The sequence below is a fragment of the Nipponia nippon genome, unplaced genomic scaffold, assembly GCF_047370975.1.
Source record: "Nipponia nippon isolate SJK-2023a ecotype South Korea unplaced genomic scaffold, ASM4737097v1 scaffold_43, whole genome shotgun sequence".
Lineage (NCBI taxonomy): Eukaryota > Metazoa > Chordata > Aves > Pelecaniformes > Threskiornithidae > Nipponia > Nipponia nippon.
In genome coordinates, this window is record NW_028262362.1 from 732,086 (window position 1) to 1,007,043 (window position 274,958).

Consider the following 274,958-nt stretch of genomic DNA (forward strand, 5'->3'; position numbering starts at 1 on the left):
TGAGAACCTCCTCCGTTTTCAAAGAGTTACACAGGATTTAGCCCCGTGCTGGCTTCAGCCTGAATTGTGTGGCTAAAATGGCATGCAGTTCTTTGAAAATTTCAGAGCCGGCGCTTTTCCCGAGATCGACAACTGTTTTATTTCTCTTGACAGCGTATGTGGAACGAACAGACGCTGCCATTCACCGAGGAATCTTTTTGGTCTCGGTCTCTATGGCACCTTTAATCCGAGGCTCAAAGAGCCGCCTAAGGATGGCAAGTCCCGCGGGACCTGCAAAAGTGAAACGCGGTCTGCGTTACCGTCCCTTTCTAGCGCGGGAACCTTGGGCTGCTTTGGGTTCTTCTCCCTTCTTGGGTTCCCGCAGGGAATGAGAGGCAAAGCTAGGGGGCTCGGTGGAAAGCCATCGCGGCTAGCGAGCAATCTTGGCTCCCTTTGCCCGTCTTTGGGAAACGAAGAAAAGGCGATCGATCGCCGGTTTGGTAAACCGCCCGAAAACAGCTTCTGCTGGAACGTCTTCTGCGGTGGATACGATTAATGTTGGTTCCTCGGTATTACCCGCGAGTCAGGTGACGACGTGTCCTCCAACGCCGTTCCCGGCAGCGGCGGGACTCGCGCCGGGACGGGTTTGCGCGCCGGGACGGGTTCGCTCGCCGGCCCGATGCGTCGGCAGCGACTGCCGCTCATCCGCGTAGCTAGGGCTTTGCCGTGCCGCCGAACGGGGCACAGCAGAACGCGCCGAGCACCGGCTGCGGTGTGGGAAGGCAGGGTGCGAGCTGACCTTACCGTTCTGCTCCTGCCCCTCTCCTTAGGCGCGTGCTTAAGCCGCGGGTCTGGCTCCGGCTCTGGCTCCGCAAGCGTACCGCAGGTTGGAGTTCGCGGTTTTAAGTTCGTTTCTGCTCCCGATTTAAAAGCCGAATTACCAAACAATTGATTATCGGTTTTAAAATGCAAAAACACCATCTGGTCCTTGAGATGTGCTAAGCCGCGGGCGGGGGGGGGGTGCGGGGCTGACACATCCGAGGGATCTCCGCGAGCGGCGCAGGCGCGGCTCCGGGGAGACGTTCCCGCTGCCCGCAACCCCTGCCCGAGCAGCCGAGGGGACGCGATCTTGCGCGCGGCTGCCTGCAAGCCCGCAGCTAGCGGCCTGCCCTCGCCCCGCGGGCGGGCGGGGGGACAGGGTCCCGCTGCGGCATCGCGGCGCCAGCGGCGCAGGGCCCCGACCGCGGTCCCCTGCCGCGGGCTGCGCTCCTCTCCCCGCCGCCGCGTGCCGGGGCGACGTCCGTAGGTACCGAAACACCCGAGGGCCGTCGAGGGCCCCCAGCCTGGCCTCCGGAGCGGGCGCAGAGCGCTTTTCCGGCGTCCTCCATCTCCTGGCGGCTTCCCTCGGGAGACGGGTCGCAGCGAGGCTCAGAAGCGCGCGGCCGCTTGCCAGCCGGACGTGTCGCTTGGGGAGCGGCCTTGCCGCGTAACGGCCGCGATTACATCGGCGGTACCGGTGGTCGGGTCGCCCCATCTACCCCCGGCTCCCGCCACCCTTCCCGTAGTAGCTGCCGGCCCCGGCTGCCTGCGACTTAAGGCGGCTTTCAGTCACTGCCAACGGGGCTCGCGCTTCGGTATCAGAACTGCTAAACGCGCTGTGACAAATAATCTGAGGCTAAGCTTCCAGGACAGAGGAAATCGTTTTCCTCTTGAAATTAAAGTTGATGCATAATGGAACGCAGTAAGATGTTTCCAGCAGGAACGCGGCCAGGCTTCGTACATCTCGAGCCCCTTTTTGTCTGCGGAACGAGACGCGGGAGGTTAGGGAAGTCATTTCCTAGAGTTCAGGATCTGCAATTTGCATTCCGTAATCGCCCGGTCATTTAGCAGCAGATAATTTGTCACGGTTTGTTTTAGCTGCTGCGATACCGATATTTATTATGCAAATTGTATTTCCCCCTGCTTATTGTTCTGCGCCCTATGAATACTCACGTTATTATTAGAAACCCTTTTAGTTAATAGGGGTTGTCTTTCGGTTTGACGTCTGAGCCGCGGCGGGCCGCCGCGTACGATATCGTGCAGAAGGGTCTCGGCCGCGTCACTAAGAACAGGGAAGCGGGGTGGCGGGGTGCCTGGCGGCGGGGAGGCGAACGGAGCCCGCGCCGCTGCTTCCCGGCGCTCGGGTCCCGCGGGGGGGGAAGGGGATCTGCTGTCCGAGAGGCTGGGGACCAAGCTGCCTTGGCGAAGGGTTACGGTGGCCCGAAGCTCGGGGTCCGGGGCCGCCGTCGGCCGGGACGGAGCGGCGCTCGGCCGGGCGGGCCCGCCGGCCGGGGGATGCCGCCGGGCGCGTCCGAAGGAGCGGCGCTGGGGCGTCTCCCGGGCGGCCGGCGGGGCGACGGCGTCTCCCGGGCGGCCGGCGGGGCGACGGCGGCCCGGTTTCAGGCTCGGGGCCTCGACGGCGCGTCCCAGCGCTCGGCTCTGCCTCGGCGCCTGCCCCGGGCGGTGCGCCGGGGGCAGCGGGGAGGCTGGCGTCCGCCGGCGCCTCGCCTGCCCGGGGTAACGCGGCGGAGCCCCCCCCCCCCGCCCCCGTCGGCGTCCCCTGCGCGGGCGGGCGCCGTCCCTTGCCCGGCCGGGACGAGCCTGCCTCGTCCCAGCTTATTGAGGCGCGGCGCAGCGGTGGCGGGGGGGGGGGGGGCCGCCGCCGCCGCGCTCTCCTCGGTACTGGCTCGGCGGGACCCGCTCTGCGGCCGCAGGCCCGCGGCCGGGGCGGCGGCCGAGGGGCCCCGGGGGCTGCCGGGCCGCGGCCCCCCCGGCGGCGGGGAAGGCTCAACACCGCCTCCAGCGGCCTGGGGGCGCCGGGGACGGACGGAGGGAGCCCGCCGCCCCGCGCCGCGGCCGGCACTTTCCCCCCGGCCCCTGGGGCGGGGCGGGGCCTGGGCGGCGCCCCGCCCCCGCCGCGCTGACGCGGGCGCATCTCATTAGCGGCGCGCGCGGCGGCCGGCGCGGGCAGAGCGGAGCAGGTGCCGGCGATGGCGGGAGGCGCCCAGCCCAGCGGCCCCGCGGCCTGCGCCGCCGGCGCCCCGGGCCTCCTCCCGCTCCTCCTGCTGCTGCTCTCCGCCGCCGCCATCGTCCACAGAGGTAGGGGGGCGCCGCCGGGGCGCGGGGAGGGCGGGCGGGGGCCCGGGTGCGGCCCGGGGGGGGGCGGGCGGAGCGGCGGGGGGAGCCGCTCGGGAGGGCGCGGCGGGCTCCGGGGGTCGCCGAGCCTCGCCCGGGGCGCGGGGCCGCCGGGGGGGGGGGGGGGGGGGCGAGCGGGGACCCGCGGCGGCGGGGGGCGGCCGCCCGTGCGGGGCGGCGCGGCGCGGGCTGCCGGTTGCCATGGCAGCGGCTTCTCCCTCCCCGCTGCCCGCGGGCTCATCCAGCCGCCTCGCAATTAAAAAGTAATTGCCGCGCGCGCCCCCCGCCCCCGTCATTCCCGCGGCGGCGGCGGGGGTCCCGCACCGACGGGCGGGCGGGCGGGCGCCGCGCCGGGGGAGCGGGGAACCTGTTGGAATCGCGAGTGCAACTTGCTGGTCGCCGGCCTCCCTCCCCCGGCGGCCTCGCCGAAAGCACCCCCCCACCCCCCCCCCCCACCCCCTCCGGCAGCAGCGGGCGCGGTGCCCCCTCCCGGCCGCCGTCGCCCGGCTGAGGCGCTTCGGGTGCGGCGGGGGCGTTAATTACAGGTGATTAAACAGCCCCCCCCCCCCCGCCGGCCGGCAGAGCCGCCGGGGCGATCGGGGCCGCCCCCTCGCCCCGGGGGGCTCCCGGTGGCCCCGCCGGCGCCCCTGCGCTGAGCCCAGCAGCCGCAGGAGGGGCTTGCGCTTGGGTCCGGCGGCTCCGGCAGAGCACCGCTCCCGAGCGGCGCTTTGCATTTGCGGCGAGGCAGGAGGCTGCGTTTAGGGCTGGCGCGGGAGGGGAGCGAGCGCTGTTTGCCCGGGACGCTTCGGGAGGAACAAGGCGGCCATTGAGCGATCTGTTGAATTTCACCGGGAGGGGAAGGGGGGCGAAGGCGCGGGCAGCGCGGCCGAACAAAGAGCTTTATTCACGGGCGCGGCGTACGCGCCTTCCCCGGCGGCCGTTTCGGGAGGGCGGCGGCGGGGGCAGGGAGCCGGCGGCGCTTTCGGCTCCTTCCCCCCCCCCCCCGCCGAGAGATCGGCGTCCCCCGGCCGCGGCTTCTGCCCGGAGGCCGGCTCCGAGGCCGAAAGCGGCTCCGCTGCTCAGCGGCGCCTCGCCCGGCTCTCGGCAGCCGCGGCGGGCGGCTCGCAGCCCCGGGCGCCCGCTGAGGCCGGCCGGCAGCGATGGGGGCCGCCCGCCCGCTCCGCTCCGCTCCGCTCCGCTCGGTGCGGCTCGCCTCCGCCTGGCAGCAGCCGCCCAGGTGTTCGCGTACTTGGCGTCGTCTCCCCCTGGTTTCTCCCGATGCCTCGTCGCAAGGCGCTTTTTGTGGGATTTCGGCGCGGAGCCTGGTGAGCTGCCCGCCGCCCTGAGCCGGGGGCCCTGTCCTCGAAAGGCGCCCGAATTAAAAAATAAAAGCCCTGCGGCGGGACAGCCGCCTCCGTCCTTGGTGTTGCCGTCTGACTCCAACGCCTCGCCTGGCGTTTCCAGCCCGGTTTTTGCAGAGCTGTTTTTGACTCGGGGCTGGTGCGATCCTCCGGCAGGGTACGCCTGTGAATCGCCGCCCAGCTGATGGGCATCGCGAGGCGACGTAGGGTAGCCAAGCAGCCGAGGAGAAACAAAAGCCGGGTCGGACGCTGAACCGAAACGCCTGCGCCCGACCTCTGCGGTTGGGGTTTTCCGACGGGGAAAAGCACCGCACGGTGCGAACCGAGATTGCGACGCTCTTGGTAGCGGGTAGCTGTCTCGTGGGTTTGGTGCTCCGTCGCGAACCGCGGGATAAAACCCTGGACCTCCTGCCGTACTGCCTTTTAGACAAAATTTCCAAATTTCCTTAAGGCTGGAGAACTCTTTTTTTTTTTTTTTTTTTTTTATTTTTGGGTTTGTTTTTCATTTTATTTTATTTTTTTTTTTTTCCTTCTCCCCCCTGTTTTCCCCCACCTTTTCAAGCTACCGATTTGTTAGCTTCGGTAGTCTTGGAAGAGAAAACGAGCGTTGTGGCGGAAAACGTCTGGCGGCGATTGCAGAGCGCTGTCGTCGCCTCTCCCGTCCGGGGCTGCTACCCGGGGCGCGACGGTGCGAGCGCCCTATCGCCGCCGCGGTGGCGTCCCGTGATCCGGGGCGCGCTTTGGAGCGTGTGGCGACGGCTCGGCTGCCCGCTTCGGGCGGGGGTAATCGGAACGGCGGTAGGCAGCGCCTGGGCTGGGTTTAAACTAAGCCGGTGCCTCGAGAGGCACCTGCGTGTTTCTGCGGCACCTTTTCATCTGATCCGGTGCTTTACAGTTAACGAAACATCACGACACCCCTGTGAAGCCGGGAGAGAGTTCAGGAGCGATTTCGGCTGGTACCGAGAGGCAGTCGGCACCGGGGGGGACACGCGGCACCTGTCCGACGGCGCAGAGCAGCCTCGCACGGCAGCGCAGGGAGAATAACTTTTCAGCCGAAGCCGCGGGAGACGTTCGGAGACGGCGTCGGCGCCGGGCTGCAGCCCGGCCGCGGCACAGAGGTGCAACGGGCCGGACGAGAGGCGGTCGCGGTCGGCGCCTCCGTGCCTGCCGACATCAGACGAGCCCCGTAGGCGGCAGGCCAGCGAGAGACCCTCTCGAACGCGGCGAGCGCTCCCGCTGAGGCTGTGCTGAGCCGGGCTCCTTTGTAAATACGGAGCGAGCGTCTAAGGGGCTTTTGCACGCAAGCAAGGCGAGCCTCCTGATTTGCGGCGGCTTCGCTCAGCCCTGGCGCTGAGAAACAGGCGGTTGCGTTCTGCACGCGATGCAAACACCGGAGGACCGTTGCAAGGAAGGGGCTGGTAAATAAAGGAACCCATCTGGGTTGCAGCTTGGGCTCATTTGTCTTGCGCGTAGGCAGTTGAGCGCAGGTTTACAAGCACGACAATCTGGCTCGGGAACCGCTGCCAAGGCGGCTCCCGTGGCTCCCAGAGACGGGAAGACTGGGACGTAGCTCCGCTCCACGCACGCTCCGCGCGGAGGAGGGGGCAGCTGGCAGCACCTTTGGCCGGCCGGACACCGTCGAGACCTCCCGGCCGTCGGGATGCTCCTCGGCACCGGCGGCCGCTGCTGCCGTCCGCCTCCCAGCCGCGCGGCCGGGAGGCTGGAGCGAGGAGTTGGGCTCCCCCGGGGAGCCCGGGCCTTATCAGCGGCTCCGTTGCTGGTGCTGCGTTGCTGTTTTCTTTGTTTGCCTTTCGCCGTCTTTCCTGGGCGCGCAAATAAAGGCGGCTTTGTAACCGCGGCGCTCCGAGTCAGTCACCCCGGGTGGCTTGGCGTGCCTTCCTCCGGCCGCGCCAGGGCTAAAGACAGGTTCGATGGCTTGCGGGCGGACGCGGTCTCTGCCCTATGGCCGGACTGAAAATGGGTCAGCTCTTTAACCCCGCGTCTGCCTGAGGCCATCCGGAATAAAACGTTTCCCTCGGCTTGGATACGCCGTCGGTTTGCCGTGACCGTTTCAACGCTCCTCAGAACGCGTTTGCTCAAAAAAAAAAAAATACTCCCTGATGTTGTACGTAGGCAGATTTTTTTCTAGGCGTTTCTGTTTCATGCCGGGTTTCGTAGAGGTTATTCTCGTATTTTTAAAAGGGGTTGTGACGACCTGTGCCCCTTCTGGTTTCTGGCAGCGCGTGGCAGTACTTCTGTCTCGAGCGCGGGGGCTCCCTGCGTCCGGAACGTGAAGCTCCCCTCCGCGGTTGAGGGCGACGGGATTTTAGCAGCCTCCCGAGGCCGAGAGCGCGGCGCAGGCTGAGAGCCTGCAGCGCTCGCTGTAGCTGGAATTCGGCCAGTAAGCAAGCAAGCGCTCCTGCAGTGGTTTAAGAGCACAAGCAAAGCTGGACGCGCAATCTGCGTCTCTTCTGAGAAATTGGATGCTACGGGGCGGGGGGGGGGGGGAAGCTGTGTGTGTTTCTCCGGGGAATACCGCATGCTGTTCTCTGGCGGTGCGAACCCGCCGGCGCTAAGTAAAGAGACCGTTTGGAAACCTGCAATGAAGGAGAGACCCTAGGTGGAATGTGGTAATTACGAGCGGTATGTGCTTGTTTAAGTTTCATAAATCAGTCGCTTTCCTGGCGATTTGATTGCACGCCGCAGCTAGCGGCTGCCCTTGTGGTTAACGGGGGAGCTCCGCCACAGAGCGCTTTGAAGGTCGTCCAGCGCTGGCTTGGGCGCTTTGGCGCGCCCGGCTTCGAGGGGAGCGCGCTGGGGAGGAAGGGTGGTTTTTGCGCGTGTGGCAGGCCTTTTTTGAAGGAAACTACCACGAGGCTTCCATCAGAACGTCGGTAACTGAAGCAGAGGGGAGCTTGTCGGCTGGGGCGCGCGTCGGTGCGTGGTAGCTGGCCCGCGTTGCTCCCAGATGAGCTGGCGGTTGTGGTTGAGCCGTGGGCTGAGTTTAGCTGTCCCAGTTTTTAATTTAACCGTGCAGAAAGCTGCAGGAGGGGCTGCAAGCCGTGCGGGCGCGGGCTGGCTCCTCCGACGACCCGTGCCTGCGCCTGACTAGCGCCCGCCTGGCTCCTCTCGGCCTCGTTTGCCACGGCAGCGGTTTTTCCGCTTCCTCGCCTACCCGTTGAACTCGTCGTCTTTCCCGCACCGTTGCCCGCGGGGTTCTCGCCTCAAGTCTCGCCTCGGCGACAGAGGCAGATGTCGGGGAGCCCCGCGGAGGGTGCGGTGCGGTACGGGACTCTCGAACCTGGCTTTCGGGTCAATCCGAATCACCCGTGCCAAGCACGTTGTGGCGAGCGATAAAAATACGTGAGGAGCAGCGGCGGTGCCCGTGACCGATGCCCATCTCTTACCACGTGCTCGCCCGCCGTGTGTGGTCGGTGGCTTCCTTCTTGTATTTGAAACACTCGACTGGGTTGTGCCAGGAACTTCTACTGGCCTGCACGCCCGGTTATTTTAAATCGACGGCGTCCCTTTGCGGGGTTGGGCCAGCGTGCTGTTTTTACCCTGCAGTTCGGTTTTAATTGATCCGCGTTCTTCTGTGGTTCAAAAACCTGAGCGTTAAAAACATTCCGACCTTACCGAATTCTCAAGGTGAATCTATTATGAGAGTCGAGACCCCATTAAGATGCCGGTATAAAGGATCAAAGTGACGCTTAAGCACATCTCTTTGCTCAGAAATAGCAAACCTCTGTGGGCTGTAGCTTAACTGAAAAAAATTTAGTTTTGAGTTTTTGGGTACTTCTTGGCACTGGAAACGCTGGCAGCTTCTCGGCGTTGTCCGTTTGCCGACGGTCGCAGGCGTAGGTGCTCTGCCTCCTGGCAGGTCCGCGGTGGGTTTGCCTTGGTTTTTGCCTTCTGGGGTAGCACTGCCTGGTTTTGCGGGTCCTGCCTCGACAACGAGGTCCCTGTCGCCCCTCCCCTCCTCTCACCGGCAGCGCCGGTCCGGTGCAAACGCTGACGAGAGCACGGGCTCTTAGCGGTACGCGGCGGGGAGCGCTTTTTAAAACCCAGGTGTGCGTTTGGCAGCGGGCAGTGTTGTGTTGGAAACTTGCTTTCCCCGCCAAGCCCAGCTGTGAAGTTTGCCCTGAGCAGTAACGTTCCTGGCTCGGTTCTTCAGTGGGCTGGCAAAAGCACGGCGCTTGTCCTGCCTGTTCTGGGGCCCTTGGCTGAGCGGCGGAAGCGATGGCGGACGGCGATCGCTACCTGCGGAGCGGCCAATGCGGCTGCCGGCCCAGGGTGCCCACGGGACCGGCGTGACCTCCTGAAGTTACGCTGGGGCCTGACAGGTGCCGGGTATCTAAAGCCCCGGGTTCAGGTTACGGCTGCGAGTGAACCTCTCTGATCTTGCCGTGCCCGTTTTTAGCAGCGTTAGTAAGCGCTCGAATCTGATTTATAATCTCTTCAAAGGCCTGCTTCCAGAATGGAGATGCCGTTGTGCTCCCCAGGGCCTCGGCGGGTCTCTCGGGTCGGTCCTCTCTGGGGTGGACTCTGGCGGTGGCGGTCTCCCGTTCGCAAGGACGTGCTCGAGGGCGAAGCCGAAACGCGATGACTCTCGTGAGCTTGGACCTAAGATATCTCAAAATTTGATGCGGGAACGCGCCTTTTTGTTCGAGCGGTAACGCTGTTTACAGATACGCTCTCTTCCCGGACAGCACGAGACCAGACCGGGACTTGGCAAGCTCCAGCGAGAGAGGTCCGAGGCCACCGCGAGCAGTGGCTGGATGGGGCCCTTGGCACCCCCAGCCTGCCCGACGTCTCCGCCTGGGAGGCGGGTGTGTCCCAGACCCCTCGTCCGCCGTGTTCCAGCGCTCTGCCGCGTCTGTCCCTTCTCCGAAGTGTGACGGGGAAGGAAGAAACATCAAGCAGCCAAGCGACGTTCCCCTCCCTCCCTCCCTCCCTCCCCTGCTCCCCCCCTGCAGTAACAGAAATACGAGTCGGAGTCTGCAGCGTCAAAAGAGAGATCAGAGTAATCGGATCAAGCACGAAGAAACTGCTTGTTGCCGCTTTTCTGTTTTTAAACGAGGCTGCCTGGCAGCTTCCCTCGCAGAAGACTTCTAAATATTACTGACGTTAAGCTTTGGAGCTGGGGTTGCAGCAAAGCAGGGCTCTGCTAAAATCGGGCTAGAAGGAAAACTTGCTCTGCGCAGCCTGAGCGTTGCGTGCAGCCTCTGGGCTAACGCGCAAAAATAAAGGTGTCTTGTACCCTCCCGGCCCTTATTTTGTAGCTGCGAAGAGGAACGTTCGTCCCTGACGCCCGATTGCAGAGAGCGAGCGCTCGCTTTGTGCGTTTCACCGCGGTAACGCTCCTCTGAGATGCGGTCGGGACGCCGCTGCGTCCGTGACCTTGAGAAGGCGCGGTGGCTTTCCTGCAAGCCGTCGCCCGCCCCGCTGCCCTGGCGTGGGACGGGATGACTTCGGGGCAGCAGCTGAAAGGCGCTGAAATGGTGCGGCTGGGTCAGCGCGGGGGGGGGGGGGATGGGCGGGGAAGCTGCTGGCCCTGGTCTGCGGCTCAGCTGCAACGACTTCTCCTCTGTAGGCAGGGCCGTCTCTGCGCTGGCGGGGGCACGTGGACGGCCACCCCGGTCCTTAACGTTTGCTCCGTAGCATCAAAACGCTCGCTCGCCCGCGCGGTTGCAAAGCCGCGGTGCCTCCGGTTACCCGCTTGGGTTGGCTCAGGCATTTTGCACGGATGAGTTCAATTGGTCGGGGTTTGGAGAAGAACGGCAAGTCTCGTTTTCGTTGCTTTCCGAAAGCGGAAAGCGATGCTGAGCCTCTCGCTGGCCGCTGCGGCCAAGATGGCTCCCTTTCGGGAGTGCTGACCGGGTCTTTTCAACGCTGCTTCAGGTAAGGCGCGTTGTTAGGCCACGGGTAATCCATTGGGGCGGTGGAGGGGGGTGTTGGACAACCCCAAGCTGCTCAAGCGTACGGGACTAACGCGGAAACCCTGTATCGCTCCGTGCAGCTAGGTTATGAGGTCGGTCAGCTAATTCCAGCCGGTTTCCTTGTAACGAAGACCTGGCGTATTTGCGCTTTGAGAGAACCGTTGCTGTGGCCTGGTTTGTCTCGGATTTGCGTTCTAAGCTATTTCGCGCGAAAACGTGATTTGGGCTATCCGCTTGCGCTCTCGTTACTCGCCTCTTTGACGTCGTTAGCCACGTTAGCGAACGTGGACGTAGGTTATGGTACGAGAAGCTCGGCAGAGGCAGGGACGCTCCGAAGAGTTGCCCCTCCCGCTTTCCCCAGTCTGTACGGCGTTAGATGCTCTTTCTGGCCGACTCGAGGACAGGCGCTGCCACGCGCTGCAGGAGCTCTTTTTAACAAGAAAGCCTGCCGCGCTGTTTTAGGTGTCAGCAGCGCCCTCGAAGGCGTTGGCGCCTGGATCGCCTTTCCTGCCTTAACCGGGGAAGGGCTGCCGGATAACTTGGTAACGTTGCCGAGATCCCGAGCGACGCCGGGTGTTGTTACCGTTTCCCGACGACAGCCTGACTGGGCTTCGTGGCGCTGGGTGGAAAGCCGGTTGGCGATCATCAAAACCGTGAACGCTTGGCATCGAGTGAGCGCGGCTCTGTCACGCGGCGCTTGTGGAGGATGCTTGGGCTTCGTTGGGACTGTTGGGAGCCAGCCTGCTTTTCCAGGACGCAGCGGCTGTGGCTGGGCCGTAACAAGGCGCCCTGCTGAGCCAGCCGGTGCTTCCTTAGCTCTCCTGCAAACTGATCCCCCGCGCGCCGCTTCTCCTGGACGCGGGCAGCGGAGCGGAGGAGGATGCTGGGGAGGACGCCCGTCCTCGGTGCCTGCTGGCGGACGAGTGGGAAGCGGAGATCCCCGCCCGGAGCGGGGCGTCGTGCTCCTGATCTCCGGCTCGCGTAGACGCTTACAGCGACTCCTGGCAGGGATGAGGCAGGACCCGTTCGGCTTGCTCCTGCGTCTTGTCCGTAGTCGCTGTTGAGGCGTGGAGGCACGGAAAGGTTCTTCTGGGTGCGTAAAAAACCGAGCGTAATTTCTCCTTTGTCGCTTAACTTTTCACCTCTGGCCGTCGTTTTCTGACAGTTTAGCGACGGCTCAAAACGAAGACTTGCGCCGCGTCGTTACGAGAGCGTTATCCGTAGGGTCGTGATACGCGACCGCTTTTTTTTCCGCCGTACCGCAGTTAAGGACCGTTTTTCCGCCTCCTTGCTCAGCTTCTGGTCTGAAAGTGGCTCCGGAAGAGGCGTCGCTCATTAACCCAGTAGGCAGAACTGCTAACAGACCCTCCCACGCTGAGGTTCTTGAGCTCTGTCCGCATTAACAGCTTCTCCTTCGATCTAAAGGTCTTACACTCTTAATCGTTCCATATAATCTTTAACAGAACGTACACGTTTAATCAACTCGCCCTGAATCCGTAGCTGCCAGGTATCGCTTCGCCAGCGTGTGCAGCCCAGTCGCCTCTTTTCTCGGTAAGAGCGAAGATTAAAGCGGGATAGAAAGGAGATTAACGCTGTTCCCTTTGGACATCTTCAGGGGAAGGGGGAGTAACGTGCAGACAAGAAGTGAAGAAAATACTCGGCGGCAAATCGTTTATTGCTGTATAGGAACATACAGAGCCTTGTAAACAGAGGGTTTATAGCGAGACCAGCGGTGTAGCTTTGAAATCGCTCTGGGAGAATTTCGGATGCGCGATCGTACGATGACTCTCTCCTCCAGGCTCTCTTTGGTAAATTGGATCTCAAGTTTTCGAGTCCGTTGGCGCGACGGGACGTACGTGGAGCGCGGCTCTGGGAGGCGCTCGTGCTGCGGCGGGCCAGGCTGGCTGCTTCGGGTGCTTTTCCGGTTTTGCGTGAGGCGTGCCGGTCTCGTTCCTGTTTGCGACGGGGGAGGCCGGTTGGCTTCAGCGAGAGCTTAAATGCGATTTCAGCGGTTCCTGTAGATTGACTTTTTTTTTTTTTTTTTAATTCCTGGCAAGAGTAGGTATCTGGTGGACCACCCGTCGTGTTCCCGATCCGCCGTTTCTTCCTCTCCTCCCCGCTCACGCGCCGCACCCCCCAAAAATCCGACTTCTTTGGGTTTACGTGCAAGGCTGCCAGGGCAGGAGAAGAGAACGAAAGTCGGCGTCCGCGGTGACCGGGGTGCGTCGCCGGGCCGAGGCCGGCGTTTTTAGCGACTGCTGGAATTAATCCTCGGGGAACGCGCGGCCACCTGCGGCGAGATGGTGTCGGGGGAACAAGCGTCGCGCGTCGAGAGGGTGAAAGAAACTTGCGGTCGGCGCAAATAACAAGCCTTAAAACGGAGCGTGATCTTCCGGGCGCTGTTATGCCGTGGAGGTTTCCGGCAGGAAGCGCCACGGCGCCGGTAAGCCGCCCCTCGGAGCGGGCTTTGGCGCGACTCTGCCGTCGTTCCCGCGACGGCCAGGGCCGCTCCGACTCCGAGCGATAACGGGGGGCCGGCAGGGCTGGGGTTCCCCGCGCTGCGGGCTGAGCGCGTGGTACCTCCTTCTCCCGTCCTCTCCCCTTGATCTGTATAAATCCTGTCCTCGAGCAGGGAGTGGCTTAAATTATCCCGCGGTAAATGAAGAAGGATTAGAAAGCTGTCTTAAGCCTGGCGATCGGCCTCTCTTCCCGGGGAGAGCCCAGCGGACCGGCCGACGGAGCGGGCGTCCCCCGCTCGTAGGGCCGAGCGCGTTTTGCGCCGGCGCGGCGGGTGCGCGCGGGCGAGGGGGGTGTTGGTGGGAAGCGGTGGGGGTTGTGTGTCCGTCCCGTCCGTCCCCGTCCCCCCCCCCCCCCTCCCCCCGGTTTCGCTGCCCGAAGGACGAGCCTCGCGCCGCAGGCTGCCACCGAATTCCCGGGGGCAGCCTCGGGAAAGGCGCTCTGCTCTAAAGACGGCCTCTCTGTAGCAGCGGAGGGAACTGGCGGCCGTTAATTAAAGATGCAATCCAAAACAAGGTGAAAGTTTTGATAACCGAGTTATTTTGTTGTGCCAAAAAATCGCGTTCGTTACAGAGTAACTTTTCCGTGCTCAGTCAGTTGATAAACGTCTAGGAAACGGCTTGCCTAAACCCCTGCGGAAGTTGCCTTTGGACGGACCGGCTAAGGAGTCATTTTCGTCAGTTTAATAAGCAGAAAAAGCCAGTAAATCTTGGGGGGCAAAAGAGCACCTCTGCGCCGGGTATCTCTCGATTTTCAATTGGCTCCTAGGGTTTATACGGAATTCAAAGGGCAGATAGAGAGCGAAGAGCTCCGGGTAGGTATGGAAGCGACTCGTCCCTGTTTTTCTGGACAATACGCGGATCCTGCGGAGGAGAAGCCAAGCTCTGGGCCGCTGCCGCGCGTGCGTCGGTGCTCGTACGCGCAGCCCCGGCCCCGTCCTTCGGCTCTGCGGTCAGGGGCGCAGCCCCGGCCCCGGTTTCTCCTTGCCTGCAGCGGCTTCACCGGCGCGATCGCTGTTTGTGCCTCGCCGTGCAGGATTTTGCATGTTCGGTCTCCTCTCGGAGTGGCTTTTGTCAGCCTTCGCTTGTCCAGATTATCGGCATGCAGAGGAGAGTTGACGCGTATTTGCATGATTTAGTTGTAAATATGGGAAGCGTTGATAGATATTGTTGTCATAAGTGCTTACGGCTACTGGACTGATTGCTGAATTTCTCGTGTGAAAATGCGTACGAGCTCCGCATGCGAGCAGCTCGCCGGGGCGGCGCGTGAAACGGGCTTGGGGTTTCCGTGTAAACTCGGACCCACGGCGTGGCTGGAGCGGGTGAGGCTGGGGAAGCCGCGTCGGCTCTTGTCTGGCCGCAGCTGGGGCTCCCGGGCTGCGGCGAAGGAAGGACAGAAGGGTCTCGGTCCCGCCCTTTCGTGGGAACAGGTGCCGTCACGTGGAATAAGTGTTTGGGGATGATATGCAGAGAAAACATCTGTAAGGTGATGGATGCACCGGGGGCTCGGGATGAGCGATGTTAATCGCTGCCACTGGGGCTGAAGGAACAACTGCGTTATTTGCCGGTGCTTTCTTTTTAATTGACTCCTACGCTCTGCTTGAGCTACCGTTGTTTAGCAGTGTTGCCTCCAGAGCGCCTTACGTTCCCACCTAGATCCCTTGCGCTTGCAAACGAGTATTGCTGGGAAGCGCCTCTGCGGGCGCAAAAAGCCTGGGTTTGGCAAGATCCTCGCCGGGGGGCCTGGATCGCAGAGGGCCCTCTGCAGCCTTCGGCGCGGCTTCGCGCTGCCGAAAATCCTTGGTTCTTGTGCGTTCGGCCAGGGGAAATGAAAATTTGGGGGGGGGGGGTGTGGGGGGTGTGTGATTTGAGGTTTTGGGGTAATTGAAGGTGGTGGTGGTGATTACGTGAAAAAAGACACGGGGAGGGGGAAGCCGGTCGTGTTGCGTGCGGAGGGAGAGGAGAGACGTGACTGGTTCTGCGCGGCCGCGGGCCCCCCCGCGCTCGCTGGTTTTCCTCGCCGGCCCTGCGCGCGTGAAAGGGAGCAGCGCTTGCCTGCCCGCCGCTCGGCGGACGTGTTTCTCGCTCGGAGCCGCTTCCTCGGGAGCGCAGGCAAGTCGGAGGGAGGATCTGGTCCCTCCCGGGCAGAGCCCGTCGCCGCGCTGGGAGACGGAGCGGCTCGTCTGGGGCGGTAGCGCCGTTTGGCACTTTGTTTGCCTTTCAGCCCCTCGACTCGGGACTGTTTTGCCTTAAGGGGGGGAGAGCGCCAAAAATCTTGGCTCGTGGGGTCGGGAGAAAAGGGAGAAGAGGAACCCCGAGCACTTAGTATGGGCAGCGTAAGCTTTGCAGAGTCACACATCCAGATGGATTGCAGGAGGAACTTGACATCTTGTTTAAAAACAAATCATTCATTATGTAGCGATGAATAATCAAGCATTACAGTTTCATCTCGGGAGGTTCCTTTTTTGGTTGGAATTTTGATAGTTCAGTAATTAAAAGCTGAAAGCTATTACACTGTCTACATGTTGATCAATTGGTAATTAAAAAGTTGATGATAGATACGGTATTTCCTGGGACTGGTTTGTTATGATCAGATTTCCTTGGTGTGTTTTGAAAATTGTCATTTAACTTAGCACTTAAGCATTTTTCAATATTCATGGACTGGCTTACTTGGATGTTATAAATGCCTTTAAGTCGCCAAGATTTGCATACGGTACTTTGAGATCCTGGTGGCTCGCGGGGTTTTAACGCGATGGGAAAGGTTGGTTTTCTCCCCCTCCACTGCAGCGCGTTTCAAGCCCGCGTCCGCGTTCCTCCTCCGGTTGCTGTATTATTCGCGGGCTGTTGTAGCGTTAATTTGCTGTGGCGGGTTGCTGCGGCTGGCTTAATCAGCCTGAGTCCCAGGCGAATACCTAGGCGTTCTTGGGGTACGACCCTCGTTGCAGGACTCGTTCCTTGTAAGAGCCGCTCGGCTTCGCTGCCGGCTTCTTAACCTGTACCTGGTGCCGAGGTGCTCGTTGGGGCAGAAGCGAGCGGGGCCCTGGCGCTGCCGCCGTGGCTGAGCCGCCCGCGTTTCCCTGCAGCCGCCATCCCGCGGGCCGGGGCGCGGCTCGGGGTGCTGCCGGAGCGTCCTGGCTCCAGCACGGCCCCGGCGCCGTGTCCTCGTCAGGGCGGCCCCGCCAGACGCGCGGCGGGGGTTCTTAAGGGATCCGGGCGTCTTAAGCGGAAGAACTGTCAAAATACGGCGTGATTTAAATCGGAGAATTTTGTCACGTTGCTGAGCACAGGGACAAATAGTAGCGACAAGTAACGCCGCTGACGAGCAGAGCAGCGCGTGGCGGCGTCGGGACGGCGGGCTGCAGAGCAGAGCTTGCCCTGCCTTGGCAGCGCCTGCTTTTTGGGCTTCGGGCTTCTGCGGTCGGCGACGATGTGAGAAGCCTGTGGGGCTGCTGAGCCCCGTGCAGCCGAGGGAGGGCTGGAGGTAGGTTTGATAACACGGTCGGGGGTAAAGCAGTCCAAAATGAAGGAAAACTGTGCTGGTAATGGCCTCCACGATGGAAGATTCATTGCTTCGGGAGTCTAATCTGAGACCAAAATGAAGGCCCGACCTGATGCTCTTCAGAGCATAATGCAAGATTTACTGCTCTGCCACGCTCCCGAGATTAAAAAAAAAAAAAAAAAACAAAAAAAACAAAGCAACCTCCCTCCAAGCCGCCCTTCCTTCGCTCGCAAAATTTAGGGGAAAAAACCAAGGTTTTTTTCTTCTTGTGAGTTTAAAAAAAAAAAAAAAAAGCAGTTTTGCCGTGTTTTTGCAAAGGCATGCGGAGTCCTCCTTTTCCTACGCTTACGGCCCCGCCGCTGGCAGGGAGCGGGCGAGGGCGGGCGATCCGGGGCTGGTTCTGGCGCATGACGCTGCGGCTGGGGAGCGATCCGAGCCCGCGGGCTGCACAGGCGTCGGGCGAGCTCGCCCGGAGCCGCTCGGCGCCAGTCGGTGGCCCGAAGGCCCCCGCCCGGGTGGGTTTTGCCGGGTTAGAAATCCTTCTAGAGCAGTCCTTGGCCGGGCGGGCGCGGGGCTGGCAACGCGCCCTACCTGAGCCGCAGCCCTGGCAGCGGTTCGCTGGGTTTGGCTGGGAAGCGGAGAGCCCTTCGAGATCCCTGCCAACCTGATCTAGTGGAAAATACCTTCCCATCGCTTGATCTGGCAATCTGGAATAAGCCTGGAAAGGCCGGCAAGACTTTGCTAACTGGACGCCTGAGAAGATGCCCGATTCGGGTCACGAGCCTCTCCTTCAGCACGCCGCGCTGGGACGCTTCCCGGGAGCCGGAAGGCGAAAGCCCCCAGCGTTGGATCCTTCCGAAGGGCGCGCCCCTTCCCAGCTCTCGCCTCTGGCCGGCGGGACGTCCCTCTGCGCTCCGAGACGGAGCGGTCCGCGTCCTCCCGATGGCGTAAACGCCTGCCGTGGCTTCGCCCGCTCCTCCGGGACACGGGCAGCGTTTGAAATGACCGAGTCCGGCCGGAGATGAAGACGTGACGCCGGTATTAGCGCTGACGCCTCAGACACCTTCTGGAAAGCCCGAGGTTTTAAAAAGCGCTCCGTCCTTAGGCGCTTGTTGCTTTGTGACAGCTGGTTCCAGTAATTTGTTTTTATAGGGCAGTTTGTAGTAAATGAATGACACGTTGAATATTTTACTGAGATTTTAGATTATCTAAAGAATACTTTCCGGTTTACTAATTGGTAGATAATGCCGAGTACATTGATGTTGACACGAGCAAATGGATTTAAAATGATTTTGAAGCGAGCCTCATTAAAAGACGCTCTAATTCAGTCAACAGAAGACGTCAACTAACGTGTCCGCGCGCGCGCGCTCGGACCGGGCTGCGGCGGGCCCGGGGTTTTCAAAGGTCTCTGTTAATCCCGGGCAAGTGCGCCGCCGGACGCGGCTGTCGCTGAGTCTCGTTACGTTCCGGGTGACAAATTCTATGAGTCGCGTTCGTTCGAAGGCGGGGAGCGCGACAGCTGAGTAACCGGTGGTCGCGCGGAGTTCCTCTTGGCCTTTGATGAGCCATCCTCAAGCAGGCGAGGGTGGGGAGGCCCCGTTTCATCAGTCTTTTTTCTGAAGAATACCGAAGAGAAATAAAAGCAGTTGCCAGCGTAGGTAGCTGGAAGGCGTGCTCAGGTTGATACGATGCCCAGCGGAGCTTCTCGAGGTTCGGGGGGCAGGCAGTGATTTTGGGCGGTTTTCCAAAAGCTGGTTTTTCGTGATCGTCCGCGAGCAGAGATGCAAGCTGGCCGCGGTTGTCCGAAGCAGCCCCGGCAGAGCTGGGGATGAAACTCCGTGTTCCAGCCCGAGCCGCCGCTGGAGCCGAGCGGGCTGCTTCGCACGTGTCGTATTTACCTGTAGCGGAGAGAAAAAGAGAGCAGAAGTCCTGCAAGAGGGCCGGCTAGCGTATTTATTTTGCCACGATGCCCAGGGCTTTTGTTGGCAAAGGCGGTCGGCTCTTCAGCGTAGATTCTGCTGAGCAGCGACAGTCCGAAAGCATCTTGGTTTTAGTCCTAAGGAAGGAGGCGGGTTTCGTCGTCTCCTCGAGTTTGTAGTAACCCGCTAGTGCCCCGCTGCTCCAGGTCCCGTTTCTTGTAGCTGGGGGAGGTTTTTTGCTCGCCCAGGCTGGGATCTGCCCTTTTTGGGTCCTCTAGCCGACCTGCTGGTCGGCTGCCGGGGAGGAGACGGGGTGGAGGGGTCCCTCGCTAAAACCGCTGTCGCGAGCGAGGGGCGATCGTGAAGAGCCTTCTTAAGGGGGGAAACCCTGAAGAAAACCGGGAGATGAGGTTTCGGCTTTCCCCTGCCCTCGTGGGCTTGCCAGGGTGCTCAGATGGTGGCCCGAGCCCCGCTGATGAAGCTTCTCGAATCTCTGAAATGAACAAACGGGGAGTTGCCGGTCTGGTGAATAATCCCTTCTGTAGACTGCGGGCAGGCGTAATCAAAGGATGCTTAATGTATTACATTACCTGGGATATTTGGGGATATTTTTATTACAGTCTGAAAGTAATCTGCAAGATCTGATATGAAGAGACACAAAAGGTTAGTTGAAAGCAGACAAGAACCGAGTCCTTGAATTGAATAGGAAGTGCATTGTGCAGGCTCTAATGATCCTTTCCATTCATTACCGCAATTATAATTATGGAACCCAAAGTATTTAATTGGCCTCGCAGACTCTTCACGCTGAATAGATTGCATTGTTACCATTTTAAAAAAAAAAAAACCCATCCTCTTATGCGTTGCAAATACATGTACGTGTTGCTCTCTGGTTCTCAAGAGGTTTCTTTGTTTATGCGATGAGTGATTAGCTGAATTATGGATCTCTCCGATGTTGTGTCAAACTAAAATCAAATGGAAGAAGATTTCTTCCGATGCATCAGGTGAAACTAAATAGAAGCTTGAAACCCACCAAAACCCACGTAATCGGGGCCATTAAAACAGGTTTCACAAGTACGCGAGTCCCTAGAACAGGGTCGGCGCTTGCAGCCGGATCGCCCGTGCCACGGGTCCGACGGCAGCAGGCGGCGAGGTCGCGCCCGCCGGCCCGGTACGTATCGCGCCAGCGACGCGCGTCCGGAAGACTCAGCGGCCGAAGCTGTGGTGGGCGGGGGCCGGGTGTCCGGCTTGCCTCCAGCTGCAGGGCAGTCAGTTCGTACGCCTCTGGAGATTTTCGGCTCCAGGGTGGCTGGCCGGCACACCGCTTTGCGAAACCAGTTCTCTGGTCTTCCTCTCCCTCCCCTGCTTAAAGCTCTGGCCGGATTTTAAAAGTCTCGGTGTTACCATCTTGCGTTTGTGCTGAGAATCGGTTCTCCGCGGAGCTCGCCTCTGTTGATCCGCCTTTGATACCGCATTGCTGCGGGGCGGCGCGGTGGCGCGTGCTGCCTGGTGGCTCTGCCGCGCCAGGTGCCTTCTCCGTTTCGCTCTGGGTAAGCTGGCTCAAACGGTCTCGCTTTATGCAGCTCCGCTCTTTGTGCGCGAAACAAGCGCGCGAGGTTAATTACAAAGCAGTAATTGCATCAGCAAGGCTCTAGCGAGCCCTTCGAGCCCGTTTGCTCTCCATTAAGAGCAGAAAGGTGTGGAAAGGTTTGTTTTTTCCGCCCTTGCCCCGGCATCCCCGCTTGCCGCTCAGGCAGCACTTACTGGCCTGCCCCGATCTGTTAGTGTTTCCGCAAATGGAAGGACAGCGGGTTCCGATACGCCCAGCTCGTAACTTGCCCTTTAAATGGCTTTTTAAACGGCGCGTTCTTTCCGAATTGCCGTTTCTTCTTGTCGGCTAATCTTCGCTGAGGGGCGGTGGGGGACGAGGGCTGGAATCGTCGCGCACAAAGGTGCTGTGTGTAACGCTTGGCAGAAGGACTTGAAATTGGATTACAAGCTCCTATTCCAGCAAGTAAACGTCCGTGGTGTTTTTATAGCTTATCTCTATTCATCTGTGTTTGCAGGGCTTTGCTTGCCAAGCGTTAATGTAAACACTCTGTTTTGAGACGTCGGTCCATTTGCCTTCTGGAAATCCTGCTTTTATAAGGTGGTAGTAAACCTCTGTACATAAAAACAAAACAGCCCCGCGGTCGCAGCTGCACGCAGACCAGTGCTGCCGATGCAGAGCGCCTCGCGGTGCTCGCCACCCGCGTCCGCGACGCGGCGCGCTCTGACCGGGGCCTGGCTGCAGGAAAACGCTCTCGCTCTGGGCACCGGAGCTTGCCACGGCGGCTTAACAACGTCCTCTGGCCTTGGCCTTGCTGCTTTGGGCGCTGGTGCCGGGCCGAAACGAGGAGCTACGCGAGCAGCGCGGCTAACGGGGCCGGGTTTCTAGGCTTTCGGTCTCGCGACCGGGTTCCCCGCTTGCGGTATCCTTTCGCTTTTAATCTCTGCCTCGGGGCTTCCTAGCTTGAGCCTGACCAGCCTGTCTGCAGGCCGTATAAACGTCCCCGTTTGGTCTTACTAATTGGCCATCGTCTGCCGAAGACAAGGGACGGCTCCTGCCTAAGCGCAACCCCGGGTCCTTCCGGATTGAAGGGGGAGCTCCTTTGAAACAGGAGCAACCTGGGTGATAGCTATATATGTGGTTTTATATTTACGTATCTCCTCCCTCCCCAGTGAGGCTGGAGAGGCCTTATAGTTGAGTTGGGAAGAATTAAGTTGACTTTCAAGAGTTGCTTCTGATAGACTCTCCTAGAACAAGTTTTCTGGAGCCGATGCTCAGCGCGAGACGGATGATAGTTCAAACTCTCGTGGGGATTTAGGAAATTGTTGTTGGTTTGGCTGAAAAAATCGTGTAGAAAACCACCTGAAACTTGGACTGGAAGGAAAATGAGCAAATCTTGTGTGTCCGGCCAAGCAGTTGATGATTTCGGTGGTATATTATATGTCGCACCGTATTTTGGATAAACTGTGCAAACTCTCGGAAGTACGGCCTGGAAAACGTGCGAAGAATTACAGCGTTCCGTGAATGTGCAATCTGTGTCGTTCTTACAGGGAACTTGGTGTCAAGTACTTCGGAATATTTTGTGGGTCACGGCCTTCTCGTGTTTATTTTGGGATGCTTTGTGATTGGGGGAAAAAAAAAAAAGCAAGTATTTAACACACTTCCTTGCCTCCTTTGGGAGCGCAAACAAGTGAATGAAGAGATGAAGGCGTAACTTGCCAGTGGAGAGCTGTTGCTGGCATGTTTGCATGGGAACGAAATGAAAACGTGCCTTCATAGCGGAGGGAAATCGGTAAATAAAATCTGGTGGTTTTCTTCCCCTCCCTTTGCTCCAGTTCCCTGAAACCTTGTTTACGTCTTAAACCGCCGCCTCTGGTGGCGGGCCTTGCTTAGACGTGGGCTCAAGCGATGGGAGCGACAGCCTCGAGCCACTCCTTTGGGTAGCGAGGCCGGCCCCGTGGAAGTCTCGGGGAATTCGTTTGGCAGGAAGAAGAAGAGAACCGTCGTCTTCTCTGGCTTCGCCACGCGGTCGGGGAGGGAAGGTACAGGACAGATTCCGCCGCGCCGAGGACGGGGGCAGCCATTAAACAGGGCGCCCTTCCGCTGCCGCGTGCTCGGCAAAGCTTGCCGACCGAGATGAGGGCTCGAGGTCGTTACCGACGTCGGCGTAACGACAGCGGTGTCTGGAGGAGCTGCTTCCGTTCTTAAAATGGAATTTTCCCCCGTTGACCACAAGAAAAGAGGGACGAAGGGAGGGACGCTGTAAAACCACGGAATGGCATGAGATTTGAGAAGCTGTTTCGGTGCCTTCTGAGAAGGCGAAGGGTCAGGCGAGAGCCTGTAACTGGAAAGCGGCACAGGGACGTTCAGAGCGGAATGCCCAACGCAAAGCTCCGTCGTGCTCTGTTGAATAAACACGTTGGCACTGGTATATAATCAAATAGTTTTACACCATGTTATGCTTAGAACCGAGCCGTTTATGCTGCAGCGCCTCTCGGCTCTCTTTTAGGACAGGGGAACTCGGGGCTCGGCTGTGCGCTGCCCGATTTTGAGAAATGTGTGCGATCAGCCTCCGTGGTGACAAATGGCAACTGTCGTTTAATTTTTATCCCCAATTATGTAGCTCCAGGACCCATTTTTCAGGTGGAGTGCTGGAGCCATTAAAAAGAAATAAGTAAACTGTACCGTATTCCATCATTTCTGGCAGCTACCCAGTGGTCTGTAGCCTTAATATGTGCATTTCTATACAGGTATTTTTCACGAGGCTTCTGCGAGATGACTGTTGAACGCTTTGCTTGTTGACTTAGCTTACGGAAGGCGCAAGGGTTAAGTAGATCTCGAGCCAGGCTCTCGCATGTGGAGCAAGCGATGGTCCTGTGCTCCTGTTCCCGGAGTTTGTAGGTGAAGCGGTAGCGGATACGTTCAATGCTTTCAGCTGCAGCGTTTCTAGCCTCGAGCAACGCAGACTCTTCCCTGACCCGTCAGCGTTGAAGGGAAGTGACGTTGCGTTGCTCTACTTGTTTTACTTATCGGATTAGAGCTAGACAGACTGGTTGGCGCTTCTCGCTTTCTGGCAGCGCGGTGGTTTCTGCAACACAGCTGTAATTGAAAGGCTGGCAGAACCTTAGTTTCGTCGGAAGCATTAACAGACCGTGCAGAGGCTTAAGCGTTATCAAGCTTTGCCAGTTGCTCCCAGTATTTTCCGTAGAAAGCTATAAAGATCATAGCTTTGGGTTGCTGTAATGCTCAACGAAGCGATCGTTCGTAAGCGCTCTCGCCCCCTCTGTTACGGGGGACACAAGTCCCGCGTCACCCGACGATGCAGGGTTTCCAAGCTGGTGGCTTCATTTCCGCTGAAAAGCGTTCCGGTGCGTTGCAGACGATTTGACGTTTGTAAAGGTCGTTTGAGGGAAGCTGGGTTGCCTTAGCAGAAGTCGCCAGGGTCTGGTCCTGGCCTGGGCTTCGCGCTCCCGTCAGGCTGCCGGTTGAGGTCTTGGTGAGGGGCCCTTTGGCTTTGCCGGGGCGTCTGCCCTCGCGCAGGCGTGGTCCGTTGCCTTACGAAGCCGCGTATTACCGTAAAAGCGTGCGATTTGCGAGTACGGTAATCTCGTGCTCTTCACGTCTGCCTTTTTTCCCTCGGGCTGCTCATCAGCCGTTGCAGGAAAGGAGTTCAGGCATTTTTGTTGTGAGGGACTGAAGCTTTATATTCGGGATGCTGCTCTTCGGTGGCTTATATATATATTTTTTTTTTTTTTTTTTTGTGACCTCGCTAAGTTGCGGGATCAGCCTACAAGTTTATCTGTTTCTTTAGCCGGTGGATACTGTGCATGCGTATAAACACGTACGAAAAGGCAAGCCGCTTAGCAGCCGCAGCGCCGGACGCGTGCTAGGCTGGCTGGACGCGCCTTCCTCGCTTGCTGCTGTGGACGCGATGGAGATGCTCCAGTTGGTTAAGGCAGTTCCTTCAGAGGAAACGCTGGAGGCCAGCGTGCGTTAAATTTTGTTCCCGGAGGGGACTTTTTGACGAACTGATCTTCTTTAAAGCAGGGTGAATGTTCTTAGCCCGCCAGCTCCGTTGTACGTTGAGCACGTCCCTTTGCACGCGTCTGCCCGGGCCAGCGGCCCGGCTTGCCCCTGCGTGCGCGCAAGCGAGGAGAAGACGGAGCGCGCCCGCGTTCCTGTGCGTCTTCCAGATCTCGGTTCTTTCCCCCGTCCTCCTCGGGCGTGGAGATGCCTTAATTTCAGTGGGGAATCGGGCGCCACGGTAGCTCTTCGACAGCTTTCTGCGCAAACGGTAGATGGTAAACTGGGGAGGAGCCCACCCCGAAACAGGCATCCCGGGTGCGCCGTCCCCGTTTGCAAATCGCCTCGTGTCGCGCGACCGAGGTGCGCGTCCCAGCCAGGCGTTCCGGGTCGAGTGGCTTCAGCCCTGCCGGATAGCCGCAGGGAACGGGAAGGCTGGGGGGGACGCGAGGGCGTGGGCTGGCTGTGCCGCGTGGCGCTCGGTGCGAGCCCGGGAGGTTCTGGGCGAGCTTCTGCAGCTCCTGGCTCCTCGCAGCGAAGGCTGGCTGCCTGCACGGGGCGCTGCGCCGCGCGCTCGGGTGAACGCTGAGCGACCAGCCCGTGGCCTCCAGGCGTAACAAACCGCTTCCAGTTCTGATATCTGCAGTTCCTGAAGCTGCTAAAATTACTATTTAAGAGAAAGCCCTGGTATGAAGTTGGAGGAGGATTATCAAAATATACGCCCCTTCCAGTAAAGGTATGTTGGAGATGCATTTCAGTGCCTCGAATTTTACTCGGCGCTCATTAGTCGCTGCCGTTTGAGAGAGGTGCCTGTTGGTGCCGTCGCGCGAAGGCCGAAGATGCTCCGAGGCACGAGGCAGGGACGTGTTGGTAGGTGTTCGGTACAGCCTAAGCGCCAGCCTCGCTTGCGGCTCCTGTTCCGTGGGAAGATTTGACCCCTTGGAAAAACGGCAGAAAAAGCGGCCAAAAGACTTGCAAGGTTAGCATCCGTTATAAACTAGCATTTAATACCGGGCAAGCTTAAAAGGTGGCGTTTTTGGAAGAAAAATGCACTTCTGCCTTTTAAAAAAAAATATCCGTCTGAACAGTCGAATTCTTCCTGGTATAAGCACCCGAGATGATAGAAAGGGAGCTGGAAGAGATTATCTTTATTTCTGAGATAGGATCAGTATAAGTATTAGGTAACTTCTAATTTAGTTTTGAAACTCCTCCGTTCACAGGGATCCCGAAGTGTTCCTCGGCGGGCCTTGCGCGTGCTTAGCTGTCCTGACGGGCTCTGTGTTTTTACGTTTTCCGACTACCAGGCTTAAATCTTCCCTGCTGAAGAGGTGCCCGCTGTAAAATCGCTCAAGGGGATTTAAGCAGACGTGCGGCCCGTTGCTGCGGGCTGGAGCCCAGGTGCGCTGGACACGGAGCGTTTTCCTTTCAGCGACCGCGGCCGGAGAAGCGGAAGACCTCGGCAAACGTCGTTCAAGATAATGCGATTTGCTGGAAAAGTGTATATTTTTAGGATGTTTACTCCAGAGGCCTAAAATCACGTCGACGATTTGCCACCCTCGACAAGGAAAAGTGTATCGCCGGTTAAATTTCCTAGTAAAAGCAATCTCTTAACAGACCTCTTCCTTAAAAGCTCAAGTGTTGTAATGGCGCCGGCTTCGCCGTAAATCAAACCGCTGTGGCTCGGTGACCGCAGAGTCTGACTCGGGCTGCCGTTTCTTTTATCTCGGCGAGCGGTTCTGTCCCCGTTGGTCTGATTTGTTCTGTTATTTTCTTTGAGCGTAGCACGTCGTCCGCTGAAGATAACTCTTACGGCGTGCGGTTTCGGATTCAGCAGTAGCGCCCTACGCTCGTGCTCCGTGTCGGCACCCCAGGGCCCGGGGAGGCTGCATCCGTCCCCCGCCGCCTAAACAGCGAGAGCCGCGTTTGCGGCCCTCGCGCCCGGGCCCCCCCGTTGAGCCGCAGCAGGAGCCCCGTCACCGGCGAGGGGAGCGCCGCCGTGCGGCGTGGCCGCCTGTCACCGTCCCCGGCGTGCCGGGACCGCGCCGCCCGGCTCCGGCCGGCGGCTTCGGCCGCGCTGGAAGCTCACGGCGGATCGATAGCGCCGTTATGGGCCAGATGTCAGAGCGCAGAAATATGCTTTCAGATCCCAGGGACTTGCTGTGACAGCTAGTGTGCTAAAAGACATTTGCTTGGCGATCCAAGGCATTAATAGCGGTTTTTGTTGACCACCTGTTCAGGGGGAGGTTTTTAATTACCTTTTTGGTTGCTGGCCAGCGTGATAATGCCTGTACGTGTTTCTTTTCCTCTGTTTGGTTCCCCCAGCTTGAACACAAAGCGAGCATTAAATTGCCTTTTCAGAAGCGTTGCAGCCTTTGGAAGGGGTGGCGTGTTTTTCCCGTATCTTAGTTGTATCTCGCAACCTGGGGTGCCAGGAAGTTGAATTTCAAGGGAAAAAGCACCGAAAAGGCTTCGGGAGTAATTGGCAGCCGTGAGGCTGCTGGCATTATTCGGAAGGTTTGCGTGCTGGAGGGTGGCTTGGGAACGGCGCTTCCTCGCCACCGGTAGGGGCTGGAAGAAGAGAGGAGTGCTGGTGCCCGCTGCAATTTTTGGACGCGGTCCTCTAACCTAAAAGCTTGGAAAGGCGGAGTCTTTTGATACCTGAAGGGTGTTTATTCCCGTGTGGATCGTCAGCCTTCAGGTTCCTGGGAAGAGACCTCTGTCCCCGGAGCGAATGGAGGAGCCTGGCGGTAAGCCGCTATTTTCGGTGCGAGGCGGTTGACGGCCGAGGGATGAAATGCGCCCTGGCCAGAGGGTTTGGAGGTGCGTGTTGACGGCAGCGGAGGATGGTGGCGTTCTGGCCTGCCCCGGGAGCTCTGGCAGCACGCCGCTTACAGAGGGCGGCGAGGCGCTGGAACCGGTTGCCCAGAGAAGCTGCGGATGCCCCGTCCCTGGCCGTGCTCAGGGCCAGGCCGGATGGGGCTTGGAGCCGCCTGGGCTGGCGGAAGGTGTCCCTGCCCACGGCACGGGGTTGGAACCAGGTGATCTTTAAGGTCCCTTCCAGCCCGAAGCGTTGCCAATTCCGCCGCGCCTCTCCGGAGCGTGTGCTGTCAGACCAGACCCGGCCCGCCTCGCTGAAGGTTTTCACCTCAAAACCGAAAGGTAAATGGCTGTCACAAAAGCGACAAACTCTCCGCTGCCCCCCTCCTTTCTCCCCGCCTTCTTTGCCAAGTTGCTCGAGATGCTTACGACTGGAGCCGATGGAGGAATCCTCCAGCAAGGACGCGATGGCTGCTCCTGCCTGGCTCCAAAGGGAAGCCAAAACGAGTTTGCTGGAAATCGGCTCTTCTCTTCCACACGCGTGGGTTCCCCTCCTCTGACTCCTTCCTGCGGCAGGAAAAAGAAGCCCTCCTCCTCCTCCTCCTCCTCCTCCTCCTCCTCCTCCTCCTCCTCCTCCTCCCCAGCGCAGCCTGAGCCAAGCGGCAACCGCCCCAGCCGGGCGGTTATTTTGGCAGCGTTTTGGGCTGCGTTTTCAGGGAGTCAGTCTTGCGGCTGTTAGTCGATCTAGATTTGCTTTCCTTAGTTGCAGTGGGCGTCTCTGAAAGGGTCGCGGGGAGCGAGGACGGTGGGGCGATACAGCCAGGGCTGGCGAGGTGGAGGCCAGTCCGCTGGGGGAGCCGCGCCGCTGAGCCGCCCCTAGCAGGGCTGTCGAAGCTTTCTTTGATGTGGAAAGAGGGCGACTCTGACCTTCCCCGGAGGGCCGTTAAGGATTAGTGTTTGCACAGGGCTTTGGGTATGTCAAGCTTTATGTAAATACCAGTTCTGACTTTTTCATTAATTCCCTCCCCCCTCAAGTAAACAACCTCCGCCGCGCGTGCCAGACGCTTGAAAGCAAGCCGGCGCTGGTTCCAGGGCAGGCAGCGAGGCAGGGAGTCTGGATGGTGCGGCACGATGTCACCCCCCAGGGTGGCTTCGGCGGCGGCCACCTCTGCAGCCGCTGCCCGGCCCTTCCCACCGCTGTGCTGGGAGCCCAGTTGGGCGGAGGCGCTGGTTTACCCAGCGGCTGCAGCCCCCGGTGCTTGTCGGTGGCCGGGGAGGGGAATTCCTTGGGGATGAGCCACGGGGCGGGAATGCGGCCGCTCAGGAGGGGACAAGTAAGTCAATGGGCCGTAGCCCCTACCTCAGGGCAGGCGGCCTCCCTGTTTCTTCTGTGGCTCCGGAAAGATGATTGCGAATGCCAGCTCCGGGCTTAAATGTGCTGCTCTTCTGTGCCCTGTAGTGTTTCTTGTCCAGAAGAGGAGCTGCGTTAGTCCGTGGTTACGCTTACCGTGGGATGTTTAAAGAGGGGGGGATTAACCCGCGGTTTTGAGCTCCGCTGCCCTCGTGTTTGCGTGTCAGCAACAACGGGCGAAAGCGTCGTTAGAAGACGGAAACGGGAAAGGTTGGATGTATAAGGTTAGATGTATAAGGCTGCGTTGGGCGTTTTACTGCCGAGGTCAGGAACTCGTTGCCAAAACTTAGTGTTGCGCCTCAAACCAGGGAGGGCGGGAATTGACTCTTCGCCAGTTGCTTACTTACGCTTAAGAGATCTTTGCATTCAAATGACTTATCTGGAGCGCTGGCGGGCTCATAAATTCAAGGGACCGTTCTAAACACGGTCGATCTCAAATGTAATCCTATTAAAATAATTGAGTATTTTCAGGGTAAAGAACTCCCTCCTCCCCCCGTCCCCGGCAGACAGGAGAAAACGCGAAAGGCGGCCGAGCGGCCTCGGCCCATCACTGAGCCGCCCCGGCTGCGGTGCCGGGGAGCTCCCGGCAGCCCGGGCTCGGCCGGCCGGCCGCGGCGCCTCGGAGAGGCGGGAGCGCGTTACGGAGGGCTCCTTTAGAGCTGTTTGTGGTTGGTTTGGTTTTCTTTTTTCTTTTTTTTTTTTTTTTTTTTTTTTTTGTGGAAGTGAGCGGTTTTGTCCTTGCTCCCTGTTTGAATTGGGCTAGCTTGAATTGGGCTAGCGAACCTTGATTAGGACTGAGACTGCTGTTACCCTCTGGGATTGTGCCTGGAATGCAAGGAACGCCAAACCTAACCAGACCTGCTCTCCCAGTTGCAGAGCTGTGGGCTTAATGCAAATAGGAGGCTCCTCAGCCCTTAGCAAATGTCTTTTTTCCGGGGGGGTTTGGTTTGGGAGCGGGCGCCAGCAATCCCCGCTGCCCGAGGCTTCTCCCCCCCGGGGCAGGGAGCGGTTCTGCGGTTGGTGGTGTTTCAGCAGGGCTGGGACAACGGCCTCTCCTGGTGGCGATGCTGCCGGCGGAGCCCGCGGGGCATCAAAGCGTGGCCTCTGTTGCTTTTTTAGAGAAGACAGTTTCTCCAGTTTGCCTTTTGATAATCTTCAAACGCAGGCATGACCTGAATTTACAACAAGGAGAAAGAAAACGAGAGGGGAAAAATATCTGTGAAAGCTTTTAAGGTGTCTTTGACAGCAGTAAACTAGAGAAAATAAGCACAAGTTCTGCTCTCTCCCCTCTGCTTTTGCAGGTCACTTCAGGGGAAATCTGAGCAAATCGGAGAGCTTCAAAAACAGCCTCCGGCCCCATCGCTTCCACCAGCTAACCAAAAAAATCTCCTGCCGCGCACCCTCCAAACCTCAGATTCTCTTTGGCAGGCTCGTGTGAAAACCATCTTTGAATAACTTGCCGCAAAGAGGACGCGAAGTTCCCTTGATCTGGGAAGGGGAATTTATTTTCGCTTGGCAGAAGCTTTTACGTGGTGCGGCGCTCTGGCAGAGGCAGCTGGCCCGGGGCTGTCCCTTGCCGGGGCTTACCCTTTTAGACCCAGCAAGCTTGGCAGAAAGCGTCCTTTGGCAGGAGAGGGACGGGTGGGCCGCGTAGGCGGCTCCCGCTGCCCGTAGGCGGCTCCCGCTGCCCGTAGCCTCGTGACTCTAAGGTGCGATGCTGTTCACCCCGCTTCTCTCCGCGGAGAGTAGTCCGTCACGCGTGTCCAGCTCGCTTTGTCGCTCCCGTGTGCTCCGTTTCGCCCCCGAGCTTGGGTTACCTTGAGTTGAGTTGTTTATGGCACGCCGTTCTCGGTGAAGCGGGGGAAGAAACGGTCACGTAACTCGGCAGGGCTTGCCCTTGGAGTGATTTAGTTGGGCTGGATGCTGGCCGAGGAGCCGTATTGATTTGGAGCTCCCGGCGGAGCTGAATTCGGAAAGCGCTGCGGCACCTGCAAGGCGCTCGCCTGAATAGAGCCGCCGAGAAAAGCTCTTCAGTCGTTGGCATGGCTCCTAATGCGCTTTGTATCTGTCCGTACCGCAGGGAGGAACGCGTGGTGGTTGTTGAAATATTGTCTGCGGGGGTTGTCAGAAGATGAAGAAAAGGCACTTTGCCGCAATAACTGTTGCGGACGCGCTATTGTGATAATGCCTTGGCGTTCTTGTGTTGAGGTGTGGCGCGATGTATTTTCTCCTCGCTGTGTGCGTTTTTCAGAAGAGCCAGGCAGACATATCTGATAAGTGGTGCTTCGAAGGCTGCTTTCGGGTGTCCGGCAATTTTGGCGTGAGGTGTTTCTTTGCTTGATGATTCAGTTCCTTTGGTTTAATCTACTTGGATCCAGCGGGTAACACGTACCAGCTGTTCTAGTGGCTGCCCCGCGTATTAGGCATGAAATAGCGTTGGCCGTCGGAAGACGAGGGAATAAATGAGCCTCTCGGAATTGCTTTAAAGCGAGATGTTTATTGAGGTGAACTTGTGGGAACAGGTTTTATTTTGCCGCGGCTTTGCGGCGGGTGCTGCAGCCGGCTGGAAGTAGCTCTGGTGGGCGCCTTGTCGCAGCCGCCCTGTCTGCGTCGGGCCAGCGCCCTTTGTGCGCGACGACTTTGCGGGAAGGTGGCGCGGTTGTCCTCCGTAACAGCACAAATCCCGGGGCTTTTCCTCAAAGCCATTTTCAGTACGGCTCAAAAAAGCCTTGAAGCGTGGGGGGCCTGTAGGCGAAAGGCAGTTGGGTGCCGCCGGCCTCCAGGCCGGCGATGCGCGGTGTGGAAAAACCCGAAGGTGAAAACAGGGAACGGGTGCCGTATCTCGACGGTTCCGTCTCGTTCGCTCAGCTTGCCGCCTCTTTTGCCCTTACAAAGCAAAATGGAGCTTATTGCCTAATCAGCGAAGTTGCCGAGTAAGTGCTTGTGTCCGGGGCGATGGCTGTCAGTGCCAAGAAGCGGAATCGCGCACAAGGAAACCCAAAGCTGACGAGCGACCTACTTACGGGATGGAGAAGGTGCTGGCGTTCCAGCTTAGGCGCGCTCGGATGCCCCGTTTAATTGTTTCCCCTTGATGAATAATACGTCAGTGAAATACCAGTCAAGATTTTTAAAGCAAGGAAGCAACTTTAAAACCTTACATTTATTTTACCTCGGGAGAACTTAATTAGCTGTCAACAGCACAGCACGTGAGTGGTGACTTTTGAATGAGATTATGAAATCGCTGCTCCCGAGGCATTTTTCTCCCCCTTCCAAGGCAGAGGGAGACGCGACAGATTTGTTTAGATAGAAGCCGAGTAATTTCAGGAAAACGCTTTTGCCTGCGCCGTTTTCTCGTATTAATTACAGAAGCGATTAACCCTTTGGTTCCTACTTGAGAGCGAGCGACTAACGCGACGAGGAAATTAAATCAGGTTGGAAGCGCGCCTCCAAGCAAATCCGAGATTGTGGTCTTGCGGTTCTCCGTTTAACGGGCTAATTTCTTAAGCGATTGAACTGCTGTCCTTGGACCGGGTACCACGGTAATTTGCTTATTTCGCAAACGCGGTACGTAAAACACGGCCAGCAAATCACTTGAGCAGTGCTAATTTAGAGCGCCTTGCTTTTGCTGAGACGTGATGGGAGGGCGGCGCGGTTCTCGGGAAGACTGATGCATTGGCTGAGCGCGGCGGGGAGAGCCGAGGACGTAACGGCGCAGCCGAGGAGAGCAAGGCGGTTGGAAGTATTAAAATATCTTAATGTTTTGATGGGTTTGCAGTGATGTGAGTTGGTGCGACAGCGTGCCAGTGTAAACAGCTTTGCTGGAGCGTTAACGTTAAATATAACTCGCCCGCTTTCCCCAAGGTCGTCTCGTGATAGAATTGAGCGTATTATCCAAATGAAGCCTCCACGCCTGGGTTTCCAAGAGCAGCTTGTTGCCTTTAGATCTGATGCCGCTCTTGAATGGTTTTTTCCCCCAAAAGCCTTCTCATAATAACCTTAAAAAAAAAAAAACCCCAACCAAACCAACCCCCAACAAAAAGCCCCGTTGTTGAAGCGGGGATAGCGGCGTCTCCTCGGGAAATTTGGCGTGTGCCTACCTTGATAACCAAGCCTCCCGTCAGAGCGGGCTTTGTGGCGAGGTTTTTCCCGGGAGCCTTGAATGAGGAAGGTGAATGTCAATACAGAAAGCATCTACGGAGAGGTTTCGCAGTAACTCTTGTGCTTAAAGCTTCAGCTTCTTAAATCGTTTGAATGTACCCAAAGGCACGGTTTCAAAAGGAGGTGCGGGGAACAGGGAGAGAGGAGTCCCGATATTGCCAAACTAGGGAAAATCCGGAGAAGTGTTTGCCCTGGTCTTGCACACCTCGCGGTTGGGATGGGAGAAGCGGTGAAAGTGGTGCCGACAGCAGCTGTGTGAAATGGGCTCAGTTGCCGCAGAGTTGCAAGACAGAGGACAACCCCCTTTAAAAAAACAAAGGAAAGGGGCAGGCGAGCGGCCCTGTGGCCCTCCGCGGCCGGCGGCTGGGCTGCGACAGGGCTGGCCGAAGGGCACGCTTCCCGTTTGCTGCCTTAATGGCCGCGCCGGTTTTTCTGAACCGGTAAAGAAGCGAATCGCGTCTTTGACAGGACTTGCAAAAACGTGTTTTTAAATGACCACGGAAGGCTAACGTACGTACTGCGTGACTTATTGCAGGAGACTGTTTATCTGTGGTGAGTATATGGCGCTGGAGTTTTGTTCCGGGGTTTTTTTTCCTCTTCTTTTTTCCTCTTCTTTCCTCTTCTTCTTTCCTCTTCTTCTTTCCTCTTCTTCTTTCCTCTTCTTCTTTCCTCTTCTTCTTTCCTCTTCTTCTTTCCTCTTCTTCTTTCCTCTTCTTTCCTTTTCCCCTTTTTCCCCCTTTTTTGCCCCCTTTTTCCCCCTTTTTTGCCCCCTTTTTCCCCCCTTTTCCCCCCCTTCCCCCCCTTTCCCCCCCTTTTTTTTACAAAGCAAGCACTTTAATGAGGAGCTCACGGGTGTTGTACAAAGCAGGTACTTGATGCCCAGCAAAGGCCCAGCTTCAGGCAGGGGCCTCCTTGCGCGTCGCAGCCGGCCCGCGGCAGCGCCGCCGTTTGCTGGCAGCGGGTGGGCTCGCGGCGAGCGAGAGGTGCCCGGCTCCTGCTGACGTGGCTACGAGCGTCGCCAGGCTTTTTTGGTTGTTTGAGTTGGGTTTTTTTTTTGGTTTTTTTTTTTTTCCCTATCCCAATTGGGTTTGCTCTGCGTTTTTCGGGCGGCTGTCGCTGACTCAGGGTGGTAGGGTTTGCCGCCGCCGCTGCTCCTTGGAGCATCCCACAGCGACGGGGCAGCTTCGTTTGTAGCGAGGCTTAATGGGCACGGCGCTTCTTGCGCCGTCCGTGCCGCGTCGGCGTCCCACCTGGGTGTCCCAGCACCTCGGCAAGCTCCCGTCCCTTGTCCTCTGCCTGGAGCCCTCCGGCGCGCCCGTGGGGACAGGCGCTTGCTAAACCTGCAAACGGGGACGTGCCAGGTAAACCAGAGGATTGCTCTGGCAAAACCTTGAATGTATAATATCAGGTTGCTTTTTTCAGTCCGGCCTCCCTGTCGCGAGCCGCTGTAGCCCCTCGGATGGAGATCGCCCGCTTTCCGAGGCGGCGCGGAGAGAGATGGCCAAGTGCTCCCCGCGTATTTGTGGCAACTTGTGACAAGCCGTTTCAAATTTGGCAGGTGCAAGGAAATTGTTCGCTGTGTCCCGACGCTACTTCTGGGGCTCAGGAATGTGTTTTTGTAGCAGATGGAGCTATTAGTTAGCCGTGCTATCTTGAAGAATTGCTTTCCCAGGTAATCAGCTCTGCTCATTTAGGATGTCGTTTCCCCACCTCGATATGTCAGCCGAGGAAGCGGGAATGATTAATCGCTGCGGCTTGGACACTGCACAAGAAGAACCGCGCGGGGGGAATCGTTCTGCCGAGCGCCAATGCCACGGGGAGCTGAAAGCGCTCTGATGCAAAGCCAACAAGATGGAAAAGATGACCGCGATGCTTCCCGATGGCGGCGTGGCAGCCCGCGGAGTTTCTGTGGCAACCCAAAGATTTGCAATTCATGGGAAGCCTGGAGCGAGACAAAACTTTTCAGCCCCGGCTGTCGCGGCTGCGGAAGGGCTACCGCCGGCACCTGGCAGCCTCCGGCCGCGGCTCGCTCGCTCTTCGTGCTCGGCAGGATAAATCCTGTGAGAGCAGCACGCGCGGTAAACCCTGCCGAAACTAACCTCCGCCTCCCACGTTTCCAATGGATTTGTGCTGAAGGAAGTTGAGGGTTCATGAAGGGCACGTTAAGCGCCGGCTCTTGATCCTAGCTGCAGGCTTGCTACCTGAAAGGCGGCTTTGGGTGGACAGAGCGACAAAAACGATGTAAAAGCAGCGCATTTTTATTGCGCCTGGGTTAAAGGCTGGAAATGAGGAAATGAGATGTTGGTTTTTCAGTTACTGGCATTCTTAAATTGCCGATGAGGAAGGTTAATCTTTTTTTTTTTTTTTTTTTTTTTAAATTTTCCTCTGGCAGATCTCGGGCTTAAGTCTTCTGGCGACCGCCTTCATTTCACCCCTTTGAAGGCAGTTGCGAATATTTTGCAAGACGTAGCGTTGCCACGTACCGTATAAACCTAAGGTGCAAAACGGGGCAGCCTGGGATCTGCGATGTGAAAGGGCATCGGCTTTAGCTCTCAAGTACGACCAAGTAATTTCGCCTTGGCAGGCAGCCTCACCTCAGGAAGAACACGGAGGGTTTTCAGCCCCGTCCCTTCTTGGACCAGCCTTCTGCCACTTGCTTTCCCCCTTGAGCCGAGCGCTTCTCGGCGTCGCGCTCCTCGGGACTTGCCGCGGGCGGGGATTCCCCGGGGCTTGGGTCGCCGGCAGGGAAAGAGAGAGCCGAGGGGCCCGTGGTGCCCCGGGGCTCAATGCGCGAGAAAAGGCTGCAAAGGGGGTGGTTTTCTGCCGGAGCGAATTACAACAGCTTCAGGCGGGTGGGAACCCGTAAGCCGAAGCTGTCGTAGCTAGCGAGGGAAAGCTCGGGTTCGCAAAGCTGCCGCCTCGAAATACAGGCGTTGGAAGCTTGTTGGCAGGGCTGCTTTTTTTCACCATTAGGGTTGATCTTCATTTCGGACGGGGTCGTACAGCAACCGGTGAACTTTGACTGTAAAAATTATAGCAGCCTTAAACCTTACGTCGCGAGTTTTATGGTAGACGAAGGCTCTGGCGTAAAGCCTAAAGGAACGTACTCTAAAAGCCCATCGGTGGCATTTTGTATAACCAAAATAGCTGGTGCCGTCTCGGTCGACATACAGCGCGTTGGTCAAAATACTTCCGTGGCACTACCGCTTTCGGTAAAAGCCTCGCAGTGGATGCTTCCCGACTTAAATCGCTGCGGTGCTGGAATAAATCCCCCAGGCCTGTGCTTCAGGGCCTCCGTGTACCCGTAGCGCTCCCCGGGGCCGCCGGGGCGTTTGCCGTGCCGGCGGCGGTGCCCGACCTGGCCCCGCGTCGCCCTTGCTGCCGGTGGGCTAGCAGGCGGGCTTCCTTGGCCCAGCTCCTGCGCCTTGGCGTCTTCTGCAGTCTCCGCACCCCGCCCCGGGTGCTTCCACAAGTGAACGTAAGGTCAGGCGTATTTCCCTACGGCTGACGTCGCCGCGTCCTTCTGGGCGTACGTGAACCCGGGCTGAGTGAGGAGCCGCGGGCGGCGTGACGAAGGTAACACGCTGCCCCGGGCGGGTCGCTTTCTGGCGTGCGTGCTGGCCTCCTCGGGGGATTAAAGGGTGTAATTGGCAGCGTGGCGAGGACGTTTGCCTTTGAGCGTGTTTGCGAACTTGTCTTCTCCTTACCTGCCTTAGTCCTGTCTGGTTCTGAAAACGGTTTTGTTTGTTTTCAAAGCAGCTGATGCCTGTAGCAGAATTTTGAAGTTAATTGCCTGGATGCGTACTGCAAGGAAGGCAAAGTGTTGCGAGGAGATAGCCGGAGAGAGAGGCTGCGAGAATAACCTCGGGGCATCTGCCTGTGAGCAGGCGTGTAAAAATATTAATTTTTGAACTTTTGACTTCAAATGGTTTGCGTAAAAATGCTTTAAGTGGGTTTTTTTTTTTTTTTCTTTTTCTCTATCAGATTTGATCTTTTTGAGTCACAAGACCTTTTTGTGGTTGGCAGGGCTCCTGTAACATATTTCTTTTTAAATGATCTCTGAAGTTGTCGAGTACATTGGTATGAAAGCGCTTGATGGAACGCGGCACAATTTGTTCAGGCAGGAGCGTAGAAGGAGGTTTTTTCCAGTGGAAACCGAATCGGCTTTTTGAAGCTCTCCTAAGGTGTAAGAGGAGGTCTGGCGTGCGAGGGCTCGCGGCGGTGGAGGCGCAGCCGCCGCTTCGCTCGCGCTCCCCAGCCAGCCTGCCGGCGCCCCGATGCGAAGGGACGCGGCGCAGCCTGCGCCTTCGGGGCTGGTGTGGGGCAGCAGGCCCGTTTCTGGCAACGGGGAAGTCTCCCCTAACCTACAGAATCAAAAATACGGGGATGCGGGCCGCCTCGTTGAGAATGTTTCCATGTCAACTTTAATAATCTGCCTGCGCCGCGCCCCCCTCCCCCCCCCCATCTGCTGGCATCGTGGCGGGCGCGTTTCTCGGCTGCGGGTTCCCTCCTTGTTTTGGCTGAGGAGGAGCATCCTGAGGCGCGGAGCGGTACCAGGCCGCGGCTGAGTCGGGAGCGGTTGCAGGAGTTAGATTATCGCTTCCTCCACGCGCGCTCGGAAATTGTCCCCAGAATCCGAATGCGGGGAACCTCCACCGGCGGAGAGGAGCTCCGAAGACTTTTAGGCAAGTATATAAATAAAAAAGAAAATGAATCACTGACCGTTATTTCTAAGCGTCAGATAAGTGGGAACCCGCGCGGCCCGAGTGCCCCTCGGAGGTGACCTCGCGAGCCTTCTGCGGGCTGCAGAGCCCGTCTCTTCTGGGCGCTGAAGGTGCCTTTGACGAGCGCGTAGTCCTGGCTGCGACGCCGCATCCTCTGGAAACGGGTAGTCAGATGCTGCTCCGCCATCGGTCCCCCAACAAGCCAGCAGCGTCGTTCGTCGAGATGAACCGTTGCAGCCTAAATAACTCGGAGCTAAGAAGCAGAAGGCTAAGAAAAGCAGAACGCACGTTTCGTAAATCAAGGAGGAGCAGACCGCTTCCATTGAACTCTTGCGTTTCAGTCTCGAGGCTCGTTCCCCGGGAAATAACAACGTACGCCGAGGGGGTTTCCAGTAGTCTCGAGTCTGGTTTTGAGCCTAGTAAGGCAGATGGACGAGGAAAAAAGAGTGAGCGTTTGAAGCGCAAAACGTGTTTCCCAGGTGGAGTCAGAGCGAGACGCCGGGCAGCCCGGGCCTCGCGCTTGCGCCGGCTGCGCTTGGGAAGGATGGGGCGTGCGTGCCTCTCCTCCCAGCGTAGGCAGAGGCAGCGTGCTCGCCGGTCCTGGTGCAGCTCCGAGACGCCTTCTTCCGAGTCTGGGAGCAGTACCTTACCCGTAGGTTGCCCGTTCGGGGTGCGTGGATGGAAAAGAAGGTGGCTTTGCTGCGTGCGGTAACTTGCGGGCTCCCCTCGGCGACGGAGGTCCCGTCCTCCACGCGTTCCCGCGGTGTTTTCCAGGCTCTCGTGGTTAAAGTTGAGCACGTGGCCAAGTGTTTCGCTAAGTCGAGGACTTAATGAGGTGCCGTGTTGGGAACAGAGTTGTGCTCGCAGGCCGGCGTGCGTGGTGAAGCGTAGCTTTAACGTGAAGTGACGCTCGTCAAAATAAACGAGCAAGCTTTTTATTGCGTGTTCGCTCGCTTGTAAAATGCGCTAGCCTGCAGTGGCTCTGAATCACTGGCGTGAATTAGCCAGGTTCTCCTGTCGTTTAATTACTAGTACGTCACGTGTAAATTCTCCCCTGATGAACTAACGGTTAGGTTACACGCGCGGTTTCGTAATGGGCAAGGGGCAAAATAAGCGCGCGCGAGAGGAGCGTAGATGGCGTAAAGGGCTTAATCTGCAGAAGAGCGAGGTGTAAGTGCCGCTAGGAGCAGAAGGCTGGGCGGCCTTTACGCGTCTTTATTCCCGGGGCTTCACGAGGAAGCGGGCAGAGGCTTGACCGAAGATGCAGGCTTTGGAAAGGACTTTTTTTGTTCTGTGCCGCTACTTAGCGCTTTTCCGGAGCCGCGAGCCCTTCGGAGCGGCGTCGCTCTGTGGGGACGCTGCACGCTAGCTGCTCGGCTCGCTTCGCAGGAGATGGCTGAGCTACAGGCACTGAAACAGAATGGCAGGCGGAGCAATAGATAACGTTAAACTGCAGTTCGCTGCAGGAGACGTACTCCTACGGATTGTCTGAAACTCGGCGGCGGTGTTCCTCCTCGTTGCAGCTGAAGGAAGGGCAGCCTGGCCGAGGTTGGGGGGCAGCTGCTAGCTCACCCTTCTGGGGGCAGCAATTGCACCCCCCTTGCCTTGACCTCTTGCTCGAAATGAAATTCTTAATTACCGAGGAACCTGGTAACCGAGTCGTGCTGCGTGTTGTCAAGGAGACAAATAAAGCCCGCTGAACTCGGAGGAATCGTGTCGGGGAAGCTGCCACGTTTCCCCTTAGCCCTGGAAGCGCTCTGAGACGGCGAAGTTCCCCAGATGTTACGTACAGCTGCTGCCTTTACAATACAGATTTCAAAATGACATACCTGAATACAAAAGAGCAAGCTCATTCGGCCGTCTCTTATCCGTCCTCCTCGGAAACTCTCTGTTTACCTTGATAACGCGGTTTTCTAAGCAGCCGCACTCGATGAGGACTAGGTAAGGCGAGCCAAGGTGTGCAGAGGTTGTAATTGGAAAGGAAATAACATTTAAGAAGTGAGAAACGGAGGATGCTTTCCATATGGAATAATGTATATAATCGGCCTTTTAAACCCAAGGACCCCCTAACTGCTTTTGGGGGGGGGGGATCATCTGTAAATCACTCGCGGTTCTGCCAAATAGGAGGCTTTGCCATAACTGCAGAGGAAATTGGGCTTAGCTTCCAGCGCTAATTTACTGCTTTTACCTTTTCCCTTACGTTGTTTCTTTCCCTGCAGCTGAGCGGGTAAAGGGAAGTTAGGAAACGGTGGCGTACGAGCGCTTCTGTACCATTTTCCGCTGTCGTAAGGCTGAGCAGGGGTCGGTGACCGCGACGGGCCTGTTACACCCGGCTTGCGGGAGCGGGGAGCGCCGGTCCCCGGCTTTGCGGAGGCGGGCAGCGCGCCCGGCACCGAGAAAGCGCAGGGACTCGGAGCCCTCCCAAGAACGTGTATTTCTGGATTTCCTTGCCCGAAGGGCTCGAAACGATTTCCATAGTGTCGCCCTCGGGAATTCCAGCGCTTGAGCACTTCTTGCTGCTCAAAGAGACGATGGTGCAGGAGCAGGCGAGGGTCAAGCAGCCCCTGGTCCCTGCTGACCTTGCAGGAGGAGGGCTCTGCTCTCCTCACCTCGCTATTCGTAGAGCATCGTTTTCTTCCGCGGAAGATTGCAATTAAGGGCGTTAACTCCAGGGCCTCCGAAGTCGCGTGAACCCGAGGATCGAGTGGGTGTTGCCTGTATCTCCGAGCAAAGGGCGGCCAAGCCACGTGAAGTTCAGCCCTTCTGCTGGGGTTCGCTTTGACTGCACGGCAGACGGCTTTCTGCACGCCTACCTGCCTCCTGACGCGGGGCTTGGAAGGACCCAGATGCGTGCCCATCCGCGCGTCTGCCTAAATTAGAGGTGACAAATTATTGATAATTAGCGCTGCTTTTTGTTTTACCGTTGCAAAAAGCGAATTTATAAGAGCCAATTTATTTTTATCTTTGGCCTCAGGAACTCCAAAGCAGTCGTACTTATTCTTAATTGCTTGTTTTATGGGTGAAAATTAAGCCGTAATGTAAACGGCAACGCGAGGAGGGTGGGATAGAACCGCTGCAGCGCTGGAAGAGCGAGGAGAAAAATTGGCGCGGAGGATTGCCTAATACTTCACAAATTCCACTTTTTATTAAGTTTAACAATGCAACCGTTTCCAACCGTTCTATAACTAAATATAGTAATGAAATTTTATTTGAAGTCAGGAACATTATCCAGATATGACTTGACGTGTGTAAGATACTGCACATCAACGGAGTGGTACAGATTGTGTTAAATGGGCCTGAAATAATCTTCAGGAAAGAAAATCGTTTTCTATTCTTCTTGACACAAAGTGTTTGTCACAGATACGCGTTCTTATCCGCGTCTTGTTAGTGCCGTCGTCGTACTTCGCGTTACAACTTTTATGCAAATACGCCGGTTTTCCTTGATTAGGTTTACATGAATAAGCGGTAATTACAGGCTGAGGCGGTATTAATGCGCCACCATTAAGTATGTAATTACGCCTTGAAAAAGGCGTCGCGCCACGCTGACGTAGGTGTTTCGGTTCCCGGCGACGCGGCTGGCGGTGCCGGTGCGTGGAAGGGGGCCTGTTGCGCGCCCGGGGCCGGGCGAAGCTTCCGGCCGTCCCGCCCGGCGCTTGCCTTCGCCCGGAGAAGCAGAGGCTGCGAGGGGAAGCTGCGTGCTCGGAGGCGCGGGGGCTCTGCTGGGGGTCCACGGGAGCCTTGCCGAGCCTTTCTCTACCGCTTAAAAACCCGCTGCGACTTGGGAGCTTTGCTGAAGAGAATGACTTGGGGCTACCTCTTCAGCCGCGCCTTCGGGATGCACAGAAGCGCCTGTTTTACCTGGCTCCAAGGACAGCTGGGGGTTGGTTGCTTACGGATATCTGGAGATGAGATCTGTTTTCCTTTCAGTGTGCTCTTACTCTGATGCTGTGAGGATGATTTTGCTTCGGCTCCTTCCCATTGAAGTGTAGGCCAGGCAACAAGAATGCCTAGGGGGTACATCTCGAAGAGGGCTACCACGAAGCAGATAAAACGGTAATGCTTTTTGCGCTGGCAGCATACCAATGAGGGACTTGAGGAGCCTCCTCAACTGAGGCTTTCCCTGTACTGAAGAGGCAACCCAGGAGGGATGCAGGCCTAGCAGAGAAGCGGGGAAGGCGCCGGTAGCGTCCCGGCGCTGCCTGGCACGAGCCCCGTGAGGGAGAGCCGGGGACTCTGCGGTGAAGGTGGGCGTTCCCCAGGCAGGCAGGGTTGAAGCTGACCCCCAGGATGGTTTTGGTGGAAGGAAAGCGAGAGGAGGAGGCGTCCCAGCGGCTGTCTTCCCCGCAGCGTTAACGAGCTGTACCCTCTGCCGCAGCGTCCAGAACGCCACGCGTAGCCCCCTGCGTAGGCACGTTTTCGGCCTTCTTATTACTTGAAGAGTGAAAATATCCTCCGCGTGGTGCAGTTTGTGCTGGGCGCACGCGCGCCCTTCCTTACCGCCCGCGTGCCCTCAGTGAACGCGGCGTCTTCGGTTCTGGCGTAACCGTGGTTCGCCGCGCCTCTGGGTGGTTTTCAAACGGTCCTGCTTGCGGTCCTCCTCTTGCCCGCTGAAACGCGCGCAGCCTTTGAAGTATTACGTTTAAGGAAGCTTTTGCCAAACAGACAGCTGATTTTGAATTTCTGTTAGTCTCTTTGCGCGCGCGGCTCGTCACGTTTAAGCAATGGGAACTGCTCCTCTGCCTGACACGCTTTGCTGCGCCGTCCGTTGGCGCTGGCAGAAAGAATACCAAAAAAGCCCCAGAAGAACGGCTCGAGAGGAGAAACGCCGACCTCAAGGTACCTGCCAAAATTCTCCTCTTGGCGAAAGGTCGAATGAGCTTTTCTAATGGATGCGGGGCTGAGAGGTTTTCAGGCACCGAGGACACCCGAGGCTTCCTCTGGGAGCCTTTCGAAGGGTTCGTTACTGGTTGTCAGAGTCCCCGTGGCGGGAGGAGGGTTTCGGTGTCGCCAGTCGTGGAAACGGGCTTTTAGAGGTGACCGCGAGTAACGAAAAGATGTGCTGGCAAAGGCGCGTATTTAAATGTCTCTGCTTTCCCCCCCCCCCCCCCCAACGTCCTTATTCACGAGTTCCCGTAACTGTAATTCCTTTATTTTGGGTTTGCAGTGGATTTTTCTGCCGGCCGCTAAGGCGGCGAGACCTCCTCTGGTGGCCCCTCTTGGGGAGGGGGAGCGTGGCCTCTCCTTGCTGCTGCCGCCTTCCTGCCGATCGGCGTCCCAGAGCCCGAAGCGTCCTGGGAGCCCTGCCGCGGGAGCACAGCTCGCTGTCTGTAGCTTGAAGAATGAGTTATTGTGCCGGCAAGAATTGTTTGAAGAATTAAAATTGACCCGTTTCCTTCAGGCACAGAGAAGTTAATGCTCCAGAGCGTTAACATCGTAGGAGTGATTTGAGAAGTAGTATTCATCAAATCCCTATGCTAATATGTGCGTAGGTATAAATAAAAAGGCCTCAGAGGTTGTTTCGGTATTTATTCACCGCCCTTCTTCTTCAGGGGCTTACCTTGGCTGCACAGGCTCGGTCAAGGCTTTAACTCGGTGTCTGCTTCCCAATTTGCGGAACTGGAGAAGCAGAAAAAGGGCTGTCGACACCTGCCGCAAAAACCTGTCGCCCTCCGGACCGCCGTCGCTTGCCGCGCCCTCCTCTCCTTAAAAGGCGCCCTGTCCTACCGCGGAGAAGCTGCAGGTCCTCTCGCGGTCGCAGCAGAGCGCGAGCGGTGGCTGGCGCTGGCCGAGCCCCGAGCGAAGGGGCGCCCGCGCCGGCTCGCCGGGAGCGATGCCCGGCGGCGCGGCGTGGAGTCCCACCGGGCGGCGTCGAGCGCTAGGGCTCGCGCTTCTCGTTTCTCCGGAGGTGCAGCGTGGAGCCGGGGGCCGCGTTCCCCGCCTTTTCAGATGGCGGCGTAAACGCGCAGAACGAAGCTTGTCCGTCTCCAGGGTTTGGCGTCCGAGTTGCTACGTTTGTACTAATTTTACGTTTTCCCTGTTTTCTTTAGGTAAGCGAGTACGTTCAGACGCGCAATTCGAATGACGGTGGCGTGCATCGGACAGCTCCCGAGGGCGGACGCGGGAAATCGTAAGGCCGTTGTCGGCCGAGAGGCGCTTCGTTAGTAAGCGTAGAAACGCTGGAGCGGGCGAGGCGTAGCGTGCCGACAGCAAGGGGGGGGGCACAGCCTGGGGTGCTGGGAGGCACCCAGCTCCGGGGCGCCGGGGGTGTCCGTGGCCCGGCGGGGCGGGCAGCAGCCTTCGCGCTCGCCTGCGCGGTGCCCGTAACCGCGGGCGGCCCCCCGCCGTTTAAAACAACTGCGAAAAAAACCGCTTCAACGGCTCTTTGAGTTTTCCTGGGCTTCTCCCGTTTGGGTGAGGAAAGGAGGACTCAAACACCTCCTCTCCCAGCCCTACAGCGAAAACCCCTATAGCCTGTCCCGCGTGGTGACTTTCGTTTCCGTTTTCCGTGGTACGTTTAAGAGCGTTGCTCTTCAAAGAGTGCTTTTTCAGTGCAGCTTGATTCCTTGCCTGGGAGCGTTCTCCAGTTTTGTTTTGAAAGGGAGCATGAGGTAGGAGGCAGGAAGGTGTGGTTTTGGTTTGTTGTTTGTGGTTGTTTTTGGGTTTTTTGTTTTGTTTGTTTTTTTTTTTTTTTTTTTTTAATAATGCTTAATCTAGAATTAAATTCAGAGGAGCGCCTGGAGAAAATAAGATCTCTCTGATGAGGTTCTCCGAATACTTTTTGTCTTATCTAATAAGCAAGAAAAGCTAGCAGAGGGAGTTGTGTGCTGGGAGGGGAATTTTAATAGCAACAGATATGCAAAGAGGGAAGGATCTCGAGTGAATAAAGAACGCGGGCTGGCAAAGGACGCGTCGTTTCCGTGCTTGAAGAACGCGACGTCTTGCGGCACGGGCGCAAAACCTGGCCTTCCCCAGCGAAGCCGGAGGAGGGCAGTCGGCTCCCTGGAGCTTCTGGGGTTGCGGGGCTCCGTGCGCCCTGCCTGTCGCTGGGAGGGCCTCGCACCAGACATCAACGGGAGGAAGGAGCAGCCCCCACGGCTCCCTCTCGCAGCCTCGCTTCTCATTGCACGGGCTGCGGCCGCGTAGACGAATTGGTTTTGCAACTCCGCTTCCGAGCACCTGACTCCTTCAGTTAAAGAGCCTCCGCGATGACGGAAAACGCTGAAGCTCGACGAGCGTCCTGTTTGACCCGCTTCCCTGACGTGAGCTAGTTACCGGGGAGGGTGCCGCGTTTTAACGGAGGCGCGATCGCCGTCAGCCACCTGAACGCAGCGGTGAATATCCTCCCCCTGCCAGGCTTGGGCGCCTTACAGGAAAATGCCAGCATCTTGCAGCGGGTGCCAGGTGCTCTCGCTATCTTTTTGTCCAAGGCTCTAGCTAAATAACGCAGGATTTGGTTGCGGGTGCCGTTCGAGGTCGCTTACTTGGCGGCGCTGTAACTAATTCCAGTTAAAAGCAGAACGCTTTTTCCGTTTTTTTAAAAAAGAAAATACTGAAAGCTGTAATTCACGGCCGTGAACTGCGGCTCGTGGCCTAAGCTGGGCCGGCTGGTCCAAACGCGCAGGAGCGGCTCCTTGCGGCGGTGACGGCCTCTCCAGCTCGGGCGCCGAGGAGCGCCGGTGCCCGCCTTGCCGCCGCCCGCCGCGGCGCGCCTGCGAAAAGGGGCCTCGCTCGCGAGAAGCCAGGCGCCTGGGGAGGTCTGTTAAGGAGGAGGAGGGAAAATCGGGATCGGGGGCGAGCTAAATTACCCTTCCGAGTAGGACCCGTTTCGTCAGAAATGCTTGCGCGATGTGGTGGAATCCCGTTTTTGAGCAGCAACGCCCTCGTCGTCGTATTCCGACACGGAGATAAATGCATCAGTCTAAATTCAGGATTTTGAGTTTTTTCACACGGTTGCTAATTATCGAACGTAACTAGGCTTATTCATAATTTCTTTTCTCCTTCTGCTTGATAGCCGTAATCCCGTATCTGCGCGGCTGTCATTCCCATGGTAACAGACGAGCGTCTGAAGCCGAAGATTATTAAATACAGAGCGGTACATTAAAATGATGTTAAGGTTCTGACTTAGAGACTTTCGCACGGGGGCAAACTTCAAAAAAAGCGAACGTTTCTACAGAAAGCAATTTACTTTGCCAGTAATGTGCTCTGTTCCCAGAGCTATTACCGAAGAGAGCTGTTGGAGGAGCAGCCCGCTCCTCCCGCTTTGCAGAGAAGTCCTCCTCTTAGGTTGATGTCGTCGGTCTGTTGCCGCGGGAACTTTGTCACAAACGCGTCGCGACCTCACAACGGGATGGCAAAGGAGGGGAACGGGGGCTGGAAGGCGATATTAAAAATGCTTATCAAAAGAAGGGAAACAACCCCGAGCCTTAGTAGATGGAACAAGACGAAATAGAGGGAAAGGAGACGGGGCTGGAGCGTGTTTGTCTGGGAGCTGGTACGCGTGCGACCGCGCTTGCTTTGTCTCCTAATCTCGGTCTGCAGAACCGCGGCTACGGAGCCACGTTAAAGCTCCGGCTTCCCTCTGGCAGCCGGCGTCGGCTGTCGGGCTGCGTCGCCTTCCTCGGGCCGCTTCCCTGAAGCAAGCGCGTCCGTTGGTGTCAGGAGCACGGAAAGGGGCTTAGCGGTTTGACGGACGTTCTCCTGATCCTTTCCAGAGCTGTCGGTCAAGACGCGCTGTTGGGAGTTCGGCGCTTGTCAAACAAGCACGGCTAGCAGCGTGAAGGACAGGCCTCCAACGGGAAGGTCTCCTTCCCGTCCCAGGCGCCGCGGGTGCGTCGGAGGCGACCCGAGCCAGCGCGGGGAAGGCTGGGAAGGGCCGAGGTACGCTGCCGCTGAGCTGCAGGAGCGGAACTTGAGCCGGTGCTTGTGTTGCGTTGCGCTGCCTTTGAGCTCGACCGTTTCCTAAACATCGAGCCCGTAGCAAGCCGAGGTGGTCAAAAGAGAACCGCGTACGGAAAGTTAGTGCTGCTCGAGCGTTATCTCCGTTTGCCGGTGCTTAAAGCGGTGAAGCCGCGTAGAAAAAGTACGATTGTCTGCCCATTTCACGAATTTTTTTAATGCAATCCCTTATAGTACCGGTAAGACCTTTGCGCAGCTTGAGCATGCGTGCGTGCTGGTGGCCGTGGGGGTAAGCTAGCGGGTGCGCGTGGCGGGCAGCTGCAGGCCCGTTCTGCAGGCCCTCCGCGTGGCCGTGGCACGGGGGCGACGCCGGGGCTCGCCCCTCGCAGCGGCTCGCGGGGGAAGCGGAAAGGCAAGAGTCCGTCCGGTTCAGAGCCGGCCGGCCAGCGGCCAGGGCAGGGCGAGCTGGCCTCCGTGAAAAACCCTGAGGCTGAGGGCGCTTCTGGCGGAGTTCTGGGGTGGTGCTCGCGGGAACGGCGTCCCCTTGCCCTTTTATCCCTTAGGGTTTTTGCTGGGAATAAAATGCGGGGCCTGACCCGCTTGTGGAGCGTCTGCTTCAGCATTCCCTTTCTCTCTGAAGCAGTTTCCCTGTCCTCTCGCCTCTAAAGAGCTTAAGCGTCGTTTTCCTCTTGCGGTCGGTAGCGCTACGAGAGATGCGTAAGTACGGATTTCTGCGATCCCTAAACCGTAAAGTCCTGCCTGCAACTTAAACCTTCGCTGCTTTATTTGCTTTGTTACGGCTTTTCACGTGTGTTAGGTTTTAACAAACAAGGGTTTTCCCTCTGGAGACGGACTTAAAAAAGAGGCTACGAGGAAAAGTGTTGTTATCGGAGCATCTCGTCTCATGCTTAGCCTTAAGAAACGCGTGCCTTCGGAAGAAAAATAGCAGTCGGTCTGCTAGGCTTTTTCTGCTCTGCCGTCGTTCCGTCGGCGATGTGCGCTGCCTCAGTTTGTTTGAGACTCCCGCCGGCGGTGACTTTGCAAGGCGGCTTCCTGAGCTTACGGTGCCCGACGCTTTCTGCAGGGGAGTTGGATGGTTCTCCCCGTGGCTGCCGGAGAGGGTCCCGCGGCCGGAAAACGTTTTCCGCTCGCTGCGGGGGCGTGGGTCCGCTTTGGGAGTCCTTCGCAGGCGCACCGCGGCTGAGGGAAATGACAAAGGTGGCAGAAAAACACCCTTTGAAGCAGGGCACCCTCGCGTCTGCCGCTGGTGCGTGACTGCAGCAGCGGTCCCTCGCCCCCCAGCCAGCCCTCTGCCCCCCCGGGGAGCTGACGACCGAGGTCACTGCAGGCCCGTGTTTGGCTGATCCGCTGAAAACCGCGTTGGCCGTCAACGCCTGCCTTTGCTATAAAAGGAAGCGGGTTTAGGGGAAGAGGAGCGCTGGCACCGCAAGTGCCCTCTGTCTTTACGCCCTTAGGTGGCCGGCTCCTACCCCGGAGCCGTTGGGCCCTGGTGCGTCGCTCCGACGGGAGGATCCGAGGCTGCGAGCGAACCTCTGGTTGCCACCTCCGGGGGTGGCTGCGGACACGGGGCTGCGGTGGCAGAAGGCGGCACTGAGGTGCGTTCCTCTCTGGGCTCTGCCGTTTGTAATCTTGCCTTGAGCGTTTCCGATTGAAGACGGAGGGGGGAAAAAACCGAAATACGAACTGGGAAGCAGTGACTTTTCCTTTTAACTTGGCTCCTGCTTGTGTCCAAAAAGGTGACAGTGCTTTCGAATGATGCAATGACTAGCTTTTAAGGAGACAGTCCGAAGGTAGTGGAATTCACGGTTGCGCCCTCTGGATCGAGAACGCGTTCAGGAGCCGGCTTAGACCTGCGGCGCGGGGGTAAGGCGCCGCGACCAGCGGCGGCTGAACCCGAGGCACGGGCGGCGGGCTGCCGGAGGCGACGGGCCCGGCACAGCCGCTGGAGCCGTGTCGCCGCCCTGGCAGCCGCGGCTTGAGCACCGATCGACAAACGATCTTCAAATCCTCTCCTCCGCCTCCCTTCTTGAGTTCAGCAGTCTTGCCAGCGTGCTAATGCCGGGGCTGCGACGAGGCTGGTTTTCAAGGCGTCCAAAGAGCTGCTTCTGGGTATTTTTCCAAAGCCCGGGAAGCGCAGAGGCGAAGCAGTTGCTGGCGAGAGGAAGCGTCCGTGCTGAAGGCTGCCCAGGCAAGCGACCTAGGGCTTGGTTCCCTGGGGACCGGCCGGTGGCCGCAGAAGGTGGACGGGTGGGAGGAGGTCGGCAACGAGCTGGATGAGTTATGACTTGGCGGGCACGAGAAGCCCGAGCCGAGCTGCCACGTTGATTTGTTTCAGAACAGCAGGCAGGCTGGTGGCTATGTCTGAGAAAGGCTTTGCGAACCGTATCTTGATCCGGGTTTGTGTCCGGGCTGGATTCCTAAGGCTCTTCTGATGGACGTGCCCAGGGAACGGCCGACAACAGCCGTGAATCTTGACGTGCCCGTTCTCGTTTTAAGTCGGGGGTATGTCGGCCGCTTGCTGGCGCGCGTCCACGCGGTTCCCGACGTCCAACTCCGGAAGCCGCGTTTCGAAATCGCGGGGCTGGGGCAGGAGGCAGCGGTTGACTCGGCGTTTCGGTGGGCTCGGCGTTTCGCAGGGAGCTGCGTTTCGGCACGCGCCGCTGAACTCGCGCTGCTTTGTAATCCCTTCGCTGATAACGGCCCTGAAGGCGGCGAAGAAGCGGTGAAAAGCGAGGCTGCGGCGAAGGCGACGTACTTCTGAAAAGGAACGAGAATTAAATGGAAAATGCCTTTATTTTCGTTCGTTTTGATGAATTCTCTGAATCGTGTGTCTAATTGCGCTCAATGATTGCAGCCTAGCGCAGATAGGTTAATAGTTTCTAGGCGGTGCTGTGCATTGATTTCTTTCGCAGGCTCCGAGACAACGGTCGATTTATAAAGACCGACCAACTTTGGTTTACTGTCAGTCGCGGGGGGTTCTGCATTTCTGCTGCTGCATTACTGGCAGCCTTTACATTGATTCAATTTGAAAACTGAATGAGAAATTAGCGTCTTCTCGTGTGGATGTGTTTCAACTGAATTATTAAATGAAGCGGTTGACTCTTCTATCGGAATTAAACCCGTAGAAAAACTATAATTAACTATTTCATTGACCGGGGAGAAGCTGCAAAATTGACGTGTTTGACATTGGCCCTGGTAGATTCTTCCTCCCTGTACTGTGGAAGCGAGGATGAGCTCGTAGGGGGATGGGAGAGGAGAGCCGTCTCCCCTTTGTTCCCAGAAGTAAAAACGTTTTCGTCTCTTCATCCTTGCTTCGTTTCTCCTTCCCCTGGGAACGGTTGCCCGGCGGGTTCCGAGGCCCGCCGGCGCGAGGACCCTTGCCGCTCGGCGTCGCTCCGCTCGCCCTCGTAGAGGGGAGCCTTCGGCCGTCCCAGGGGCGCGGGCTCCTTGCCGGGCCTTTGCCGCGCCCCGGCGGTACGGAACGCGGTTGTGGTTGCGGCTCAGAGGGACGGGGATAAACGGCTTGCCTTCCTTTCCCGGGAAAGGCACGAGGCTGCCCCGGCCCTCCCTGCCTTTGCCCACAGCGCACGGCTCCGTACCCTGCTAGGGCTCAGGCTGCCTATGGCGGCCCGACGTACCTTGGCTCTGCGCTCTCGGTGGCCCTTGGTGGCTTTTCTTTGAGGGACGCTGTGTTTTGTTGCAAGGCGGATGTGGGAGGTACATTTGTATTTGCCCGATTTGAGAAGTAAACGGAGAATGCAGCTTTTTCCTTCCCCCCCCCCCCCAAGTTGGCTAGGCCAGCCCAGCAAACCTCGATGCCGGGGACCTGCTGAAGGTCCTTCACGCTGATGAGAAGGACGGCCGGTAGCGAGCGGGTGACCTGGGAGCACCGGGGTTGGTTCTGCAGCCTGAAATTCCCGAAAGTCTCGCAAGACGCTGTGGGTCTGTTAAGCGTGGTCACGTATCCCTGTCTTAGACGTGGCAGCTCCTTTAACCTTACCTATTTTTAATCGTACTGTACTGTAATAAGTATATGTGATAGCTGGCTTGCTCGGAGAGGCTAAAACCGCCGTGACTGCAGGTTTTCTGTAGGGTTTCTGGGAGCAATACCAGGACGCGTTTAAGGCGTACTGTTAGAAGCAGGCGAGCTATCCATCAAACACACAATCTTGGATTCGAGTCTTCTATTTAGATTAGGCACGTTAAGCAAGATGGATGGTAAATGTATTTCAGCAGCATTGTCCCCAAACCAGAATGGAATCGAAAGACTCTCGAAGAAGGATTCAATTACGTTGGCAGATAACTTGAACGAGACCCGGGTAAAAGGGAGCTCGCGGGGCAGCGGGGTGCCGGTGGGGGATGTATGGCGTTTTCAGATACGACCGTTACTTTCGCGAAACCCTCCCGTTCACGTAACACCCCGACGAGCTGCTTGCTTGTTCGGTGGATTTTATGGAGACGTACCTGTAAGGCACTTTAGACGGGGGGTTTTAGGCTACTTCGGGTGTGTTGAGATCTACGTGCCACGGTTTATGCACGTGGCACGCCTCGTTAATACCCCTACGGAACTTGGGAATTCTGCTCGCATGCCTTTTTGTTGGGAATCGCTGCTGTGCTGGTGCCTCCTGGGTGGCGTCCCCGCGTTTGCCCTTGCTGCTGGGGGAGCGCGGCTTTCGTAGCGGGAGGGGGGCGGGGCGGGAGCGGGCGTCCCCGCGCGGCTCTGCCGCCGTTGTACCCGAGGCCGCCTGGCGTTTGCTCTGCTGACGAGACCGGCAAACGCAGCGCCAAGCGGTCTGGACTGCGGGCAGCCATTTCCGCTGCCTGGTTTCGCTTGAAATAACGAACACGTCTGTCCCCTTAAAGCAAGCTCCTCGTGTTCCTTTGTCTTTGCCTGTTCTTTTCCTACAGCGAGATGACGCCGACAGCGGGGCAGCTGCTGCAGCTGGTGACTGGAAGGTGACGTTGGCGTTGGGTATCTGAGGTAGACAGAGTCAGGAGAGCCAGAAACCTGGCCGAGCTCTTGGGTAATCTCAGTGCTCGCTCCAGGGGCGTATTGCCGAAACGCTTTAAGGCACCCAGAAGGGGAAGGGTGGTTTTGCTGGTTGCGCCCAGAAGGCATCAGCAGAAAGAAACGAGTCGCGTTCCCGACGGGCAACGGAGGCGCTTTAGAAGGTAAAGGTGGGAGAAGCAGCTGGGCGACGTTGCTTCCTTGTAAATTAACTGGCGCCAAAGAGAAACCTTACCGAGAAACGGCGTATTCTGGCGCGGTGTAAGGTTCGGGGGGCGCGAGAGCGGAGCTTGCCGGCGTTGGCGTTGCGAACCCCCTTTTCTGCAGCCTCAGTTCGGGAGCGTCGTTACAGCGAGCGCTCGCGGGTGAGACGTTTTCTTACTCCTGACGTAACCGCAGTAGCTGAAACTTTCTTCTTTTTCCTCCCGGTCTCGCACTTGGCAACGAAGGAAACCATAGGGCGCTCGTGCTTTGATCTTCTTTGCCCGTTTCTAACGTCTCTAGCGTGGCGGTGATTTGGAGGAGGGCAAGTATTAACCGTCGCTTAGACCGAAAGCTGGTACGGCGTTTCATTGTCAGGACGGCGTTTGGAATCGTTGCGTCTGTTCGTTTTACTCCACGCGTGCCAAATTTGCAAAACGAATAACCCCCAAAACCTCCTGAGGCGAAACTCCCATCTTCAAAAGGCTCGATTTCTCTGCTAACGCGCCCCTCGGCGGGGATTGTAGTGCAGCGAAGGGTTAATGTGCGTTTCTTCTCGGTTGCGGTTATTTTAACTGAAGATAAATGATTTTTCTTTCCAAATTCTTGTTGCTCTTCTGCGTGTTCGGTTATTTTGTCCCCACTTGACAGGCGTGAAAAGCCGGGTACCAGTCCTCGTCTCGTTCAGCGCTCGGCATTGGGCTACATCAAGTAAGGCGCGGGCGACTGGGCGAGTAGGCGGCGCGGCTGTGGTCCGTTCCCCAAGGCGGCCGTACGTCGTGCTGCGCCTGGGTTCTCCCTCTGGGACAGGGACCTCGTAGGGGCTCAGGTGCTGCAGGAGAGGAGGCCCCGCTAGCGACGGTTGAGACTCGCGAGCTCGGTCCCTGGCGTGCTTTCTCGAGGGCTTCTGCACTTGGCTGTTTAACACAAAACAAGACGGAAGAAGGCGAAAAACCCAAAGCCCCACGCCTTTACCTGAGGTTTCTCCCCTTCCAGAATTAGTCGGGATGCGCTGCCTCAGCAGGGTCTCTCGTCTCTGTGCCTCGCTCTCTTGCTGTACACGTGCCTAACTTGGTAGCTTCTGTGCAAGACGGTTTTTTTCTCCGGAGGTGGCGCTCTGTGCTTAATTTCCCGATAGCTTTGAACGACCCGTGAGCCGACCGCCCAGCGGGCCTGCGGTCGTGTGCTCGCGTTTCAGGAAACCTCCCCTTGTTCCGTTGGGTCGCGGGGAATTCCCAGGGCGGCGCCGTGAGCAGAGACTCTCTTTTAAGCGAACAGGTTTAAGCCAGCGGTGTGAAGTTCCGGTATCAGTTTGCCAACCCGGTCTTTGGTCGTTGTTGCTGTGCAAGTCGCTTGCGAGGGCCCGGCCAAAGTCTTCCTGCGTTTTTTTCTGTGGCTTGTCCGCCGCTCAGATTTTCTTTCTTTCTCCGGGTTCGGCGGCCAGCCGACGTTTACGATGGTTTTTTTTTCCCTTCGTCGCCCAAATCTTTTTGTTTGACACCGTTCCCCGTGGGATGTAGGCGTGTCTGAGCGCGTGCCACGCTCCGGCTGTTGAGACGCGGTCGCCGTGCCGCGAGCCGGGTCCCAAGCCTTCCCCTCCGGTTCTTGGAGGTGGTAGAGAAAGTTGTGTAGGTCAGCTTGGAATCACCGTGCTTGCAAGGAAAAAAATTGGAACTGACTTCAAAGGACAACTCTGACACGGTCAATTAATAATTAAAACAGTTTTTTAATGAGCTATGCAATTACCTGTGTGTCCCTGGAGATGATAGTTTATGGTGTTATTGCTCAGTGCCCTTTCTTTAGTCATGGCAGATGACATCTGTAATTTAAAGCAGGCTAGACATTAAAGTGACAGAACTTTCATTAACCTTGTCTAAAGTTTGTTAATGACAAATGTCTCGTAAAAAAAAAAAAAAAAAAAAGCTATTGTCAAAACACCAGCTTAGCAAAAAGAGAAGCCTCTGATCCTGCAGCTCGGGGGGTTTCCTTTCCGCGGAGGAGCGTGGATGAACCCCCCGATGTCCCGAGGGTACCCGGCTATCGAGGAGACGCTTGTTTCCCCCCCCGCCCCGGTCCAAAGCCTTCGAATCGAGCGTCTCCGTGGTCGGGGTACGGTGGCGGTCACGCGGGGGTACTCCCCGTACGGTTTTGCCTTGAGTTTTGTCCTCGAGTAGCTGTAATTAGTTCAAGCATAAAACGTGACATCTAGGTGCATCTTTGAACCTCCTTTATCGAATTTAAAAACGTGGCCGCCTGAGCGCGGTCGAAAGAGCCTTGGAAAAGCAGGACGGTGGGAGAGGGCTGGGGGTCCGGACCCCCGCGCTCCGTGATGGGCTTGACCGCTGCTGGCCCAGCTCAGCTTTCGGCCTCTCCTTTCCCGGCTGCGGAACACGTACGTCACCGGCCGCTCCCAGCCCTGGTTTCTCACAGGGGTTTCCTTCCCCCGTGGCCGGCGCGGAGCGGAGATGCCGGCGCGTCGGCGGTCCGAACCTCTGAATTTCTCGGCGTACGACTCGGGGCCGCCCGCTGCGCCCCGCCGACGGCTCGCCCGCTGCGGGCGAGAGCGCGGTTGGTTTTGTTCTCTTTGCCGCTGCGATTCCCCGCTTTTGCGGCTGTCGGGGGCTGGCGCCTGTGTCGGAAGGAGAGGCGGGATGGGAAAAGGTGCGGTTTTGTCCGTGCGGCTGTCGGGCAAACCTGGCCGAGAGCGTTTGGACGCCTCCGAAAATACCTTCTTACGAGATATTGCTAAATCCGACGACCTTAGCTCCTCAAACGCGAGTTCTCCGACGCAGCGCTTCCCATTTGAGACACCGAGAAGTTAATTTAGTTTGCACTGGAGTCTAGATTAAAGCCAGAAATGATCTGCTCGAATCACGAGCGACTTTGTAGGCAAGGGATCAGCCATAGGGAAGGCTGGTGGGGAGAGACGCGTTAGCGCGGAGATTGCTTTGAAAAGGATAACTCAGATCTTGACACCTCGGGATTGAATGTCAGGCTGCTGGGAAACGGAATTTTTGCAGCGCTGCATCGGTGAAGGTGCTGCAGGAAAAAAACCCATTTTGTTGGGCGTCCTCCTAGTCTCCAGCAGGGAACAGGTAGGCAGCACCTCGTTAAAGTCTTCATTACCTTCGGAGGAACGCTGAAGAGTTTATAGCGGCACGCCACGGCCTCAGCCTTGGTGAAACCGGATTAATTTTTGCTTCCCGTCCCGTGAGACTTACCGGCCCGTTAATACTGGCGGCGGTCCTTAGGAAGCGTCTTCCGCGCAGAACTCCTCTACTTCTCCCGCGTTCCAGGATGGGGAGACCTCTCTTTCGTCTGCCGGCACGAGGTGTTGTTTTCCTTTTTAAATTAACGGCAAGGAATGCCGATGGCTGCGTACGGGTAACTATGTATTTCACGCCTTTGTTTGTTGTGGCAAATTGGATTTAAGAAGCTTGCTCCAGCCAGAGGGTTTTATTTGCCCTGGAGAAAGGATTGGCCGTACTTGCTGGGGCCCTTAAAACAGGTCTGTGTGTGTGGACGCATACGGCCGTACGCGTGTATGTAGAGGCGTGTTTGCGTACGCGGATGGAGAACGCCTGCGGGCGTTTGCTGCTTGTTACGCCTCGACTTTGTCCGAACTGGAGGTTGCTGGAGCGGGACCCATCGCCAGTTCCCGCTTCTCCTGCTGATCCTCGCAGCGTAGCTTTCCAGTCGGTCTTCCGTTGGCCTGAGATGGGGGGAGAAGCGGTTTGGGGAAGGGAGCAAAGCGCCTCGGCGCTGACGAAGCGGCTGTAACAGAGGTGGCTTCTCCGTGCTGCGTTCCCTTCCCTTTCTCTATGAATAATTGCCCGATTGGCCAGGGCAGCCTCTGGGATGAGGGGCAGCCTCCTAGGGGGATGCTCGCTGCGCGGCTGCTTACCGGTTTCGTTGGTGGCGGCGCTTTTACCGTTTGTTCGCAAAACCTTCGGTTCCGATGCCGCCTGTGGCGTCCCTGTAAGCAGCGACTACTTAATAAAGGCAAGACGAAACAAAGCGGATCCTGTGGATTACCGTCATCGAAACGCGGAGGAAAAGGGCAGAGGGGACGCTGCGGGCAGCAGCAGCGTGGGTGGGTGGATTTTGAGGGCAACTTAGATCGTTCACGGCCTCGGGCGCGCGTCTGGGGAGCCCAGAAACGCTGCGGAAAGCCTCTGCGCACCTAAAAGCTGGAGCGGCGCGTCCCGCGCGGCCGGTCTGACCGTCCTCGCCGTGAAGGCAGCGCACCTTTGCGGTTATCGGTCAATTCAGCCGGTAACGCAGGCGCCGAAAAGAGGTGGGGAAGAATAGCTATTGCGTGCGTTTAGCTAAGTAAGACGTAACGCGTATTCCCCGGATAAACGTATCGTGTTGCCAAATTTTTGTCTACAAATGGCTAAAACCGGTTATGCGAGCACGTTCGCCAATGCACGTGACTCCAGGGAGCGTGCTTCGGTATAAAATAGCCCGCTAATTTGAGCAAAACGTTTCAAATAGTTTTAGGTGATTCATTTGCAAAAGCCGAGCCGCTCTGACATACCGAGTAGCAGATGTGCAGGTGTGCCGACGCTCGTTCTTGCGCGCGGTGGATGGGCCTGAGGGGAGGCTGGGCTTGCGCCGACGTCGCGATCCCGCGTAACGTCGGTCTCCGGGAGCAGAGATACGGAGCCGCCTCGTAAGAACGCTCGGCAGCGGGCTTTCTAGCGCGTTTAATTGCCGATTTGCTAGCGATATGCCAAAAGGTTGGAGAACGTACATCTCTCGAGAGTTGGAATTACTCGGCCGACGCGCGTAAGCTAATAAAGGGAAGTCCAGCATGCAGCCAGGCGCGCTCCCAGGCTCGGGCACGGGCCGGAGAGCTCGGCTGCGTTCTGCCGCTCCTCTGTCGAAAGCAGTTGGCTTTCCGTGCAGACGAGTTACTACTTGGCGGTTTTGAAGTTCGAAGGCGCCTAAGCTGGTAAATTCACTGGTTACTCAACATCAGTTCCCAGCCTCCCCTTTTGAATAAAACTGGGCGAGCGGTGTACTGGGCTGGAGGATGACTTCTCGGTCTCTGAAAGCCACCCGGTCCCTGTCCTTGCTGCCCGGGCCGGGATCAAGTACGCCCAATCCGTTCCCGACAGGCAGTCGCCAACTCTGTTAAGCAGAGCAGCCGCGACCGCCTTGAGCGATCTGTTTCGCTCTTTAACTTCTTGATGCTTGCGTGAACCTTCCATGCTGCGGTCTAACCTCTCGCAGCTCGCCAGGTCCGTGACGTACGTGCGGAACGATGTCTTGTCTTTTCCTTCGCAGCTGCCTCTGCCGTGTTTGAAGAGCCTTATCTTTTCCACGTCCCCTCCAGAGCGAGCAAGCTCGGCTCGCTTCGTCTTTCTGCACAGGCTGTGTCTTTTCAGGGCACGCGCGACTGCGGTGAAGCGAGCCGAGGCACCGATCCGGCCGCAAGAGCCGCCTGGTTTTGACAGCTCTCGCCGGGTTGCTTTTCATCGGCGTCGCGGGGCGGTCCCATCGCGGAGCGGTCCCATCGGCGGCAGGAGAGCAGGAGAGGCGGGCGACCATTTCTCACCATTTAGCTGCGCTCTCGCCCTGGGGGTAAAGCCAGGACGGCTGTCCCAGGCCTCCTTGGTTGACGATCACTGAACAGGAGGGGTGAAGAAGCGGCTGGTATGGCTTGGCTTGGCTTGGCTTGGCGGGGTGGTGGGTTGCTCGCTGCGTACCTCCTTTTAATTGCAGCTGGCTATTGCGCGGTTGTCTTGCAGACGGTTCAGCTTTTGCCAGTCCTGAAGGAGGCTAAAATAGGAACAAATTTGGTTTTAAAGATAGCGAAATGACTGGTGCGTGGCTAACTTGGCGATTATTGCTGCTCTTGGTCTTTTATAACCACAAAAATACCAAATGCTGTACAGTTCAAGACTTATGATGTTGGGGGGAAGCAAGGTTAAATAGCATCTCGCACCTTTCGGTTCACATCTCGTTATTCATCGCTGATAGAAGCCTGGACCATCTGTCTCCGCAGAGAACGTTCCGATGTGACAGGCAGAGTAGATGTCGCAAAACTTTCTCTTCGAGACGTTTATTTCTGGCGCGTTTGCTCTCGGCGTCCCTGTGCCTCCCGCGGCTCCCCGGCTCTTGCGGGAGGGTAAAGCGCTGCTGCAGGGAACTGGCCGGGATGCCGCGGCTTCGCGCTGCGCTCTCGGGGCTGCCAAGAGCTACGAACGTTGCTTCCTCTCCTCTTGAATTCCGTCGACTTGCAGACGGCCTCCCAGAACGCCCTGTCGGTTTTTGCCGTGTATTAGAAGTGCGTGTCGGGCAACGGACCGTGTATTTTCACCGGTGCCCGGCAGGTAGCGTGGTTTTGGTGCATGAAGGCATTTTCATCCCTTGGTGCTGGGTGTCCGTCCGGGGCTTTGGGGTAGGAAACAGAATGTCCCGTCAGGATCGCAGTAGCGTCGCGATCGTTAACCTTCGGTAAGGCCTGGCTGCCGTTCCTGCTCCTGTTCCAGCCCCCGCCTTAGGGGCTGTCGGGCCCGCGGCGCCGGGGTGCCCGCGTCGGCCGGGCTGGGGAGATGGGGCCAAAGGGTGGGTTCCGCTGCTGTACCGTGCGCCCCGCGCTCCCGAGAATGCCGCCTTTCTCTTTTCCTAGTTTTGCTGTGGACGTGCTTAGAATATCAAATACCCATCTGCCCTGGAGGGAAAGAACTGCTGCGGGATTTTTCTTTTTTTCTTTTTTTTTTTTTTTTTTTGTTCTTTTATGTTTTCTTACTGCAGTGGTGAGGAAAAATATCTGCTTGTTTCCATCAGTTCAACTGATGCTTGTAAAAGATTTAACAAATATCTTCTTCCCACATGCCTATCAGGCTTGCAAATTTAAGCAGTAATCGGAAAACAAAGCGCAAAGGGTCGCGTTGAGTAAAAACTCCCTTCTGTTCAGGTTTCGGTCGTCTTGGTGGTCGTGGTGCGGTTTGGTTGTTTTGCCAGTTTGCGGCTCCTTTCCCCCCCGCCCTCCCAAGAGGGAGGGAGCAGAGGGAGCAAAGTTGCCTTTTTCTTGTGGCCGTGCAGTAACGGCAACGCCTAAGTCCGGCCTCTCTGTGTCAAGAAGCAAAACCAGCGAGCCGCGGTCCTGCTGAGGGTCCGGCCGCTGCCCGCAGCATCGCCCGGAGCGCGGGCGGGCACCGGCGTCGTGGAGCGGAGCTGCTGGGGCCAAGCACAGCTACCGCGGTCGCAGCCCCCGAGCAGCCTGCAGCCGCACCGCCGGCATCCCCGTCGCCGTGCTCCCTGTCTCGCAACGCGAGCAGTTGTCAGGAAGGACGGGGATCAATTTAAAGGCTGAATAATTTAAGGCGAGAGTGCAGCGGGCCAGACGCTCGGGCTGGCCGCTTAAGTGGGAGATGATGGATTCCTGCAGAATCCCTTTTTCGCGCTTTTTGAAGGCGGTTTAGGGAGCCGGTCTTCCTAAGGGGATTGAGGTCATCGCTCTTCCCTTTTGAAGAGCCGGTGAACGGCCTCTCGGACACTTTATCTTGTGAGCGACGCGGTGCTCAGGCAAGGGGTTCTGCTGACGGCGCGAACCACGCGAGCACGGTTCAGTTTGCGAACATCAGCAGAATCGAGATTGAAATACCACCGTAGCGTCGATGATTCAGTCGTGGAATGTAAAGAATTTTCAGCCGTAAATGCGCTGGGTTTTGAAGTCTCTTTCTCCTCGGCAGAGCGTTAACTTAGATGGCGACGGGATATCAGTGTTCATTTTATAGAATTTCTTCCGGAAGATATTTTTCCTATTTTTGCCGGTCGGATGTAGTTCGCATTCAGCTTTTCCGCTATCAATAACTGTAGAGCCAGTCCTAGCAGGACTGGCAGAAAGTGCTCGGTCTGCGCTTTGCTCCGCCGGTATTTCTTGGCTGGCACTCCCAATACGGTTGTCCTGCCGCGGCCCTGTTAAAGACACCGCCTGGAAGGATGCTGTCCCAAGGTGCAAAGTCCGCGCTTCTCTTCTGCTGAGGAATTGGGAGGAGAGCAAATGTTTTTATTACGGGTAGCCGATTTGAAAATTATCCCTTTGGAAGCTGAAGATTAAGGAGCGTCGCGTATTTTTTATATTTATGAAAGATAGGTCTCAGATACGCGATGAAGCCGCAGTAACGTTTCCTTTCGGGTAACGTACGCGACCGACGCGGTTTGTTTCAGGCTGGGTAAGAACAACGGCGCTGCAAAGCTGGCCTTGCAGTACGCCGTCTTCGTTGCTGCTGAATTCCCCCTAGGCGTTGCCTGCGTTTCTGGAGCACGGCTCGCCCCTCGCTCCGCGGGAGACCGAGCCATTGCATCGTTTTTCTCCCGGTGCGTTACGGGGAAACCGTACAACCCCCCCCTCGCCACGGGAGGATTTGCGGGAAGACTCGGGAGAGGGGCCCGCGGCGAGGACGCGTGCGGCATCGCCGCGGGACGAGGCTGGACGCGCTCGGCGCCTGGAAGAGGTGTCCGAACCCGGGCCCTGGTCCCTGTGGTGGCCACTAGGCCACCCCGATGCTGAAGTACTGCCCGCAGGCTTAGGCGAATGGAATCGCGGGGTTAGGTGTGAGGAGAGAAGGGAGAGCCCGTGCTAACCCAGTGCTGGCAAGAAAGCGTGTCAGCCCTCGCGGGAGGGTCGCTGGAGTTTTCCGCTTTCGGATGTAGGCATGTTAGGTGTTAAGCGTAAGGCGGGTGCCTTTCTAACCTCTGAAAAATACCTCAGTTTTGCAACCTGCTGAGCTGTTCCTGCAGGTGGGAACGAGCAGAGGTTGAAGAAGATGGGATTGAAATTCCTGGTCTGAGATCTCGCTGTTTGGTGGCTCCCCTTGGTCCTCCTACCCCAGGCTTCCACGAGCGGGAGAGAAACCCGGGCGGTGCTTCTCCAGCAATGGTTTCGGCAGCGTCAGTGTCTTTCCTAGATAAGCGTTTTTTAATAAACCTAGCAGCGCTGCGCTGCTGGCCTGCGGGTCTGGGTGAGAATCGACCGAGACGAAGGATTTATCTGGAGGCTCTGCAACCCGTGGCCTTGATCCGCGCAGCCGGGAACGGCTCCGTTGACGTGGGTGGCAGGAGGGCGTCCCGCCCGTTCGGGAAGGGGCCGCTCTTGAGGAGGGTGTTGAGGGGGGTTGTTGGATCAGGCGAAGCTCTAGAGTAGGCTTTCGAGCGGGACTCGAAATTCGGGAAGGATTTGGTTTGGTTACGCTCACAAAAGATGGAAGGAGGGAGAAGTTTTAATAGGACAAGAAACAAGTTGCTCCACTCGCCATCTGCAATGACTCTCTGCTGGCGACGCGTGCCTTTGAGCAGTATATTTGGCCACTGAGCTGGAAAATTGTTATCGTTTGTGGAAAGGCTATTTTTAGTCGGTAACATCTGTGGAGCACCATTTCCTCAAACTTTCGCTATCTTTTGACAAGTCAGCCAGATGTGACTCACTTGAGCGTATTGGATGGGGAGGAAAAAACAAAGTGGTGTGTTTACCAGAAATGCAAACATGACCTTTACGGGATGCAGGCAGCCTTTATTCCCATCCCGTGGAAGAGGCCGTAAGAGAAGACTGATTTTCGTCATCGCCGTTAAACATCCTTACGGTTTAGTATTTTGGTGTAACGCTCGTGCGGAAGTCGTGTTGAACGGACTTCTGCAAAAATGCGATTTTCTCCCTCCTGATTTCAAAACGGAAGGGGGAGGTGGCCGACGGCTGCGTTCCCGTTCTCTCCCCGTGCGTCCCCTTCGGTAACGAGGCTTGCTCGAGCCACGCTTTCGGCTCCGCCTCGGGAAGCTGCTCTCGCCTCCCCCGCGGGTCTCGCCTTTTCCGCAGCGGCCTGGAGGTCTCGAAACCGGGTCTGGCTTGGCGTCGGTTGCCAACTGCTCTAGTCGTAAGCAGAGTTGCTTAAGTAACCTGTAAAATTTGATAGCGCAAGCGAACCGATAGCGACATATTCATCACTTGCATCCTGCCCTCGTGCAGGTGCCCGAAGAGGAGAAGGGACCCTGAAGCTTGCGGCAGCTCTTGGAGAAGGCCTGGTGCAGTTTCGGTGGTCCCGGTGCGGTCTGCGCGCCGTCGCAGGCTGAAACGGAATAACCACGGTAGTCGACGCGAACCAACCGGCGCGTTTCACCGCGTGGAAGAACCCGCTGCGTTAAGGGCATCTTATCCTTTAACGCGGCTTAGGCAAAGCAAATACGCCCCCAGAAAACGTTACCTGCCAGGCTTCGGCTGGGGCGTTAGAACGGGAGTCAGACCTTGACATTTGATGTCTCCGAAGCAGGTTTTGGCCTCCGTTCCGTTGGTTACTACCGCAGCCAGGAGCAGATTTGCTAGACAGGGCTAATTATACGTGCGTGTTCCAAAATCATTTGGAAACTGTAACGTGTGTCGCTTTTCAAATGCTTTAAAATCTGCAAATATTTCGTACAACGAAGAGACCTGGTTTTTGCAGGAGTCCACGAACGGCGTTAAAGCAAAACGCGGTTCTCCAGGCGGCCCAACGCGAAGCTGTGAGCTCCCCTGCAGAGGGAGGGGAGGAGGAGGACGGGGAGGGCCCCCGGCCCGGCTCTTTGCCGCAAACGCCCGTAATCCCGGAGGAAGACTGAGCAGGAGAGCGCTTGTTTCCTCTCCTCTGTAGGAATTTGTTAAACAAGCGGCGGGAGGGTTACCAAGAGCTACTTCCAGTTCCAGACGAAACGACGTGCACGGAGCCCGAGTCGGTACCGCCTTTGGCCGCGCTTGCGAGCTCCGACGTCTCAAACGGGAAGTCCTCGAATCACGGCGTTTTAAATCTTTGTGGCTTTCTAATTGCTGAGCGGTTAAGGCGCGCCGCTCGAACGCTGCGCGTGTCGAGGGGAACCAGAGTTAGCCTCTCTGGGAAGCGGGAGCACGCGGCCTGGCTTGCTCTTCGCTTGCGTCTCGTACGGTTTTGCAGGGAACCCGGGGATCTGGGGCTTCTGAACGCGTTGCCGCAGGTCCGCCCCCCCGCCCCCCGACCGCGCGACTGGACGCGACTGATGATGTGTCCTGGGTGCTGGGATCCCAAAGGGTTTGCTCGAGGGCAGAGGGTGTCGCAGGAGAGAGCCTCCCGAAGAGCTGTTGGCGCGGTCGGGGTCAGCGACGCCTTGCGTGTTTTAAGCCTGGATAATTTTTTAAAAGCCTGCTTATTTTGTTTGTTTCTTTGCTGGGCACCACGTCTATCTGCCAGCCTTTCCGAAATGCCACGACGTAATTATTTTAACAGGCAGTCGGCGCTCCTTTGTTTGGGGGGTATTAGCCTTGCTAAACAAAAGGAACGTTAATATACATCGGAGAGGCAGCTAATGGGATTTCATTTTTCTTATTAGAAGAGACTCGAGTTCGCTTTTTAAATTATTGTCAAAGAATTCAGCAAGTCGAGTAATTGCCTTCAGCCAACCCACGGTGGCAAATTGGAAGGTGAATATCCAGATCGTTCTGTCTGGATTGGAAAAAGTAACGCGATTTCTTGTTTTATATTTGCTTTGGCTAAACCGCGTTGAAGGATGATATAAATTCATTGGATTCGGAACAAAGAAAATGCTAATTATTAACGCGCCGAGCTCTGGTACGCTGTAAAACGCGCCGTTGAATTTGCAAAGCCTGTTGTGGCCTATTTATGTTTCGTGGCATATCGATTCCGAGGTTGCGTTTGCGTCGGGCGCGGTGCCTTTCCCCGATAGCCTTGAAATTTCGCCTGGATTTCCGGGCTCTTCCCTCCGGCGTGGAGGCGCTGGGCCGGTCGGGTGAGCGGCTCTCGCCTCGAGAAGGGTGCGGCCGGTTGTGGGTGCGCGGACGCCGCGAGCCGGCTGTCGGGGAGGCGCCCGCCGCCCCCCCGAATTGGGAGGTCCTAGCAGGGAGCGCGGCGCTAGTCGGCTCCGCGGGCCCGGGCGCGTTTGTATGCCTTGGGACGATGATTTATAGAGCTTGGCTCAAGCTGACTGTATTAATTAAAAGTTTATATATGCGCGATCTATAGCGAAGCTGTTCGCTGCTTACCAAGCAGCCCTTTGGCTTGCGGTGTTATTTTCGGTGCAAACGCTATTGCTTTTACGAGCTGATGCTGCATTTAAAGTCCTCCTTCTTTCCCCATAGTGCCTTGCAGTCGGAAGGCGTCGAGATAAATATCCCAGCCTCTAAAGGATTTATCTTTCAATCTTGATTTTAAGCGAATGTTTCCAAGCGCTCTAATCACCTTGCTTTATCTGCAGCAAACCTAATGCGTTTTGCAGCGCGGTAACTGCTTCAGCACCTCTGTCGAAGTTACAAAGGAAGCAACGCTTACGGTTAACAGATACGTAATAGAATTTCATATAACCCCTCGGTGCATAAAGGGGGATAAACGGAAAGCAAAGCTGATTGCCTGTCTGGAAGAATATTTGTGCCTGATTTATGTTCTAATTTTAGTATTGGGTTTTCTTCGTGGCGGTAAACTGTCGCGTTGGCGTGGCCCTCTTCATCTGATAGGCTGAGAACAAACACCGCGCCGAGACTGGTTCGGGCTGTCCCGAGCTTCGTGATCCGCTGACTTTCTACAGCGTAGTCTTGGTGAGAGCAGTCTTTCCTCGTACGTTTTTTGTAAGAAATACTTGAGTGGCGTTTTCCCTCCTCTTCCCTCCCCGGCCTCAGAAGTGCCCGGGCATCGCCGGCCCCGTATCGGCTGCTCGGGGAGGCCTGCCCGTGATGGGTAATCCTGGCCTTACGAGGTCGGGATGTCGGTTAGCGGTTGAAATCAAGCCGCCTCCAAAGCCTGAAGACCTCCGCGCTGTCCAACGCGTAGCGTTTAAATACGCAGGCGGGGGTGTTTCTCCTCGGCACTCGGCACTTGCATCAGCTTTTTGCTGTAGATCAGACCGCGCCGTTACCTCGGTGCCCTGACCACGATTTGGAAGCGCGGGCTCGCCCGGAGCTTCGGCTGTGACGGCCCCGTGGGAGAGCTGCTGCTGGCGAGCTCCGGAGATCCCATCTTCCGCGGCACGGGAGACCGCCGCCGAACTAGCGGTGACGTACAGGCGTCGATAATTCATCTCGCGTCTGTAGGAGGAAAACGAGTATTGAATTTGATGAGGAAATGACAGGTTTCAGCCTGGTAATTTGCAGTCTTCGTTAGCAAACTTGTACAACTTATCGATAACGGCAGAAGCCTCTTTATTTGGGCAACTTTACTGCAGCTGGTATCTTTTTATTTTCAGGAAGAGAAGCGCTGGTGGTCTTACCTTGAGTGAAGCTCGTTAAGGCTCTAGGATCCATTTCGCTTTTGCGCGGTGCCTTTCTCTAGTTAAATGCCACGGATGAGTCACGAGCCTGTTCTGATTCCCGGGAGTTCTCCGCGTCCTTTGCCAGGTCCCCCAAGATTTCTTTTTGAGCTGATACTCGCTGGTTAACCACGACTTCGAGCCTGTCCGCAGACTCTCGGTGGGGTTTTCGGGCTTCTCTCAGGCGGTGGTATGAAACGTGCTGCGGAGAGAAGGGTAGCCATACGTAGCACGCTCTTGGCAAAAGTTGGGAGAAGCTTGGAGCGAAGCTTTCCGAAGCCTCGTTCAGGTTTGCTTGGATCCGCAGTGCTCTGGTGCCGAAGGCGCTGCGGCGAGCCGCTCGCCGGGACTGGACCTCCCCGTAGCCGCACGGCTTTGGGAGCGGTTGGTTTTGTTGCCGGCGTGCCGTCGGACCGTGCCGGGGGGTCACGGCACAGACTGTCGGCAGCCGGTTGCTTCGCTTGGTCAGGCAGGGGTGCGTCGTAGGTATCGGGAGGATTTCACCGCGGAAAAGGCTTGCTGGCACCGTCTGGGAAAAGCAGGCAGGCTGTGGGCTGCTGGCGGCCCGACAGAGGCTCGCTCCGAGCGGCGAGGAGAACGTGGAGATTTATTACGCAAATTTGCAGTTCCGAGGTGCATCGCGCCCGCTTGGGATGATGCCGTTAAAAGTTGCGCTGCTTTTGTAGATAAACGCTCAGACATCCGCTTTCAACTTCACATTCTTTAACCTTGTTTTATTCCTCGCTGAGCGCCGGCACTTCCAAGGCAGGCGAAAATCGGACTAAATTTAGCAGCGAGCGGAGCCCCCTATTCCTCCTTCCCCCCGCACCGCCCGTTCCAGGCGTGTCCTTTTGATTAGTTTTGCCCTTGGTCTCTGCTTCAGATGTGAAGTTCTGCGACGCGATGCTGATGAGAAGCCTCATTTTTTTTTATTAGGCGAGCCCTCGGCAGAACTGCGGCGCGGCTGCCCCGTGGCTCACCGGGTGCTGGCTTGGGAAGCCGCCGCGCTTACGGCCCCGTGCCAGCGGAGCGGCCCGGTGGAGGGGTTGCGGGCTGCTCTGGGTTTTCATCCACGGGAGTTGGCGGTTTCTGGCTGTGGTCGTCAGCGGGGCGGTTGGGAAGGGTGCCAGATGTAGACGGGGCTCTCGGGGTGGCCTGCAGCCCTTTCCAGACGTGACTCCGCGGGCAAACAGCTTCCCCTGCTCGGGCTGCGCCCCGCGCTCCGCTCGTCTGCCGTCTTCCCTAGGGCTCCTGGTTGGTTTGTGCTTTGGAGAGGCGGGTTTTCCGTACCTCTCGCCACAGGACGGAGCCACCGATCTCGGGAACTTCCGTAGCTGTCATTGCGAGCATCGGGCGCTTCCTTGCAGCGCTGACAGCCCGCGCGCACGCCGGGCCTCGCCGCGCCTCCAAGAACCCCTCCTCAGATGTTCCCCAGCTAATTTAGTCCCAGGGCTGGCTGTTGGAGCAGAGATTACTTATTTTGCCGTGTCGCGATGGCTATTCAAACCTGCGCCCTCAGGGGAAGGACGTTTTTAAGGCGGTCGAGCCTCGAGATTTAATTTGAACTCTTGCCTCTGCATTCGGACAAGCAAATTAATTGACCCTTGCTAGTTGCCAGCTCTGCTCCGAATGAAGAGGTTACAGCTGCTCAGCTGCGCCTGGCAGCGGGGGGATAACGGGAGAGCTGCGTGACGTGGGGCACCCAAACCCCCTTGAACCGCCGGAAAGGGAAACCCGAGCGTCTCGAGACGACGCGCGTGACTTCGGTCATCTCGTTCGATTGCGGGGAGCCTTGGGAAGGATTTTGTTCTCAGCTGGCCGGTCCTTTCCAAAGACACCCCGATGAATTGCTCCCGCAGCGGACCAGCACGGTCTGCCCGGCGAACAGCCGGCGCCTCCGCTCATCGGCCCTCCCGCCCCACTGCTGCCACTCGATCGGTCGTTGTTCTCCAGCCTTTCGTCTAGCGCCGGTTGGGCTGCGTTTCTAAGAAGGAGAAGTTGGCGACCTCTCTGGGTTAAATAACCCCCATCGGTTGCGAAATTGAGCCCTCTCGAGCGTTAGAACGCCGGTTAGATGGCAAGCGCGCGTTTCTATTAGTAGGCTGAAATACGCAGCTGAAAAACGAGGCTCGCTGTCCTGTTGTCTCCTCCTGTAGCCGCTTGAACTTGCCTGCGTCTCTCGGAACGAAGCGCACCTGTGTAAATACCGTGGCGTTTATACGGCGCAAAGCAAAGGCGAGGCCAGGCGCGAGCTGCCACCGGGGCCGGCGCGCAGCCAGTCTGCCGTAGGTTCGGGTGTGCCGGACGCCGCCGAGCTCCTTGGGCGAGCGGAAAACGCTCCCGGCAACTGTTGGGAGAAGCGGGAGGAGGCGGCGGCGAGGGAAGGCGCGCCGGGTTCGCGGCGACGCGGCGGGGCGAGCCCCTCCGTCGCCTGTGGCAAACGTCGTGCTGCCACTGAACGCCTGGCGAAAGCCTTTCGGGTGCCGTGGCTGAAAGACGCGCCGGGCGCTTTCTCGTTACGGAACGGCACTGTGCGTGTGCCGTTGGGCTTCTCGCTTTTTAAGAAAAACCTACCTGCGCTCTTTGCTTTTGACGCAAGAGGGCTGTATGCAGGGTTTCAAATGAGGATTGAAACGGGAATTTCCCCGACCCGAATTTCACTTCCTTATGGCTATTAGAAGAAAAGCAGGACTTCTGTAAGCTCTCTCACGCGATTGATATGTTGTTTACCTCCTACGCTGAGAGCGTTCGTGAGCAAAACATCGCCGTGGCTCGCCAGTATGACAAATTGGCGCCGGTTTTTAGGTCCTCTATTAACTTTGTTCCCGAGTAATCAAATTAAAGTAATCTTCTGTTGTAGCATGGTAGAACCTGCACATACAGCTCTTTTTTATGGTACCCGTAGTTCTTAAGGCAAGTTAAAGTTATTTCAGTTGTTACTTATCTTTGGAACGACGGTCATGACAAATGGCTGGTGTAATTTCTTTCCTTAGTGGATGGATATAAAGTGAAGATATTACATGGGCTTCTCACCGAACTCATAAATTTTTTAGATTGGGAACATTGAGTTAGATATTGAACCATTTAACTTGACAAGAAGACAGAGAATTGTTTTCTGATCTTCTTGGTGCCACAAAGTGAAACTCGGTTGACGAACTTTGTGTGGGCAGCTTTTTGTTGCTGGGTCGTTGAGATGGGACCAGCAAATAATGCCGGAGATAAAGGTTGTTTGGTTGTTTCTTTTTTTTTTTTTTTGTTTTTTTTTTTTTTTTTCCCCCTTTCCTTTCCTGCTGTGGAAATGAGCTGTGAATGAAGCTGGGGATCCAGCGGGTGTGGCAGAGGGGTCGATCCCCCCGAAGGCAGGACGGGCCCTTGGGGCAGGGGTGGCCCCTCGCGGTCCTGGCAGGGGTGTCCCCTCTCGCCTGGGCCGCGGCATCACGTGCGTCTCCGGGTGGACGTCGTAGGCGAGAGCTCTGGGAACACGTGCAGAGCGGTTCTGGGGCAAGCTGTATGCTGGCACAGTCGGGCTGTGCAGTTGGGATGTCTTGTTACAGAAAGCAAATAGCAAAATGTTATTTGAGTATCTTTTCAAGCAATATCTTCTTTAGCTACACGCCTTCTAGTTCGAAAGGATAACGATGTTTGGTTTAAAGCACAAGTCACACACAGAGATGAGCCTTCCTTAGCTGTCTGTTGGCTAACTGATACAGATAAGAGCAGGAGCAGGGACATCCAGAAACCGAGATGACTTGGCGCGGAGCTGCAGAGCAGCGTCTCTACGCGGTGCCGGTGGCGGTGCCGGCAGTAAAGCCCGTCCCTGAACGCTGGGCTGGCTCCGTGCCCGCCGGGCTGGCTCCCTTCCCTGTTCGCCGAGGTACTCGGGGACGGGGTCAGCCTGGAGCTAAGGGTACGGGGCCGGCCTCTTCCACGGCGTTGCTGTTCGTATTCTTAGGATTTGCTTTGGAGCCAGCCGATACCGGTGTGAGGTCCGTGAGTTTGCTGATGCGCGCCTTTCCTGCGTGAAACGAAGTTTTATTTAGCACGGTGTTAATTGGGTATTGCCCTTCAGAATATGTGGTGTGATCCTTTTAGTTGTGAGATGGATGAGGAAGGAGCGACTCAGTTGAAGTGCGAAAACTGACACTTGTGGCTCCCTGACTGCATCTACAGCGCTTACGCTTTCATTTGTAAGGGGGAAGGAAAATTTGGCTTCAGATTTTGCCAGCTATAAAGAAAATATTTTGATAGGAGCTCATGAGTCATCAGAGATAAAGGGAAGAAGCCTGAGCGCTAGGGCTGCGTGTGGTTTCCCCGGTAGCAGAGGGAGAAGCCGAGTCTGAAACACGGGGCCGAGGCCGGAGGAGCAGCTCGGTCGGTTCTGCGGCGCCGGTGCCCCGGGCCTGGGGAGCCGCGGTGCCCGCGCGGCTCCCGTTTCGCTTTCCAGCGAGCGGGGCTGCGGTCTCTGCAGCGGGCTGCCACCGCCCGGTCGGCATCGACCCCGAGCGTCTCAGTCCTGGCCCGGTACGGGCTCCTTCCCACAACGCCAACGCATTCTCTCGAGGGGATGAACCCCGAAAGGCTAAGCAATCTGTGTGCCCGCCGGAAACCTGGGAATTTCCTGCGGCGGGAGGAGCCGCTCGCGAATCCTCGGGGATGCGCCGTGCGCGCGGGAGAGCAGCGGCGTGGCGGGGCGTGCTAGAGCTGCTCAAAGCCGAGAGAGAAAACGGCGTTCCCTGGAAACACTGGGCAACATTGCCCGGCTCTCTTCCGAGAGAGATGGGGAGAGGGTTCCGGGCAGGCAAACGGGCAGGCCGGATAGCGCGAGGAGTCTTCCAGTTGCGGCTCTTGATGCGCTGGTTTCTAAACGATACTCGTTTACCGGTCGTCTTCCGTTTGTTGGATAGCTGTTCGGAAGAGGTAATTCTTTCATTTTCCCCCTGCTCCTGGATGGTTACCGTCGCAAGAATAAGCTGCGTGTCTCGTGAGGCGGTTGTGGGGAAAGTGGCTCTTAGAATGAACAAAAGAAATGCCTGTAAATCCGAGGCAGTTCAGTAGGGGAGGGGAAGGAGGAAAGGCTGTCGCACGCAAACCGTCTCTTCACGGTCCCGTAAAGGCTGTACCTAACTCGTACAGAAAAGCAAACACATCCACACCCGTGCGCGTTACGCCGTTTATTTTCCTCGGTACGGAATTCTGACCGCTCATTTGAAACCGCGTCAGCGTGCTGGTTACGCGGTGCCGTGCAAATGAATAGAATACTTTGCTCTTCTAGGGACTGTTTGTTCAGTATAATCGCAGCTTTAAACAAATTCGGCGGCCGGAAAGCTGTAAAACGTTTGCAGGCAAGAGCACGCTTTTAATATTCATCTCCTTTAAGTGCCACCGAGTGACATCTAAGACTAACTGGGCGGAGATGGGTGCCAGGCAAAACAGAGAGCGGGGAGTCTTGCTTGCTAATTTGTATTCTAGATGTAAACCTTAAATTAGTTTGAGATTTTGAAATGGATTTTTAGATGCCAGGCACATAAGAGGCGGAATTGATATTAATAGGCTTAAAAAGATATTTAGTGAAATATTTGTATAATTGAATTTTCTTCATAATCAAGTCGCAGCAGTCTCGGCTGACCGCGGGCCTCGGCAACCTCGGTTGCGCGGTCCCTCTGACGCGCCCCGATCTGCCGAACGTTGACAGGGATGACCGGATCCTCCCTCGGCTTCGCTAGGACGACCTGCGCTCGACAGGCGCGTTCGTGTTCTCGCGCCTTGAACGCCATCGATTTGTCAGCGGCACCGATGGCGGCACGGGCGCCCCGCCGGTCCCGCTGGTTTTGGGGCAGGAGTCCTCCCCGTGCCAGAGGCACGCCGGGAGGGAAGCGGTCCCTCCCGGGAATGCGGAGCGACGTGCCGGCCCGGCTGGCCGAGGCGGCGAGCCCAAGTCCCGTGCTGGTCCGCAGCACGCCTCTTCATGGGCTGAGGCGCAATTAGCGCCGCTTGCCCCGGGTAAAGGGGCGGGCTCGCTTCCCTGGGAGCGTGCGGTCCCGTGGCCCGGGAGCGTTTCGCCAAGCAAACAAGAACTCGGAAGAAGAAAGAGAGGTATCCTGCAGATATAAATAGAATGAGGGCAGTGGCAGGAGGAGGAGGAGATGGGAGAAACTGAAATATTAATGAAGATCTAAAGCGCTGCACCTACACTGAGAGCAGCGTGATGTTCTTGCTCATCTATTCGTGTTGAGCTAGCTGGAGCTTTAAATTTTAAAGCCTGGGTGGAGAAGAGGGGCAAGGTTAGGCAGCTCATTAGAGTGCTGGAGTTGCGCTCCCAGCCGGCTTAATGGCTCTAAGGGGAAAGGACGCCTTCGGTCCCAGGGATTTGGCAATACCCGTGTGTCTGAGCCTTGTCTGTGAAGCATCAGTCCGTCGTCCCCAGGCGCTGCCGCTCTGATGCAGCTCTGCCCGGGACGAGGATGCGGCCTCTCGGCTGCCGAAGGCCTGTCCGTGCCGGGGACCGCGGGAGCGAGGGCAGGACACCCCGAAGCGAGACGGGCGGCCTGGAAAACCTCAGGGAGGCGAAACATGTTATTGGCCACGGGGCGAGTTGGGTAAACGGCATCTGCTCGGATGGCGTGACGGTCCGTGGGCTTGTGAGGCAAAGCTGCTGTTTAAGGCCTTCCGCAACGAGTGCTGTGGGGTAGCCGCCCCGTCGGGGTCTGTTAACGTCGCGCGTGGGGTTGCGGCGAGTTCCCGCGCTGGGAGCTTGCTGCGGGTGCGGCGCTCCAGGGCGGCAGCGGCGAGGGCGCTCTTCTGCGGGAGGAGCCCGGGCGCAAGAGGGATGCGCTGCCGCAGGTACCTTCCAGCTCTCTTGTCTGTAGTCCTCCTCTTCTCAGCAAGGAGTTTGCTTCCACCTACAGGAAGCAGAAAGCAAGAAAGGACCCCGTAATCGCCCGATACCCTCCAGTAGTCCTCGTCTTTCAGAGAAGCTCCGCAAAGCGCCTCATCAGCCTCCGTTGCTGCGTAAAGCCCTCAGCCGTGCTCCTGAGCGGTGCCGTGGCAGCCTGCAGACTTCTTACCCGTTAGACAGGTTTTAATTCACCTTTTCTCGTAACGAACACGCGCGAAAGCTGACAAGCGAGTAATTGAATTTGGTTGGCGTTAGCGAGGCTTCCGCTGGGGCTCGTGGCTGAAAGACAAAGCAGATGTTTCTGAGGAGAACAGTCGTGGTGCTGGAAGGTTCTGGGGAGCGGCAGCTTTGGGGAAAGCGGAGCGTTGAGCGCGGTCCGGCTGGAGCAGTCGGTAAGCGAGCGGCAGGGAGCTGGCTGAACCCGCTCGCCCGTGCACGGGAGGCGAGGGCCGGGGTCCGTTATTCACATCTGTCGCACCGGACCGGCCGGGCAGGGGCTTCAGAGGAGCGAAAGTGCTAGAAATCCCTTTTCACCTCGAAACGGTTACAGAAGGGGCAGGCAGGCCGGCCTTTCCCGCCTGTCCCGGGGCCGGCGCGGAGGAAGCCGAGCTGGACGCGGGGAAGGCGGCGTGCCTGGGTGCCGGCAGCCTGCCGGCGCCGCCCTGGCCCCCGGGCCGGCGCTGCCTGCGGCCAGGCTTGCGTTGGCTTAAGCCACGCTATTCGAGTCGCGTTCCGCGTTTGCGGTTCCGTTTCCCTTTCCTCTGCACGCGAACGCAGAAGAGAAGGAAACAAAGCGCAGGCGACTCCTCCGTGGCCGCTCTGCAGGGAACCCTTCGGTTCCCGTTTCCTTCCCGAAGTCGCGAGCGGCTCAGCTCGGTTTCCACCCGCCTCCGCCGCTCCGCCCGAGCGGCCGCTCCCATTTGGGCGCGCGGAAGTTGTTCCGACGTGAACGTCGGGGTGGTTTTTCAACGTAACGGGTTTCTATTTGGGATGTCCCTGTACGGAGGACTCGTGGGACGTAGCACAGCGAAGCGCTCGGCAGCTTTCAAATATCGGCATTGCAGCTGCGTGCAAATCACCGGGACAAGAACCAGCGGGGCAGCCTGGGCAAGAGCTTCTAGTTAGGACATCGTGGATAGGCACGGTCTTTGGGCCTGGCGTTCCAGGTCTTTGGACCTGCAGATGCTCGGAGCCAGAACGAGGAGGGGTCTGGACGGCAGGGAGGGGGTGCCCACCGCGGCCTGGTCGGGCCCCGCCGGCGGCACGCTCGTGCCGAAGGAGCGAACGACGTCTGGGGCTCCGCAGTCCGCTCGCTCCGGCTGTCGGTTTAAAAGTCACGCCATCGATCCGCTGTCACGCTGCTGGAATTATGTTTTCGTGGGGCGGGCGGGTGGTGCAGCGTTTGAGTGATGTCTGGGCGAAAGAAATTCCAGCCTCCGCGTTTTATATGCAGGATACCTGACAGTAAAGCGGCGTGATGACCTTTATCTTTATGAGCTGTGAGAATTAAGGAGTTCTGTATTTTAGTTTAATTAAGCAATAAGGCATAACAGATGGTGCTTTTCTGGGTGATTATTGAAAGTCTCTGGTTTGACTGAGAAGTGCAGTAACGCCGCGGTCATAAGCGTATTGTACTTTGAGATATTTGAGATGGCGGAGAACGCGTGTCCGTAGCTCGATACCTGTCATCGGTTGCGCTGTCACCCACCCGGGCGTCTGCGGCGCTTCGCTTTCCGCAGCGCCTGGCGGAGCGGGTGCCGACGGTTTCGCTCCCGTTTGGCCAAGGTGCTTGGGTGGTGTGGGACAGGCTGCCGCTCAGCTGCCCGCCTTGAGAGCGGAGTCGTCTGCTCCCCCTGTGCCGTCACCCGCAACGGCTGGGTGCGGAGTTCCGCGGGGCGAGTCTTTGAGGCGCTCTTCTAATAAAATTGACAAATAAATCCCCCTAGAATGTCCGCAATGATACGGATGCAAAAAAACCCCCGGCTCCCGGTATTTGGAAACATCGTGCCGTAGGATTCGCCAGCCTGGCGCCATCGCCTTGCGACCGGCAGAGCGAGGAGAGGCTGAGAAGCACGGCGGCCGGGAAACCCAAACCGGCAGCTCGGAAGTTCTGCAGCCAACTCCCGTCTCTACGGTCAGGGACACCCAGAGCGTCAAAGATGGCGTTATTCCGATGTTTGCAACGTAGGGGTCAGGCATCGGAGGTGCGTTGTCACAGGGCTGGCGTGCGGGCGCTCGGGCTCGGGAAGCCAGGAAGAGCCGCGTTTGCGGCGGGTTGATTTGCCGTTTGATTTTTTTTTTCCGACTACGTGAGAACTTTGCGTGGCGTTTTCAATGCTAGCTGTTCCCCTCCACGCTTGCAGCCACCACGTTTCCTCCGCAGGACGTTAAAAAGCAGCAGCAGCAGCAAGGAAGAGCGTGGACTTAATTGAGCAAGCGCGGCCGGTCTGCGGCTCTGGGAGCAGAGCGCCAGGCGGTGAGCTCGAGCTGCGGTTTCTCCCGGTGGCGTGTCGTAACCTTCCCCCTTCCTCGCCCCCGACGCCGCCCGAGATGTGAATTGCTTGCAACCTGGCGCTGAACTTGCGCTGGCCCAGTATTTTAGACCGCTGACTAATACGCCTCCATTTTTCTCATTAATGGGGTATTTGAAATGATCAAAATGAAATAGATTCACTTACTGGCTGTAAAGTTGTTCCGAGGATGATCTATGGGGAATTTTGAACGTAGCTGTAGTCTTCTCGGAGAAAATCGCCCGTTGGTCTCGTCTCGCGCTGCGACGAGGAGATCCGGGATCCTGCTTTAGGTCGTGGACTTGAAAATCAACGCTTAGGCAAGAAAGCCTGAAATTTGGGGTTCGAAGGGCCTTTGTCCCCGTTCGACCTTTCCGCGTGTTTAACGAGCCGTTTCCTCGTCGCCCCTTGTCGCGCGGCGGTCGCCCGGAGCGGGACGCGGTGGCCCCCGGCGGGGCTCCGTCCCCCCGGCGCGCGCGGGGAGCGCTCCCCCGGAGCTGCCGGTTTGGCTACGCCATTTCGGAACCGCGCAGCGCAATTAAAGCAAATTCTTGGTTGTAGATGAGTTGGCTTGCTGCCATTTTCGGAGACAGTGTCCCGCTTAAATAGCCGGGATCGGGCTGAGAAGAATAATTGCTGCTGTGAAATAATTTTGCAATTACCGCTGTAATTAAGGGCAGTTTGTTAATGAAAGCGCTTGGTGAATAATGACTGCAGGGCACTCCGTCCCGCGGCTTCGCACCAGACGATGGGTTCGGGTGGTGGAGATGGCTGGGGACTCGGTGACGCAGCCGTCACGCTCGCAGGATGGATGCAAACCCCCGCCGCTGCTCGTGATGAAGTGCCATCGTTAGCCTGCTGCCCTGTGGGAACTGGTCAGACGAGGAAAAACAAACTTAAAATACGATGGCGAGCGCTGTTGCTTGTGGCTGCTGAAGGCCCCTTTTTCCCCGACCACGTTAAGCTGATCTGCAGATGCCCTTAGCCTGCCGACGCGTTGTTCGGCTGCCAACCTCTGAATCCATTTTGCAGGAGCATGAGCTTATTCGGGCTATGTTTTTGGAGCTTTGCTTGGTTTAAGCTCGCTTTTCCACAGCACGTTGTCCTTTTAGAACACAAACCCTTACAGGTTTTTCCTTTGTACGGGTTAAAAAAACCAAAAATATTAGGAAATGTTGACGTATTTGCGTGCGTCAGCCTACCGGTAACTGCTGACTGCACGTACACGTAACTGAAGTCTGGCTGGTTTGTCTGTAGGTGAGAAGCCTTGAAAATATTTTTGTGTGTTCAGGGGTAAGAGGTAAAGTAACCGAGCCTTTTAAAGCACTTGGTCGGAGGCAGCCGACGATAGACGCGCTGCCCACGGACCGAGGATGAGTACGGGCTTACTGAAGCCACGACGGTAACGGTGCCGACGGTGGCGTTATTGGGCACGGCGCTCCCGGGAGCCTCCAACGTTGTTTCGGCGTGACCCGGTACCTTGTTATTTATCGCTCTTGGGCCCTTTGCGGTGCTCGCGAGCGGATTTTCCAGAATGGGAGAAGGGCCGGGGCTGGGGGGGGGGGGGGTGTCTCGCTGTCCCTAAAGCGGGGCTGGCTTTCCCGGGAACCGCAGGTACCGGGTCGCTCTTCCGATGCTTCGGTGTCGGGTTGGCAACCCGCGAGCCGCATTCCCAGTTCTTTACGGACGGCTGGTAGAGTACTTCTACCCGGGAGGTCAGGATCGTCGCCTCTTACTGGGGGGGGGGAGCGAAGGTGAGGGGACTCGGGGGAGAGGTGGGGACGGGACAGGCTGCAGATTGAGCGAAGAGCAAAGCTGACGAGGAGGCCGCTGGGCTCAGCGGATGAGGTCCTGGGTGCCCGCTAAACGCCTAACTGGGTGCGCTCTGCCGTTTTGTATTTGACCGCAACCTGGGAGGAGAAGCAGCGGTTTTCCCGATTCCTTTACTCCGCAGGAGCCTGGGCAGGAGAGGGCTCCCCCGTTGAAAGGAGTCCTTTCGCAGGACGCGGACCCATTTTGGTTGGCGGGTCGTTTCGGGGGAAGGGAGCGTCTGGGCGGCGGTTGGATGCTAGGCTTGACGTTCAAAGGCGCTCAGCGTGGAAGAGCTCTTCTCCCAACTGCATCGCTGTAGAGCAGTGCCTTTTGTTTTAATTGGATTTGCAAACATCCCGAAAAGGCGTGATTTACGGGGCCTGCTTAAATACGCGCAGCAAGGTCTTTGGAACTGCCGAGGTGTTCATTTGACCGTCGGCGTGAAAGAATTCAGGCCCTGTCCGTTCGGGTTGCTCAAACGTTGCTGCGTGAAGTCTGCGGAGAGGGGGGAGGAGGGCGGGAGGAGGGGAGGGCTCGGAGGGGGCGACTCCGCCGCTGCCGTTTCGGAGCCGCCGCGGTCCGTGCCGTCCTGCGCGGAAACGCCGGTGCGAGTGCGAGGAAGCGGCCCGTCTGCCTCGTACGCGAGGCTTGTCAAAGGTTTTATAGATCTCCGCAACGAAGGTGGATCGGGTTCGTTCTCGTTGCCAGTTGTGCTATCAGCATAGGCCTAATTACCGCAGTCGCACGCGTTGAGTGCTGCCATCTTCTTCCTTAAAGCTTAAAAGCACGCCTGGTACCACGTAGAAAAGCTAAAACTGAGGCAACTTTTCCCCGCTCTATTTTTGGAAAAGCAGTTAGGAAAGGAGAAGGAAATTGATTTTGGTGTCAGAAAGGACATTTCTGACAGGAGCGTGCTTTGCAATGATTCAAGGCATCTGTTTCCGTTGCAGACACCCGACGCGGCTGAGAGCTGTACCTAAATTAAACCGTTTAAGGTGTCGGCGCTGGGTATGAAGGCAATTTACATCCCGGTAGCACGGTTGGAGTTTTTATCATTTAATGAACTTTCTCGCTCAATTTGCGAACAAAGCCTCTCCCACGGCAACTGTTTTTGTAGCGCCTACGGATGGATCTTCAGGTGCGGTTCTGGTGCTCGTAGTCGCGACGGCAGGGTTCGAAGGCGCGGGCGGGCTCGTAGGAGGGTCGGGCGGGCTGTCTTACTCGTGGCTGCCTTTGGGATGTCGACTTTCTCCCCCTTCTGTCACAGCCCGGGTTATCGCGCACCTCAGCGCTGGGGAGAAGCGTTCCAGCTTGCCGGAGGTGGTCTCCTCTGTCCTCCGCGCGCTGCTGAGGCTCTGAAGAAAGCTCGCGTTTCAAGGTGAACGTTAAATTAATTTGGAAGACTTCTAGAGCTCTACAATTAACAGGTCTTTTACTCTCCCCACTTCAGAACAGATCTGATGGTTTATTGCTGGAGCCTTGGCTCCGAGCCTGGCTGACCTTGGATGCGTGCCTTTTAAGTATCAGCAGGGTTTCTCGTGCGCTGTTGCGGCCTTTTGTGCGAAGAACAAGCCGCTATTGCGGTTACGGGCTTTGCAAAATAATTCGCGATGCTCGGTGGCTGTTGGAGAAGGTCGGGACGCTTGGTTTTTCCCTTTCGCACGCGTCTCGCGGGCGGCGCTTATCGTGCCGGTGAGGTATTTGTGGACGTAGGTACGTTTTCTATTTAGACGCTTAGCTTTTTGAGCTCTCCGAAATGGCTCTAGGCAGATGAGGAGTCCAAGAAAGCGCAGGCTACGGTTGCCTCTTACAAGCCTGGAAATTCGGTGTCTGCTTGCTGCGGCGCCCTTCGTATGTCCAGCTCTGACACGCCTTCGGCAAACGGTCCCGAGGTGGCAACGAAGCCGATCCGATCCCCTTGAAATCGCCTTTCCGCGTTCCTGCTCCACGTGCTTGAGTTACAGCCTGGGCTGTTCAAGCAGAGCGCTCGCTTTGTGTTGAAAATCCCAGCATACGATCTTAAAACGGGGCGTTAAACGTGCTTCGGCTGGTTTCGGCGCGTTAGGAGGAGGATGGCACTAACGCAGTTTAGGTATTCCTTGGCCCAAAGTAAATTTTCACTCGGCCCGAGCCATCTGCTTGAAGGGGAGAATAAATATTAGACTGCCAACAGAAGAGGCGTATTTAAGAGGTCGTGGGTGACATGTCATTATCCCTTGTATTAGTTTATATTGGCCGAAAGGATGAAAGGGGAAACAAGAATATTGACTTACGTTACTTACTATTGAATTAGCGTCCCTTTGCAAAGGGCTTCTGGCTTAAGTCGTAGACGTAAAGCGTTTCTGTTCCAGCGGGGACTGGGAGGTTTCGGAGCAGGGGCGCATTCGTCCCTCCCGACTGCGCCTTGCAGCCTTTCACCGTCGCACCGGGTATCTTGCAATTCGTAAGACCTCGCAGTGCTGTGACCGAAGCGGAGTTTGTTTAAGCTTTGACTGCGAACAGGGGATTGCCTTTTTCTCACGTTACAGAATGAATTATTGATCCGCTGATTTTGAATGTTTCGGGCAGGGCGGGCCGACGAAGGCTGGCGCTGGCAAATCCCACGCCTGCTCTGCCCTCGTTCTGCCCCGAAAGCAGACAGGCAGAGCCTCGCCAGGTCCCGTACGGTGCCTTTGCCGGGCGCAGACCGCCCTCGTCTCGGAGCAAAGGCAGGTCGTCGGGCACCGTCCCTGCAGACGCGGCTCCCGGCGCCCAGGTCCTCAGCCGCCCGGCAGACTGTAGCGCTTTCCCCGAAGTACAGCATCGCTCCTGTTACCGGGAAGGGAAGGACAAGATGGTCAAACCCGGCAGCTGAGGAGGACGTCAGCAGGCAGGGTTTCGGTCCGGAGCGGGGGGGGATCTCTGCAGAATGGCGTCCTAGGTCGGTGCCAGGGCTTCCCAGGGCTTTTTCTCCTGGTAGATGCAGCTTTTGTCTGCGCTCACTTATGTCGAAGGGACCGTAATTTCTGTTTGTTGAGTTGCTGGCTTTGAGGCGATACCGGTGCCAAGGTGCGCTATTCTAAACCTCGGCTTCCTTAGGTGTGTGTAAGCGAGCGGCGCTCTTGAGGGGCCGGTTCGGATTCCAGCACCTTTCCTGGGGGACCGAGGGGGCCGGCGGGGGACCGGGATGCGCGTTTCCGTTGTCCTCCCTAGAGCAATATGAGAAAGAGATGTGAAACGAATGAATATGAAAGAGATCGGGCAAAAAAACCATACCTATTTCTGGCTTAAAGGCGCCCAGGCCAAACGTTCGGGAGCCGTTTGCGCTGGAACCAAGACGTACGGTGCGCGCGAGAGGAGTTCCGGAGCCTGCCCGCCATCTGCAAACGCAGCGGGACGGTACCGCTGGAAACAGAAAGCCTTTTAAGGCTTTGGGACGGGTTTCTGATTGCTTTGCTTCGTGCAGACTCCACGGGTCTCTCGGCGCGACGGTGTGGAGCTGCTGCCGGTCGTTGGCATTCCGGCTGCGTTGCTCCCACCGCATCAATCGATCGCAGCCGCTGCCCTGCCTGCCGTATTGACAGACAGCTTAAATAGTTCTCATTTTAAGAAGTGCAGCATGGATAATTAAGCAATGCACTCTACGAGTTGGTGATCAGCTTCTTGTGGAGGACCAATAATGAATAAAAAGTACATTAACTAAATTAAACTCTGGATGCCTGTAGGTCTGTGACTGTAGAGTTGCCTTTATGAAATTCATTCCAGTTTATGAGAGTCCTGTTAATCAAAGAGACTCCTGCAGAAAACATTCTGGGATTTAAAGTTTGTTTTAGCGCTGCATTGTTTAGGACAGAGACGAGCATCCTCGCTCTTCTCTCTGGATACTTGACTATGGCCTGACTCCGGGCCCGTCGAACGCGGAGGAGTCGAACTTAAGCAATTTAAATGGTCTCGCCCCCCTCCCCCAAACCTGCACAGCGAGAGTTTGCGCGGTTGCCTCGTGGCGTCTCGCCTGTGAACGCGAGCGCTGCGCTTAGTTGTGTATTCAGCGCAACGAAAGAGACGCCCAGGCCGATCGCCTCGGCATCCGTCGGCCCGCCTACGCGCGCGGCGCCGCCTGCGTTTCTCGATGAGCGCCGCTTTGAAGATGCGGGCTCCGGTGACCGTCCGAGATGCACCCCGCGCTCGGTGGACATACGGTTATTCGGTGGTTTAGTTAGCTCGCTTCCTCGGGAGCGCTGAATTTGTGTTACGTTCTGTACGTTAAACGTGGAAGCGGGGCCGCTCGCTGGAACGGGCCGGGGGCCGGGGTGCCCTCGGTGAGCAGGGGCCAGGTCCGTGCGTCCTTCCCTGGCCGGCTTGAGAGAAGAGCTGTGTAATTCTTCCACGTCTTTAAAACACCCCACGTAAAGCAGTCGAGGTGCAGGAGGCGACAAACGGAACGGGAAGGTCCGCGGAGGTAACCGCGCAGCTGGGGCTTTCGATGTTAAAGGCACAGGGAGCAGGGACGCGCGCGGGATTTGCCCCTTTCGCGGCTTCGCCGCGCGTCCGGCATAGCTTTCCGCTCGGGCCGGCGGTGCCGCGCTGGGACTCGGTAGCCCTGGGCACGAGAGGGGGGGTTCGCACAGCCGCGATCGTCCTGCAGGTGAGAACGAGGTAGGATAACCGCAGATAAGCGCGTCCTCCGGTGGCCGTGCGGGTGCCCTGGAAGCTCTCGTCTGCAGGCCTCTCAGCCAAGCAGATGCTCGTCTTGCCCTCCAGATGCAGAAATGTTTTCGGCCAACGTGAACGTACTGCAAAACCCGCGGTCGCTCTCCCAGCTTCTGGGTTTTTTTTTTGCGAGAAGCTGCCAACTGCAAGGTTGGATGGGAGCCATTTATTTGTAGCGCAGTCAGTCTTCCCTTAAAGAAAACCGCCAGTGAATTAGCTTTTGCATAGCGTTTCAATCAAAGCATTTGATCCTTGTTTCTGCGAGATAATCCTAAGAACTTCTTATTTGGAGAATAGAAGGCCGTGATGGGTTTAATTCATAAAGGGAAGCAGCCGTAAGGAATGTAAATGTAAGAGGCCGATAAGGTAGGATTTCCTCGTTGCTATGACAACCCCTGGGTCACGAGCCTGAGAAAACAGAAAGTAAGTCCTGGAGCTGTGAAGATGATTATAAAATTTAACTGTCATTCTTCATTTGGAGTTGATGGCAAACATTATTTACTTAAGTTTATCTCCAGGCAGGCGAGGATCCTTTCTTCCTCCTTTAAATCGGAGGCTCGGATCGCAAATGAACGTGTTGCGCGCCTCCGACATGACAGAGCGGACCCGCCGTTTGTTATTCTAACCAGGCGATTTTGCAGGTAATAGCCCTGGAGATTCGGTCGGTCTCCTGTCGAACGCGGAGGTGTTATCCGGCGCCGCCCGTCTTACGAAGGCCGCCCTGACGCCGCTCGGCGCGGGGGGATGCCCCCGGCGGGGGGGCGGCCGTGCCGGGGACGGCTCCGGCTCCCCCGCCCCGGGGATGCCCTTATTCCTGTTTTCTCACCCCGGAATCCGGGTTTTGGCTCCCGTAGGGGAACGCACGCGCAAACCTCGTTACTTGCTCCGCGCGCGTGCCCTGCCCAGCCGCCCGGCGGGCTCCTCTCTGCCTGCGGGAAGGGGCAAGGAGCCATCGCCGCGCTCGCCACGCGGCGTTTCTGGCGCTGCTCGGCGCCCGCGCTCGCCTCGGCAGCGGAAAGTTGCGTTTATTTGGTTTCGTTGCTGCCCTCCCGTTTAAAACCGGCGGATGATTCCTCTTCCAGCCCGTAAACGCTTCGTGGCGTTGAGGGCTGAAAGAGCAGTCCCAGCCGGAATAGAAGAAAGCATAAAATATCCCTGCGTCAGCCGCTGACGTTCCCGGGATTAACTGCTCGGGAAGCTGGGCATCGTCTGGGTACCCAGCAGCGGCAGAGCCGGCAGCTGCCCGGCACCAGGTTGCCCCAGATACGCCGCCTGCCGCGTAAATGCAGATTAGTTTTGTAAAAGCCTGTCCGAAAGCTCTCCTCCGGACAGAAGTCGGGGAGTCCCTGGCTTTCAGAAGCGCCGTCTACAGATACAGCGAGGCGTCAGCCGTTGCTGGTGTCGTACGCTAAGAAACTGATACGTAGGACGAGCGGGCGCGCGGGTGCTTTGAGGAACGGCAGCCGTGCCCCTCTGCGGCGGCCCGCGGCCTTTTCGGGAAGGCGGGAGCCAGTTCCGCGGGGAGCGGGAAAGGCGGCCGCGCGGAACGGGCCGGCGCCGGCAGGAGAGGAGCGCGCTTGAGCCGGGACGGCGCCGCCCGGCTGCGCTCGTTTCCCCCGCGGTACCTCGGCGTCCGATGACAATAAGCACAGCGCTCGTAGGTGCGACTGTTGCTTCCGTAGCCGAGTTTTATAAAGACGCGTAAAGTAAATCGCCCTCCACTGACCGTTAACCCTTGTACTGTTGGGATGGCTGCGTCGTTTCTGCCTGCTTGTTAAAAAGGGGAGAAACCCCCTTGCAATTACTGTAAAGGCGTTCCAGCTCCGGTGGCGGAACATCCCACCCAAACGAAGAGCACTAAAACTCATCCAGAATCTCACTCTGAACTTTTTTTTACTGCTTCTGAAAGATTTTTTTTTTTTTTTTTTTTTTGTTGCTCCTCAGTCTTACTCGAGGCGATAAAAAGCGAAGTCGTTAGATTCAGAGAGTTCACGTAAACTAAGTTCCTTTTAAGGCTTTTCGGTGACTGCTGGAGTTAACGCGATGCTATTTTTGAGGCAGGTCTCAGGATTTCAGTCGGGAAACTCGTTCACCTTTGTGGCTTTTATCCTGAAACGAAGCTCGGGCGGGCGAGCCAGCGAATTCTGGTAAGGCTCGGAGTTTATAGCTGTTACTAAAGAGAAGTAGCTCTTGTGGAAATGGAGCAGAGAATTACTGCTGCACTAAGGAAACGAGAACTGATCGCTTTTCTGAGGGTGGAAACTTTTTGAAGACGTTTGCCCAAGTGGAAACGGGAGCAGCCTGAAGGCCTACTTACAGCGCATGTATTGGCCCGTAACCAGCGTGACCCCAGCACTGCGAACGGCACCTCTCGCCTTGTACGTTCAAAGGGGTGGCTTCTTCAAAGGCCTGTTTTGGTCGTGGGTCCGACGAAGCGCTGTGAAAACGTGAGCGTCTGTAAGCAAGCGGAGGGAGGGGACCGGGCGAGGAGGCGGCAGGGCTCACGCCGGGTCGCTCTTGCTGTAGCTGCTCAGCGCCGCCAGCGGGACGCGATCGTGGGTGTTGGTACCTCCTGCTGCCCCGTTTCTCCGGGGGAGACGCGTGGAAGCGATGGCGTCGGCTCTCTTCAGATTCCCAACAGCCGTCGCCTTTTCTCGCAGGTCTCTGGCTTGCCGGTTGCGGTGGTTCTTAGCTGCAAGTCAGCGGTTAGCAGGGGCGGGGGCTTTTATTCCCACCCTCTGTAAGGTGTTTGCTTCAAGCAAAGACGGCTTGGAGCTGCGTAGGTCTTCCCCGAGCATTCGTGCATCCTAGCAGGGGCTGCCGTTCTCCCCCGGCCCCGGCTGCCGCAGCCGTGCCTCCCCAGCCGGCGGTTGGCGGTTTCACCGTAAATTTGCCGAGAAAGGTTTTCCGATCAACGCGGAGCAGCGCGGCTCTTGGGAGCTCGGCCTGCCTACGCGCAGCGCGTGCGGAGATACGGGCGAGGCGTCCGGGCTGCGCGGAGGTCGCTGTCGTGGCCTCGCGTTGCCGGGTGTTTTAACGGGAGGAGCGGGCGATCGGGCCGTTGCGGACCACGCGGTAGCCGACGTTCCAGTGAGAGCGTGGGTGGGCTTTGCAGCTGAGACGCCTTGACTGGAGAATTGAGATGGAAAGGGATGAGACACCAGAGAAGGAGCTCAGGTTGTCTTAGCTGTTGCTATCCGTGCTTTCAACATTTGCTTTGGGGGCCGAAGACTGTTTTACCGAGTGTCAGAAAGGCTTCAAGTGATACCTAAATGTAGAATAACATCATCTGTTCCCGTTGCTCGAGCGCTCGGGTGCCTGGGAAAGCCGAGCCTTCGACGCGGCTCCCGCCTGGGCTGGCAGGGGCTGAGCAAGGCGGCACGCTGCTACGGTGGGGGCTGAGCCCGGAACGGGGTCTCGGTTTCAGCGTGGCGGTTTGGTCTTTGCAGATGTCTGTCCGCCTCCTTCAGGCAGGCGAGAACAGAAATCTCACGCTTGTTCCCCGTGCCCGAGCTCTGCATCGCCTTCTCGCCGCCCAGGCGCTACCGCGCTCTCGTCCTTCGGGTCGGGGCCTCTGGATCGAAACCTCTCTCGCGTACGCCTGCCGCTCGACGGCGCTCCCCTGCGCGAGCGTCCTGGAGGCGCAGCGATGCGGCGTCCTGCGGGGAACCGGGACGTCGCAGGCGGTGAACGGGGCGGCGTCTTGCGCGGCTCTCTTCAGCGAATATGTCCTGTAGAAAAAACGATCCGATAGAAACCAAGTCAACCGTTTTTTTTTTCCTACGTGGAAAAACGTGTTCAGGCAGGAAAAGCAATCACGATCGCGACCGCTCGTGTTTCTATTCGAAGTCCGGTACGGCTTCCTGCAGTAACTTATTTTCAGAAATTTTCGCTTGCCACAGAACTGGCGCTTTTCTCCCTAGAGCAGCCGAGATGTTAGCGTCCCTGTTTGTAACCTAATTTAGCTGGGATAAAAATAAAGCCGTTACGTTGGCATCTACCGTACGCTGGAAGTAGCTAGCCTGAAAGGGCGGTTTTCTATCAGAGAGGACTTCCCGCTGCCTCTACGCAGAGGTAACTTTAAAGTGGTTTATTTTGTTTGCCAGGTTTGCAGCAGATACTCATCCTGGGACCTCTGAACAGGCGCGGGGGAGCGGCCGCGTTTCTCTGCGCGGTGTTTAGGCGCTCAAGGCGGCGGTTCGGGGAGGCACGTCGAAAAGCCTGGTCCAGAAGGCTTCCCCGGGACAGGCCGTTGTGCTGGGGCTCTGACGTGCAGCAGAGAATCGAAACGGCTGAGGGTAACGGGTCGGGGCACAAGGAGCGTTTTTATTTAGTTGCTCGTCGGTTCCCCCTAAGCGTTGCCGTGTCTCTACGCTGAGGGGAGATTTAGCTCTACCGCCCTTATTATCCCCAGTTTAAGGCGGAAAATACTTTTTTGCAGGGGCGAAGACGAAAGCCTTTTGAGTTAATTAAATCTAGGAAGAAAGGAGCCGTGAGCTGAGCGCTGTAGTTAGCCCTTCCCTACAGAAGCCGCGGAGGCCCCGGTGCTGTCCGCTCGCTGTCAGCACGCTGATGCGGGCCGAGCTGCCGGCATCCAGGTACCGTCAGGTTCCTCTGCGAAACGGAGATTTCGAGCAACGTGCAGGAGGCTGCGCACGTGAGTCTGAGCCAGAAATAGCTGCTCCCGCAAAGACTGACAGGTACGTGCCGTTCTCTTCATCTGGCACGGGCTGTCTGCGATACCGCTGCGGGAGCTGGCAGCAGCCTGGCAGTGGTGGGTGGCGAACAAAGACTGTTCTCAGAAACGTTTTCCGGACAAAGGTGGAGTTCAAAGGCACGGAGCTGATACAAAACAACCGCGGTAAAGACAGGGGCGAAGGGAGTTGCTGGAAACACGCAACTAAACTGAAAGTCGTAAAGCGAGCCTTGCACCGAGTTTTCTGGTGTTGCTTTCTCCGTTTTGCGAAGCGCGGCTTGCTCGTGACCTGCTTTGCCCGCCTATTATTGATACAGCGGCCGAGAGCGATAATTCGTGAACGTACGGAGCGGAATTAGCTGTGGCGGTGCGGCCGCTCGGTGGCTCGGGAAGGATGCTGTTGCGGGTCCATCGCAGCTGAGCGTGTCGTTAGGCGAGACGCTCACCCCCGACCGGAGCCTTTGACTCATCTTCGACTCGCCTCCGAAAGACTGGGGGTGGAGAGGAACGCAGTCACCTGCCAGATCTCTTTCGAGAGCTCTCAAAACTTGACGCAAATGCCTAGCTGTTCCCCTCCCACAGCCCCCCTGCGCGCTGCCGTGAGCGCTGCTCTCGTGGCTGCTTAGACGCTCAGCCGGCGTTGGTCCTGTGAGCGCGGCAGAACCCGCTCGCCCGCCCTCCTCCGCCAGGACAGGCGCGGGAGGGCTGCTACTAGTTCCCCATTTTTGGCAATAGGAGGAAGGCGGGATACGGTTGCAGGGTCTGCTTGTCGGCAGAACGGGGAGAGACGCAGCCTGCCGGTCAGCGCCGTTTTCCACGATCGCCTTTTCTGGCGGTTTTGTATCTCTTACCCCGTTTTTCTTGTATTAAACGTTTGCCAGGGACGGAAGCAGACAGGAGCGGTCACGGATGCGTAGGGCTCCGTTCCGTCAGCCTGTAAAGGGATCGAAGCGATCCTTTCGTACCATCTCGTTCCTTGTCGTGGAACTGTCTGTCTGTCTGCCTGCCTGCCTTTTAATTCCTTCAGACGGACGCCTCTGGTTGTAGCTGTGGCTGGCTGTGCCGCCTTGCGTTTCTGTTTCCAGCTGAAACGCGGTCAGCCGGCTCGAGGAAGTTCCTGCAACTTTCTGAGAGGTTTACGTTACAAAATGCGAGCTGAGGGGCTGCTCCTGGAAGTTTACGTGGTGGGAAGGATCCGACCCAGCTCACGGGAAGCCAGTTGACCTCGTGGCTAACAGTCACGTCCCGCTGTCACGCTTGTGGCAGTCATCAGAAGGCAGCAGCCCGGCGCGCTGCTCCTGCAACGCCTTATAAATTGGCAAATCCTGCGGGTATCGGTCGCGTGACGACAGCACAGGTCAGAGGGGGGAAAAGCACGCGTGATGTTCAGAACAAGCCCGCGAGCGCCTACGGGATAGCGTGACAGCTGTTCTTCGCTTCGGTCTCCCTTCCAAGCGTGCGAGATGTCCGGCCTGGTACGCGCTGACCTGGGACAAGAAGTTTGCCGAGGGTGGCGGAGGTTACCTGGCCCGTCCCTTGGGAGCGCGCCTTTGATCCCCTCCGCGCCGAGGGACGGGTTCTAGGACAGCGCGAGGGCCTCTCCGAGCTGAGCTCTCGCGCAGCAGAAGCGGCCAGGCAGGGTGGAGAGGCGTGAGCGTTTCCGGCCAAAAATGAAGCTGGGCAGCAGTGGGTGCGGGTGGAATCCCGTGCTGGCGTTTCAGATGCCTTCAGCTGAAACGAGAGGTAACTGCAAAGCAGCCGTGGTAACCGTCGTGCGTTCTGCTCCTGTAAAAGAGATGGAGCAGTGCAAACAAGCGGGCAACGATCACGCGACCAATAAAGATCGTTAGGAGCGAGTAGAGAAGTAGAAGATCGACCTGTGTTCGTATTGCCAACTTTTTAGCTGCCAAAACGTAACGGTGACGTTAAATACGTGGCTTTCCAGGCAATCTCGTTAAGCCGGTTTGTGGGCGTACCGTATTGTAGGAGGTGCCGACCCTGTTCCTTGCCTCCTTGGACGGGAACACAGGTTAGCGCTCCCACCCCGACAGTGGCTCCGGCTTTTTGGGGTGCTTCTGGTTTGGCTTCTGCAGCCCGGAGTAGTGAAAACGGGCTGGGCTCGAAACGAGGCACGCTACGATCTCCCCCGGGGACTCCACAAATAGCTCTGTCCTCCAAACTGTACTCGGCTCCGCTTCCGCGAATTTTCCGACTCCGGTTTCAACTTGGGTTTTTGGTAGATGTGGAGAAACTGAAAGGGTTCGAGAGGACAGGCCCGGTGCTCGTTGTCAAGTTTCCTTGCTTCGTATTGTCTTCCGAAACACCGGGTGCCGTTAAAAACTCCCTGTCCGAGAAGCCCATGTCGTCCTGTTAACCAACGCGAGATGCCGATTGGGGCGGCATCCAGGGCTTCGGCGGCTGTAGGCGGGAAAGCGCGCGTTCGCGCTAAAGCACCTTCCCGTTCGCCCGTGCCGCGTTAAACCTCTGGGCGGTTAACGGTCAGGATTTCTGCCCGCAGGCTTTGCGCCTCTGCGTTTGTCGTTGAGGTTTTGCTTTTTCCTGTTTGCCCGTGACCGCGTGGGCTCCAGACCCTCCGCAATTCCGACACCGCAGCAGCTCGGGGAAGCTTTCGGAGGACTGCTGGAAAAGGGTGTTGCGATGGCATCGCGACTCTGCTTGGTTTATGGAAAAGAAGGGAGGTTAACACACGAGAGACAGAAGTCCGCTGTTCTCTTTGTAAGTGAAAGGTCACGTTACTGAGCGCTGCAGGGTGGATTTGTGAGAAACGAGCTCCTGTTTGCGAGGAATTAGAATGAGGCTCTGGGTTTGGGTTTTCTCCCCCCCCCCCCCCCGCCCCCCGCTCGTGACCTTTAAAGATGCCGCTCTTAGATTGCTAAGCAGGCCGATGCTTTTGGCAACCCGATCCAAAATCTCTTTCTCATAGAAAGACTCTTTCACGCGCCGTGGGTATTGCTTCCAGAAAGCGATCCCTTCTGTAACCCCCTCTGGGGAAAGAAGGGGTGCGGTGAGGCGATCTCGGCTGACAAACAGGGAAAATTCAGGTTGCTTTCACGGGAGGGAAAAGGTGACTTTCCTGTGGTCCAGAGCCTCAGCCCGGGGACCTTCCCTGCCGCCTTTTCCCGGTAATTCTACGGTAGCCTTTTTCCACTTCGTTGCCAGGCTCGCGGCGCTCCTGCCCGGCGGGCAGTGCCGTTTTCGGCAGGCGTGCTACGCAGGTGCGCAGAGGACGCCGCCCGCTGCTGCGTGGCTCTCTTCGTCCCCCGGAGGGCTGGCTTCTCCAGCTTGGCAGTCTCGCTAAGAGGCTTGCGCTCTGTTTATTTTGTGGTCCTCGAGTGCTTTTGGCACTGAAGCAAAGCGACTGTAGGCACCCCCGGTGTTCAGATTCCCGTGGCAGGACTCCTGCGCTGCGTGTTCTGCCGGTGGTATCGTCCAGTCGATCTGCCGCTGTCCTGGACGGTCAGACGCGAGCGTGTTTCTTACGGGGTGGAAAGGTGTCGCAGAGAAATAGGTGCTTTTCTGGTGATGGCTCCTCTCCTTGCCCTTGGCCATCCCCTATCTTCCAGTTCAAGCAGAAAGCAGGGGCTGCGGCGTCTGCCCAAGCTGTGCTCGAAGCCACGTGAGAGCAATTAACGTGGATAACTCCTCCGTACCGATTGCTTGACCGTTACCGGGGGGGGGGGGACGTCGATGCGCGAGTAATCCTCTCGCCGCCGTCCCGAGACTCTCTTCTGACCCGTTGCTCTGTTCTGCGAAGTTTGCCGTTACTTATCTCCACGATGCCGAAGCGCTTGCCCGTAGCGTGGTTTTCCGCTCGGTGGTGCGTGTTGGTCTCCCACGGCAGAGAGCTGCTGGGCTGCCCTTCAGCTTCAGTGCCTCGGACCCCAGCGAAGCGGAGGCAGGCCGTGCTGCCCAGTCTGCCCCGCCTTCGGCTCCGCCCGGGTGTCGCCCCTGGCAGAAACCTTCCCTTCAGCAGGTCGGCTGACCCTGTCCTATTTTAAGATGCTCCGACTGCTCGTTCCCTGCGGACAGAAGATGCCTTCGCGTTTGAACTCGGGCAAAACTTCGTAAGTGAAGATGCTGAATTTCTTTCCAGTTCCCGTACGGATTACGGAACAGCAAAGGCTGCGCGCAAAAATCAGAAGACTCTGAACGCGGCTGGAGAAGAGCGCTCCGAGTCCGGGGGCGGTCTCGGGAGCGAAACGGCGCGCCGAGGTCTGGTGCGTCAAAGCGGCGTTGGAGGCACGACCGCGCGCGCGTTCTCTGCGCCTTTCCCCAAGCAGAAGGGGCTCCCGTCCGTGGTGAGGCAGCGTGGCCTCGCCTGCGGGAAGCTGCAGCTCGGTGCCGGTGGAAGGCTGCTGCCGAACGCCGAACGGCTCGTCCCCTGCAAGGCGAGCTGGCAGCAAGCGGCGCCGATGGCGCGCTCGGTTTTACAGTATTCATTCGCGGATGCCGCCCTTGCGTAAGTACGGGGCCTTGGCAGGGCTGCAGCAGCACGATGTCGGTGCGATGGAGGTCTCGCTGGGCCAGCCAAGTTTCCTGGGCTCGGGCCAGACATCTGGGTTCGGGGTTTTCACGGCATTCTTCAGCAGTATTAGGAGACCTCATAAAGCGGCCTCTCCGGGGCATTGTGCTGAGAACCACATTCCCAACCAATTACAAAACTGGGCTACGTCGGTAACGAGCCCTCGCTTTGGGAAGGGATGGCGGGAAGACAAAAGCAACGCTTTCAATGAAAGCTGCGAAACCTTTCGACGTGAATAGAAGTGGGCTCGTTAATTGGGACCGCCATTTGAAACGTTCCCTCCCGCTCCGGTTGTGTGGCGCAGGCTCCAGCGGGGGGGGGGGGGGGGGGCGGTGGCAGCGAGGGAAACAGCCGAGAAGCTGCCGCGCTTTAGGATTTCGCCGTTAATGGGTTTTGGCGGCGGGGACGAGGCGCGATTGAGCGTTTCTCAGACCACAAAAGTACTGCGAGTCGTTTTCTCAGTTGAGCGGGTCTCGTAGCAAAACGATCACGCAGTACTTTGGAAGAAAGGTTTGCTTTATCTACCTTTGTCCATTTTTTGGTTTGTTTTGTTTATTTTTAAACATATCTTTTTATCTTCGGCACCATCCTTATTAGCTGTGACGTGGTAGGAGACGGAGGAGCCGCTCCGGCCGAGCTCTTTGCCCCCTATCACCCCTACCCCGGCGGGGCTTTGGAAAGCAGCGATCAGGATAACGCGTACAGGCTGAACGCGGGCGGTGGGCGCGGTGCCGCGTAGGCTGGTGGCCGTCCTCCGAGCCTCCGGCCAAGGCCCCCCTCGCCTGGCTGGCGTGCACCAAACCAGCAGTTCTCCCCCCTGCCAGGAGGCGTTGGGACGCGGCCGTCGAAGGCACGGGGCGAGCGCAGCCGGGCCGCGCCACGCGCCAGCCGGGCCTTGCATGCTGCTCGCGGATGGAGTCCAGTCCCAAAGCACCGAAACCCTCTCGTTTCGAATCAGTCGGGACCGGCCGGCAAAACCTCGCAGCTTAGAGCAACACAGGAGCTTTGCACGTAGGCGGGCTCGCGGTTGCTGGGTTCAAACTCCCACTCCAATAATCCCAGGCAGCAGCGCAAAGTTGGCGGAAGCGCGCGGGCGGTGCAATAGCAGGACGCTTCCAGATGAGAAAGCGCGTTAAAACGTAGATTTCGTAAATAAACGACCCCTGTTGCGCGTCCCTGTTGGTGCCCGGGTGTTTGTACTTGGGTATTCAAAGGCTTGCTGCTTCCGAGTGTTCTCTTTCTCTAAAGGTAGGTACCAAACAAGAAGCGAAGTTTGAATAAAAATCCCTTTGGCTTCTGCAGTTAATTATTGCCAGGTCTGCTGAGAGACGGGCGCGTCAGCGTCCGCGCCGGTAGCTTGCCTTTCAGTTTACGTTTTGCTGATGCTTCTTTAGATAGAAAACAAACCAAGAAACCCTCTGAGCCAGCGTGAAAACCTGGTCCCGCTGGGATTCTGAGTGAGACGACAGGAACGGGGCGTGTTGGGGAGCAGTCTGAAATACAGGAGCGGTGCTGCTTCGGCACTAACGGCGTGCGTCCTCGTAGCTCTGCAGGCCGCTGCGAGTCAGGGGGAATGAATGCTAACTGGCAACTTCACATCGAAACTGTCTGCTACGAGGTTTGGGGGGGATCGGCGTTTCCCAGCCTGCAAACCGGCGCTCACCAGCGTCCTGGTCCTCGCCGCTCACGGCCCGGCCGGCAGCGGGGAAGGACCCGCTGGGCTCGTCGCCTTCGGTGCCGGAGGCGACCCGTGCAGATCGGCCGTCCCGGCCCAGGAGCCGGCTGCATCGCGTGGCTTCTGGCAGCCCGCGGTTGAAGAGCGGCAGGTTTAATTCCTTACGTTGCATTTCAGATCGAACCGAGGAGTATGGCAGCTGAGTTTCCGTCTTCCCTCGTTCCCTACCCCCGTTTGGTCGCGCCATCGTTTCTTTGGGCGTATTAAAATAGAATTTGACTTTGCTCGTTATCCGTTGTCCCCCGCGCTACCTCCGTGTAATCGGCTCGCTGCGCGCTCTCAGAATCCTTCGCTTTTGGCAGCAAGGTTCGCTAACGAGCAGAAGGCAGTTCGGTTTTTTAGGAAATTAGACGAAGCAGCATCCCCGTAAAACCTTATGATTCACGATGGTTTGTTTTGTTCTCGCGACGCAATCCGAACGAAGAAGCCGTCCGTCAGCCGGCAAAGGCGGCTCGTGGCTGTCTCCGGGTAGCGGGCAAAGGATAATTCGTCCCCAACCGGAGGGAAGCACGTGCTCGCCGACCCCGCTCCGGGCGCGGCGTTTGGATCTCCGCGCTCCGGGCGGTGACGGGAGGACGAGCGGCTCCCGACTTAAATGCACGCGATAGGAAACGGAAATTTACCTGGTTGGAGTAACCTCGCTCGCTTTCGGCGTTAAGCATACGGTGTCTGCGTCCAAGTGTTTTTTCCACAAAACCCGGGTGTTTTATCTCATTCCAAGCAGCAGCCCGAGGAGGCGAGCTGCCGAGGGGAGTTGTGCTCGCCCGCCGCGCTCGTTGCGGGGAGGACGGCGGTGCTGGAGCCTGGGCGAGTTAGTAATGTGGCTTCGGAGGCGGGACCCTGGGAGCGCCTTGCCAGGATTCAGGGATTTACGGTACCTGCAAACCGGTGTAACTCTTCCAGCTAACAGCTAGCCTGCGCTGCTGGAAGTATTTCAGTAACGCGCAGCCCGGGCAGGTTTGAAAAACAAAGCAAAACGAAACAAAAGCGCCTTCAGTATAGCAGCCACCCAAGCGGCGTTTCAGCAAAAGCCATTTTGAAGTTCACAAACAGCTTTGAAAAGCCGGATTGAGCCGGACGGGAATTGCAGCAGCTCGCTCGAAAAATACCCGCGCCGAATTGTACTTCGTGCTTGCAGCTGCAAAACGCGGTGCCTCGTGCAGTGCGCTGGCAGCAGCGTTGCCGAAGGGTCGGGGGATCCGGGTTTCGAGGAAGGCCGCTCTTGACAGACCTCGCTATAAGGGGGCTTTATAAAGTGGTTTTAAATGCAGCTGCTTAAGGGAGGGGGTTTCTCTTGCTCTCGGGTGCGAATGCAGCTCCTGAACAAAACGGCCAACTGCTGAAAACTGAAACTTTCGCCGCTGTGCCGCCGACTTGCTTAACGTAGAGTACTTCCTTTAAAAACGAGTCTTTTTTTTTCAATATTCTGCCCTCGATGTGCCGAGTACTAGAGGGCCAGCCTTACGGTTCCTCAAAGGCCGGCAAAAATAAGCAGACCTCTTCCGACCGCTGGGGTTTGAGAAGAGAATGGCGAAGGTCGTGTATAACGTAAGTTGTTCTTTCACGAAATGGTAAGCAAGCGTCCGGTAGCTCTTCAGCTGCTGTTGGCAAGACCTGTGAAAGGTCTCGTGTCCCTCCCGTGAGACGGCCGCAGAACGATCCCAGCGTGCTTCGCTTCGGTCGCAGGAACCCAGAGATGGGCTGCGGGAGGATGCGATTTTGAAACACAGCTGCTGTAGCTGCAAACAAAAAGAGGGGAGGCCGGTCGTATACGGACTGCCGCTTGCTGGCTGCGAATGGCTGCCCGGCGTGGCTCGCTCCCGCCCGGACACCTCTGCGGGCTCCCGCCGCAGCAGCGACGTTCGGTGCAAGCTTTCTGAACGGTTTCACCTGGGGACGCGCGAAAGCCTCAGCGCAAAGAGGCTGCTCCCTCTTGGGGAGTCCCGGCACGAGAGCGCGGCGTGGTGCGAAACCGCAGCAAGCAAGCGGTTTATCGGAGTCGCCTGGCTGCTGGCGTTGGCTTGCGCCGGAGAGGAGACGGGACTTTGCAGGGAGGGAGGGAGGGGGGAGAGCAGGAGGCCAGCGTGGCCCCAGGCTGAAAAGCCGCTGTTTGAAGGTGAGCGACCGGCGAACCCCTCCAGCTGAGCATCCCTTCCTTGTGCCGGCGCTGGCCGCCTCCAGGGTGTTTCAGCGAGCCGATGCGTGGCACCAAGCACGTATTCGCTTCTCATCGCATCGAGGAACTTTGCCGCTAATTGCCGCCATCATCTGATCCTGGCTGAGAGCAGTAAACCCTACCGTCAAGCCAGGCGCGGCAAGAAGCTGCAGGTTTTTTGAGGTTGCTGGTGCTGCGTGCGGGGACCGAGAGGCTTTATTTAATTCTAATAATGGCGGAGATAATGTTGGCTTTGTGATAGTCCCGGGCACAGCTGTTCCGCGATATCCACGTTGGTACGCGATAGGAACGGCTAGCAAGGTAGCGAGCCCCTAGGGTGTTTTCCCTGCTTTTCAGTGCTTGAACGGCTTGCGGTCGTTTATTGGAATAGCGCTGACTTTGTGCTCGCAGTAATTAATTCCCCTTTCCGGGCCGGGGGGAAGGTCGGTTATAATTTCCTGCGTTCTTTTATCGTGCGGCCAAAGGAGGAACTCGGAATAGCGAACAGATAGGAGCGCTGCGGACGTGCGTTTTAAATTCGGTTTCAAGCAGTTAAGAAGATAGATTTCTGGCGAAGCGGTCTCTCTGTGTTTGCGCGCCATTTGAAAACAAGGTGACGCGGAGGACTGGCGCGAGGACGTAGCGTCCGTTTGCCGGACGCCGGCTGGGCTGCCAGCTAGCTCTAGCTGCAGATCTGGCCCCCGGCCTTGTTACGGGCGCTTGGGTGGGCTGGAAGGCAGGAGTCGGATCTGCCAGCGGCCTTCGTGCTGCAGGGTGGGCAGGAGGGGGCACCGGTTTGTACCGACCAAGCTCCTTTCACCCCTGAAGCCTGGTCTCTGAGCTTTAGAAACGCGGCAATGAGTTTCTTGGACGTTTTTGCTGATTTGGGGTTTTTTCCCCAAAACGGCAAGCACCTCGCGGCTCTCGCTGCTGTCGCGTCCTCTCTGATGTCGCTTTTGCTTCCTGGCCGTCGCTATCCGCAGGCCGCGTCCCCCTCAGAAATACGGCTGCCTAAAGACAGGCAGCACGGGCAAACGCATAAGCACGATGGCCGAGGTAGGAATTGCTCAAGTCCTGGCAGAAACCTGATCTTAATACTAGCGTTTGCGATTTCCAGTAAGGGCTGCAAACAGTTTCCCCTAGCTGCCCCGAACGGCCGCCGGCTGCCGGCGTCTTCCTCGCGAGCAGCGCGCCAGCCCCGTGCCGGGACCGGCTGCAGACCTTTCAGAGGAGGTAGGAACGCAAGGCGAGACGCGACTCGGGTCTCGAAAGCACGGCTGGGTTGCGGCGGTGCCTCCCTTCTCCCTGCGCCGGGCGCGGGCCCCCCGACGCCCCGCGCTGCCCGTTGCCTTGCCGACGCGGGCGCGCAGGAGGCGTCTGAGCGGAGAGAGGGTTGCTTCTGCTGCAGAGCCGTGATGCCAGGCGGATCGGGGCCGTGGGGGGAAAAGGAGGAGGAGGAGGAGGAGGAGAAGCTCGCCCGCTGAAAAACTCTGCTTTACGCAACTGCAGAAAGGGAGAATTAATAAATGCTGGCAGAAACGTTCACTCACTCCTTGCTGTTTTGGCTTTGTACAACGGCATCGCTCTTTAACGATGGGTAACGATGAAACATCACTTTCAAGTCTGGGGGTTTTTGCCTTTTCTTCTGTCTCAAGCTGCAAAGTCGGGGAGCTCGACGTAGTTTACAGTCAACCGGGTGCCTTGCGATCCTTATTGACGGAGCTGATGCCTGCTGGTGTTTACTCTGTGAATATCAAGGAGGAGCAGTAAATTGAAAATTGCTTCTAATGGGCTCGGTTCGCATGTTTTAATGCTTCTCAGGAGAAAACAAGAAATGTTGAGATTTGAAAGTAGAACAGGCGCAGCAGTATCTGGTAACGCACGTTGCTTGTGGTGTTCTTCCTTTACGGTTCGCATCCCTTTTGCGGTACCTCAAACGTCCCCTTAACCAGAAAGCAGATGCGAAAATGTCATTTTATCTTGGGCTTCCTACCTGCTGCGGCGGGAATGCCGCGCGCGCAGGAGCCCGCGGGGATCGGCGTGGGTCCGTTACGCGGCTCCCCTCGCCCAAACCGGGCAGCCCGATACGCCGCGGAGCCGTGGCGGTCACGCTGGCCCGAGGGAGGAGGCGGTGGCGTGGTCCTGCCGCCCGGCAGCCCCACCCCTGCCACCGGCGTAAGGGCCACGGCCTCGGGTTTTACGTCGCGCTGCGTGTCGGCAGCCGGAGGCGCGTAGCCTGGGAGGACGGCAAAGCAGAAGGTGCTAGAGCAAAACGGGATCCTAACCAGCAAAAGCGAAACGTGCCGGTTCCCGCTGACGCTCCCCGAAGCCCGGTTAGCGCTTTCTGCCTCTTCGCACGCGCTTGTGGCGCGGTGCTGGGCGCGCGGGGGTTATGCCGGCAGCCGCGCCGTCGGTGGGGTCGGCGTCTGGGACCGTGGCAGGGTTCTGTGGCGGGTTGCTCGTCCCGCCCCCGCCGTCAGGGCTTCTCCCGGCGTCCCTTCCCCAGCATCGGCGCGCGCGAGCTACGCGTCGTCCGTCCTGCCGCGTCCAGGAGCGCAGCAGAAAACGAACGTTTCGGCCAAAAAGATGAAAATAGGAAACCTGAAAGCTTTTCTTGCTGCGGTTTCGCCTTGGAGCGTGCCGCTTCAAAGACAGCAGCGAAGCGAAGACGCTAGCTGTGGCTGTCTCGTTTGCTCTCGAGGCGGTGTTTTGATAAACGTCGATGAGTTTAACTGTAAAACTAAGTGACGTTTATAGCAGGACGTATGCTTTACCCATCGCTTAATTATATCGAACGGCGTCGCGTGTAAAAGGCGTTTACCGCTTTGCTTTTGTTTAAAATGACGATCTAAACCTCGAGGCCTATGGGGATTTGCACAAAGACGAAGACTTAGTTAAAACCTAAACACAATCCGGTTTTGGAACGGTCCCCGTTGGGGCTGGGGCAGCGGGGGCGGCGCGCGGTGCTCGGCTCCCCTGCTCGGGGATGGATCCCGCCTCGGAGGGGCTCGGGCGCAGGCTGCGCCGGCTGGCTTGAGCAGGAACGGGGCGAGGACCGCACCCAAAACCGTTCTCTTTCTCGTTATTTCTCTGTTTCTTTTACGGTCTCGTCGCTGTAACTCTAGAGGCAGCGAGGGGGACCGGGCTAAGGCGGTTCGCAAAACCGTGGGTTGCTTTTTGCATGCAGTATACGCGGTTTCTTTTCCCTTCCGACTTCGCCTTTCTCCCGCTAGCCAGCAAGCAGGCGCGGGTTCTCGATCGAAAGCGAGGCATGGAGAATGAGCATGGATCAAGCTCACGGATCTTCAAAAACAAACACCGGGTCAGAGCTTCGTGCCTTCCCCTCGGCTGGCAGAGCGCTGCCAGCAGGCGGTGATGTGTTCGGGAGCGTCTGCCCTTTCTCGTCTCTTCATGGCTTTAATCAAAGCAAATCTCACAGAGGAAGGGGGGAAGAACGACAGAAACGCATTTTATTGCCCGCAGAAGAAGAGCTACCGGCCGGAGGCCCGAGGGGGGGACGCGCAGAAATCTGCAGCGACTGGATTAATGTTTGAAGACGTTAGCGTTGGTCCTTTGCTAACATTTCTAAATCCGACGGGGGGCAGATTGAGGGCCGACTCCACGTTTTTTCTTCCTCTTCTGTTAAAATCATAAATACGGTGAAATAGCTCTCAGAACTGCCTTCGTCGCGGGGATGAATCAGGACGGTTGGTGTTGCGAGAGACTCAAAACTTACAAATACGTTGCCCTTTAGGCGAGCGTTCATCATTGTGTCTGATCTGGTATCTAGACTAAAGGCTTTTGTTAGAGCATCCCCTTTTAGCCTTCCTCGGAAGGAGAAATTGGAAGGAGTTCTCGCTTTGATGGCAATGCTGCTGCTGAGATTCCCCCCCCCCCCCCGTTTTTGGGGAGGGGGACATAACCCCCGCTGACGCCGTCGTCCTCTCCGGGACAAAAGATCTTGTCTCGAATCTCTAAAAAAAACCCTAAAGTGGGAGGGCTTGGAGAAGAGAAAGGGAGGATAGGAAATGGAGCCCTAAACACAGTGCCCCCGCCTCGTCCAACAGCGTGCGGGGAGGTGATGTGGGGTGTTTGAGACCTGTCCGGCCCTGCCCGCTGGGGCTCCCAGCCGCCGAACGGCAGCGGAATAACGTCGGTGAAGACCTGCGGCGCAGACCTCCGCGGCTCTTCTATGGGGATATGCGGGTACTGAGAACGGGCAAGGAAACCCGGTGCCGCTCGAGCGTCTTGTCGCCGAGGGCACGGATCTGCCCTCTGTTCCCCCCTCCCCGTAAACGTGGGCATTGCAGCAGAAGGGCAAAGTCTGCGAGGGCCAGCGCCTTCCTGGTGTGCGGGACAGCTCGGGGTTGTAAAATGACTCGTTGGAGGCATGAGCCTTGCTCTGCCCTCGAGCCGCTCGGCGAGCTGGCCGGCGCGGGGCTCCCGAAGGCGGCACCCCGCGTCCCGCTGCCCCTCGGGTCGGCCCTCGGAGCCCGCGCGGCCGGTAACGCTCGCCGTTGGCGCCGTCGGATTAAGCTCCCGGTAATCCTTGGGTAGGCACGTCGCATTTGGGAAGACGGAGCGTTTTACGACTATGTTTTGCTTTTTGCGCTAGCGCTGTTTCCATCTTGTGGTGGCGTGTTTAGTTTCGTTTTATTGAGCCTAGTTGTATCTGTCATTTCGGTGAAGCCCCCAGCAACTGGAATCAATAGCTTCCATTAGAAACCCAGCTCTTGCTGTAAAAGGCGATAGCAGCGGTTTGGGCCTTATCGTGGGGGAAAAAGGCCTGGAAAACATGAGACGCCTGAATGCCAGGGGCTGGCAGAGCAGGAGGCGCGTTGTATCTTCGCCTTTAGTGTTGCGCTGAGCCCTGAGAGGTTTGGGTTCTGCGCGACGTGGACGTCTCCCGCGTCAGGCGTAAAGCGAAGCTCGCGCCGGGACGGCTGTCGCTCCGGCTTCGGATGCAGCCGGGCAGAGGCTCTTGGAAGGGCTGGTGCCCCCGGAGCCGCGCGGGGCGGATGGGTTTGCGCCCCGGGACCTGGCCGAGAGCGTGCCAGGGGACCGAAACCCGGGATCGGGACGCGAACCTCTGCGATCTGGTCCAAAAAGGCGAAGAGCGGGCAGACAAGCGCGCGCGAGCGGAGCCGCTCAAAAAGCTGATGCTGCGGCAGGAGTCGAGATCGGCTTTTCTCCCGTGCCTGCAAACCGGGAGTTAACTTCAAAGGGGCAAATAGGAGCTCGGCTTACTCCGTGGAGGGGAGCTCATCCTTGCGCCTTCGGCGTTTGAGGGTCTGTAGGTGGAGGGGCGGTTTGGATGTCCCAGCTCGCGCTCGTTGGAGCTGCTGAATCTTTTGCCTTCTCATTTTACGTGACGGTGAACGCTTCGGACCGAAGTTCTGCGGGTGTTTCGTCGAAGGCTTACAGAATAACTTCTGCGTATAACGCAGCAAGTACAGCGTTGGAATTTAAAGCTGACTGCGTGCTGTCTTAGCCTAAGAATGGGAACCGGCCAGAACGCCCCAGGAAAAATATTGTATTCCAATGTATTTATTATCCCATTGTGCTTCAGGGCATTTTCTGCAGGTTTGCGCGTTCGTTATTAATTTTGTCGTTTACTTCTTGCCTATTGCAGCGGCGGAACTAAAGATGTCGGAGCGGCTTGAGCTTACACGTGCAGGCGGTTAGGGAGGTCCTTTCTCTAGGAAAGAGATGGGGCTGGTGTTGATCAAGATTCATCCTGGGCGCTTTATGGAAGTAAAGATTTCTTGGGTTTCAAAGAGATGATTAAGCTGCGTGTTGCGACAGATGCTACTGACCAAAAAAAAAAAAAAAAAAGAGACGTCTGCTCATTAGAGAAAATCGAAACCCGTCGTCTGACTTGAAACAGTTTTCCTCGTTATAGGAAAATCCCCTCCGCCTGACTAAGGCGTATTGGCGGGTTCGGGGGGGCGCGGGCGCTGCGCTGTCCAAAACCGAGCGCGTACCCGAGCGGACTCGGCTAACAGCGGCATCTTCGCAAAGCGCTGGGCGATCGCAAAGCGTGTCTCGGAGCGGAGGGCCGGGGCGGTCCGTGTCCCTGCAAGCCTCCCTGCGGGCGGAGGACGCCGAGGGAAGGTCCCCCCGCCGTACCCGCGCCCCGGGCGCGCTGCCCGATCGATGCCCTCGGTAGCGTAGGTTTGACGGCTGCGGGGAAGGGCGGAGGGAGAGCAGATGGGCGAGCTGCCTCCAAAGACACGCTTGCCGGTTCAGAGCGTGACCAGGGCCGTGCCGACTCCGAAGCGTGTGGCTGCTGCCAGCCTCTACGGGGACAGACGTCGAGGTGACGGGGCAGGTGACAAACCTGAAACGCGTCCGTTCTCTCCTTCCGCGCTCAGGGTTTCGGCAGAGGCTGCCACGGCCTTGGCCCCCCGCCGCAGAGGCAGAAAGGAATGGAAGGCGGCGGGTGCCGTTAAATAACCTCGATCCGATAACGTAAACGTACCGAATGCGCGCGTTGTCTGCAAAAAGCGAATCTTTCATCGGCGTCGCTCCTCTGACCTGCGGCAACCCGCTGGCCGTCAGGCTTGGGCTCCGAGTGGGGCAAGTCGTGACAGAGAGAAGAAATTCCACGTGCCTTTTAAAACTCCGGATTAATCGAGGTCTCCTTCCTTAGATCTGGGCTGTCTGTGTCCTTGATAGCGATGTAGCTGGGAGGTAAAATGCAGATAAGGAGTTCTGTATTAGGGCGGCATTAACAATAAATGAGCGCTGATCCTCATTGAGTATTATTTAAACGTGCGGAATGGAGGCAGCCGCCTGCTGGGACCGCCGTGCGTTGACAAACTGCTTCTCCCTGGCTGATGCCGCTTCCGAGCGGCGGCAGGGAGACCGAAGCCTTGGATTTCGGGTGGCGTCCTTGACGGGTGACGGCGTGCGGCGACGGCTGAGCGTCGGGAGCGAAAGGTGCCCGCCTCGTATTTCTTCTGAGGCTGCGCGCAGCTTTGCCTGGTGCCGCGCCTCTGCTCGCTGCTCCCTTTGGGCGACCCCCGGCAGCCCCTTCAGAGCCCGCAGGCAGCTCCCGGGGGACGAGCTCCTCCTCCCGCTCCCTTCCTCAGGCCCTGCCGCAGAACGATCCGCCTCGCCCGTGCGCGGCAGCCGAGGAGCGGTGCGCGCGCGGGTGTCCTTTGGGTGGTGCTCTGATAAACCTCCGACCTTACGCGAGCCAGACAGTCGGTGGATCAGTGACCTTTTATTCTCCTGCAACGGGCCGTCAACTTCCAGAGTAAAAGCAAGCGGTCAGCTGCTTCTGGTTCTTGAAAGCTCTTCTCTGGAAGGCTAGTTAAACTGTTTGAGCATCCCTAGTACATAGACAGACAGAAATAAAATAAAAAGCTGCAGGAGCAACATCTTCTATTTAAGAACTGTCAAATGGGTTAAGAAATTAGTTCGAAACCAGGAAAAACGTAGCACGCGGCTTTCGAGCTCGGCCACGGCAGCAAAAGATGTAAATTGTGCTTTTAGACACCGAAAGCTCCGCAGTGGGGGGTGCGACTCGTAGGATTCCTCCTTCAAACGGCCCGAACCCGTTCACTTGAAATACGGTCGTACTCTGGAAGACTAAATTTCTGGCAATCGTTATAAATGGCTTTCTGTCACAAGATTTGGTTAGAAGCGCGGAATAAAAACCCGAGATCTGCAGAACAACGGGCTGTCTCGCAAAAACGGGTACTAACGCTGCGAGCCCTGCCAAGTTCTTCCCGCCTGGTCGCCTCCTTTGCCGCGGCCCCCGGTCGGTGACAGATAAGGTCCGTATTGATCCGCGGCATCCGCCGACGGTAACCTTTGAAGGGACAGGCGATGTACGGCCGCGGAGTTTTATCTACCGCTATCTGGGTAATAGAAAGACAAGCGTGACATCTAATCCCAGCGCAGGTGACAGATCGTAAATCTGCGCCGGCGTGGTCACCGGCGATGGCAGGAACGCAGGGGAGGAGCGCGAAGCGGCGCCGATGGACGCCGGGAAGTCGGGAAAGGCGTTATAGGCTGCAAAGCCTGTTGGCCAGAAGCGCGCCTGGGTTTTTATTCTGACGATCGAAAGCCGTGTTTTAACTCGCTCGTTAGGTGGGACGCGGGCTGACGAGTTTGCTCTCGCCAAGGAGGCAGCACGGGCGCGCGCAGCCCCCGTCGGTGCTCTCTCCAGTCGGCGTTTCGGAAAGCGCCCGGATTTGGAGGGCTGCTTCTCCGGAGGGGTCGCTGGGAAGCGGGGCGTCCCCAGCTCCCGGCGGCCTCCGGAGTCGGCAACGCCGAGCATTTTAACGACTGGGGGGAGCACGGTTCAGCGGGGGAGCTGCTTCCCTTTGGACTGGCCGCGCGTAGCCGGCTGCGGAGCTCGGCAGCGTTGCGCATCGGTTTTCTCTCCCTGTGCCGTTTTGGTTACGAACCAGCAGAAAGAATTCCCCGAGGCCGTTTCATCACGCAGAAATTCACAAATGTTTAAAGTAAATGCAGCCTCTGGTGTCAGTTCGGAGCCATCGTCATCTTTTATTCTTACTCTTGAAGCAAGGAGAGCCGTAAAGGTGGCTGTAGCGTTTTGTTTTTTTTTTCTCCACAAATTTAATAGCTGTGCGCAACTTGCTCGAATTTGCAGTGTATTTTTCTGTTCCATAATGTAAAGATGCTCCCCACGATAGGTAATTTTTAGCACGACCTTGCACGTTCTCTCTGAAACGACGAGAGGGGCTCGGCGGGGAAGCGCGAGCTGCAGCTTGGCAAGAGCTGGGGAAAGGAGGCGCCCGCCTCGCTGGGCGCATCGCTGCTGAAAGGCGCTGAAAGCCTTCGCACGTGCGCGCAAGCTCGCTGAAATACGGACTGCGAAAGAGGGGGAACAGGTCCCCGCGCTTATAGAGGTCGCGTGAAGCGTGTGACAAGAAGATGAAGTAGCTGGCGCCGAGGATGCCGAGCGGCAGGAGCGGCCTCGTCCCCGCAGTCAACGTCGGGGAAGCGTGCAGAAGTGCGCTGCAAAGAGCGGAAGCCTCGTGGTAGCCGGTCCCGGTTACGGGGTCGCTGGTGGGGATCCGCTTGCATTGCGTGGCTGGCCGCCCAAAAAGACGTACCAGCTCTTCGCCCTGGGTGCGATGGGTCTGGGGACACGCGGCGAGGTCGGTGTCGATCTCGGCTCCGGTGACAGCAGTACGAAGCTTCGATCTGGCACCTCCATCTCTTTTTCCGTGCCCTCTCCTGAGAAATGACCAACCTTTGCGCAGAGTCGCTCTCCGCTTCGAAAGCAGAAGGCGCCGTATGTCGCCACGGAGCAGTTCCTTCGCTGGCACCGCGCTTCAGCGGTGGCCTTCCTCAGAGCAATTCTTTTAAACCTACCCGTAGCGGTAAAGGAAGAATAGCACGAGTTAAATTATTCGAAAGTAAAAATACTAATACGAGGTGAGCGTTACCGCCTCAATCGGCTGTAGCCTGAGCTTCGGCGCGAGGGGCTGAGCTGTGATATCCCCTCCCTTCGCGTCGCTGCAGCGGGAGCTGTTCCGCTCGGTTCCGAGGCCGCGGCGCGGCGCCTTGCCGGAAGGCACCTCCCGCTCTCGGTGCTCCGCAAACGGGCGGTTCCGCGGGGCAAAGCTTAGCGGCGGCGTGTTGAAGATGACAGACCTGCACAGCAGAACAGACTCGAAAGCGAGACTTTTCTAGAACGCTGTTTGCTTGCCGCCGTTGCTGTCCTTGAAGAGCTTTTTGCCCTGGGAAGCGGAGCTGCGTTTTGGCCGCGCTGAGTCAGTTGCTGGCCGTGGAGAAGATGTTGAAGAGGGAATAAGAGCTACTCGAATGCAGGAAAATCTCAGAGACGCTTGACTCGGGGTCACAAAACTGGTAATTAGATCTTATTAGAAGAGAAAGGTGGGTGCCGTTTCAAAACGTTAGCTGTAAATCTGGGTGGAAAACAAAGCTTTGCTCCGAGGGTGCGAGGATCAAATTAAAAGAAGAATGGCTCGGAGGCGCCCACGCGAGGCTCCGGGCTCTGTGGCCTCGGCGGGTCTCCGTCGCGGCTTGGGCACGGGCGTAAGCCGCAGCAGGCTGCCTTGCCCCTGCCTTCCCTTCGCCCTAAAGCTGCCACAATAAGCTTTTTTATGCAAGTGGGTGACCGTCCCTGTCTCCGTGTGCTTCAAATACGCCTGGAGGAGTCCAGACTGGGTGCTAGCGTCTGTTTTTCAAGCGTTCCGTTCCCGCGCCGGAGCCAATCCTTTTCATCGCCGGCGCGGGACCTCTTCAGCTGCAGCGGCGTTCGCGCGCGATGAAAGCCGCGCCGGGCGCTCGCAGGCGTACGTATGTTTTGTGGGCAGCCTGAGCTAAAATGGTTATCGTTCTCTTGCCCGTGAAAAGATGCCATGAAGTTAAGTCTGCGAAGAGCAATTGCCTTTTCTTGCCAGCACAATTAGAGTGGATCGTCCGTTCTTCTCCAAAGTTCAAGTGTGACGAGCGCAGCTTTTTAAAACGGTCTCTCAAGACTTCCAGGCCAGATGCACTGAGCTCCAGCAACTTCTTCCAGCACGGCGTCGGCAGTTCTCTTCTCCCTCCTCGAAGGAAATCTGCAGAGCCGTTCAATGGCCGTTGGACGTCCTTCTTTTTCCCGCTCCGGAAGGTTCCCGTATCTGATCGCCACAAAAAGTCTCTCTGGTTCCTGCAGTCTTCCCGAAAAGGTGGTTTGTGATCTTCGTTTTAAAGGGATGCTCTCTCCACGGTGGATGGAGAGCACGTAGAAGCTGCTCAGTGAAGAGAAGTAACAGTGAGGAGGCGAAGCTTTGGAGTAGGCGGCTCGCGAGGCGTTTGTAAAACCCGTGTAACGCTTCTCTCGGCTTTGGCTGCTTATTTAAGCGCCGCGTTCCTTTTCGGTAGCTGAAACGGATAGGTGGGTTTCCACATTCGAGTTATATTAATTCCGTGGATTGCTCACGGCTTCGTTTTTCCCTCGAGCACCTGAACAAATGGTTTGTGTATCTGTGTGGGCTGTTTGATTCGACTCAGTTTATTAGGAGGAATTCTGTTTAAGTTTATGGGCTCGCCTCGTTCGGGTGTCACGAAATGACTCGTTCTCGGAAAGCGTTTGTGTCCGGATCCCGCGTACTGAATCAGCAGTGCTGCTGCTCGCGATGGCGTACCCGTGGCTCGTGCTTGGTTAGAAACGGAAGAATCGTGCTCACCAGCGCGTGTTTTTAATCTGTCCCTCTCTCCTCCCTGACGCTTCGCTCCATCCTGGTGTGCTACAGCCGGAGAAGAAACTGATTTTAAACGTGACCGCTGCGTAAGAGCCAAGGTCCCTGGGCTGCGTCCAGCTGAGAGGAGCTTGTTTGAAGCACGGTTTACTCATCTACGTCTGCCTTTGCAGCCTTAAAAGCAAAGGCTGCAGCGGTCTAAGGCAGAAGGACAAGCGCGAAAATGAATTGTATAGGTTCCAGCCGAAGCCGTTCCTCAAGCGTTGCATCCCTCCGTCTCGCTCCCCCTTCCAGTAAGCGTAAAATACGACGTCGTTTGTTACATCGCGCGGAGAGATGCAGTAAACGAGGCCGGAGGGTCGCGTTGGGTAATGAAGGCAACGCGCCTAGCGGGTTTTTTCCTTCCCCTTGCGTTGCCGATACCTGTTTCAGCTAATATACTTGCTCGTTAACGTTGTGGACGTACGTTGCGTGCATACGGCCGTTCACCCTGAAGCCCGCCCCGGGGGCTGGCTTCTCTCCTGTTCCTTTTCAGCCCCCCTCAAGAGCAACGCCTTACGCTCGAGATCAAAACTCCACATCGGGTCTTGGGGTTTTGCTCGTTAACGCGCGTCGAGCGCCGGGAGGAGGATTCCTGGTTCGCCTTGGACTTCCCGACGAGAAACCGTTGCCTAACACGGGGACAACGCACGGGGGCTTTTGTAGTCCGTTCGCACGTCGCAGGCGAAAATCTCTCCCGCCTAATTCTGTCGGGCTGCTTTCCCGCTGGCCCTACCTGCGCCCCGACCCCCCGAGGATTGCGCCTTGGCCGGTGATTTAAAGTTGGTTTTCAGTAGTAGCTTCCCTTTGCTTCTCTCAACTTCTGTGATTCTGTGTCGGGTCCGGAAACGTCGTCTCCCCCCACCCCCAGTCTTTCCTTTTCCCTTACAGCGGGGCTGTGCTTTCCTTTTCCCTTATCGCGATGCTGTAAATGCGTCTGACGCCCCTCAAAATACTTAGGTGCTGCCGGTCAACGTTTACCAAGAAGCTTCCTGAGACGTTGACGCGAAGACGGGTCTAAAGAGTTCTCGCTTCACGTCGCGTTTTTATTTAATTTCGAGTTCGTAATGGCTGCTGTTCACAGAAATAACTTTCTCGTCTCGGTAAGCGGGAGCAGATACGAATACAGATACCCCAAAGCCTCGGCTCGCACGGTCTGGTGCTTTCAGCTAAGCGAGCAAATTCAGGCCAGCGGAGCAAGAGGAGCTTTGCAGACAACGGCCGGATTAGACGCCCTTTGATTCCGAAGAAACGCGCGGAGCCTGGGAGGCCGGAGACGCTGGCTGCTTCGGACGCGGGTGCGGCGCGTCCTTACGTGCACCCTGCCTTGCCGCTAACCCGGGCCCCCGGGGAGAGCAACCCCCTTCTCGAGAGGGACCTGGTGCCAGCCTGGAGCGAGACGCTGGGCTTGTAAGCCATCAGTCAGCGGGCTTAATGTAGCAGCATCCCGGCATGAAAAGCTTCCCTGCCTTGAACTTCAAACAATTTATTTCTAAATTACTTCTACTGTAATTCTTATGAATTCAAATAGGCTTCTAAGCTGATGTAAAATTCAGTAAATGCAAGGAACAGTTTAACGAATTGAAAATAGGATTGAGTCTTTTAAAGTAAATCTAAAAAAACAGGCTAGCAATAATTGCTTAGATGGAAATCGAATCTTAATAGCTTTGTTAATGATTTGTAGTGAATATTGCATTTCTGAGAGCGTATCAAGCTGATCCTTGTGCAAGAACCTTGTTTTGAATGGGTTTGATAAAATTATTCTCCAGAAGCCGTTAGCAACGTTTAATATTTCTGCTCGCGCTGCTTTCGAGATGTCGGAACGTCGTTTGCGCTGGACGTGGCTGTTACGGATCGGTTCCGCGCGGCGGCGACGCGGCGTGGCTTTTCTTTAGCGAGGCGAGACGCGGCGCGGTTCCGCGCCGCGAGAAACTCGCGCGTTGCAGCCGTTAGAAGCGTTGGAGAACACCGAATGAAGGGTACCGACGGCGTGGCGGGGCGGCTGGGTGCTCGTCTTCGGTTCCGAGGGATTCGAGCGTGATCAACCTGTAGAAAGCTGAGCCGGAGCCTGGAAAACATCCGTGACGGGCTCTTTGCACCTCTCGCGACGGGCCTGGGGGACTCTCGTCTGGTACGGGTGTTATTCTCTTTGATAACAGCTTCTCGTGTCGCTGCTCAAAGTTCATCAATCTGGAGAAACGAAACCTCTACCGAAAGGGCAGAAAACTGCGCCGAGACGTCAGCTCGGTGCCGTCGGGCACGGAAAGGCGGCGGGCGATTTATCAAGCTCTCTCTTTCCAAACGATGCAAACTTTCTGTCAACCGCTTATTTCCAAGGCGTGTCAAATAGCAAAAGTAAGCCAGGAAGAAGGAAAGGCGGAGGCGATGCAGGACGAGAAAAGAAACAGAGTACGAATAACCTCCCCGGATGGACCGTTTGCAAACTTGATCGGAACCACGCATTTTTGCGTTTTTCATGGCCGCGGTGGGAGCCGGCCTTTCTCCCGGCCGGTCGCGGTGCGAAGGCAGCTGTTAATCAGCAGAGGGCCGCTCCTGGCCACCCAGCCTCGGCCAGGAGCCCACCGACCTCCACGTCCTTTGGCGAGTCGGCAGTCCCCGTCTCGAAATTTCTCCCGCTTCGCTTTCCTCCTGGTCCGTGAGGGCTGCGTGGTTTGAAAGCGGCTCGTTAGCGAAGGGGGCCGTGATGAGCGTTCCCCTGGCTGGAGCCCCTGGGGCGGCGTCCCCCGCTCCCACCCTGGCTCCGCGCTCCTCCCGCTCGCTTTCCGATCCTGACGAGATTCCCGGCCCTTACGGAAAAACGGAAACGCGAAGCGCTTTTTTGTCAAATTCCCATCCTCTGCGTTCCTTAACCCGTGAAGCAAATTTCTCAGCGTGCGCGCGATGGAACGATTCGACGCATTAGGAGGAGAGTTTTCGAGGTGATGACCTGTAAACGATTACAAGGCTCCCGCAGCGTAATTGCATCGAATTCTTCTTTTCCTGCCTCTGGACGTTAATAGCGCCTGCCGATTAGACAGAGCGAGTAAAACCTGGTTCCCGAAAGTCTGTCTGCTCAAGTCAAAGGATAAACGCTCCCTTCCAATTACTCCTCTTTAATTTAGCGGTGGCCAGTACAGCTCGGGGGGGAAGATCCCTGTTCGTGTTCCCTGGCATTGCCGTTTTGAGCGTTCGTCGTGCGGGTAACTGGATCTGCGCAGTGAAACCAGTACCGGTCCCGGCAAAACCCAGACGTGGCTGCGGGCGGTGTGCCTGTTGAGTCGCTGGGGGGCGAGGGTCCCGTTTCCGTGTAACCCCAGCCGGCTGGAGGGCCCCGGGGCGAGCGACTCGCCGCCCGACCGTCCTCCGCTGCCTGCCCCAGGTTCCCCCTGCGGAAGAGGCGAGCTCGTCCTCGGCCAGGCCGGTCGGTTAAAAACCCCAGGTCCTTTTGGCAGTGGGCGGGGTCGTGCCGTGCCGCTGGGCGCCTTTTGCGAGAGCGCTGAGCGTGCGGCGGCGGTGGAGCTTGCGGCTTCCAAATGAAACGCGCTGGCACCGTTTCTGACGCGGCTCTTTCACCTTTGCTCTCTCTTTAAGGTGACGGCCAGAATTTGGTTACTGAAGACGTGACGGTGGTGGAGGGAGACGTGGCCACCATCAGCTGCCGAGTCAAGAACAGCGACGACTCGGTGATCCAGCTCCTGAATCCCAACAGGCAGACCATTTATTTCAGGGATTTCAGACGTAAGTTCCGTCATTCCTTGTTTGATGACAGCTGCTCCTGCCCCTCGCTTGCCCTCGGGAGAAAGCATTTGCAGAGATCTCTCCTTTTAACGTAACGCTAGACGCTCCAAGTTTAGTCAGCTCTTCGGAGGGCGGATGAGACAGGCAACCGTAACCTTTCTCCTTAATCGAAACCGTGACGGTCCCCTTTAAAAGTCAGACCGTCTTACTTTGCGATGGGAACTGATTGTAGTTAATTCAGGGTGAGTTGCAATCGAGTGCCAAATATTTAGCTGACACAAACAAATTGAATAGGGCGACGCCGAGACAGCGCAGTGCTCTCGGAGGTAATGCGTTTGGTCCAAAGACGGCACGTTTCAAGCCAACCTGCGCTGCTTTGTAACCAAAACGACGTCTCCCGTCGCTGCCGCCTCCAGCGAAGGAGCCCGGCTTTCTTTCCTGTTGTGACGATGCCGCAGAGCGCGGTAGCTGCGATGAAACCCTTTAAATTGTCTGCGGGAACGTCGCCGCGGGGACGGGACGCAGCGGAACGTTGTGCCCGGCGCTGTGGAAGCGCGCGGCAAACCACGCTCTCTTCGATGACCTAACGATGCGCGCGTGCGGCGGCTGCCTCGCTCCACTGCCGCTGCTCGAGGCCCTCGGGTTCGGCTGGTGAGACGTCGCACGCTCGCTTTCCAGGTTCCTCAAAGCGTTTGGACAGCCGTTACCGGTCAGGAAACAAATTTTAAACCATACTTTTCCCAATTCCTTTACCTTTCACGCTGTCCCTAGTCCACCGACTGCATGCAGTCAGAAACGGGTGCGTGCAGAAGCGGACTTGCACAATACGCGATTTACCCACGCGTCCCTGAGTCATCTGATACCAGAACGGCGTCCAAAGATTTGATACCGTGCCTGGTGGTGTGCTCGTGCCGATTCTTTGTAATGATCTGAGAGCAGAACTATTTTCTAGGTCCAGACGTAAAGGTAAGAAGCGGGCTGGAAGCTGCAGTCAGGACCCGTGGGGCGCTTGGGGGATGCTACTGCCGTTTTATAGACCTTTGGCGTTGTCGGGGGGCGAGAGGGGACGCCGCGTCTCTCATCGCGGTCACTAAGGGTGTGCTTGCTCCGCAGCGCTGAAGGACAGCAGGTTCCAGCTGGTGAACTTCTCCAACAGCGAGCTCCGAGTGTCCTTGACAAACGTCTCCATCTCTGATGAAGGAAGGTACTTCTGCCAGCTCTACACCGATCCCCCCCAGGAAATTTATACCACGATTACAGTGCTCGGTAAGGACCAAAGAGGCGCTCGCGGTAACTTTGTGATCCCTGGACGCGCGGGGTCAGCGGGACGGGGCCCCGCACGGCGTCCGGAGAGCTCCAGCCGCCCAGAGCGAGCCGCAGCTCTCCGGCGATAAAACACAGCAAGGATTTGAACGCCGAGTGCTCTCCCACCGGAGACGAGCTCGGCGCAGCTTAGGGCCCCAGCCTGCAGACACGAGATGTTCCGGGGTTGCCAGCGGTACTGAGCGGGCTGCCCGGTGGCGTGCCGTAGCCCTGGCGTCGCCGTCCTGTCTTGCAGGGCCTCCCGGGCTGCACCCTGAGCCTCTCGTTAGGTTACGTCGTATCTAGAAAGTAAAAGCTGTAGAAAATGTCTTTCAATAATTACCTGATACGCAGAGGGGAAATAAATTCCCATGAATGCTTCGTAGCATGGTAGAACTGCTTAGTTTATGAATTTTGTGGTTTCGGTAATCAGAGTACTCTGATTACGTACTGAATCTTTTCTTCCAAAACTTGGGGACTTGAGAGATTACGTTTTAATGACGAACAGCGGCATCCTGGCCCGTCAGCGATGTTCCTTAAGGGCAGATATTACTAACAGCATCGCCGGGGAACCTCCTGCCGTTGCGAAGATGCGTAAGTCTTTGCACGTTTGTCAGTTGGCCGCTATATTCAGCGAAACCTTGAGTTCAACTACTGGAAAGCCGCGGCTTCCTATGAATTGCAGCAAAAATTAGTTTTGCCTGTAAAAGGGCGTAAGATCTCTCGTTTGCCGTGGTAAGTTTGCTCAGTTGCTTTGGAACGGCTGTTTGCGGAGCTGCACAGCCCTGCCCCCCGCTCGCCTTTCCTTCCCCCCTCGGGTGTTGCGGGGCCGCGGGGCGTTGCAGGACTGCGGGGCGTTGCAGGGCGTTGCGGGGCCGCGGGGCGTTGCAGGACCGCAGGGCGTTGCAGAGCGTTGCGGGGCCGCGGGGCGTTGCAGGACCGCGGGGCGTTGCGGGGCCACAGGGCGTTGCAGGACCGCAGGGCGTTGCAGAGCGTTGCGGGGCCGCGGGGCGTTGCAGGACCGCGGGGCGTTGCGGGGCCACAGGGCGTTGCAGGGCTTTGCAGGGCCGCGGTGCACGGGCAGCCGCCAGACCGAGGCGTTACCCGTAACAGCAGGTCCTGCTATCAGAGCCGCTTCTGCAGATCAGCAGCGGCTTTTAAGACTCTATTAATAGGAAAACCTGAATCACAGAGGGTGACTTAATGCGAGATCTCGCTCGCTGATTAGTTTAAATCTTCCTTCTTTTATTTAATGAGATTTGGTTCTTAGCTTTTTATACATTGCTTAAATAACGTTTATAAGCAGTTCTACTGTAGCTATTACGTTTATCAACGTCTTCAAAGTTCTAGCCCGCTTTCCGCTATTCGTAGGCATAGGCAGCTCTCTTCCAGCTCTTCTCTCTAATCATAGGCGCGCAAGAGTCGGTTGGTGGATTGCATTTCACCGCTAGCAATGCCGAGAAGGTGTTCGATATAGCGGTACTCCCTTCATTCACCTATAGGCCAGCGCTGCCTGTCTTTCAAGCGGGAGACAAAATGCGGGTTTTGGGGGGTTTTTTAAACATGAATCGTGCTTCAGACTTCAGGGGAAAGTCTGTTTTCTTGCCTCGTGCTTTTTGAGAAGGGTTTGCAGCACGGCCAGCGCGTGCCCGCCTTGCCCCGACGTCCGTAAAGCAGCGGGTGTTTTCACCTTCATCGCGTACGCCGGCCAAAGCGTAGTTCGCGGAGCAGGCAGCGAAGAGGGGTGTTTATTGTTCGAAGACTAAGGAGGGGGCTGTTTATCTTAGCTAGCGTTTGTACGGAGGGGTCGGGTACCCTGGCACCAGGGATGACGCCTCGCTCCTCTCCGCCGTAGTATTGACTCCCGAATTAGGCGAAAAAACGAGCCGGGGCGGGGGAGCGCTCCTCGGCGTCGGTGTGCGGCTGGGAAGGCGTTCCCCACCAAAGGTCTCGTGGTCGTCGCTCAGGCTTCGATGCAGCTGAGGTGCCCCCAAAGAGCCGTTTTGCTGCTCTGCCTCCGAGGCTGCTGGCTTCGGAGAGCGCCGCGGCGTTGCGAGGCGTCCTTCGTTGTAGGCAGGGTTCGGAGAGCTTCGCGCTCGCTCCTTCCCGCTTTAGCAGCCTGCCCCCCCCCCCGCTCTCCCGTGCGCTTTAATGCCTTCTGTGACACGATATGTAGATTTATTCATGCTTAATTGGAACATGTGAAAATCTCAAACCTGTAGCCCGTTCTGTTCTCTTCAGAGAGAAGCCGCAAGTGACTAATTAGTCCATTTGATCATCTGGATGGTATTTATACATATTTGTTCTTCATTAGCTCAAAAACGCCTTCGTCACATTTGAACTATGCGGGTGCTTAATCATATTGATCAGAGCAAAGTTGAGTTTCCTTTGGAAGTTCTGGGGTTTTTCTGAAACTGCGGCTCTGTGCTGCACAAACTCTTGATGTTCTTTTTTTTCGGGTTGTTGCCGTACTAGCTACCGGTGCCTTCGTGGGGGAGAGACCTCTTGCGTCTGTGTCGTAGCCTGGCCGTCGCGTCTCTGGGTTGCGCTGCAGTGGTGGTTACCCCCCTGAAGTTCGAGCCTGCCTCTGAACGTTACTGGGTTGTTTTTCACCGCGTATCGCCTCCTAGCTCGCGTTTTATGAGAAGACGGGTCTCTGGGGAGAAGGGCAAATTACCGTCCTAAAGGAGCTGCCACGCGATGCAGGTGCCTGTCGCTGGCCACGGAGCGGGCTCTCTCCGCCCTGGGGTGGTTTGGCGTTCGGCTGGGGGACGCGGTGTTTCAGAGGTGACGGCGTTCCGCTCTGGCCGCCGGCTCGGAGGCTTTTTGGGCGTCTTAAGTGGGCTTGGTGTTTGCCGGGCTGCCTCCCCTCCTTACGGCGGAGGCTTGAGGCTGAAGAGCAGGAGAGCCGAACTGCCTTGCGAGGCAGGGGCGCAGTAAGCAACGCGCTTCCAACGCCAGCTCTCGCGTGTCCTCTCCTCGTCGGAAGAAGTCGAGAAACGGGCATGGAGTCGAGCTGTGTTTTTAACTAGCGACAAACGCAACCGAATAGCGCAGGAGACTAAAGCTCTCCCCTGGAGCGGTGCCTGCCCGGGGGAGAGAACGCAAAGTTACAAATTTGATAAGTAATAATTTGCAAAACTACGATGCTTATTAGGTGGGGAGTGAAAGCGCTTACTCTGATTGCTGTGAAACCGCCTATCAAAGGGTTTGATCGATCGAAAGATCAAATAAATGCTGGTGGCGGGTTTCCTCTAGCAGATTTTACGAGTTTTCCTGAAGGTTTTGTCTTGCGGTAGCGATCGAAAAAATGGTTTTTTCATCAAGCACGTGTTGTGTTGTTTTTTTCATTGCAGTCCCGCCGCGCAACTTGGTAATTGATATCCAGAAAGAAATCGCCGTTGAGGGCGAAGAGATTGAGCTGAACTGCACCGCCATGGCCAGCAGACCAGCCACCACCATCAGGTGGTTCAAAGGAAACAAGGAGCTAACCGGTAAATGCGTCCTCCCAGCCCCTTGCTTTTTTCGGGTAGCTGACGTGATTGATGTAATGCTGGGTGTTTGTTCTCTGGTGCCGGTTTGAGGGGGAAAACAAAGGTTAAAAGGAAGGAAAAAAAAAAAAAAAAAAAAAGTAGAGCAAGCTGCTTTCAACGCCAGCTCCAGAACAAAGGAGTATGTGGGCAGACTGATGATTCTCTAACACAGAAGGGCTGAACTCCATTTTGTCCTCTGCCTGCCTGCCGGACTCGACTACGGGGTTCCGGAGTCGTTCTGTAGCTGCCGGCGACCTTGAGGAGCCCCAAAGCCGTGCGCCAAATTTATTTCGGCGGTGGCTTGCGTAGCTTTCTGCCCTGGTTTCGGTACGAGCAGGATCATCTGCGCTTTGGGCTGTAAAGCTTTTCAATTCACCGTCACGTCCAGCTCTCGTGTTTATAGAGCGTTTTCTCCGCGTTCAGTTGCATATTCATACAAGATGGGTTTCTCCTGCTCCCTGAGGTCTGGTTGCTCCTGGCGTTTGCACATTCAAGTCGCTGACGCTGATTGCATGTGACGGGCTGTTAGTTCAAGGCTGCATGCAGACGCGAGCTTGGTTGACACCACCTCAGCGCTTTACCCGGTCTGCGACACTGAAGGGCTCTCTGCAGAAGCCCAGACTCCCTCCTTCAAATCTGCACCCCTGCAAGGGCAGGACAAAATCCTCTCTCTAAGTCCGACACCTACGAGCAGCCGGGCAGGACACGTGCAGAGACTGTGCCGGTAAAGGCGGAGCGCAGGCCTGCTGCCGCGCCAGGCGGTGCCCCGCTGGTTCCCGGCGCCGGTGGCACGGAGGCGGCGTGCGGATCTTCCACCCGTCCCCTTCTGGTCTCCTTCCCCGTTGCGGCGGGCAGCAGCGCGGCGGTATCTGACCCCTCGTGCTTGACGTGTCCGGCTTCTTGGTTGGGCTTTCTTGTGCTGGCAGTTGAATCCCAGCTTTCCTTCCCCTTTGAAGGCTGCTGAGCTGAGGAGCAGCGTCTTGCAGTACCAGCTCACCCTGCTGATTCTTCGGATCTTTTTTTTTTTTTTTAAAGCAGAAGCAGGGAAGCTGAAACGCTTGGTCGCGGCTGTGAATAGCAGGCAAGCGCGGCTTTGCTGATCAGAAAGCCTTTCCTCTAAATATCAAGGGGTGTCGCTTCTGCGTCTGTCCTCGGTTTGGCTTTAATATGTTATACAGAAATATCTTGTGTTTGAAAGACCTCTGCTACAAAAGTTACTCTTAACGTTTCGGCTGTCAGTTCTTAAATGAAAAGCCACAGATAAGAGTATTGGAAAAGGAGGCGGAGGTGCGTTGTCAGCAAGCGCTTGCTGAGTCCCTGGAAAAACCCTTTGTCCCTGCCTCGTCTTTTCTTCCGCCTTGCTCCCGTGCCGCGCGTTACGGCGTCCTTCGGGCAGCCGGCCCTGAACCGTGCCGCGCTCCGGCCGCCCCTGCTGTCCTCTCCCTCAAACGGAGCACCGCCAAAGTGCTTCGGCCTGTCGATGCTACTTTTAATTAAGTTCATCTGTTTAATCGCTTTTCTAGCTCATTGTTGATTCAAGAGTGGGAGGGGATTTGTGGCTCATCGATTGAAGAGTTTGGGGATTTGGGGCGGTGTAAGGGGATTGTTAATCATCGCGGTAACGTCGCGTGGACTGGAACCGCGGCAGCCCCACGGAGAGGTGACTTCACGGATGCGCGGCCCCCTCCCCGGGCCTCGGCGGCTGCGGAGGGGGGGACGGGTACCCGAAGGGCACGGGCGGGCGGGAGGCGGCCGGGGGCGGCGGTGCTCCCTCTCGTGATCACTCTCTGCTCTCTCCGGCCTCTCCCCGGCAGGCAAGTCGGAGGTGGAGCAGTGGTCCGACATGTACACGGTGACCAGTCAGCTGGTGCTGAAGGTGGGACGGGAGGACGATGGGGTCCCCGTCATCTGCTTGGTGGATCACCCCGCTGTCAAAGACTTGCAGACGCAGCGTTACCTGGAAGTCATGTGTGAGTAGCAGAACTTTTCATTCTCTTAACGTGTGAAATGGCTCATTTAAGAGTTCGGGACCTATTCGCTACGTGATAAAAGTACGGCGTAGCTGGGGTTGATATCCCGTTACGTAAAAATTGAAATCCGAACGTTGGGTACCACTTCATGAGTTGAGCCACGGCTTTTCCCAGCCCTTTGGCGACACAGTAAATACGTACTTCTCTTCTTCTGAGGAATAACTTCCTGTACCTAGAATTTGTACCATCGAAGGTTCCTGGCTGGGCTTTATAATTGTCAGAACAGATTCAATCTGAGTATTTTTCTTTGAGCATCCTACTTATCCCTTTGAAAAGTGCTTCTCTGCTACCGCTTCTCGGCAAAGCCGCTGCCACCGCTGCGAGTTCACTGGCAAAAACTTGGTACTGAGCAAAAGAACCTCAGCGTCGTGACCGCAGAGCACCAACTGGTTTTGGAACGCAGAGGAACGTGAATCACGTGGCGTCTGTAGTAACGCCGCGGATTAAGGCCAACCTGTTTTCTATAATGCTCCTGCCGCGTTCGGTGTTAAGAGCGCATCTCGCTTCACGTAGGAACTGCTCTGCTGTATGTGACGTGAGCAGGTACCCGAAAGTAGCGGTGGTCCCAAACGCGGCCGTGCCCGAGTTTCAGCCGGCGGAGATGACGGAGCCGCTGCGTTCGCGCGCCGCCACCCAGAAAATGGCTCCCCGAAGCAAAGTCAGGCAGTCCCCCCCCGGCAAGGCCGGGGTGCCGCAGAAAACCGGGGCGCTGGGGTGATTCAAAGGGCTTGTTTTTGTAGGTGCACTTCAACTGTAACGTTACATCGACAGGGGAAGTTTTGTATTAATTTATTTCATCTGCTTCATTATGTAGCTTCATTACGAACGTCTTGGTTACAATTCTCATATCTCTGGAACTAGCGGGAAGTAATGTTCCTGTAATGAGGAAAACAGAAATGATCAGATACTACCTAAATTGGCAGATACTAGATTCCTTGCGACTGCGCTAATGTGTAATTCATTTATGCAAACTTAATGTCCATTAACATTTCTTGTAGAGCTTCATTAGCTTTAATAATACATTAGCACCTTTGTGAGGCTTGATCAAATACTTAAAGGGGAAAAAAAAAAAAATCCCATCTCCCCTGTTACGCGGAGGTACTGAAGTCTCGCCGGCGTTCTTCCCCTTGGTTGAAAGGGCATCGGACTACCTTCAGGCTTCCTTTCGGGAACCCCTCCGAAACCCCGGTCCTCTGCTGGGACAGGAGAGGGCCCCCGTTTCCGCCAAAAGCGTCACAACGTTTTCTCCGTTCTCCCCCAAGTAAATCCCTCCTTGACCACCTTCCTTTGCAGGGCTCCCCAAGCGGCGAAGGCGAAGCAGGCGGAAACTGCGGTTATTTGGGTGCCCGGCGGGACGCGGGCGGTCTTCGGCTAGCGCGCCCGAGTTGCTGCCCTCCGCGCTGACTTTTAGCGTCCCTTTGGGTTGTCCGGGAGCTGTTTGTTGGAGTGGGGCTGTCGCGGAGCCTCCTCGGAAAGGAACGGGGAGGTGTGGGAAAAGGGCTTTCGGACCGGTTTGGTTTCCCGGTCTGGGCTGAATCAAACTCTGAGCTTGTTACAAGCAATTACGGTAATACAGGGGGTCTTGACCCACGTTAGTCCAGTCGGTTCCTTCAGCGGGCAGCAGCAGATGGCTTGAGAGAAGGGTACCCGCAGAAGAACACGTCGTGCGTCATAACCTTGCGGCTCCCAGCAGTTAGCGGCCCCGGGACTTCATGTGCTGGAGCCCGTCCAGACATTTGCAGTTAATACCTGCTGTCAGACCTGAACTGAGGGGGTAGAAAAGGCAGTTAGAGAGCGAACGTTTCCCCTTGAGCTTTTCCTGCTTCCAGCTGACGGCTTGTTGGCCGACGGGAGAGCGCGAGCAGGAGGAAGAGCCTCTTGTCTTCACGGAGCGGCGGCTCGATCGGAGCTCCTGCCGACACGGCCGTGGCCTCCTGGGGAGCTTCGGCTCCTACAGTCAGACCTAACGATGCTTTCTCGATTGCTTTTAGGTGCGGGATTTGCAGCCAGAGCAAAGGACTCCTCCCGACGGCTGCGTGTGCGCTTGCACTGACCGTGTCGTTGCCTTGCAGGGACGCCAGCTGCCGAGCCTCCGGCCCAGTGGCAGTCAGCGCTGGCTGCTGGTCCCCCGCCCGTGGTCATTGCCGCTCTCCTCGCGGCCGCGGGGGCGTCGCTCCAGAGCAGCTGGCGGTGTTGCTTGCTCGGGTCTCTGCTCTTACGTTCTCTCCCCACGAGCCCTGCCCGTTCCCACCGAGGGCACAGCGGATCCGCCTCTCTGGAACATCAGCAGGGCACGGGAAAATGTTTTTCTCAGCAGACGTTGTATTTCTCCGCGCTTAATGTATCCAACTCGAGCATGAAATGCGATGGGGAAGGACAGGAGGATGATGGATGGAGCTTTCTCAGATAATGAGGTATTTTTTGTCTGAGTAAATTCCAGAGTATGGAGAGGTTTTTTCATAAGATGCACCTCAAAAGTTGGGGTTTGTTTTGTTTTGTTTAAAGAAAAAAACGGGTGGAAAGCTGCATAGCTCGGAACGCAGGGAAGGGAGAGGTGGGACGCTTGTCGTCGCAGGAGACGGCTCAAAATGCAGCCTGCGAAAGGGAACGGCCCCTGAGCCGCGCGCGCTTCGCGCCCTTGGGAGGCGGGCGGTCTTGAAAGGAAACCAGGCCTCGTCCGAGGTTGCTCTCCCGCGCGGTCCGGCCGCGTTTCCAAGAAGAACGTGCCGTGCCGCCGCTGCTCCTCGCGGGCTGCTCGGGGGCTGCGGCGGTGCCTTTTGCAACCTTCCTCGGGAGCGCCGGGGCGCAGGTTCGGGGCGGCCGATGGCAGAGAGGAGGAGAGAGGCGTTTCTTCCCCCAGGGTTGGTTCCTTCTCCCTTCAGAATGCTTACCTTTTCTCTTTCCGAGGCGATTTTCGTAAAGTTGGGCGTGTCAGATGTCGCTGGGTAAACGAGGACCCTAAGTGTCAATGACAATCTGGAGCGTTTGTGCTTCGGTTTAGTCGGAGGTGTTGCCCGAAGCGTGCGTTCATTTCGTTGAAATGGTCTTCTCTGCCAAAAAAAGAAAGAAAGGTGCAGAAATCTAAGTCTGCAAAGTGACCTGCTTCACGCTGTTTTAGAAAGAATTCATTTGAACGTTGTCTTCTGTGTTGTAGTTGCGAGAAAATGGCAGACGTGGGGGCTTGGGTGGTGTAAGTCTCCCCGTAACTTCAGGAAGGTATTTCTAGGTGGCCGGCGGCCGCCTCAGCCCAGCCTGGGTCGCTGCAGCTTTCCTGAGCCGGGAGGAAGGAGGCAGGCGATGCCCTCGCGGGGGGACAGGCGGAGCGGTTTCAGACCCCTCCCGGGGTGAAAGCGGGCTTCGTCGTAACGTTGAACCTTGCGGCACCGGCGTCCCCCGTGCACCTGCGGCACCCAGCCCTCTCTCCCCTCAGCCGAGGTGTAATAAGGCGATCGTTCGCTCTGCTGCAGCCGATTTGTCTTGCCGCTGCCCGCGTCTCTCCCTGGTTACTTCCGAGCACCTTCGCGGGTGCGGGGGCTGCCACGTCCCCGATTGCCGGGGAGGGCCGGGTCTCTCGCTCCTCCTCTCGTGCACGGGGGGCTTCTGCTACGGCAAAAGAATAGGCCCGCTGCGTCGGCTGACCAGCCGTCGTAGCGCATGCTGATCGCTTGTTACTGTACCCTAAGCTAAACTTGAAAAATAAATAGCCAGTTCACAGCACAGGTGCTGAGGGGAAAGACCGTTTTGCCGTGGTCAGCAAAACCGCGAGTAAGACGGATCCGCGCCGAGCATTAACGTGTCCTGCTCGTGGAGTAAGCTATTTGTTGCGTGTATAACGGGGCACAGCCTGGCCCTTTGCGGAGTTTGGAGATAAAGGCGTCCGCGGGGATGTAGGGTGCGTTATTAAAAAGAAATCTCGGCAAACAGGCGCTCCGTAATACGTACGAAACCCTCCTGGTAACGCTTCTCGAACGCAAACAGAGCTTGAGAAACGGTGCCGCGTACTCGCCGGAACGATAACGCTTTCGTGCTTGATGAATAGCCGCGGCAGCGAGCGCACGGCCCGCGCAACGGGCGGCCGCGGTCCGCGCCGTGGCGTTGGCTCGGAAGCGTCCCCCGATTCCGGCTGGGGCTGCTTGCCTGTCGGGACTCGGCTCCCTCGACGAGGGGTGGAAGACCAGCGCGCCGAGTGGAATTTGAGAAAGGAAATGAAGCGACAAAATGCATTAAAATATCATTAAGGAATTGAATGGAAGCAGGTATTCTCGGAGACAGTCGAGTTCAGCCTTCGTGGTACTTTTCCGTATCTCATTACGTGACACTGGAAGCGGAAGCGTCGCAAGTTTCGATCGGGCGTTTTCTCTGGGTTTTGTGGTTTGGCTTTTTTTTTTCCCCCCCCTTTTTGGAATTTCTAAGTAATTGCACATTCATTTTTATCATATCTACACGCCTGCTTTTAAAATAGGCACCGATGGAATCTGTTTCGGCCTCTGCTGTTACGATGGGAGAATTTTTTGCGCCCGATTATGTTAAGGATCGGCCGTGTACGCATACGCTGCCACATCTCCAGTAATCCTCCTATTTCTACCGAGTACAAATATTAATTGCGTAGTAGGCAGCCAAGTGATTAACATCAACGTAATTTATCATCTGGAGATTTCTAGAAACGAATAAATGGGTTGTTTTGTTCAGCGAGGTGTTGACCCCTTCAGAAACTTTGATGTGTAAAGCATTTTTTCTTCTCTTAGTAAATATGAAAAGCACCGCAATCAGCCGAGTGTTCGGTTATTTGATTTTCTGGGGCATTGGCCGCTCCTGTTTGTGACATTTCCCAGTTGGGTGCTTGTTTGCCAGCTCGTTAACAAGGTTTTCGCCGAGGGATGCTGTCGGGAGCGGGGAGCGCGCAGCGTGGCCTGGGCCCTGCCTTTTGCAGGCGCTGAGCAGCAGCGCGCCCGTAAGCGGTCAAAGGGAAGCGCTTGCACCCAGCACGCCCGCCCGGCGCCGCCTCGCCTTTTCCTCCTGCAAGCAAAGCGCTGCAATTGCTTCAGTCGAGGGCGAATTTTGCCAAGTGGTGTTTGGGGCCAAGGGGCTCTTCCAGAGAGGGTGTGAACTGCCGGCCAGAGGCTTGTTCGTGGCTTTAAACCTGGGATCGAGTTGTTTCGCAGGTTTCTGGATTCTGGCTGAAAATCAGCGATGCGGACTCTTGTCCCCGCGAAGGCGGGGAGGAGGTAGGGGACCGGCGGGTCTGGGCCGCCTCTGACGCAGACTCCGCTTCCCGATAAGCAAACCCGCCTGATTTCGGGATAGAGGTGGCAGTTGTGGTTACACCTGGGGGTAAACGTTAACTTCGCTGACTTCTTTCAATATTGGAAAACTTGAAGAGCTTCTGCTCTTCGCCTAGCGTGCCGACGTGGCAAGGTGCGGAAAGCGCCAGAAAGTCGGGTTTTCGAGCAGTTAGCGCGGGCCACAGAGCAAAGCGGAGATGAGGAGCCGGATAACGCAGCGCCTGTCTGAAGAAAGACGTGTAGAGTACTATCTGGGGGATTTTGAAGCTGGAATTACCTCAAGCGGGCAGGAACTCTGCTTGCTCTGCAGGATCCTTCGCCTGGGGGTGCCGTCCGTCGTCGTTTTTGCCAAGAGGTGCCCATCAGGAACTAATACGGTAGCCGTAAAATGGATTTTAAAACTTGGATTCGGTACCTAATTTTCAGCTGAATCATTGAAAGAATCCATATTCCAGTTCTCTCTGTTGGCAAACAGTCCGGCGCCGCAGAAGATGCCGAGCCGCGCGCTGCGGCGGCCCTCTCCCAGACCCGCCGCAGGAGCGCGCCTTTGCTCGCGTCTGCCGTGAAGAAACCGGCCGTCTGCGGTCACGTGCAATTTGCTCAACGTACGCGTTTAGCTGTACTTTGGAGGAGAGGGAGAGAGATCCCGTGCTGAAGATGCGCCGAGGTCCCGGACAGCCCCTCTCGCTGCGCGTCCGCTCTGTCGAGCGCCTGTAAGCAACCGAACCGTCGGGGAGAACCTCGGCGTTGTCGGACGGCGCCCGTCCCGCTCTGCGGCGGAGCTCTGTGAGCCCCAGCCTGCTTTCAGAGCATCTTCCTCATTCGTCTTTTCGTACGCTTTCCCCCCGAAGCAGCGCGGGGGAAGGAGGCTTTCGGCTGCCTTCCGACCGCCGCTGGGAGCACGTCGGCCGGGAAGGGTTGACTGGTCTGTTGCTGGTGGTGGTCGGCGAGGGCTAGGCGTCACCGGGGCTTCGGAAAAGAAGTAGCGTTTCCCAAAATGTTTTTACTGTGTTATTAGCGACTGTTTCGGTGCAGGTTTTGTGGTGAGAGCGGACGGGTTGCTGCATCGCAGGAGCCGTGTCGCTTGCGCGGGGAGTGCTGGGGGGACCAGGGCTGCTGCGGTGTGACGATTCGACTCCGGTGTGGTTGGCATGGCCCCGAAGACGACGTCCGTCGAATGCAATGCAGGTTTTCTGTAGCAGCTTCTAGTAGCTCTTCTGCACGCTGCAATTGCTGGGTACGACCACAGAGTTAAATTTTTTGCACGTTGTTTCCTCGTTATGCGCATTCCGATTGTATTTCAGGGGAGAGGCGCGAGGGCGAGAACACAGCCACCTTTCACGTGCCGCCTTGCCTTTCCCGAGAACACCAGCCTTTTGTTTAAGTACGCGGTCGTGCTCCCAGATAAATGTCACGCTTACCGTGTGGTAGCATCCTCGCTGGCTGCTGAATTTGGCCACGGGGCGGGTGGCTGGAGACACCCGTGCCGGTGCCGCCGCCGGAGCCCTTGCTGCGCACCTGCAGGAGCTCCGGCTTGCGCCAGCCCTTTGGGGAGAGGCGCTCGGGGAGGCCGGGAGCTTGCCCTCGGCTTGGGTCTGGGTGCAGCCCCGCCGAGGAGCGGCGGGGGGAAGGGGGTGTGCGGCGGAGGGTCCCGAGGCCGACCTGGCCGGAGCGTCGCGGTACCCCGGGCGCACGAGGAGGTCAGGCTTGCCAAATCCATCCGCTGACGGGCTTTGAGATGGTGGGCTTGCCGGCCTTCGAGGTCGTAGGTTGGCCCGATGAAAGGACGTATGGGTAGAAATGACGGGCTTGGGCTTTTGTGAGGCACCAGACGCGGCGTAGCGTGCTATCTCGGCTGATGAATGAGACCTAAGCATTATCGATGGAGCGCACATTTAAATGGATTAAGAAATCGCTAACTGGCAGATCTCAAAGGACGGTCGTTAGGGAGCAATCAGCAAATGATGGTATTCTTAGAGTGAATGCACTGGCCTGGGTGCTTGGCCCGATGCTGTTCAGTGCTCCCACGAAGCACTTGAAGTTCTTAAAAAGTCACTCTTAATAATCTTTGCTGACGGCGCCAAAACTGGGCGAGCAGCTAACGGGAGGAAGAAGAGGGACAAATGCAGAATAACTTGGGGGATTCGGTAACTTCCAAACCACGGAGCTTTGAAACTGTTGAAGATGTTTCACGCCAGCGGGCGCAGCCTGGGCCGGCCAGGGAAACCCGGAGGGGAGATGTGCTCTCCCGCGTTGTCGGCCGGGCTCCGCCTGCGGCTTCGGCACCGCGCGTCGGCGGGAGGAGCCTTCAGCATCTCCGGGGCGAGGAGCGTTTTGCGGCGCGGGGTCGGGCCGGCACGCAGCGGAGCCGGCCGGCGGGGCGGGGAGCGGGGCGCGCTCTCCCCTCCGGGAAGGCCGCCGTTCCCGCGCTTGCCGGCACGCAGCGCGCCTGTCGTGAAAGAAATCTCGTCGCACGCAGAGCGGGTCTGGAATAAGTTTTTCCAATTGGTTGCTGCTACAGCGCAACCTTTAGACTACTGGTATTTAACCTTGTGTCTCGCTCTTAGCTTTTGAATGAATTTAGCTTAATAAAGGTGCCTTATTAAATTACTAGGCTGGTTTTTTAAGCTGCTGGAAGCAGGCATGCTAGGAAATAGCTTGGGGTTGTTAGATCTAATTGGCTGCCGGTGGAGTACGCGGTGGCTTAGATGCATAGATGCGTGTGTTTATTTTTATGCCGTAACCCAGCGGTGTGATGTTACGAAGTTCCAAGTCGAGGATTTCGGGCTGCTGGAATGCACTTGGTGGTCAAAACCCTGCTGCTGCTTGCCTCGGGCCCAGGATCGCCACCCGAGACAGTCGTTGCCCCAGACTATACAGCCACAGATGTGGCGGCCGGCACGTGGCCTTCTTAATAAAGCGGTTAATAGGCGGCGAGCGGCTAGTCCGGGCATGGAAAACCGCCGCAGCTTTACCAGCGCGGGCTGCTAAATGTCACAGCCCCGCGCAGGAGCTGAGCTCGGGATCCCGTGGTGCTCGGCATTTTGGAAAGCTTTCCTAACAGAGTCCGTGATCGGAAGGCAAGAGGTGCTGGCTTTGTCTGAGGCCGGGCGCTTAGCAGTAGCAGTGGAACTGAAGGTCACCTGAAGGCATGTCCTTAGGAGGAGGCGAAGACGACGCCCCCACCCCCACCAAACTCCTGGTTGGAGCAAGTGAGATTTTTCTCGTATACCGTGAGCCTGATGAAAGCGTCGGTTCTCCTGAGCGCCCAGCCGTCCTTCGGAAGCCTTCGGACTTGCGAAGCGTTTTCACGAGCGCCCGCTGTAACTGCTGGCGTGCCGGCGCGTCCTGCTTAGGAGAGGCGTTCGCTCCGGTAACTCCGTTGGGAATGCTCTCGGCTTCGCGAGTGCGCGCACGTCCGCGAAGGAAGGCCCGGATTTCTGTTGCGGGTGACATCTCCGCGGTGTCCAGATCGAAATGGTACGGGTTCGCTTTGCCGCTTTCATTTGTCCGGCGAGGGCTGTGGGGCTGGAAAGCGGAACGGAAGGGCTCAGCTCCGGTGGTTCGGGGAGAGCTCGCTTCGCTTGCCGTTCGTGCTCGGTACAGCGAGCCTTCGGTGTATTCCTCTTCGTTTCCAGAAGTAATCGTCAGCTGGTAGACAGCTCGTTAGAAATACTAAAATTTATCTAACGAAAATGGGATGGGAGCGACAGGAGAGGCAAGCTGCGGAAGACGTGGCGCAGGGCTTCTCCGCACAGGGTGCCGTAGCCTTTGCGTTCCCCCGTAAATTGGGCGGAAAAGGTTTTCGACGCTTTCTACAGCGCAGAGTGCGATAGCATCCGTGTTGCTGGCACGGGCTCTCGGGCGCTGCCGCAAAGCAAACAATAAATAGCGAGCAGATGGCGGGGGGGTGGGAATTGTGAATGAGAGCGGTGAGCGTGAGCGCAGCGTCGAAGATGCTGCTTGCGATGTACTGGCTGCACGATACTCGGGCTAACTCGTCTTCCCCTGTTTACGCGTCGAGTGCTCTCGGCGCAGACCCGAGCGTCGCCGACCGAGCTTAGTACGGCATTTCAGCCCCGCTCTCTGCTTTCCTGGCCTCTCCTTCTGGCTCCTTGTGCCGCGTCCCTCCCAGGGCTGGCTCGTACCCCCGAGACCCGGGCCGCCCTGGCCGTCCCTGCGCCTCGCTGCGGTGGGGCAGCCCAGGTACGCCGGGAGAGGTCCCTGCCTGAGCGGTCAGGCCCGCCGAAGGCGCCCGCGTTTCCAGCGGAACCGGGCCTCCGCACCTCGGGCGCGACACCCCCGCCGCGTCGCGAGCCCCGCGCGGTTCCCAGCCTGCGGGGACGCCCGAGCCTCAGAGCCGCGCGAAGCATCTGTAGCGGGGATTAGTTTATAAAATGTTTGTGGTATAGTCATCTCGGGAGAGGATTTACTCGTGTAGCTTATTCCGTTACTGAAAGTTATGAGAGTTTAAATTGGTTAAATCCTGACACGTTGGGTCGTCCGTCCCGTCCCGTCCCCCCCCCCCCCCCAATCTCTATTATTCCATAGGAAGCATGTTAATGAGTTAAACACAGTTAATAAAACGCAGCAAGCCAATATTTTCGGTAGCAGTTACTCTCAGAGGAAACAGAAGCATTTAAATGGTTTCAACCTGTATGCATACTGATTTTTTTGCCTTCCTTTGTTCTTTACAGTCGAGTAAATTCCTGAAAAATACATAGGGCTTAATGGCATTTGTAGCACGGAATTGATTTTTTGCACCGATAACATTTTAGCTACAGCTTAGATTGCGTTTTTAATCTGTGTTTCAGTTGTAGGAGGTAATGAATTTTTTAATTGTGGGCTCTAGGTCTGCTGTTTGGCGCTTTTTTCTTCCTGCAGGGTCTCACTGAAGTGGTTTTGAACGGGCTCCCTAACTGTAAATGCTTTAATTCTCTGTCTTCGTTTTAGGGCTCGGCAGAGCTGCGCTCGGACGAAACAAACCCTTCTGTTGCTCGAACAAAAGCAGCGGTGGCTGCGACGCCTTTTCGCGTTTCTAACAAGCGTCTCTTGTAAAGCCCAACGCATTAATATGCGCGGACGCCAAGTGTTGTCGTACAGTAATATATGATACCCGATAAAACCTATCAGTTCCGAGCCCCACAGATAGCTCTGGTTTCACCTCAGCGGGAAGGCAAATGAGTTCCTTTGAGCTTGAGCGAGTTCAGAGATAAACTCCAGCGCAGCGAAATGTGTTTCCCGGGGAAGCGCGGGGCCTCGGTCGGAGGGCGAGGCGCTGCCGGCTCCGGCTTCTGCCGCCGGCCGAGCTCGCCGGCCGGCCAGGCAGGCGGCGCGGAGGGGGCCGAGAGGAGGGCGGCGGCGGCGGCGAGCCTGAGCCGGTTTGGCGCGCCGATTCACGGACCGCTGTTTTTGTCCTGCAGATAAGCCTCAAGTGCGGGTTTCTCAGAACTACCCGGTGCAAGGCCTCACGAGAGAAGGGGAGCCGCTGGAGCTGACCTGCGCAGCTTTTGGAAAACCACAGTAAGTTGGACGCTTCCCGAGGACGATGGAGCAGGTTGTCCGGCAGAGACGGGGTCGCGCTGCAGAAGCGCGCAGACGTTGTTTGGCCTCTGTTGCTGTTGCAGACGCTCGATACGCCATTCTCTGCTGCGAAGAGGATGCGACGGTGCGAGAGAGAGATGCTTTCTGCACCCGAGCGCCTGCTCCGCAATTAAGACACCTAATTTTGCTTTGCGTTCCCTCCTGCGTGAGGCGTGGCCGAGGGATTTCTACCCGCAGAGCTCCTAGGAGAGCGCCGCGCGGCCGGCCCTCGGGCGCCGACGGGCACGGTCCCGCAGCCGCGCACCTCTTCCCCAGGGAATGGCTCGGGTGGCAATCTGTTGCAATAATCTGCAAAAGCGAGGTCGGGGGCCCGCGTACCGAATCCCAGCCGGGTGCCGGTACGCAGGAGTAAGGCTGGCCCCAAAGAATCGCGCGCTTGTAAAGGTGGAATGGATCCCTAGGGTAAGGCAGTCTGTCTTTCTGCTTGCGTTGACTACGTGCCGATTTTCCCCCCTTTCGGTGCCCTGCGTGGTTTTTAGGAAACGCAAGTTTGATTCTTTCTCCTCTTCTTGCCGTGCCCTTGAGGCCTTCTTACGTAGTTGAAGAAATTTATGCATCAGGAAAACCCTGGCAAGGGAGGGTAGATTTTCTTCCACGCTTTCATTGTTCTTCTGATTTAAGTTTTGTCGACTTTTTTTTTTTTTTTTTTTTTTTTAAAATACTTCCACTTGGATTTACGGCTGTCAAGTATTTACTACCCTCTTTTATTTTCGTCACGTCCATAAGATTTCTGCCACCATCCCTGAAATCTGTCGGCGCCTCCTTGGTAGCCTGCCCAGAGCTGAGGAGTTGCCGCAGCTGTAGTCGAACTGGAGGCCGCCTGGTTTGCCGGTTCTGCCGCCGTGGGCAGCGGCAGGCAGGGCGCGAGCGCTCGGCGGCGAGGAGGCTCGGGCTGCTGGCGTCCTCCCCGGCAGCGTTCCTCCTCTCCCAGGCTATTTTGTCGATTCCTGCTCCCCAGTGTCTTCTGTTCGGCACGAGGCTGATCCTTCCCCGTACGTTAGGGACTGGCACGTCCCCTGCCGAGTTCCGCTTTAATATCTGTTCCTGCTCAGAGCCCGCCAAAGCCCCGCTGCAGCCCTCCTCTCACGGGCAACTGCCGTTCCTCCCATTCGCTATCATCTGGGGATTTAATGAATAGGCCGCTTCACTTTTTTTTTTCTTCCAGGCTATGAATAAGACATACACATGTTAAGTAAGACAGACACGCCTCCCCGGCAGCATGCCACTTAACGTTACGGTGATGCTGGTAACGTGCTAGGAATTCGCTTACGTAGGTCACTTCACCTGTGTCCCGCAAAGCGTAGGAAAATGGAGAGTGAAATAAGGGGCTGTGTTTAGCTCTATGGTTTTAAGACAAACGGATTTCATCAAATCCTTTACAGGGGTTTAGGATGAACAGGGATGCTTCTCCAGTTAAACTAAGTCATTTCGCTGCAACATTTGGCAACGTAAACGTTGGCGGAGGGAAGCTCGGAGGCAAACAAAAGACCAGAGAGTGGAAATTTCTCTTTTGGTATGAATACAGGAATTTTGTTAGATTAGACACACGCACCCCCCCCCACCCCCCCCACCCCCAGACTATGGCAAAAGTGGGAAGCTACAGAAGCGGTCGCTTTTGGGGCGTCCAGGGTCAGACACGTCTCTGAGAAGCAGGCTGCTGCGTAGCGCACGCAGTGCCCGACGCCCCGCGACCCCGACGTCACCGGTAGCCTTTAGGAAACCGCAGCCAGGAGCATCCAAACCCTTCCCGCCCGCTTTGAGGTTAAACTGCATTTCTGCTCTCTCGGGAGCTTCTGCTGCCCGTGCCGTGGCCCGCGTGCCGACGGCTCGGGAGCGAGGAGGAGAGCGCCCAGCCCTTGTCCAAAACCAGATGGCGGCTTCGGAGCAGGCAGCCGATGCCCAGCTGGTTTTGTTCGACGTTGCGTCCGTCCCAGTAGCGCGGCTGGGATGTTGAAGCTTCGGGAGCCTCTGCGTCGTGACGGCAGCCTGCCGTTTGGACGCTAGGAGAAGCCCGAGCTACGAGACGCCTCTAGCAGCACGAGCTCCCAGCAAAGTCCGAGCTGCAGACTTTGGAACCAGACGGGCTGAAGAACGTTTTATTGCATAAACCTCCCCTTTTAGGAGCTCACCGTTGAGTCGCCCGGAGAGACGCTGTGTTTTTCTTGCTGGGGAAGGCTGTCTCGGGCGTAGCTGATCTGTCCCTGCTGCTGCTTAAAGGCTGTGGTACCAGTGAACGTAAAACCCCAGAAGACCCCCCCCCGAGCCCTGCAGCACTCGCTTCCTTTACTAGCTCTAAAACCCACCCTAAACGACGCAAGGACGACACTCCGCTCGTTTTGGTTCCGTTAGCAAAGGGAGGCGGGGAGAGGCTGCCGGCCGGCCGGGCCGGGGGAGAGGAGGAGGGCCTTCCTCTCTGCCCGCAGCTGAAGCGTTGTCGGCCAGCGGCGCAGCCACCGCTGAGGTCAGCGGGCCCATCGCGTCGCTTTGCGGAGGGGCCCCGGCTTGACAAAAACGCCCCCACCCGTTCTGCCGCGTGCTGTCCAGACCTGCCCTCGGAGCGCCCCGCGGATGCACGCTTAGTCCATAGCCTCAGAGGTTTCAGGTTTGCCGAATAAGCGAATGATTAACCACTAATGAACTTTCTTCCTGCTTGCAGTAGTGTTTTCAGAAAATTTAAGGTCTGGATACAGTTTCCTGTTGGGTTAAAATAAATTTAAATTGAGGAAGCCCGACAGCAGCCGGGCTTGAGTAGCGCAAAAAAAAGTATGTGTTATTTCTTTACAGTTTTTCTTGGTTTGGGCTTTCTGTCTGTGGATGAACTATTGAAGATGCCATCTTTACCATAGGAAAATAGTAATGTGATTGTTTCTTTCTCTCCCTCCTCTGTAGGCCTACGGACATGAGGTGGTTAAGAGTAGATGATGAGATGCCTCAACACGTTGTAGTGTCTGGTTCAAACCTTCTCATTAGTAACCTAAACAAAACAGATAATGGTACATACCGCTGTGAGGCTTCAAACGCGGTGGGGAAATCACATGCGGATTACATGCTGTTTGTATACGGTACGTGAGAAAAACCACCGTTCTTCTAGACTCATTTGCACATAATTGCAACATACCGCGCTCTGAAAGCTTTGACAGAAGTTAACGTTTTGCTTAATGCGAGATTTACAGACGGCTCCCGACACGTCTACGTCCTGCCGGGCTGGGGTAGGGGCTGCAAAACCCTTTATTTGGCTTCCGTAAGGCTCGGCGTCGCGCCTCGGGGGCGGAGCCCGTTCCAGCGTCCGGTGAGCTCCTTCCCCCGGGGCTGCGCTCCTCCTGGGCTTGCCACCGCGCCCGCGTGCTGCCGGGCGACGCCCGAGGAGAAGCCGGAGCAGGGGCACGGGGAGAACTGAGCAGTTCTCTGGCCTAGTTCTCCTAGGACTCCTCCGATAATTCCTTTCCCTTGCCGTAATACCTCCTCCAGCGTCTTCAGTCAACGGTCCGGGGGGTTTCCAGGTCTTTCTTTAGCAGGTTCGGGTACCGAAGAATCAGCCAGGTTCCCAGATAACTACAAACCAGTAAATAAACCGGAGGAACGAGATGTCTTAAAGCCTGTCCGTGGCTGCCGAGCAGACGCTAAAACCTGTCTCGGCGCCTTTTGGAAGGGCCGTTGAGCAGCTGCTTCAATTCTCCCGTTCCTCTGCGTTGTTTTGCCATTGCTTCAGACCTCGCGCTCCTGTCGCGAGGCGCTGCGTGCGTGTAACAAAGACTCGGTAGGCGCTTGAAGGTGATCCCCCGGTTGAATGCCGAGCAATTCCCTCGGGCTGCATATCTCAGCTTTAGCTGTCAGGAGCGGTTGTTGCGCGGCCGGGCTCAGCTCGTGGCGGGTGTTGCCCGCGACTCGGACGGGGCAGTAACGTGCTTCGGTTGGCTGTTTGCTCCACGCGACAGCCGCTTGAAGCGCTGCAGGCCAAATTCTCTTGTACTCGCTCCGATCCAGATAAACAGTCGACATCGCCTGTCCAAACGCCACTTGGACGTGAGCCATTTTCAGCCCAGTCTGAGAAACCTGCCCAAAGATGGGCGATAATACCAAGCTACCGCTCTGAGCTGCAGTTGAACTCGTCTGCCGCGTCGGACGGGTAGTCGTCTAGCACCTGCAGCTCCAGAAGACTCCAGTTTACGGAATGAAGTCAGAGCCGCCTTTACGGTGGGAATAATTTGTATGCCCAAGGTATAAAAAACCACCTCGTTTACATCGGCGTTCAAAGGAGCAACTGATCTTGCGGAGAACGAAGGAGTTAAAATAGGACACGGGCAGTTCCCCGTGAGATTAAAACTGCGGGAAGCTACTGCCGTGAAGCAGTTGTAGACGAGGTGGTTTCGTTCCCCGTGTAGTTCTACGTGCCCGTTGTGGCCCACGTGAGCGCTAGCTCAGCCCTCAGCCACCTTAGTGTCCCGGGATTTAGAGCTCGTAGTAACTCTCGCGCTGAAGTTAATTATTCCGCGCCGTGGACGTGGGCGAGACCCAGACCGCGCAGGACCTCATCGGCCTGGCTCCCCCTCGGGACTAAACCCACGGGAGGAGGAGACCCGAGCCAGCGTTACTCTAAAGGAGATGGAGCTTCCCAGGGGATGGTAACCTGTGGACTCCGGTTCAAGCGTCCAGCAGACGTTGGCGGCCGTGTAGGTGTAGGGAAGGGCTTTTCGTGGTCCCTCGGGAGCTTGCAGTCAAACGATGGGTTTACATCCCATCGTGTCCAGTTGCTGCCCGTTTGGCAGCGACCCGCTAGGATCCGGCGCTCTGGACAGCGTAAAGAATCCTTTTAACCCTGAACTTAAAAGGGAGAAACCCAGAGGCGCTGGCGTGGGGGAAGCGGTTGGGCTGTGGCCGCCACCTGAAGCCCTCTGGTGCGGAACCTAACCCGAGCTGTCGCAGGAGGAGACTTCTGCTGCTCGCGTGGCGCGTGCCGGCCAGCCCCCCTCCTCAGTGGAAAGCACGCACGTCTCCAGCCCTCGGCACCTTTCCCCGCTGAAAGGCAGCACGTTAGATATTATGATACGAATATGTATTATTATAAGAGCACTGGAACCTGTGTCCTCGCAGGAACGCCTCTGCAGGCGTAGCGTGAAAGCTGGCGGGAGACGCAGACGGGGCTGGCTCCCGCCGCCTGGGGGCACAGAGCTCCCCTGGTCGCCTTAGCTCGGGCGGGAGGGGAGTTACGGAGCCGGGCCCTCCAGACCCGCGGTGTCGTGGCGGAGCAGCGGCAGCCGCGGCAGAGCCGTGATCCGGCACGCCTCCAGGGGAGGCGGGGGTGGCACAGTCTCCGTACCAGCAGTTAAATGCTTTTATGTGCAAATGGTTTCCAGCAGCCAGGGCTTGCGAAATAACTGCTGCTGAGCTGTGCTTAACACGCCTTCCTCTGCTGCGCACGTGGCGCGAGGATGTCTAATCACGCTGACGCCCGCCGAAAACAGGTTTATTTTTAAAACCCGCTTCACGCTTTTCCTCCCCGGGGAAGCGGGCAGGCCCGTTTGCTAGAAACTTCTAGCGCAATTAGCGCACGAGCGTTTTCTTGCTTTCATCGAGGAAGAGTCCGCCGCGTGGCATCGTCCCGCTGCGGCGTGGCGAAAGGCCGGGGGCTTCCTTCCCCTGCTTCTGCTGCGCTCCAGCTGCCTCGGTCTCCGCTGCTCCTCGGGAGACCTGCGCGTTTACCGGCCAGTAGCGAGTGCCCCAGCGTAAGCGCAGGGACTGGGATGCTCCGGATGCAGGGGAAGGACGACAGCCGCTCACAAGAGAAGCGTAAACAAGCGCTCCCCGGCAAAGCGAACTCCGAGGTAACGTTTCTGAACTTTCCGGGAAGTTGTACGGAATATAACAAAGGTGCAGCATATAATTAAAGCTCAGATGTATTAATTAGGGAGTCTGAGAGAGCTCGCTTGGAGATAAAAGGGTAGCAGATGTGTTAGTAACGAAAAGCTGACAGGCCATAGAGGAAGCCTAAAATCAAAAGCCCATGAAATGTTTCATGCCCTATTACTGCCGGATGGATCCGTAGTTCAAAGTCTTCCCGACTACTTAGCGCATTCAGTTTGATCATCTGGGCGTCGATACGTATTTTTGCTTTTACATCTTCTCGTATCTACCTTCTCCTGCCCGATAATTTGGGTGAGGATGGGCCCCTCTACGTCACGCAAGCACGGGGAAGAGCGGCGGTGTTTGAGTCTCCGCAGGTCAAGGACGCCCGAGAAACGGTTATCCGCCCCCCAGAGAAACGTCCCCGTGTCCCCGTTTCTCCCTAACGATGGGCGGCAGCAAAACCGAGGGCGCTCAACTGCAATTGTCAGAAAAACACTGACTTCTTTTGTTAAAAGACGGTGGTGAGATTCCTCATGACCTTGAAATGGCTGTTGAGCGATGACGCTCTCGTTTCTTTGCGTTTATTACGACCTTTGAAGTAGTTTTTAACATCCTGCTGATGTGCATTCACAGAGGAAGAGCAGCGAAGCCACCGGCCCTGGGGGGGCAGCGAGCCCCGTTCTGGGCGGTTGGCGCTGCGGCTGTTAGGCGCGGCGGGGCCCCTGGCACAGACCTCCCGCCTGGGCTTGCCGACGCATGGGTGGCCAGCCAAGAAAGCGCCACTTTGTCTCTCTCTCTGTGCGTGTAAACTGTTCTTCTTGTTGTGGAAAGCGTGCAGTTTATTTTTCTTATGCCTCTCCCATTCCATCTCTCTCTCTCATTGACTAATTTATGCTGGGTTTTGTTTCTTTTTTGCATTTTTTTTTTTTTTTTAGCTTTGTAGAAGGCAAAAAGGGGGGGGGGGGAGTTTCGGGGCCAGGTTCTCCAGCGAGCGCAAGTCCGCCCGCGGCTCCCGAGGTGCGGGTTGGGCTCGGAGCCGTGGCCGGCTGCTGGGGATCTGGCCCGCTGTCCTTAAAGCCAGCTGGGCGCTCCCCACCTGGTTTTAGAGGAGGAAAGCCGTCCGACAGCCGTGCCGCTTCTTAGCGTCCTTGTTTTTCTCTGATCACGATTGAGCGCTGTTGTGTTCTGCTTGTTTTTTCTTAATTTGCTTTTTCTTTTATTTTCCTTTTTATTTTTTATCCAGATCCCCCCACAACTATCCCTCCTCCCACAACAACCACCACCACTACCACCACCATCCCTACCACCATCACAGGTACGGTACCTTCATAACCATTGGAAATGTCCTGAATGTTTATTGTCTTTTATGTATGTAAGCAGAGCGCGAAGCCTGGGGAAAAAACAACAAACAAATCACTTGCATTTTTTTTTTTCCCTCAAACGCACCCACCGCACGGCGCGAGTCCTGGTCCGGCAGTTCGACGAGGTGGACCGTCCTCGCTGCAGGCGTTTCTGAAACGCGGGAATTGCCGTGGCAGAGGAAGCCGCCGAGTCGGTTACTGGTGGCTGATACCGGGTCCTTTCGAAGGAAGGGTGCAAACAGCCTTGGGGCTCGTTGGGGCTCGTTGACCGTGCGCGCTCCTTTCAGCCTTAACCCCCTCAGTGCCAATTTCTGAGCGATTTATACTCGGAAGCAGCAGGTTTGGTCTTCGGTAACGTAACGCACCTCGAGATGCTTTTTCTCACGCCTAGGTGTTCGGCCTGTCCCCGCGGTAAGCCCGCTGCCTCCCTCTCCCAGACAAGTGAATTCCACCGGTCGTTTTTTATCGAGTCGAACGCCGGCGGTGGGACCCTTTCTGAGGAGCTGGCGCTCAGCGTTTTGAGTTTTTCCCTGTCTGGTGAGAAAAGATGAATAAAACCAGCCAGCTGAGCAGGAGACGCCTCTCTCTTTTCCACCCGTCCATCGTGCTCCCTCGCTAGCCCCGAGTCGCTCCACTCATAAGGAAGGCCTTTCTGATTTCTTTGTCGTCACGTGCATTGCCATTTTTCTGCTCTTTTCTATTTCAACTGCTGCTTTTGCTTTTGCTTGCCTTTTTTTTTTTTTCTTTCCTTTTTTTTCTTTTCTTTTTTTGAGGCAGAGGCGGCAAACGGAAGGTGAGAACGGGCCGTTGAATAGCTAATGGCGTAACGTTTGTCGTTGCTGTCGGCCATCCCCCGCGTCAATGCCTTCACGTTTTATTTGCTTTTACGACGTCGCTCGGCTGACTCTAACTGTCCTGCTCGGGGTGTTTTGTGGCTTCTTTCCTTCTGAGGTTTTCGCATCCCAGTCAGACTCCGCTGGCACGGACAAGCAGTCGAAGCCTTTCTTCCAAGGTGCCTTAACGCGCGCGGCGCCTGCGCCGCCCGCCCCCCGCCACCGCGTTGTCCAGCCCTTGCCATTCTCTGTCTTCCTCTTTCCAGGTGGTTGGCCGTAAAACCGCGCTCCAGGCACCCGAGTTCGGATGCTTGAGACGCTCCACCGTCAACGCTTCCCTGTTTTGCGATTCGGTCGCTTTGTTTCAATTCCGGTTTTGCTTTCTTAACTTAACCAGCTTTCGTTTCGCAGTAGGTCGCAAACGTTATTCAGGTCTCCTTAAGAGCGTTTGCGGAGAAACTCGGTCCCGTGTGTCTCGGTGTAAATGAACGCGCGTACGGTTTTCTTTTGGTTTACGGTAATTTGTTAACGCTTTCAGTGACCTTTGCAAGGCCGTAAGGAAGGAAGAGTTTGTCTTGATGCTGGATCGACCCCGCTGAGTTTCCACCTGCAAACGCTGACGACCCTCCGTTTTCCCGGGAGCGGGGCTGTTATCCGCCTGCGTTTTAGGGATGGCCCTAGGACTGGGCTACCCTCCCCTGCCCTTTCAGGCTCCCAAGGAGTGCTTGTTCATCAGAAAGAGCGGTTTCGTTGTTCGCTCTTCCGCCGCAAGCGTTGCAGCTCGTTTGTGAATTGTCAGTAGCCTCTAGGTTCCCAGGCTCTCCTCCGCGGTAGTTTGCTAGCTTTTTCGTATTCAGAACAAGAAGGGGAGGTGGGTGGTTCTTGAAGGCAGAAACGGCTGTCCCCAGGGCTCCTGGCTGAGCCGATTTCAAGCGTAGCTACGGTCTAGCCGCTGTTGCTGCGTTGCCCGGGTTTGGTGGGGGCCCCAGCAGGGTCTCTGCCGCGCTGGCGATGCCCAGGAGCTGCTCAGCACCTCGCAGCTACGGTGGGTGCTGCTCCTCGAGTCCGTGTCTCTCGCGGTAAGACATCACTCTTGAAGTCCCTCCTGCAGGTTTGCTTTGAACGTGGAGGCGGAGAGCCGACGGTCTTCCAGGGCGGAGGACCTTCCGGCGGGGCGTTTTCCCAGCCCTTTCTCCTCGGCAGCTTTCCATCGGAGCGAACCGTTGCCCCGAGGACCAGCGCTGCCCTTTGCGAGGGTGCTGCTCTGTGGGGAGGCGCGACCGCATGGAGAAATGATGAGATGCACGCAGAGATGCACGGACCGGCAGCTCGGTATTTCCCGCCCGAGCAGAACGGGGGTTGCTTTTGTATCAGCCTAGCAGCGGTACCCTGGGATCAGGAGCGCGTGGCTGTCCTGCCTTCGTCTCTCGCCTTTGCTTGCAATGAGGGAGGATCTCAAACTCAAAGCTTGCCGGCGTCCTGTCGGCAGAAGCCGGGCGGGTCTCCATCGCCTCCTCGATGCCCTTCTGCATTGGCTTTGAGCTGCTGAAGAGGCTGGAAAGGTAATGGAAGTGTAGAGTTGTTCCCTGATCCCAGCAGTTACCGCTCCCGATACGTGGGAAGAAGATTAATTCAGGCTGATCAGAGAAATTTTTCTCTTCTTCCCTGACGCCGATCCAACGCTGAAGCTTCTTGACGTGTGTCTGCCCACCAGTCGAGCGTGCTTCTCCCCAAAGAGCAGCCGAGGCCTCGCCTCCCTCCGTTGCGCAGAGACGTGCCCGTGTGTGTTTTGCAGCCAGGCAGCGCGAAGCTGCGGAAACTTTTCCTCTTCGATAGTTAAGAGACAAGCTGGAAAAAATTCGGTCAAATTAACACAATCTCTAGAACGACATAGCATAGTAGTGTTGGAACACTTTTTAAAGCCTCAAGAGACAGTTGATACCTTAATTCCCATCGTCGCCGAAAGGCTGAGATACTCTTCGAGCGCGACGTACGTGCGTTGGTAGCAGCCGGGGTGTTCCTTGCCTTTGCCGGCAGGCTGGGTGCGGGTCGTCTGCCAGCCAGCTGCGTTGAAAACCGCTCCTTAGGATGAAGGGCGCTTCAAGGCTATTTTATTTCGCCTTTTCCCCCCGTTTCTTGTGCAATACCGGCCTAGTTCACGTCCCCCGCAACCACGGAGCAGTTCTGAAAAACAACTGTCGTCTTTTAATTTAAAAAAAGCGGGGCAGAGAGCCCTGCTCTGAAGCAGGTGCTCTGTCCAAAGCTCGCGCTGTAGGTGTGCTCTCATCTCTAGTAGCTGCCCTAGGGAAGGATGTTCTTGGAAGCAATCTTTCCGAGTTATCGGAGATAACTTGCTCTGGACTCGTTTCCCCCGACGGAAGCTGCCCAACAGAACCATCCCAAAGGGCCGCATTCGCCGCTCCACGTGCGCGGTAGCTGCTCCTTTTTGCAGGCTCCGACGACAGGCTTCTTTTTGACTCGCTCGCCTGCGCTATTTCTGCTCTAAACGGGTTCAGACGAGACGTGGGAACGCAGCCCTGTCCCAAAGGGTTGATCTGCGAGTGGCGATCGGCGCTGCTCAGCAAACGCGAGGCGGAGCGGCGGGTGCAGCGAACGGGAGAGGACAGGCGACGGCCGCGCAGGCGCCTGAGGGAGCGTGGTCGCTGCTCCCCGCGCTCGCGGGGCGCCCTGTGCTCCCCCACGGGCTCCCAGGCCCTCCCCAGACCCGCCCGTGCCTGGAGCGAGGGGGTCCCTTCGCCGGCCCCCCTTGCCTGGCACGTCCGAATCCCGTATCGCTGCTGCGGAGGCTTGACCTACAAAGGCGGCAGAGCCGATAAAGCGGCTTTACGGCAGGGAGGTCTGGGCGACGATCTCCAGAAAGCTAACCCGCTGCTTTTCTCCAGGCGGAGGAAGAGCTGAGCAGCGGTAAAGTTTCCAAACCAGCACGACCTTTAAAGCTTTCCCTCCGTCGCTGCTGCTTTGCTTCGGTGTAGGTGCTTGAGCAGATCTCCTGCGTGACAGTTTGATCGTTTTCGTGTGCCCTCCAACCGCATTGATATTCCGACCATCCTTTGGTGTTTCAGCCCTTATCGCCGGCAAGCCCTTTTTTATCGGTTCAAATTGTCCTTGTGGCTTTGTTCATTAAGATGTACAACACGATACAGCAGAGCAAGCCGCGTAATTTGAATTACCCCTAGAGTCGTTCCTTGAAATACTGGTTTTGGACAGCTGTTGTTTCCTGGGAGATAAAGGTTCTTAATAAGAGCAAAGCCCTCATCTTCGGGCTCGGCGCGGAGCGGAGCGGTTCAGCCTGCCTTTTCAGGCGGCGGCGTGCTGCCTTCCCGTCTCGCTTAGCACGTGCACCTCCGCACCCCGGGATCTACGGTGGTATTTGTACGTGCAGATTTGCACTGATCACGCTTTCTCTGCAGACGGCCCACGCAGGTGTCTCGGCACCAGTGGCGGTGGAGACCTGGGGGTGCGGCGCGCGCGCGCCTTGCCGGTGTTTCGAGCCTTGCGTTGGATGCTGCGGCTTCTGCAAAGCCCCCGCCATCCATCTCGCATCGGCACGAACGGCAAGCTGGCAGATCGCTCTACGGCCTGCCTTCAGCGCCGTTTGACGCTATATTTTCAACCCCACCGATCCCTTAGAGCATACGGCGGCAGGCGTGTCTGTGCGTTCAGCGGGCTGAAACAGGGCAGACGGGGGTTTTAGCTTAAGAGTTGCCAGGGAGCTGGAGCCTCCCCGTGAACTCGGTTGGAAGGCACCAAGCCCGCGCTGCGGAAGGACATGCTTTAGTGGTGGGCTCGGCGGTGATAGGTTAACGGTTGGACTCGATGATCTTAAGGGTCTTTTCCAGCCTTAACGATTCTGTGATTCTGTGAAGCGCTCTGTGTTCCTTCTCGAGGCTGGGGCTGTTTCGGAGGAGCGAGCAGGCTCTGCGTGACGGGAAGGTGTTCAGAAGCCAGCGAGCTCCAAAGCGGGAGCTGCTCGTGGCCGCCGAGCCTGAATATCGCGTCTCGGCCAGGGTCACGTAGCAGCCGAGCTCTCCTTGTTTCCGCGCTGCCGCGCCGGCGCCGGAGGAGGGCGGAGGGCTTTGCGTCTGCTTGGCGAAGCCTGGCTAGAGGCCAGCTCTGGCCGGTCCGTTAAGGAACGCGTCTCTGCGTCATCTCAGCTGCCTAAGGAACGACAACACGTGGAAATCTGAAGTCCTTGCGAAGAAAAATGGCGTGGCGTGCTCTCAAACCGTGAGTTCACGTGCCAGAGAACTTCCTCAAAATGAGGAGAACGACAGTTTTAGCCTCAGTAGAAGTTTCTTCTTTTCTGGTTACAGCTGGTTGCGTGAAAACCTACAGTCGCAGGGGGTTTATTCCAACAGTAATCCGAAAAGGCGGTGGGCGGGAAGAATGCAATAAAAGTCATTCTTTGCTCAGATTACCTCGCAGTAGGTTTTGTGGGAGGTGAAGAGGCAGCGTGGGGATTGCCGAAGTACATCTGCACCCGCAGACCCGCAGGCTTTGCATCTCATCAGGTACGGTCGCTTGTGCCCGTTACTGCTGGCAGTGGCGTTCACGGGGAATTTAATCGTACGTGGGGAAGCGGGTTTGTTCCTCGGTCACGTCAAACGGGGACGGTGGTGGTCAGCTCCCGCCCGGCCCCCGGGCTCTTTCGTGGCTTTCCCTCCCCGCTTTCCCGAGCGGCCCCCTGGAGGTGCCCAGGCAGCAAAGAGGGAGGCGGGCAGGTCGGCCCCCGGGCAGCGCGGAGCAAGGGCCACCGAGCTTGCAGCCCGGCCCGGTGCTCGATGTCAAGCCGCAGGGACGCAGCCTAGTGATTTGTTCCCCCAAATTATTTATAATTTGACTTTTGCTTCCCGTTGAAGCTCCTGCGTGTCCCTGGTAAAAACGTCAAGTTAATTTAAAGGTGACGCTGCGCTCTCCTGACATTTTCATCCGGGATGTGACTGCATTAAAGGGGACAAAGGAAGAGAGAGTAGCTGACAGGCCTGTTGCAGCCAGTAAAACGAAGTGAAATTCGGTCTTTCAGCACCGCGTCCAGTCAGCAGCAGGCACGGTACTGTCACGTCAGGCCTTACCGGTGGCGACGCAGCGGAAGCGGTGCGGAAACCGTCATTTTGCTGGGCAGAAAACGTGCGCGTTTAGGAGCGCGAGGGCAGAGGGAGCTGAGCAGAGGACAGTCCCCTCTCGGGCGACGGGGGCTGGCCGCGGGCAGAGCGCCGAGGAGGTCAGGGCTTGCGGGGGGTTTGCGCGATGCCCGGCAGCGCGGCGGGCCGCCGTCTGAGCCCAGGGTCTTCGCGGTTTCAGCAGAGCGGCGGGAGCGAGCAGCCCTGCCTGCACAGCGGGGCGTTGGCTTCTGCCCGAGACCGGGGCAGGTACGGTGTCGGCGAGGTCGGGATTCGCACCGAGACACAATCCTCGCAGATCCTTATGGAAGAACATGAAAAGGCGTAGCCGGAGCCGCAGCACTGATTTCGGAATATTTTTGTTCTTGTCGCTCGCAACTTCCCTACAGATGGTGATTATTTTTGTGAAACATCTGGTCCGCAAATCAGACCGTCTCGGGGGTGCATTGCAACATGCCCGTACTCAAAAGCTCGCAGCGCAAGCTGGAATCGCTTTGCGGAGGATCATCGCGGAGTATCGTCGCGCAAAGTAGGTTTTCACCCATCCTTCCGGGGAGCCTGTGGCGAGGGAGCGGGTCGCTGCGCTTCCGCGCGCCCTGGGTTTTCCGAGCTCCTCGGGCCGCGCTCTCGCGGTGTCCCTGAAACGCCACGTCTCTGCTACCGTCCAACGGGCGTTCGCTCAGCGGGGGTCGCGGGGGGTTTTGTAGGGCTTTTTACGAGCCTCGAGGACCCGAAGGAAAGCAGAAATCCTCTTTGTCATCCTGCCCGCTGCTCCCGAAGGCTGCTGTGAGGACAGCAACGCGAAGAAGGATTCCCGCTCGCCCCGGCCGGTACCTGTGAAGCAGCCTGGAAAATCTGGAAGAATAGGAGCTCCGCAAGTCAGTGCTCAGACTGGCTTTTGTTTTCATTTCGGAAAGCAATTGAAAAAGCAGTGTATCGAGTGGGCGCCTATACTTAGGAATACCTCTTGAAACGTACAAAACCGAGTATTTTGCCGTTATTTTGATGACGTGCTGTTGTCATTCTCTTTGCAGTAGCGGTGTGGTTTTAAGCTCCAGTCTTTCACGGGCTTCTGTAAGGCGGCAGCACTGCAGCTCGGGCATTCAAGTTGGTGAATTTAATTTTGCTGCTGGGGTTTTAATATTCCTCCGTCACGCTCGTTCTGCGTGAGGCTGGGGACTAATTACGGCCGAGTTTAGAGGGCCCAGCCTGTCAGGCTCCGCAAACAGTTTGAAGTTGGAGAGAATCCGTTTGAAAACACGAGGAGGCTTAGCGACGGAGCTCGTAACGCGAGGAAACGTTGCCCAGATGCCTTCAAGCAGTAACGTTACAAATACGCGTGTGCGCGCGCGCGCTTGGGTAGCTACCTAATGAAGTGGCGAGCGCCTAAAACTGGGGTGTCGTCCGAGTTTTCGTAGCTGGCAGGTAGCACCGTCTGTACGGCAAGACGACGGGCGTTAGTGTCTTCGTTCGGGAGCTGGCCACGCTGAACTCTGTTCTTACCACCAATGCTAAAAAGAAATCACGATTAAGTGAAACGCGCGGCTCTGTAGAAGGCCGATGGTTCCTTTCTTGGATACCTTCTTTAATGATAAACCAGTTCTCTGAGGAATTTACGTACGCGTGGATTTTGAAAGACCATCGCGTTGTTTTACTTCTCCCCACGCAGCAAATTTTGTTGTCTTACCAATTAGAATCGGGAAGAGGTTTATCTCGAGACGGAAAGTTCCGCTCTTTCTTGACGCGCTTTCTACATCCTCCGCTTTGCCGCATCTTGTAAAACAGCCCTTTTTTCGGCACCGGCTTATCATTTGAAACGGTAAGCACCGGCTTCGTGCGATCGCGTGGCTGCTCTTCCCCCCTGTGGCTCAGGACCAGAACGGTGCTTTTTGGTGATGGCAAAGCCTTTCCCTGGCTTCGTTCAACCTTAGGTCAGAAGCACATCAAGGACTTTTCCCGTCGGTCCGTCTTTGAGGAGAAGAGATGATTTTTCTTCTAGGATGCGGGGCAGAAGGCTCATCTCTGGGGCGCTGCGTGTCTGGTCCGGCACATAAACGTGGCTGTTCTTGAAAGCGAAGTAGAAGTCGGTACCTGGAATTCAGGAAAGCACGCGTAAAGTTGGCCGGTCCGTCTGAAAATGACAGGTTGTCCTAGCAGCAGCGTTGCAGGGCCGGGGACGTTCCTCCCTACGTCAGGCAGGGCAGCGGTGGGGTTTGGGACGCGCGCGGTTTGACGTGCGGTCGCTAACGTCGTACGGAAGCGACGGTGACGATTTTTCTCTCCTTTGCCGTGCAGCCGCTGTGGTAGCGTGCCTGTGTCGGGGGGGGGCGGGGGGGGGCCTTCCTGGCTTTGCTTTAACACGAGATTATTCCCCTGCGGAGCGCTGTGCGTATACAATCCTTCTTCTCAAAGAGGACTCTGGGATTGAACAGGACTTCCAGAAAACTCACGCTAAACTTTTAACTGGTCTGTGTTTCCTCTTGCAACCATCCAAACCATTTGCTAATCATAACTTTGCCATTCCAGCTGCAGCCAACGTGTTGTTTGACTTGGATATTTGTTCGCGCTTACAACCGCTTGAGAACTTTATTTTTTGTAACCTGTCGGTCTCTGTCCCCAGACGGGGAAGCGAGATGCACTGTCCAGTTTGCACTGTTTCTTGACTAACATCTCTTCCAGCACGTGAACACGAGTTTGCTTTCAGCAGATTCTCTATTTAGCGTAAAAGCTGACGTAACCTTTTTATTTCAGGAAGACAGTAAATTGAGACTATTTATAGATGCCAAGATGCTATCTCAGGAGTTAATACTCAGTTCTACAACCCTTTCTAAACAACAGCTTCCCCCCCCCCCCCCCCCCCCCCCCATTTTCCCCTTCGCCATTCGCTTGGTTAAAACGAGGCATCGTTTGGGGATCGCTGCCCGAAAACAAAGAACAGCCCCGCTCTTGTTCTCCTTTTTGCTTCGGAAGGCTTCCCCTGCAGCCTCCGCCAGAGCTCCCCGCAGGAGAACAAGCGCTAGCGTCTTCAAGCGTGCGTTAGATTCGATTGCCAAGATGAGAGCAGCGTACGCTGGCAGCGGAAACAGGCTAACGACGGCTTGATAATCTGTTACGCAAATCTCGGTGCAGTTTGTTAAATTGCGCAGGGTTTATTTGTTTTGCTTCCGTAATTAAAGCATGTAGACCTTGTATCTGTAAGTATTGTGTATTCCTTGTATGATCCTTGTCTTCACTGGTGCTTCAGAAATTCAGACCGGGGCTGTCCTCAGCTAAATTGCAAAGGAACGGGCCCTCCTTTTCCCGCTGCCGCCTCTGGACGCGCAGGAGGAGAACCCGTTGTCCGGAGGGGACGTCAGCGAGGGGAAACGCCAATGGGAATTGCCGCTTGTTGCTACAAAACTCGAGCTCCGGGCTGCTTTGCAGAAATACGCCGTAGAGCGCTTCTCTACGCGTACCCGCGCGATTTTATTCATTCAAACGTTGCCTGCATCGAACCGAGGAGAGGCGCGCGAAGCCCCGTCTTGGCTGCGAATGAGCGCGCCTAGGCTTTGCCGTCGGCTCCAGAGCATCCGCGGGGATCGGCCGAGTTGCGGTTACGTCGCGAGGAGCCGGCCCGCTAAAGCAAGCGACCGACGCCACAGGCGCGAGAGGAGGATGCGTAGCGCCAGCTGAAAAGTAAATGAGTTTCAGCAGCGGAAGAAGCCGGGGCTTTGGGTGACGTGAATAAATAGCATTTAGACCCCTCGGTGTAGAGGGCGTAACGTAGGACGCCGTCAGGGAAAGCCTTCCGATTTGGGTCAGCCTTCAAAATGAATTGCCTGTTCCAAACACCCGCGAAGAGATGAACCGTCTCTCCGTTGGCAAGGCCGCAACTCCCGGCAGATTCCCCGTGGCGCGTGATGCGTACGGAGCAACGTCAGCCTCAGACCAACGACCGAAGAAGCTCCGGTATGTTTTAATTGCCGATAACCGTTAACCAGTTAACTGTTGCCATGGAGGGACTGGTCGCGTCCTACCTGCATCTGCCCGCTCCGGAACAAAGGAACTGGTTTTCCACTGAGAAGACCACGCATCTTACAGGTGCGTGGTTCGGTGTAGCCGAGGCAGAGGGCCACTCGCACCTTCAGAACGAGACGCGCGGTTTCTAGGAGTCTCGGCATTTTCAGCGTTTTTTTGCCGCCTCTGAAACGGTCCGGGCTCAGAGGCCGCGCCGCGTGCCGACGTGCTCGGAGGTGCCCCGCGTTGGACGAAGGAGGAGAAGAGGCGGGAGCGGATCAGGCCCCGGCCCCTGGCGCTTTGGTGAAGGCAACGTTTGAATGCGTAAAAACGCTTTTCCGAGTGTCGGCTCGTTGTCCCGGTCTTGAGCTTCTGTTTTGGTCCTTACCAAGTAAAGCGTTGGTGTTGGTGTTCTCCCCCGTCTCCTGTTCCCCTGACTTTGCAACCACCAGTAATTGTTCTGGCAAGGTCCTGGAAAAAGAAAAATTTACTGTTTTCCTCAGGCTCATAGCTTTTGAACTGGAGGCATGTCTTCTAAACAGTGCAACTCACTTCAAATGCTTTTTGCCTTTCATTTTATTATTGCTTGTCACGCAATGTTCTTTGAAAGCTTGCTCATATATTATCTGTTCCATTTTTTCCATTTTCCCTTTTTTTGCATGCTGTTCCTCCTGTTTCTTCCCTTCCTCCAATCCTCTGTTCCCGTGTGTAGACACAACGGCGACGACAGAACCGGCAGTTCACGGTTGGTATCACATTCCTGTTTATCTTATTTCTCAGCGCTGCTGAGTGGCAAGACAAGCCTGGGAAGGGGAAGCAAAAAAGGGAAATGGCAGTCTTCAAGGGAAAGCCCTCTTTCCGGTGGACCGACCTCATAAACACGACACAGGTTTTAAGGCTGGAAAGTCCGTCGGGTCTTGTCATTTCTGCCGTGAGCTCCGCAGCCGGTCGTTGCCGTGCCGGGCAGGCAGCGACCCCCCAGGCCCCGTGGGGACGGCGTAGGCGCGGTGCTAGGGAAGCGAGCGATTCTCCAGTCGCCTTCGGTACTGGGGTAATCGCTTCGCGGGCGACAAAGGGATCCGGCTTTTGAAAACGGGAACTCGGATTTAAGTTTTTTAAGAGGCGCTTGCAACCTCGAGCGTTTTTCTTTCGCTCCGATTTCAGACGAGCGCGCGTCCGGCGGGTCCGCCGGCGCGGGGCGGCGTTTGGTATTCCGGGGACGCTCCGCAGAGGAGCGCTCGCCTCGGAGGTCAGCAGCGACGTTTGCACGATTACGCTGCAGGAGGAGGTTTGGAAAACAAATAGCAACGCTTTCCTATCGGCATAGCAGTCTAGCAAACTAACCCTTCTCGTCTGCTCAAGGCAGTCTAGCTAACAGCTTGACAGCTTCCTTAGCTTCCTACGTTTTCAAAGCCAGCCTAAACAGTCGCTTCAGACTGGGAGCTGAGCATACCGTCTTCTGGCAGGAGCTCGCTTTTCAGCTAAACGAACCAGAACCTCTGACAATTTTAAGTAAGGCTAATCCGTATTTGAGTTTGCTGTTTTGGTTTCTTTTAGCTCGGATACATCGACTGTTCCTTTTACTGACAGCAATCTGTCACGCAGAGCAACCTCTCTCTCGTGCCTGCTCCCAAGGAGGCCTATCGCGGGCGCTGATAGAGGGGGGACGGAGTAAGGCGACGGCTAAGTAGCGACGCCCCGCATCAAGTGGAGGGACGTGCCGTTCTTGTCCCAAAGAACTTGGCTACTTGGACGCCTTTTCCCACTTGACGTAAAATGGGAAGCCTTCAGGCAGACTTCTGTTTTCTACGCGTTGCCCGTCTCCCTGCGCGTGCTTAATGCCGAGACTCGACAGCGGTGATTTTGTAGCTACCGCAATGAAAGTCACGGCGAGGCGATAAAGGCCCAAGTGGCGTCTCGTCCAGCACGACGCCAACAGTCGTGAAAGTCAGGTGAAGGCGAGATGTTAATCACCCGATGGTTAAGCCACGGGGAGCGCCTTCGGGAGCTGACTCTGAAGGTGGCGGCGCAGTTTAACTACCCGCAGGTCCGCTCAGCTGCGCTCGCTCGGGTGGTCGGGGTCCGACTGCTCCTTTGAAGCGCCAGCCTGGCGCTCCGCTTTCTTAGAAGCGTCTGAGAGCAGTCGGGAAAGTCGGGAGAGAGCCGGGGCTCAGCCCGAAAGGAAGCCAGGCTCCGTCCCCCTTCTACTCGCTAGCCGCGGGATGCCGGTCGTGGCGAGTGCTTTGTGCCGCGCAGGTGCGGTCGCAAGGCGTCCCGCCTCCGCAGCGCTCTGAGGCAGGGCGGTCGGTACCCAGTCCCCAGCACTGCTCCCGTTCGGGCGAGATGCTCTGCCTCTCGGGCTAGGGCTTGGCTGAGGGAAGGTAGACGCGCTCAGGCAAAAGAACAGCGGCCTGCAGCGTCAGGAGATAGTGCCGTTTTGGTCTGGTTTTCTCAGGCAGCCCCAGGAACGCGCGGGTACAGCTGTCGATCCCTAAATTTGGGGAAGTCCGGGCAGCCCTGCCGCCAGCGTGACTTCTGACGTCGTTTCGAAGACGTCTCGGCCGGCCTTTTCCGACAGGCACCTCGCCTTAACCCCGGGCGCGAAGGCAAGCCGGGAAGGCTGGGCGCCGTCGCTGCGAGGCTGCGGCGCAGGGCGGGTGGTGCGGGAGGGGACGCGCGGCCTCGCGGCCGGGCAGCCCTCGCCCCTTCCCTTAACGCACCTCCCGATGGCTTTCCTCCTTTTAACTGGCGTCGGGGGAAGCCACAAAAGCAGGTTTTTAACTCGAGGAGGACTCTTGAGTATTCCCGCCCCGGGGCGAGGGGAAGGACTGCCGCTGCGAGGAGAGCGACGGCCGAAATGACAAGAAACGAGCTGCCGCAAACTTTTTCCCGCCTTAAAACCCAGCCGGTTGGTACTGCCCGCCCCGCGCTCGCCCTCTGGGCCGCCCTTCCCGTGAAGACTCCGGGCTTGCTTTCCAAGCTTGTGTTGCTGGCGTGTGTATGGAGCATACCAGGTGTTGCTGTGTGTTGGCCATTTGTTCTTACCGATGTCCGATGGGAGTGAGCATGTCTGTGAATGACTAGAAATGCATGGGCATGAACTACAGCCAAATGGATTTTCTCCAAAAACGATTTTAAATGAATTGGGGGAAGAAAAAAGAAAACCAAAAAAACCAACCAAAAAAAGAACCCAAAAAAGAGATCAATAGCAAAGAAAACGAAATGTAAGGCTAGTGTGGAGCCAGCACGATACCTCAATCGGGGAAGGGATTTTTGAGCAATTGCATTTTTTGGAGTGTATCCTAGAGGACTGGGGGGAAAGGAGTCCTGTATGCGTGTGCATGTCCAAGCGGTAGCAAAGCCCCTGCCGTTCCTGTTTCCTTCTGGAACGGAGTTGACGGCAGCGATGCATGAGTGACTTAAAGCACGAACCTTGTTAACTCCTTTGTTGAAAAATGAGAGCTTAACTGTAAATTTTCTGATGCACTTTCTCCTTTCTCTGCACTGTTCATTGCCAGAACTCCAATAACAGCATGGTCACGGCCGGCAGGAAGGCTTGTGCTTCTGCTGCCCCGCACTAAGCCGGGCTTACCGAGCTCGAGCCCTCCTTCCCTCTCATTTTGCCCTCCGTGGTGTCAGGGTGCCGGCGGGGCTGAAATCGCAGCTCCCTGCCCGTTGGCAGCTGAAACGTGGGCAGACCTTGGTGGAGCCGGGAGAGTAACGTCTCTGAGAGCCTGCCACCGCGGAATCTGGAAAGCGAGCGCTGTTTCGGCCGTGCCCTTTCTTTTCCCCTCTCCCCCTCCCAAGTCGACCGGCCGGTTTTTAATTTCTCGGCCGCCGGTGCTCCTCGGCGGGCCGGGGAGCTCGGCCTCCGCGGGGCTGCCGCCCGTTGAGGAGCCCTTCGGGTGAGGCGCCCCGCTCACGTTTTGCCCCCTGCGCCAGCAGGGCCCGTATAAGCAGCCACGACCTTACACGCGACGGCCTCTCGCCACAGCGAAAGCCGTGGCTGAACGCCGCCGCTTTCTCCCAAATTTTCACCCCGCCTTTGCTGTTGGAAGCAAAGAGCGTAAAGAGCTCCGGGATGATTTTTCCAGCCCGCGGGCAGCGCCCGTCGCAAGGAGCCGCGCTCGCTGCGTGGCCGTCCTCGGGCAGCCCCGTGCGTACGTGCGGGAGCTCGGAGCTGCTTTCCGGCTCCCCCGCCGAGGCAGAGACAAGGCGCTGCTGCCTCGGCACAGGCAGAATTCCTGCTCGTCCTCACGAAAAGGTAGGGTGAAAAAAATCTCTTCTGAAGCTGGCAAAGCAGGAAGTCTGGAGCGAAGGTTAAAATAACGAGAACGTCCCAGTCGCGAATGAAGAGTGACAAGGAAATACCTTGCCCATAATACAGCAGGTAAATTATTTTCTAAGCCGGAAATTCTTCCCCGGAGGCCCCTCTGAATTTTTAATCGCGGCCGTAGCAGGGCTTCGGACGAGAACATTTTGACGCTCCCGCCTTAAGCTCTCGTTGCTTTTTCCGATAGCGCTCAGTCTCTGAAAATGAGTTTCGCTCGTCCGAAGCCGAAAGCTGAGCCGCGCTGGCAGATCTCGCCAGGCGCGACGGCGCGCAAGGAAGAAGCCTCGGTCCGTTCGGCCTTAACGTTATCAAGCGGCTCTGCCTGTCCGGCTGCCGCCTTCCTTTTGAAAGTGCCTGACTTAAAAGCGCAAGTAATAGTGAACGCATTCCTGACTCTGTTTTCCAGATCCGGTCCTCGGGGCGATTGAGTACATCATCGCAGAGCTCTCTGCGCACGTTAAGGTTTCTGTGCGGGGCCGTGGAATACGCGGCATAAAACAGACTCCCGAATTGGTTATTTGCAGCTTGAGACAAAAGAGAAGCGGCCCGTTCCTTAAAAACGGGAGGTAGCGTAGGAAGCGGTAGAAAGCATCGCTCTGTCGATGGGAAGCTGTAAATCAGGGGCGCGCTGGCGTCCTCGTTGAGACGCCTGGACGGGGCCGCGGGAGGGGCGGCTCGGCTTGCCGGCCGCGCCCGCCGAGGGTGCCGGGCTTGGCAGGCGAGCGGTAGCCCGGCGACAGCGAGCTTCCGTTTCTTGAACGGGCGTCGCGGCAGGCTTGGGCTTCGCTCCGATCAGGGGCGAAAAGAAGGGGCCCTCGGAGCTGATAGGAAAGGTTAATGAGAAAAACCAAGGGGTCATTTGCCACGTATTAAAAACGCCTCGCAACAGGTTTTAGTGCTGTTCGGTGGCGTTCTACGTATGCCAGGTGCAGGTAGGAACCGAACGGCTACATTTGCTTTTGAAAAAGCCTTTTTTTGCTTCTCAAGAACCGCAGCGTCGCCCTTTTTCGTTACTGAGGGAACGCAGCTCCTTTTAAGTGAAAGGGCAGACTCTGCAGAAGCAGTTTGGGAGAGAGAAAAGTCGAACGGCTGCTCTTCCGAGCCCGGGTTGGCACGTCCAGTGCTTCTGCGAGTCAACGGTAACGATGTTTACGTATCGTGTTCGAGTAAAAAAGGGGGCTCCCTGAAATCCGGGAGCGGCCCGCGAGCCAAATTCTTGCTGTCAAAGGGCCTCCTGCTTCGGAAGATAATTCCGACCGTAGCTTCCAGGTGACTCGATGTGTTTAAAAACCGGTCGCTGAAAATGAGTTTCATTTTTAACGATGAGCTCTATAGATACATATGGCTTGCAGCATTCCAACGGCGGGCAGTCTGCAAATCGACTGTGCTGCACTGACGTCTTCGCTATTTAACTAAAAAGTCGGCGGTTTTGGCAGTCTGCAAGCCGACGCCGCCAGGTTTCCCAGCGGCCGGCGATGGCGGCGTCTCTTCCTGGGAATTTTTTTTTTCTCCCTTCAATGACACCTTCGCTTTAGCGGCCAGCAGCAAGAGTAAGTTACCGCAAGTCCCAGCCTCCGTTAACGCCCTGCCGTCCCTCGTTTAAGCAGCTCTCCGTGACCTCCAGGCGCTGGTTTGCCCTGTAACCTGTGCCGAGGAGTTCGCTCAGCTAGACGCTCCGTCCTCCCATGGGCCCCCGACGTTTTTCTCAAACCCTCCAACAAAACAGAAAAACCGCAGCCGTACAGACGGCGCTAGCTGCCCCTTGCGGTCCCCAGAGCGGGTCTCCCCTAACTGCTTTATCAGCTTTGAGGATAGATGCTTTTTCCATAGCTGCATCGAATCTGGGAAAATGAAAAAAATTTTTCGGAGTTTTTTGCAGAGGATCCAGCCTGCAGTCTGCACGTACGGACGCCTTACGGTTTCGAAATGCGATCCGCAATGTCTGCACATCCATAAATCCCCGGGCCTGTCAACCTTGCCAAAAAAAAAAAAAAGATTGAATTGTGCGGAAAATTGGGAGAAAATTTTACACGGCTACGTGCATACAGAACCAAAGCCGAACTGGCCTCAATTGGGCCCAATTGGGAACCCCGCGATGACTCGGAGGCAAGAGTTCGGGGGCCTTTGCATGCTGTTATGAAGGAGTGATTCTGACGCCACGGTTCGTGTGCCAACAGTGTAGAGTGAGGAGCGTTTCTGTCTGTGGTAAAGGCCGTTGTTGCCGCTCTGTCAGACGGGTTCCTCTGCCCGAACCGGCAGACGGTGGCAAGTGAGGGACGCATTAACTTTTTTCCCCCCAAGAAATTCGTCCTCAGTTCTTAAGTGTGTTGTTTTTTGTCGCTCGAGAAACGCAGAGAAAAATGAGTTTGTTTTTACTTGTAAGGCTTTACTCAGTTGCCCAATTCGGCAGAGGAGCTGGACTATGGGGATCTCTCAGGTAAGGGCTAGTACCTAGGTAAACCGCTGCTCTTCTGCGCTAGATACTGGTTTCCACCCCGATTTCTGCATCTTGGCCATGTTGCATTGCATAGCTGCTGTGGTGTAGCCATTCCTCCAACGCACGGTCTCGCAGCTTGGACGTACGCTGTTTTCTGTTGGGATTTTCCTCCCTTTTTTTGATTTTGGCACCCATCTCTGTGTGGCACCCTTGAAAACGGGGCGGGCGGCGGGCGGAGCGGTGAGGCTGAACGGCTCGGGTTCCCTCCCCACTGCTGTGCCCCGATTTTTTCAGTGCTGATTCGGAGACGGGTCGAGTTTATGTTTGTAAGACGCCCGGCTCTGCCGTATTGTGGGAAAGCGGCTGTAAAAACTGCAGCCGGCGCTAAATCTCGGCTGCTCGGTGATTTCTCAGGATACGAGTATCGGGTTGGGGATAAAAAGGAGGCGGTGGCTTTATCAGCGGAGGCAGAGCCAAGGCAGCGGTTTGGACCTCTTTGTGTCCACCGCAAGTTCCGTGAACGCATCCCGATAGCTGGTCCTTGCGGAGCAGCGCTAATCCAGATAAGACGGAAAAGCGTCTTCAGTGGATGCGGTTGGTATATTCAAAAGAGGGGTCCTGTCAGCGGGACGTATGTCATCTAAGCCCCTGACCTTTGTCTTTTGCCAGTCTTTCTAAACGTTTTTAGCAGTTCACCCGGGTTTGGGATTTTTTTTTTTTTTTTTTTTGCCCCCGCCTCTCGGAGCGGCTCCGCAGACCCGTTTTACCGAGCGCCAGCCGGCTTCATCGCCGGGTAAAGGAGCCCGAGCGTGCGGGGCCGGGGCCCGGCGCTCGGCCCGGGGGCAGGACCGCAGCCCTCCGCCTGGCGACAGCCCTGCCCGGGAGGCTTGCGCTCCCGCGCCGGTCCCCTTGGGGGTTTGGACGGGGAGCAAAAACTTAACGCAAACAAAGCAAAGCCCCGAGTCCTCATCTCGTGCTGTAAAAGCTTTCCTTGGACCCCCTCGGGTCGGCAGCACCTCCTCCTGCAAGCCACTATAGGTATGCTTTGGCCAAGAGGTTAGAAACGGTCGATTAGTTCGGTACGCGTTCTAACACCTGAGCGATGCTAATAATTATTATTGCAGGCCTGGGCCAGATCCCGTAGGTAAGAAGCACTTGGATGTCGCTGCGTGGATGGGGACTAATGTGTTTTGCTCTGATGAGCTTCAGTGGGTTTTTAACTTGTATTTTTCTAAAGAAAAAGAAAAATACACCTTTTGGTGAATGGAAGAGAAGAACAGGAACCAATTCCACGACGGAGTTCCTCAGGACGGGTGTCCGCCCGCGGCCCTGCCTTTCCCTCCAGCGCCGCTGTCCCCGCGCGGTGCCCGCAGCGCAGCCGCCTGCAGCTCGCCACGGAGAAGCTGCGGCTGCGCTGAGGGGCTAGCGCGTTTTCCCCATGATAGAGCTCAACATTTCCAATTTTCTGAATCTGAAACGAAGGTCAAAATTCCCGCAAAGCTTTACGGAAAGCAGCGCGAGCACAGCTGCTGGCGACAGCGAGCAGAGGAGCGAGCACCCCTGGTGCCCTGCCATACGCCCGTTTTGGAGCGCCCGCCTTGACTGCCAGTGTCCTTTCTTTTTCCTAAGAATTGCAAAATTTTGCTTGTCCTGCTCCCGGTTATTTCTGTACGCCCAAGGGGTGATCGTGCCGAGCCCAATACGCCCGTGTCACTGGAGAAACCGCCCCAGGCCGTTCCCTCCTGGGAACAGAGCTGCCCCCATCCCACCACCCGTGCCCAGGCTCCCGGGAAGCCGAACTCGGATCCCGCTTGCAGAGCGGGGACGGCGCGTCTGGGCCGTCAGACGGGTGGTCCAGGTGAGTGCCGGAGCCGAGCTCTCCGTCGGGAACGCTGCCCTCCGCTCCGGCGGGGCCGGGCGCCCTGGGGAGCGGCCCGTGAGCAGACGGGGCGCAGGGGTGCGTGCCCGCGCCGGGGCTCGCCCCGGGCGGATCGCGGGGTGCTGAGCGCCTCGGTGCTGCTGCCGCGTTTGCTCAGCGTGCTGTTCCTTTCAGGTACTCCTGTCCCGCTGAACGCTTCAACGGAGGCTCTGCCAACTGTGCAATTAAGTAACGCATCCCTTGCCTTCCGTCCAGGTAGCTAGTTTCCAGAGCTGTACTCGCTTTTCCTAGTCGAGCCGTGTGTGTCCGTACCACTCGTAAACCTCCTCTCCTTCCTGACGTAGAAAAAGCGTAGGGTACGGGAAGGGTTGGCCTTGCGCTCCTGCGGCACGGAGCCTCTTGCTCCGCCGCAGCGTCGGCTCAGCCCGGCGCAGTCCCGCAGACGGCGTTCCTGCCGCGCCGGGGTCCCCGGGGCACGCTGCTGCCCGTTTGCCTGCGCGCCTGCCTGCGCGCGCACGCCGGCGCGGACGGGCGCTGCCGCGTGCTCCGATTGTCGCAGCCCCGGTACCCGAATCGGGCACCCCTGTCCCCTCGGGTGCCTCGCGCTCCTCCCGCTTTGCTCGAGAGCGCTGATGCCCCTCTTGCACAAGAGGGAGCAATCAAGAAGGACCCGTCCAGCCTTCGCGTCGGGTTCGATTAACTCATCAAAACCCGATTAGCCCCTTCGTTCAAGGGGGCTGCTGATGAATCAATGGCTATTGATCGGGAGCGGGGCTCCACTTCCTAGCAGCGGGGAGTCTGGAGAAACAACCAATAAACGCTGAGCCCCTGTCGTAGCGATTAGATTTATTAAAACAAAGCGCATTATTTTTTATGAAGCGATCTCGAAACGGGTCACTGAAGGGGAGCTTATTGATTGAAGAAGGATCAACTCCTCGAGTTTCCCTGGCCTAAATTAGAGCAAATTCAACTACGACACGGCAAACGGGTTAACGCCGCCCTTTAACAGTCCATCGGTAAATTAGAGTAGGGGAGCGCACTCGGTGCCGCGCTGTAGCAATGAATAACGTTGTCGCTCGTCCTGTCCTATCCAGGCAGCGATTTCTGTCCTCCCACGTGGCGGGTACGTGTTTCAGAGGGTTTCTGAGGTAGCGGCAGCCTGTTCTTCCCCAGCCCTGCCCGCCCCAGCTCCGAGCGCTGCTCCCTCGCTTCGAGAGCTTCATCCCGCAGACGGGTTAACCGCAGGTTCGGCGGGGAAGCGTCAGCGCTAGCTTTAAGCGTCCTGCCTCTTGGCAAAGAGGAGTGGTTGGCTGATCAGTTTTTCGGAAGCACACGAGTGACTTAGGGCCGTTGGCACCTGAACGGTGGTGGCCAGCGGTGAAATGCGGGAGCTGGAGTCCCGGTGGTGCGTTAATTATTTAATAACCGAAGCTTGAGCGAGGGTTACGGGTAGGAATTCTCCAAGGAAAGTGATCCAGGCTTGCTTCTCCCTCCCATGATGCAGATGTTACGTTAACATCTGGGAAGCGCGGTAGCTGTCGCGGGAGCGCGTCTATACGCTTGCGCGCGCGCACAGGCGAATTCTGCCCGCGTTGTGCTACGTCAACGGCTTGGCGTAAAGTTTCACCGAGAAACAGGCGATAAATTTTTGCGGGAGTGCCACGAAATATCCAAATATGCCCAAAGTTAACGTCTACGCTGCGTTCGCGCAAGAGCTTCCATCGGTTTTCCGCTTTTACAGCGCAAACGCGTGGGCCTTCGGGCGCCGGAGGACGCTTGCGCGCAGCGGGCTCCCTCGGCGAAGGCGAGCCCCAGCCCGGCCTCGGAGCTGCGCCGAGAGCTCGGCGAGCGCCGCAGTTAAAAATTACGCGGTTTGCTCCTAAGGGGTCTGAAGCTTGTAGAGCGGGCGCAGTTGAGGTTTGAAAGAGTAGCTAGCGAAGTCAGCCAGGTCCAGCCTAGGCTTTCTCTTAATCTCGAGATGCTGCCACTTCCTAAAAGAGTGGAAGCTAGAACATTGCATAGGTACATATATAGGTGTAGGTATGTATTTAAAGCCTCATTAAAAAGAGAATCGCCTGAAACCTTTTTATTGAGTAGCTGGGAGGAGAAAAGTCTTCCATCTGCTAAACCTCGCTGTAAGCACTTGACCGACATCGTTAGGACACCGCTGTTAAAATCTGCCAGCTTTTTTTCATGCTCTCGAGACAGGCCGCAGAAAGCCACTCCTGAACAGTTGCATCTGCAAGAACGGTAGAAAACTCGAGGGCGTTAATGCCTTTATTTTTTAAAAAGCGCCTCCCGTTGCCCGAAACCCCCCCCCCCCCCCCCGAGGAAGCGGCGGGGTCCAGCCGCGGGCGTTAGCTGGCAGCGCTCGGGTGGAAGAGAAGCAGGTAGCGGCTGCTGCGGGCTGCCGCGACTCCGAGCGCGCGGCGGGAGCGGGGCGCCGGGCCGGGCCGTCGGAAGTGCCTTGCTTTTCTGCCTACCTGCCGCGTCGCAAATCGCGCTTTTTGTTTAAAGGAAAACTTCGGGCTTCGCCTTCGAGGGGTATAGTCTCTTTTCGGTTGGCCGCGCGAGGAGTCGGTTACAATAATAAGCAAAAACTAATTTAGAGCTCCCAGAGTCTCCCGTCGGCCAGAATTTGAACGGGGTGTGTAGCGCTCCGCTGCTGGCTGTAGAGCTGCCTCTCACGCAGAGGAGTTCAATGCTGCATCAGATGCAATTGTGGCGTCCCTCCAACGCGGGGCACCGCCCCGCTCTTCTCCCGGGGGAGGCGTCACAGCCGCTTAAAAGAAAAACTGGGGTTTTTTTTCTGCGCATATGCAGTTGTTGCAAGCGGATCGTGCCGTCACGGCTGCAGTTTTCCTTTAAGGTGCTTTGGTGTCGGGCCAACGCCCCCCAGCCCGGCTCAGCCGGGGCGCAGGGTAGCTGCGGAGCAGCCCGTAGGCGCGCGCGTTGTCCCCAGCGTGCGGCGGCGGCGCCTCCCCTTGCTCTCCCCTCCCGCTCCCGCCCGCCAAAAACCACGAGCAAACCGGGAACGGAAGCGCAGTGGACAAATTCGGACCATTCGATTTAAAGGCCGGCACGCTCCGGTATATATTAACGTCTTCATGGGAAAGCTCTGCGTGCGTACGTTTACTGCCCTCTGACAAGAGGGAATTAAACGTCGGAAGGATTTGTAGCATCTATAATTGAACTGGTGCTGAGAAAAGCAAATCTTAAGGAAGAACAACTTATTGGGATTAGCAAATAATGTGGCATTTTGTCCGTTCCTGCCATCTCGTCTGTTCCCTCTTCAGTAATAAAGCTGTGATTTCTTTTTTAATCACAGATATGAAGCGGGAATAGCTTTTGTGAACGGGAGACCGCGTTTTAAAGCCGATGCCGGTTTTTAAGGTCAAGTCTCTCTCTCTGTCTCTCTCTCTCTCGGCACAAGTTTGGGGAATTATTCCTTGCTCCATGGGTACGACGCTTTTTTTTAATCACCGAAGAAATAACGAGCGACAGCAAACGAAACAGCCGCTCTCATGACGTGCAAATAGATTTGCTTGGAGCGGTGTCCCGAACGGCCGGAGACGGGGTCTGCGGCAGAGCGGCCGCCAGCCGCTGGCCTGGCCTTGCCTTCTGCGCCGGGGGCAGAGCCGGGCGGGCGGTGGGTAGCCGCACCGGAGCGCGCGGGGTCGGAGGAGGCGCGGACGAAGAGGCGGAGAGGAGGTGCGGAAGGGGGAGCATCCAGCAAAGGGAACGGCCTCGCGCTGGGATGGCTTGCGCGCGGAAGATGCGTCGCTGGAGACTCGGAGTTGGAGCGAGAAAGCAGGGTTAGCAGGGCTGTAGGCATCGCTGACTTTGCCACGGGGACCGTGGTCCCTGGCCTCTCGGGGCGTCTCGTTTTTACTTTCCCGTTTAAAAAGAAGGAAAAAATGCGCGAGAGGCCCAAAAAAACGTTCAAAAATTTGCATTTTTCTTAAAAATTGCAAGTAGTTTATCTTCGGAGAGCAAATCGATGCGATATGGGAGAGAGACGAGGCGGACGTTATTTTGATAAGCGCGTTTTGATGCCTCTAAACGCGGCGTACTCTTTTTAAGGCAGCCCTTCCGCCCGTTTGGCCTGCAGAGCCGGGTCGCGGCCGTTGGCGGGCGTGGGAACGTACGTCGGCGTCGGGCAGCACGGCTCTGACGGACTGACGCGCCCGGCGCTTCTGGGGAATCGGCGTCCCGCGCCTTCGCGCCGAGAGCCGTTCCCTTCGCTTGCTAATCTGATACGAGCAGAAATACGGTCCTTCCGAAGTTCAGAGCGCGCCGTCGGCTGCCTCGCAGGCTTGATGTCAGATGGTTCGCAACCGCTAGACGCCCCCAGGGGACGTTTAATTTCTACGTAGCGCGTAAGCTTGAAGATGAACTATTTAGCCACGCGCGTAATAGACTAAACGTGTGGCTGGCGCTTCGCAGAGGTCTTTTTTTAACAGAGACGATCAAGAAAAATGGCCCTGCGTGTCCCAGTAGACGAAATCGTACTTAGTAAGCTGTTCTGGCCAGAACCGCTTGCCACGCTTTATGCAGAAGTCCCTTCTCGGGGAAGCGCTGTCGCCCTGCTCTCGACTCGCCTGCAAATTGAAGGGAAGCCGTGGCGGATGCCGGGCGCGGGGCTTCGGCACGGCTTCGAGCAGCCCGGGCCTGGGCCGGTGCGGCGGCACGGAGGCTGCCGCTGCCGGGGTGAGCGCACCGAGGTGTCGTCTTTCCAGAACTTTAACTTACGGCGATGAAGAAAAAACGCCTCTTGATGCAAAATCCTGCTCGAAGCGCGTTATAGCGCCGTAACTCAGCGTGTCTATTCCCCTCCGCTGTTCCAGATGTCAACGAGACATTCATCCTCCCAGTCTGGGATGCTGCTGCCTCCTCCCTAGCGCAGCCGAGCGGAACTGGGCGCCGAGTTCCTTAAAGAAAAAAAATTAAAAAATGGAGCGGAACTCGTCTAAAGCAGCTGCTCCAGCGGATGAGCCGGGTTTGGTTGCTCCCGGAGAGTAAGTCCTCGAAGGCCCGGATTAGCCGAGCTAAAAGCCGCGGTGAGAAGGCTGTTGGAGCGGTAGCTGCTCGAACGCCCCCGTTTGCTGATTTTCCCCCAGCTGCAGAGCCTCTGCCCGGGCGAGGCGGTCCTCTTGGCCCGCCGCTGCGCTTCCCGGGGCCTCCTTCCCGTCGGCGAGCAGGGGCGCTCTGCCGCTTGCCAAAGCGGCCAGCGCCGGGAAGCGTCCGCGGTAGGGTCTGCTCCCGCTGGAGGCGACGCGGAAAGTCCCTCCCTCCTCCCTGCCTCGCGACGTCCCTGGCGCGCTCTCAGCGCAGGGAAATGGCCGGGACGTAGGTGACGTGGCAGCGAGCGCCTTCGGTTTGCAGGGGCATCGGTTTTGGCCGCAATTTTTAGCTGGTAAGGTAAAGGTAAGCAGGTGAGGTGCTGGGGGGGACGCCGATTGCGGTGCTGCGCGGCTGCCCTCCGTCGCGTCCCGCGACGCCCGCCTCGCCCCGCCCCGCTCAGCCCGCTGCCTCCGCCAGAGCTCCCGCTCCTAGAAGCGACTCGGAGAAAGAGTCGCAGGGGTTTGTCTGAAGTTGTTTTAATTACGAGGCGCTTGATAGCGCTCTCAGTCACGAGTTATTTACTTAGGTCCCTCAGTCCTTAATCTCGGAGCAGAATTGGAAATATCGATAGAAAGCCTAAATCCCGGGCTGCTGCTCGAGAGCTTTGTATCAGGTTTCAGCTCGAAAGAGCACCATTACCTTTAGCTGTCACGGATCTGCGCGCTTGATCGATAAACTTCAAATATTATTAGAGGTGGAGGCTTCAGAGGTTTGCTCTGTTCTTTGGAGGGAGACGGAGATAAATCTTTCTTAAAAATTGACTTGCATTTGCACTCTCAGTCTTCCTGGTAAAACGCATTTCTCTTAGGTGTCCGGGCGACTGCATGCGGGACAGATTTATAGGCCGTGTGCTTCTTGTAGTGAAAGATTTAAATGGTAAATCCTTCACATACGACTTCACAAATCATGTAAAGTTAAAAGATTTTTACCGTTTCTGTTGCTGCTGTGCTTAAATTGTAAGGTATGGCCAGTACATCATTTTAATGGAGGTGTCGCGCTTGACTCAATAAAAAAAAAAGATACAATGGGTTAGCTTCTATGCCAAAATGTTAATGTATTAATCAACGGGAGAATAATTGGTTTATACTACGTTATCAATCTCGGTTGCCATTAGGATCGCAGCGAGGGCTGATGTAGCTGCGTCCTTAAATTAAAATTGTTTACGCTGCCATACATTCATTTTACGTGGCCATAGCTCATTCGGGGTTCCTTTTGGAGCTGCTCCTCCGCCAAATCAGTCATTGCTCTCCTGGGCGACGGCGTCCTAAGGGAGCGGCGCTTCTAAAAGAAAACTAATGGCGTGGGGAGGAGTTAAATAAACGAAACAAGGCAGTCGGCGGCACTGTACGGTTATCGCTCGCTCTCTGCTTTTGAAGGGGTTTTTATCGTTTGGGCGAGGAGTTTCGGGGCTTCGGACACGGTGAGCCGCGTTGGACGGCGAGGCTGCCTTTTAACGCCGTAACCCCCTTGGGCTGGGGGAGAGGGTGCCTGCAAACGCGGCTACCGCGCTGGGGTGGTTGGGTTTTGGTCGAGGGGGTTTTGGGGCTGAAGTGGAGACGTTTTTCAACAGGGCGCTTGCTCGTGCTGTTTCTCCAGAGCTAACCATTAATATTCCCGTATCGTACTGCTATTCCCTGCGCCCCATCCCCGGGGAGGCTGAAACGCGGGGGGCGTTCCAGGGAGACCTCCCGAAGTACATACCCCCCACCAACTCCATCTCTCCCCTCCCCTCCCCTCCCCTCCCTCTCCCAGCCGTCTTCCACGTGCGTAGTCGTAGCGCTGCTGCTTATAGCGGAAAACACCTTGCGACTCGAGCCGCCAGATCAGTTCGGCTTTGGGCAAAGGTCCTCTGCCCGAACTCATCTGCCGAGGTAGCTCCGTGCTTCACCCCCTTTCCTGCTGGGAGCACGAGGGTGGCTTTTCCAACCCCGAGAGCAGCTGCAGCCCAGCCCTTCAGAGCGCGTCGTAATAAGTCCCCCGAATTCTTACTCCTCTTCTGATCTCAACAGATTCTCGTGCAGGCGAGGAAGGGGCAATACGGAGCGTGGACCATGCCGTGGTTGGTGGCGTCGTGGCCGTGGTCGTGTTTGCGATGCTTTGCCTGCTCATCGTCTTAGGGCGCTATTTTGCCAGACACAAAGGTAAGACGAAGGCCGAACCCGGGAAGCGAGAGGACTCGGCACGCGTTTCCCCTTGCTCGTGACGGTGTTCGTCTGGTGCGAGAGGCCCCTCGGTTGCTCTGGAAGGATGTCTCCCGCAGGGCCTTTGAAATGGGAAAAGGGGGAAGGCCGGAGCAGCCCAGGGATGTTCCGCACGCCCGGGGGTTAGGGCAGGGGGGCGGTGGTTTACCCCAGACTCCGACTTCGCCCGCCGCGCCGGCGCCGAGGCTTGCGGGCGTCGGCACCGGTGGAGGCACCGTCCCTTCCGAGGCGGCGTAGCCGCAGGCCACCTGACAAAGGAGGCGCGTTCTCCCTCTGGAGCAGCGCTTCGCACCGTGGGGCGCGCTGAGCCCCTCTCGGAGAGCTCCGTCGCCCGCAGTACCTCCTGTTACCGCCCCAGCTGTTAGAGGTAATTGCTGCGCGTAACGATGCGCAGAGCTACGCCAGCTCAGCGCGTCCCCGAAGCTCGCGGCCGGCACCTCGGCCCGCAGCTTAAAACCGAAAGTTGGAAGCCCCGCAACGAAAGCCAGTTGCCGATACCCGCCTGCCACCTTGTCTTGGTTTTGTCCGAAGCGGTCCGTTTTGGGAACTTGTTACAACTTCCGGAGCAAATCTAAACCGCGCTTCCCGCCCCGCCCCCCCCCCCCCCCCAGGTTCGTCCGAAAGGACGTAACGTTAACTGGGGTTTATTTAACGTACGTGGAAAAGCTGGCGGAGGATGAGAGGCTGGTTACGACCGCAGCCGGGATGGAGTGAATAACGTTGGGAAGAGGGGAGAAAGGGGGAAAAACCCTAAAGCGCGTGAGGGGAGCGAGAAAGCGGGGACGAAAGATTTGTCCCCTTTAAGCGAAGCGTATAAACTGCCATTTTACCGATATTTGCGTGCTGCTGAGGGGGGAAATAGCTGCGACCCAATTTGTGTTCCGAGTGGGCCGCTGCGGAGAGCGCCACGCCGCCGCGTTCAGCGCGGGGACGGCGGTGCGGTCTCCAGCGCCGGCCGCTCCTGGAGGAGCGAGCGGGAGGAGGGAGCTCCCGCGCCGGGCGGCGGCGGCGGCCTTGCTTGTCGCTGGCGTTGGTTTTTCACGCCCCAGCCCGGCGTTGTCAGGCTTTGCGTATTTTTTTTCCCCGTTCTGCCGGCGGCTTCGTCGGGATCTCCCAGCGCCTCGCAGGGGCCTCCGAGTGACGCGGCCTCCCGCTTCCCTTTCAGGTACGTACTTCACTCACGAAGCCAAAGGAGCAGATGATGCGGCCGACGCAGACACAGCCATCATCAATGCAGAAGGAGGACAAAACAACTCCGAAGAAAAGAAAGAGTACTTCATCTAGAGCAGCCTTGGTTTCTATGAGGTGTCCAACCGTGGACGGTTACTACTGGCCCTATTTAAACGCTAAAGAGACAGTGATACGGGAAGTTGCAACCAGCTTGTGTCTTTTTTTTAGAGAAAGAAAAAGCAAAAGGGTGGAGAGTCGTGAGGCTGGGAGGGTCCGGGATTTGCTGTGTAAAAATATTCCTCGTAAAGTACACTCTGCTGTTCGACACCTCAGTTTGTTTGGGTTTTCTTTCTTTGGCCAAGTCCAGCTTGGATTTAGTTTAGTGAAGTCATTTGCAGAAGATTCTGTGCCTTGTTTAATTTCTGTTCGTTGGGGTCGGGGGGAGGCGGGGAAGAAGAGGGGCTTCTGTGCGTTAGTTCCCTTCGGGTTTCTGTGGCTCTTCGTTTCCCCTTGCCCGTTCCCTTTCCGGAGTTGCCTGCCGGGACCCCGTGGAGTAGCTGGGTTTCTTCGGAGGTGTTTCTCTTTCCTTTTCTCTCCACCGTTTTCCGTGCGGAACTCGAGCTCGTCAGAGGAGAACCAGCACATTTTAGATTTCGTAGTTCGCAGTTCGGTGTGCCCATGTCCCATTCCCTCTATCGTCGTCGAGGCTCGGATAAACCAACGACGAGAACCCGTTTGTGGCTGCCCGCGTTTCGGGTGCTTTCCCTGGTGGCGCCCGGGAAATAGGCTGGGGCTCGGCAAAGGCGCTCGTCGGCCGCGGGGGAGCGGGGCCCGGGGGCCGCGCTCCCGGGAGGGGTGCTGAGCCTGCCCTTGACGCCGTGCCTGGGGACCGCTCCCCGCCGGGCCCGGGGCGCGGAGGGCTTTCCTCCGGCCCTCGCCCTTGCAAGCCGCTCCGTCCCGCTCTCCCGGCTGGGCCGGCCTCTCCCTGCTCCGCTGGGGAAGGCAAAGCCCTCCCGGGGCGCGGGAGGCCGCCGGCGCCCGGCTCCGTCGTCCTCTCCCTCCTTCTGCGGCGGCGGGTAAAACGCCGCGCCGGAGCCGAGAGCCGGCGAGCGGCCGGGCAAGCAGAACTGCCTTTTTTTCTACCCGCTGAGTGCAGCGTGGGCGCTCGCGTTCCAACGACAGTGCTGACTGACTTACAAAGCCATAGGGGAAAAGGAGGAATCTGGGTAAACGAGGATCGTGCCAGGTAGCAGACCGCAGTGAGAAGACGGTGTTAAAATTACAAGCGCTGACTTTTTTTTTTTTTCTTTGGCGAGTAATCTTGGATTTCCAGCGATGCTTTTTTTTTACTGCGTTTACGTGGCAACCGTATGCTGATTTATTAAGGGAAGCGTTAATCTTGGCGTCGGGTTCTGTTGCCGTTGCTTTAGGGGGCTCGGGGGGAGCGCTTTCGTGCGGGTTTTTGTAATCGTTGCTTTTGGCAGAACCGCGGCGGGGCGGGAGCCCTTTGGGACCGGCGCGGCCTGACGGCAGAGAGCGAGCCCGTTCTCCGGCAGCATTCTGTCTTTCCCCTTTTGACGAGAAGAACCTCGCCGAAATCCCCTTTTTTCCGAGCGAGTTTTGCCGAGCGCAGCTCTTTTCTGAGCCCTCAGCACCGTTGCCGAGCCGCGTCGCGGTGGGAAGCGGTCAGCGTGGCGGAGCTGGGGGGCTTTCTGCCCATCGCCGGTCGCGGGAGTGGCATCCTGGTTTTGAGCAGCCCATCTTTGTTTTGGAAGTGTACAGTAGTGCAGTGTTACCGATGTAACTTTGACTTACAATGTTGACATGTCTCAGGTTCATGTGTTTTGATTGGTGTTTTCCGTCTCAGGTAGATTGCAAAATTTCGGCCCCACGCATTGGAAGAAAAAAAACAAAACCGGATGATGAAAAACGGGAAATTCCGAATTTTAGTTGTATATTGGTTTATGTATTTTTTCCGCAGTATACAGTGCACTGTTTGAAATGTATTGTTGAGTATTACTTTGTACAGCTTTAGATCATTAGGATTTTGAAGCGTGAAGAAAGAACAACCTTGTTTAAAGGAGTATTACGAATGAAGGACGCGGAACTGATGCTAAACAGCCTTGTTCTTTATTCACCCGGCCTTTTTAGTTTTTCCCCTTAGGCCAGTTCTGTTTTAAGGTGTCCATGGAAGATGTTACAATGTAAGAAAATACATATCCATCTGTTCCCGTTCACATTTTGTATCGGTTCATGTATACCATTTTTACAAAGGAAAAGAAGTACTATAAAATATCTGTCTTCTTAATAAAAAGAAATTAATGTTACGAAACTAAATCTCACTTTGCACTCTTTATCCCCTGCCGTCGCGGAGACGATGATCGTAGCGACCTTCGCCCTCGGCTCGCCCACCGGCGCGGCGCCCGGAGAAGGAGACGGTGCTGAGCAGGTAACGCCCCGGCGCTGGCCGCGGGCTTTGCCCTCCTCCCCTGCCCGCCGCCCCCGCCGGCTCTGCCGGGCGGCCGGGGGCGGCGGATGCTCTCCCTCACCCCGGCGGCGCCGAGCTGGAGGGTAGGGGGAGAGCCTTGCTCCCCGCCCGAGTCGGGCGAGGACGACGACGACGATCCGAGCAGAAGACGACGAGAGGCCCGCGCTTGCAAACCGCCCGCCGCGCCGGGTTTTCGGTGCGTTAGGTAAAGCTCGTTTTCCTCTTCTCGACGGGTTTATATCCTTTGCCCGGGAGGGTGGTGCGGAGGGGCTGCCTTGTGCAGGGGGTCCCCGCCGCCGCCGCTCTGCCAGCCGGGCTCGCCGGCCGCCCGCGGCGCTTCCGGCGCGGCGGCGAGCTCTGCGACGGGGCGTGGGTCTTCTCTTAGACCAGCGAAATGCCGGCGCCGCTTCCCCTTCCCCCGCGTTCCCAGCGCCACGGCCTTCGGCCTCCCGTGAGGGATATATCGTCTCGGGCTAATTAATCGCCAGGCTTAGCCTCGCTGCGAGCGGCTGGAAGTCCGGCCTGAAGTCGGCCTGGCTCCGATCGCATCTTCTAATGCCGTTTATCCTGGGTTGGCGTTTACTTCAGGAGAAAACGGATCTGTAACTGATAGTCCAATCTTCCCGAGCTGCTGCGGGGGCAGCCCGGTACACGAGCTTTCAATAGCAGACAAACACTCAAATCCCATAAAGGCAGGTGAGTGCTGAAATACCCGACTCCTTCACCCCATCCCTGTCTCCAGTTCGCTTCTGGTTGCGTCAGATTTTCTTGCGTCTCCCTTTAAAACGCTCAGGATTTCAGAGTGGTGACGTCTGGTGCCCGTTCCCCTAAACCCCAACGAAAAGTACCGCCACGAAGAGCCCGTTTCACCGCTGCTCGGTCTCGGCGTGGCCACTGGCGAACCCAGCGTTCGGTCCGCCGCCGCCGCCGTTTCCCTTGGCCGCGTCTCCTGAAATCGGGTAATGAGGCAGCTGCAGCGCTGAAATGAGAAGCATCAATCTTTTACGTTTTGGAGAAAGGAGGAGGAGAACGGCAATTGCTTTCTGCTGAGGAGATGCTACCGAGAGAGAGGCTGCCGTAATGACCGTACGTAAACAGACCGTGCCGCGCCGCGCCGCGGGGAGCTGGACGTGCCGGGGCTCGCGTGCCGAAGGCGGCTGCGGCTGGTGCTCGAAGGCCGCTGTTCGGCTCTCTCGAGCACGTGGTGCAGTGACTACGGTTATTTGAGAAACAGCGTTTTCCTGAGAGAAATTACGGCGCTGAGGAAAAAACCGTAGGGCAAGCCAGGAAAGGCAGCTGTTCTTCTATGAAATGGGTACGAACGCACGCTCTTTGATAGTCAAGATGGCTGGTTTTGAATTCTTTCAATGCACGAGAGATTTTAAAACCGCAGGTCCCCGAGGCTGGCTCACGATGCCTTTCTCCTCTTCGAGCCCGAGCTAATCGCGTCACACGCTCGCGGTGTCGACAGCAAGGTTGCGGCGTCAGACACGCAGCGGGGTTTCTTTCCAGCCCAGTCCTCGTTCCCCTTTCCCCGAACCCTTTCTGGGTACGGTGGTTCAGGTAGCGGCATTTCCACGTGGCACAGCTCAAAGGGAATTCTTGTTTGGATTATTCTTTAGCCACCCTCCATAATGGCCTCTGATGTATTGGGCCTGGACATAACAGCGGTCGGGGGAACGGGGGAGGCACCGTGCGCCTCGGTCCCTCGCAGGCGGCAGACGTGCAGGTCTGGGGCTGCCCGGGCCGTCGCGCTCGGTGGAGGGGCGAAGCGGCTGAGGTGTTGGCGTCGCATCCTTAAATCCGCTGGGGGCCTCGCGGATTTGGAGCCGCGTCGCGAGACAGGGCTGGTCCCCACCGCTTGTCGCCGCAGAGCGTGCGGGCATCTCAAGGCTTTGGTAGGTAGGGCCGGCCCGCATCTCTTGTCTGGGCGGCGCAGATGCAGGTATTGCAGCGGGTGGGCACTCCGTGAATACCGCAGCCTGACTGATTCTGCACTGGGTTTGTCGTGCGGCGCCTTCAGGAGCCGTCTCTCTGCGTTGCAACGGGGAGAGGTTCTTCGTAACTCCTAATTTGACGCGTTGTCTTGCTCGAGTCGGCGCTCCTCCCCGAGGGCTTTGAGCCGGGATTAATGCCGTGGTCTCTCCTTAAACACAATCCCGCTGCTGCTCAGTTGCAGCCGTTTTCAATAATTTAGTACGCTCAGAGGCGATCTGCCGAGCGCTGTGGCAAAGCCAAGCCTGCAAGAGCAGAGCGCGGCTGCGGCAGGAGCTGGGGAGAGGACAGAGAGCCGTCGGTGATGGCCGCTTCTCGGTTTCCAGAGTAAAACCCGTGCAAGTGTGACTGAACGTTAGCCTACTAAGAATCCAGCCGCGAACATCGCTCGGTGCAACTGCTGCCAGCCGCAGCCTTCGCGGGAACAAATCGGCCGCGTGCCGAGGGTTCGGGGTTTATTTATGGCCACGCGTGGCTCGCTCACGCCGTCCCCGCATCGGGCCTGCGGGTTTGCCAGCGCCCTGTGCTGCCCGGGCAGCGCGGTCGCTTTGCTCCCGGGCTGTCTACCTTCCGCGAGCGCTGAGCGGGGCCTCGGCCAAGGCTTGCGTCCCCGTCCTCGAACGGCCCAGCCATTTCCCCAGCCGTCCCTGTTAAACCGCTGCTGCCTTTAACCTTGGCAACGTCGTGCCGCAGCATCCATCCGTTCGGGAAAGAAACCCAAGCAGGGAGCGCCGCTTGCAAAGATCACGGATTTGCTTAGCTGCGGCTTCGTCAGGTCCTTATTTCCATGTCCTTACGTCCGCGCGAAGGAGGAGGTCTGCGTGGAGAACCGGAGCTTAACCCTCCCTCTCGGGCGACGCGGACTTCTGCCGGCATCCCGCATCTGGCTGTACGGTTACGCCGCAAGCGATGGCATTAGCCATTTGTCCGGCCGTTAGGGAACTAAACCTGCTCAGAAACCTCCCGGAGTTCATTTGCGAGGGCTTAAGGAACTGCAGCGGTTTTCCCCGTGTCCCGCATCGTGCACCCGGTGTCTTTCGCCCTCTGCCACGTAGAGCTTGCCAGCCACGCAGGCTTTGCCGTTCAGCGTCTGAGCAGGTCTCGGCTTCCAGCAAGCTTCCTATGGCCTCGCTGGTTCTCAGAAAGTGACAAACCGAAGTCTGTAGTTTACGCCATCAGCGGTCCAAATCTTTCAGGACGGGCAGGGCTGCCAGGCAGCAACCGGCGGCCGAACGCAAGCATCCGAGCCCCAAATCCATCCCTTGGCTACGCGGAGGGGCCAGCTGTTGAGCCTCCTTCGCTAAAAGGACCCGAGGACAGTTCTAGGGCTTCTGACATTGAGCTAAAGGATCGTTACCTAAAGTCAGAACGTAGCGTTTGCCCTGGACGTAACCTTTTCCCAAGCTGAGCAAGTCGTTTGGTCCTAACTGCACAATTCTTTTCTTAGGCGAGTGATACAATCCTTTTTTTTTTTTCCACCCAAGTACAGGGAGGAATTATTTTAACTTAGTAAGCGACTCTGACTTGCATAATTACCGCCTTTTCTGCCAGGCTGATGTTGCTAAACGTCAAGGCTCTGAGCGCTTGTGCCACGTAAAGTAATTAGCGATAAATGACACTTGAACTGACACCAGGTACGAGGTCCCTGAATTCCCAGCTCGGTGCTGTTGCGAGAAGGAGCGGGGAGCCGGGGCGAGGCGCGACGGGCGGCATCGATCCGCGCTGGCCAGTCAGTTCTCATCAGAGGGTCCTGACGACGGGCTAATGGCTTTCTCTGACGATCCAATCCCATTTTCTAGGCAGCGGCTGGCGGCGAGCCGCCTGGGATAGGATCTGCTCCCCGCGGCATCGATCGGGCGGGGACGCGCTCCCCCTCCTCCTGCCGGGGCGGAGGGGAGCAACGAGGGGGGCGATGCTGGAGCCCGGCCCCGCGCAGCAGTGGCAGCAGCGGCAGCAGCCCGGCGGGGCCCGGAGCTGCCGTGCCGCTCGCGTCCCCGCTGCGCGTTGCCCCTCGCAAGCGCCAAAGAACTTCCCAGCCCGCAGCGCGCTGCGGGTAGGGCGTATTTACGATATTTACCGTGCACGCCGTGCAACGGGCTTTCCTTGAGTCCCGCGAGCCCGAGCAAGGCCATAACTCCGGCGGTGCCGATTTGCCGGCCGTTTGCCGCAGATGCTCTCCCTCGCACGCATTACCCTCCTCTGAGCTGAAATGAACGCTGCTTTATCTGGATGTGTAATTTCGGCGAAGGGAAAAAACCACGTTCCATCTAAAAAGCAACACTCGGGCTAATATTTTAACATCCGAATTGGTACAACCGAGCAAATCATTTCAGGCTAATGGCCAACAGAAGTTTGAACTCCCCTCGTCCTATTCCAAAAGGCAGCCGCGGGGACATTCCCTGCTGCACGGCAGAGGGCTTTCCTGAAAAACGGGAACGCCGAGTCAGCAGGGTGGCAGGTTTTCCATGGAAGCTTGTAGGGAAAGCACGGGAACGGGGATTCTGCAGGTGGGCAAAGCTCTGCCTGCCGCGCTGCTGTCTGGCAAACGAGCTTTAATTGCGTAAACAAACTTCAGTTAAACACGCGAACTTTGGTTAAGTAACTGAACAAAGGCAGAGCAAGTGAGCCCGGCTGGCAGACAGCAGCCCCGGCCTCCCCCGAGCGCTCCCGTGCCGCGGCGAGGCGCCACGGCGAGCTGCCGCGGAGGCGGCGGCGGGGCTGGCATCCAGCGGTGCCGGGGCAGGGGGTGAGCATGGCTGGTGCCGAGCCGATGAGGACGGTGGCCCCTCCAAGCACTCGTACGGTCTGGAGAAATCCCAGCCGGTTTTCGGCTGCCGTGCAGCCTGTGGAGGAGGCGTGGGGGCTGCCCCGCTGCCCGGAGAGCCGTGCCGTGCCCTGCCGTGCCCGGCTCTCCGGCGAAGCCGTCCACGGTGGTGCCCGTGGTGCGGGAGGCAGGGCAGGCCAGGAGCAGCTGGGTCGGGGAGGGCTGCAGGCAGAGGGGGCGGTGGCTTGGAGTTTGCACAGCCAAAAGCTCAGCTGGTGTAAGGTCAGCACAGCTGCCCCGGCCCAGGGCCAGGTGCAGCTATTTATAGCGGGCGGAGGGGCTGCCTTGCTGCCGGGGCTTGCAAGAGCTGCCGCAGGCAAGGTGAGGGCTTCTCCTCCGAAGAACTTGCCGGCGCCCCGTGCAGGCGCCGACCGCGGAGCTCTTCGCTCCGTGTCCCCTGGCAGCTGAGGCCTCGCTGAAGCGGTGCCGGTTTTCACCCGGGTGTCTCTGCCTGCCTGCCCCACAGCCTGCGTGCTCCAGCTTCTCGTCCGGCTCTGCGGGATGGCAGCAGCACTGTAAGTAACAGACCTGGAGTAATGGGGGTAGAATAGGGCAGAATCTAGATAGAAAGAGGGTGCGGAGAGATGCAATTCAGCAGCGCGGCGGCAGGCAGACAGAGGCAGGCGGGATCTGCGGGCGCTCGGCAGCCTGCCTGTAGCTCCTGGAGCTTGGGGGAAGCTCTGACCTCCAGATGAAGGGCACCGAGCCCCTTCAGAAGGGCGAGGGCGTTCAGCAGCCCCTCGAGGTTTCGTTCCTGTCCTAGGACCCCGCTGTAAGCGCGACCCCCTTCAGCCGCGCCCCCCCCTTCGCTCCCGGCTTTGTGCCCGGCCCCAGCGAGGAGGTGAGCCCCCGCTCCCGCCGAAGCAGCGCCGTGGTCGCAGAGCCTCTCCGTGCCCTTCACGCTGTGCCGCGCCGGAGCCTTTCTTTCCTGCTTCCGTCTCGGTCCCCGCCAGGTAAGGACCGTTTTCTCCATCTCGGAGTACGAAGGGGGAAGGAGTCCCCGCTGTTGAAAAAGACCCCGAGACACAAAGTGCTGGGGAAGAGCAGGGACTGTTTTGAAGACCTGCTGGCGGTTTCCAGCGCTCCGTTTGACCTCGCTTGCTTTCTGGAAATCCCTTTTTCCTCTGAGAGGCTTAAACAAAGGCTTGCTTCGTGTCCCGACGGTCACAGCGTTGCCCTTCGCATCCCCCCAAGGCCCCGCTTGCTCGCTCTCAGCAGCCTTTGGGGCGAGTGGGATTCCCTCCCCTTTCCCAACAAAATAGGCAAAAGCGGGATTCCCTCGCTGCCTTTGGCTCTCTGGAACGCTACCTGTGCAGCCTGGACGTTCGTTGATACCTGTTGTTAACGGTTTGTGTTCGGGGTACAGAGCCTTCTGCTCGGACGCCCTGGGTTAAGCATCCATCGGCCGAGCCCCCCCGTGCCCGCTCTCCCCGTGCCTCCCCCGGAGCCCTCGCCTCTGCCTCCCTGCCGCAACAAGCGGGGCGAGCGGTGCTGGCGTCGCCTCGCCCGCCGGAGCGCGCTCGGAGCAGGCACGCGTGAAACGAGCCAACGGGAGATAGGAAGGCTGCCAGGAGTGAAGGGAATATTTGATCCTGCTCCCTCCCCTCTCCTCTGTGCTCCGCTCTCCGGCCTCCCTCGGGGCTGGCACCTCGCAGCCTCCCGGTGCCGCAGCCCCGCTCCCGGCTGCGTGCTGGCGACAGGTTGGCAGCAGCTCCTCAAAATGGCAGCTGCGCAGGAATTTCAATGAGATGGAGAAGGTAACCTCCAGCCTGCGACTCCGCGCGCTCTCCTCCCTCTGCTCCCTTGCACCCTCTCTCTGTTCCCGTCTGCTCTCCGCTGGATTTCTGTGCCAGTGGCCAGCTTTCCCTTGGCTGTGCCCGGTGCCTTTGCCAGGGCGGGAGGCGCTGCCCAGCGCCCCCCTCGAGGGGGCAAAGCCCGCCTCCGACATCGTCCTGTTTCTGCAGATGTGCCCCTTACCCGTGCTTCGGGCGTTCATGGTTTGCAGGCTCTTCTGCGCTTCCCACACCGGGCCCTGGCATCGACGCCTCTTCCTAGAGTCCCCTCGACGAGTCTGGCGGAGCCACGAGCTCAGTGGGAGACTTCACACGATCTGGGATGATTTCTTTTTCCCGGCGGTGGAAAGCGGCCTTTTAAAAGCAGGAGCGAGCTCCGGCCCGGGCGCAGCGTCCCAAGGGCCTCATCCGTCCCCGTGCTCCAGCCCGGCGCCCGGGGCGAAGCTGGCAGTGCTCCCGAAACGGCTCCCGTGTGACCCGCCGCAGGTAACTGGCTCCCAGCTGGGGGGGGACGTGGCGCCCGGAGCATCGCTCCGACGGTGACCTGGAGCTGCCGAGGAGCCAGGCTCCTGCCTGCGCCCGCCGGTCAGGCAGCCCGTGCCCGCAGCCCCGGGAGCTTTCCTTCCCCCGCCGCTCCCTGCCCGTAATCAGCCCGATTACGTCTGGATAATTTTCCCTTCTCTGGGTAATGCTGCTGTGTTGAGCAGGAACGAGGAGAATGGCAGTGTTTTTCTGCGACTAAGAAAAGGTGTACGTGGCCTCGATTGCAAATGAAAAATTAAGGCCCCGTGTCTTGCATTCATTCCTACTTGATTACGCACCGGTACGTAAACAAATCTTCGCCCCGTTGCCTGAGGGGTGTCAATGATCTACCTTTTCTTCTGCTCGCCTCTCCTCCAGCAAATCTATAATGCACTTAATCTTCACCAGTCGCTCTCCTCAGTTTTTAAATGTCTAATTTGCTGCCGAGCGCAGCTCCAATTCTCTCTGTGCCGCCGCTTTAACTTTCTGGCTCGTGTTTGCCCGATTGCTTGTCTGCTTGGATGGAGAGCCGAGGCGCAGCTGATGCCGGGGGCAGAGGGGCCAGGGCGGGGTGCGGAGGCACCTTGTGCCCTGGGAGCCGGCCTCTTCGGCTCGTGCCACCAGCAGGCCGCTTTCGAGCGAGGCTCGACCAAACTTGGCGGCTTTGTCTGCCAGCGCGCAGAGCCGCGCTGACGCTCCCGCGGTACGGCCCCTTGGGCTTGCCTTGCGAGTATCAAACATCGGGGTACGGAGAAGGAAATAGAGTTGGAGCTGGCGCTCCAGGCGTGGGAACCTCCTCTCCAGCGTCGCCCCGCCGGCCTTAGCCTCGGCGGTGGCCTGGGGGATGCTGGCGCGGTGCCGGGGACGGGGCTCCGCAGGTAAGGGGGGGCCTGGATGGGTTCCCCCTCGCAGGGGGGCGGGCACGGCCGGGGGGTGGGAAGCTGGGGGAGAGGCCCCCCGTTTATCAGGTACCTGCGATCCTTCGGGTGTCACGTTTGCCTGGGGCTGTGGTGCAGCGGGGGGTGGTGCGTTGCTTGCCTGGGCAGAGGTGTAAAAGCAAACCTGGGACCTACAGAATTTGGACAACCGGTAAGTGGCGGGAGGGCAGTTAAACCTGCCGTAGGCTGGCAAGCGCCAGATTCAACGGCTGGGTCACTGGAGCGCTTTAGCGGACAGTTGCGCAGCGGTGCGGAAGGAAACGGGGAGCAGGAGTTGCTGAGGGTGTTCAGCCCTTTGCGTCGTCAGTGGAAACGCCTTATCTTTTTCATCCGTCTGGCCAGCAGCTTTCCCGGTTGGGACTAGCAGGGCCGAAGGCAGATCGTGCCAAGCGCGCCCATCACAAGGCCTTGGGGCTTGGAGGAGCTGTCGTTGCTCAGCACCGCGGTAGTAAATGCATTCGCGCCGTCTGCCTCAGCCTGTTGGTACCGTGGGTAAGCGATGATTGCTTGTGCGCGCGCATCTCTGCAGTGGAGGCCACCTCGTGGCTCCGCCTGGTGAGCAGGGTTCGCTGCCTCCTTCAAGCCGCTTTAGCTGGCGCGTTGTTGTCTCTGGCGCGTCTGGTTCCCCACCGCGGGCCGCTGCCCGCCTCCAGCCGCCGCTCTGGCAGGCCGCAGGGCAGGGTGGGGGACAGCTCGGCTTCTGGACCGCTCCAGCCTTGCAGCCTGCTTCTGCCCTGCAGAGCTCCTGCCTGGCTCCGGTCGCTTCTAGCCCGTGGGACCAGAGCGAGACCAGGGCGCTTTTCCCTCCGCCCCGGGGTGGGAAGCCGGGGCAGGGCTGGGGGCGAGCGCTGGGGGCAGAAGCCGCCGCCTCCCGGCGCGGGGTGAGGCGGCGGCGGTCGGCTGCTCGCTGCTTTTCCTCAGCTTGCTCCGGGCCAGGTCTGAGATGCGCTGGAGGCGAGGCTGCGTGGAGCAGAACCCGTTCAGGTTATCAAACTCTCCATAAAACTTGCAAGACGTCTCCTTGCGTGTCTGCGCGCGCGCGCGTGTGTGTGTATATATATATATATGCTGCTTTTTTTTTTTTAATACTCTAGCGAGGTCTGAGGCTTTTCCTTCCGCTAGCTTTTATCTAGTCGTGACTCCTGCAATATTTAATCTTTATCAGAAACTGTAAGCCTTGTATTTATTTTATGGGTCAGTTGTTCATCCTTTTCCCTCGATGCTCTCGCTGGCACTGGATAGCATGGAGCGGGGAAAGAAAAAGAAAAGGGGAGGGGAAAAAAAGAAAGCCCTGCTTGTTTCTGCCCGTCAACATTTGTCCAAATGACAGGCAAACAAATCAGAGCTCTGAAGGCTAATAGCAGGAAGATAAATCTGGCAGAGAGCAAACGGTCGCATGGAAGGGACGCTGGAAATTTCCATCCCAGCCAGAGCGCCTGGGGAGGACGGGCAGATTGCAGGCCGTGGCTCGGGCCAGGCTGGCGCGCTCCTCTCTTCCCATAACCCTCTTGCTCCCGGGGAGCGATTCGGGTCTCGGAGAAGCTGGAACGCGGCCACCTGCACCCTTGTCGATGCAGCCACGGCCTCTGCAGCCCGAGTCCGGCACCAGGGTCCTGTGCGGGTGGGACTGCGGGTGGCCCGCAGGGAGCCCAGGCTCGTGAAAAATGTCTGCAGCTTCGCGAGCCCCGATATCTGGCTGAAAGGCGAAATACCGGCTGCTCTCGTTGTCGTCTTTCCTATCTAGAAAGCCTTCGCTCAGAATCGAGATGAATAAAAGATTAGCGTTACTGGGGAGAGGCGGCGCCGAAGGTAAAGGTGATCCACGGAATTTACTGTATGCGCTGCAGGGACGTAAATCAGGAGGAGGCAAGTGCTACCGAGGCATCCCGAATCTGTTTTAAGGATCCCTCGTGCAGCCTTTAGCCCTTCTTGGGGCGCAGAGGAGGAGGCAGGCGGAGGAGCGTCCTTCAGAGGACCCCCGCCTTCTCCGGGGCGGGCGGCGCGGGGATGAAGTCAGACCCCGGCGCCGCTGCCGGAGCGGGGACGTGGAAGGAACCGTGATGGATTATTTGGGGATACAGAGGTGCTTACTGGTTTTGTAGCCCCTACGTGGTTGAAAGGCAACGAATATTTCGCATCTAAAGCACTATCTGAAGCGTGGGCAGGGAAAGATTCTCTCTTTCTTCGCCGCCCTCCACCCCTCGCTCCTTTTTTTTTTTTCCCAAAGTCGGGAAAATCTGTCAAAACATTTATCAGGAATCTGTAGGAACTGGCTAAATGCTGCGGATTGCTAATCTGTGCAGAGCTAATAGGAGCGAACAAAGTCACCGCAGACTTGCCGCGGGCAGTGGCGGTAAGGATTTAGCACAGGGAATTCGGGTGAAACGTGAAGCGCCTCTGGAAAGCGGGGTGCGAAGGCGTGGTTTTAAAGGGGTGCGCCTCGGGGAGCCCTCCGACTGCCCGGGGAGGGGAGAGGGGGGCTCCCCACCAAGGCCCCGGGCGGCCCGGCAGCCTGGAGCACAGCAGCGCCCGGCGCAGCGGAAGGGATTTATTCGGGCGCCGCGGTAAATGAAACATGAGCACCGAGAGGGTGTTGTACGCGCTCCAGCTTGCATCTTTACGGGCAAGTTTATTACAGACCTGTTGCGGGTTTCGTGCCTCTTAAAAGCAGTTGTGTTTCCGTCTCTCTGCTGCAGTACGTACCCCTGAGCATCCCCGCCGACAGCCGGTGCTGTCACGAGCCCCTTTCCGTCGGCCGCCAGCGTCTGGCTCCCCGGGTTTGGCAGAGATCTACTTGTAAGTCAGCCCACCCTGATCATCTGCCTTTACGAGCCTCGGCGAGCCTCTGGGTGATTTCATATTTGCCTCAAAATGTAAATTGCCTAATTGGTGTACGGCTGGACCTGGCTGGGAGGCCCCTCGTTCGGGAGGCGCAGTCTCTTGCTCCCCCATCAATTAATCTTGGGCTGCGGGAGGCTGGAGCTCAGCTACCAGCGGGAAGACTGGCGGCTTGTGCAACGGCACGGAAGCAAAACAACTGAAGCACCCGGGAAGGGGAAGGGGAAGGGGAAGGGGGAGGAAAGTTGTACCAGAGAGAGGTCGGCTCTGGCGGGGTCCGAGCCCCTTTCCCCGCCTGGCAGTGCCGGCGGCACCGTCGCACCCTCCTCGCTCTTCCCATGCTCTCCGGCGGTTCCCCGCGTGCCCAAAGCGGAGCACGGGGTCACGCAGTGCTGCAGCACCCACGTCGTTTCGCGCTCGGTATAAATAATAGCGTCGCTCGCGGGGGCGGCTCGGCGCTGCTGCCTAAAGGCAGGAGGGCTGAAGGTAGCTCCGCTGCGCCATTTGCAGTACGCTCCTTTCTGTCGTTCTTCCTGTAACGGGTGGCCTTTGCTGCTGTTACTGACCCCGAGGGGCCGGGGGCCACCCGTGCCTCTGGTCTCCGGTGGGCTCCGCAGCCCGTCCGTGACTCCAAGCAGCCTGGCTGCTGCAGAGGGCTCCCGGCTCTGCCGGGTTCACGTGCTCCTGCTCCGCGGTGCCTGGTGCCGGCAGCTGAACCGGGCTAGCGCCAGGGCTGCCGGACCTGCCGGCCATGGGGAAGCTAGCCCAGGAGCCCGGTGTTCCCGGGGGCTGTCCCTACGGCCTCTGGCACCAATGCAAGTAACTTTGCTTCTGCTTCGGTTTCCGCTGGAAGCAAGGCTCCCTCGGGCGCGCAGCGTGCCGCCGCCTCCACCTGACATTGAATTAGAAGGAAGATGTTTCCTCTGCGTCGGGCGAAATTTGGATGCGAAGAAGAGCACGGGCTGGAGCGCGCCGTGCGGCGCTCTTCCTGCGTAATAGCTGGGTCCGTTCTTGCGGTGTTGCTCGAGGTCGCCTCTCCGCATCCTCCCTCTCCCACGGTGGAGAGCTCGTTCGTCCGCTTTGTTCCCCTCCTTTTATTTCGGAGGGTTAAACGCCGAGTTCTCCTGTCAGCTGTCACCCTTCGCCGTCTTTGCGCTTGACCTGCGTGGAGAAATGGGCAGGCGGCTCAGAAAAATGGCAGGTTGGAAAGCAGGTGTTTCACAGGCTGTCGATTTACTGATTTGCATCGCACGCAGAAGCTGGAGTCGGGGTTGATGGCGCCGGGTGGCTGGCGGAGGCAGCGGTGCCGTGCAGGCCGCCCTCGCGGCGCTTCCTCGGGGTGCTTCTCGTCAATCGTCGTCGCTCGCAGCGCGGCGCGGCACGGGCCTCTCCAGGCTGCTGTGCTTCCAGCCAGGCTTTGAAGCCTTGTGCAGCTCTCCCCTTGCGTTTCGAGTCCTCGCCTTCAGCCCGGCCGCTTGCCGTCGCCTTCGGACCTTGCAGAACTTCCCGTGCGCGGCACCCCCTGGCTGTGCTGATGCCGGCGCGGGCACGTGAGGGCGGCTGTGTCGAGTGGAGGCCGCCGACGGCCCAGGCCCCAAGGGCTGTTGGCGGGCTGAGCGGATCCTCCCCAGATCGGAGACGCCCACGCGCGTCCCAAGCTTCACTCTTAACATCCTCCAGAGCAGAGAGCGGGCTGGCCCTGCCCGCTTCGTTTTCTTTTACGAGAACCAGGGTGGTGTAGCGCGAGCTGGAATAACAGTCCAAGTGTTGTCTGGAGACAACTAGCCCAGATACGGCAAAGAGACAGCATTTTAAAACCTCATTTAAGCGAACACAATGAGAGGGCTCTTGGGGAGAAGGAGAATTAATTAATCTTATTCCTACGTAGATGCTGTTAATTAAATGGAAGCGCGTGGTCTTTTTAAAAAGAAGCACGTGGAGAAGAACCCGTGCCTTTGCACGAGCCTGCTGAGCAGGAGGAGGATGGGGGAGCGAGGCTTTTCTTTTTTGGCGTGTTTTCCAGAGGAACGTCCTTCCGAGCAGGAGAGGTCCGTTTTGGGAGTGCGTGCGCCGAGCCTCTCCTTCCGTTCACCCCTGTCTGTGCGATGCAGCCTGATGCAGGCGGAGCACGGCGATGGACGCAGGGGCTCCCCGTGCAGGCTGGAAGCTGCAGAGGAGTACGAGCACCTTCCTTCCACGGGGTCTGCGCGGCAGTGCCGCCCAGGCGAGGTCTCCAGAGACACAAGGAAGAAAGGCAGTGACTCCCTTTCCCCGTCTGTGCCATGGACGTGGCACGACGGTGCTGCCTAGCTGGAAACCTGGCTGGGCACCTGAAAACTCTGCCAAAACCCCTGTTGGGGCGCTTATGGTTCTGGCAGTTGCTACCTGGAACGCTGGAGGCAAGCAGAACTAAAAGGTCCATTTTCTGTTACCGGCTGAAACTGAATTTCTTCCCGCGCCCCCAGTCCCTGGAGCTCCCAGCTTCTGGAGAGCGATCTGGATCCTTGGGGCAGGGACCTCAAGGAAGGCAGAGCTTTGCCTCCTGCTTATTGCCGAGCTCCCTGAAGAAACGAGCAACGCTTCCCTGACTCCCGGAGACCCAAAACACCAGCAGGTGATGGATGGGCACTATTACCTATTTATGAAGCGTCGGGTTTTGACAGGCGCGGCGAATTCAGCCAAATATTACTCTGTTTCCCCCAGCCCTTGCTTAAAGTGTGAAGAAGACAAACAAGGAAGGGGAGTTCTGTTTGCTCGTTTGCGAGAGCGCGTTTCCCTGCAGCCCTCTCCGGGGGAAGTAGCTCTTATCAAATACAGTTGGTGTGTTTTTCTCTCTTAGATTTAACAGGGGAAAAAATAAAGATGGAAAAGCTGGCGCAGTTTGCTAGGCTGAGCACAGCGTTACTCCAACAGCAGGCTCGGCTCTCAAACGTGACAAAACGCGAGCCGTTCCCCCGGCAGCCCTTGCCCTGCTTTGGCTCTCGGCCGCGTCGCTCCCTGCTTTGGGGCCGGAAAGGACCGTGCCGCACAGAAGGGGACGGTCCCCCGTACCGCCGTCAGGGCGGTCAGGCCCCCTGGGAGGGAGGAGAGGCGTTTTTCTCGTAGGCTTTTCTAGGAGTATTTTCCTGGGCCGGTGTCCTTGCCGGCTGGCTCCGGGCGTGCTGGGAGAGCAGGCGTTGGTGTGCGGGGCTGGGGCCTCCGCGCGGGTCTCGGCACGGTCGTGTCTTCAAAGCAGGCTGCCTTTCGGATGCCCTCCCCCTCTCCTGCTTGCTTTCTTGCCTTCTCGGCATCTCGCTCTGTCTTCCTCTCCCTTTGGTAGTTCCTTGCCCCGGTAGCTTGCCCCCGCTCATCCGCGACAGCGATTTAACGTCGGGGAACGCTGTCAGCCGCGGAGAGCTGACAAAATCAGGGACAGTTCGGGCAGCAGCAGCGAGATGCGCTGACTGCATTTTCACAGCTCGGATTATATTGTGCCGCAGCTGGGGCCGAAAGGGAAGCGAGGCGGGATCCGAGGGAGAGGGAGCGAAACGCAAGGAGACAAGCGCGAGGTCTCCGGGAGCGGCGCGCCGTGCTTTCGGGCGCTGCCGGCGCTTGCCCGTCCCGCTCTGCCGCAGAGCTGGCTGGCGCCTGTGCCGGGGGGCCCTTATCATCGGCCGCCGTTTGCTGGAGCCTTTTCAACTGCTAGCAGGGAAGGAGATGCCGGGATTTCTTCTGGACGCGGGCAGCTGCCGTGGCCAGGGACCTCCCGGCTGCTTTGTCGCACCGGCGTCTGCCAAACCTACCGCTTGCGAGCATCTCGCAAAAGGCGATGCCGCTGTTTGAGCGCGGGCCTATCGTTCCGCCTTCCAAAGGCGTAATTTAATTTTCCTAACCGGAACGCTCTAGTTTGCGGGCGTATGGGTTCCCACTGACCTGCGTTACTGCTCCGGCAGGCTTGGTCTGCTTTCCAAGGGCCCCCGCCACGCCAAGGGGGCTTTAGGTTATCTCCCCGATTGCAGCAGCCCCTCGGGCTCTCTGAAAAATCCCCTTTGAGGAGGGTGAGCCCCTTTGCTCTGCCGCAGCGAGTGCAGACTGCATCTCCACAGATTTAGTGAATACTTGCGTGAGCTTCACGGCTCATCTGAATATTTGCTAGTAACATACGGCAGCCGATCGGAACACAGAAGTTGAGTTTAGATATCGTGGCGATAGAGTAGCGTAGAAACCTGAACGCGGCAAAGCAGGGTGCTTGCAGTTACGTTAAAAAACCGGGCTTGCCTATTATCGCATTAACTCAGGAGCCCATCGGATGGTTCAGAGGTATTCCCTAACCTAAGAGCTGGTTACGGCGTACTCCGTCTTTTCTGAGCGTGCGGCGTTATTGCCCGCTCCGATTTCAGCAGCGAAACGGGCTCGTTGATTGTGTCGAGCTGCTGGAATAACCCTGCCCCGCCGAAGGGGTGGCGTTCGCCGGGCGCGATGCGGAGCACCGACGTTGGGAGACGTTCGCCTTTGTCTGGTCGGCGCAGAGCGGCCCGGACCTCCGGAGAGCTGTTGGCGCGCACGACCTGCGCGGCCGCGGTGTCGCCTGCGTTCAGGTGCTCGGCGTTTGCGCGAAACGCCGAGCTGGCGGCATTGGCACTTGTAGTTACTGTCGGTTTGCGGGGGTTGTTTTAATAGATAAAGTGCAAAGGCTGGTTGCTTCTGGTCCTACGGAAAGGTTGCGAGATGACCAGGCAGTGATTAGAAAAAGGCACCTGACTGTTTTCTGTATAACGAACTACACGGGGTAACTAATAGGGGAAATGCTGAAATGCCACGCAGCGTCAACGAGTCCCCGGCGCAGATCCGAGCTTCTCCGACGTGCATCGCTGCCTGTTCTCTTTTCCCTGTCCTTGCGGACGAGCAAGGCGTCCCTGCTGGCGCGAGGGCATCGGCCGCTGCCAGGAGCTGTCCCGGATGTCAGCCTCCGGGATCCGTCCTGCCTCTGGACGCCCACGCGGATTTTCAGGCTCGTTCCAGGCAATTACCTGTTCGTCGCCGCGGGCGTGGCAGCGCTTTGCGCCGAGGACCGCGGCTGCTGGACCCTGCCGGTGGGCGGGCAGGGATGCCAGATGATTCTTTGTCGTTGCTCGTTTGGGTGCTGGGGTTTTGTTCCGGTTCTTTGTCTCTCATCTTAGGGATTTGTCGTACCAACCGCTGGGCTTAAGGAACGCGCTCGGCTCTTCCCCAGGACTGAAAACAGCGTTGCTTTATTATCCTGTCATGTTTTGGTGAAAGGTGGGAACGCGGGTCTCCGCAGTCACCCCTCGGAGTGACAGGATGCTAATGAATTGAGAAGCGGCTGCGGGCTCTGCTGCCCGCATCACATCTTCATTAGCATCCTTCTCCCGGAGACCGCTGTGATTAACGTTGTCACCACAAGCAGGAAACGAATGAATAATAATCGCCCGTCTCTTGGAAAGCGTTGCCGGTGTTTCTACAGCGATGGCACCTTTTGCTCAGCAGCAGAGCAGGGACCCCGTGGAGAACTTCCAGCCGTAGGTTGGATCCTTCCAGGTTGCCTTTATTAGCGTTTTTTAACCAGCTGTTGGCTCTCTGTCTGTGGCTCGGGTTGGAGCGAGGGGGGATTAATGACTGCTGCGCTCGAAAAAACCTCAGTTAGGAACTTGGAGCCTCTTTGTCCATCCAGCGAGTGGTCTCGTAAAGCATCTGCGCTGCCCAGACGCGCGCGCGGGCTGAGCTCCCCCAGGTTGAACCGGCTGGGTAATAGGAAGGTTGTCGCAAAGGTACGGGTCTGTTAGAGGCTCTCTCCTGTCTACAGGGGGGGAAATGCCATTACGCTGTGAATGCCGGAGGGGCAGGATTGACCTAAGCTCTACAGAGAGGAAGCCTCCCTCCCAACGGCTGCTTCAGCCTGCGCGTCCCATCAAAAAGGCCTCTCGTGCGCCTCGTTGGGCTGTAAGCTCCCTGAGCTCAGGGTTTCCAGCAGTAGGACCTGGAGGTCCGCATTGCCGATGCCGAGGCCTGAACTCGTTTAAAGGCAGGGAAGAGGGATGCTGTTGGGACGCACACCCTCTCGTTTCGGTGCAGGCGTCTGAAACGCGGCGTGGGCGTTTCTCTGTTGTCCGAGGCAGCAGCGTGCTCGGATGCGGGCGTTCGGGCCGCGGGCAGTCCTGCTGCCGCTTCCCGAGCCAGCCGCACCACACTGGCTCCCCAGCAGCGCCGCCGTTCGACAGCAACCCGCCGTAATGCGCGAGAGAAGGCAGCTCGAGCGTCGGGCTTCGGCTCCTCCCGTCCCCGACGCCTCCTGCGTAGCCAACAGCCTCGACACCCCGCTGCGGGCTCGGCGGCGGGGCCCGTAACGAGCCTCGCTCTCGCAAGGAGCTTTTTACGAGACGGCTGAGTCAAAAGCTCCGGCTCGTTCTACAGATGCCGTGCCGCACGTGTGGTGAGCGATTCAAGAGGCGAGGGGAACGGAGTCGGTTTCAGTGTGCCAGCACCTGCTTCTTTGAAGCGCGTTGAGTAGGGAAAAATCCCGTTGTACCAAGGAGGCTGAAGTTGCATAAAACCGAGAAACTCGCAGAGGTCAAAAGAATAAATTACTATAATTTTTAGGCTTTTGTGGGTTGTTTATCTCCCCTGTTTTCAAGTGAATCTAATCAAATGCGGATTTGCCACAATCACAGCTCACGCTAACCTTCACCTGGAGGGTATTAATATGCATGATGCTCGTTAAGTGTTTGTTTAATTTTTATTTATGGAAACTAGAATCTGCTAAGTGTAGCTGAGCTGGCTGCGAGAGCACGTGCGAAAGCCGTGCTGGAACGGGAAGCCAAAGCAGCAAGCGGATTGCTGCGCGGGTCCTGGCCGGGGGAGGCTCGGTCTCGGCTCCCCTCGCTCCGGAGCACGCGATCGGCCCGGGGCGTTCGGGCTGCGCGCCGAGCCGCCCCGCAGCTGGTGGTGCAGGCAAGCCCGGAAAACGCCCTCATCCCTACGCAGAGGAGGAGACCTCGAACGCTGTTATTGTTCTTTGGGTGGCCTTACTGGGATCCCGAAGTGGGTCAGAGCCTCCCTGCTCTGTGCACGTGCGTCACTAGGACCGTCCTGTCCAAAAGCTTACACTGTAGAAATGCAATTGGGGATACCGTCCCCCTCATCGTGCAGGAGCTCAGCTGAAATGCGGAGCTTCAAGCCACACGGGGTCTCCGGCACCTTGGACGTTAAACCAGTCCTGATTCCCTGCGCCAGCATCGTCCCGAGCCCAAGCACAGCGCGGTCGCCGGAGGAGCTGGGGCGTTTGGGGTTTTCACTTTGCCGTGCAAAGCTGCAGAATTGGCGGGGAGAGTTGCGTAGCATCGGGCAGGGCTGCTGCCAGTGGCACGCTCCCAGGCGCGGTGGATCAACAGTTTGCCTCCATATGGGCAGCGCAGCGCTTGCTGGCGGCTTCAGACGGCAGGCAGGCGCTGCTGGGTCTGCGGCTGCTCCCAGGCGTTTGCTGGGGGAGAAACTGCTGCTCGTACGAGGCGCAGCCGAGTTGGAAGGGGAAAAAAGGGAAGAAGGTTTGTTCTTGGCTGGCCGTTGTTCATTACGGCGTCCTTGGAGAACAGCAGCGTGCGGGGAGGCTGGTGCTGCGCGCTGGCGCGGAAGAAGGCCGGGAGCCGCTTGCCTTTGCGTCGGTTGTGGTGGTAGATCCTCCCGTGAGCGAGCACCGCGGGTGCTTTGTTTGGGGTCCGGGCACCTCGGAGGCTCTGCGGTTTGGTTTGCCAGAGAGCACGGCGATAGCAGCAGCCGAAGGGCCAGATCCTGTGCTGGAGGCACGGGGGCCCTTTCCTCCCTTTTCCGCCTAGGGAGGATGGGAGCCTAAGCCTTGAAGTTTTCCTGTGAGTAGATATTTTGGGCGGGGATAAAAGTACAATTGTCCTCATTTTTCAGGCAGGACCCCAAAGGGTCAAGAGAGGAAAGATGAGAGTCGCTTTCAGAGCCTGGCAGCTGCAGAGGCAGAGCGTCGGCTCTGACTTGAGGTCTGGCAACCCCCGGGCCCGGCGACGTTCCCCCGGAGCGGGTCCGGGTTGGGGTGCTGGGGCTTTGTTTGGATGAAAGCGCGTCTCCTTGGCTCGGACCGACCGCGACGTGCGGCTTGGGGCTGGAGGAGCGCTTGCTCTCTGCGCCTGCTTTGCCTCCAAAACAAGCAGAAGCTGGAGGAAGCCGGAACGCCCTCCTCCGCAGTCAAAGCCAAAGGAAACGTTTTTCTAAAGGCGCGCAAAGGAAAGCGGGGGGATTTCCCCCAGCTCCTCCCAGGGCACGGCGTATCCCAGGGCTGGAGCAGGCAGCACGGAGAGAAGCAGGACCATCAGACAGACGCTAACAAAACGTCTCCGCCTTCAGAAGCGGAGCTGGCGCTGATCTCTCAGCGGGCTAAGGAGCTGGCAACGGGAGCATGCTGTTAAATAGAAATGCTTGACCCCCCAGCCCTGGATTACTGTTTAATGATCTGAACCTTGTGTGCCATTCTCCTCATCTATTGAAGATGTGCTCACAGCTCGCTTAAGCGGCGGTAGCATTGTGTTCCTGGGAGAGAGTGAGAGAGAGGAGCTTTTGTGATGGGGGACTTGCCTGCAATGGCTCTTATTTTTAGAACTGGCATTTGGGAAGGGGAAAAAGGAAGGAAAGGGCAGTGTTTATTTTTAGCGTATATTCTTACCAAAGCTGCTCCGAGGTCTTTAGGCCGGAGGACAAGTTTCTCCACGGCCCGATTCCTCGGAGACCCCTCGTGCCGGGGTGCTGTAAGCATCGCATCTGTGCTGATGGCAACATGGCCCCCGTGGCCGTGTCTCGGGAAGGGTCCGTCGAGGTGACGCGGGTCTGACGCGCTGTCTTACTGAGAGGCCATTGCCGCGTTTGCAGGCTGCTGCGATGCTCGGGGAGGTGGGGAAGGGGCCACGCAGCGCCGGCTGTCGCCTTCCCGGGACGACGAGCGCCCGGGCGGTGCGGGACAGCGAGGACAAGCAGCGGTGGCCGGGAGGAGGGATGCTGGCGCTCTGCTACCTCTTTGCGCTGGGATGGGGCACAGCGGTCCCCCTCTGGGGGGGGACCTCTAGCGTCTAATCCGAAAGCCGTGAGGGACGTTTATCAAGCCAGGGCTCGGTTTCAACGCGGCGTTGCCGGTCCCGTGCCCGAGAGCAGTGTTTGCGGGGTTCAGGGTGGTTAGAGCCCACCTGGGGGGACCCTGGAAGATGTTTGAATAATCAATAGACTGAAATAAGTCAAAATAAGTGCGGGGTTATCCCTCAAGCCAAAAAACGTGCAAGAAATGAGGTTATTGAAAGTCATCCGCTCTGCTCCACCTAATAGCGGTTCTTTTACGGCTGAAGGGTGGCGCTGCCCCGTTGTTTACATAGAAGAGAGCTCTTCCTAAATCGTGTCCCGGCGTTGGCATCGTGACCGGCTCTTGGCGTGTGCAGGGATTAATCGAAACTGTAATGAACTCGCCCTCCTCCTTCCCTTTGCAGCGAGTCTATAAATAAGAGTTTATCATTGACCTCTGATCTGTAGGCTTCGCTGAAAGCGACAGAAGGGAAAGCTTTTCCAGCGCCCTGGGTGCGTTTCATCCGTCAATCCTAATCTTGGCATTGGTGATGGAGCCAATGCGCCCGGGTTTTATTCTGCTCTCCCTGGAGCAGCCAGCGGGTGGGGGTTCCGTCTGGCGCATCCCGCTTTCGCCGGGATGCGGCCCCTCCGTCCTCGCACAATAGCGGCTGATGGTAATGCTGCCGACAGCAGCCGGCTCCCGAAACAAATCCCCAGAGCTGTCTCCTGGAAGCCCTTAACGCATTCATAATACGAGTATTTATGTATCTGAATTAAACAAGAAAGGAAGAAAGCCTTAACCTCGGGGAGGGGGGAGCCCAGGGAAGGGAGAAGGGTTGCGGTGATTAAAGCAAGCTCTGTTCATTTGAGCGATATTAAATACGACGGGCATAATGACGACTGTGAGATCTGATAGAATAGAGAGAAGGCTGAAAATAAAGGGCTTGTATTTTTCCCTGATGTAACATAATGGTCACATTTTTCTTTCACAATGGTTTTTCTGAGATAAAGAACAAATTATACTGATTTGATTGCTACTTAGAAATACTTAAAAATTGAAAAAGACAGCAGGTGGGCATGGGTAGGAAGGATGGTTATTTTAGCATAACAGATGCATGCATAAAGCATTGCAGAGCCCATTTTTTAATCACGAGACCCAAAAAAAAAGAAATTCCTTCGGAGTCTTTCTGTGCGAGCCGAGGAGGTGAGGAGGAGCGCGGGTGACACGGCGGGGACGGAGGAGTGGGGGTGACACGGCGGTGCTGCTGCCGGCGCTCGTTGTGAGCGGGATACGCCCCGGGAACGGCCCTGGCGCTGACCGAGGGATGTCCCGCTGGGACGGAGACGCGGGCGCGGCGTTAGGGGCGTTTCGCTAGCGGGCAGGCGGCGAGCCGAGGGGATGGCTTTACAGCCATCTCGGGTACCACCGCCGGGGATGGCTACGTCGGGACGTGGCACAGCCCGGGTGCCAGGCAGGGAGGGACAAAGCCTCCTGAACCACAGCCCTGGCTGGATGTTCTCTTGAATAGCAGTACATGGTAATTTTTAATTGCTCCCACAATTAAAAATAATTTGTTTACTCAGATTTACACAGCGCTAATAAAGATGCCTCGGAAATTACTTAGTAACCCTTAGTTACTTAATAAACACACCATATATCAAGTGAGTGCATCACTCGGCAAATCAATTAATTCACATTTAATTACTGAAAATGACTACCAGTGACTGGCCACCGCTCCTATTTGCTCCCGGCATGGACGCGCCTGTTTACGACTCCAGATAAATTATTTCGGGGAGGGCTGAGGTCCGGCGAGGCGGCGGGCTGGCGCGGGCGGCGCGGCTCTGCCGCCGGGACGGCGGAGTCGGGAGGGCTCCCGTCCCGAGGAGGACTGGTGGCCGCTTCGCCTGCCGGCGCGGGGGCTTGGGGCGGGCCTCTCGGAGGCTGGCAACAGCATCTGGGCGCTTCCAGCGCCTGCCAAGGCGAGCCGGGGGAGTTGGTGCTTCGAAGCAAGGCGCTGAACGGTGGGAGGGCAAAGCAAGCGGAGCCGAATAACAGCAGCCACTGTCAGAGCCAAAAACGTGAGCAGCCGGTTGCAAATAATGAAAGACAGCTGAGGCTTTCCTTCCCCCGGAGGGGGTTTCTTACAATGCAGAACGCACCAGGCAGGGGAAGAGCTGCCAAGCAGCCGAGAGCGGGCTGCTCCGTGGCGCTGGGGCCCTGGCTTACGCTGGAAAAGCATTCGGGGGATTTGCACGGATAATCCAGATACGCGGCAAAACTGGCACAGCCTCGCTGACGCGCTGCGGCGTGGGTCCCGGCGCCGCGGCAGGAGCGGCGCGGTGGGTTAGTTCGGGCAGGGCTGGCAGAGCGACCGCCAGGACGGGAGCCGAGGCGAGGGCCAGCCTTGCTGAGCGGGCCGACGGGGCTACTGCGGCGGCGGGGGCGATGGCCACCGGGGCGGGCCGCACGGCGCGGGGCTCCTCTTGCCTTATTTTTAGGACTCTACAACTCATTCAGGCTTTGCTGTTTTGACGCTTCTTTCAGCCCATCAAAACGAATATTCTGTTTCTTTAGGTTTCTTATTTTAAAATCAAGAAAAGATTCACAACTGCGTGTCCGTTTTCAGCAGTTCCCAGGCAAAACTCCCATCGCTCACTTTGATGGTCCCGTGAACGGTGTGAGACAAAAAACTAAGACAGAAGCGACATTTTGTTTCTACAAAACCTTAAGGAAGTTTCATTTAGCGATGAAGAAGGAGAAGCTGGGACAAGCGGGGGCCCGGCCGGTTAGAACGGCCAGCAGTATCCCGGCTGGGAGGAGACGGGAGGACGGACCCCCGTCCCCATGGAGCAGGGAGGAGAGCGGGCAGGGAGCCACCGGCTCCAGGGCTCTGCTCCGGCTGGGGCAACAAACTCCTGGCGCGAGCAGAAGCAGCCGGGTTTCCTGTGCGTCTCTTCTTCCCCTTTTTCTTTTCCTAATCCTGCCTGTCCTGTTGCATCCGCTGGAGCCTCCTGTGAAAGTATGGATTTGTCTGGCTTTTGTGTTTAATCCCGAATCTGTCAAGCCGTGTCAAATTTGATGGCGCCTGAAAGGTCTAGCGTTAAGCAAATACGCGGTGACCAGAGCTTTTGACGGGAATCAGACGGAAGCCTAATCCTAAAAAGCCTAATGGCTTTTCCCGTAAGCCGGGAAGGCCGCGGGGTGAGCGGGAGGAGGAGAGCCGGGAGCGATGCCGCGCTGCCGCTCGCCGCCGCCGCAGGACCTCGCGCGCCTTCCTCGGGATGGACGTGGCGCAGCCCTGCCCCGCGGGGCGATGGTTAACGCCTCCGCCCTGGCCGCTGAGGGGACAGCCGGGGCTCCGTTCAGCAGCGTCCATCCCTCCGTCCCGCGGGCGGAGCGGTCCCCAGCCGGACGGGAGCCGGACGGAGGCACGGGGGCTGCAGGCTTGGAGCAGACCCGCCGCGGTGGCTCTCCATCCCCAGCGCTTCCCTCCTCCCTGCCCTCCGCTCCCATCCCCCAGCCTGCGGGGCTGCTCCGTGTGTCTCGGTCCGGGCTGCGGCCGACAGCTCCTCGGTCAGGGCAAATTATCTTCTCCCTTTCAAAAAATCCTTCCCAGTAAAGCAGGCGGGAGCTGTCACTCCGGCTCCGGCTGCTTCCCCGGGGGAAAGCTGCTGGGAAGAGTGTTCGGGTATCTGATTAAACATTCACGCAAAAGAAATAAACGCTTTGCAAAGGGATGCTTCAGCAACCAGAGGCTGGAGGGGGCGAGGCGCTGCGTGCCAGCCGCACGCCCTGGGGCGAAAAGGCGGTGGAGGTCCCGCACCCAGCCCTCTGCCTTCGCACCCGCGCCTTCCCGGGGCCCCGCTATTGCCGCGGGGTAATCGGCTCCTCTTTTTAGGTCTCCTTTGGTCTTGTGGGTAGTTCCTTCTTTGGAATCCCGTGCTTGCTTTTTTGGCAGGATGCTGCAAACGGCAGGCAGCTTGCTGCGTGCCACGGTTAGCGCCGGCTTGATGAGGTCCCCGAGTTTTTATTAGCTGCTGACCTTCGCTGTCTGGGTTCGCGTGGCCTGGCGTATTCAGAAACGGAGCGGAGACCTTTGTGCTGCAGTCGGACAGCCTTTCTTTTTGAGGGAGGTAGCAGGCTAGCACTGGCAGCAGCCCGGTACTCGTACTTCGGGTCCTTGTTGGCATCCCCGAGATTTGCACCCGCTCTGGTTTCTTTGCTCGGAGCAGGGTCGTAAAGGGATGCGTGCTGTGGTGTTTCTTGCTCTTGCGGTACAGGCCATGGCCAAGCGGGACGCGGGCAGGCGAGGCTCCTTTCTCATCGGAGTGATGCCTACTCCTCCTTTTTTCTCCCTTTCCTTCCAGCTGTAGCCGACCGGGCTACGATGATACTTTTAATTAAGTGAATATTACTGGTCGTGTAATTGAAATTCAGCATTAAATATTAAACTCAAAAGCAATGAGCCTTGAAGGAAATTGCAGTGCTCACCGACGCTCCTGCCTTGTTTCTGCCACCTGAGCGAGGAGGAGTCGCTCGCCCCAGCAAAAGCCCAGCCCGCGGCTCTGTCTCCGATTCTGCTACGCCAGGGCTTGTCGACGCTTCTTTTTAATCTCTTTTTGCCCTTTTCCATAAGGCAGCTCCGGCCCAAAAGTTCGTCCCGTTAGCCTGGAGTAGCGGCGCTTGCTTTGCGTGGCCTCTCACCCCTGGGTTTCGGCACGGCAGTCCCCGGGGAGCGGAGCTGCAGCGGCCCTTCGGCCCCGCTTCCGTGCCCCCCTTGCGGCCGCCCCTTCCCGCCGGCGGCCTGGCGAGGGTCACGGTGCCAGCCAAAGGCTGCGCGTTGGCCGCCGCTTTTTTTCTTTCTCTCCTCAAAACGGCAAGAATTGTCAAGGCCCGTCCGCTTCTTTCCGTTCCAACTGTCGTCCGAAATACCGGCGCGGGTGCAGGCAAACGATGTCAGCGTCTGTCGGCGGATACGGCGCTTTCTGGCAAAACCGGGGGCTGGGATAGGAGGGCTGGGCCGGCCGCAGCCTCGCCTTGCTCCCCGGCTGCTGCTAACGTGCACAAATGGGAGCAGAAACGAAGACGTGTCCTCTCCCAGCCACAGCTGAACGAGGCTTTTTTTGTAAATCCAGGTAATTCGTCGTGCATCTCCAGACAAACGTGTGCTTGTGCGTTGTTATTAATATGGCCTCTGTTTTTAATTTGCCTTTTTTCTGCAGCTAATTACCTGCTAGATAAAGAGCGCTCTCGTGTTTCGTGTGCGTTGCGTAGCTGTTTAGGCGCAAGCAAGAGGGAGGGGAGATGCAGGGTGTTTTCAGGCTGGTCCGAATGGGCTCAGGGACACGGGTGATGCAGGCGAGGAAGGGGATACTGGAAATTCCCGGTCTGTAACTGGGACGACGTCCCAGATGAGCCAGCTGACTCCACGCGAACACCGCTGTCTCAGCAAAACCCAGGCGCTGCCCCAAAGCCTTCCGCCGTGGAAATGCTATCGGTACCCAGATACACAGGGTGATTAGATACACGGCCCCGGTTTAAGCAGCAGCGGCTGCTCTGATTACGGCAGCTTGATTTGTCTGCTTTACAAGAAACGGTATTGTCTTTACTAGCGGGGGGTGTATCTCGCCGGCCATCGGTAATTCCTTGATTCGGGATGAAATTATTAATCTCCCAGACGTTTTTAACGTAGGGAGCATTGCAGAGAGAAGGGGACGACTGCGGGCGGACGACAGACGCAGCGGAACCGGGTCCGGTAACGCTGGACCTATCTCTCGGGCTCATCTTCGTGATGAACGGGATTCATGTAGCGCCCGCGTTGAATGCCCTCGCGGTCCCTCGCGCGGATAAAACCCTGCGTACGGAGCAGGCGGAGCTAGGTTTAACGCTTTGCGCGGACCTCGCCGGGGTCCTGTCTAAGCAGGGCCTGCCAACGCGGACGGGAGCCGGCGTCTCCAAAACGCCTGGTTTGGGCTGGGGGAACGAGACGTGGAAAAGGCGGGCAGGAGGCGGCCTCCACGCCTCCAGGCCCTGCCAAGGAGATGGAGAAGGTTTGGGTTTGGGTTTGCCGCGAGAAGCGGGACGCTGAGCGGCCGCCTGGCTGGAGCAGCCATCGACCGCTCATTGCCAACGCCTTCCTAAGGGCGACGGTTGAGGTCCAGTGTTTTTAACGACTTTTCTGGTTTCTCTCAGTAAACCTGCTTGCTCGGCTGAGCCTTGGCACAGAGTCGAAAGCAGCCTTTGTTTGTTTTCTCTGTCGTACTTTGGTTTACGTAGGCTGATAAATGAATGAATAGCTGTTGTGAGATATACGTGGGTGCGTACTAGATGATTATAAGCACGTCAGCGGAATGAATTATGTATACGGTTATAAGAAATTATCGATCTGTTGGGTTCTAATCACGCAATTACTCATCAAATGATCTCTTTCTCACGTGTTAACCCTTTGCAACCTGCTACAAAGGGACCTCGGGGATAAATCGTGACAGGCAGAAGTAAACGTTTTCTACGGGCGTCGTGCTCGCTCTTTGGGATCTTGCGGTAACCGTGGTGGGAAACCGCGAATCCTGCAGGCACGCAGATCCCGGCAGGTGAACAGTTAGCATCTGTAAGGCAACAGATCCTCCCGACGCGTGAAATCGCCGGGCCTGAACGCTGCCGGGTCGGCGGGCCGGTTCCCCCGCTGCCGGGACAGGGCCGGTGCGGCAGCCGGCACGGCGCGAGCGCCCGGCAAGCCCTGCCGCCTCCTGCCTTGCCTCCCGCCGCCCGCGACTGGCCCGAGCGCGGCACGCCTCCGTGCCGAGCTTGCTCGGAGTTTGCTGATGGAAACGGCTCCGGAGCCAGCCTCCGGGGACCCCGCGAGGCTCGTGTTGCTTTCGGCAGAATAACGCAATTCCTCATATGTTATTAACCGTAATAACCACCAGTCTCTAGCCGTTAATATATCCCCATCCAGACTCTTTCCCGACTTTCCGATTATTTCAGCTCCTTGTACGACACCGACAGAAAATACATTTTAGCGTAGTTTGTTCGGGGCGCCGCAAGCCTGCTGGTGCATTAACTACCGGGCGCGGTGAGGAACGGGCGGGCGGCGCTCCCCGTGACCGCGACGGCCGTGCCACGCCGCCGGCCCGGCAGCTCTCCGTCGGCTGCTCGCGTTTCGGCAGACGGCTCCCGGCCCCGACGCGTCCCTCGCGCCCACCTTAGGTCACGTGAAAAATTACAGAAACCGTTCGAGAGATTTACTCTCCATCAAAAATGTGTGACTGTTGTGCCAAGTTGTTGCGTTTTTCTGTCTTTTGCTTTAATGGGTGATAAAACTGATTGACTCTCCGCTTTAGACGGCTCCACGGAATATTAGCTGGGGCAGGATTGATTTTTCTCCCCCTCCCCGCTTTTTTTTTTATGCAGCAGGCACCTGACGACTTGAAGTTCCGAACTTTGAGTTAAATTATGAACCTTTGAGTTTTGCATTACGAGGAGTATCTGAAACCTGATTTGCTACATCAAACCACATTAGTTGTGTTATGTTCTTTTCTAAAAACACATTTCGGAGAAACAACTCCAATCTGTGTTGCATTTTATAGGGCAAAATAATTGAATGGCGGCTGTTTGTAATTTTAGCAATCTCTTAACCTTAATCATATTTAATGGCTTTTCTCTTCAGGCTAACAGGAGGGAAAAAAACATATTTCAGCTCCATTATATAACACAGCACTACAGTAATGCACTCCCGGCTCTGGCAGGCACTGTAAATTCCTGCTTTCTGAATTGTTGGTTCAGGACAATCATTCAGCAGGGAATTACTTTCTCATCTATGAAATAAATGAGATGTTAAACTAGTTTTCTGCTTCCCGCGGTAGGAACGCGGCGGCGTGCGGGCCCGCGGAAGGCGAAAACAAGCGCCTGGCCCCCGGCCTGTCAATAGGGAGCGTGGCAAGGGACGCGGGGCGAGGCAAAGAAATAAATCAGGCAAAATCAAAGCTGCCAGAGAGAGGGACGTGCTTGCGGCCACGGCGTCGGTGAGCTGGGGTGCTGCCCGGCGCGGCGCGCCGGCTCCTGCGCGGAAGCCAGGGGAACCGGGCTCGAACGGCGGCGAGGCGCCGTCGTTCACCGCGGGGACGCGGCGAGGGCTGCGCGGCGCTTCGGGCACCTTCGCTGGCCGCTCCGTGCCGGGGCCGGGTGTCTCGCGCCGGCATCCCTCGCGCCCACCCACGGGATGCCGGTGGATGCCGGCAGCACGGTGAGCCCGCTCTGCGCTCGCCATGCCAAGAGGAGCGATGCTGCCGAGACATCCACTTGTCTCCCAGTATGATCCTCCCGAGAGGAAGGTTTTTAATCCTGCCGAGAGGAAGGTTTCGAAGGCTGGGGGGCATTACGTTACAGCCCGGTGCCGGAGGTCTAGCCCCCGCGCTCAGCTCTGCCCAGCAGCTTTGCAGAAGGGAAAAGCAAAAGCGTCAGTGATGGAGTTGCTCTTCGCTGCCGGGCTCAGAAGCCGCTGCGTCCTGGGCAGGCTTTGTAAAGAGGCAGGAAAAGACAGGAGTTTTTAAGGCGGTACCTGCCGGAGCGATGGAGGGTTTCATTTCGGGGTGGTTTGTGTGTTTTTTACACAGCCGACTGAGTCAGAAACACTTCCGTGGTGTTGCTAATTACAACTTCGCCTGCCTTGGGAAGTGAAATACGTTTCAGGGATGAGCGCGTGGGACTTCTTCGTCACACGTGACCACTGCCCGGTTGGTTTTAGACAGTCTCGCTCCAAAATGACGCAAGGAGCAGGCGGCGGGTGGGCGAGCGGTGAAGCTCCCGGGGTCTGCGAAACGGGCGGCTGCCTTTTGCAGGGGTGGCCCATGGCAACGGCCACGGAGCTATCTATAGGTGCAGGCGGTTTCTGTTTACTTAGGTTGTGCGCGCGTCCGGACGGCGGGAATCCCTTTGGGCCCCAGAAGCACCCTGTTAAAGCGGGAGCAAGGGACCGGGAGTATTCGGAGCACAAACCAGCCAAAGTCCCGCTTCTCCCGCGGCCGCCGCTGCCTGGGCGGACGCCCGGTAAAATAGCTGGCTGTCATTCTGGAGCCCGGCTAAAGCTGGAAGAGGAATTCACTGAAGAGCTGGTACGTGTGCGCCAGATCCCCCGCCCTCTGCTTGCGCCAGATGTTGCTGCTGTTCTGCGGGCCGTTCTGCTGAGCATTGCTGTGCCACCAGGAGGAATAAACAACGGTTCATCTCGGCACGAGTAAGGCGGCTGATTTTTCCCCATCGGAGCTCTGTTCCTGCGAAACCCTCTCCCATTGTACTTGTGAAAACTATGTTCGTATAATTACGGATACCGGTCCAGGCAGCAAAGGCGAGGCACGATGGCGATTAGCTTGGGGTGCGGAGAGGTCACCTTCCCCCACCCTGGCACGGGAGAAAAAACGGGGCTCTTTTTTTCCGCCCCTGCCCCCCCCAAGAGGTGCTGGAACCGCATGGGTGACAGGGCAATGTCCGTGACGACACGCAGAATTTTGTGCGAGGTGGGAAACCTGCAAAGAGCGAAAGAAATTCCCCTGAATTCCTGGCTTCTCTCGGTTGGAATATTAATGCCGTTTCAACAGAGTCCTTTATGTTCCATGTCTACAGATGGATGTGTTTTAAAATGATGGCGTTAAAAAGGAAGACTCCCCGCACACACCCCCTGGTTTCTGGCTCCCATCAGAGCAAGCTGCCAAGGAGGCCTTTGATATATCATACGCAGGAACGGCTCCTGAAATCAATCCACACCGTGGAGAGGTCGATAAACGGACGCGGTGTCCCGGTGGGCTCTGACAGGCGCCGTCGGGCCAAGGCCGAGGGCAGGGTCCGCGAGGAGAAGCAGTTTGGGAGGGACGGAGAGCGCCCACAGCAGACGCAGCCACCCGTGCGTCGGCTGCGGGGCATTCGTCTCTCCCGAGCCTTCTGCGCGCGTCATGCGCGGGAGGTTCAGCCTTAAACGCGCCCCAGCGACTCGGGGAAGGGCTAGTGAGAACTGAGGGGGGGAATGCTCAAAACTTCTAGTTCTCCTTCTTTCCTAAAAGGCTGAAATTTTGGAAGCTGGCTTGTACGTATGGAGATCTTCTTCTTTGAAGAAAACTCTTCCTTGCAAAGGAAAAATCATTTTGCGGCACGTTGCATGCTGCAAGTGCAGTCCTGGTTTGCTGAAGGGAGGTGACGGGCGAGCACTGGGAGAGGAGAGGGTGCTCGCCCGCTCCCTCCCAGCCGGGCTCGCTCAAGGGCTTCTCACCTCCCGCCTGTGCGGCGCAGGGCGTGGGGGAGCCTGAGCCGGGCTCAGCTGCTGGGGCCAAGTCGAGCGCGATGGTCCTCGACAGCGGAACCCGCACCCCTTTGCGCTCGGCAGCGTCTGAGGCTTTGCTGGAGGAAAACGGTAATTGCCTTTTTATTCATTTCAATAGCATCATGAAACATTAAAATCGGGTTTGGTCGGTCGCATGGGAGCGTCATCCATCAGTAACGCGGTGCGCGAGAGCGCGCCGGAGAGTTTCTTCCACTGCGGGCAGAAGGCGTTATTAAAGAAACTAATCATTAAAAGAAATAGTACAAATAACCTAGTTGTCTGGTGAGCCTAATGGCTTTATTTTCCCGTTCTCCAGCATCATGAGAGCAGCCTGGCCTGCTTGAATCTGCCTCTCCGAGAGCCTAATTGTTTTTAAATGTCTTTCCTAACCACTTCACGTAGAGCCCATAAATCTGGGTCGGGGTAACTGAGAGCCAGGCTTCCGAGCTCCCTTTGAGGATGACACGTTTGCGCGTTAATTAAAAACACGCTTAGGGTGTGATCTTTCGGTCTTTAAGCGTGCGGTCGTTGGCTGTGCCGGAGCGGGGTCCGGGTGCTGGGTTTCTGTCGGCAGCCGCCGAAAGCGAGGCGAATTATCCCCGGCAGCAGCGGCCACCGCGGGGGCTCGGCACGGTAAACGGTCCCAAACGCGCACCGAGACGTTGCGTTCCTGGCCCCGAGGTATCCGCCCTTGCTTTGGAGAAGCCTTTGGAGATTCAGCGCTCGCACTTTGTTTTCCTCCCGAGCCCTTCCATCACGATTATGACGGCAGAGGAGGTGGGTTTCTATAATGGTGCCCTATGGCACGAGCGCAAGGCTCCTCCGGCTCCTCGCTGTTCCCAGGAAGGCTCTTTCCTAGGAGGTAAGTTCTTCGAAGCTAAACGGCGCAGAAAACCTGAAGAGGGTGAGATGAAGGGTAAATATATTCAGATTTGGAACAGTGGAATGACATAAAGTGAAGCAACAGAGGTAAACGGCGAGGGGGAGGGCCAGCACCTCGCCTGATTATCTCCGGAGAACGCCAAAGTGTTCAGGCTCTACCGCTGAGGACTTTGTCCACGTGAATTTCAAGTGATTTAAGTACTCGAGGTCTCTAATGAGAGCTGGCTGGAAAACAGGGATGCTTTTCACAGAAATGTCAGGGTTTCTATAGAAAATCAGGAGCAGTTTGATGTGGAAATACCGCTGTGGTTCTTCCTGGGAGCTGCTGAGCTCTCGATCGTTACGCCGAGCTTCTCTGCTGGACCACGAGTCCCGTGGCAGAGCATCACGGCAGTTGCACAGCCGAGGTGCCTCAGCTGCATCACCTCAGGTGCATCACCTGAGCTGCATCCCTTCGTTTGCGGAAGGCGGGTATAAAATGCCCTCTCCTGGTTCCGTTCCTTTCCCTCAGGTCTTCCCCGTGGCGCCGCTCCAAGCACTGCTGCCTCTTCTTCGCGGCCTTTGCATCCAGTCGAACGTTATCGTTGCCTTGCCAGGCAGGTAGCTGCGCTCCTCCTCCCCGCGGGCAGCCTTTTCTGCATCTTTGCTGTGCTGTGCAAGGCTCCTTCGGGACCGTCACCACCTTTTTGGCACCGTCGCCTCTGCGGTGACTTTACACAGCGGGAAAAACGTCAGAGAGACCGAAATGGCCAAAGGCTTTATTGTGGTGGTGCTGGTGCCGCTTTCCAGCCTTGCTCACGTACCGGCCGGGGCGATGGACCGCTCCGGCTACAAGAACGGGTGCTGGGGAAGATTTTGGAGCATTTGGGCGAGTAGAAAGTGGAGAGAGAGCGGCCAAGTGTTTGGGCTGCTCCGATAATGCTTCTCGTCCCTTTAAAACCACCGATACATCCCTTAATTAAATGTAGCCCGTGTTTTCCCCTGTTAAATTAAACGATGTCTGCAATGCGTTGTGACCTTGACCCTCGGGCTGCGCTTAACCTCGAGCAGCAGGGAAACATCGCATTTTTTTGGGTCTACGTATTCTGTCTTCTTCTCGGAGGGCGGAATATTAACTGTGTCTGCTTTGGCGCAATTTTGCTTCGATTGGCCCTCTACCGGAACTGCGAGATGAAGCTAATGCAAAGGGATGGAAGTCAGGCACGACTTCCAAACAGTTTTCTTTTAAGCGGCCCATGACGCCGTAACCTGCAAGATGGGATGTGTTAAGAGAGCCTTGTTCGTCACCTCAGAGAAGTCAAATTAACGTAAGTTCTGGAAAAGAACAATGGGGATAGAAGCTGTTAGTCATTGTTGATTGAACAGGTAAGGCTCGGTGGCATGATCTGCTGAATATTCATACTATTGTTTTTGACATTTAAGAACTCAATTATCAGTTGACTAATCAGGCTTTTACAGTACGTTATTCTTGCATTGGAAAACGAAGCGCCGGTAAGCCTCGAGGGGCGTGCTATTCAGATAGATTTTTGATTTTGTTTTTTCCTTGAAGGCGGGTTTTTTCTTTATGAACTGGATGCGTTCAGCCCTTCTGCCAGCAGCTGGCTAAGAGCCCTCTAGCAGGGTGGGCAGCTTCTCTCCAGGCTTCCCAGCACGACTCCCAGCGCTCAGGCGGGAAGGGTCGCTTGCTTTTCCTCGGCGAGGACGGGATCGCGTCACCTACGGCACGCACACGCCCTGCCCGTGCTTGTCTTCGCTCGGGTCTGAAGAAGCAGGCGCGCCGCAGCTCGTGCCCCTGCCGTCACAGTAGCAGGGAAGGCGAGGAAGGAAAGGCTCTGGTGTAGTTTGGAGCGCGAAAAAGGTGTGAAAAAGGTTGGGAACCCCAGTAACGACGGTTGCCAAGCGTATTGCAGAGCAAGAAAGGGATGGGAGCTGTATAAGCGTTACTGAGGAGCCCCAAACCTTGTCCTTCGCCTTTCTTTCTCTCTTTTTGGAATGTATTTTGGAAGTCTAGTAGTAATCTTTGTGTAATTTACCTCTTCCATCGAACAGCTCAGGGACCAGCTTTCCGCTTGATAGATTATTTTGACATATTTACTCATAGCTACGTCTGTCTCAGCAGCATCCATATAAAACCCTCAAACTTTAAATTAACGTGTAGGGACTGAGATTTTTTTGCCTGCAGTCGAGCGCTCTCTTAAACACCCTCTCTTCTCTCTGGCTTTTAGCCATATTTAGGTCTAAAACCGCGACTCCGACAAAGCAGCAAGTGCGGTTTTTGAGAGCAAAAACGGAGGCGTCGCTACCCAGGGCTCGTCGTCAGAGCGCGAGTCCTGTCTCTTCTGGACAGGCAGGCTGGGGGAAGGCAGCCGGGCTCGGCCGCCCCAAATTGCCGTCGTGTCGGTGGAGCGCTTTGCGGGTGCGCTGCCTTTGCTGTTCCTCCGCGCTGCCTTCGGGATGCAAAGGGTGAGGGCAGGAGGACTCGGACGGTTCCCCGCAGGATTATTTTCATCTATGACAGAAAGCAAGCGCGTTATTTCACCTTCTTGGAACGTGACAGTTATTAATAACCCCATTAAGAGCAATACCGCTCGGCTCTGTTCGAGCAGGCAGTGCCCGAACGATTGCCGCGAAGCGGGAGGGCTCCCCCGACTTACAAAGTTAACAAGGCGTTGTGTGGCTAAACATCGTTTTTCGCTTTCGGTTCTTTTAACGAGCTCTGCTGGGGTGTCGCAGGTCAGGTCAGTAAGAACGCAGGCCCCCTCCGTCACCCCTGAGGAGAGGGGAAACGGACAGCAGCTGAAGCATTTCTTACCATTTTTTAAAATAAGCCCTTTCCCTTACGCTCTTGTTTATCGCGCTCTTTTAGAAGTATTCTGCTTTTTCTTTTCTTTTAATTAGGCTTAGCCCCCTGACAAGCAGCCTGGCTTACTGAGAGGTTCGAGCGGGAGGCTGTGAGCGGGGCCGCGCCGGGTGGGGGCTCCGGTCCCCGCTGCCGTGCAGGTCCGCTTTGGTAGGGTGCTCCGGGCACGGCCGCTGTCAGCTGCGGTTTGCTGGGTCGACGTCGCCGGTGGCACCGCGACGGCGTTCATCGGCTTGTTTTTGTAGGGCTGCAGAGGGCTGCAGACATGCTGCGCCGCTTTGTTATCCCAGGGGCTTGCTCGTGGCGCTGCAGATGCCTACGGCTCCTTGGTCAGGCTGCAGGCTGCTGCAGACGTGCACGCGAGCTGCTGCTCGCGGGCTGGCTCGTGAACGAGGAGGGGGATAAAGCACGGGCGCAGAGCTCGGCGAAAGAGCCTGAAGCGGCTGGAGAGCCCGAGGCGGCTCCTCGGTAGCCTCCCTAGGCTTGCGTTTCTCCCTGCAGTTGCTCACGCGGGCTCGGTACGGAGGGTTGCTGCTGAGCGGTGCGGGCGGACGAGGGGTTAGTTACTCTCGGCCGACTACGCGGGGCACAGCGGTGCCTCGCTACGAGCGTGCTTGGCAGGCCTAGGTGTTCGCTTCTTTGCTTTTTTCTTTTTTTTAGAGGGCGCTGCGCCTCGGGGTTGGTTGTTTGGGAGGAGAATACCAAGAATTGTAATTCTTTTTAAAGCCGGTATTTTATCTACATCCGTGTATACGTATGGGTGCAAGCGCTCCTTTATCTCACGTGAGAAAGATGGTGTCTAGTTTTACAGAACTTGAATAATTCACCAGCGTAAACACTTGGTGCCCCGCGTAGAGCGGCCCTCTCTGTAAGACGGAAACAAACCCGGGGAAATGTTAAGGAATAATTAGGTTTCTCAGGTCGCTGGGCAATTTTAGGAAGTCATTTCTAAAGGCTTCGTTCGGGCTTTTGACGGGCAGGGGCTGCCAGCGGCAGCGCCGGGACGGGGGGCGGTGGGGCAGAGCCGGCAGCGCAGCGGGGCTGCACCGCCGTCCTCCGGGCAGGAGCGGGGCGAGCTGCCTGCGCGGGGCTCCCCGCTTCTTTGCCAGGAGTGACTTTTTCGGTGTTGGTGCGGCCGCCGGGCGATCTCCCCTGTCCCTCGGCTGCGCAGAAAGCCGACGGAGGACAGGTACCCGGCGGAGGGGTGCTCCGGCCCGCCGCGCTCTGCGCTGGACCGTGGGGTTTGTGCTTGGTTTCTCCTCTGTCAGGGAGCTTTTCAAAGCATACTTGTGTTTTCTTTCGAATCAGCAATGCGTTGCTTAGGCCCGGCTACCTTTTCTCTTTCCCGAGGAGAAAATGGGCACCTTTTCCCCTGCAAATACATTTATTGTGCAGTAAGGAATCAAAACACCATTTAATCCTGAAGATTAAAACCTCACGTTGTCGGGGGATTCTTACGTGGAGCACTTATTTTCTTTGCGCTTATTTTCTCTCTCTGTTCTGATGGATACAGCTGTCTGTTTTTCTTGTCACCAGCCAGACCCCTTCCTACTGATCCCAGGGCTATTACTCCATCACGTCGCCGCTCTGCAGAAAGAAGGCATTAAGCAAAATAGCGTTCTCAGAAGCAGGAATTGCTCTTGTTAGCAAAACACCACCTGCAAAATAATTTCCTCCTGACTGAAGTCTCATTTCTCCCCGCAGCCGGGCGGGAGGGACGGTTTATTAACTGGTGGTCCTGCTGGCTGCCGCTCCCGGCCCCGAAGCGACGCCTCCTCCTTGAGGCTGATGGCTTCGCTGGGTCGGGGAGGCAAGGGAGCTCCCGCCAGACGGGCAAGCTCCTCTGATGCGGGACGTTTTCTTCCCCGGTATTGGCACCGTAGGGGTAACTTTGCCAGAAACGAGTCGCAAAGTACCGGTTTGCATCCGCTAGCAACCCGAAATGCCCCTGCGTATCGCAATTGCGCAAGGAAAAAGGAAAGAGTCGGTAGCGTGGGAGGGGAAAACGTGGGCTTGTTGGGGAATATTTTCCTGCCTGCAAAAGAAGAGGACGCCGTGCCTTGCAGTAAATAAGCCCGCGTTCCTGGGGTGGCGGAGCGCCAGGCCTGGAGATTCACTGCTCATTTTTTCAACAACAACAATTAGCTGCTTGAGCTAATGAGGGGTTTCATAAGCAACCGTGAATCATAGTGCTTAGGGACTCTTGGCAAAAAACGGTGTTTTGAATCACACAGCCACCGTGTCGTTAAAATCGCAGCGGAGACGCCTTGCGCAGCGGATTCCTCCCCGATCCGTCTCCTCGGCAGACAGGCGGGTGCCGCCGCGAGCTGTCAGGCGGGGAGGCGGAGGGGCTGCAGGAGTAGCAGCCGGGTGCCTGTAGGCTTTGCGTGCGACGGTTTCGGCGGTTTGGTTGCGAGCGTCTCCGAGGGGTCCCTGGAGGGAGCAACGATCCGGTTCTGCAGAGACAGTCGGAGCTATCGGAATACGATGGCCGCGTTAGGAGACGCAGAGAAGACCCTTCGACTCCATCGACGGGAAGGGGCCCTCCCCTTATCGATTCGATCTCTTTGAATTAACGAACTATAGGCTGAAACTTGCAGCCTGGTTAAAAACACCACAGATTTCGCCCGTTGCCACACCTCCACGAGGATTTCTGTTACCGCCCGCGCGCGCTCTGCGGGCCGCTGGCCTTGCTGTAGCCCTGCTCTGCTGCCTGCGCGCATCGGGAGGAGCGTCCCTTCCTCCGCTCGACGCTGGGCCGCCGGGTGCCCTGCGCGCTGCCGCGCCAAGGCGGAGGCTCGAGGCAGCCCTTGGAGCTTTGCTGAGAGGGGCGAGCCAAGGAAGGCATCTTCCTCTGAAAGTGCTCCTTGCCCCCGTGTCCCGGAGCCCCTTAGACCACCCCGGCACGGCGCAGCCTGCCAGGCTGCCACGCCGTCTGGGTGGCACGGCGCAGCGCCGCGAGCAGCCAACGGGTCCCTGCGCCGCAGGCATCTCCCAGAAATTCAGCTATACCTCGAGATCACGGATTCGCCGTTTGCTGTGGGTCGTTAAGCCGTGCGATGCCCTGGCAGGCTCGGGTTCGAGCCAGACTTGCTGCTCGCCTTGAAAGGCAGCAAGCAGAAGGACGTTCCTAAAACGAGGGGCCGGTCAAACGAATTGGACGGCGGGCCCAGGCTCTCGCTGCAGCGTTAGGCGTTGCCAGCTGCGGTGCGGCCTTCGCTCCGCAGCAGCTTCCTAAGTGCGAGGCAGCATCAGCTCTCTGATTTTAATTTTATTCATAGAGCTGCTATTACTCCAGCTGGGTTACGCGGGATGAATACTAATGGCCCTCTGGATTGTTTTAAGTGCAGATCTGAACCAGATACTTGCTTTCATTTTGTCAGGAGCTGTCGCTTTGCACAGAGATTTGTGGAGTTTTCCTTCTAATGGATCCCACTCGGCTCCGGCGCCCGACCCTGGGGGGGCCGTGTCTGTTAGGGCAGAGCAAACCTGCCAATGCCAGGGAAGGGGAGCCACGGGGAAAACCGCCTCCCCAGACCGGTAATTATTAACTCCGAGGTGTAATTGCACAGGAAGAAAGGCTCTGCTCCGGGAGGAGGGTGGCTGAGGCTGCGGTGTTTAGCTGGGATCAGTGGACCCTGCCGGCACCGCAGGCTCGTCGCTGTGCTCCGTGCAACGGCTCTGCGCCACCGGCACGTGCCACCCATCTGAACCGCGAGCCCTGCAGGGCAGGGGCCTGCCCTTGTGCCGCACGGCTCTGGGGGGACCTTAGGCCAGCGGCTCGTGGTGCTCCCGTAATGCTCACAGCGATGAGCAGCGATAAATCGCTTTGCAGGTAGCCTTCCCCTCTTACTCTCCTGTCTCTGTCTCCGCTGAAGGCTGCTCTATGCCCCCCCGCCACCGCTCTGGCCGCCCTCGCTGAGGACGCAGCAGGGAACGTCTTGGCCTTCCCGCCAGGCCCCTGCTCTCCTCCCGGGGCGCACGAGCTCCCCTGCGCCTCCGGTAACCGTGCCGCGCGAGAGGGTGCCCCCGGGTCTGCTCCTAGGGCGCTCCAGCCTTCGCGCTGCAGCCGAGGCGGGAATTATTCCATTTAGTAAAGAGGATTAATGTCTCATAACGAAAGGTAATTTATGCAATTGTATGCAAAAAAAGGTAGCGGTAACGGCACGTACAAAGCTCGCTTTATTTTTGCCTGTAGTATTAGAAGTTTAAATCCTGTGAAAACATCGGTAACTCCGTTGTGCACCTTTGGGGAGAACTTGGCCGGTCCCAGCCTGAATTGGATTGCCTTAATTAAACGCACTTGACTTTGACAGAAGAGGAACGTGGTGGGCTTTCTGGCGGAGGCACAGGCTCCTCCCGAGCAGACGGCGAAGTGGTGATCCCCCCCGAGAGCACCGTGATCTCCCTCCCAGCGCCCAGAGTAGATCCTCAAGGTGAGCCACAGGGATCTTCCTCTCTTGGCAGCCCCGTTAACCAGCAGCAACTGGTGTGCACATCCCAGCACCTGCCTTGACTCGCTCCAGCATCCCTGTGGATGCAAGGCGTGATCCCAAGGAGGGACCCTGGCCCACAGGACAGCCCAGTCCAGACCTGTCCGCATCGCTGCTGGGGGAATAGCAGTCACGTTGCTGTAGCCACGGTGGCCTCGGTAAGTAAGGATGGGCAAGTGCAGGAAAAGCTAAGGTTGTCTAGTCAATGATGCCCGGGAAGAGGCGGACAGACCTTTGGGTACCCAAGATCATCTTGTGCTTAAAAGCGTCCCTCTCTATTCCAGCCACATCGGTGGTGCTGGCGAGAGAGATTACCTCTCCCTACTCATCGTGCCTCGCTGCCGTAGCTCACGCTGCTATGCGACTCAAATGATTTCTCCAGCCTGGTCTTATCGAGGTTATTGGATGTTATCGGACCGAGACAGGCCGGTGCCTGTCAGTATACGCCTTACTCCTGGTGGTCATGTGGAAAGAAGTCCAGAAGGCAAGTTGATTTTCCAGACCTCCGGTAACTCGTGTGTTGGCTTTTGGAGAATCCTTCTGTTCTTTGATGTGCGAACGGGCCCCTCTTGGCCTGGAAGGTACTGAAAGACAGTAGCGCACGAGCTCGCCTGTCACTTCTGAGTCGCTCTCTTGACAGTAATCATCACCCAGAAGGGAAAAAAAATAACGTTTTTTCCCCGGTCGTCGTGCGTGTGAGTCACCGCTCGAGTTCAGCGGCAGCTCGCGCGTGATGGTTCCTGCCGGGTGCGGTACATCGAGAGGGGAGGAAGGCTACCAGCTGACAGCAGAGCCCGGCAAAGCCAGGGGCCCAAAGGTAGCGCAGAGGCGTTGCGTCGGTTCCTGCTGCAGAAGGAGCCCTTGTTTTGGGAGACCTGCCTGTTCCCCGTGCTTTCCCCTCTTTGCTCCATTTGCCTGTGGTTTGCCTTTAGCGAGCGATAATAATAATAGCAATCAAGAACGCCCTTGCCTACAGGGCTGCTTCTTTCTCACTGCTTTGTGGCCCTTAAACGCGCCTCAGCTGGGGCTCGCGTCCGTATCCGTCACTTCTTCGGACAGATGCTCATCCTCCTTCCGAAGCCGGCCTGGGCTACAGCGCCAGGCCTTCCCTACGAGCTCTCTGCGGGATTTGTTTTAGCTCGGTGCCTATAGCCCGCATCTAACGGAAAGTGACCGCGTGGTCGGCTCTGAAGAAACACATTTGTTTGCGGTTTTGTTTGGTTGTTCTAATCTAGACCAAAACAAACACAGAGAAAACCTGTCCCCCGTCCCTGCAGAGGCTCTGCAGGTCTGAATGCCTGTTGCACGCTCCTCCGCCTCGCGCTGACGGCATCGCATGCCTCTCCAGCATCTCGGGAGGTATTTATAGCATTTCAAGATCTGTTGTGTGGCACGAACTCTTGAAATAAGCAAGCCGGTAAGTGCTTTTACCTTCTGGGGGAGACTGTAAAAGCCTCGGTACCTGCACTGATCCAGCCCTGGGGATCTGCATTAATTACTCCCTCCTCCGGTGGCTTTCGGCTCCCGATTCAGTTGCTAACGAAGATACCTGCAGCACACGCAATCTTGACGTCATACCCTCCGGCCGCGCCGTGCGCCCGTATCGTCCGTCGCCACGCGCGCGCGCTCCGCAGCGATGGAGGGGAGTCAGCCGCGGGAAAGGTTCGGAGCCGGGAGGGACAGAGCCACGTCCGAGCTGCCGTGGAAATGCTGGCGCCGAAGACGAACGCGGCCAAGGACGGCCTTGCTCCGCGGAGGTCGGGATGTCCCCCAGCGGAGAAGGGACTGGTAACTGGTTCTTCTCCAAGGTGGGCGGCACCGGCCAAATGCTGCGGCTTGCGAGCAGGCATGGCGGAGGACAGGGTCGCTCGGTGGGTGCCGGCCGTCTCTGGTGCTGTCTCAAGCCAGGTGCCTTCGTTTTATCCCAGAGCATCTCCTAGCACTCCTCCGCTCTCTTACTCGCTGGCTGGTTTTCCCGCCGCTCGTCTGGAGAAGCTCTCTGGGCCATCCTGTGCTGACCGTACTTTATTCTGCGGGCGACACTCAGCCCGCGAGGAAAGGAGACGTTAGGGGCTGCGAAAGCATTGCTAACCGAGACGGCAATTGCTCCAGAGCTGTCACGGCACCTGTGCTGGACAGCGAGCAAAGAGCGGGTCCATAATCTAGAGGAAGAGACACAAGATAGTACTCCTGCCAGAAAGTAAGGTTTAAAAAAAAAATAAATCGTTGCACCATATTGCTCGCTGTTGTTTTCGCCTAAGTCAAAAATAGAGGTGAAAGGAATTTTACTTTTCCCCCCCCTTCTGTTTTCGCACGCAAAAAAATTTCCCCTGGGCTAAAGGCCCATCTGGCAAAGCTGTCTTTATAAGGAATTTCTAAGAAAGGATTCATGAGGCAAACCTTAAAAGTCCCTTTGCTTGAGGAACGAGAGGGCTCCTTCCTCGCTGCCTCCCAGGCTGCAGCTCCCCGGGGAGCCCGGCTCCCGCCGCCCTCGCGAGCAGGAGCTCCAGCTCGTGCTGGAGGCCACACTGCGGAAAAGCCATTAAAAACCCCTATGAAGATGTCGTCTGGCGTTCACCACATTGCAAACTGAATCTTGGTTTTTGCAGAACCAGCCAAGAAACGAGAGCGATGTTGCGCGACCGGTCAGCGCAATTAAACACACCGTTCGGGGCTGACGGTGGCTTGGAAAGGGTCTGCCGGGCCAGCAGCGGTGGCAGGGGGCTAACGGGTGGAGGACGTCGTGCTCTGCGCGTGGCTTCTCCAGCACTCGGACGGAGAACTCGGTAAAACAATTCCGGGCTGGACACTACCACTTTATCGGAGAATTTTTGCTCTGGTCTGCGGACCTCAAGCAAAAAAGCTAAACCTTGGGCAGCTGGGAATACTCGTGCACGGTTCTCGGACTTTTATGGTTAGCTGTCTGATGTCCCTCTCTCGTCTTGTCCACCCGCAGAGCTGTCCTGGCCTCCCTCCTCCCGTGGCTGGTGGCCCCGGGGGCAGAGCCCGTCTGGCCTCCTCGCAGGCGGCTGCGGCTGCCCCGGGCTGGCCCTCGGTCAGGCTCGACGGTGGCCGGGCACGTGGCAGCAGCTGGCAGCGCCGGGCGCGATCGGAGCTCGTGTCAGGGCCCGGCCCGGGGCGGCGGCGGGGCTGGAGGTGCTGCTGGCTCCAGGTAAGCTCGGGGGGGCTGCTCCAGCTCGCTGTCGTGGGGCTTTGTCCGCAGGCTCCGTCCCTTGACCTTGTTGTGCCGGTTGCCCTGCTATCCTGCCGCCAGTCCTCGCCTCCCTCCCTCCCTGGCTAACAGGGCACAGGCTGCAGCTTTCAGCTGCCCGTCCGGTTCCAGCATCGCGTCCCAGCTGCGCTCGCTCTTCTGCCCCCCTGAAGCTGGGGTGCTGGTGCCGCCACCAGCAGCTCACGGCAACCTCCGATGCTTCGGGTTGTTTCTCGTGTCTCAAAGCCCTGCCTCTCTGCTGAGCCCTCCGAAAGCGGCCGCTCATCGGGAAGGCGGCCGTTTGCCTTTGCGCCGCTGCTGCAGCTCGCGGGGAGGCCGGGTGAGGGGCCCTGCGGGGACCCGGCTTTGGTTGCCGCTTTGCTGGCCGTGGCAGCAGAGGGAACAGCAGCTAAATCGTGGCTGGAGACAATTAAGGGCAGCGTGCCTCTGGGATTTGTACCAGATCCAGGACTCTGCCACACAGTCGTTAGCGGTCTAGAAAAGCAATAAGCTGTGAAGGGACAAAATTTGCAGATGCCACACGGCTGTTTAGAATAGGCAGGTTTAAAGAAGGCAGAGAAATTTTAAGGCCATCTACCAAAGCCTAGCGAGCAAGCGCCTGGCTCGGAGATGACATTCGGTTTGCCCAAAGTGCTGAACGGAGATTGCAATTACCTGAGGTATTTGCACGCGTTTCTCTGTTCTGAGTTAACCCCGTCAGCTAGGAAGCACGTATACGTTTCCGTTACAGAAAACACCTGCACCTGTAGTCCAAAAAGCCAAGAAATGTGGTATTCTTTAAAGCATGTCGCAGGGGGGAAAAAAGCCAACCCTGGAAATACGACGCTTTAATGCAATGGCTTATTCCCGCCCAGCAACGTGTGTTGAGTTCTGACGGAGAGAAAGATGCAGGAGAAATAAAAAATGATAGTAATACTTGCCCGAATGAAATACAGTTGCTCTGCGACAAGTTATTACTGATTTCAAAGTACTTGGCAGAATTCTTTGAAAAAGAGATGAGAAGATAACTCCTTGGGCTCAGAGTTCAGCCTGCTGGGCTCACCGGCACCTTTGGCACAAAGGCTTTTGCAGGCGTTTTTTCCACCCGGTGTTGAGAGTCTCTGCTTAAGATAAATTGCAGAAAGAATTTGAAGCTCTGTTCGTCAGGCTAAAATGCTAACCTGATGCTTACGGGGCTGCAGAAGAAGCTTCCCTGATTTCATAAATATCCATCTGAAGACTTGGCGCACTGTGCTGCTGAAGCAGCCGGCAGCGGCGGCCGGGATGCCAGAGCGGGCGGGCGGCTGGCGATGGCGCGTCGCAGGCTGGGGGGCGGCCGCCGTGCCGAGCCGGGGGGTGTTGAGCCGGGGCGTGGGTGCTGCGAACTGGCCTTGGCCTCCTCGACGCGCGCTTTCCTCTAGCTGATGTGTGCAATGGGGTAGGTGAAAAAATACTCCAGAGGCCGCCGGATAGCGCGGGCCTTCCGGGGACGTCTGGTACAAGGCTCCTCTTTGGGCCAGCTTAGTTCTTTGCTCTGGTCTCGGTTCAGCGGGTTCCAAAGCCTAGCCCTGGGTCGTCGCGTTTTGCCGGACTGCAAGCTTTGCAGCCTGGAATCTCAATTCTGCTGTAGAGAAAACGGGAGGAGAAAGCCAGGAAGGAGACCGGCACGCTAGAGAATCGCAACAGGTGAACGACGTCTCGGTCCGCCCGCCGTGATGCTCCCAGCCCGCGACATTGCCCCCTCCTCCCTCCCCCGCCGCCGTGCCCCCAGCGAAACCGCCAGCACCGTGCCTCTGCGAGGTGCCACGGGGATGAGTTACCAGCTGGCAAGATTCACGGCACTGCTGCTCCCCCCGATAACTAATCATTCCCGAGCAGCGTTCAGCGTTGCGATTTATTCTGGTTGTAAAACACAGGGAAGGTAAATCACAGAGAGTATAATCATTTCTTTTCTTTCTTATAAATCAAGCCACATCTAAAAACTTGTCCTCTGCCTTCCCAGCCGGCCTGTTTCATCCTGGGGGCGGGCGGGAAGGGGAAGGAGCGGACTTTGGCGCGCGCGCCGCCGGGAGCTGGTGGCAGCTGGAGGCGGGCAGGTCTGCTCGGGCACTGGCGGAGCCGTTCGCCTGCTTCCCCAGCCCGTCGGCGCTCTGCAGCAGGCCCGACGCTCCAGCTCCCGGCGCGCTCTGCGCGGTTTACTTTTTCCCTGCCTTGCAGCAATCGCGTTGTGCAGTTCCCGGTCCTTCTGTGCCCCGGGTTGCAGAGGGGGGCCCAGGGACAGAGGGAGGGCGGGTGGCTCGCTCTAGGGACCCGTGGGGAGCCGGCAGTACGGCCGAGGGGGACGCTCTGGAGAGAGCCTCGCGTTTATCGGGTTTGCAGTCGAGCACAGCACAGGTGCTGCTCCAAGCACGGGGCTGGGGGTCGCGACTACGTATATTGAAATCACAGCCCTGAAAGCGATTCCCTTTCTGGTGCGGCCAAGTCTCCCTGCCCCCGTCGCCGGCTGTGCCGCAGAGATAATTGCTGGGACGTTGCTCATGGGACAGGACAGGATTAGTATGTGGAAAAGCCCTCTCTGTTGGATTAGCTTTCCTTCCCTTCGAGCTGATGACAAAGCTTGCCTCGCCTTCCGCAGAGGCGGTCACGGTGGCTTTGAAAAGCGTGCCCTCGCTGCTTGCGCGGCGCTTGGCCGACGTTCGGCGCGGTTTGGGAGCCCGCGTCGTTGCCGCTGGTATTCACGTCTTCGCCCTCGGCTCGCGCTCCTCTCTTTTGTGGGGAAAAAAAAGTCTTTTCGTTAGTTGGAGCCCTTTCCTGTGCCCAGCTGTACTGGTTAGGGACATGTAAAAAGAAACAAGATGCAGGTTGCTCTTTGCAAGTTGCCAGTCGATCTCTCGAAGCAGCTACTTGAATTCCCACGCCTGTGGGATTCAGCAGTGAAAGCACCCGCCTCTCTTATTAAACGACTGTGGGTTGACTAGCGAAAAGACCTTAGATGGGACTTTTCAGAGGCCGAGCCAGGCAGCGATGGGGAACGCCGTCGCACGCGCGTCCCTCGGTCTTCGGCACAGCCCAGTGCGCGATGGCCGAGGTCTGGCCCCTCGCCGAGGCGCCGGCAAAGCCAGGAAAGGCCGCTGGCCTTGAAGTGGCGACACCTGCTCCTCGTCCCCTCCTGGCTGGAACCTTCCCTCAGCGGCCACGGCTTGCCCCCGGCCCCAGCCCGGCACGCCGGGAGGAGGGCTGGGGAGGGCCAGCCCGGCCGAGCAGGGCTCCTCTCCAGCCCGGCGGCTCGGCCGGGCTGACGAAATCCTCCGGCAGGAGCCAGGAATGAATGGTAATTCTCCAAGCCCAGCCATTGCTCTATTTTTTCCCCATAACAACTGAACTGATTAGAGTGAAACTTTGACTTGATTAGTGATTATTGTCTCGGTATGGCAGTTGCTTGCAGCCCTTTCATTTTCTTGGTTTGTTTTAAAAAAAAAGACATTGGCAGGCATTTCGTCCCCTGATTTAATGCTTGGGCTCTCTGCTCCATATTCATTTCTCTCTCCCTTCTCCCCCCCGTGCTTAAAAGAATCAAATTACTGGTTTGTTTGTGTTGACGTGTACCAAGCGGGGACTTGGAGGTGTCTGTCCCCCTCGACTCCTGTCACCGGAGGGAGAGCGGCTGTGCTCCGTCACGCAGGGGACGGGGACAGGGACAAAGCCGCAGCAAGCCCTTATTACAGAACAGCTTGCGAGAGCAGCTCCATATTTCTTTCTCCTGGGTTCCAGCTCGGTGAACTCCTTTACTCCTCGAGCTCCGACGCATCGGAGGCTTATTCAGCATTATTTCTGTTAATTATTGGCATTGGAACAATTTCTGGAAATCCTGGATGAGCTCAGAGCTGTTACCCTTTTACGATTTATTGCCTTCTTTCATCCTCCAAGGGCTCCAGCCCAGGTCAGGTCTCGTGGCTGCTGCTTCGTAGGCGGAAAACGCGAGATAGCCCCGACGCCCAGCGTCCCCGGGCCGGGACGAGGTGGGAGCCAGCCCGGACGGCGAGAGCAAGCAGCGAGGTAAGGGCAGACCGAAAGGCTAAATACCTGCACCAGCGCGCAAGCTGGCTGGGACGCTGCTCCTTGCAGCTGCCCGTCGCGTCCCGCGTGGGCAGAGAGCCCGGGACAGGGACCAGGGCTCTGCGGGCCGCCGGGTGATCCCTCTCCCGGAGAGCCCCTCGGCAGGGCCCGGGGGTCTGCTGGACGCCCGGCCCGCGGCCGCCGCTCCTCTCCCTCTGCTGAACGAGCCCTCGGTCCCTGGCGGTGTCGGCTCTCACGCTGAATCACGCTCCCACCTTTCTTCCACCTTGCAAACTCCGGGCAAAGTGTTTATAGCGGGGACCGGCTAGATCCCAGCTCCTGCCGGGAATGCAGCTCACGTGCCGCATATTTCAATAACAATGACTTATTAAATAATAACTGACGTTTACCTAGCTGCTTCTTGTCCTCAGAGCCCCCAAGACTTGGCAAACTTTAATTAATAGCTGTTTTAATAGTCAAATAACCTTTATAACTGCATTTCATTTATTCCGGGCCCATCAGAAATAAAGTCATAATGATCTGAGTCAAGCGATAAAACACAACATCTGGTTTAATGTTGGCGGGTTATTTAATGAACTGAGCAACCTGGCAGAAGAACGATATATTTCTTTCTTTTCCTCCTTGCAACAACGTACGTTTCGGAGAGAAATGCCCCTGGGGTGCTCGTGTTTCGCCTCCTGCTTTTGGCTTGCTGTTTTCCAGCCGCGGGTTCAGCCTCGGGGACCCCCTGCGCTCGTCCCCCGAGGGAATCGGGTGCGGGGGAGCCCTGCTGTATCGGGCACGTCCACGGACGCGGTGGTGGAAGCGCCGTTGATTTACCTCTGGGTGCAGTCTTTGCCATCTGTTTTTGTATCGCTCTCAGCGCAAGACGAGTAGTTCCCGTATAGCGCGCGCGCGCTTCACAGACCACGGAGTTCCTGCCTCTGCAGAATTTGTGATAAGGCAGACAATTGCCTTCGCGCATCCTCCACGCGAGCGGGGTGCAGGACGAGCCGGGTGCAGGCTCCAAGCGGTGCCGCCTCCAGGTGCTCCGGGCCCTCCGGGAGGTGGCTGCCAGCCCCTGGACCCGCCGTAGCGCCTGGCTTGGACCCGCCTCCTCCCGCCAGGCTTGGAGCGAGCCGCGTCCCCGGGTCCCAGCTCGCTTCAGCCCGGTGCTACCTGCTCTCCCTCGAACCTCGGACGCGGGTTTCCTCGTCTTTCCCAGCAGCCTGTTACGAGTTTCCTGGCCACCGTTGCCTAACGCGGCTCCCACGCCATGGTTCCCAGAGCACCATCTGCACAGGGAAAGGAGCTTCCTCGGGCGTATTTTGGGTACTCGCGCTCCCCCCCGCCGCGTTACCTATTAATTGCGCTGAGAAAATATTCCAGAAATTTACTTATGCCCTTGAGCTATATTCGTGCTTATTTCCATAACTCTTTGATACGATATTTGTCTTTGCCTGAGACAGTTTGCCAAAAAGAAAGGGAGAAGGAGGAGAAGCATATGAGGGATTTGGATTACCTCACATCTGCCTTTCTTTAGGCAGCCCATATGGGAAAACATATTCTTCTGCGCAGAATTTGTTAAAGGTTTTGTAAAACGCATTGCGTACACATTTCGCACAGAACCTAGCAATATTTATATTTAAAACGGGCCCAAACAGATCCATTTGGAGAGCGTTTGGAAGACGGAGGGTGGCAGTGCACATTGCGAATGTAATAGTCTCGTTAGCTAGCTCAGCTTGTGGGATCTGCTCGCGCCGTGGGTTCGATGGGAGGAGAGGAAGCTATCCAGCCTGGTAAGCAGAAAAACCATAATGCATGCGATGTTACAAGCATATTTCATCCACGAAGCTCCAAAAAGGCAACGTTGTCCACGGTCCCCTCTAAGACAGAGTAGCTGAGTAAATGGGAATCGACAGCAGCGGGTGCTTCATCTGTTTCCTTCGTGTTGGTGTAAATCACGAGAGGCCGCTCGCAAGCCCCTCGTTCCTGTCGGAGCGCGGTTGCTCACCCGGATAGTCCCATCGACTTCCTCGCAGTAACTCATGGGAGTCGGGACTCAAACAGATCGATCCCGTGGGGCGGGCGCGGGAGCCGGGAGCAGGCGCTGAATCCAGCCCCTCGGCGCTGCCCAGGACGGCTGGTGCGAGCCCGGAGCAGCTCCTCCGGGGCTGGCACGGATGCGGAGCCGGTGGAAAGGAGAGTGGAGGCTGATCTCGGCACTCAGCCGCAGAGAGAGGGGAGTCGTGGGCGTCCGTGCCGCCATTTCCGTGGGGCCGTTGGTCCGACTGCAGGTTTATTTCACGCAAACGCGATTTAAACCCGTGTTATTCTCTCCCCTGCCTGCTGCGTGCTCCGCCGAACGTGCAGCCCCGGCACCTGAGCGGGGCTGGCTGGATGCTGACGTCCGCAGGTGGCAGGTAAAAGCGGAGGCTGACGAGCGCTAATCACCTCCCATTAGCTGGTTTCAGACTTCACTGGGTTTTGTTTGGTCTGGATTATCTGAATCTTTATTAGATAAGCTTGAATTGGCAACAGGGCGTATGATGCAACAGCCTACGTGATCTCCATCCGAAAAGGCGGGAGGGCAGCTCCCCAGCCCCGCAGCCGTCCTTCCGAGCGCCCACAGCCAGCCCTGCCTGCCTGCCTGCCTGCCTGCCTGCCTGCAGATAATTTTATTTAATCTTGGCAATCCTCCGCTATATACTTAAGTAAACAAAGGTCAAGCTGTTCACAACCTTAATTAGGCTGCACGTAAGTAATAGCTTACTGGATTAGCCAGGAGTATACGTGGAAGGGTAACAAAAGCAACAGAAGCAGCCCGCTACCAGCGTTTTCCTTGCAGCGTAACCGCGCGGATCGTCCCTCTCCCCTGCCCCTTCCCGCCCCGCGCATCGCATTTGCTCGCTTGCAAAACTGCGGGAACGCTCCGAGCCTTGTAGAGCAAGGGTGGCTTGCGCAGAGAAGGGGTGGTGGCCAGTCCTGCAGCCAGGTCGGGAGGAGCGGGCAGGTGAAAGCACCGCGCTGTTCCCTCGGGATCCGCGATGCGTCCCGCTCCGCCGCAGCTCGCTGATCCGGTGTTCGGCCGTGGCGGCGTCTGCGGCACGTCTCGCGAAAGGCGGGATGCTTTGCCGCTAGCGCCCAAGGAGACCCTCTGGGTCTCGTGCAAAGGTTTCGTTTGCTTCCGCCAGACCCCGCGGGGCCTCGTCATGCGGCGCCCTGGAAAGCCCAGCAGCTCTCCGGCAGATGCAATCTCTGCCGCGGGGTTTGATTTGCCGAGGTGGCAGCGATCTGGGGACGTTGACTCCTTCGGGCAGCGCGCTGGCCGTTGGAGAGGGCGGAGGAAGGGAGCCCAGAGCTCCCCGCGCCATCGCCAGCGGGCAGAATTGATCGTGTCCCCGGGCGTGCTGCTCGCCAGCACCTTCTGTCACGAAATGATGGAGCGCTTCAGCCCCGTCAAAAATAACTCCCTGGCTGCGTAGTTCATCCTGGATCAGCAGTCCATGCGGTCTCTATCTATCAACGCGTGTCCTGTCCTAATGATGTGATAGCCGTGAAAAGTTGAGCTATTTACGCAAGGTCACTTTATTAGTAGGGAAATGGCTCTTATGATGAATGAGCGCTCCGCAGCCTGTCACGGGCGCTCTCCCATCCCGCTCGGCCCCGCTGCCTCTCAGCTCTGCAGCCTTAGCAAGAAAACATGCCTTCGGTGAGAAACCGCGGCAGAAAAATAGCGTGGTTCTCTGCTTTCGCTTTTCCCTGGCGCAGCACGGGATGAGGGATGGAGGGAAGGAGGGAGGGGAACGTCCCAGCTCTTTGCCGAGCAGAGGCGACCGCTGCTCCGGGCTGCCTCGTTCCCCACTTGCGGCAATGTACGGTAGCTGGGCTGCATTACCAAAAGGCATAAAATATTACAGGAGGATGTTTTTTCAGCCAACGTGCTGACACAGCACCATCTTTGTCGCTTAACCGGGAGCGATGTACGAATTATCTCAACCTAAAGCCCGAAATATGCATTATAGGCCGTAGCTTTCTGTGTTTTATTTGGGCTGTGAAGTGATACCTTATTCTTTCCCCCTCCTGGGCATCCTTTAATGAATCTGGATTTGAAAGCGAAATACTTATTATATTTCAGGAGCTTAACCACGGCAGGAGAGGAGAGGAGGAAGGATATACAAATTTGCAAGAAGGCATTAAAAAAAGGGGTCTCCTCTCTACGAAGAAAAAATGCGCAAGCGTGCGTGGTCGAGGCACCGAAGGGCTGCCCCCAAAAAGGAGGGGCTCCGTGGGGCTGCGGGGAGTGGGGCTGCCCGGGAACCTGCCCAGTTCTCCCCCCTCTCACGCTGGTCGCAGGCCAGCCCCAGCCCAGGGCGGCTTTCGGTGCGAGGAGCAAAACCCTACCGAAAGGGCGAGGCCGGCCCGAGAGCCGGGAAGGCGGGAGCCCGGCACGCCTGCGCGCGGCCTGCCCCCCCCCCCCCCCCCCCCACCGGCATCATCCCGCGGCGCCGCGGAGAACGCGCTGAGGGACCGGGAGCTGGAGGTGCGTCTAATGGTTTTCAGTCGTCTTCAGTGGGGTCGGTGCAGCGGTTTGGGAAAACGCAGGAGGAAATGTATTTCCTGCAAATAACCCGGTCGTTTGTAAACAAACAGATAAAACCGGGTTTATCCCCGCGGTTAAACGCCATCAAAAGCTGTCCGCAGCTCCCCCGCCACTGAACTCTCAGTTTCCGAGCCACAGCGGAGAACGAGGTCTGCAGCTGCAGTCGTATCAAGATGAGCCCTGGCTGCATTAGAATGAATGCCGTTCGTTTAAAAATAGAAATATTCTGCCATCTTCCAGCAGCAAAAATGAAGCGAGCTATTAAAGGATTACGATTCTGTGACTTCAGACCTATTGTAGTCTTAATGTTTCATGGTGCATTGGCACAGAGTACATAATATGCTGAACGGCACCATTGGCTTCAGCTGTTGCAAACAGTGTGGTGCAGAAATAATTGAACTAAAAAGAAATTACAGCTCTTCGGGGAGGGGGCAACTCTGCTTTGTAGATGTGAGCTTGCAGGTGCCCAGTCAAACGTGCACTTCAAAAAAAACAAAAAAAAAATCGCTGTTTGTGACGCTGGAAAGAAAGATTTTCGGTGGGTTCTTCTTGTGCTGGCACCGCTACCCCGTGGAGGGGGATCCGCTTCGTCAGCAGCACACAAAGGCGAAGAGGCCGGGAAGCGAGGCCTCGCCTGCACGGGGAACCGCGGTCGGTGCAGGCAAGCCGGTGTGAATCTCCGCTCAGGCTTTGAAGCCTCAGCTGCATCATCCAGTTACCGCAGCTTAACAAGTCGCTGTTTGTCAGCTGTGCTGTAACTAACAGCGGGCGTGCTCGTAACCCAGCGTAGAGGTGGCATAAAACGCAGCGGGTTACGCTTTTCATCTATCCTTATTTCGGTTCTCTTAGCTCAGACTAGTTCCTAATCATGAAAGAGAAGCCAAACGAGGCTAGTTTCCAGCAAGGCCGCCGTCTGTACAGCGTCACCTTGCATCTTCACCACGTCGTATTTTAAGTCAAGCCGGCTAAGCGCATGCAGGCGATTCCTTGGACATCGCGCATCAGTGGGAAAAGCCCTCCTGCGGTCCCGCTGGCCGCTGCGGTGAGAGACCGGAGCGCGCCGCGGCGTCGGGGGGACGGCGCGGAGAGGAGGGAGCCCGGGGTTGCCCGACAAAGGCAGCCCCAGCGCGACAGCAACAGCGACGCATCGGACGTGCCTGCGACGTCCTCTGCCATTGGAAGCGTTGCAGCGGTGTCGAAACGTTTCAGCGCGGCTGGATTGCGGCGGGGCGATACTTCGTTCCAAAATAGATTTCTCACTTGAGATTTGCTAAATGGTGGATGTCAGCCGGGAGACTCGATGTTTTGATCACTGGCAAGCGCTTGTTGGAAGGGGAGCTTTTTTTCACAGCAGCTTTTGAAGTGTCTGGATTCCAGCTCAGAATAAAGACAGGTTTCAGCGTGGGGGCGTTGCTCCGGACGTCCGTCCGCGCTAAAACTGTCCGTGCTAACGGCGGGAGGCCTTTTTACCCCCTCGCGCCTCGAGGGACCTGAAATCGCGTCGAATTTCTCTGGTCCCCGAGCACCCTGATGGGATGCCGTTCATTTGTAAGGGAACGCTAGCGCCGGTTGTAACCAAGCAGTCTTTGTCGGGTGAGGTGTTAGTACTTGCGTGTATACGTATACGTGTGTGAAGAAAAATAGATCTAATAATATCTGTTATATCATATGTAACGTATAATACACGCACGTGTGTATGAAATGTTTTCCCTGTGAACTTAGCTTGTTTAGCGACGAAGGGGGTTACCCGCAGCCCGGCTTTGAAGCGAGCAGTCTATAACCTAGAAAGACCGAGCTCTTTAGAGCTTCCAGCTTGTCTCAGGGACGGCCGAAATACTGGCACCGGCGGAGCAAGCCCCCAGCCCTTCCTCCTGGACGGCCGGTACGGCTCCGGCCTGCCACGCACGGAGGCGGCGTTTGCAGCCGTCGCGGGTCCCTGTGCTGTGGTTGCGGCCGAGGGTCCCGGTCCGAGAGCACGACCCCAGAGCACCCCGTGCCAGCAGCGGCGACGTGCATCGCTCTGCGCGCCTTTGCTTCTCCAAAGCAGGATCCGAACCGATGTGTTTGTGGGTGTCTGCGTTTTGATCGAACGGAAATTTTCTGGGTTTCTGAAGAATTTGCAGCTGGCTCTGACCGTTTGCCTCCCCCCAGAGCGACGCAATTTCGCAGCAAATCCATCATTGCAGCAGTCACTTGGCACCGTCCCCGCTCTGGCTGCTGGCAGCCCTTCTCGTCCCTCCCTCCGCCGACGCCAGGCGTGAGACCGGTCCTCCGCTCTGAGCCAGTTTCTTTCCATCTGGGGGGACTTTCTTCCAGCAGAGGGTGAGACAATAGGAAACACAACTTCCCAAGACAAAACTGTCCCAAAAGCGGGCACATTGCTGGTAGGATCTGCCTGCGACAGGTCTCGCAGGTGAGAAAGCGCTGAAGCTGAACGCGGGTTTATAGGATGCAGGCTGCGGTTCCCGGGCTCCAGCCGGTACGTGAAGGTGGAAGTCAACGCGCCCGCTTGTCATTCAGCCGAAGGACCTTCCTGGGCACTTTGCAATCCTAAGAGATCTCTTGCGTGGCAATCTCGTGTTGCTATTTTGCAATTAAAAACGGAAAATAAAATGCAACCCCTCTAGAAACCCGAGGAAGCTACTACTGAAACGCAACCGCCTGTGGCAGGACACGCGCTGGCTGCTTGATCTACATCCAAAGCTGCGCGTGGCAATTCTGAAGCAGCGGCAAAGAACCGGGTCTGCCCTTTGAACGGACGAAAAAACAAACGCAGAGGCTCGGGAGATAATTCAGCCAACTGGAACGCACCGCATACTCGGGATCGGCATTCGTTTCTTCTGAAAAAAAAGGAGGGTGGGATCATCTGCTGCCGTGGGGACCCTGGCTCTCCATTTCTCATTTCTGCAGCACGGACGCAACCCCTTTTCGTAGCGGGAGCATCGCGTCAGCGGCGGCAGAGAACAAGCAGTGGTTCCTAAGGGCCAGCTGAGCGGGGCCGCTTCTCGTGGTGATCTCTCCCCCCGGCTCCCCGGGTGTCTCGGTGGCGTCTGGCGCTCTGCCGCCTGCGAAAGAGGGGGTGCCCCCCGCCGCCGGCTGCAGCAGCCCCGCGCCCCGAAAATGATGTTTGTTACTGTCAGTAGAGAAACTCTGCTGTGCGGCTTTGCTGCTTGACGTGATAGGGGCTCTTAGGAGACGAGCAAATCGAAGACAATGCCTTTTTTCGTTATTTGCTGGGTAACGATACAGGGAAAGCAGGCAAGGCCTCCAGGTAACGTCAGACTCTGGATCTTCTCGTGGTCAGTCGCAGTCCTTAACCTTTCCCTTTTCGGCAGCGAGTGCCCTTGGGACCGTTTGCATTGTTATTCCAAGGCTTTCTCTCGGAATGCAAACAGGCAGAGGGGGAGATGGCCGCGCAGACACGCAGCTCCTCCTGAATTCCCCTCTCCTGTGGCAGCAGGCGGACAAAGGCAGGTTGGAAACCGGTGCCGGCCTGGGATCTGGTGGTTTTAAAGTTGGCGGCGTAAGAATCCGCTCGCTCCGCTGAAGTAATAAGTGAGATTGTTCTGCCTTACACCAGGTGACAATCTGGCTTCAAATAGATCTGAGAGTTTGGTCACGTATACGTTACCTTCTAGATGCTTGGGTGTCGGTTTGCTTTTTCCCCAGAAGGATCCATCCGAACCTCCACGCGCTGCGGATGAATCGCCGGCAGCGTCGGAGCTGGCTGGATGAGAGGCAGCGGGGGCGTCCGTCTCTCCGTCGCAGCGCCCTGCCGCGTGGACCCGCCGGCGCCGCCGCAGGCGTTGCGGCGTGGGATCGATGCTAAGAAGGCAGAGGGCGGGCGGGTTGGGAGCGTGCTGAGGCCCTGGCTCAGGCCCGCGACCGGAGGCGATCGCCCCCTCTCTTTTCCCCCCGCTCTGCTCCGAAGACGCTGGCAACACCATATTTATCTCAATGTCATTTTCCTCGAGATGTGAGCTGGAACAAATCCGGAGCAGCTGCTCGATCTCTAAGTGTCCTTCAGGGATCCCTTCAGCAGACACTTTGCAGGATATAATGATGACATTCTAACGAGCGCTAATGCACGTGTTGTCATCTTTCTGTATTTACACTTCCCACAGGAGGCATCGTTCCGAGAAGGAAAAGTGAGAGACGGAAACTTTGACGCAGAAACTTCGGCGTCTGAGCCGGGCTCGGCTGGGGAATCCACCTAATTAAGAAGAGCCGTAAGGCAGGGAGATCCCCAGGCCGAGCGGGGCCAGCGGCAGGCAGCGCGGGGAAAGCACGGCCCGCCGAGCAACGGCCCCCGGCCCCTGCAGCCTGATTACACCGGGCTGTAAGGAAAAAAGGGGGAAAAAAGGATTGCGGCGGTGTACAGAGCGACGGCAGAGCCCACGCTGCTCCAGATCGCGCAAGCTTGGGTCTACGGGTTTAACTGCAAGCTGGGAGCGTTACGAATTCTGGCACGTGCTTGCCTTCTCTCCGCTTCACCCCGAAAGACGATGCGTGGAACGTATTCACGGCCGTCGTGGCGGGCGCTCACGAGCCACGTCGTTAAACAAACCCTGTAACGGCCTCGGCGAGCAACGCTTTCCTGTATCCATCCCTGAAAGAGGGTCCTCGAACCACAAATGCAATCAAATCCTCTTCGTCCATAAGGAAACAACTGCAAGAAGCTCCTTCCCTGGCAGGAATGTTACGTATATACCTGCCGGTGTGCGTGGCAGCATGGAAGCAAACACGTGAGAACCTACCCAACGCACTAAGCAAAATGAAACTATAGATACGCGCGCGCTTGGTATTTCATAACGTAAGCAGTGGAAATGGGTAAGGTCGCCGCTTTGTCCTCTGCTTGCTTATCGGGGGGAAGATCGCATCGAATAAATCACATATCAAAAGATTTCTCTCTCCACCTCTTTGCACGCACGGGCGCGCTCCGCCCTCCCTGCTACATCACCCAAACCGGGAGCGAGGATCCGGCCGCCGCGATAAGTGGTAATAAATGGCCCTGCTTGTCTGTGGAAATTTTGCTGGCAAATTTCCGAACCAGATGAAAAAGTAAATTAGATTTCTTCTGGAGAGTTATTTTCAAGGGTTTTGTCTGCTGACGTTCCCGTGCAAGGTTGCAGCTTTGCCCCGGGGGGGGAGAGAACAAAAGGGGAGGATAAAGAAGCGAGGTTGCAATTATCCGACTGAACGAGGTTCTCCGCCGGAAAGCACCTAATCAGGAAAGTCTCAAATTTGCTTAAAATACAAGGTGCGGCACAAAAGTTATTTATTATCTGCCTCACCTGCTCAGATAAAACTGTGAAACCGTTTCTAAAGGCAGGCAATTGCCGGAGACAAGCTGTAAAACGGAACAAATGGAATCAACCCGGGTATTAATAACGGCGGAACGGAACGCTAACGCAAGCGGGTCTGGTAGCGGAGCGCAGGCTCTGTTTTGCGGAAACGGCGGGTGGAGCAGCGCGGGACAGAGGCGTCCCCAGCTGGGCCGGGGGAGCCGGGCTGCAGGGGCTGTGTCAGTCCCCCAGCCTGTGAGGAAGGCGGCCGGCCCCGGCACTCACAGGTGAGTAACGAGGCCCAGCTGACGAGGTGAGCCACGAGGCCGCCGTACCCGGAGGCAGGTGAGGCTACTTAGGTCCTGGCAGCGGGGAGGAGCCCAGCTCACCGGAGCTGGCTGCAGCCTCTCCCAGAGCCTTCGCCTGGGACCCTGGGTGAGTCTCTTGGTCTTTATTTCTCCGTTTATGCAGCAGAAACGTCATTTTCTTGCTTATTTGATGTGCGCCTTTAGTCCACGTGCACGCAGACCTCAGCACCGTCTGTTATTGACCTTGCTTAGAAGCTCAAGGAGCGACCGTGGCAGAAAGAAGGTAGAGAAGGTGCTGGATGTAGAGCTGAGGTGGGTTTTGCCCGTGTCCGGGAGCTCTCGTTGCGGCTAGGCGCGCAGGTAAGTCCTGCGCCGTTGCGAAGGTCGGTCGCGTGGGAATTATTCCAGTTTTCTCTGTCCCCGTGCTTTACAGCGTGCTCTGTGGCCACTGGAGGCAAGGTCGCCGCTGAGAAAGGCAGCGGGGCGAGGCTGGGAGCCTGTGTTTACCCCCAAATGTTTATAAAGCCACTTGCCCTGCAGGGACTGGCCTGTTATTGCGCTTAGCTGGTAGGGGAAACGTTAATTTGCTGGGTTTGGCATATTATAGCAGCTGGCTTAGTGTTGCTGGTAAACATTGTCTGGGCAGGTGGCTACTTCAGGCGTTTGTTTGGAGATGTGTGTTTGGTGGTCGGGAGACTCCGCAGGCAAACGAGGCTTCGTGTTTGTAAGCAAGGTCTGGGGGGGTTGCGCTTGCCAATCTCTGGCGTAACCCGTGCTCCTGAGTGCCTCAGGCGTCGGGAACCCGAAGCAACTGAAGCAAGCAACTCCTCCTCCTGCCTCTTGCGCCGTGCAGCTCTGGCGAGGAGCTGGCAGCAGCCGTGCCCCTGGTCACGAGCCCCGCAGCAGCGGCCCCAGGCTGGCTGCAGGCGCCTTGCTCCTTGCTCCAGACCCGGCCTGGCCCCGGGTGCTTCTGGCAACAGCCGAAAACCGGTGGTGGCCGCTTCCAACTTCCCGCACGGCGCAAACTGGGTCGCGGTGGGCGTCGGGCAGCTGGGTCTGACCCCGCTGCTGGGTGCGGGGTCTCCGATTCCCCTGCAGGCTTTCTGATTTTCTGGGTGTGCGACGGTACCGTGCAAACGATCAAACCGCATTCAATTCGCGAAAAAGCTTTAACCAAACGGGCACCGCGGGTGGCTCCAGGCAGGGGTGCCCAGGGTCCCCGGGAGGCGAAGCGGGGTGTGCGTGGGTCTCTGCACGTACCGGGCTCTCCCGGGGATGCTGCCTGGCAGCCAGCGTCCACGGCCGTGCCGGCTGCCCTCGCTCCCGGCTCCTGCCGGCGGTGCTGCCCTTCATTTTGTATGTATTCGGGTAGCTGAGTTTTCAGGCGCCGAGCAGCTGCCCGGCTGACGCGAGTGACGGCCTCGGCCCGTGTGGGCTGACTCCTGTAATTGGGGTCAATCACAGAAAAAAACCCGTCACAGCAGAAAGCGCTTCTCGGCTGCGGGGGCTGCCGCGGACAGCGGCGCTCGGGGGACGGGGAAGGAGCCGCGCTGCCCTCCCTGCCCTCGCTCTGCCTCTCCTCGCCTGGCTTCTCTTCACGTGGCTCCTCTTTGCTCCCTCTCTCCCCTGCGAAGCGGGAGAGTGCTTGCCCTGCTGCCGGTTGCCAGATCTGCCGCCCTCCTGGCCTCCCCTCCTGGCGGGGCTCCTGGAGGACTCCCCTGGGCTGTTCTCAGGCTCTCGCCGCCTCTCCTCCACGGGAAGGGCCGTAACCGCCTCTCGGCTTGCCTTCGCCCAGTCGTACGGCAGGGGAGCAGCCCCGCTCCCCCGCGCGTACCAGGGAGGTCCCTGGGCTCCCATAGCGGAGGGAGAAGGCGTCCTTGCTCCCCGCATCGTCAGCATCTCTGAAGGCCCTCTTGGCTTAGCTCCTCTGACGCGCTATCCTGAGTCGTGGCATTCACCGCCCTCCCGCATCCGCTGTGGGCTGGTGGAGAGGGCTGGTGGCCTGCTGGTGACGGCAATTGGCTCTTATTGCAAAAAAAGGAAAAGAAAACACAGCCGATGATAGATGGGTTGCAGCACGTGGAGCCCCCGTTGGTACCCGGTGCGTAGTGCCTGCTGCTGAGGGTGTGCGGCCGCCCGAGCCGGGCTGTCCCCCTCGCCTTCCCCCCGCTTCCCAAGCCATCCCGCGGTGGCGCCCGCACCCAGACGCCTTCCAAGGGGCCGCAAAACGAGGACGGCGACCTGCCGAGCGCACGAGCAGCCTCCTCGCCTCTCGCCCTTGCCCTGGGAGCGCCGACGCGAGCGGCCAGGCAGGCATCTGTAGCGGCCCAGAGACCAGAGGGCTTTTGCTCTGCTGTCCCTCCTCGCATCCCCCCGTCTGTCGGGGGCAAGCAGGGCTTTAAGCTCACGAGGCATAGGAAAAGCTCGGGGGAGAGGCTGTGTTTTCTGTGGCGGTGCTGTTGAAATAAATAAACAAACGTATAGATCATTCCTGCTTGTTTTTGCGAACCCTGCCAGTCAGTGACAAAGGAGCAAGGGACCTTTCATGGAGATAAATGCAGTGCAAGGGGGTAATTAAAGTGACGGATTTCTCCGTGGCAGGAGCTGTCCAAGGCTCCGCTTCCCGCAGCGTCCTTGCGTTCGAGCAGGGAGAGGAGGGAGAGGTGCCAGCGTGGTTCGAGCAGCGCGAGTCAGGGACGGGCACCTCCGAGGGGACCTCGCCTCTCCGGTGGCGCTTAGGAGGCCCAGGAGGTCTGCCCGCAGCCATCTAAACCCGCAAATAATAATCTCTTTTCCCTGCTAGGTTGCATCGGCAAGACCTTTCGCCTCTCCTTTCTCCCCGTCTCTGTCACCAAAACAGCACAGGGTAGATACTCGCAGCCCAAAGTTGGCTTGCGGTTTTTTGCCGTGAGCTGTTTCACGCTCCCCGAAACGCGGGAGCGGGAGCTGTCGCGGCCGTAGCAGAGCTGCCAAACCTATTCAGGAGGCGGGAGACGAAGTCGCACGACTCGGGGTGTTTCGGCAAAGAGGGTTTTGCCAGTCCGCAAGGAGAAAAGATGACCCTGGTAAAGGTGGAAGGCGCAGGGCGGCCTTTCGGGGCTGCCAGCGTGTGCGGAGCGGGTCCGGGGCAGACTCTGAACAGCCGCAGCTGCAAACAGCAGCTTCTCCCCTGGAACGGCTGGAGCGCGGGAAGGAGGGGACCCCCTTCGGAGCCAGCGCAGCCCACCGGGTCTGTGTGCGCTCCCCGCGTCTTTGCGTTATCCCTCTGTCTCCGCGCAGCTTCGTTATGGGCCTTCCGCCACTTATCGTGAGAGAAAGCGTGTCTCGCCTCGTTTATGGACGATAAATGGTTTATGTACTGCGTGTTAATCGTTACCCTGCACCTTTCATCTAAAGCATTATCGGAAGCTGCGACCGGGGGCTCATTTAGGTTTCTTGTTTATAGCAATAATACCCTTTTAATATGCTAAACGAGAAAGCAAACGAACCTTCCTTACGCCTATGAGATTTTAAAAAACATCTCTTCTTTAGCGGTCGAAGGTCGCTCTTTTGGCAGATGAACGCCGCGCTCTCAGGCCCCGTTCGTTGTCTGGGGTCAGCGCTGCTGCTGGCCCCGCATACTAAAAAGCGCTGGCCGGGACCAGGGACAGCCGCGCTGGTAGGTGGCGGGGGAGCTCGGCGAGCGCAGGCTTGGCCTCGCGGGGTCCCCTCGCTTGGCCTCGCGGGGTCCCCTCGCTTGTCCCCCGAGCCCGCAGGCATCGCCGAGCCCCGGCCAGGCCCCCGGCTGCGGTACGGCGCTCTGTTGCTCGGCAGCAGACGCGTCTCTTCTGATGCGATCGCGCATTCCTCTCTCTTTCCTTTTTTGCTCTTCCTAGGAGCTTGTGTCCTGGTGATCTATGAGTTGTTTGGAGAAGCAGCAAACACTACTTATGCACTGTATACGTGTCTTGTCTGTTCCGCTTGATAATGCCATTCTTTAATATGCTCAGCAGTAGCCTTTTGGCTGGCTCTTCCCCCGCTCCCCTACAGCCTGCCTGGCACGCACCGAGGTCTTTTTATTCTTCAAATAATTTAGGGGATTTTATATCTAACTTCGTTTTCCGAGACCCTTGCGCACGGAGAAGAAGAAACCAAAGCAAGCAGGGATCTGCCTGGGCAGCCCAGAGCGTTTCTGTTCCTTTCCTTGCAAAGGCGTCGCGGCTCTGGGGTTTGCTCGGAGATGAAAGCAGAGAAGGCGGCGATAGGTTAGCACGTCTGAAAGTTAACGCCGGGCTGCCGCGAGGCGACGCCAATGCCTTTGCCCCGACGGCGTAGCTGCCTGCACGCGACTGCCTGCGGCAGGACCGGCGGCTGCGCATCTTCGCTCGCCGCCCGCTGTGCTTGTGTCCCGGCGTGGGTCGCGGGGACGCGGATGCCTTTCCTCCGCCGTCGAGGCTGCCCGTCGTACACGTGTGTGCGTATATGTACGTGTGTATATACGTGTAGCGGTGGTCCATCGCGGACAGCCGCCGGCACCACAGAGGCGGCAGGGGAGGGGGGGAGCACCGCAGCCGGAGGCCGGGGGTGCCTCTGGTTTCCTGCCGGGCTGCCGAGACGCGGCGTGATTGCTAAACACCCAGGGATGACTCGGGCTCTCTCGGAGATGGAGAGTCATTTAAAGAAAGGGGAGAAAAGCTTTCTCGGTCCTCTTTTTTCTAGCTGAGAGGAAAGGATCTGGCACCGCTAGTCTGATTCATGAAAATCACTCTGACCTCTCGTATTGATAGTCTCAGCTCTCCAAAGCCGCGGGAATCGTGGCCTCATCCCTGAACTCGGTTGTTTTACCTGTTCTCTCGCCAAATACGCTAAATAAAGCACTCGATGTACTGTACTCGGGGCTCTCTGGCTTAGCTCGGTACATGACGACAGCATGTTCTTTTTGATTCCCGTGCAAAAATTTCCACTATTTCTTGCTTTCTGTTTGCTCGAGTCCTGAATTTTGTGGCGGGGGAGGTTGTTCTTGCATTAGCCTGGCTCGGTGAACGTCAGACGGGCTCTGCGGGACGTGACGTTTCCAGGCCGGGTCAGCCGTCCCGCCGCCGGGAAGGGCAGGGGGGGAATTCCCCGCCGCCGACTCCGTCCCCGGCGCTGATGCTGCAGAATCAATCCTGCCTCCCTCCCCGCACCCCGTCCTCCTCTCAGCTTGATGACGAGCAGGAGAGGAGAGAAGTACATGATGGATAAGCTTTAAAGAGGAGTCCAGGGTCACAGCTTTGTCTATAAAAAGTAAATAATGTGGAGAGCAGAGACCCATCTCCCAGCTGGCAGATGGGATGAGCGCAGAACGTGCTCTGCCTTGTGATGGAGAGCTCCCTCCGGGCCTTGGACCCGCCGGTGAACGAGAGGCCCGTGGGGCGAGTCGCTCCCGTGCGCAGCCTGGGGCAGCGAGAGCGTCTCGGTGTAGGGAACCGCTCGGGAACGGGGAGCGACTTGCAGGCTGTAAAGGTGTTTGCCGCTTGCACGGTATTTCCTCCTTTTATGTTTCCAGTTGGCAAACAGCTCTCTGATGTCTTATTCCGAAGGGCACCGTATGGAAAACTTCCTCAACTCCGAGCAAACGCTGCTGCATGAATCAATGACGGGGGGAAGCCCCGAAAGGTTTGGAGAAGGGAGGCGCGCCGGTCGAAGCAGCTACGCCCCGCGCTGCGCTGCCGAGGCATCCGGCTGGCGGGGGGCAGCTGGGGGGATGTCGCCCAGCTGGAGGCGGCAGGGAGGGAAACGGTCGCTGGGTGCGATGACGGGCGTGCTGGGACAGCATCCCGCCCTCCCGGGAGCCCGGGAGGAGAGCTCCGCAGCCTCCCGACCGCCTGAGTCAGCAGCCGCAGAGTACAGCTTGACCTTGCGTGGAAAGAGATGTCAAACAAATCTTTGCGCTCGTCACGCATGGTTTGACACACACACGCGCGGCTCCCCGCAAATCAATCTCTTGCCTTGGCCTGGCCGCTTGATCCCTTTCTGGGGAGGAACGTGAGGCTGATGGTGCTACATCCACCTCCCGCCTCCTCCCCGCCGTCCTGAGAGTCCTGAGTTATAATGGGGTTACGGAGAAGCTTCGCTGAGCAGCACCCCCGAGATGATGAGCCGGTCATACGAGCTCGGGCAATAATGTTTAGCGCCGTAATTATGCCTTGAAACGTCCTTGGAGAGTCTGCAGGGGCTGCGAGAAAAGGAGGAGAGCGGAGAGAAGAGCTCCTTGCCGGGATAACGCCTTGCATCCCTAGAAATGGCTTTGGAGGCATGGGGTTGGGACAAGGAAGCAAGGAAATCCCAGCGCGAGAGTTTCCCAGCGTGTCCTCGCTCCGGGCGGGCGCCGTGGGGCTCACCGGGGTCGGCTCGTTTAACTGCTTCCCCGTGTTCAGTGTCTAATTCGGCAAACTCCGTGGCAACGCGCCGGCCGCTCTGCTTACCGGACCTCCCCCGGCCCCCTCGTTAACATCGTTCCTACCAGGCCGCTCTAACCGGGGTCCAAAAAGCCACGGGAACGCTTCTGACTCCGAATTACGCGGCCAGGGGGTGAGACACAAGAGGAGCCGGGGCTGGAGGGGACCCGCCGGTGGCGGGGGGGGATATTCGGGGAGGAAAGCTGATTTAGGATGGCCTGCGTGGGATGGAGAGCAGTCCCTGCCCCGCAAGCTTTGCCCCCAGAGCCCCGCGCAGAGGGGGAGGGATGGGCTCGCAACAGGTAGCTGAGCGCGGCAACGATCCGTCTCAGCTCCGTGCGGAATGGCTGCGGCAAAGCGCTCCTCGGCAGTCGTCATTTACAGCGCTGCCGAATCGTACATAAACAAACAGCGAGAAACCATGTCCCGCTCCTCAACCGCGGTCATCTGCGTTGGGGTTCAGATCCTCCCAGGCTGCTGCCTCGAGCTTCAGCCTGCACGCACGGGGGGGGAAAAAAGGACTTTAAATATACGCATTGTACCATAACCACACGCTGCCGTGCGGCAGAACCGCGGCAAAATGGAGTGCTCTGCGAATGCAAGTGCTTTTCTTAAGCTGAACTCGGCCCTCCCGTGTCCCATCTCAGCCCAGACAGTTCGCTTGGCGACGCCATTAAGTGATGGGAAATGGGTTTGTAATGGGGAGCGATGAGCTGCTTTGACACCAGGCAGTCCCACCAGCTTCAGCTGCAATATTTCCTCTACTGGGACGCGTCCAGGCTATTTTCAGCAAACGATGAAATTAGAACGGTGTCAAACGGACAAGGATAAAAGGGTTTTTTCTCTTGGGACCAGAAAGAGGTTAATTAAAAAGAAACGGAAAGGAAGTCTTTGCCCATTCCTGAACCGATTCAAGCATGGGAATCTGCGGCTTTTCCTTTCGGGAGAAGCTGCGAGGGTTTTGTTACCAGATAGCGAGGTGCCCGTCGGCCGCGCAGCCTCCCCTCCACCGATTTTCTGCGCCGGGTCCCCAGTGAAAACAAGTCCCGGTTAGTCTTCCCCCTCGTCATCCGAGATGGGGACCCGGGGCCGACGGGCGAGGGAAGGGGACGTGGCCCCGGCGGCTCCCCGATTTCTCTGCACGCTGCGTAGCGCGCCAGCAAAATGCAAGAACGAAAGTACGCGGGTTTGGGGAGAAAGGAAGCATCGCGGGGGGAAACGAGGAAAGGTGCCGTGGCTTTCCTCAAACCTTCGGCCTCACGCGTGCTTTGGCAGCGTCGGCTGCCTCCTTCCTCCGCTTTTCGAGGCGGGGAGGGGTTTTCATAATTTTTTTGTGCAAAGACATAATTATACTTCCCTGATTAATCTTCAGGCCGAGTCGAGCGCTTGCTGTAAATCTTTGAAACAAACGTGTTTGTTTATGTTATAATTATCTTTCTTCTTCCCTAAAGTTCAGGTTGATTTGAGCTTCTCCTACATAGTTATCAACGGAGCGATTCTCTCCTCGCCCTTTCCGAGCGCCTCGCAGGCGCGACCACGGCGTCTCCCTGCAAGGCGGAGCCGTGCCGTCGCTCCTCGGGGCCAAAGCGCTTTTTCTGGCGCAGAACCGCCTCGCGTCTGCGAGCGCTCGGCCTCGGCGTGTCCGCAGCCTCGCTGGAAGAGGCCGTTTCCAGTGGCCGCTTGCGGGGGGGGGAGAGAAAATCGGTCTCCGAGGGCGCGGGGATGCTGAATTTCGGAGCGCCCGCTTTCCCTGGGTAACCGCTCCAGCCGTCCTTTTGTTTCCAGCGAGGCGCTGTAATTTGTAAACGTTAATAACCGTTATTACTATCAAAAAGGAAAGAAAGCAAGCAGCCCTGTAACTAATTACTTTAAGCGTTTTCAATGAGCCTCAGTTCAGCTCCTTTAAAGTCTCCCGCTGCGCAGACCAGATTGTCGCGATGATCGGAGCTTTCCTTAGACCTATTAATTTTGCCCGGAATAAGAGCCGAACAGATGCGGGGGGAAGGCTACTCTGATTAACATAGCTCTCTTCAACGAGCGTTTCCTCCCCGCGGGCCGGCGCGCCGGCTTCTCCGTCCTCTCCCAGATCTCATTACGGCCGGCGAGCTCGGCAGATGCCCGGCGGCGAGCTCGGCAGATGCCGCTTCACGGAGACGAGGCCCCTCCAGGGTATGAAACCTTACCCCCAAAATCAAGGGGAGCTACCAGCCCTAGTGCCGCGTTCCCTTCTTTTGCGGCCGGGCGGAAGCTGAGGCTGAGCAGCGATGTCCATTTTGCAGCCAGGGAGGCTGAAATTGAAGAAATACCCGAAACCCGCAGCCGTTCCCAATTTTTTTTCTCCTTGCGGTTCCCCTGCAGCCTTCTCTCCCTCTTCTTCACACCACGGAGGAGGGCGCGTCCCTCGGCCCGGTGCCGGCACAGGCGGGACGAAGGCTTTCGCTCTCCCGCGCAGCCGAAATACCGTTATGTGATGAAATATATTTCCATCCCCATCCAAGGGCCCACGTGCCGCTTAAAGGAAGCTTTTTAACTGAACGTTGCGGTGGCATTTCACAGGGGGGAAATTGCTCCAGTATTTACTGCTATTAAATTAATTTCTCAGTAGAGGATTTTAGACTCTCGTAATTCATGAGGATATTTTCGGTCCTGTTTACTGTCTGGTGCTTAAAAAAATTGTCTCAAGCATTTGTTTGCCGACTATAACGCTGTTATTACATTAGCTTTCTCTCGCAGGAGAGACAGGGGTTCATTAATGTTGATGTGGAGCTTATTGTATCGCCGAGCTCTCCGAGCAGCGGGTAATTTTTCATAACGTATGTGCGGCAATATTCAGGCACGTAAGGACGAGGGGAAAATGGTTGTAGCCTGGCGCCCGTACACACCCTGAGAGACCGCGGCTCTGCGTAGCACCGAGGGGAGAGGCTTTAGGTCCCCTAATGTGTATCTATCTATCTATCTACCTATATATATATATATATAGTGCCCCAGCTGCAAAGGGGGCTCAGCCCTCTAAGCAGAAAGGCCTTCGTGTCCGGGCAGGGGGCTGCAGCGGATGGAGCGCAAACACAGAAATATCTGTTTTTTGCAAAGAACAGACAGCAAAACGCTGAAAGAGACGCGGCCTGCGGTGGGATGGGGGAAAAAAAGACGAAAAGTGCTTCATTTGAAATGGTATGAGTGTCTTTTCGTCACTAATGCCTTCCCCTCCAAATGGCTGCGTTTCTGCAGCGGAAATTGGCAGCAATCAGGCTCACGAGTGTTGGGAAGAGATTTACTTGGACAGATTGAAGAAAACCATTTTCTTCTAAACGCCGGTGCCCAGAGCGAGATAATCTGGCTTTCTCTGACTACGCATACGGCCGGCGACGTGCACGCAGCTCCTTTGCTTGTAAAACATAGCTGCCTGGGCAGGGGAGAAGCCCGCCGTAACCGTCCTCTGCCCGCCGGCCGAGCGAGGTGGTGTTTTCATCTGGCGCTAATGAACGGCCCCTACCTGGTTTCTTCATCCGGGCCGGCGTTTAGCGCGGGGTTTTGATCAACAGAGTGATGCTATTTGGGACTTCTTGCCTTTTGGTTTGAAGCAGAAATGTGAGGAGGCGGGGAGGGGAGCACCGAAAGCCTGTGAAGATCCAACCAGCCGGACTTCTCAAAGCAAAACCCCATAATTATCATCCCCTGAGAAAAGAGCTTTTCTCCGAGCCCTATCAAAGCCGCGCCGCATCCCTCAGATGAAAGCCCCGCTTTTTAGTCCCCTCCTTTTAACACCTCGTTTGTTTTTAAGCTCTGCTGTTCCTGAATGAACAAACGGCTTGTCTGCTGCGCCCTAAATAACGAAAGAGCTCGCAGCCGGGCCGGCGTCGCTTTGGCGCGGGCTTTGACACCGCACCTACGTGCTGCGCGGCTCCTGCCGCGCTCGCTCCGCCGCTGCTGGCGAGCAGGAGCTGCTCACGTTGTTCGAGGCAGTTCAGCAGTTCCAGGCGGCAAAAAACTCGGTGCGCTCCAGTTTTTAAAATAGAAATAATAAAACAAATGGTAGCAAGTAGCAGATGTTGCAAAAATGTAATTACCAGCTAATCGGTTTCTGGCCGGTTTGGGTTTTTTTCCCCTCTCTCCCATGTAAAATAGTTCTCTGGCTACGCTGCAGGGCTCGGAGAAAGCCGGCGTAGGCAGCGGGAAGAGCCTGGGGCGCGACGTGGGTGCCGGGGAGCCGATCCCAGGGGGGGCGGCCGGGCGCCTCCGAGCAGAGGGAGCACTTCGGGGGGCGAAGCTAGGGCCGCCCATCGCCCGCGCCTCGCTGGAAACACCCCGGCCGACGCGCGCCCCGGCTTTGCCGTCATTCCCAGGCGCGCGGGGAAAACGAGGCCTGGAAGCTTCGTTCTCCCCCAAATCAACACTTATCTGCAATCTCTTCTGCTGTCGTGAAATGAACTGTGCGACGGATCAGAGGAGGGCCGAGCGAGCGGCAGTCGGGGGGGCTCGGCGAATCGCTGCCTCTGTTTGCTGTGAGGCTGAGCGGCACGATACGGGATTACTCCTTATTAAATATATCTATGCTCTATGTTTACATTGGCTCGAGGCTCAGGGATTCTCGAAGCCCTTTCTGTGTTTGGTTTCACTTGTTTGAACTGTCTTTGGAGGCACTAGAGGGAGCGGGACGAAACACAGCTTCGCGTACGGGAGCAGCGAGCCTGCCCCAGGATAGCTTGGCCCGATTCTTTGCGTTTGGGGATCGGGATATCACGATGCACCGTCGCGGCGAGCGGCGCTGCAGGGGTTCGCGTCCCAGCTTTGCGCACGCACAGTGGTCTCCCTTCTCCTCCTCCTCTTCCCTTCCCTCTTTCCGAGCCTGAGAGGGTGGCAGCAGTTGGAGAAGGGACGGCAGCGGTTGGAGAAGGGATGGCAGCGCCGCTTCCCAGCTGGCGTCTCTGGGGCCAGCGCCTCCCGCCTCACTTGGCAGGGATATCCCACTCCCTCCTGTCCCCCTCCGGAGAAGGAGCGCATCCGTACCTCTGCCAGCGATGGGCAGCGGTGCAGGCAAGGCGGGGGGAGCGGGAACGCACGGTTGTGTCTTCAGAAAATGATATTTTCAGAAAAAACAGCGCTTTGGCTTTCTTTCCATTTGCTTTGGCATTCTGGGCAAACGCTCGGGTTTCGCTCCCCTCCTTGCGCTTGGAAGAGAGCAGGAGGCTTTCGAGTGGCATTTCAATTCAGATTTTAAACTGGAGAGATGTAAGCTAGGCCAGAGCGGAGTCCGACCTCAGCAACTCCCCTCCGCTCCCCGTTCGATACTCGGCCACGTCGTGGTTTGTACTTCTGCGCCCTCGATGCTGCTCGCGAACGACTGCGTCCGTGTGAGCGCTACCCGGGGAGATCTGAAGGGAAAGCGCCCATTTTCCTCCCAATACCTCCCCCCCCCGCCAAAGGAGCCTCAGCAAGGGGGAGGGATGGCTCCAGAATAGAAACTGGGCCATGAAATTCATCATTCGGGTCTGGCATGAAATCGCTTTATATATATATAACTTCTTAGGGTGAGCTCTCATCCGATGATAAGATATCTGTAGTCTCTATTTTTTTTAACTTTTATGGGTTTGGGGGGGAAGCATGCCTTCTCGTGTGCGTATGGTACCTTGCACGAGGGGCTGTTCAGTACCCAGGGCCTCTTGGCACCGTGAAAACAGAAAGGATAAATAACAGCAACCTTCCAGAGCTCCTTCTGCTGCCTTTCCAACCCACCCGTGCCTGTAAATACAGCAGCTGTACAGAAATGTTTTCCCCCGGCGGAATTTATCGTGTGCTCAGGGCTTGCGAGATCCGGAGCTGGAGGCAAAAGCTGCTTTTGTCTTTGGAGTTCCTTCGTTGTAGAGCGGCTTATCAGGTTTCGGCGCGCTCGCTCCGGGCATCGCCGGGGACCTGCGGGCAGAGAGGCCGCTGTAAATAGACGCGGGCACACGCGCACGGCGCCTGGGCGCGCTGGCGTGAACGCAGCGTTAGCCAAACGCCCCTCAGCCTCGTAAAAAGGCGCCTCCGGCTCAGCCTTTCGTCGCTGCTTTGAGTGAAAACTCTCGCCGTGCCTTATTTAAGGAACGGAAGTTGCTTAGATCTGCTGTTTGCCTAGAGGAATAACGATTAAAAAAAGCAGCCAGACAAAAAGCTCCAGGGGCCTGAGGGCTCATTAGTCCTACGGTGGCAAACGATGACAGTGAAACAGAATCGCCCACAAATAACGAATGAACCCGGGCAGCAGGCTTTGCAGCGCTGAGCTTTGGCCTGGGGAGCAAGGGCTCTTCCTTCCCGAGATGAACTGAAATATTTGCAGCGGGGTGTTGCTATCGCAGCCCCTGTGCTCGCGGATCGTCCCGGCACGCGGGGGCGGCAGCCCGTCGTGCTGCACCAGTCTGAGCCGTAATGCCCCGGACCTTCTCCTTTCTCGGCGGGGCGTTTCTGCGGGAAGGGCAGCGGGAAAGCTCCCTTTACGGGTCTGCACGTCCTGGGAGGACGGTGCGAAAAGGCTGTAGCTGGCTTACCTGGGACCTTCCGCTTTGCAGATGATGGATCTCGGGGGAGAAGATGAACATGCAGCGCTGTGCTCGGATAGGAGTTAATCTGCGTGGCGCCGTTTATCTCGGGGGGATGATCCGAAAGCAGCATTCAGCAGGGAGCACCGCTCCCTGGGCCCGCTTCCCCCGAGACAATATCAACGTGCTGTACGGTCCTTACCCGGTTTTGGGGGAACAGGTTGCCTGGAGGGGCAGCGGGGATGGGCCGTATTCTGCTTAGCGAGGCTTGCCCTGTATGGGACGAAGCCCCACGGAGGGCTGCCATAAAGCATCCCCTCGGTGCGTTCTCCTCCCTGGCCTGGCATGCCCTTCCCTGTGATGAGCGCAGCAACGAGCCCCAAGCAGAGGAGGGCTGAGGATCAAAGGGCTCCTCTGCCGTCTCTCTTCCCTTTAATGACTGCCAGGCGATGGAGGCGGAGCGGGGAGAGGCTTTTCGCGGTGGCAGGTGGGTACCGGCACGCTTGGCTCCTCTGTTCTTAGCCACGGACGGCACTGATGTGTCGGATGATCCCTGTTCGCCTTTTGGAGGCGAGATCCACTCTGCAGGGATGACACCAGAACTAACCGCAGGTTTCACGATGCGGTTTTGTTAGCATGTGTGGCACAAAAGCATCTTCTGCCTGCAAACTGGAGAGGGAGTCTTCCCAAACGTCACCCCCCGCCCCGAGACCGCAAGGGATTGGTGAGAAGTTATCCCTGTTCCTGTAAAACACAAGTAGCTGCAGAGGTCCGACGTCGGTTATCGTCCCGGGAACACTGGGGAGAAATCAGGTTTGCTTCCTGGTGCCCGTGCTGGCCTTTGCGGTGGCGCGGAGGAGGCGTTGGAGATGCCAGGGCTGAGAGCGGGCTGCCTGCGCGGAGCCTGCGGCCGTCGGGGCTGGCTGGGTCGCTTGCTCGAGGCAGCTTCGCCCCCCCCGGGTCTGAACCCCGTCCCTCCCTGGGGAATAACCGCTCCTTCGTCACCCCGCCGCGGGTCTCTTCAGGCAGCACGCTCCTTGCACAGGGGCTTCCTTCAGTATTTAGAAGGCAACTGTGAAGCCTATTTCTGTTCAGCTCTTAGTGTCTTGAACGGAAGGTGCCCAAGATGCTCCGGCTTGAAGCCTCTTCTGAGGACCCCTAAAAGCTGGACCCGTTTGACCTCGCAGACACGCAGAAGTCTCTACCTTTGCTGTCTCTCTTCTTACCATCTCTGCAGAAGCATACAGTCAGGTTCGTTTCTGGCGCAGGAAAAATGAGTATTGCAAAAATCAATGTTCAGCGGAGGGCGGAAGCGACGGGAGAGTTGAGGGGGAGGATGCTGCTCCCGGTTTCCAAAAGGTTATCTTAGCCAAAAAAATGCTCTGCGAGAAAAGCAGCTCTTGCGAAGTCCACCTGGTCCTCGTGCCGCTCGTGGCAGCAGCACGTGAATGTCCACGACAAACCTGATTCTGGTCACGACAATCAGATCCCCGCTGATGTGCTGTAACGTCCCAGCCTGAAGATGTGCTGCCATCCCCTCTACTCCAGTGGGAAAATCCGGCAGGGATGCGTTTGCTCTGTGTTGTGGGTGTCCTGGCAGGAGCAGGCAGGAGGAGAGGTGACCTACGCTCAGAGGGAGCCTTCCCCCTTTAGGATCGCTCCCTTTGGCAGGAGGGTAACAGAAAGTAAATGGAGGGTACGCGCCAGGCGCCGGCCCGTGACGCTTTTATTCCTCTCTGGAGGAAGGTGGAGCCGCTCTCGGACCCTTGAGAGACGAACACGTTATCAATCCCCTCCTCACAAGCGGGATCAAGAGCCGAGGGACAACTCCTCTGCTGGCTAGAAAGTCCCTTTTTCATCCCTTTAAAAAAAATAACAAGAGAAAGAAATCCTCCTCCTGCAGTACTGGAAACCGATTTGAAAACAAGGATGCCTTGAGCGGAGAGGACGGGAGCGCATCGCCGGGCTGGAAGAAGCCTTTGAGTTTTTAAGGGGAGACTTGCTACCAAGCAGAGGTTTGGCGCAACGAAAGCCGCTCGCTGGCCGGTCCAGCATGCTGCGAGGGGCGGCGGGGCCGCGGGCAGTACCGCCCTGGAGCGGGACGGGTTTCCGCAAGCCGCCCTCTGACAAGCCAGCCCTTTCAGCTGTTTACCTGAAGCCGTTAAAAGTCTCAATAACTGGAAAAACTAGTTTGAGCGCCCTTGGTCGGTGCTTCCACAGGGATTGATGGGGGAGGCCGAATAAAGCCTTGCTCGGGCTTGGTGCGACGCGGCGGCTCAGGCGCTATTACAGAGTAATAATGGGCTCATTTGAATTTTACCTGCACGATATAAATTTAATGGTTTCACTGGAATGTGCTATTCGCATTGTCATAACACGGGGATGTTTGGGAAGGCTTCAGAGGTGGTTTAATTAGCAAAGTTAGTTGGGAGGGCATTTTGCATTATCTTCCTCCTTTTCTTTCTACTGATGCTCTGTAATTTATGTCAGCCGGGAAGCGCGTAAGCTTTGCTGCACATAATAAACAGAGGGGGTTCAAAGCCAGCAGTTAGCTTAGCTTCAAAGGACACGGGGAAGGGAGGTCGCCGGCAGGCAGTTTATTAGCTGTCATCTTCTGTACCGCCCTGCGAAAGCAAATAAACAAGCGGGAGCGGATCCATCCTCCGCAGCGCCGCCGGCCCACGGAGGCAGGCGGCGCGCGGCTCGTCCCGGCCCGCGGTGCTGAGCTGGGGATGCGGGCAGGAGCAGACGGGGATGCGGGCAGGAGCGTGCCGGGCACGCCACCGAGGATGCTCGGAGGGGGCTCGCTGTGCCAAGCGATGCCGGATTTCCACGGGAAGGTCCCGAGCGCTTCCCCGGGCGGCAGCGCCGCTAAGGGCTGCGTTCGCGTCCTCTTCGCAGCACAAGCCGTTTCTGCATTCGCATGGCAGTCGCGCAGCAGCTCTGCTCGGGCTTTCCGTCTGTCTTTCTGTCTCCGTCTGTCTTTCTGTCTCGCGTCCTAGGAACTCGATACGCCACGAACCGCCTGGCTGAAAGCCCGGGGGAGCCGATGGGAAGATTTCCACTGACTTCAATCCGGCTTGGATCGAGTCCAGGGGCAGGAGCGGGATTGAGACATCGGCTCGCTCCCTGGATGGCCTGGGTGATGGCCGTCACCGGCGGCACTCCGAGCCCGGCCCGTCGCCGCCTCTCCTGCTCAGAGCCACCCTGGCTTCTCCGCTCCTGCCAGCATCGCATCCCTTGTAGAAAGCCGAGAGCCATGCAGCGGCCGTGCCGCGGCCGGCCTCCGTGTCTGCCTGGCTGAGGATGGGCCTTCTTTGGAGCAGGGGTTATCTGCGTTCAAGTGTTTCCAGCAAAGCAGCCTGCTCCTGTTGTTATATAAATAATAACAAGGGTTGAGGTTTTTCTGCTGCAGTGGTGGGCAAAAAAAATTCAGATTAACTTTCCCACTCCTTTTCTTTCTTTCCCTACATCTGAGAGTGAGAAACACAATTGATTACAGTCCTATCAAATTAGTGCCGGAGCTCAGGCTTTAAGTGGTCAATTATGATCCGCAGCAGAACGCTGGAATCCGTCGTTAGCTCGCGGCGCTTTGTTTCCGCCGACGCTTTCCCGCGGGGCCGCTCCGAGCCGCGCGGGCGGCGGCGGGGAGCACCGAGGAGGTGCCGGCAGCGCCCGCCCCGGCGATGCCGAGGGTCCCGGCAGCTGGGCTGGGGGCTCCGCACCCTGCGGCAGAGCCCCTCGCGCCGTTTCCTACCCCCAGCTGTGCTCGCCCAGCTCCCTCGGGTTTTTCGTTTTTATTTTGCGGCTGCTCGTGGGTTGTTTTGTCCTGCCGCGGGAAGCAGGCTGCGAAGACTTGGGTTGAGGACAAAGATGACAAATCGGAAAAGATGCTGGGGGTAGGGCCGGAGTGGGAAAGGCGGGGAAAGAGGAGCCCGGAGGTGGGGGACAGCCCAGGCGTGGGGGCTGCCCGGTGGAGTCCTCTGCAGCGGGGTCCTGGGCGACGAGCGGTGCCGAGCAGGGGTCCCCGGCAGCCGCGGGGTCCCCCGGGGCATCTGAGCTGCTCCGCCCCGCCGAACGAACAGAGAGGCTTTCTGTCCCCGGGCAGGGCTGCGGCCGCCCGCGGCAGCACTACCCAGAGCGGGAGCAGCCTGGCCGCCCGTCGGGCGCGCAGTTGGCATTCCGAGGGAAGCGCGCCAGGGAAACGGGAGCGGGGGGCCGCGGGGCTGGGCGGTTGGGCCAGCTTGAGTGTATGCAGGCCAATTAAGTTCTGCACTGAACTTGTGCCAATTCAGCGGGTTCCAGTGGATTCGTTTCTACCGGGGACTTTGGGGAATGAAATATGCCGGGACTGAAAGAGGAGGAAAGTATTCCCACCAGGCTATTCAGGACTTTACCCCCCGTAGCTCTGCTCTCGTGCCCGGTGCTTCCCACGCAGGCTGGTTCGCACGAAGGGCTGCCTCGGAGCTGCTCCTCCGGCGCGCGCCCGGGCTCGGACTCCGTTCGCCCCTCACAAATTGAAAAGTCTTTCGGAGGAACGCAAAGCCAAAACCTCCGGGTTTTTCGGTGTAGTAAAAGCGGAATTAGAAAAGGTTATATTCTTAAGGAAAATGGTTCTGTTACCGCCTTAACAAAAGTGAGTCACGGTTGACGGAGGATGTAATTTGACGCGTCCTAGCTGTCAGTCAGACCCGAAGCGCGTCACGCACGCGGAACGCGCGGCCTGCCACCCTCTGCCAATGCCACCCCTTGTTTACGGGAAACTTCACCCTCGTAGCTTCAATGCCTGACCAAAAAAAAAAAAACCACAAACCAGGCTCTGAAGGGCATTTCTTAAAGACTGCAGTGAGGCATTTAGTTATGTAGAAATAAAATATGAATTTTAATGCGAGGCATTAACGTGAGCTCTTTTAGGAATAACTACAGGACTTCGTGATGAACGTATTAGAGCACCGCTTCAGCGCAGGTGCCTGCCAGTCTTCATAAATCAGCGCCAACAAGTTAATTCTTCATAAAGGAGGATGAATTTGAATCTCGGGGATGGACGAATGGGTTCGTAATAAAAGAAGCAGCAGAACCGAGAGCACTCGGGTCCTGGCAGGTGGGAAGAGTAGGGCAGCATCGGACGGCGCAGAAGCGAGTAAGCTTAGGAGACGTTCTTTAAACCCCACTTTAAAGCAGCAGACGGCAAGGCCAGCCCCTACCTGTTGCTCGTATCGCGATAGTGTCCAGAGGCGCCTGGGCTGAGTGGGTGCCTTTAGGGGCGCCAGGGATGCTCCGCATCCCGTGCGGCCGGCCGGCCCCGCCGGAGGCGGCGCGGCGCTTGCGATCGGAAGGCTGGCGGTGTCTCAGAGAATCGATGGGCGTGGGGCGATGCCGCTTTGCAGGCGCTCGTTTGTTCGTTTTCACCGCGGCGTGCTTCTTGGGGAGGGGAGCGCTCGTCCCCCCCGGCCCTTGGGGCGCTTCTCACGCTAAGCCTGCTTAAAGGCAGCCGAGATGTTTCCCCTCGAACAGAGCTTGTGCCAAGCCAGGCTGCTTTTTATTTGTTGTTGATTTTATTGATGCTATTGACTTTTTCACGGGGCGCTTTGGGGATGTTTGCATGATAGCGTGTGCAGACGCTACAAATTGCTTGATGTTACACAGCGTTTAACTCGTGCTCTGCACCGGCGAGAGAGACGCGTTTTTATTAAGAATCTGTTGCAGTCGTTGCTTTTGTTTTTATGATGAAATATATAGCGCAGTCATCACCGCCGCCATCCCGCTGTGGCTACCGGCTAAGGCAAAATAATGATGCGTCGTATAAGCGCTTCCGAGACAGTAACGGAGGTGTATAGCGCACGGACTCATTGCAAAGAGCCTCCCGTGCCGTATAACGGCATCCCAACGGATAGGCAACGTGTGGGGGATTTCGGCACGACGCAACTGAGGCGCAGGGGCGGGCCTGCTGCTGCGTGGTTATTCCCAAGCCCGATTTCTGCAAGTGAGGCTTGAACCTTGCAGAAATTGTGATTAAGAGAATTACAGAACGGTAGTTACAAGGGGAGGAGAAGGTCAGATGCACGTGGATGTTCTGGCGTTTCCAAACAGACTGGCTAAACCAAGACCGCGGTCTCTGCAGCCGCTCTCGTCCTCTTGGCTCAGCCGCGGCAAGGCTGGCCGTGCGTCCACTGATGCCGGACAAGCCACTCCGGAGCGGAGACACCCGGCCACCAGAAAGACGGTGGAGTTGGAGAAGGGTTAGCTTGGAGGAGAGAGGGAATAAGATGCAGATGGCTCCGGTTGCAGCCTCTCCCTGAGGCACCGCGTCGTGTCCTTGCTGCCCTTACCCTCTGCGGCTCCGCCACCTGCTTCTCCCGCGCAGCTGGTAGCGTAGCGTGAAGCGTTTTGACCAGAGGTGTTACAGATTGAGCTCTGGAAATGCGATGTTAACACAGCAACGCGCACCAACACCATTAATATTTCAATCCGTGGGTAAGGACAGGGAGAACATGCTTTCCTCCCCCCCCCCCCCCCCCCCGTAAATAAAACAAGACAGCCTGTTTTCTATTCCGAGACTCGCCGCCTGCCTGAGACAGTAATATTTTAAAGTTGATTGGATCTTAAAATTGTAAGAGGTCCCCGGTGGCCCGACTTTAGCTGGCATTATCAGCTCAGCCATTGTCTTACGAAGCAATCTCCTCTTGAACCATCCTGTGCTCCCTCACCCTTTAAAAGCGCACAGCACGGAGACGGCTCGGTTCTCTCGGGCCGAGGCCGTACGGCGATGGTGAGGAATGAAGATGAATATCATCGCGCCTCTGACCTTGGCAGCAGCCAGCCTTGTCCTTGGGACTCGGACCACCTCCGAAGGCTTCTGTTTGCTTTGTTTTGCTCACCAGGGACAAGTTGACAGTGCCATCCTTCAGGCTGGAGAACGCTTCAAAGGGAGAGAGCCGAAGGAGCGCGACGGAGCGGGTGAAGTCCCTCCACGCACGTGGGGCGGGCTGGGCCGTGCTGCGCAGGGTGTGAAAAGCACAGGGCTGGGAGGGGGTGCCGGCAGCCGCTGCTGCCGTGCCCTGTTCCCGCACAGCCGCGCGTCGCGGGGAAGCGCCGGCGCCGAGGCGCGGCGCCCAGCGAGGACCGCGAGGTCCCGTAGCAGTCAGCAGCGTCATACCCGTGGCGAGCGGGGAGCCGTCCTTCTGGCCGTGGTTAAACGTCGTGTGGCCTCGCGCCTGCTGCGCTTGCCGTCGTGACTGATTAAATAAAACCTGGTGATGTTGTCAGGAGGAGGAAGGAGAGGAGCCGGGAGCCACCGTGGTGCTTTGCCAAGAAAGGCATTTTCAGGCAGAGCCACGGCTTTAGGAGAAAGACCTTGGCATGTCCCTCCCCTGCGATTAAGCGGGTTTTGCACGGTGAAATTGTAAGGGTAGCTTCCCGAAAAAGGGGAGAAACAGCTCTAGAGAAGTCTGGGCTCACCCGAGGCTCCGTGTTGACAAACGACCGGGAAAAGGGAAGGAAACGGGCGAGGTGCGCTGGAAGGACCGGCTGAAGGAGCGCCTGCCTTCCCCGCGGCTGCCCGGAGGAGAGGGAGGTTTCTGACAGCGGGCGGCTCTTGGGCGGAATAGGCGAAGGCAGAATTATATCTCGTGGTTAGAAACGGGAGTCGGACAAATTCAGGCGAGAAATATGGGACAAATTCTTAGCAGCAGGGTCATAAAACATGAGAGCGGTTTACCTAAGGATGGCAGCGCAGCTTCTTGAAGTCTTTAAATCAACACCAGATACCCACGCGATCTCCAGGCGGAGAGCGCGCAAGCAAATTTTCGGAAGGCTGGCTTCCCTTTTGCTACGTTAGCTCTGCTTTTAATTAGGTTTAAAAGAAAAATTTAACAGTCCTACCCGTTGGTTGGCCTTTGCAGTGAATTTTCCCTTTGGTTTTCATCTGAGCCCGTGAAACCGGGACCGTGTGTCTGCAGTTTTTATTACCGGCTTTAAATAATTCTTCCAAAATACTCTCTCGTACAAGATGAGACCAATACTTATGTGTCTGTGGTATCTAGGAGACTGGCAGAAATTGCGCTCCGCCTGATTCTCCAAAGCAGTTGTCATGTTATTCTCATCGCTAATGGTATATAATTACATATTAAGGCTCTCTCCAGGTAGAGCATCGCAGGGCAATTAGAGCACACAGCAGAGGACACGGCGAGGACCCCAGGCCGGGTGACTTTGTCCCCCTGGAAAGGGAAATAATTGTCCCCAAACACATTGTTTGCATTTTTGCTGCCTGAAATTAAAGTGGGTCCATTAGAGAGAGCTGATTTTCTAGACAGACCTCGCCGGAGCTTAGCTGCGAGCTCTTCGGCTGGCTCCAGCTCTGCCATTGCCGCGGCGAGCTGGGCGGAGGAGCCCACGCCGAGGTGGAAAATTTCAGCTACGTTTGCGTCGTCGTGCTGGGAATCCCCCGCGGGGTCGAACCCCCCGGCAGCCCCGCTTTGCCGGTGGGTAAGGGAGCGTGCGCAGCCTTGGGGATGTTGGTGCCGTCGGGCAGGGCAGGGCAGCATCCTTCCTCCGCGGAGGCCGACGCACGCCTCGGTGCCTCCATCGCGCGCGCACGGCGCTCCTGGCTGCGTCTGCGAAGCCGTTCGTGGCAGGAATACGTTTCCCCTCATCTTTTTTACTGATAACCTGTTGTTCTGAAGGGGTGATTTGATGAGCCGTAGTTTATCTACTCGTATTATTGATGATTAAAAACCTGCTCAGACCTTTTAAAAGCTGACTGCGATATTTGACTGGGTGGGTTCTTGCAAGCGTGAGGTGCAAACAGGATTATACGTCAAGCGTGTTTCTTCGGAGGGCACGGCTGCAGAGCTGCAGGCTCTCAGCCGGCTCCTGCCGCCTGGGCGTTGTAGCTGGGTGTCTAAATTCCCCGTGGGACGCTGTCGATGCCACGCTTCTGGGGCGTGTGGGTGGCTTTGGCGATGGCAGGGCACGCGTGGCGAGGGGCTGTGGGGGTACCTGGTCGGTCCCTGGTCAGTTAGGCAGCTCCACGGTGCGCAGAATGAGCGGAGGGAAGAAAACCCAGCAAGCAACGCCAAACCTTTCCCATGCCTGCTTTGAGGAGAGCTGCAGCTCAGCAAATAGAGGGAATTCCCTTTTATTGGGAAAAGGTGCAGTCCTCGTGTTCCCAGGCCAGTTCCCTGCAGGGAGAGCAGTAAGGAGAAGGGGCACGGGGTGCCGGTCTGATGCCGGACTGGAGGACAGAGCTGAGAAGTCGGCAGCGATGCACGTATTTTAAAAAGCGTGGGAGATAAATCACGGGGTTCTGGGATGAACGGGCCCTTAAACAAATGGCTCAAGCGTGGCCGTTTCTCTTGCCGAGCCTTCCCCAGCCTGTCGGCTCCCAGGGGAGCAGCGGGAGCGCTGGGGAGCCCTGGGGTGCCTCCGGCGCCCGTCCTCTGCAGAGGCTCGCAGACCGCAAATACCATCCACCACGTGCACCGCTGCCTTGGATACGGGCCCGAGGCACCTGGGGGAGAAGGCAGGAGGGAAAGCACCAAGCATCTGACGCCGATCACGCGGGAAGCAAAGAGGTGGGACGCTTGCCTTCCCCGCTGACACGTGCCACAAGTCCCGGGCTCGTGCAGACACCTACACGGCACGGGGATGCAGCCGGGGCTTCCCTCTCCTCCGCCCTCGTGCAAACGAGGAGCAAAACAACCTTCACTCCTGCAGGAGATTCTCGTTCGTTTTGAAACAAGGGGGTTATGCCTGGAAGATAATGTGCGCCTTCAGTACCTCCCTTTGACCACAGGAGCTGCGCCTTCTTAAAATAAGCACCCAAGGGAACCCTGGGGGCTCTGAGCAGCGTTTCCATCCCGACTTGGTTGCCATGCCCCCTAAGAAGAGCTGCTTCTCTTCCCTCTCCCTCCGCTCGCCGCTCTGCAGCTCCCTGTGTTTGGGAGACACCAGGAGACCAACTGCAGCAACAGCAGCGACGCCGTCGGGTACCTGCAGCTCGGGAGAGCGGCTCTGGGGCTCGTTTTGGGGTTGCCTTCGTAAGCAGCGGGTCCAGCATCGAAACTCGGGCGGGGGACGGGGTTTGCAGGTAAAAGCTTGCAGCCTGTGCCCCTCTCTGGTAGAAAAGGCAGCTCCTGCCCCAGAGGCGTTAGCGAGCAGACGCGAGAAAACAGAAGGACACAACAGGTTGGAGGACTCAGGGGGACGCTGAGCGGATGCAAACTGCCGGAGTCAGCAGCCGGCGAAGCAGGGGAGCCTTCCGCCAGCTGTTCGCCAGCCCTGGGGGTGCTGGTGAAGGCTTGCTGCGGACGTCAAGGCAGACGTTTCCCCTCCAAAAAAAGGGCTGGGCGCCCGGCCCCCGAACGAGCCGCCGTCCAGGAGAGTCCGTCCGCAAGGAGAGCTGGCGCAGGTGCCGCTCGGGCGGCGGCGCAGCCAAAACCCAGAGCCCCTGGAAGGGATTTGTGTGCGAGGAGTACTCGGCCCGCGGGAGCCGACGGTGCGTGTAACTCACACCTACCCGTGCGCCTCGGAGAGCGCTTAATTGGGCCCACAGCAATCGCGGCCCGCTGTTTCCCCAACAAACACCATCAGCGTGAAGCTGCGACTCGCCACAAGCCGTCCCCAAAGGGAGCTCCTGCCCGGCTCGCGCGGCGCGGGTTAAACCCAGCAATCGCAGCCTTCATCACCTTACTCCCGCGTCACGGGGAGGCGGGCAGCCGGCTCCCTCGCATCCCGGCGCGGGCAGCGCCGAGAGCCGCCTTCTCTGCCGTATCAGGATGAGCTTTACTCCAACCGAAGGGAGCAACGCGAACAGGCGCCGCGGAGCGCCGGCTGGCGATGATGGAAGGTCTCTCTGAACCGACAGAGGGTCGCTTCAGAGGGCCTATGAAGAGGTTCCGCTTTAATTACGGGGAGGAAAGTGCCACGTAACCTAAAATATATGCATGCAAATACGTATATACGCCCACATCCCCTAAAACACGCAGAGCGCCAGAGCACCGCAGCCAAACAGGCAGCATGCCGGTGATGCCGCGGCCCAAGCAGTTCGCAGACTGGGCTTCTGCACTGAAGCCTCGCTGCTGCCAAAGGGAAACAAAATGCGTTTTTTCTCTTTCACTTGGCTGTCTAGAGGGAAAGGGGACGCAATGGCTTGCGGGGGGAGAAGCAGATGAGGACCCTGGAGATGTCGGCTCAGTTCTTGGCTCTGCTACGAGCTCCCCGTGAAACCTGAAGCAGGTCGCTTCGTCTCTCTGCGCTTCATTTCCCTTCTGCAAAGTTTGGAGAGCGCGATCCTCCCTCCGGCCTTGTCTGCCTGGGCCGGGAGCGCGCGGTTATTTTATTTTATTCCAGTGCAGCGCACGGAGTTGGCACGGTGCAGGAGAAGGCCGGTGGCCAGGGGAAGCAGAGGCTGCAGGGCGGCTTCTCCGGTTGCGCCTTCGCGCAGGCGGCGTGCTTATTTCAGAATACGCAGAGGAAATAGTTTCTTTTTAAACGGGTAAAGCATTACACCGGATTAAAGCAGGGGTAGAATGACGGTACTTCTCGCAGCCTGAGTCACGCGGACAATCTCTTTTGTTGCTCCCTCTTGTTTTCCTGTTCAAAATCCTTTCTCTGTTGGGCTCCGTCGCACCCGTTAGCGCGTCTGGCTGCTCGCGCCCGCTTATCCTCCTTTCCCCGCTGGCGCCGGGGAGGGGGTCTCTCGCCGGCTGTCCCCTCTCCCTCCCCACATCGCTTGGCGCTTGACGGACGGTCGGTGCCCCACGCGTAGCGCCCAGCCCGCCGCTCGTGGCTGCTTCAGCACAACGCATAAAGCATCGCCTCAGCACCCGGCAATTTACAGCCATTTGGTTCTCATCTATCACCCGGCAGGCGGCGGGGAGAGGCGGCCCCGCCCGCCATAAGCGATGGGTCCCTTACGCCAGAAGGAGCCTCCATCCCCGTCGCTCCCCGGGGAAGCCTCGGCCGCGCCCCGGGCCGTCCTCTTCCTCACCGCAACGCCCCGTCTTTTGCCCTTTTCCTCTCTTTATCCTCTGCCCGCGGTGTTCCGCTTTCTCCTGCACTGCAAGGACGGCCCCGGGACGGGTGGGGTGGCCCGTCCTCGCCGGGGCCCCGGCGGCTGAAGCGGCACGCAAGTTTCTGACAAGTTGTGTTTTATCGAGTACGCGCGGGATAATTTTGCGCGTCCTTGTTTTGTCGTTTAGAGCACTTAAAGTGTCACGGAGATTTCACTACCCTAAAAGCTTATCTGTCAGCATCAGTGAGTTATTCCGGTAAAAGGGTATCATCAACAGCAGCGGGGAGGGGGGGGAAAAAAAAAAAGACAAGACACATCTGAAGGTTTTCTATTCCAGGCTGCCTGCGGCTGACCTTGAGCCCGTGCAGCTGCACCCTGCCGTCTCCCACGGCCGGCAGGCAGCGCTGGCAGCGGTGCCCGGGGCTGGGCTGCCCGCACCCCTGCCATCTCCGAGCGGCCGTCCGGCTCTGCCGGAGCGGACCGGGCGGGTTTTGCTCGGGGGTTGCCATTTCTTTGCCTTCGCAAGGGCGGTGTCGTGCCCGTGCTGCGGGCTGCAGACGTGCAGCAGCTCGTTGGGACGGCTGCGGTGGAGCCGGTGGCTGTGCCGCGGAGCAGGGGGGAAAGGGCACGGTGATGTCTCGGAAAAGCGGGAATTCGAGTGGGCCGCTCTGAAGGCAAGCAAAAGCAAGAAGCACAAGGGTCTAGCGCTCTCTTCCTTTGCTTCGGCGTAGCGCGAGCTGGTATTTTCCCCGATTTCCATGGTTCGCACCCAAATAGCGCAGCGTGGACAGAGGAAGAGAGCGAGAGGCGCAGGGGAGGGCAGAGAAAAGACGGTTCTACCTGGGCTGGTGGGTGGATAACTGGTTGCGCTCTCTGCTGTCGTGGGAAGCTCGACCGCCTCGTGCCTGGAAAAGCCTCCGGCCCGGCGGTGCCGGGAGCTGCAGGGACTCTCGTTCTGAACAGCAAACCGGAAAACAAATTCGCCTTGCGCCGCAAACAGGTTTTAATGTGTTGTTAACTGTCTTTATATGGCTTGCTGTCCAAGGCGGTGGATTTACGTACGCATTGAATGGCTTTCCACCCCGGTACGTGTCCGCTGTGCCGTATTTCATTTACTTTGGAAATCCAGCGGCAGACCGGATCGTAAAAAAACGTTGTATAAACACGCATAAAATATTTGTTCCAAGCGCATAAGCAAATAAAAGAGTTGCTGAGATGGATGGGGAGCCCAGGCGCACGTCGAGCAAGGGGAACCGGAGGGAAGCCACACCGGTGCTGTTTGCGACTTGGCGTCAGAATGAAAATGTTTTCTCTTCCCATCCGATCAGGGCTCCCGCAGGTCCCCTGGGTCTGAGGGCTTTGGCCACCCGGCGCATATCCATCCGTGCCCTTCCCGCCGCCCCAACAGCTCTGGAAGGCAGCGTGAGGCTCTTCTCGTACGCGCTTCGCGACAGGAACGGCAGCCGCTTGCTGCCGCCCTCCCGCCCTGGGATGCGCCGGAGCTGCTGCCCCCGCAGCTTCGCTGGGCGGAAAAGTGGCGCGGAAAGAGCTGGAGAGTGACCAGGAGGCAGGGAGAGACGGTGCTGGCTGCCGGCTGGGGCTTCCCGCCGGAGCCAGCTAACGCCGCTGCCCGCAGGGAGACAGCCGCGGGGGAAACCGCTCCATCCCGGCGTCCGACGACGCTCAGGCGCGGCCGTGCGCGAGAAGGGCGAGGCCGCTGTTCGGAAAGCGGACGGAGAGCTGGCGGGGGACTTCAGAGGGAGATGGCTTCAGCTCCGAGCTGTGCCGGAAGCCTCCTGCAGGATCTGGAGCCAGTCGACAACTGTTCTGGTTTTCCGGGTGGGTTCTTTTGCCAGATATAAGTAATTAGAGCTTGATAGAGCGTGGGGAAAAACGTTGACTTATCGCTGGGAGAGGGAAGCACAAAATATTTCCAAACAACGCGGGTTATTTGTCGGTAAGCCTCCTCCGCTGGGGCGGGCGCCGGGAACGGCGCCGCCCGAGGGGCCGTCTGCGCCTCGTCGTCGCGGGAAGGGCCCCGCGCGCTCTCCGCTGCTGCTTTTGGGGGCCTCGGGGGCGTCTCCGGTCTTGTAACCGCGGGATGACGCTTCTGCTGCGCCTTTCGGGGCTGCCGAGGGCGGGTGTTTCCGACCGGGGCGACTGCTCGTTCAGGGCAAGGGTGGCTTCAAAACCTGGACAGAATAAGCGATGCGTTTTTTTCACGTGCTTTAGAATTGTATCGGTAATCCGCGGTTACATTATTAATGTAGTATTGAAAGGACTTGAGGCCTCTCAGCACGTTCCTATTTCAAACAAATAATTACCGGAGCCCAGATAATTTATTAAATTAAATTGAAAAACCCAGACACACTCTATATTTGCCTTGGAGTAATGTTTTTTTTTTAACTAGCACGTCCAAAAATACACTGTTATTCCCATCGCCGTACCCAGAGGCTGCAGATGGGCTGGAACGCCGATGCGGCGGCCGGCGGCTTCGGCAGGACCCAGAGTCCCCCGCCCGGGTACCATGTTGCCGGGTGAGGTCCCGGTTCTCCATTGCCCGGCTCCAGGCGAGGCGGGAGACGCGCTTTTCTGAATTTGTTTCAAAGCACACAAACAGAAGTCCTTACCGTTTTGTACGCCCCAGGTACCTTGGCAGCAAGCAAAGGCACGCGCTGCACATTACGTCCTTTGCGTCCCGAACGGATGCCGTTACCGCTAACGGATGCGTACCGCTAACGGGGACGCTGGGATGGACAGGCGATGCAGGACAGCCTAGAAAGCTTTCCCCTGGTAGAGATGTTCGAACGGAGCGCGTACAAGGTTTTGTTGTCTCTCGTTTGTTGGTCGTTTACGAGCGAGGCCGTTTCAATCAGTCGGTAATTTTTCATAAAGCGCTTTGATTAAATAAATAACAAGACTGCAAGCGCAAAGCGTTATTTTGCTATTCGAGGCCTCCGCCATATTGATGGAGCCGTCAGAGCATCCCCCGCAGAAGCACCAGCTCGCGTACGCGCCCCGGCCGAGCGAAGGGCGCCGAGCCGCGGGGAGGCTCCGCGCCCTTTCCCCCCTCCCCGGCTCGCGCAGGGCAGAGCCGCCCTTCCGAAAACAACGCCTGCTCTGGTGGGGTTTATCTGCGCTCTGCCGAGACGCGTGACAAACCTGTGCTAAATCGGAACCTCAGACGACGCCAGCGTGTAGGAACAGGAAAGCTACTGCATAATACAGGAAAATGAGACAGAAATCCTCCGTACCGCACAGTTACTTCAGAAGCAAGAATAAACAGTATTTAAAAATGTATAAACACAGATGGCATGTTTTCCCTAAAAAAATGTTTCGAGAAAAATAAAAGCCTCTTAAAAAGGAATAAAATATGAGAAGGAGGAGAAGTAGGTCGGAAAGAAGAAGTGAAAGGAAGGGGGGAAAACTAACAAAACAGAAATCAAAGCTGAAGCAGATTCTGCCGGCGCGTGGCCGTGGCGTGGATCCAGGCGGCTTTCTGCGAACATCTGCCGGGGCGACAGGGAACCGGGGCCTCATCCAGCACCGTCCCGGGGCTTTGTGGGCTCTGGGGGGCTGCTGCTCGACTGGAAGCCCCCTCGAGTCGAGGCTGATGGGCTGGGAGCTTCCAGGAGCACTCGGGGTTTGAGCTCGCGTTTCCCCACGCGCCGCTCGGCAGGAAATTTGCACGCCAGGAAAATGTTTTTAGGACTTCAAAAGTACAAAAAAATGGCTTAAACATTCGAACGATGCGCTCGGGTGACGGCCAGCCCCCGTGTGAGTGGGGGTTTCCACGTGAAGAAGTGAGCTGAAGGTACTCGCGCCGTCATTTTCCACACGGAATAAATACCACGCGTGGCGGTGAATTCTCTCACAGCGAAACCTCTGCAGCGAGAACTTAGTTGATTCCAGCCACGAAAATAAAAGTTGATTTTGCTGGCGTTAACTTAAAACTATCGCTACATCTCGGGGAGGAATAAACACAGGCGTACTTTATAAAAGCAGCGATGAAGCTACAGCATCCTTGTTCCTCAGGCGAGGCGAGCCCGTACGGGCTCCGCAGCCTTTGGGGGCTGTACCTGCTGCGGGCGGGGATCCCCGCGCAGGAGGGGGGGGCGTAACACAGCAGCCGCCCCTCGAAGCTGCGGAGGGGCTGGATGGCAGGGGGACCTTCCTCTTGTCTGAGAAGCGGCGTTTGCGGTGGCTGCTTGGCTCCAGGGGCCGGGCCGGAGTCCCGACAGGAGAAACGGCAGAAATCGTTGGTTTGGGTGGGTTTTTGTTTGTTTTTTTTTCTTCCAGTCAGTTGAGCAAATGAGCTGGCGGAGGAAAAAGCGGAGAAAGGAGAACTCGGGCAAATCATCGAACGTCCAGCTTTGGAAAATTGCAAAGCGTAGCTGTTTAGTCCTCTGTTCGCTCTGTAAATTGAGGTTTCCCTGCCTCCGGTCTAACCTGCACGGCCGCGGGGCCTTGCCCAGCAGCACCCGTTTTGGGGGGGGGCCTGGTGGAGCCCCTCGGGGGGCTTTTGGGAGCAGGGCCGCACCTTGGACCCCGATGGAAAGAGCCCAACCTGTGGGAACCGCAGACGAGCAAGGGCACGTTACTACGAACGACTCCGGACCAGGCACCGGCGGGGAATCAGCAGACGTTTAACTAAAATGCGGCGCGCGTCTCGGCGGCGGTCTGACGGCTTCGCCACGTGCCTGGGAGATAAGGTAGTGGTGGTGTTACGAGTAGGTCTGCAACGTACGAAAGGGCATTTTTCTCTTCAGATAGCTCAAGGCCTGATCTTCTAAAAGGCCAATATGTAAAACACGCGCTGCTTACGCGGTCCGAGCAGAAACGCGCCAGGTTTTCATTCTGCGTGGGAAGGTAAACGTGATAACCTTTGCCCCGTGCGCTGCTTTGGTAGCGGCGTATCGGCGCCTGCTGTTGTACCAGGGCGCGCTGCAGGAGGGAAACAGAGGCCGCCTCTGAAAAACGGCTCCCCAAAAGCGGCGCGGGGCTACGAGCTTCTTTCCGTCCGCCGCGCCTTTAGCTAAAACTTGCTCTGTTTCCAAGCTGCAGGATGTTTTTTTACGGCCGGACCCGCGAGCCGACTCGGGGCGTTACGAGACTCCCTCGCTTATCTATCGCTGGCCCGCTCTTTCTTTTGGGAGCGTGAACCCACGGCCACGGGCTCCGTCCTAAAACAGCAAACACCAGAGGGGTAGAAGGAGCACGGAAATGCTCCCGTTACGCCGGTGTGACTCCTCGTGCGCTCAGGGAAAGCTTGTGCAGCGTTTAGGGAGCTTTTAGCCTATTCGTCCGCGCTGCCGAGGGGCAGCGGCGATATCGGACGCCGTAAATGGAACTGGAAGGGGGAAAAGGAGGACGTTGTGGCTAGGGGGCTTTGTCCAACGTCATTCGGCAACGATCGGTGAAAAAGGCCGCCCGGCCACGCCCCGGCCTTCCCTCTAACGGAGCCCGCAGGGGCGCTGCCGGCGCGTTCACCCACCTCGCAGGGCAGCCCCTCGCTGCGAGGCTGCAGCCTCTCCTGGCTGCTCCGCCTCGCCCGCTCCCGCCGGGGCCTTCTGCAGCGAAGGCCCAGGCCTCTCCCTCCAGCGGCATCTCCTCCCGCCCCGGCCGGGCGCTGCCCAGACCCGTTTTTGCAGAAGCGAAAGGAAGGGGAGTGCTGCGAGGGCTCCCCGGCTCCTCGCCGTGTATTCGGTAGGCTTTTTCTTTCCAGTCGCGAGCCGCTGCTGTGTTTTCGCGATTAGAGAAAATGAACGTGTCTCTCACGAAGTGACAAGCTGGCAGGGGGCAGCTTCAGTCATCGCTGCGGTTCTGGGCCAGCGCTTCAGACCCTCCCCACTGGTGTTTTCATTAGCAAAGAGCTCAACGTTCGTAAAGCCCCGCAGTACCTGCGCTTAGAAGCTGCTACGCTAGAGCAAGCGCTAGCGCCGCAAACGCCGGGGGCGCGCAGGCGCCGAACGATTCAATCGCTCGTGCGGTTTTGCCCAACGAGGGGTAACACGGTTCATTTTTTCGGTCTTAACGCTTGCGCCGTCGACTTCCGGGGCATCGCGCTCGTCCCCGCTACGCGCGCGCTTGCCTACTCTACTACGCGATTCGCGACTCAGCCCGGTCCTACGCGGAGGCGTTGCGCAAAAGGACTCCTGTTAAACGCCCGCGGAGGCAGCAGGCGCGGGTACCGTTACTACGTAACGGAAATAACTTCCCGGGGCGTTTTCTGTCGCCCACCTGCGAGAGGCTGGCTCACCCAGCAGCTCCGGGCGAGCGGAAAGACAGGCGGCATGAAACACCATCGTTCACCAGAACGGACTGTTTTTATTGTGTAGTGAAAGACTGCATCTAAAACCAGATGAAGAGGAGAATCAGACCGCGGGTTTTACCTAGTACGTACAAAGGAGCTGCCGAGACTCGAGCGTCGACTCCTCGCTCCAACAGAAAGGAAGCGGTAACTCGGGCTTCCATCTGCAATTTAACAGCTGTTCAGAAACAAGGGAACCGAAGGGCGCAGCTTCGCAAGAGCCTGGCAAACAGGAAAGAACCAGGAGACACATCTGGTGCGTGCCACGGGGTGGCATGGTAAGATGAGAAATCAGCTGGCAGTTTTATCGCTTTCTCCGTTCTCTATGAGTTTCCTTTTCTTTTCATCCGTTTTCCTCTTGAAGATGCTGTCTCTGTAGAACTGAAGTTCTTTGATGCTTTCCCTGATGTCATCGAGCGCTCTGAAAAAAGAGAATTAAGGCGGGTTTCAAAACGCCTGCGCGCATCTTCAGCTACATCTGGATTCCAACGCTTCCGAAAAGCCCCGGGCTGTAGGAAATCAAACCCTGATGCGCGCAGATCGCACAGCTGTCGGAAAGAACAACCGCCCCTGCTGCTCTCGGGTACGGGGAGAGCAGTAACAGTCCACCAGCGCTGGCGTGCCGGGGAGTGACGCGCGGCTTATTCGTTTATGTCGCCGTGGGACACGGAAGCCCCTGCCAACCAACAGCTTCTACGGCCTCCCCGAGTGAACGCAATTCAAGCCGAGCCAGCGGAGACGCGGGCTCCGGAGCCCTGCCTTCAGCTCCCGCGTTGGCCCCTTCTGCCTGCTCAGAGGGGAAGGCCCGCGCAGAAGCGTAACTCACAATTAAACCCTTCCGCAGAAAGGAGCAGGAGCTCTCTGGCGCACTGGGAACTCGGGAAGTAGCCAGGAACAGAACTCTCATCTCCCCGTTTGCAGGCGCCCAATTTCCGCGTCTCCGCCAACAACCCTGCCCAAAGCAGGGACGGACGAATGCCACCGTTGGGAGGCGACCGTTTTCCCGTGATTTCTCACCGTGATGTCTAAGAAGCGACGTTGCTAAGTAGCTACGTTGCCAAACAAGCATCTTAGCTCGAACAGTAAACAGATGATTCAGATACGGAAACCTCTGATCCTCTCTACGTTAAGAAGCCCTCTCCCTACGCTACCCGGGCTTCGGATGGAAGAACACAAACGTACGGCAGGGAGCCGAAGCCTCCGCCGTCGTCTGCACTAGAAGCAGCGCGCCTGGAATTCAAAGGCAGCTCCGTATTCTGCTCGGGAAGAGCACGGTTCCTGCGTGGCGAGCCCCGCCCTGCTACAGACACGAGCAGAAACCTCACCTGTGAGAAGCCGCCTTCTTTGGTGCGAACTCGTATTCTTCCGGATACCAGCGTCTGCAAGCGGAAGAAAGCGCCACTCAGAAAAGGGAACTGGGATTCAAAAGCACGTCCGGTGGCGGCTGCGCGTTTGTTACAACTGGGGAAAGAGCTTCGGTTTCACCGGCGCCCAGAGAAGCCGCAAGCCTGCAGCCACTCGGGGGAGCGCGCCAAGGACTCGGGGAGCGCTTGGCGGCTCGCTCCGTGCATCCGCCCGGACAGAGCAGAGGGAAGCACCAGGCGGCTGCAGGCAGCCCTCTCCCAGCAGCCTTCAACCTCGTGTTAGAAGAGCCCGCCTTGGCGCCGCTGAGCAGGCTTCCCTAGATGATCTTTCCTTACTCAGTTTGGGGAACGTTTACCTGCAAAGCTCTTTGACGGTGCTCACGTCAATGATCCTGTAATGAAGATGCCTCATGAACTGAGGCATGTATTTGTCGAGGAATTTCTTATCTGCGTGAACAGAGTTACCTACAAAGACACAAAACAAGACGTTTCTTCAAAGACAGTACAAAGCTACTACGAACGGCATCTGAACGAGCAGCAGGCTAAGCGAGCCGGGGAAAGATCACAGGCTACGGAAAGCTACTCGCAAGCAGCTCGTTTATCCCATTTTCTAGTAAATGCGATTGTAAAGGTTCGTCAGATTTCCATGGCAGGACCACGCGCGGTTTAAATACGTAATCCCCCTATTAATTCATCGGTGGCCACTCCCACGATTCCTGTCACGCAGTAAATATCAACGTATCGTGCGAGCATCGGGTTTTCCGCCAAGTGAAAACGGGGCGTTGGGATTAACGTCGCCGAGCGCCAGTCCCGAGACCGCATGTGAACGTCCCGAAGGTAGTTCCACGGAGCGGGACGTTTGGAAGGCTCGTACTGGGCGTCGGGTTCGATTACACGGCGAGGAAAAGACGCCCTTGGGCCGGCTGCTCGGATGTTACGGTTGCAGACCGCTGTCAGCAGTTCAGGTGGCCCGCCCCAATTGTAACTGCGCGGGGAAACGTGAACGCAAAAAGAGAACCGAAGTCTCCCGCAGTAACGCGGTGCAACATTTGCTTCAGGGAGTCGGCAGAAGGGATGGCGCCGTTACCGAACCTCTCCTTACCGAACGGGTTTTGATTTGCGTGCTGGATCTCAGCAGAGGAAACTACAGCATCCCCGCCCGGTGCCTCAGCAGCGGGCCTGTCGGCACCCAGCTGGGAGCCGCGGGAGGGATGATATTGTTATTATTAAGGAAGAGCGTACTTTACCTGCAAGGGGACAGAGACCCGGCGGCGTCTGTTGGCGCACAAAGGACAGAAACTCGTACTCTGCCTGCTGCAACGAAATTTTGCTCTCCTTCACAGCCTTCGTAAGGCCAGACTGCAAAAAAGAGCCAGCCGTCATAAATCAGAAGTACACTGCCGGGAAAGATACTTCCAGAAACGCTCAACGGCAAAACCCTCCAAGGACTGCTTGCTCCCCAGCGTGCCCCGGAGTACCGGCTTTCCGTATGCTGGGACACCCCTCGCCTCCGTTCTCTCCGGGTACCTCCTCGAGCAGGCCCGACTGACGCGCAGGGCGCCGCTCGGGAGGGGAAAATCAACCCAGGTAAAGGCGAGCGTAGAATCGCCCTAACAACGCGGACCTTCCCGCGGTTTGGTGGGTTCTTCCTTTCTCTCCCAGCCGCGGCGCTTTCTAGGGGTTCGTCTCAATTACCGAGACGTCACGCAAGCCTCGTTTGTACACCGGTGCGTACGTGAGCCAGGAGAGTATTACGCTTCTCTCTGCTGAAGGCGAGGCATCCGCCTCCCCAGCACAGAGCGGCAGGCGTAAATAAACAGAAATAATCGGGATCCTGGCTTAAGTGCTTATCAAGATTTCTGTAAATCAGCAAAGTTCCTTCTTTCTTTTTCTCGACAGTTAAATGTCAAATCTGCTCCGAGCGTTCTCAGCGATTTACTTCCATCTGGCTACGCTATATCCTTCCACGACTGTGCCGCAAAAATCTACTTGACAGATCCAAGTGGTGGTTAAAAAATTCATTATGTGGCTGCATTTTCATCTATATTCTAATCGCTTCTCTTTTCTTAGTCAATTAAAAATAAGTAGCTCCTCAGGAGCAGCGGTAACGTGTGCTACCATCTTCAATTCGCTCGCGAACCGAAGCCGAGTCCGAGTCCTCAGCTGGAGAAGGGGAAAAGCACCCATCGCGGTAAATTAATATTCATTTTCCAAACTCGTGCTAATCCTTCCCGGGGAGCGCGAGATGCCGAAGGGGGGAGAAGGGGAGGGGTTACGGGCGTCTTAAAACTTCAGCCCTTAATTGAAAACTAACTTGAATTTCAATTCAGAATCAGGGACTGGAAAATCCATTCGCTTTCTCGCCGCTGGCAAGGAGGAAGCTTTCTTCGGTGGCGGAAAGAACTAAAAAGAACCTCTTGCTGCAAAAGCTGAGCTTTCGGCGAGAAAATACACTGGGCCGACAGCGCCGAGGGGACAGGCGAAAAGAACAGTCCCGATGCTTACAGCAAATCGGCCTGTTCGGTTCTACCAGTACCGAGATTTGCAGTGACAAATTTGCATTTTGTCGGCTCTGGACTATTCTACGCAGACCTTGCACCTGCTCTTAGTTGGGACTTCAAGCCACGTCCTCCCCTTCCCCGCTGGAATTCTCCTCTGCGTTATTTTATGCAACACGGAACAGGCTTCGGCAGGAGGAGCTGTCGGCGGAGCCCACCCGAGCCAGCCTACGGCCGGGGCTGCTGCAGAGGCAGGCCGCGGCCGACAGCTCAGCGAGCGGACCGGGGAGCCGAACCCGGCTCCTTAAGCTCGCGCCGACAGGCACGACGCTGAGCCTCCGCCTTGGAAGACGGGGACCAGCGGCAGGCACCTGAGCGACAGACCCCGCTCCCAGGCCCGCCGACGCTGTCTCGCCCTGCCTGCGGCTCTCCCGTGAGGCTCCAGCCGCCCCGGGGAGCGCTCGCTAGCTGTTGGCCTTTGCCGATGCTTCTGGCTCTCAAGCTAGCCAGCAGCTTCCAGCACTGTTCAAAGTTATTAAAAAACCAGGCTACAAAGCACAGGCCGCTTCAGGGCAATCTCGCAGCCGAGGCACAGGGCGAAGACTACAGATGCACGCACGCGATTCGCAGCCGTGCCACGGACGACTGGCGAGACCTCAGGTAAACCGCTGCTCGGTACAAAACAAGGGGGATACTTACCGTCTCCCATTCTTTACCTCCTCTGTTTGATTGCAAACTGTTCAGCAGAGGGGTTGTCCCTTTCTAGGTGACCGTACTGCAACTAATAATTCTGAATTACACGTTATTCCCATCGTCGCACAGAAAGAGCAATCGTAGCGTGACGGCTCGCGGAGGGTTACCTTGCCGTGGTGCTCCTTGCACCACTCGGACATGCCGTCCAGCAGCTCGTCGGGCTGATTAATAATCAGGTTGGGGCCCTGCGGGGAAGCGAAACCACAACGGTCAGGCCGCGAAGCTCGGCGTCAGGCCCCGTTCCCCCGGCGCCGGCCCCGCGGTGCGGTGCTGCGGGGCCCGGGCGCCTGCAAAGCGGCCGCTCCGAGCGCGGGGTCCCGCACGCCTCCCCGGCGGAGCTGCCGGGGCCGGGGCTCCCCCGGCAGCGAGGGCCGGTGCCCGCCGGTTCCTTCTTCCAGCCGCCTCTGGGAGCGGGAGCGGCCCGGGCGGCCCGGCCGGGCCGGGCCGCGGCTGGCGGCGGGCAGGGCCGGGGGGCGGCAGGGCCCGGCCCGGCCCGGCCCGGCCCGGCCCGGCCCGGCCCGGCCCGGCCCGGCCCGGCCCGGCCCGGCGGCTGCTCCTCACCTCGGCCAGGACGTTGAGGTCGGAGTCGGTGATGAGGCAGGCCATCTCCAGGATCTGGTCCTTCTCCACGTCCAGGCCCGTCATCTGCCACGCAGGGGAGCGGCACCGTCAGCGCGGCCGCCCGCGCCCTCCCCTCCCCTCCCCTCCCCTCCGCGCCCGCCGCCCTGCCCCGCACCTCCAGATCCACCCAGACCATCCGCTGGCCCATGCCGCCGCCGGCCATGCCCGCCGCCCGCCGCCGGCCCCGCCACAGCCGCCCGCCGCAGCTCCGCAGGCGACCCAGGCCGGCGCGGCTGCCGCCCAGCATCGCCGCCGGGCCGCAAAGCGCCGCCGCCGCACTACAGCTCCCGGCAGGCCCCGCGGCGCCGGCCCCCGGGCGGGCGCGGGCGGCGGGCGCGGGGGCCGCTGGGAAGCGTAGTCCCGGCGGCGCGGGGTGGCGGGCGGGGGCGCCGGGAGCCTCCCGTCCCGCTCCGCCACCGGCGCCGCCTCCCGGCCCCGTCAAACGCGGGCGGTCCCGGGGCTGCCGCGGCCCCGAGCGGCTCCGGTGACCCGCAGCCGGCCTCGCGGCTGACACGAGCACGGTTTGTCCGCGGGCTTCTGGGGCTTTTTTGGGTTTTTTTTCCCCAGGGAGCCTTCTAACGCTCTTCTCCCGGACCAGGGACGTGCAAACGTTCCGCATCCAAAACGCCCTGGGAAACGTTCCCGGTGCCAGAAAGCGCCCGTCCCGCCCCGGCTCCGCTTCAACGGACGCAGCCCCGCAGCCGGCCCCTTCCACCGCCCTCCAAAACCAGGAACGGCCGCGTCCCTGCCGAGCCGCCCGCGGCCGCCATCGCTCCGCGCCGGCGGCTCGCTGGGGTCCGTCTGTCCCGTTCCCCCCCCCCCAAAAGCCCTGAGGCGCGGGGCTAACGCGTGTAAAACCGAGACGCCGGTTTTGGAGGGCCACGCTATAGCAGTTGTACAAACATTAAAAGGCAACTTGGACGGGGCGTGGTGGTTGGTTTTTTTTTTACACGTATACTCGGTAAGAAACGGATCGAGCTTTCCCTGCCATCAAGTCCTTTAAAGCCCGCTGAATTAATGCCGCGACGGGTGCCACTTGGCCTCTCTGTAGCTCTCTCTCCGGTAGTCGTAGTCGTGGCTCCAGCCGTCCCGGTGCCGGTCTTCGTAGGCAGGCTCCTCTCTGCCCGGCCGGTAGTGGTGCTCGCCGCCGGCGTCGTGCCCCCTCTCCTCGAAGCCGTACTCCTCCCTCTTGCCCCGGCAGTAGTCAGGCCCCCGCTCCCCGAAGCGCTGCTCGCGGCCGAAGTGCCTGCTGTCCGGGTGGTAGGGGTGGGCGCTCAGCCTGCCCTTGCGCGGCACCGGCGCCTCCGGCCGCCGCGGCGGCATTTGGGAGGCCGGCGAGGGGTGAAAGCCGTGAGGAGGCTGCTGGTAGCCGGGCAGGGCGAAGCCGGGCTGCTCGTACTTCCCCCCGAACGGAGGCTGCTGCCACGGGGCACCGCTCATCTGCGAAGAGAAGAGGACAACGGTCGGTGGATTCGCTGCGCTCGCCTCCCGGTTAGCCAGAGAACCACCAACCCCTGCGCCGGCGTCCAAATCACACGTTCATCACGCTGCACGCGCGGGGAAAATGAAAGGTTTTCGTTGCGAAACGCGACTAAAGGCAAACTTAGAGTAGCTGTGACCGACGGCTTCATCTGCCGCTGAGCTCCTAAAGCCGAACGCCCCCCCGACATCAGCCGCCTCGGCAGCCGGCGTACGTTCCCACAGCCTCTCACGACCGTTGCAGGAAAGGGGTACCCGAAGTCACAGCCAACCACCCCGTCGCGTGCCGTCCGTCAGCCGCGGGCGGCTGCAGGGCCCGCCGCGCGCAGCGCAGGTGCGGAGCGTACCGCTGCTTGTCTCTGAAGGTTATCGGCAGGCGGCAGAGCCCTCTGCACCGACGGGAATCCCGCTGCTGCCATACCGTCAGGGCTCCGGTCGTACCTGCGGAAAAAAGAGAAGAGGAATTTTAGGCTCGAACACAAGACTACTGCAGTCCGAGGGGGCGTTGCATCCTAGCGGCGTTTCTCCCGTTTGAACCACAACACCACCCGTCCCGGCGGCCGCCCGAACTCGCTACCGGGGTCAGAAACCGGTGCGGATGCGCTCGCGGCGCGCGTTGGGCAGCGCTCTCCCCACCTCGCCTCACCGGACCTTTTCCGTGCTTGTGCGAAAGCACGACGCCACTCTTCCCGCCTTAGGGATTTCAGGCACCGGGAACACAGGGCACTTGGAACGCAAGCATCTACTCCGTCGGGAAGACGGACCGAACTGCGCTTGGAAAGCGAGCCAGGAACGCAGCGAACCACGCAAACGCCCTTTTCTACTTGGAACTACGCGCGCGTACCTACGGCGCGCGCTGACGGGCCCCGTACCTGCTGCAGTTGGACGCCGGATGCGGCGCGCCAGACGGGCTGGCGCCGGCAGCTCCGTGCGGGGAACAGGACGGGTTGCCGTCTTGAGATGCGTGGCTGCTCCCTGGAGAGAAACAAACATTTCCTGAGACCGACAAACGGGAGTTAGAGGAACCGGGGTATGAAGCGAACCTGCCAGGCGCTAACAGCTTCCCCAAGCTTAATGAGCTCTCGAGTCTCGTCGGTGACCTGCAAAAGCACGCAGTCCGGTCTCCAACACGAGACACTGCAACTGTCTTAATACCCACCAGGAAAGATGCAGTCAGGCGGCCACGTTCTGGCCCAGGCGCCTCACTTAACTGACGTTAGGCGCGACCTTTACTGCTCGCCTGATAATTTGGAACAGCTTTCAAGGGTAGAGAACGAATAATCAAAAAAAAACCAAAACAAAACAACCCAGCCAGAAGGCTGCGCTCCGGGATGACGCTTGGCCATAACTGACAGAGCGGACCCCTGCTGAAGTCCAGGGAGAGAAGCAGACGCCCGCCTGACACCACCGCCCTGCAAAATCATCGGCTGTTGGGCGAGAGAGCGTTTGGTGAGAAGCGCCTGCAATTTAAGCCGTTAAATATCAATCCGTCCGGCTTCGGGAGGGGGAAGCTGGCGGGAGTTTTGCTTTCTCTCCAGTAACCGGGTTATTTAACGTTTCTGTTTGCAGGTACCTGATCGGAACTGGATTTTGATGGGCCTCCCGTAGAGTTTGATCCCGTTAAGCAGGCTCAGTCCGTAAGGAACGGATTCTTCGTGTTTGAAGTTCACAAAGGCGAACTGCTTGGGCCTACCGTCTCTGTCCTTGGGGATTTTAACCTTAATTACCGGACCTGCCTGCGAACCGGGAAACAAAAGGCGTTAAATAAAAACGGAGCGGCCCTCCACAAAGTTTTACATCTGCCAAAAGCAGTTTAAAAAAAAAAAAGCGGGGGGGGAATAAACCTAAACCGGCCAGCTCCTAAGGAGGCAGAGAGCGCTCGCGGATGGGCGCCCCGCGGAAGCGTGTCCTCCGGCGGCCGCCGTACCCCGGCTGCGGCCCGCCCGCCCGCCCCGCCCTCCCCCGCTATAAAGCGCGGGGCGGCCGCCGCCGCCGCCGCCGGTACCTGGTGGAAGAGCTCGAAGATGAGCTCCTCGGTGACCTTGGGGTCCAGGTTCCCCACGAAGAGGGTCCGGTCCGCCTCGGCCGCCGCCGCCCCCATGGCCGCGGCACCCGCGCTCCCGCCCGCCGCCGCACGCCTCTGCGCAGGCGCCGGCGGCGCGACGCCGTGGCGTCACGTGCGCGCCCCGCCCCTTCCGGCGGGCGGGCGAGGGGAGGCGCGGCGGGGCGGGCGGCGGCGGCGGCCTTAGGCCCCGGCCGCCCGTTCAGCCCGAGCGAGCGGTTAAAAACGGCCCCGGAGGAGCTGCCCGCGGGTGGGAAGGCCCCGGGGGCTGCGCGGGGCTGCCGGCGGGCCCCGCGGCCTTGCCTCTCGCCTCAGCGCCCCGGGGGCCGCGTCCCTTCCCGCTGCGGCTGCGCCGGCCTCGCAAAACGTGAGCTCTGGGGCTCGCGTTGGGGCAGGGCGCTGGGCCGTCGCCCCCCGCCGCCCCGCCTCTCCCGGCGCTGGGCAGAGCGGCTGCCCCGCCGTCCGGTGCAGCGCCGCTCCTCCCGGCCCCGCCGGCCCCTGCCGCTGCGGGCGGCGGCGGGCGTGAAGCGGGCGCTTTCCAGCTGGAGGAGTTTCTGAACGGGGAAGCCGAAGCCTCGCTTTCCATTAGGCTCCAGCGCGTTATGGCAGATCCTGTTTTCTTGTTAATTAGGCGCTGTTCATTTTCTTCACTTCGCTACTTAACTACCGCACCCAGAATTTATATTCATTTGGTTTAATCGCGTTCGCCTGGTTAAATTCGCAACAGTTACTCATTCAGAAAGGGAATTATTACCTCGCTCTGCCAGCACTTCCCGCTTTGCCTTAATTTCCCCGGAGCCTCGTTTACTTCCCTCCGCTTTCTGTTCCGTACTGGGTCCCCCCGGGCTCGGCCGGGAGCGCCTGCGGCGTTCGTGCCGCCGGCGGCTCGCGGCCGTGCGCGGTGGGCCACGCGCAGCCGCGCTCCGCCAGACCCGCGGAAGGTGCCGGCGGGCTCGGGCGTCGCCCGTCCGTGGCCCAGGCCTGAAGGAGCACCCAACGAGAGCGGGGAGGTATTCCGGGTTTTCACAGGCGTGCCCTTATAAACCCGTTGCGGGTTTTTTTCCCTTTTTTGCTGTTATTTTATGCCCTTTTTGCTCTTCAAAGAAGCAAAGTGGAAAAAAAGCAGGAGGTTTTTTGCTTCGGGGGACAGAGCGCGTTCGTTAGCTGCCTGTTTTCATTCTTGACACGCGTTCGAGCGCTGCGAAACGCTGTCGAAACCAACCGGTTCCGCTCGCCGTCCCGCACGGTGCCGGCGGCCGCTCAGCCCTCTCGCCCGGCGCGTCCCTGCCGGGCCGCCTCTGTCCCCGGCGCCGGTCGCAGGCCTCGGCCGCGCCCTGCCTCTCGCCTGGCCGCGCTCCCGCTCCTCCGCTGGTTGGGCCGCCTCCGTGGCTTCTCCAAGCGGGTGACAGCGCCGTCCCCGTAACGACGCCCACCGGCAGAGCTCCGTCGGACGAAGCCCTTGCCAAGGGCAGGCCTCTCTCCGGAGAGCCCGGGAGGGCGGCTCGCGCCAGCCGATGCCACGCCAGCCCGCCGTCCTCCCGCGTGCCGCTTTCGTTCTGGCCGCGAACGTCGGGGGCTGACGGCCGGCCGGACAGAGCGGGAGGGGAGCCGAGAAAAGCGACGGCCGCGGTTGCTGCTGAATAAACCGAGCTTCAGCCGCCGGTTCTGGCTCGCTCCTTCGGCTTTGTGTCGGGGCGCGGGCTGGGCCGGGGTCAGTCGCCCCCAGGGAGGGGAGGAGGGCGGAAGGGGGGGGTCCGGGAAGCCGGGCTGCCGCCTCTCCTCACGCCCTCTCCGTCGCCTGGGCTGCGTCCCGCCGGTCGCGGGGCTTGCGCCGGCGAGGGGGGAGCCCAGCCGCTCGCCGCCCGAGTCGGCGTCCTCCCGGCACGCGTCCGACCCGCGCCCGCCTTGCTGCCCGAGGTGCCGCCGCGGCGGCGCGCGCGAGCGGCCGGCGGAATGCCGCCCAGCCTCTCCGCTGGGAAAGGCTTTCAGTGACTCCCGGCAGGTTGCGACAGAAGGGTAATTGTAGCTACAAACTTCTCCGTGAAGGGAATCATTGTGCTTTTTAAACAGACCGTAAAAATCCCCAGCGCTGCCGATGTTCGAACGGTTAAACAGCGATTAAAGACGCCGGCGCTACAAGACCTGGGCACGTTATTTCCAGAGAACATGTCAGCAGCTGCTGAATCCCTGCCTTGACTGCGCCGCGCTGGCAGGCGCGGAGGTCCTTACGGAAGCGGCGGCGTTATGTTCAGCGTCAGCTAGGGAGCGGCGGAGCTCCCGAGCTGCCTCTGCGCATCCTCCCCTTTCCTGGAGCTGGGCAGCGAGGCGTTCCCGGTGCCGGCGGCGGGGCCGACAACCCGTGCCGCGGGCGCAGGGCGTGCCGGTGGCTCCGGGGCTGGTCACGCCAAGCCGAGCGGGAGCCGGCGGCGTCGCCGGCGTGGTCCTCGTCTGGCTGGCGTGGCGTCGCCGCTGTGCGCTTCTGGGGTCACGTACAAGTACGTCCGCGAACCCAAGTAAGGCTGTACGGGTGCAAACGTTCCCCAAAACCCTCAGCGGGTTTACTTTTTTTATTCGGTTCTTGCCAAGGAACTACAGGCGAGCGGCCGGCCGGGAGGCCCAGCCCCTCTGGTTCCGACCTGGGCTTGCTGGCTGCTGCGGCGCTTGTACGGTCCTTGCGGACCGGGACCCCTTTAGCCCCTTCCCGGGCGGTGCCACGCTGTCGCTTCACGCCGGCCTCTTTGGTCAGAGGTAGCACGATTTGCGGCGGGGCTCCACCTGTTGTATACCCAGCGAGAAAATTTCCTATTTCCCATTTCCTTGCACTCTTGAACCAAAACTGCCCCAAAAGACCACCGGTATGAGCGAGGGGAGGAGGGCCTTCAGCAGCAAATCCCACCCGGTTGCTCTCAGAAACTGCTGAGAAGCGAGGCGCTGGGCGTGCCCAACTGAACGACGAGTGAAAACCTCTAGGCCGGAGCCTCTCTGACGTGAATCTCCGGTCCGTCCCGGGTCCGGCGGAGGAGGTTGCTTTGGGGAGAGCAGCATTTCCACCTGCCCGCCCTTTCCGCCCCGCTCCCGCCCCGGTGCCGGCGCCTGCCAGGTAGGTGTTGCTGGGGCTGCCACGTCTTCCTAAGCGGTTTTTCCAGGTTTACGGAAAGGCCCGGCGGGGACGCGTGGTTCTGTGAGCGCGGGGGTTGTCTGGGTGCAAGGCATGCCGCTCCCCTGTTTTCCCCCCAACTTTTCAGACAGAGCACGCAGAATTTGCCCAGAAACAGGTCTGGGTTTGGACAATCTCGCTGCCTTTGCAGCCAGGGATTTTTCCCGGAAGAATGGATTTTGGTCTCGGAGCAGCGCGTCACGGCCGCCGCACGAGACAGGAGGAGGGAAGGTTCTCGGGAGCCCTGCGCCCACCGGGGAGGACGGCGGGGAGGGGACGTGGGTGCAGTTCCTGGGCCGGGGCCGGGGCCGGGGCGAGCCGGCGGGGTCACCCCGAGCGCGGGCTGTGGGCGCGCAGCCGGGGCTTTGAGTGCTGGCGCTGTGCGAGCCGCACAGATCCCAGCCCCGGGACACCGGTAGGGCACCGGCGAGTTGATTTGCTTTCAGGCACAGGGGCGAGGGGCTGTGGGTTACATCGGCGGGGCTTTCTGAAAGCAGGCACGCTGCTGTTCCCCCCCCCCAGTGCCCACGAGCTATCCGGTGGTCAACACGGCTTCGCAGTTGGTGCGGACGTCGCCGAGCAGGTATGGCTGGACCTCGCGGAACGTCACGTCAAAGCCAGCGCCCTCCACGGCTTCCTCCACCACGTTTCTCCCCAGGCGGAGGCACGAGAAGACCTGCTTGTTGAAGGCGTAGGAGGTTTCCCGGAGGAGGGTCACCATCACCAGGTGCCCCCCCGGCTTCGCGAGGGCACCGACGCTTCTCGGGGCGCTGCGGAAGGTGGCCAGCTCCTGGCAGGCGGCCTCCAGGCAGCGGGTGGAGGGGCCGCAGGAGGCAGGGACACGGGGTCCGTGGGGCTGCGCACTTCAGAACCTGCCCCACCTTCTTTCTCAGCCTCTCCTCTTTCTCCACCCACTTCTCCCTAGCGAGTAAATAAACAAATGAAAAGATGAAGGTTTGTTCTGTGGTTATTCAGCGTCTGCGCCTGCAGGGCGGTAGGAAGCCGGCCTCACTTGTCCCCCTCCAGCTCACGAACGCATTTCACCACTGGCCTCCGGTCGAAGGCTCCCGCTTCGTCCTTCAGCCACTTCTCCAGCTCCCGGCGGTTCTGGCCCGCGTAGTCCAAGGCGCTGATCTCCTGGAAGCACTCGCAAGCGGGCAGAAGCTGGCAGACGGCGGGGCCGCGGCCGACGTCTATCAGGGTATCGCCCCTCAGCCCGTCCGGTGCAGGGTGGGGGAGGCCGTCCCGGTGAGCGTGGGGACCGCGCCCCAGGGCAGAAACGCCCCAGGGCCCGGGCGGGCTGTGCTTCCCCCAGCCCGGAATGCCATCCCGAGCGCCGCGGAGCCGGAGCCGCCCCTGCCCAGCCTGCATTTGACGGTAGTTCCAGCAACCGTGTGTATGTATTAAAAAAAGCGCGCGTGTGTGTATGTAGAGCAGGCAGCGCGCTCTGTGTTGGGGCACGCCCCGCGCAGCGTGCAGCCCGAGGGCCGCCCTGCAAAACGGCGCCGGCCGCCATCGCCCCGCACCTCGGGGCGGGGGGCACTCCCCCGAGGAGAACATTTGAAACAGGCTCCGCAGGTTTTCCATCAGAAACGCGTTTGGCTGTCGCTGCGGATGTAAAAGTCTTCCAAGTCCTCCCGAGGGTCGAAACTCTGCTGGTAAACCTCTGGACCGCTGGAGCGTCCATCTTGGCGAGAGCAAGCTCTGCCGCTCGCTCCTCCCACCGGGCGCTGCAGGGCCCCTGCCGTGCTTTCACTTTTAACCTCCCTCCCGCGCCCTCCGCTCCGGCTGCTGGCCGGACACGCTCCCCTTCGTGACCGAGCTCCTTCCTCTCCGTTTTTGCACCGAGCTTGACTTCTTCCGTAATAAGTCGCCATCGAGCCCCGCCAGCAGCCCCTGAGCCCCTGCACGAACGCCCGTCATTAACGGCAATCCCTGGGATTACGTTACGCGTCCCCGGCTTTACAGTAATTGAAGGCAATAAACCAGCACAGGGCGAGCCGGTGTCGCCGGCAGTCGCAGCCCGGCAGCTCTGTAAACACCGTTAGCGCGTCCAGCACCTTTGCTTCCTAAGAGCAGATTGAAGTCGGCGTGTTCGGTAATGTAACGTGGCAAGGAAGTTTTAAGGCCATTAGGTGCCCTGGCAGAGGACCGTCAGCGTCTCTCCGGTAGGAAGGAGGAATCGCCTCCGGTCCCCGCGAAGGGCCTGCCAAAACTCCCATTCTCTTTCATTGATTTTGTTGCGTTTATTTGTTTCAGATTTCCTTTGGGAAACGGCAGTTTCACCTCCTCGCCGCAAAACCCAGAAAATTCTCAGCCTTGGCGCCCGGCTTTTGCCTCCAGAGCCGGCCCCAGGCCCCGCGCCCCTGCCCGCACTGTGCCTGGCGGGGGTCCCTGCCTGCACCGCAGACCCCGCAGCCCCTCGCCCGCCGTCCCGGCTGTCGCGGAGGGGACGCGGTGGCGGCAGCCTCCTTCGCCATCCCCGCCACGAAGAGGCAGCAAAGCCCCGCGCTTCTCGCGGCGGCGGGTCCCCGCAGCCTCTCCCGCTCGCCCAGCGGGAGCCAAAATGATCAAACAGTTTTAGGCTCATTACCGACTACCGAGTCTATGCAATTGGCTTGTGCTTTTTGAAAGACCTGTCATTAGGAGCGGCGGGCGGATGAGCTGCTGTATCATCCTCAAACTAAGCAGCGCTATTTTAGATCCCGAGGTGACGTTGCTTAACAAGCGCTGCTCGCCATACCGCATGCACGGCCAGACCTGCTGATGCGGAACCAGCTGCCGAAGATATGAAGCCCAAAAACGATGTCAGCTTGAAAGGTGAACGCATTAAAGGGGTTTTCTTTTGAGAGCAAAGCCAACAACAAGTGCTCCCTGCTACTCCTGCGCCAGGCCCCCGGGCTGAAACGGTCTCTGAAGCCACCGGCCCCGCGAGAGCCCCCCTGGCCACAGCAAGCGGACCTGGGGGCATCTTTCCCGTGGGATGTCAGCCCCCAGAGCAGGCCACGGGCCCTCCCAGCCTCGCAGCTGGAAGCCCTAAGATAAATCCTATTGATTGCCGGGGGTTTTGTCCCTGCCGCCTGAAATCTCAGCCCGGCACCAGGGACGGGAGGTGGAGGGGAGGCAAATTTACCCCCGGTTAAATCCTTGGAGCTCAAGGAACCGGTTGAGGTGCTGCACGCTACGCCAAGATGCAGTCTCACACCCCCCCCCACTCGCACAGCAGGCTGCACGGGCATGCTTTCACGAAAGGGACGATGCCAGCGGCAAAGCTGATGCCAAAAAAGAAAACTCGGTGACGCTCCGGCCCATGCCCCCAGGGAAAGTGCTGGGGGTGGGAATGAGCCGCAACGCTGCCCTGCCACGGCGGGGGCGACCCAGCTGGGCCCAGCTCGGTGCGGAGCATCGCCCAGGTCGCCGCGGGGCTCAGAGAGCAGCCTGAGCCCACAGCCGAGCCCAGATGCGTGTCCCCTTGCCCGGCTCAGCATCTGTTTTTCCTTAAGACGGCGGGCTGAGGTATAGGAAGCAGCGTAGCCCTGCAGCCGGCTGCAGCGCGGGGGCTTTGGCTCATTTCTGGTGCCATTTGCAGGCGCAGCGCTTGCGTTTCAGTCCGTAGAGCCCGGTTTTGCTCACTGAATGACATGATTTGGGGATAAGAGCGTAAGCTGTCAGCACCCAGAGCGCCTCCGGGTATTTATGAGGGGAACGGGGGAACGTCTCGGGGCTCGCAAGCCCCCGCTCAGCAGGCCCTCTCGCCCACGCCGCCGGCCCGGCGCTCGCCGCGCCCGGGGACGGGCGCAGAGCCCGCCTCTGCGGCCCCCCGAGCCGGCAGCAGCCCCCGAACGGCTCTGCCGCTCCAGCTTTCCGTCTCTATTGAAACCTCGTCGCTAGCCGCCTGATTTCCATTTTCCCCCCATACTTTTGGTTCAATCAAAGTGTGTGATTAGGGCTCTGCGGGCTCCATTGTCATCTCTACCTAAGTGCTTCTCTGATTGATACAAACAGCATTTCGATATTTACACCGTGGAACGTGTTGCTCTGCCTGCTTTCCGGGATAATGCACAAAATCTGCCGTGACAGGGAGAAAAAAATAACCAAAAAAAAAAAAACCAACCCAGCAGCAGTGCCTGCAGCAAGCTGCCGGGAGGGGAGGAGCCCTGCTGATGGGCCAGGGCTGTGCCCCATCAGCCCAACCGGGAGCACCTTGGCCTCGTCCCATCACCTGGGCCAGCAGCACCTGGCGAAGTTATAAAGGGCAGGGGGGCACGGCAGAGGTCCCTGCACCTCCAGCGTCTCAAGGTGCTCGCGGTTTGGGCTTTGCGCGGCATCTGCCGCGAGTACGGCTCGTGCCGGTGCCTGGGAGCCCGTTGGCAAGTGGCTGGCTTGTGCCTCGAGTGCAGGATCGGCCACCGGGCTCCGCCTGGGTTTAAGCCTCAGCAGCCCCGGGGCTGGTCCTGGGCTCTGCGGCCGGCGGTGCCGGAGCCCCGCAGCCTGCTCCAGCCCAGCCCGGGACCCTTCCCGCCCTCCTGCTGCGTCCCCGTCCCCGGGAGAGAGGTAAGCCAGACCCCGGGGCGCGGCTGAGCTGGGGCGGCCGGGGAGGGCCGGTGGCTGTCAGGGTGGGAGCAAAAGCACCCTTGCCTCTCTTCTCCGTGCTTTTTTACCGGGCTGAGCTTTAGATGCTCCCCTCCTTCACGTTGCAGGAAGACGTGCAAAGAAAGCACCCGAAAAGCTTCTGGTCTCGGATACTTTTTGGAGAAGGAGGCAACTGTTCTTTTGTTGAAACGCCGGTCGTTTGGAAAAAGCGGAGGCAATTGTGCCCTTCGAGGATAAAACGTGCTTATTTTCTGAAATGCAGCAGCTCCTCGGGGGCTTTTTGCAGATTCTGCGTCTTTCTCTCGCGAGCCTCGTTCGGCAGCCCCGGGTGGGCGTCCCTGGGCTGGGGCCGCGTGCGGCGGGACGGCGGGTCTGGCGAGACGGTGCGGTGGCGATGCGGAGACTGCTGAAGGGCATCGGTACTTTTGGTGGAGCTGGTTGGAAGCGTGGTGGTTGCTTGGCTCAGTTGTTGCGGAAAGCGTTCCAAGTTTTCCCCTGGATTTTACTCGGTCAAAAGTATTGCTCTTTGAGCTGCCCGTCGATCTTGGAGGAATACCCCCCTGCTGCCGTGCCTCTCCCTCTGCCCCTTCCTCCCGCGGGCAGAAGCAGGCGCGGACGCTCAGCTGATTTTCCTCTGTTGCACGAACATCGATATGACCGTAGTTAACTTGCTTGTAACTTGTAAGCAGGCACGCTGCCGGCATCTTGCCCCCGGTCTCGCCCCGTGGCTTCTGCTCCCCGAGAGGCTCCTGCCCGCGGCGGGGAGCGGGAGCAGCCGCCCGGGCAGGCCGGCGCCGGAACAAAAGACGCCTCTTCCTCCGCGTGGTGCAGAGGATCCCGAACAAAAGGTTCGCGTTCCCCTGCGCTCTTCTCTTTTTTCGCTCTCCTTTCTTTCCTCCCGCTCTTGGATGGAGATTTCGAGGGTTCTTTTCCTGGTTTAAATTTCTGTGCTGCGCAAGAAACTAGCAATTAACTATCATAAGGCTGTTTTACGGCCCTGTGGAAACCCTTTCCATCCGCTTTGTTTCAAATGGGTATATCTTTTATTCCTAGTTTTCGGGAGCGTAAAACTTTACAGCGTTTGCTGCAAACCTTCGCACTTTGCTTTGCGGTTTATTGCTCCCTCTGCAGATATATCTTACTCGTAAATAAGGCTTTCATCTCTGCAGTACTCGACTAGGAACCGCAATGCCTCCGAGCAGTTTCGTTAATGGGACTTTGCCTAGAAATCACAGCCTGCTTCACCTCCAGCCCCGGTCTTTCCTTCGCCCGACAGCGCAGGGCTCGGCGCGAGAGCCGTGCCGGCAGCAGGTTGCTCGGGCAGCTTATTCGCGCCCCGGCCAGCACATCCCTGCGGCCCCGGGGGACGTGGAAGGCGGCTCAGGAAGTTTGGTGCCAGCCGGGTCTCTGGGCTGGGGGCGCTTTGGGCAGCGAGGGGCTGAGCCTCGGGGCGAAGAGGAGCATGAACGGGCCGGCCCCTGCGGGTGCCCTGAGCGGGGCTCGTGGGCGCCGATGCCCGCCACGGGAGAAGCCTTGCCTCAAATACGTACTCTTAGGGCCGCGGCCCTCGTGGGCGCAGATCGACCCCGGAGCCGGCAGAGCCGAGCTGTACTGGCCTGCTCCTGCTCTAGGTGGAGAGATGTCTCCCTTTAACAGGGACTCTTTACAGGTCGTTTTTGAAAGCCTCTTTATTTTCCCCTGACTAGCAATGAATCTGACTGCTCGCTGCTCCCGTGGTCTGAGGGGCAACCGAAGGGGCAGAGCGGATGAAGCCGAGGTTGTCGCGGGTTCAGGTCTGGCGTGAACGCACCGGTGCCCGATGCCCACCCTGCAGCTTTTGTTTCGATGGGAAGGCGAAGAGGGGCTCTCTTTTACCCTGCTGCCTGTTTTCCTGAAGCTCGTAGACATGTGCTGTGCTTGGCACCCCTGAACGTGGCTGACGGTGGCCCAGGTGTCCAAAACTCGAGCCAGGCGGGTGAGCGGGCGGCACGCTCGCCAGTGCCCGCCTTCTTCCGCAGGCAAGCCAAGAGCCGCGGCATGGAAATGGAGGCACGCAGGGGTTTTACGCGTTGCCGGTCCTGCCCGTGTCCCTGGGAAGGGGACGAGGTGCTCGGCACCCAGGCGTTTGCGGTGGGTCTGAGGGGGGGAGCGGTCCCTGCTGCGGACCCAGCCCAGCCGCCGTTTTCCAGGGCCGTCACGACACAAAGGATTCGGAAAGGTGCGGGATATTAATTGCAGCTTTCAGACCCCTGCGTGCTACGTGCCAATTTCCTCGCATTACGGTGATAGCGGTTTTAGAAACTGCCCTCCTCCCGTCCCCTTTTAACAAAACACGTCCTGCTTTGCAAAGACGCATTTAGGGCCGATTTGTTTAGAGTCCAGAATGGCAGCAATTAAAGTGGCGTCGTGCATTTGGAATAAATGGAGTAATGCTCGCGCAAGCGCGACCTCTGCCGAAAGGGTGAAGCCCAGCGGGGAGCTTTCTGTAGCTCAGCAGCATGGGGTACGGTGCTGCGAGTCACCAAAACCGGGGTCCCTCGCGCCTTCCAGCACCCCCGCTATTGCGTTATTAAAAGCTACTTTACTGGAGAAAGCCAAGACCCATTTAAAAACGCCCGTGGCGCGCGTCTCCGTCCCCACCAGCCGGCTCCCCGCGCGCGGCGGCGGCGGGGCTCTGGCCCCCCCGGCTGCGGGAGGGCCCAGGGCGGGCGCGCTGGCAGGCGTCGCGTTAGCGGATGGTTTATGGGACCGTTTGCCGGCGCCGGTACCTGCCGCCAAGCCTCCAAATGTCAGAGTCGGCGCAGGGAACAGGTGGGCTGCGCGCCTCTCCGGGGCCCCACTAATTCACAGGCAATAAATTCATGACGGGAGCGGGGACAAAGTCCTATTCGGGGTGCAGGTGACTGAGCAATTCCCTTCTGGCAGGCGGAGGGAGGGGGGGAGACCCGTCATCGTCAGGCTGCCTTTGGTTTTATTGTCTGAGCCAGCCTTCAAGGTATCCTGCATTCGGCGCTGACTTTCTCTGGGTTTTTGGAAACGGTGCCGAGTCTCGCTTAAAATAACGAGCGTCTCCGCTGACTCCACAGGGCTGCCTGTTTGCAAGAGGGGCCGTCTCGCGCACCTGCCCCATAAAGGAGCCAAAGGTTCCCTTCGCTCCCGGAGAGAGGGGGGGTGTCCGGAGCTAGCGGCGTCGCCCCGTCAGTCCGTGGCGGAGACCCCTTTACCCCGCACAGGCGCGGTCCCCGGTCCTGGCACCAGGCACGGGGTGGGAGCCGGCTCGGCGGGGCGGGAGCAGACCCCGGCAGGGAGGGAGGTCTTCCTCGGCCCCCTCCCGTCGCCCGCTTGCAGCCTACCTGCGGGAGCGAGGGTGGGAGCTGTGCGGGAGGGAAGCTGTGGCTGAAAGGGGCGATTTGGGAAGGAACGGTGCCACAGACGCTGGGGAAAGGGAAAAACACAGGAGCGGCACTTTATTAAACAAGCTGTAAACGAACTGTCGCAACCCACGGAGTCTGTATCGGCACGGTTTCGATTTTGTCTGCGCCGTCTTTGTAGGATTCCCGAGTTAGCCTTTGGAAAAGCAATACGGTGTTTTTGATGTCCCAGCAAAGATCTTTCCAGAGCAGCTATACTGCGGGGGTAATATTTTCAACCTGTGAGTCGCCCGGGAGGGGGAAGGTTGACGAGCACCTGCTGCGTTACCCTCAAGCTCATTAAACCTGCTTGGAAATTTCACGGGTGCGTTGGTCCTCCGGGCGACGTCAGGTCGCCCCGACGTGGCCATCGCCCTCTCTCTGGGGAAAGCGATGCGCGTCTACAAGCAGCTCGGGGTCCCCACGCCGCAGCGCTTCAGAGCGTGAAAAGGAGAGCGGTTGCTTTATCAATTGCCCGCCTGGCTACGATGAGCACCGGCGTTCGCTGTGGGAGCGGCCGGCCCCGTACCACGGCGGCGTGCTGGGTCCCCGGCGCGGCTCGGGAGCCCATCCGCATCCATGGCCCGATACCCGATAAGCTAACGTGGCATAAGCATTGCAGCCACTCTCGGTTTTGCCTTGCACAGATGAGATTTTGTGGGTTATTTACAGCTGCAGCTGGCCATTAAGGGTATCGGTGAGTGAAGTCGCTTGGATGAATAGGTAATTATTAACTGGGAGACGTGAACCCATAGCCGGCTTGGAGGGAAGCGGCGGCTGCTGAGAGCCGTGCCGGCGGGGAGCGTCGGGCTCTCTCCCGCTCTGCCTCTAGGAAGCACTCTGACCTCAGGGAAATCGCTGCCGCGCTCCCCAAAATGGGGAAAATCACTCCCAGCGATGCTGCCGAGCGTGCGCAGCTTCGCTGGCGTTTGCAGAGCGCTTTCTGGGAGACGCTGGGCTTGGGAGCGGGTGAGAAGCGTGGTGGAGGGGCGCGCCCCGTCGCGGAAGAGCTTGGGGCTCGGCAGTCAACGTTCGGCTCGAGGGAGACGCTGAGAAATGCGGAGGGACCTGCCTGGTCCCGGAGCCGGAAACCCCTTCCCGCGTGGGGGCTCCCCTCCGAAACAGGGGCGCGTGGGACGAGGCGAAAGCCAGTCTCGGGGGCTGCGGTTAGAGACGGGGGCGCGGTGCCCCGAGGGACGGGGGAGCCTCGTTAAGGAGGCACGTCGTCGGGTGCCGCTGAGGAACCTTCTCACCCCGCGGAAGTGCGGGAGAGATGAGGCTTCCCGGGAGCAGGCTGCCGCTACCCGGCCCAACGAGCCCGCGCAGATGGCGGGGAGATAAATGACGCCGTCTCCGTCCTGTAGTGGCTCGGCTGTAATTTCCGAAAGACGTTTATTAGAGGCAGCCTTCCCTTTTGCAGGGACTGTGACTCCTCGGGCAGAGGGAATTGCGACAGGGAAGGTGGAAAGCGCAGCCCGGCGTTACTGATGAGAGCGGTGCCCAAAACCCCATCCATTCCTCTCCTCCAATTTTCTCCTCTGACAATTTATAGGTTAGTTTGACGCTTGAATAGCTGTGTCTCTCTAGTAATATGTATTCTCCGTAAGTATTCCCCGCTGTGGCATATCCTAAGAGAACTCCATCAAATAATTATCTTCCCTTTTATTTATTCACAGTCTTTTCACTCGATCTGCATCACGATAAAATATTCCGATGGTTTCCTCTTAGCACCGAGCCTTCCCCAGATTGTAAAGTGTATTTATGTACAGTATTAAATCCGCCCTGCGCGGCTCTTCATCTCGGCGCTTTCCTCATTTGATGCTACCGTCGGGCGCCGGCCTCGGCCGCCTCCTGCCCCGAGACCCTGCGTCGCCGGGGCACGCACCGAGCCCCTGCCGCTTGCCCGAAGCCTGGGGCGGGAGAGGTCCGCAGGTGGCCGAGGCGAGGCTGCAGGCTGGTGCAGCAGGCTGGGGAAGGGCAGCCCCACCGGGGAGCCTTCCCGGCTCCCCTCCTCCTGCTTCCAGCCGGGGTGTCGCTGCCTTGCCGAGCCGAGTCGCCCGCTGTCAGCAGAAGGACGTGACTGCAGGACGGCCGAGCGCAATCAGAGCGGGGAGGAAACCAATAACCTCCTTTTTCCCCCCTCCGGAGGGACTGAAAGAGCAGCGCTGCTCTTCTCCGAGGACTTGCCGGGTCTCCCCGTGCAGCCGGCTCGGCGGATGGCCTCTCGGGGGAGGCTGCCTCTCTAAAAAGGCCTCGCCGTCCGGGGGGCAGCTTTTTATATATAAAGAGAGGTGATCGAAGGGGATGACGTGCAGAGTCTGAGCGGTGGTTTCCAATGCTGGCCAGCGTTTAGCGGCAGTGCTCGGAGGCAGGGGACAGCGGGTCCGTGTTTGCGACTGGGAGGCCAGTAGGTCTTCCAGCACAGCGTTTCCGAAACCGTATATCCTTTTTTTGCCGTGGATCGTCGTGTGCTGTATATCAGCCTAAGGGGGAATATTTGGCCTCCTGCACCTCCCTTTGCTCCTTTAAACGGCCCCCGTGCGAGAGGGAGAGGGCAGCGGCTGTACCTGCCCGAGACGCGTGAGCAGCCAGCGCGAGTCGTCTAAGGGTTTTCTGGGCTGAAAGGGCTCACGCTATAGAATTTCAAATCCGTAGCGATGCCGGGGATTTCACTAAGCCAGAAGAGGTCTTGCGCTCTCCAGGGCTGAGGGAGTCAAAGCGAGTTTAACTTTATTTTTAAGTTCGCTTCCGCCGCTCGTGCCGAGCGTGCGAGCGCTCCCCGGGAGCCCGTGCGCCGCGAGGCAGAGGCAGCGGCAGCATCTGCGCTTTCTGCCACGTCTGCTTGCCGTGACGTGAGGACAGCAGTTAATAAGCGAGTCGCGGAGCGAAATAGCGGTGACCGTTCATCCTCGCGGCTTTTATTCCCCGCTTTGCCTACCCTCGGCTCGGCTGGTAGGCGGAGAGGCCGGGAAAAGGGGTTGCTCCCAGAAGAGGGAGATGCCGGGGCGAGGACCGGTCGTGGTGAGGGTGAGGACGACCACGATGCTCCCGCTCCCGGCACCTCTTCGAAGCGGCTTCCCCTCGAATCGCGGAGAGGCGAGTTCCCTAGCAAGGGTTAACTGAGTGTATAAAATTGATTGCGATTTTAGTAATTCAGTATAATCACAGTCTACCAGCAGGTTGCTTTTCCAGCAGGAGGGTTTGGAATTATTTTCTGGAGTTTGCAATGTAGAACTTAAATTAAGCCTCAGAAGTCAGAGGAGCTCTGCTGCATCTCTAATGTGGTGCTAAATTCTCAGCAGCACATTCCCTGTATTAAAGCCTTTGCTAGCAATTAGGTTCATTAACTATCACAATACCTTATTTATTACTCGGCATGCCATATGGTTTCCCAGCTAAAGAACGGCACCCGTTCTAGCACAGACCATTTGGCATCATAAAAATGTTAACAAATAATGTTATGGCTCTCAAGGGCAAAAGGGCTCGCTGGGTTGCAGGTCTGAACGGCAGGAGAGAATATGAAAACATTTTTCTTCTATGGCAAAATAAAGAACTCCTCGAGACAGAAGTATTCAAAGAATATCACGCTCGCATCACGCAAATGGGAGTTTTATACGTGCCCATAATGGTTGTGTCAATATTTGCAGCAGGCAGCGCTCTCACTCATCTCCTTTCCTTCCCCTGCTTTCCTCCTCCCTCTGAGCGCGGCCCTCCTCGCGAGCACCGGCGGCGAAGGACCCACCTCCTCCTCCTCCTCTTACGCCTCCTGATTTGTATTTTTCTTGATGGCGCGGCCTTTCTGCTGTCGGCGGCTCTCGGCGGTGGGACTGATTGTCAAGCGCCGTCCCTTACTGCCGTCCAAACTCCATCCCCGCGGGAGCGGTTTCGGGCACGGCGTCGAGGCACTCTGGGTGCCGGCGCGTGTACGTGGCGCTGATTTCTACGCTGCGGAGGGACCTAGAAGGGGTGAAGTTGTGCCGGTGGAAAGAGCCTGGTCGCGGAACGCCAAGTTAGGAGTTCCGACCCTGAAAAGAGAAAAATCTTAGTTGTACGCTCGTGCGGCGGGCTTTGGAGGGGATCACGACCTGCGCGCGGCCCAGGCTGCGAGCGTGACGCAGAGCGCGCTTGCCCTGGGTCCCTACTTTCAGCAGGGTTAGGATTACAGAGGACAGGGACAGCGGTTCAGGTCCCAGCGACTTGAATTGCCTCGTCTCGGGCACCGTGTGGCCAACGCCCAAGGAAAACGTGCTTTTCCATTCCTGCTCCGCGACTGGATCCCCTAGAATAAACGTGTCCAAAAGGCGATTCTGACCAAGTGCAATTTAAATCAGAGCAGTCGTGAACGCACAGATCAAACCAGACTTTTTGACCCTCTTGCGGTACCCCAGAGAGCCTCCAAATTCCCAGAAATTGGTCAAAAAGCATGGGTCTGAGGCGCAAGTCGCGCCGCGCCGCCGCGTTGCCTGGCCGATGCTCGCTCTGTGCCTGAGCGAGGTGCTTTCCCTCCGAACCCGCTCCGAGCCGATTCCCGCCGTCAGCTCTCCGATCTTCAAGATTCGCTGGCAGACGCCTGGTGCTGCCGCCCCTCGCCGAGAGCGCGGCTGGGAGGGAGGGAGGGAGGCAGCGCGTCCCACCTGGCGCGGGCCCCGGGACCCGCGCCCCGCTCTCCCGGGGGTCCAGCCTTGCCCCGGCTCGCCGAGAGGGAAGGGATGCCCCGAGCCGCTGGTGCTGCAAGCGCGCGAAGCCCAGCAGACC

At 57.9% G+C, this 274,958-nt stretch overlaps 4 protein-coding genes and 1 long non-coding RNA gene across 14 annotated transcripts; 2 read left to right on the forward strand and 3 right to left on the reverse strand.

Annotated features, from left to right (window-relative positions):
• Positions 1-2,975: 2,975 nt before the first annotated feature.
• On the forward strand, positions 2,976-162,871 carry CADM1 (cell adhesion molecule 1). Of its 8 annotated transcripts, none has more exons than XM_087778345.1 (13): positions 2,976-3,117; positions 108,318-108,464; positions 109,578-109,730; positions 113,123-113,260; positions 115,114-115,269; positions 126,035-126,134; positions 129,105-129,277; positions 133,303-133,374; positions 144,103-144,135; positions 150,107-150,160; positions 152,214-152,294; positions 159,173-159,304; positions 160,530-162,871. In XM_087778345.1, the coding sequence occupies exons 1-13, from the start codon at positions 3,009-3,011 to the stop codon at positions 160,646-160,648; spliced, it is 1,467 nt and encodes a 488-aa protein (XP_087634471.1). In that variant the 5' UTR covers positions 2,976-3,008; the 3' UTR covers positions 160,649-162,871. The 8 variants fall into 8 exon arrangements, with proteins under 8 accessions (XP_087634471.1, XP_087634474.1, XP_087634475.1 ...); XM_087778347.1 differs by lacking the exon at positions 2,976-3,117 and adding an exon at positions 5,881-5,932; XM_087778346.1 differs by lacking the exon at positions 2,976-3,117 and adding an exon at positions 43,130-43,193.
• A 5,183-nt stretch (positions 162,872-168,054) lies between these two features.
• LOC148052845 (uncharacterized) lies at positions 168,055-176,575 on the forward strand. The gene is made up of 4 exons (XR_015709151.1): positions 168,055-168,356; positions 168,605-168,794; positions 169,847-170,120; positions 175,956-176,575. It is a non-coding gene; the product is annotated as an uncharacterized LOC148052845 (long non-coding RNA).
• Positions 176,576-250,263: 73,688 nt separating this feature from the next.
• Positions 250,264-255,766, reverse strand: REXO2 (RNA exonuclease 2). Of its 2 annotated transcripts, XM_087778328.1 has the most exons (7): positions 255,618-255,766; positions 255,443-255,526; positions 254,989-255,066; positions 252,878-252,989; positions 251,987-252,095; positions 251,592-251,645; positions 250,264-250,687 (listed from the first exon to the last, which is right to left on the reverse strand). In XM_087778328.1, exons 1-7 carry the CDS (start codon positions 255,747-255,749, stop codon positions 250,558-250,560), a joined length of 699 nt encoding a protein of 232 aa, XP_087634454.1. In that variant the 5' UTR covers positions 255,750-255,766; the 3' UTR covers positions 250,264-250,557. The 2 variants fall into 2 exon arrangements, with proteins under 2 accessions (XP_087634454.1, XP_087634455.1); XM_087778329.1 differs by lacking the exon at positions 255,443-255,526.
• Positions 255,767-256,418: 652 nt separating this feature from the next.
• Positions 256,419-259,146, reverse strand: RBM7 (RNA binding motif protein 7). Of its 2 annotated transcripts, none has more exons than XM_087778326.1 (5): positions 258,987-259,146; positions 258,555-258,717; positions 257,854-257,956; positions 257,329-257,422; positions 256,419-256,942 (listed from the first exon to the last, which is right to left on the reverse strand). In XM_087778326.1, exons 1-5 carry the CDS (start codon positions 259,080-259,082, stop codon positions 256,517-256,519), a joined length of 882 nt encoding a protein of 293 aa, XP_087634452.1. In that variant the 5' UTR covers positions 259,083-259,146; the 3' UTR covers positions 256,419-256,516. The 2 variants fall into 2 exon arrangements, with proteins under 2 accessions (XP_087634452.1, XP_087634453.1); XM_087778327.1 differs by having other exon boundaries at positions 259,023-259,130.
• Positions 259,147-262,136: 2,990 nt separating this feature from the next.
• NNMT (nicotinamide N-methyltransferase) lies at positions 262,137-263,896 on the reverse strand. Its single transcript, XM_087778325.1, is given in 3 exon segments — positions 262,137-263,060; positions 263,062-263,121; positions 263,213-263,896. Coding segments are annotated over 3 exon segments (963 nt in total). The 5' UTR covers positions 263,788-263,896; the 3' UTR covers positions 262,137-262,732.
• Between the last annotated feature and the right edge of the window lie 11,062 nt (positions 263,897-274,958).

What these genes read in the sequence shown, in the direction of transcription:
- RBM7 (XM_087778326.1), bottom strand. Translation starts at nt 259,082, where the DNA reads ATGGGGGCGGCGGCGGCCGAGGCGGACCGGACCCTCTTCGTGGGGAAC. An exon ending in CCGGCGTCCAACTGCAGCAG is followed by an intron (nt 257,423 to 257,853) that starts GTACGGGGCCCG and finishes TTTTTTCCGCAG; the next exon opens with GTACGACCGGAGCCCTGACG. An exon ending in ACCTTCAGAGACAAGCAGCG is followed by an intron (nt 256,943 to 257,328) that starts GTACGCTCCGCA and finishes TTCTCTTCGCAG; the next exon opens with ATGAGCGGTGCCCCGTGGCA.
- REXO2 (XM_087778328.1), bottom strand. Translation starts at nt 255,749, where the DNA reads ATGCTGGGCGGCAGCCGCGCCGGCCTGGGTCGCCTGCGGAGCTGCGGC. An exon ending in GCAAGGAGCACCACGGCAAG is followed by an intron (nt 252,990 to 254,988) that starts GTAACCCTCCGC and finishes TCTTTTTTGCAG; the next exon opens with TCTGGCCTTACGAAGGCTGT. An exon ending in ACCGTCAAAGAGCTTTGCAG is followed by an intron (nt 251,646 to 251,986) that starts GTAAACGTTCCC and finishes TTCCGCTTGCAG; the next exon opens with ACGCTGGTATCCGGAAGAAT.
- CADM1 (XM_087778345.1), top strand. Translation starts at nt 3,009, where the DNA reads ATGGCGGGAGGCGCCCAGCCCAGCGGCCCCGCGGCCTGCGCCGCCGGC. An exon ending in CGCCGCCATCGTCCACAGAG is followed by an intron (nt 3,118 to 108,317) that starts GTAGGGGGGCGC and finishes TCTCTCTTTAAG; the next exon opens with GTGACGGCCAGAATTTGGTT. An exon ending in CTATTTTGCCAGACACAAAG is followed by an intron (nt 159,305 to 160,529) that starts GTAAGACGAAGG and finishes CTTCCCTTTCAG; the next exon opens with GTACGTACTTCACTCACGAA.